At 45.7% G+C, this 249475-nt stretch overlaps 5 protein-coding genes and 1 non-coding gene across 13 annotated transcripts; 4 read left to right on the top strand and 2 right to left on the bottom strand.

Moving 5' to 3' along the window:
- The first annotated feature begins 10614 nt into the window (after nt 1-10614).
- GOT2 (glutamic-oxaloacetic transaminase 2) lies at nt 10615-28239 on the top strand. Its single transcript, XM_055000317.1, has 10 exons — nt 10615-10747; nt 14194-14350; nt 15985-16113; nt 17059-17118; nt 17253-17414; nt 19050-19154; nt 20988-21138; nt 22856-23021; nt 24616-24766; nt 25430-28239. The coding sequence occupies exons 1-10, from the start codon at nt 10683-10685 to the stop codon at nt 25550-25552; spliced, it is 1269 nt and encodes a 422-aa protein (XP_054856292.1). The 5' UTR covers nt 10615-10682; the 3' UTR covers nt 25553-28239.
- Nucleotides 28240-29995: 1756 nt separating this feature from the next.
- Nucleotides 29996-43854, top strand: SLC38A7 (solute carrier family 38 member 7). The gene is made up of 11 exons (XM_055000498.1): nt 29996-30049; nt 32120-32549; nt 34753-34951; nt 36188-36332; nt 37834-37932; nt 38546-38603; nt 39373-39487; nt 39724-39871; nt 40042-40241; nt 41740-41794; nt 42491-43854. Exons 2-11 carry the CDS (start codon nt 32289-32291, stop codon nt 42591-42593), a joined length of 1383 nt encoding a protein of 460 aa, XP_054856473.1. The 5' UTR covers nt 29996-30049; nt 32120-32288; the 3' UTR covers nt 42594-43854.
- Nucleotides 43855-48444: 4590 nt separating this feature from the next.
- On the top strand, nt 48445-156318 carry CNOT1 (CCR4-NOT transcription complex subunit 1). Of its 6 annotated transcripts, none has more exons than XM_055000185.1 (49): nt 48445-48505; nt 58592-58862; nt 80371-80478; nt 87394-87492; nt 89888-89956; nt 90671-90725; nt 91602-91805; nt 95016-95184; nt 95491-95617; nt 97492-97602; nt 98799-98969; nt 99366-99493; nt 100446-100686; nt 102120-102239; nt 103826-103948; nt 104349-104500; nt 105544-105694; nt 107287-107488; nt 108425-108568; nt 111318-111442; nt 112660-112946; nt 114983-115061; nt 117224-117454; nt 118687-118827; nt 119167-119346; nt 121102-121218; nt 121406-121516; nt 122359-122436; nt 123326-123503; nt 123985-124115; nt 124258-124554; nt 132510-132650; nt 132736-132840; nt 135102-135221; nt 136356-136547; nt 136956-137098; nt 137665-137773; nt 137870-138039; nt 139685-139937; nt 145751-145999; nt 147269-147432; nt 148308-148425; nt 149086-149187; nt 150752-150925; nt 151656-151805; nt 153309-153489; nt 154321-154453; nt 155019-155153; nt 155270-156318. In XM_055000185.1, exons 2-49 carry the CDS (start codon nt 58761-58763, stop codon nt 155346-155348), a joined length of 7149 nt encoding a protein of 2382 aa, XP_054856160.1. In that variant the 5' UTR covers nt 48445-48505; nt 58592-58760; the 3' UTR covers nt 155349-156318. The 6 variants fall into 6 exon arrangements, with proteins under 6 accessions (XP_054856160.1, XP_054856163.1, XP_054856161.1 ...); XM_055000188.1 differs by having other exon boundaries at nt 48472-48581; nt 108425-108553; nt 139685-139916; XM_055000186.1 differs by having other exon boundaries at nt 48472-48581; nt 108425-108553.
- LOC129344355 (small nucleolar RNA SNORA50) lies at nt 106571-106706 on the top strand. The gene has a single exon (XR_008598384.1). It is a non-coding gene; the product is annotated as a small nucleolar RNA SNORA50 (small nucleolar RNA).
- A 1651-nt stretch (nt 156319-157969) lies between the features above and the next one.
- Nucleotides 157970-172749, bottom strand: SETD6 (SET domain containing 6, protein lysine methyltransferase). The gene is made up of 8 exons (XM_055000756.1): nt 172595-172749; nt 167769-167913; nt 167255-167396; nt 166228-166422; nt 164587-164710; nt 162448-162628; nt 161855-161997; nt 157970-159761 (listed from the first exon to the last, which is right to left on the bottom strand). The coding sequence occupies exons 1-8, from the start codon at nt 172694-172696 to the stop codon at nt 159450-159452; spliced, it is 1344 nt and encodes a 447-aa protein (XP_054856731.1). The 5' UTR covers nt 172697-172749; the 3' UTR covers nt 157970-159449.
- Nucleotides 172750-177230: 4481 nt separating this feature from the next.
- Nucleotides 177231-230318, bottom strand: NDRG4 (NDRG family member 4). 3 transcript variants are annotated; one of them, XM_055000381.1, is made up of 16 exons: nt 230229-230312; nt 225810-225854; nt 210278-210383; nt 205490-205610; nt 204823-204885; nt 204184-204244; nt 195263-195349; nt 192683-192739; nt 191965-192068; nt 190031-190087; nt 189633-189684; nt 187884-187931; nt 186538-186573; nt 185821-185872; nt 182196-182234; nt 177231-178021 (listed from the first exon to the last, which is right to left on the bottom strand). In XM_055000381.1, the coding sequence occupies exons 1-16, from the start codon at nt 230295-230297 to the stop codon at nt 177867-177869; spliced, it is 1152 nt and encodes a 383-aa protein (XP_054856356.1). In that variant the 5' UTR covers nt 230298-230312; the 3' UTR covers nt 177231-177866. The 3 variants fall into 3 exon arrangements, with proteins under 3 accessions (XP_054856356.1, XP_054856355.1, XP_054856357.1); XM_055000380.1 differs by lacking the exon at nt 182196-182234 and having other exon boundaries at nt 230229-230318; XM_055000382.1 differs by lacking the exons at nt 182196-182234; nt 210278-210383; nt 225810-225854; nt 230229-230312 and having other exon boundaries at nt 205490-205611.
- Between the last annotated feature and the right edge of the window lie 19157 nt (nt 230319-249475).

Here is a 249475-nt window from a genome sequence, read left to right as displayed (position 1 = left end):
TCCTTAAGCTGTCCGTCAGGGGCGCCGCTCGGGAGGCAAAGTGGGGGATGAACCGCCCATAATACCCCAGCAGTCCTAGGAATCTCCGAACCTGCTTCTTGGTCTTGGGCTGTGGGGCGTCGGCTATTGAGGCCACCTTGTCCGGTGGTGGCCTGACTTGTCCTCCCCCGACCACGAAGCCCAGGTATTGGAGTTCCTGGAACCCCAGGTGGCTCTTTTTTGGGTTCGCCCTTAGCCCAGCTCGTTGGAGGGCCCTTAAGACGGCTTCCAGGTGTTGGAGGTGGGTGGGCCAGTCGGGGCTGAAGATAATAGTATCATCAATGTACGCCATGGCGTACGCCCGGCACTCTCCCAGCACCTGGTCCACCAGCCGCTGAAAGGTGGCCGCCGCCCCATGCAGGCCAAACGGCATCTTCTTGAATTGGAAGAGGCCTTGGGGGGTGGCAAAGGCCGTCTTCTCCCGGTCCTCCGGCCGTACGGGCACCTGCCAGTAGCCCTTTGTTAAGTCCAGGGCCGACAGGTAGCGGGCGGACCCCAGGTGGTCCACCAGCACGTCTGCTCGGGGCATGGGGTAGGCGTCGAACTGGGCCACCTTATTCAGTTCGCGATAGTCAATGCAAAACCGAGTGGTCCCATCTGGCTTGGGCACCAGGACTATCGGGCTCCTCCAGGCACTCCGTGAGGGTTCGATTACACCCAGCCGGAGCATCTCATTTGTCTCCTTCTCCACTGCCTCCCACCGCTTCCTGGGGATGGGGCGCCAGGTAGCCCGGGCTGTCTGCCCCGGGCTGGTTGGGATGGCATGTTGAATCAGGCTGGTGCTGCCTGGCCTGCGGGAGAAGACCCCGGGAACCCGTGCGCAGAGGTCTCGTAGCTGGGCCCGTTGAGCTGGATCAAGCTGGGGGTCCACCTTGGGCGCCTCAAACTCCGGGGCTTCAGAGGTCCACGGCAGCTCACTGTCAGGAAGCTCCAATGGGTCCTCAGCCATGCCACACGCCTCTTCGGGGCGCTCGTGCCACTGCTTCAGGAGGTTCACATGCAGGGTCTTCCGCCGACGTCGGCCGACCCCGCACTGGACTTCATAGGTAGTGGGGCCCAGCACCCTTCGAATCGGGTAGGGACCCCTCCAAGCGTCCCCTCCCTCTCTGGGAAATACCGAGTGGTGCACCAGGACCTTCTCTCCAGCCTGGAAAGTCCTCATCCGTGCACCCCGGTCGTAGGCGGCTTTCTGCTTTGCCTGGGTGCGAGTCAGTCTGCGGTTCGCCTCGGCTTGGGACTGTTGCACCCGATCACGGAGCTGGCTCACGTACTCCTGTGGGGTGGGCGCAGGGTTGCTGGCCTGGGGCCCCCAGCGTTCTGTCAGCCGGGAGAGCATCCCTCGTGGCTTGCGCCCATATAGCAGCTCGAATGGGCTGAAGCCAGTGGAGGCCTGCGGGGTCTCCCTGAGGGCGAACATGAGCGGGTCGATGTACAGGTCCCACTGGTGAGGCTTGTCCCGTGTCATCTTCTTCAGGGCCTCCTTGACAGTCTGGTTCAGCCGCTCTGCCAAACCATCTGTTTGAGGGTGGTAAGCCGAGGTGAACACCTGCCGGATCCCCAAATTCCGGCAGAGTTGGCGCATGGCTGTGGCACGGAACGGGCCCCCTCGATCCGTCAGGATTTCATCTGGCAGCCCCACCATCGCGAAAAACTTGGACAGGGCCCGGACCACCCCCGGGGTCTGCATGGTTTTCAGCGGGATGACCTCAGGGAACCGCGTGGCATAGTCCACAATCACCAGGGCAAAGCGATGGCCCCGGGGTGTGCGTGGCAGCGGTCCAATGAAGTCCATCGCGATCCGTTGGAAGGGTGTCTCCATGACGGGTAGCGGGGAGAGGGGGGCCTTCGGTGGGCGGCGGGCTGCGACCCGCTGGCAGGTGGGACACGAGCGGCAGTGGGCCTTCACATCCGCATTCACGGAGGGCCAGAAGAACTGTTCAAGGATCTTCTTCAGGGTCTTGTGGTGCCCCAGATGCCCGGCCCACGCATGCTCATGGGCCGTGCGGAGGACTTCGGCCCGGTAGGCCGCCGGCACCAACAGCTGGCGGACCTCCCCCTGGCCACTTGGGGCACGAGCTAGGCGAACCCAAACCCCTCCTTGCTTCTCGATGCGAGGGAGCCGCTGGGACCTCCGTTCATCCCGCACCTGCTCCTCCTCACGAGCGGCTGTCTCTCGCAAGCGCTGCAAGGACTCATCTGCCCCTTGGGCATCGCGGAATGGGCGGTCTGCCGGGGGTCCCGCTGGGTCTTCAACCTGTGGTTCTGCCCCTGGTCTGACAGAGGGACCCTCGCCCGGGTCGTTGGCCTCCTCCACTTGCAGAGCGGTGGCAACTTGAGGGCCTGCCAATTCCCCTGCCGCCTCCAGCAGCAGCACGGCATTCCTGGGGGTGTCTCTTCCCAATTTCTCCGTTGCCTGCTTGAGGAGCCTGAAGAACCCTGGGGCGTCTCTTCCCAGCAGCACTGGCACGGGCAGGTGGGCTACCCGGGCAACTTCCATTTGGTGGCAGACCCCTAGGTACTCTATTGTGATTAGGGCCGTAGGATACGGCTGGGTGCGGCCCATCACGTCCGTCACCGGGATCCAGCGGTGCACTGGGGTGGCAGCTGGGAGAAGCTGGGGTTGAATTGCTGAGACTGCACTCCCGGAGTCCAATAGGGCTTGTAGGATCAGCCGGCCTATCCTCACGGTGGCGCATAGACTCTGCACCTGCTTGCCAGGCGGTGGGTTATTTTCCCAAACGAAGGCGCAAACCCTTGGCAAGGCCTCTGTGAGCGCACCGGCTTGCATCCGCGGCTCTGCTGTCAGTGTTAGTTCCGCTGGAGCAGCTGGGTAGGCTGCCTCCAGCCTTCCCCACATCCTATCCTGACGTTCCTCCAGCCACAGTCCGAGCTCCGCTGGGGTGGCGGCCTTGGGAGGCCGCCCCTTGACTGGCGCCTGCGTCGGAACGTCTTTCCCCGTACGGGCCACCAACTTGTCAGGGCTTGCCGCAGCTGCCGCTGGGCGTGGCACTGGGCGGTCTGCTCCTGACGTCACAGGGGGGCCAGGGACTCTGCAGGACCCTGCTCTGTGGAAGGAGGGGCGGTATACCTCACCCAGACTCCCTCTCAGTCCACTCGCTGGCCTGCTCAACCTGGCCTGCTTACCCTCTGTGTCCTCCATCTCCTCCTTCCAGAACTCTCCTCCAAGCCTCCACCCTTGCATCCTACTGCTCTCACTCCACATCATCACTCCTCACTCACACCCACCACCACAGAGCTCTTCCCAGCCACCCTTTATAGGGTTTCCTTTCTCCACCCCGCCCTCCTTCCAGGCTTGTTCCCTCTCCTGACTGGGTCCAGCTGTGCATTCCTCCAGGTGTTTCCCTCCGACCACTAATCCCTCCTGGGCCCTTTTGCCATGCTGGCAGGGTGGGGTTGAGTGTGAGCCATCCCCAGCTGAGGGCTCCTTGGCCTTGCTCACGAGGAGCTGCCCCAGCCAGCCCTTGTGCTATTGAGCTTGCCTGGCCTTGCTCACGAGGAGCTGCCCCAGCCAGCCTCTGAGCTACTGAGCTTGCCTGGCCCTGCTCACGAGGAGCTGCCCCAGCCAGCCCTTGTGCTATTGAGCTTGCCTGGCCTTGCTCACGAGGAGCTGCCCCAGCCAGCCTCTGTGCTATTGGGCTTGCCTGGCCCTGCTCACGAGGAGCTGCCTTAGCCAGCTTCTGCGCTGCCTGCTCAGCAATGCTGGGCGGGGTTACCCATCTCCTCCCCCAGAATGCCTGTGGCAGCCCCCCCTGGAGAGGCTTGGCTTCTAGCAACTCCTGAGCCAGGCTGCTGTCTTCTAGCCATGGTGTGGCTCTGGGCTGCAGCGGCGGCGTCCTCTCCCTGCCAGGTAAGGGCTCTGCTTGGGTTGCTGCTGCTGGACCCACCTTCTCCCTGCTGTGTCCCTTTCCCTCCGGCCTGCTTAGCCCCCTCTCTTCCCCCTGGAGGGTGGGGCTGGCTGGTTTCTCCTTGCCCCCTCCACCCCTCTGAGGTACTGGCCTTTTGCCCCTTCCCCATGGAGTAGGTAGGTTCTGGCCCTGGTTGCCGGCTTGGGGGGTGGAGTTGCTGCCACCCTTTTGTCCCCTGCTGTTCCCTCTTGTCAAGTCTGGGGGCTGGGGCTCAGACCCCGGACAGATCCTACCAGGTAGTTCTAGTTCTTTAATGTTAACAATAATAATAAAATTTGTTATATATACCACCCTTCAGGACAATATAACGCCCATTCAGAGCAGTTTACAAAGTGTGTTATTATTATCCCCACAACAATCATCCTGTGAGGTGGGTGGGGCTGAGAGAGCTCTGAGAGAGCTGTGACTAACCCAAGGTCACCCTAGCTGGCTTCAAGCAGAGGAGTGGGGAATCAAACCAGATTAGAGTCCTGCCGCTCTTAACCACTTGTTTAATGTATCATTCTTAGAATTGCTTATGCTCTGTTTCAACATTTTCCCAATTCTGTATTAATTTCTGCTGGTTTTAAATCCTGGCAAATTTGCATGTATAGGCCTTATTACATTGTTTATTGAAATGTCCTTGAAACTGACTGTACTAATTCACACTGTGTAATCCACCCTGAGTCTCAGTAAGAAAGGCAGTCTATAAACAAATAAATAAACAAACAAAGAATTAGAAACTGCTCCTTTTCCATTGCAAGACACCCACCTGTAAGTGGTGGTGGAGGAGAAGGAGCTTCATGAGGAGGGCGGAATAGAAATTCAAAGTAAATAAAAATAAAATAAATTAATTTAAAAAATCTTTCCCCGATCAGTCTGTTTTCTTCTGAGAATCCCTTCCACCAAGATTGTAGTTTGCAGTGGAAAGGATGGGAGGTTCAGGGCTGGCAAGGGAAGGATTGGGTACCACTTTTTTCTTCTTTGCTTTGTATGAGTGTTTGGCAAGGCAGAACGAGGTAAAGTGCCATCAGCCACTTGCTCTGTGGGCAATCTGCTCAGCAGCTGTCCTTCAGTACAAAGATGTCCTATTAGTTCTCTCATTTTAGTTGTCCTTTCGTGCGCTTTGTTCCAGCTCCAAAATATCCCTGACCAGAACTGTGAATATTCCAAATAGGGCTGTGCGCTTGACGTATATTAGAGCATTACGATGTTTTCTATTTTTGTTTTCAATCATCTTCATATCAATTAATTCATTTTTTCCCACCGCCGCAATTATTTCTAACAGATGACGCTTTCTCTGCTCCCTTCCTTGTTGTCTATGGGGAAATTGGTTGAGCGTACTCCAGTTCAGCCTGCTGACTGTCAAGAGCACAAGAGGAGCTGTAGCAGCATCTGGTGGCCTGACAGACTGAAATGCCAGCCAGCCACTACACGTGCTCCAGAGAGCTCCCAAGCCTGCAGCACAGAAAGGACACTACGGATATTTATGTCCCGCTAGAACTGTAAGGAATGACAGGCATCGCACTGAACAACATGAAGTAACAAGTCACTTAAACATACCAGTAGAAGAAATCTCGTAATGCGTAATTAAAACAGGGTGCTTGGAACTGACTGGATAAAACAACAGCACTGTGTTGTCAACAAGGTATAGTTTTGTACAGCCATAACCATCACGGGGCAGAAGGGGCCACAGGCCACACATCCTGATCTTAAGAGAATTGGATCTATGCCCATAAAAACAAACAAGTACACGGGCTGTGATCCTGGTGACACTGTCTTATTTCAGCAAGTTTTGAACTTAGCTAATGGTCAAGGTAGATAACTACAGAAAGCAGAAGCAGGAGTGCTGTACTGTAAGGACATGGTTCAAAGCAGGGCTTTTTTCAGCAGGAACGCGGTGGAACAGAGGTCCGGCACCTCTTGAAAATGGTCACATGGCCGGTGGCCCCGCCCCCTGATCTCCAGACAGAGGGGAGTTTAGGTTGCCCTCCGTGCGGAGGGCAATCTAAACTCCCCTCTGTCTGGAGATCAGGGGGCAGGGCCACTGGCCATGTGACCATTTTCACCAAGGGCAATTTAAACTTTTAAAAACTCCCCCCATGTTCCAGCTGACCCAAAATGACATCATTGTGCGGTCCTGAGTTCCATCATTGAGTTCTACCACCTCTTTTCCCAGAAAAAAGCCCTGGTTCAGAGATGCATTGGTAAAGGGATAAGGAGGACTATAGACTGCACTACTGTATACTGTGTATTGCTGTAAATTCTTACGCAACCATTTAATGAGCCTAGTGGAAAAGATCACAAATACTTGGCATTCTTACCAATCTGTATTTTGGGCAAAGAGTTATGTTTACACACCTTTTGCATTCATGTTTTAAAGCCACATTTTAATGCCAGTAGACACTGGCAGCAGCTGTTCCTCTTCCTCCTGGCTGACCTTGCCCGTTTCCACCTTCCCAAGGTGGGGATTGGGCCCAGGGGAGGGTTCAAACAAGGAAGCAGCAGCAGTCAGAATGAGCAGAAAAACCACACACACACCAGCCCTCTTCCTCTAGGCCTAATTGTCATCCCAGGACGGTAGCGGGTGCAGTTCCTCACTGATACGGAGACTGCCTTTTGGACAATATGAAGGTTCCACTTCTCACAGCTGTTAAATATGATCCTTTCAAAAATGAGAAGCGGGTTGAGATGTAGACCAGGACCAGAAAACAAAAAGATTATATTGTTCTCTTCTGTCTCAGAACCCCCAATATGTTAACCAAAGATATATAAGCAACCACTAGCTAGCTTTTAGAAGGAAACCGATGGTTTCAATCATTTAAAAATAGATATATGCAGACATATAGTTGAGGAAGTAAAGCGAAAACTAGGTCTCTCTGTGGTTAAGCTAGAAGAGGTGTATGTGTGTGCTAATGTGTGACATGTATGGTAAAAGACAAATATGAGTAAGGGGTTTCGCAATCAGAGGAGTGGGAGATGTAAACTAAGGCGGAGTTTTAGGCGAAAACCGGAAAGGTGTAACTCCCAAGTACCTCAGCCTATGGGGAAAGGGAGAGGGAAACTGCGGACGGGGATAGGATGCTTAGAATCTGTCAATTATTAGTAGTGATTTGAAGTCTATAAAAATGTGTGTTCAGGAAGCCTCTGGGTTCCTTCTAGGCACCCACGGGCCCGTGTACTTTAATAAAGCAGCAGCTTGTACCGCTCGAAGTCTCGGTCTCTCTTCTTGTGGTTTGAAGCAGGAAGGCATTGGCTGTCTGGCCCAGCCGCCTTCGGGCGACAGAGAAAATATAGCGGCAATGGCAAAGCAAACATGAGAGGGAGGTACGGGGGTGGGGGAGGACTGCAGGAAGACTTGGGAAAATAAAAGTGTTTGTTTGTTAGGAAACTACAGTAACAAATAAAGTGTGGTATAGTGTTTAGAAGATTGGACTAGGATCTGGGAGACCCCAGATTCAAATCCCTCACTCTGCCATGGAAGGTTGCTGGGTGACATTTGGGACATCACACGCTCCCAGCCTAACCTTCCTCACAGGGCTGTTGTGATGATAAAATGAAGGAGACTGCTTTGGGTTCCCATTGGGGAAAAGGCAAGTTATAAATTCTGTTAATAAATAAGAATAAACAATACAAATGAAGTAAATAATTCTTTTCCTGAGCGCATGCACCACTGACACTTTATCTCTCTCCATCCCTGCTAGGCATTCATTTCCTTGCAACAGCAGGCAGGCAGGCAGGCAATCTAGAGAAATTCACAAGCTGATACAGAAGACCATGTGGGCCACCCCAAGCTCCTTGGAGTCAGGATGAAAGAGAGATCTGAGATGTGACAGACAGACAACGCCGGCTGAGAATCTTCCTCCTCAGTCCTGCACAACAATCTGCGTTACAGAACCAGACTGAAGGTTCCCTATCATTCCCATTTTATAGATCGGTATAGGCTGAGAGAGACTGACAACATGCTACCACACAAGCTGAGGCTGGAGGCAAAAGACCAAAGATTTGAAAAAGCTTCGTGTGGAGTAATACTGGGGAGGATTCAGATGTCATTCATATTTTTAAAAGAATCTTTGTTTATCCCAATGGGTCAAACAGCCTTTTCAGATCAGGAAAATTACACTGAGGGGATTACTCTCCCTACCCTCCACATGCAAATAGATACCCACAGAGTTTGTTTTTAAAATAAAAATGGATGGATCTCCAATCAACGATGAGTCACTCTCTTGGCCTAACCTGTATCATCAGGTCATTGAGTGGATAAAATGGAGGAGGAGAGAGCCAGGTATAGTGCCCTGAGCCTCTTGGAAGAACGAAGGGATAAAAATGTATTAACTAATTCCAAAGGTGTAGCCGTGTTAGTCTGCAGTAGCAGTGGCACCTTACAGACCAGGGGTAGGAAACTCCTGGCACGCATGTTGAACAGTGGCATGCTTGACCACTGTCCTTGGCTTGATTTCCTAAGCAATGCCTCAGGAGCGTGGCTTGTCCCAAGTGTGTTGGACCACCTCCCTTTCTCATTCTATTTGTAGATTCTTGGCATCTCCAGGAGTAGACATTGTGATGTTTTTGTGCATTGAGACCAAAAAGCTCGTTTACCCTTCCTGCTAACAAATTTATTCCAGCGCAAGTTTTCATGAGTCAGAGCTTGCTTCCTTTGATGTAGTAGTTGAACTAGAAACTGGGAGACCCAGGTTTGAATCCCCGCTCTGACACAGAAGCTTGGTGGGCAATCTTGGGTGTTAGTCTCTCTCTCAGCCTAGTCTTCCCAACAGGGTTGTTGTGAGGATAAAAACAGGAGGGTAGAATGATGTTGTAAGTTGCTTTATGTACCCAGAGGGGAGAAAAGTGAGGTATAAATAAATAAATAGATCTGAGGTATAAATAAATAGATGTACGCTTCAATGCATCTGATGAAGAGAGCTCCGACTCATGAAGTCTCATACAGGAATAAGTGTTGTTTGTCCTTAAGATGCCACTGAACTCCTGTTTTGTTTTGCTGTGACAGACTAACAGGACTTCCCCTCTAGAATTATGTTAAGTACATGCGCTAGTCTTTTGTAGCAAAAATAATACAGAAGTCCAGCAGCACCTTGGCTAACAATATTCTCACCTCTATATTCTCACTACAATAATCTGGTATCTGAAGAAGTGAGCTGTGTGACTCATAAAAGCTCCTACCCTACCACAAATGTTGTTAGTCTTATAGGTGCTACTGGACTCTTGCTTTTTTCTACTGTTACAGACAGAGTAACATGGCTATCCATCTTGAATATTCTTGCCTGTGAGGAAATGAGCTCTGATTGAGGCACGCTTATGCTGGAATGGATTCTGTCAGTCTTTTGAGATATTTGCAGTGGGGTGGCTATGTTAGTGTATTGTAGCAAAACAAAAGTCCAGTGGCACCTGAAAGTCTAACATTTATTCCAGTGTGAGGTTTTGCGAGTCAGAGGTCACTTCCTCAGATACAACAGAAAGAAAAACCATTTGCCTTGTTACCCAGAAAATTACATTTGGGGAGAGGGAAAGAGGGAAAAGCAAAGCCTGCTATCATAAATCAAATGAGATTCTTTGTCTCCTGGAATTTGAGGAGCCTTCCTCAGGGCTCCAGAAGAATAATGAATATATGTGTGTGTATTATGTGCTGTCAAGCCGCCTCCGACCTACGGCGACCCTATGAATGAGAGACTTCCCAAACAACCTATCATTAACAGATCTGCTCAGATCCTGCAAACTGGAGGACCTGGCTTCTTTTATTGAGCCAAGCCATCTCGTTTTCCTCTTTTCCTACTGCCTTCTACTTTTCCTAGCATAATTTATCACCTTTTCCAGTGAGTCTTGTCTTCTCATGATGTGACCAAAGTATGATAGCCTCAGTTTTGTCATTTTAGCTTCCAAGAACTCCGTCTTGATTTGACCTAGTAGCCTCTTATTTGTCTTTTTGGGCGTCCATGGTATCCGCAAAACTCTCCTCCACATTTCCAATGAATCCATTTTCTTCCTGTCAGCTTTCTTCAGGGTCCAACGAGTCTCTATTGCGAATGAGCCTGCCATTTAGTTTCAAATTCCAGGTCCTCCAGCGCTAGTGTCGGCCATATTGCTAACCTCTGGCGCGGTTCATTGCATTTCTTGTACTTGAGGTCACCTTGTACCTGGCGTTGTCCTTCCATTTGGCACTCTTAGAGCCAAGCTACAAGTGACACCTGACACAGGTTGGACACTTGTCAGCTTCCCTCAAGTTTTGATGGGAAATGTAGGCGTCCTGGTCTTGCAGCTGTAATGGAGAGCCAAGCTGTAAAACTAGGAAGCCTACATTTCCCATCAAAACTTGAGGGAAGCTGACAAGTGTCCAACCTGTGTAAGGCGTCACCTGTAGCTTGGCTGTTAGAATTACTATAATGTGCACATTCCACATCCTCCACTCTAGGATCCCATTTCCCGCCTCTTTCTCTACTTTGTAACCCATCTGGAGCCTCCCTGAGAAAGGCGGCCTAAGAAGAAGAGGAATAAATCCAAACACGCCCGACCCCCTCGCGCCTCCCGCGATCTTCCTGCGGGTCTTTCGGTGGCCGCCAAGCCTGAGCCCCGCCACAGCGCCGCCTCTTCTTGCGACGGGTCCGTCAGGCCGGGCGATGGAGCTGTGGCGCTTCCGTCCCGCCCGACGCCGCCGAGCCCCGCCTCTTCCCCGGCCCGGGCTCAGAGGCGAGGCGAGGCGAAGGCAGGCAGCGGTCGCAAGCCATGGCGCTCCTCCACTCCAGCCGTCTCGGGCCGCCGTGCCTGGCGGCTCTCTCAGCCCGGGCCAGGTAAGGGCCGCGCCTCACGCCTTTGGCCTCAGAGGCGCGTCGCCGAAGCGTCCTCGGGGGGCGGGGAGCGCGTGTTGGGCCCCCGAGGAGAGTTATGTTGGGCCGTCTGTGGCGGGGAAAAGGGGTGCTTCGTTGTGTGTGAATGGCTACACGTGTCTATTGAGGAAATGTATCGTACTCTGGGGCCTCAGGCTTGAGAAAAGCGAGGGGTCAAACGAAACGGAACCCGCTTCTGAAACGGATTTTTTCCTTTTTTTTTTCTTTTGTCCCTCGGCAGAGCCCGTAACTCAGGTTACAACTCTGGGCCGGCTTGCCTCTCTGAGGTTGGCGGGGCAAGGGTAGGGTTGCGGTCGGAGAGCGTTTCGGCGATTGGCTGCCTTGCGGGCGGGACCTCGGAGCGTTGTCGGATTGGTTCGGCGATCGCCGTCTCGGCGAGGGATTGGCTGCTGTCAGTGGGCGCTAGCGTGCCCTTGGAGGGGGTTTAGAGGGCGGCTGGGCCGGGCGTAGCGGGGCCTTCCTTCGTGCCCAAAGGGCTGCAGAGACTGGCGCTCTGTAGCCACAGTTCCGGTTCCCGGTCGTAGAGCTCCTCCCAGTCCACGCGGGTCGGCAGAGCGGTGGGGGAAGCCTGAGCGCTGCGGCCGTCACTGCCGGGGGGGTTTCTCCTTGTTTAACCTCCCCTTCCGACTGTCAGGCCTCCCTGGACACTTGAATGAACGCCGAAGATGGATGATCTGTTCCTTTCTATGGGAAAGACTTTCTCCTCTCTCCAAATATGAGTCACTGCTCTGGGCATGCAGCACTCTGCCTCCTTGGAGGGGCTAGCTCTCACCTGGGTTGCTGGATTACCACCTGCCGCAGGGGATTAAGAATAAGCCACCAAGGGGGCAGGGGTAGAGAAGCGTATTCTGCAGCAGTGATCCTCCACTTCTTCACCCTCACAAGGGCCTTTCTTTGTTTCGGTGGCACAACTGTGTGATTCAGACACAGACAAAAGGAACCAGAGGCAGTGGTTTAAATAATAGTGCCCTTTGCGTAGAAAAGGAGAAAAGCAGCTAGCCAAGGCTGACCCTTTTCTGGTGGAGCTTGTATGTCTTTAAAAGCAACACTTCCAAAGCATGAGATGCAATTACAGGGATCCCCCCCCACTGCATTTGTACCTCCTAGGATTTAAAAGATAGAGGGTCCTAATGCCTTCTTGTTACTATAAATAAAAAAGAAACCAAATTAGACAGGTTTGTGTGTGTGTGTGTATTTTGATCAGAAGGCTTCTATGCAGTTTAGATGCAAATACCAACTGCAGCTGGTGAAAAGACTCCACAGCACACACCCTTTTATGGGTTCTTCTCCTTGCCTAAAGTCATGCTGGTGGCTTTTCCCCCTGAAAAAAAACAGCCCCACCGCTTGCTGCTCCTAACAGGCAGGCCCCCTGGATTTGAGTAAGGCTACTTTTCTTATGATCTGATTGTTCTGCAGCAGACCTCAATTGATTTGTGATGGAAGTGGCAGAAATGCAAAGGGATCCGAGGTTGCCGGTGTACTTGCTAGTAATGCAGACAAGCTGTTGATTGACAAAGAACCTCCCCACAAAAGTTGCTGGTAAAATGGCACTCACAAAGAGAGGTTTGCATAATAAAATATCTCTTAACAACTGCTGACTGCAGGTCACCCTTGAAGGCCAAGGGCATTTTTCAGTACACTAGGTGCCTGGTTGAACATGAAGCCTTGCAGAAAGAGAAAGCTGCCCAGCGGGTTGGGCTTTTCTTTCTTTGAGGTTCAGAATTTGGTGATCAAGACTAATGACATCAAATCAGTATGTGAAGTTCAGCCCGCCCCCCTTGTCCAAAGCTGCTCTTGCCTGTCCCCTCCCTTTCTCCTTTCCCTTGCTTGTGAAGTTACTCTTTGGATTGCCTCCTCATTCAGCTCCTTAAGTCTAGCCTGTTGACCCTCCTTCCTGCCAACAGCAGCTAGTTTCACCGCAGGCCCTGAACATTCATACTCTAAAACAACCTTTGCTACCCTCACAGGAGTTGCACTGCAGCAGGAGGATTGCTCGTGAATGGGTTGAGAGATTGTAGCATATATATTTTTGCATATATATGTTGTTAATTCCTAATAAAGCACTTGGCAGGGCGCCTGGTCTTTTCCAGGCTTAGAGGGACGGTGGGAGTGGTCTGGCCTGACTGGGGAGGCTGGTACTTTGGGACGTGGCAGTAACATGAAGGGCTTGGCTTATGCCCCTTTTCTGAAGTGCCTCCATGACATTCCAGTAGCCACTGGGGCTTGTGGCGATAGTGGGGCACTTGTGTGTCAAAGGCAGCCACTCTGTTATATCCACTGCATGGGAGTAGGCGCAGGCTGCTAAACGGAGGATCTTTCCTGACCTTTGGAGTTCACAGTGCAGAACAGGATGATCCATTACTTTGGATGTCCTGACAAGTGAAGCTTTAATGAAACTGAGTTCTTATTTCATTGCCAAGTCAAAGTAACTCTGCCGGCAAGCTGACTTTTGCAGGGGGGAGGCGACTGATTCGGACCACCTGATTTTTCTGCCTCCACAATCGCTGGCTGTGTTCTGAAACGTACAGCTATTTATAAGAGGCTTGGATTTCATGATGGCAAATTGGATAAGCCTTGTACAAATGCGGGACTGTTGGGGCAGCCAGGGGGAGGGCTGGCTTGCTTCCACTTCCTCAGAGCAGTGGCTCGTGACCGCTAGCTGGCGGGGGGGGGGGGGCATGTCCCTGAGCTAGTAGATGCACTTTAGGGAGGTTAGGTTCTCCTCCTGGGTTAGGTTCTCCTGATAAGCTCTGTCAATGCAAAACTCACACTCTGATGGACGCCACCTTGGAAGTGATCTGCATGCAGAGAGTGTGGACACCCCCCCCCCCCAAAATATGAATCCCATGCAGAACTAGGCCCATCCGCCGGAACAGCCTCTTTAACTGAGTGCTGTAATGGGGTGGGGATCTTGTTTCAAGGAGCTTGGATCAGTAGACCCGAGTTTCCTCTTCCCCATTTAATCTTTGTGAAGTAGGTTAGGCTGAGAGAGAACCATTCTCCAAATCCACTGATAAAATATGGCGAGCGAGAGTTTGAACATGGCTTAGTCCAGCACTGAGCTCTGTGACAGAGGGGTCCAGCTCCAGATGAATTGGACTTGAGGTTTGCAGATTGTGGAAACACCCGGTTTAATAAGACAAGAATGCTTCTGCTTGAACTGTATTAAAATTATTTTTTACTTCTGTGGGCTGAGAGGGGTAAATCAGAGTGCCTGTATGAAGCAGTCAGAGGTTTTTGGCTCTAGGGATTGTAGCGCTCATAGAGGTCTGTTCCAAAAGGACTGATCTCCAGGTTGACGGGCTTGGAGGTGTTGTACCATGTGGCTCAGCTGCAGGTGAAGGCTTCAAATTGTACGTGCTGACCAATCTTTTGTGTTCCTGTTGCAGCTCCTGGTGGGCTCATGTGGAAATGGGACCTCCCGATCCCATTCTGGGGGTGACGGAAGCCTTCAAGCGGGACACCAACAGTAAGAAGATGAACCTGGGAGTCGGTGCATACCGAGATGACAACGGGAAGCCGTATGTCTTGAACTGTGTCCGAAAAGTAAGCAAAAGGCACCTGCTGCCAGTTTAGGGTTGGGCTTGGCACATCTGGGCTCAGTTCCTAGCAGAACTGATTTAAGCCATTGACTATCTCAGACTCTGTTCCGACATATAATAACTGCTATACTGCCAGTGTGGTGTAGTGGTTAAGAGCGGCAGGACTCTAATCTGGAGAACTGGGTTTGATTCCCCACTCCTCTGCTTGAAGCCAGCTGGGTGACCTTGGGTCAGTGACAACTTCTCGGAGCTCTCTCAGCCCCACCTACCTCACAGGGTGATTGTTGTGGGGATAATAACACACTTTGTAAACCGCTCTGAGTGAGTGTTAAATTGTCCTGCTCTTCTAGACAGGATAGTTCCCCACTCAGAGCGGTGAACAAAGTCAGTGTATTATCTCCACAATACAGCTGGGGGAGCTGGGGCTGAGAGGAGTGGCTTACCCAAGGCCACCTGCCAACCTCATGGTAGTCGTGGGATTCGAACCAGCAGAGTGCTGATTTGCAACCCAGCCACATAACCACTATGCTACAAATCGGAAGTGGTCTTTCTTGTAGGTGATCTGGTGATGCGCGAACAGTAGAGAGCCCATAGGCCATCTGGTCCATTGCATGCCGCATCAAAAGTACCCTGTGCTTTTAACATGGGGAAAGGGATCTCGGCACTGGAGAGCTAGCAGCTATTCCATAATGGATGCAACAACCTTTTCACTCTTAACTTCTAGGTCTCTGAACTTGGTGCACTTATCTGTGCTTGGGAAGAAAGTGTGTGATTGGGTGGCACTGGTCTGTGCTCCTGCCACAGCCTGATTTCAACCTTTAGACTGCCTTATATGGTCATAGCTGTAAATCCATTGCATCTGCTCAGAAGAGGGTTGCTGTGGGCTTTCCAACACTAAAGAGTAGACAATACAGACTTGGATAGACCAATGGTCTGATTCAGTATAAGGCGGCTTCATTTGTGTGGGCTGCAGTGCATAGATTGGGGGGTGGAAGCATTGGCAGGCAATAAATAATTAAGTGCTACACTGGGTGGTTGTAACTCAGATGGAAAAAGCCATTCACCCACTGCTCTGATTGTAGGATGGAAGAATGAATGGGAGGGTCTAGTCTGAACTGCTAGGACTTTCTGCATGGAGATCCAGGCTAGACTGGCAATTTGCACCAATTTCCCCCTTTGTACAGCCCCCCCCCCGGGGGTATCATTTCTTAGGATCCCTGTTTCCCCAGGAGCAGTTTATGTTTGGAAATCAGTGGCATGGGAGAGGCAGAAAAATTCTGTTCTGCTGATGGGAAATTTAGTTTGACTCAGAACACAAGCAGGCTGCTCTCTGGAATAGATTACAGCTCTTTTGGGAAGCCCAGGATCTTGGCTGATGAGCAAGAGATTGGCTAAGGAAAGCTGGGGAGTGCTTCTGTGCTAGACCTTGAGCAGATGTTGCTTCAGCTACCAGTGCTGTGCTCTTGAATAGTCTGCAGATCCTTCATCTGCTGCAAAGCCCACAATTAACCCTGCAGGCTTCTCTTTTTCCGTCCATCCAAATCTTAATCAAAGTAAATTCAGTGAGCAGGAGTTGCTCTTCCTGTTAGTGCACTGAGGAAGCAAAGGGATAATCAAGATGTGTGGTTTTTAATCTAGGCAGAGGCTCAACTAGCTGCAAAGAAGCTGGACAAGGAATACTTGCCCATTGCAGGGCTGGCGGAGTTCAACAAGGCATCGGCTGAGCTGGCCTTGGGAGACACGAATGAGGTTATTCAAAGTGGCCGGGTAAGGAGCAGACCTCAAGACTGCAAAGCAAAATAATTCTGGTTTTGAGCAACAATTCCTACATCTTCAGGGGAACTCTTCAACATTAACTCATATGCTGTGGAACCTCTCTCCACTTGCAGGAAAGTTGGGGGGATGTTACAGAGTGGTGCAGCCGGCTTGCGCAGATCATGGACCAGCCTGTGCTAAAAGAAATGGTCTCTTAGAGTGTCCTTAGAACTGCCTGTTATGTCTGGATTCTTGGAATTGGTATTAACCTTTAAGGCCATATGCATAATTCTGAGCACTTTTGCTGCAGAAAATGGCCCACCAGGGAGGGGGGGGGGTCCATAGCAGATGATTTGCTGAGCCGCTGAAATGATGCCACTTCCTGGTAATCCCAGGTCTTAACTAATACTGACATTAATGTTCTTCTCGTGGATGAGTCTTGGCACCTCTGCAGTCATACAGCAGCTTGCTTTCAGCTTTGGTTGATGGCCAGATGGGATTATTTAGTCTATTTTTTGCCTTGAGCTTTGTAAACTACTTTAGGAGCTAACGTGGCTGAAATGTAAAACTTGGTGTAGTCTACAGTTTGAATATGTAAACGTGAATAGCTGAGAGAGGAGGTGGGGGGGTATTGTTTGATCGCTTTTCCGGCTGCATTTCTCCCCCTGCATTTTGAGTGGTTTTGACTGCTCACCCAGTGTATTCCTTCTCTCTCTTTTTCCTCAGAAGGAACCTTTTTTAAAAAAGATAGCAAATTAGAATCTATTCCTACTCTGTATTATATCTGATTGCTCAGAGGCATAGTTCATTGGACACACCATATTGAACACTGCCCCCCCCGCCCCCCATTCCATCTTGACACTGAATGAAGATAAAGTGACTGCATAACTGATTGTGCTAGTGGAATGTTTATCTGTTTGGCCGTACCACATACTTGGGTTTTTTTTGCCTTTTCAGTATGTCACCGTGCAGTCCATTTCTGGAACAGGATCTTTAAGAGTTGGTGCCAACTTTTTGGTAAGTGCTAAGTTAAGACTGTCTTTATAAAAAGAAACGGGACCCTCTGGGCACAGGGTTTGCATACAATGAGTCCTGCAAATCTGCTGTGGATTTGAGCCGCTCAAATAGGCCTTCTTGTCTTCTCGGAACAGCAACGATTCTTCAAATACAGCCGTGATGTCTACCTCCCTAAGCCGTCCTGGGGCAATCACACCCCCATTTTCAGGGATGCTGGGCTGCAGCTCCAGAGCTACCGGTACTATGATCCCAAGACTTGTGGTTTTGACTTCTCGGGAGCCTTGGAGGACATTTCTGTAAGTCGATGGGAGATTGCATTGTTGGTCTCTAAAATTGTGGGCTGCATGCAAAGTTGATTTTTTTTTTTGGTGGAAGTTGTCTACAAAAAGAGGCACAGACAGGATATGGGGAAGAGAGTCTTGGTTCAGTCCGGCATGCCTTCAAATGAACAAACAAAAATGGATGATAGAACATCTTAGCAGATGGTTTAGAAACATTTAATCTAGGGGTCCCCAACCTTTGGAATTTTGAGAGGGGTTGGTGATCCCCACCCCAAAATGGTTTCCACAGAAGGTGGAGCCAAATCCAGTACCTCCCACCTTGCTTTGCAAAAGAATTACAGAAGGGGAATAGATGTGAAAGAAAGTGAGAAGCAGGGAAGGAGAAGGAAGGGGAAAAGAAAGGAAGGAAAACCCGAGATGGGAGGAGAAGGAGAACTAAAACCCGAATGGGGAATGGAATTATGCACTGGCTAAAGAAAAACTCTGTGATTCCTCCTGATCCTCCAGTGGGTGTGACTGCTATCGCAGCTACGGAAACCCTTTCCTTTGAATGAGGGCAGCCGGTAACCAGCCCTGCCTTATAATGGCCCCACCCACTTTCTGCTCACCAGGCACCGAGGAACATATTGGCAGAAACCCTAATCTAAAGTTAGAAAAGCAATGGCCATAGCAAAAATAAGAGGGTGGGGTTTTTTTGGTGACTTGAAAACCTGCACATATATTTAAAAATTCTCCCCACCACCACTGCCTATCTAACAGCACAGGGTAGCTTATAATAAAGCCAGGTTTCCACAGCAAGCTGTTAAATAATTTTGGTTTCATCAGCAATTAACGGATAAACTCCCTGGAAAAATATATTAATGATATTTAAATCTTCAACAATATGTGCTCTCCAAGAAGACCCTCCTAAAGGTTGAGAAGGAGGATGCTTTTCTCATTGTTTCTGGAATCTGAAAAGGGGCAGGGGAAAAATTTCTCAAATACAGAACACATTTGGATGATCAGCTTACAGTGAAAGTGGTGCTAAGAGGAATAGTTGAGTCCAGTGGGACTTGGGCATAGATCTTGTATAAGGAGAGAGTGTTCTTCAGGTACACAGGTCATAGGCTGTGAAGGCAAGATCCAGCACCTTGATCTGGACCCAGCCCCGGCACCAGGGTTTCTGGCGCCAGAGGCCAGTCTCGTGTGCGCGCACAGCGCGTGCATTGTGCCCTGGACTGCGTGATGATGTCATCACGTGATGACGTCATCACGCAGTGCCACCGGTGGGTGGCTGGGGCGGCGCAAGGAGGCCGCCCGCACACCGCACGCCGACCTAGCTGCCTGTTGTCCCTGGCCCGTGGCTGCTGCGCTCTCCTAGCAGCGGCGCAGGACTGGCTGGCGGTGGTGCGGGGCTGGCCAGTGGCAGCGCGGGACACGCGCCTCCGCCCTCCGGCACCCCCTCCGGCGCCCCCTCCGGCCCCGCAGCCCCCGCTTCACCACCTCAACAGTGGCGCCGGCCCTGTCTGGACCTGGAATTCATCCGGAAGCCAAATGCAGCTGCTTCCCATAGTGGCTGATCTTGGTCAACAAGCGGGCTTTCACGTTTTGTTTCAAATGATTCTTGGCATCTTTACAGCTAACCAGAACCCCTTTCTGTCTGTCTTCCAGAAAATTCCGGAGCAAAGTGTCATTCTCTTCCATGCTTGCGCTCACAACCCGACCGGTGTGGATCCTCGACAAGAGCAATGGAAGGAGCTGGCAGCAGTCGTGAAAGTAAGGCCCAAAGACCATCTTGCTGACGGGGTTCTATATGTGCAATCTTGTTTTTGCGGGGCACGTTTGAGCAGGGCTGCCTCGACAAAAATTTCTAAATGTGCTTGTCCTTCGATGTTCTGTTACTACCATTGACATCTTTCTTTTGCTATTGGAATTGTAAGGAATTGAAATACCACTATAATATTGGGATATTGCAAGTGAAAATATGCAACGAAACATTGCATAGGGTCCCATAACCTTCTGTACATTTCAACTGAGTTCAGCGAACTTGAGAATGCCTAGGAATTGTTACAGTTGCTCGCTTCTCAAATCTCTGTTGTTGGTCAGCAGTTCTAAAGGGACCCTTCCACATAAGACTACTAGGGTTTGGTGGGGGGGGGGTTGGAGGAGGAAGTAATAAACTTCCTCATCACCTCCAACAGCAGTACAGGATTGGTTGGGAGAAACTTCTACATGGAGATCCAGAGGAGTTAGCCGTGTTAGTCTGTAGCCTGATGATGCCTCTGACGAAGAGAGCTGTGGTTCTCGAAAGCTTATACTGCAATAAAGTTGGTTAGTCTTAAAGGTGCCACTGGACTCTTTACTATGGTATACTGAAGAGCGATTGCTTCTGAAAACAGTTCCTTCCTTTTTGAGTTGGGTCCTCAGCATGTGTCTTCCCTGGTGCTCCTTTTGGAGAGAACAAACTGTGTGAAAGTCCTGGTTGAGGACATGAGCTGAGGGTCTGGGATGAAGAGTGGCTGCTGGAAGCTCCAGCCTTCCGCTTAGGATGCTTCTCCAGAGGGCTGATTTTGAAGGAGGGCATGAGGGAAAGAACCCCCAGAATTATCTCCGTACCATCCCCAACAGCAGCCCTCAAGGGGAAACTGGCCTTTGAAAATGTTTTAGCTTCTGAAGGTGGGTCCTTTGCCAAACTTACCATCTTTGACTTAGCAGTTTTAATTGGACTCTTTCTCCATAGGGCAGCAAAGGTCTAGATTGGCTAGGGAGCCTCCTGGCCCCAATGCAGCCTTCAGCAATACTCCTAGAGTGCTGTTGAGGGGTGGTGCAGTTTGCCTTTCCTCCTTGTTACCAGGTAGGCTAGAAGCTTGCTGCTCGCTTCCCGACTGGCAGAGGGCTGTGGATGCACTGCGCTCAACCTATCTGGGTGTTTGCATTTTCCTTTTCCTTCTGGCAGCTGTATTCATCTTTTGCTGCATACCTTGGGGTGTCTCTTGCATGTCTCATTGCTCTGTTCTCACTGTCCATAACATGCAGTGTGGTCAGGTGCTGCTGTTATAAGGCAGTGATGCTAATTTTACTCATGTGACATGTGGCAATAAAGAGGAGGCCAGCTTTAGATGTCTTTAGGAGGCTGCAAGTAGCCAGGTTTATGCACCATAAGGCTATGCACCTCAGATGGATGTCTTGCATCTTTTGATGAGAGCTTGTGTGGCATATGCTCAGGTGCAATTCCACTGCCACTTGAGTCTTGCTGTCATTATACAACAAGAAATTGCACCCAAAGATATGCAAAAATGCAGATGTCTTAGCACATGAGTGATACTTGGTAGCAGGCACAGTAGGCTATACGTTTGTTTGTTGTATGTATTTAGATATTTACACCTTGCTTTTCTTCCTAACGGGGACCTAAATCAGCTTGTATTATTATTCTCCCCTCCTGTTTGTTACCCTCACAACAGCCCTGCGAAGTAGGTAATGCTGAGAGAGACTGATTTGCCCCAGGTCAACAAGCTTCCATGGCAGAGAGGAGATTTGAAACTTGGTCTCCTTGTCTGACAATAATCCTCTTAGAGGATTCTGAGGTCCTGCTGTTTTGCTCTCTTCCAGAAAAGGAACCTCTTTGCCTTTTTTGACATGGCATACCAAGGCTTTGCCAGTGGGGACATAAACAGAGACTCCTGGGCTGTCCGTCACTTCATCGAACAAGGCATTAACGTTGTGTTGTCCCAGTCATATGCAAAGAACATGGGGCTGTACGGTAAGTTCAGAAGAGCTGCTTCGCTTCCTGGGGGATAGTGCATGATAGGTACAAGAAAAAGTCTTGCCTAGATCATCTGAAACCACAATCCTGTTTACACCTCAGAGGTGCTTCCAGGTGGGGAATGAAAGAATGGTGGCCAGATGGATTCTCGTGCAGCTAATGAAGGAGCAAGCCATACCTTGCTATGATTGGCCTTAGAGCTCTTTACACATATGCTATAATTGGCTTGCTACAGGTCTCCAGTTTGCTTAGTCACCTGGAAATGCCACAGGCTGGCCAAAGCCTCTCCTCCATCACCTTATGATTCCTTGGGAGCTGGAGCATGCGAGCATCTGCTCCCCCTCCCCCTTTTCGTTGAACTGATTCTGAGCTGCTTTCGGCCCTCCTTGCCCTTTGGAAGGAGCACGCTCAGTTCTCCCCAGACCGTGTTGCAGGAGAGGGTTTTTGTGAATTAACCAAAAGTCATTTGGGGAGTCCCTGGCCACTAGGCAGAGACCCTCGCTTCATCTGTGGGTGCCCTGGTTCTACTTCTGTGAGTGGCCTGGGTGGTAGTTACTTCCCTATGGGGAATCACAGGGGAGGGAAATTTTTTTCCTTGAGGTGCCCTCTTGCTCTTTCCCTGAATGGAAGCAGGGTATTTCATGCTCTTCCTTTCTCTTTGTTCCTCCCAGCTGCACCTCTTAAAGCTGTAATCCAATGCATGCCTACTTGGGAGTAAGCCCCACTGACTCTAGCAAGACTTGCTGCTAAGCACACGGGCCTGTGGTGTACTCATCCCAACTGTGCCTCGTTGCCCAAAGCAAGTCTGTCTCCTTTGCTGGATATGGGGCATCCTGTAACTTCTTCTGTGTCCAGATAGCCTTGTGCCTTGGGGAGATGGGGGGCATCACACAGAGTCAGGAGGTCGACTGCTTTGTACAGTCTGTGTATTTTGTGTGTGCATGCATGCAGGGGAGGCATTGGTGTGGACACTGAAGGGAGGGATGCCTGTGGGATGGGCCATTTTGCAAACTTCATACCTTTCTGGCACAAGTTGTCTCTCCTCATGTGCTGCACATGGTTCTTTGATATTATAGGCATTGGCCAGTAGATGCTCAAAAACCAGCCATATGCAGAACTGTGGAATCAGCCTATGCCCTTCTGGGAGGAGGAAAGGGGTTTTCTCAGGTGGAGCTTGAAAAAACCCACATACACTGAGAAATGAAGAAAATTGTCAGTTTTCTAGGCATGTCATAACAGGTCCCTCACATCTTTAAATTTTGCATTACAAGATGTACATGCCAGTTGTATCTGTCCTCAGACTTACTAGTCCTGCTTCAGGAAGTTTTAAAAAATGCAGCACACGGTCTTCTGTTTACTTATAAAAACAAAATCAAACTAGTTTTTGGAAAGGAGGGTTGGGGGGGGGGGAAGGTGCTTTGATGATGTCATGGTCGCTGGACGATGTGTGCCATGCACTGCTGCTTTCTCCATTCAAAATGCACCACTCCAGAAAGCTGCAGAACCAATTTTTCTAGAACTCAGGAGAGAGAAATGCACATTTGTTTCAAGACTATTCCCGCTGCTCTTCAAATGTTATTTTTTTTCTTCACTTCAACACTGTCCCTACTTAGTGACGATGTGTCCAGTTATACCAAGAGGCTCTGTAGTCTCGCCTCTCAATGCGCACTCCTGCTCTTGCTTACAACCTGCTTTCTTGACCCCTGGCTTCCAGGGGAACGTGTGGGTGCCTTCACTGTGGTTTGCAAGGACGCCGAGGAGGCCAAGAGAGTGGAGTCCCAACTGAAGATTCTGATCCGCCCCATGTACTCCAACCCTCCCCTAAACGGGGCTCGCATCGCCTCTGCTATTCTCACCAGCCCTGACTTGCGAAAGGAATGGTAAGGCCTCCCTTCATCTTCCTGAAGTTCTGCCTGCATGCTGTTAGAGCTGAGATCCTTGGTGGGTTTCAAAGGTAGCAGACTGGAGAGCTGGAGCAGGGAGGCAGAGAAGCAGCCTAAAAACTAGTCAAAAAGCGGAAGCCAGTTCCAAGTGAGCCGTGCCTGTCTGGCCTCGTTATTGCATGATGTCAAAGCCACCCTGGGGATCAGCAGCGTTGCAGCTTCCCCCTGCTCTGCAGTTGGCGACTTCTCTTCCTGCCCGCTTTTCTCTGTGGTCAGGAGGGCCTGGAATTCTTTAGAAGCCAATGGATGCAGTGGTGAAACCACATTCCACCGTTTGTTGGAAGTTTGGTAATGCCGTGCAGTTAATGAGCTTTGTAGGTAGCAACTTCCGTTTATGTTAGACACTTCTCACGTTCAGTTTGGTATTGGAGGCAAGTAAATATTTAGGTATCCATAGCCTGCTTTTCTCCTTACAGAGAACCCAAAGCAGGTTACAGCATCACTCTCTCCTCTGAGCAGGGCCTTCGGGGGTGGGGCCCACCCTAAGAATGGGCAAGATCAATCACTGCCTGTCTATGTGCCTTTTCTGTTGTGGCCTCCACCCTACAGAACGGCCTGCCTGAGGAGACCAGGAAGGCTCCCACGCTTCTTTCATTCTGCAAAAAAAAAAGAGAACTGTTCAGAATGGCATTTTAATAAAGAAAATAGTGCTACATTACAGCAGAACAGTTCAGGTAGGTGCTTTTTTTTTAAAACAAAGAATGAGACTGTGGACTTAGACCACTGCATATAATATGGGCTAACTGCGGTACATGTTATCTTGTTTCCACCAGATTGTAAGGTAACATCATTATCTGTATTAACGTATCTAAGAGCCAAAACACACGAGAAGAAACACCTAGGTTCAGCACGTGTTCTCTTACCTCAAGGTTTGCCGGGATCTGTAGGCGTCCTGGAAGCTTAGCATTTACAGAGCAGCAGGAAGGGAAATACAGGCGCCTGAATTTCCCTTCCCCTTCCTGCTGCTCTGTAAATGCTAAACTTGTTCTCTTACCTCAAGGTTTGTTGGGAACTGTAGGTGTCTTGGCAGCTTAAAGTTTAGCATTTACAGAGCAGCAGGAAGGGGAAGGGAAATTCAGGCGCCTGTATTTCCCTTCCTGCTGCTCTGTAAATGCTAAACTTTAAGCTTCCAGGACGCCTACAGATCCCGGCAAACCTTGAGGTAAGAGAACACGTGCTGAACCTAGGTATTTCTTCTCGTGTGTTTTGGCTCTAATACTTTTTGCTTCGTTTCAAATTTCTGTAATCATAGTCTGATCATGTCGCTTATTAGATGTCGCATTTTATTGGTTGCATTGATTTACACTATGTCATCGGTCCTGAATCTCGGTGAGAAAGGCAGACTGTAAAGCAAGTCAATAAATAGCAGTGCCGTCCTAAGCAAAGCTGCCCCCTCCTAATCCCCAGTGGGGTCTATCTGAGGTATGCCCACTGGGGAGGCTGCCTAGATGTTCCTTTCCTCTTTGGCTGAACCTCTGGCATTTCTCTCTCTCCCTCTACCTGACTTGGCATGTCTGCTTCTGTGGAACAGGCTGGCAGAAGTGAAGGGGATGGCTGACCGGATCATTGGCATGCGCACTCAGCTGGTGGCAAATCTGAAGAAGGAGGGATCCTCTCATAACTGGCAGCACATCACTGATCAGATTGGCATGTTCTGCTTCACAGGCCTGAAACCTGAGCAGGTAAGTGACGTGTGGCAAAATGGAGGTCAGAAGAAGGTATCCCTCGACTCGCGCACCATGCGCACTTGTCCCGAAGGGGTTTTAATGTTTTGTGACTGTTACCACAGGCCAATTAAACTTTAAGCGAATCCTTGCCACTCCTGATTAGACTTGATTTTTAAGCTTGACCTAATAGGATACCAAAAGTCAATAAATCTGCATCAGTCCCCCTGTATTGGGAAGCTTTATCCTGTATACTTGGAGGTACATAGTATAGTGGGTAAAGTGTCAGGCTAGGATCTGGGAGATCCAAGTTTGAATCCCCACTCTGCCATTAAAACTTCCTCTCTCTGTCTGTGTGTTCAGAGTCCTTCCCCTTCCTACCATTAACCTGACTCAGGAAACGTGGCCGGACTTGGATTAGTAGAGTAGCTGAACTTCTTAATCATAAGTAATGGCTTTTAGCTATAGAAGGGCAGCAGGAAAGTATGACTGTACTGCTGTTTAGTGGGCCACAGCCCCGTGGCACCAGACTTGGCTGCTGTCATTTGAGGCTTTCGTTCCACTCTGGGAGGGGGTGACCCCACTGCACATTGCCCCTTTAGGGTCATGCCCTGTGTGCCAAAGCTAGCCTGAGAAAGCAGCTTGATTCAGAATGGTCCCAAACCTTGGTTTGCTTTTCAGGTGGAGCGGCTAACCAAGGAGTTCTCCATCTACATGACCAAGGATGGACGCATCTCCGTTGCAGGCGTGACATCCGGCAATGTTGCTTACCTGGCTCACGCCATCCACCAAGTCTCCAAGTAAACCAGGAGTCGAGTCAGATCGGATGGCCTTCCCTTCCACCTTCTTTGGACACTTGGACTTCAGAGAATGGGGGAGGGAGAGACACAGGATGGCTTTGCTCCCATGGCACTTAAAACATCACTGAATGTATTTCTGTAGAGGTCCTTTTTTCTCTCCCTTCCCCCCAGTGTTGCTTGGCTCTGGGCAGAGAGCTGTCAGTGTGTTCTTCTCCTCCCAAAGATCCCACCTGTATGTTAACCAAAAATGGATACTTCTGGCTTTTAGAAGTTATAGGGGAACCAGTGCAAACACATCTGGCTCCAGTAACTTGTTACAGAACATGGTAGAGGGTGGCTACTTCCACTTAAGTTGCATTCTGATCTCTCTTTTCATGAGCTTTTCTTATTCCATGGATTGGAATTTGAGAACTCTCCTCAAAGAGCAGAACACTACAGAGGTTTGTGCTTCACACGAGCTTTTTCTCCTGGGCATTTTGGAGGGCCTTCTGATTCCCCTTCTTTCAAGGCAGACAAGGACATTGAGTCTTCCCAGTGGCCACTGCAGGGCGTGAGATCTGAGTGTCCCAGCTGTGATCTATTTTTTATGGCATTTATAAATCAACCTGCTATCAAGTGAACTGCAGATCCCTTGCAGTGTTCCTCTGCAGATGTGTACTGCAAACCTCCTGGAACAATGGATTCCTCTTGGCTCTTTGTAAGAGGTTTGCATGGACCGTTTATAATGTTGAAACGAAACCAGGATTTTCTCTTAGTACCAGAGGGAGGCAGATGCATTTCTGGGTAATGACAATGAACGGGCTGTGGGCTTGTCCCCTTCTGCTCAGCAAAGTTTGAAGCCTTCCCCCAGCAGAAGAACGATGCCCATGGGAAGAAAGCTTCTTAGGTTAGAGTGAGGCTTCCACCTTGGCTGAATAGAGTGGTAGGACAGAAGCCAAGAATTCCTGTATCATCTCTTTGGCCTGAGTCTGTAGGGGGGAACCGCAAGTTACATTTGCTTTAATCTGTTTTGGGAAGCCTTGTGGAATCCTTACTCAGCCGGAGGAGAGACTAGGGCTTCTCGATAAAATTATTTCAGAGAGCCGCCTCAAGCTTGCTGCTTCCAGTTTCTGCCTGTCTCCCACCTGGTGGCATAGAGACCTTGCAAGAAGTGTGATCGTTTTTGCAGCCTCCAGGCCTGAGTATTGCACAGGAGAAGTCCCCAGAGCTAAAGCATGGGGACTCGCCCCCCCCCCCCCCGGGGCATCTTCCATTTAGGTTTTGTGTTGCAGAAGGCTGGTCTGGGAGTTCGGTCTCCTCTTTGAGCTTGGCAAGACACTTTCTCGGAGGGAGGGAGCCCTCTTTCCTGTGTGGGTTTCCTTGCCATTTGTATGGTGTACAGCTCCTTTTAAAACAATGCCATGTCATGAGGGGCGGCGGGAGGAGTTCACATTGGTATCTCCCCCAACTGTGGCTGCTGTCACTTCAGTCCGGAGGGGAAGCAAAAGGCGAAGTTCTCACAGTCTCGTTTCCCAAATAAGCCCACAGCAATAATTCCTAAACTTTGAAAGCGCCGTTTTAGCAGAGCTGCTGTCACTTGCTCCTGTGAGCTTAGTGTAACTCGGATGCACCACCTACACGTGTCGTTTTTAAGGTCATCTACAGCAAATGGGGCAAGAACTGAGAAATGATGCCATGCTGCAGATGTGTATGTCCTCTATTCAGTGTCATCACCCATCTTTGGCTGGTGAGGGCAAGGAATTACATACCTGTGTGTTTGGAGCAGAATGTGGGAAACAGCCCTCTTTCTAGATCAGTTAAATTTCTACTTCTTTCCAGTTATGTTAAGTGTACAAAGAGGAAGTCAGTTCAGTTTCTGCAAATTCAATCCCTCTTTCATTTTCTGACCAATCCTATAATAACAGTTTTACTAGATACCCGCCAGCCCTCTTTGCTTTCCATTGCAGATCTGCCCTTGCATCAACAGAGCTGATCCTATGTCACTTTTGCTTGGATCAATTTGATTTCTCCTCCCTACCCAGCTTCCTAGTCCTCTTCTGGCCCCCAAACCTTGTGGCTCCATCTGTGTTGACTGCGTGCCAAAGTGTACATCTCACAGCCCAAATGCAAAGAGAGCATCTTGTCTCTGCTTCTGCTGGCTAGAGCAAGGTGTATGCTCTCAGCTGGAATGGGAACATCTCTTCAAGAAGGCTTTCTTGGGACAGTCAAGGGAGTTAGGCCATTTCTCCCCCCCACCCCCACCCCCTTTCATTGGCCGGCCTGCCTGCAAGAGGCTGTAATGAGGCATTTCTCGCAGGTCAAGTCACTTCTTCGGATAGCTGCAGCTTTTGCTTTTTTCCCCTTGAGGGCAGTAGCAGGGCTTTCCTCTGGAGAGCTGAAACTGTGCTGTCAGAAGGCCCTTTCTCAGGAGAGGGAGAAGAGGACTGTGTGCCCATTGTGGAGGCAGCCAGCGTGTTCTTCTCAACATGCTTTGGCAGGAGAACTGCCAAGCTTTCCCGATCCTTTGTGTTGCTGCTTTTCCCAGAGGTGTTCAGGGATAGTGGCCATTTCTGTGCTGTGGTTCTAGGCTGCTTTTTAGTTGTCTGATTGTTTGCCTTATTTCTTTCTGGAAGAACCGTCTGCCGTTCAGTATAAATCATGTAGGCCTTCATGCAGCCTGCTTGTTTCAAAAATAAACTGCTGTCCATCTGAGTACTCTTGATTTGAAGGTGCCTTTTTGTTATGGTTGCTAGCACTAAGTAAATAGAGAGCTTGCTTAGCCCTAGTACCTTACAATATCATGGAACAGAGGGAGGCCTTTTGGTTGGGGTGGCACATTAAATTGAAATCCTTCGTATTTTGACATTTAGCTGTGTTTACAATGCAGGGAGGTAGGAAAAGCTGACCTGCAGAAGGGAAGCTAAGAATAAAGCAGGGCTGTGTTGGCAAAATAAGACGAAAATCCAGCAGCACCTTAAAGCCAACAACAGTTATTTCAGCATGAGCTCGTGTGAGTTGCAGCTGCCTTCCCTTAGCTAACCAAGCCACTACGCCTAGTTTTGCTGTCTCTGAGACCAATGCTTAGAGTGGTTGCAGCTTTAATCGGAATCTTCCCCATGGCTGGATGGCTGACCTTAATTTGAAAGAATAAAATCTCGCACAAACAGTGTGAATCCTGATGGTTGTTGTGGGTTTTCCGGGCTGTATTGCCGTGGTCTTGGCATTGTAGTTCCTGACTACAATTACAATAAGGTGCACCAATCCATATGCAAAAGAACCTCCTCAGGATACAGTGAAGCCTCCCGCCATTAGCATTCCACACCCTGGGAAACTCTTACAGGATGACTCAGCTCAACATCACCCCTCCTGAGTAGATACAAATGACCTGCCAACACCTTTTCCACACTGTGACACTGAGAGATCTCTGTCTTTTGGTGCTACACCTCTGAAGATGCCAGCCACAGCTGCTGGCGAAACGTCAGGAACTACAATGCCAAGACCACGGCAATACAGCCCGGAAAACCCACAACAACCATCGTTCTCCAGCCGTGAAAGCCTTCAACAATACACAGTGTGAATCCTGTTTGTGCTCCTAACAGGAATTGAATTGCAGATGTCAACCTCTGTCCACATGCTGACTGGGTTTTAAAACTTGACTACCAGCAGGTAGATCAAGATGGGTAGCTGTGTTTGTCTGTAGCAGTAGAAAAGAGCAAGAATCCAGTAGCACCTATAAGCTTAACAAGATTTGTGGTAGGGTATGAGCTTTTGTGAGTCACAAGTTGTGTGACTCAAGAAAGCTCATACCCTACCTCAAATTTTGTTGGTCTTATAGGTGCAATTGAAGTCTTGCTCTTTTCTAGTACTACTAGCAGAGGACATCCTGGGGTAATGACCACAACAGGCTCGGCTGGGTTGGGATCATGGGAGACTCGCCTCCCCCCTCCTCAAAACTGGTCCTAAAGAAGGCAGGATGAAGCAGGCTGCGACGAGGAGACGGGAAGGGGTGGGACTTGAGGAAGGACCACTCCCTGCTTTCCTCCCTCCCTGAGGCGGCGAAGAGTAGCGTTTGGACCTGCCCCATCCTCGCCCTAGGCCAGGGTCCGCGATTCCCCAGTCTCTCCGGCTCCGGTGCCGATATGGTTGCCAGCTCCCAAGTTGGGAAATTCCTGGAGATCGGGGGGGGGGGGGGCTGGAGAAAGTGGGATTTGGGGAGGGAAAGGACCTTGGCATGGCTTAATTCCATAGAGTCCACCCCCCAAAGTAGCCATTTGCTCCAGGTGAAATCTCTGTGGGCTGGGGACCAGTTGTAATTCCGGGAGATCTCCAGCCATTGCCTGGAGTGCCGAAGGCGGGCGCGCACCGCGCTTCTGCATGCCACTCTCACCCCTAGGCTCCATGAACTACATTTCCCGGCGTGCTGTGCGGCGTGCCCTGAGATCACGTGTCCTCAGTCAGCTGAGCAGCTGCGGGAGCCGGTGCGGAGGTCGGTAAGCGGCGGCTCCTCGCGCTTTCCTTTGAGGTTTGTGGCACAGACGGGCGCCCCGCCCTGCGCGCAGAAAGCGAGCTCTCTTGCGCGGGCTAGTTTTCTGCTTGCAGAACCTGTTATAACCTTCTCGTCTCGGTCCAGTGTCGGCGGGATGGGGAGGGATATGGTCGAGCTGAAATGTTGTATGACTGAGGATGATTTTTTTCCTCCCGAAATGTGCTATAAAATTTTATTCAATTTTTTTTTATTCCTTGGGCAAGCGATTGATGGTTGGTGATGAAGATAATACTCGGGGAGGGGCGTGGATCTAAGCCAGTTTGGGATTGCTCGCACTCTGTCTGTCTGTTTGTTGTAAAGCCTGTTCTTAGAAATCATAGGATGAGCTGGGGGCCCAAGTAGAAGCAAAAAGAGGAGGCAATTTGGGACCCCCCAGTCTCCCCCTCCCAAGCTTCTCAGAGGCTCCATCCAGACTGACCCCCATTCATTATGACTGGCTCCGATTGCTCTCATGTTTGAAGTGTTTCTGATCCATCTAGTGTTAAAGAATTCCCCCCCCCTACAGATCCCTATTTTTCTGCCCTTCTGAGAATCCCACGAGTGGGCAAAGCCTTGCCTGTGGGTGGCTCTGTTGTGCAGTTTGGCCAGCTGTGCAGGGGCCAGCCTGGCTTTACTATGAAAGGTAGCAACTGGGAGAGAGCAGCAGCTTTTATCCATGGAGAATTTTTTTCCAGCCACTCCTCAAGTGTCTCTGAGCTTCGCCCTAGTGAGCCAAACAGCTTTTTTGCTGAGTCAAGCAGGAAATTGCTGTGCGATGCATCTGGCTGATCTGGCAACTGAGTAACAAGGGTGGCAGTGATTTCGGTGTCTTCCTCTTTGAGGATTCATCTTTGCTGAGCTTCAGGGTGAACTGACCCTGAAACTTGTTGGCAAAGTCTCCAGTGGTCGCAGCCCTGGAGAGATACAGGTAGTGAGGATCAGTTGGCATCTTGCAGATGCTGGAGGGGGGCACTTGGCTGCGATAATAAGGACAGGGAGGTTAAAAGGCTTTTAAAAACAAAGTTAAAGCAATTCAGTAAGCCTCCTCATGATCCCTCCCTTGACTAGTGGAAAATGGATTGTACAGAACAAGCCCTTGATGGCTTCTTAAAATTCTTCTGGAAACTTGGTGGCAGGGTTGGCCAACTGCCCCTTCTTTTTGCTCACCGGCGATTCATGCAGCACAGCTGATCCATACCAACTCTTGCTTTTAAAAGGCAACGTTCAGCCAGCCTCTGCATCAAGAGTTGCCAGCCTCTTTTGAGCCTGGGAATTCTGACGCGGGGTGGTGGGTGCAGCCACAAAATGCCTGCCGCAGGAGATGGAGCCAACCACAAAATGGCAGGACGTGAGGTCACGCAGAGCCAATAATTAACTAATCAACGTTTCAGGCAGAAGCACTGCTTAACAAGATGCCTTTTAAAATGGACTTACTGTTTAAAAATGTTTTCTGGCATCTGCACAGCTTCAGTCATGCAGTGAAGATTCTGGTGCTGTGGTGGCAGCTGCTGCTGAGGCAACTTTTAAAAAATCTGCACAGCCCTGCTGAGCATAAGCCCTGCCTGGCCTCTCCAGCCTTGTGAAAACACTTGGGGGGCAGAAAGGTGTCAGTGGGTGCCATAGTAGGAGCTGGGGGGCCCTGCTCTGAGTCATCATGTTGCCAGAAACACCCCTTGATGTGGCCCGCACTGTCCTCCCGCACCTGTTACCTCTGCATTGGGCAGCGTCTCACGTGGCACAGCTGGTGATAAGCCTGTGTGAAAAGGTATTCGATAACCACATGCTGGGGTAAATCAAGCAGGAGATATTTTGGAAACAGATCGATCTTGAATTGTTTGGGTCTGGAAACTGGCAGCTGATGATACTTTGCTATCCTCCTGGGTAGACCTGGATCAGCCTTTTACTTATGCTAAGGCGCCATCCTAAGCTCTGTGACTTCAGAGGGCTTAGAAGGGTGCAACATTGTTAACATAGGCAAACGTTTAATCATTGTTGCCTGGCGGGGTCGAAAAATGGCTTCCCTTTCCATATGCTCAGTGCTAACTTCCTGCCTTTGGGTTCTTTTAGGAGCTGCCCTATAAACCCCCAAACCTGGTGGGCAGCCTCATCTGCGCCCGGCATGTCTGCCCTGGATCTTGTGTTCTCCTATCCTTCAAGATAATGCTTTGGGTTTCTCCGGGCAGCCAAGTTGGATCAGGTTTGGTTTGGGAGTGAGCATTGCCTTCCCGGGGAGGCCATGGCTAAGAGCAACGTGGGGATCAACAGTGAATATGGCGACTGGTCCTGGAGTGGGGACGCTGGCGAGCGGGCCAGGCTGCTGCAGAGCCCCTGCGTGGAGATGGGAGCCCGGAGCACCGAGGAACGTGGGCCTGCAGCCACCTCGACCCTTGGCGCGATCTTCATTGTGGTGAACGCTGCCCTTGGGGCTGGGCTCCTCAACTTCCCAGCAGCCTTCAGCATGGCAGGCGGCGTGGCAGCTGGCATTGTTGTGCAGATGGTGAGAGCAGAGAGGTGGTTTTGTGTCAAGATAAGAGGGGTGATGGGCAGGGTGAGACAGGAGGTGAAGAGCCAAGCAGGCAACCTTTGGAGGACAGGCGGGGGATAAAGGTGGGAGAGAATGGGTTCACTGCCCTGCCCCCACCTGTCCCCAACTTCACATCCTCGTACAACAACGGCTCTCCCAATGTATAAATCGAGTATGACGAAGGGGGGAAAAAAACCCATGGGAGAAAAATACACTTTACACTGTGTAGATAGTTTCCAACGTTTAAAGTGCTGAGGTGCTAATTTACAAAAAACTCTATCACAATTCATATAACAGTATTACAATACAATAGAATGCAAATAGAAATGTCACAGTCAGCACCCTCCTCCCCACGTTATACAGACATTCGATAAACATGCAGAGGAGGTTGCTCTGGGAAAATAAATATATATATAATATATCGGAAAGTCTCCACGCTGTGGAACTTCTGGATTGTCATCTTTCCACCGGTCCAGCTATGTAACAAAAGGAGAGAATTATTATTTGAAAAGAGGCTTTCAGATATATTCAGGGATTTTTTTCTGGGAAAAGAGGTGGTGGAACTCAGTCGGTTGCCCTTGGAGAAAATGGTCACATGGCTGGTGGCCATTTTCAAGAGGTTCTGGAACTCTGTTCCACTGTGTTCCCCCTGAAAAAAAGCCCTGGATATATTATATATATTTATTTTCCCGGAGCTACCTCCTCTGCATGTTTATCGAACGTCTGTATGACGTGGGGAAGAGAGTGCTGAATGTGACATTTCTATTTGCATTATATTGTATTGGAATACTGTTATACGAATTGTGATCAGAGTTTTTTGTAAATTAGCGCTTGAGCACTTTAAATGTTGGAAATTATCTGCACAGTGTAAAGTGTATTTTTCTCCCGTGGGGCTTTTCCCCCCTTCATCACACCCAACTTCACATCAGCAGTGATGATGATCTTCTTGATCTCTTGCATGTGGGAAAAGCTCTTGTGTAGTTCCAAACACATGTCCCTAATGGAAGCAGATAAATTGTGTGTTAAAACACATGTCTGCAGCTGTGAAATGCTCAGAAACCCACAGCCGTGGAGATGGGGGAAGGCACACGCCAAGAAAGCTTGCTGCACAAACCCAACACTTCCATACTGGCCTGTTTTGGTTCCAGGTGAAAAAACTGGATTTTGCTGTTCTTTGTTAGGGGCTAAAGGGGAACTGGAGAAAGAAAAAGTTATAGCTTTGGGGAGGGCGACAGCAGTGGTGTTAGAGCAGGGAAGCGAACTGCACCCTGGAATCATGGGGGAAATTCCGAAGTCCCATCCCTTGACTTAACTCAGACACATCCCTGTTAGATGAAATTTCCTGCATGTTGTTGATTGTGAGGGCTGGAGGCTTGGGGTGGGATCTTTCTCCTGGGCAGACAGTTTGAATTCATGACTTTTAAGGAGAAGTATTTCATGCTGTGCGCTGCAGCCCAAACCATGTGGGTTCCCAGACCTCCGTCAAACAGTTCAGTGGGCTGAATGTTCTCTCTGTGTGTTTTTTAAAAAAGTTATTGGGATAAATGTATACAAATTATATATCCATAATTGTGCATAAATAGTGCTTCCATGAACCAGATTTATTATTTAAATCATTATTTTTAAAATGGAAAGACATGGGGAGCAGACTGGTTGATTAAGAGCATCCATTTGGGTGGTGTTTATCTTTGGAGAGGTTTATAATAGAATAGAGAGTATTGTGATCCAACATCTATGGATATGAATTATGAACTGGGAACATCCCCTCCCTCTCCCTGGCTTCAGCTGTGCAGCCGTTGACTGTGCAGCCATGTAGATGGCCTTAGGGAAATGACTCTGAGTTCCCCCACTGTAATATGTGGACCTTTGGTTTGACCCAGCGAGGCTGGTTTTGTGTCTTTATTGGAAACACGGTGGGAATGTTGCCGAACATTCCTTGTGATTATGAAGGCTCAAAGGGGAATTTGAGGGCCCTAAATTCCATACTGTGGGGTCTGGGTCTCCCTTGTTATGAGGCCACGCCGTGGCTTCTCTTGCTGCCCATCCTTGATCTGTCTGCCTGTGTCTGCAGCTGGAGTTTTGTGGGGCTGGAGGGTGGCAACTGCATCTTTGTTTCTGGGGGTCCCGGAAGCCCCGTCATTTATGTGGAAGGTGCCGCTCTGCTTCTTCCCTGTAGTGTATGCTGTTCTTCATCATCGGAGGCCTGGTAATCCTGGCCTACTGCTCCCAGGCCAGCAACGAGTCCACATACCAGGAAGTGGTGTGGGCCGTGTGCGGGAAGGTCACGGGGATCCTGTGCGAGGTGGCCATTGCCGTCTACACGTTCGGCACCTGCATTGCCTTCTTAATCATCATTGGGGATCAGCAGGACAAGAGTGAGTGCTGCTTATGGGGAGTGTCCGGGGAGCGGGGGAGGTCTGCTGGATGATGGCTTTTGGGGAGCTGGTGGGTGCAAAACCCTTCTGGCTTCCTGCTTCATTAAAGCTGCGCAGTTACCACAGGAGCTAGAATTTCAGTACTTGCACCACTCTCTGGCTCACAAAGGGATGGTGGTGGCAGCTTCATGCTTGGATGGCACCAAGGGGCTGGCACATGCTCAGGCACTGCATTCTCATTTGGAACCCACATCCAGCTTCAGTTCCCTGCTCTGCTGTGGAAGCTTGCTGGGTGACCTTGGGCCAGTCACACGTACTCGGCCTAACCTACCTCGCATGGTGGTTGTGGGGATAAAATGGAGGAGAGGAGAATGGTGAAAACCACCTTGGGTTCCCCTTAGGGAGAACGGTGGGATATAAATAAAGTAAATAAATAAATACCGGACTCAAGATTTTATTTACTTCAATGTTTATTTATTTAAATATTTTTACCCTACCTTTCCTCTTGGCTTAAGGGGGATTACACTAAGAATTAAAACAAAATAATATATGGGGATGATTTGAGCACTTTCTTCTGATTCTTTGCTGCTGAATTGGAATTCATATGTAAATTTGACTCAGTCAGGCTGGGACTGAATAGAGACTATGAATGGTTATCTCATTATCAGAAGTAACTGACTTCCTTAACAGAAGCAAACTGATTTCCATATCAGAAGCTACTGTTTGCATCTACTCCCCCCTCCCCTCTCCACCTATATATCTGACCAGTTTCTTCTTGCCCTCCATGCATCTGACGAAGAGAACTGTGATTCTCGAAAGCTTATGCTACAATAAAGTTGGTTAGTCTTAAAGGTGCTACTGGACTCTTTTTGATTTTGCTACTACAGACTAACACGGCTAACTCCTCTGCATCTATATCCAGAGATCTTGTTTCTCTGGACACAGAGTTTATGTATTATCATTTCTTTATGTAATGTATTGTCCACTTTTCTCACTGATGACATAGAGTGGGATTAGCACCGTCAAGGATATTTCAATAAACAATGCCATAGGATAAGTAAATGCAAGTTTACAAAGACACAACGTTAGCAAGAATCCAATACGGAGTTGAATAAAGAGCGCTTTCCCTGCCTTCAGCTGTGTGCTGCTTTGAGCTCTTGATGCTCGACTCCCTTGGCTAGTAAGAAGATTCCCCTGGTAAGGTTGAGTGACATATCTCCTTGTCTCTTTGGCTAGTCATTGCTGCATTGTTGACGGAACCCATGGGAGCAGAGAGCAGCCACTGGTACACTGACCGCAAGTTCACCATCAGCATCACAGCCTGTCTGCTCATCCTTCCCCTTTCAGTTCCTAAGGAGATTGGATTCCAGAAATACGCCAGGTACCTTCTGGAGGAGGTGGGGAAAGGCTGGGCAGACTTTGGGACTGGCTCTTGAGTGGGGCTTGTTTGGTGGTCTGCCAGTCTTCACGGCATGGAGCGTGCCGGCCACCCTGGTCTGTCCTGATGAGACAAGGCAGGCCCCGTTGCTGGGTGTGTCTCCGGCTTGGGGAGGGCCCTGTTAAACTACACCTGTCCCTGAATAATGACGTGGGTACTGAATCCTTTGTAGCCAGGTGGCTCTTGGATTTCCTTTGAAGAGTAGAAAAGAGCAAGAGTCCAGTAGCACCTGTAATACTGACAACATTTGTGGTAGGGTATGAGCTTTTGTGAGCCACAGCTCACGTCTTCAGATACAGAGGTATATGAAGAAGTGAGCTGTGGCTCACAAAAGCTCATACCCTACCACAAATTTTTAGTCTTATTGGTGCTACTGGACTTTTGCTCTTTTCTACTGCTGCAGACAGACTATAACACGGTTACCTGTCTTGATCTGTTCCCCTGAATTTAAGCTACTGGCTGGGAACAGCTGGAACGAACATTTAAGAGATGGTCAGCAGTTGCAGGCCTTGGTGCAAGTAATTTCGGTGACACAAATCTCTCTGCATTGCAAGCATCAGTCCCGTGAGCTTGCATGAAGGAGAGTGGGTGACGGGTGCAGGACTGGCCTTCCAGAAGCACAGGAATTCCTGGGTTGCTGCGGGTAGCTGGGCAATGAGCCTTGAACAGTCCAGAGCCACGGAAAGGGGTGGTGCTGCTGTATATGACAGAGACAGCCCCACTCCTGATCTCTGCATGAATCTCTGCTGTCTGTGTATGTAGATGAGATCTGTATTCTGAAGCAATGGCACTCACTTGGTGGTCCACCAAGAGCCATGGTTGCAATTCCCATCAACCAAAAGGGCCGCCTTTGCTCCCATCCCTGGCATGAGGCCTGCAGCTAAGGGAGGCTCACCTTACCCATTTCTCTGGTGGCTGTTTCAAGGTCAACTGCCAACCCTAGGGCCCACTTGGCAAGGGCCTTGCCCACTTTCATGAAATGTGGCAGATGCTACATTGGGGAACAGAGCTCTGGTAGCATGTCAGAGAGCTACATGTGGCTCCTGAGTATCACTGATCTAAAGCATCACCTTTCACAAGGCCAAAAGAAAAACTGGGCTGTGTGTGTGTGTGTGTGGGTGTGGGTGTGTGGGTGCGGGTGTGTGGGTTGTGTTTATGTGTACTGTGTATCCATGAGATCTCTTGGCAGAATCTCTCTAGTTGCATTAGCTAAGAGCACAATATAAGGGTGGAAAAGCTGACCCTTGTCAGGGTGCTAGGGCCTCAGTGAATGAATGTGAGACAACTTTGCCCAGGACAGGCCTTAACACCATGGTGTCCGTGTGATAGTAACTGCTGCACTCCCGTTATACCCAGAGATGATGCTAATGTTCTGGTCAGAGTACCCCTGGAAAGAGGTGGTAGCACAGTGCTGTAACTTTCCCCCAACTTCCCTTGCCTCCAGCTGCTTGAGCGTGGTCGGGACCTGGTATGTCACTGCAGTGATTGTCGTCAAATACATCTGGCCTGATCGGGAGGTCGTCCCAGGAGAAATCCCAACCAGGTAAAAGTGGAGTGGAGGTAACGCTTCTTTAAATAGAATAAAGGAGATGCTTGGGGGACAAATCTTGAGATTTTACAATCTAGTTTTTTTCGTACACAGAGGCAAAGCGGGCATCTTGGTTTTTACTGAAGTGCCCAGACAGGAGAGTCTTCAATTTAGAAGTAAACTGGAGTTGGAGAAAGCTTCTAGTTCTCCAGTGGCCACCAGCCACCAGTGGAGCCTTTCCTGTGTCCCAGCATAATCTTACTGCATGCGACCCTTCCCTTTGCAGTCCTCTTTCCCTGTTCAGTGGGGGATTGCCTGCAGCCACTAATCCGTCAGGTCACCTTCTGGAAGTCAAGGGGGAAGTTCCCGTTATTCAGGAGCTGCCTAGAAAGGTCACAGAGGCCAGAATGAGTGAAAAACATCAATTTAGGAATTATTTATGTAGGAAACTGTATGTTTACTTAATCCACATAAAAACGAGCACATGCATTTTAATGTAGATAAAGAGGCTCTCCTGCACCGACTTTGCATTAAACCGGATCTGGATAATCCAGAATCTGAGAATTTCTGGTCATCAATCAGTACAGATGTTGGCTGAGAGAGATGCTTTGTGTTTTCCTCTTCACAGCCCCGCCTCCTGGATGTCTGTGTTCAACGCTATGCCCACCATTTGCTTTGGCTTCCAGGTAATGCTTGTCAGAGGGCCGTGGAGGGGGGGGGAGCCCTCTTCTGGCTGTCTTTGTCTCTCTTTGTATGAGGCCCCAGTTAACTGATCTCATGGTTTAACTTTTATTTGTTGACTTGATTTACAACCCTGCCAATTTCCCCAGTGGGAATTTAAAGTACATCATTGTCCTTCATCCGTTTTATCTTCACAACAACCCAGAGGGCTGTGAGTGTGTGATGGGCCCAAGGTAGCTCAGCGAGTGAGATTCAAACCTGGGTCTTCTCGATTGTAGTCCAACACCCCTCCCTGCTCCATCGCAATGGCTCTCTTTTGTTGTCACTGCCTTGTTTTATGCAGATGAAGTAGGAAAAGGCATTTTGTCTTCGAAATAACAAGGTTGGCTCATTAACAGCCCTCTGAACTCTGTTGGACAGAGTCAGCCGATGACAGGTCGATCCCTTCCGAAGTGGGGAGGACAATCCCCTTGCGGACATCAGCCTTGACCGAGCAGCATCGCTTCCCTTTCCTGGAATGAGGGTTGCAATTATCCCTCAGCTGAGCTAAAGTAAATCTTACAGTCCAGAATGAATTATAAAATAATGGTGAGGGACTCGCTGAGTTGCTGTTTGGATTCTGGCCAGAGTGCCAAACCTTTGCAAATATAAAGCCGGATGGCAGCTGGCACGAAAGGGGGCTTTTGTTTGTCTGATAAATTCTGCATAACCTGAAGGCCTGCATGCTCCTTCGTCTTGCCTCATTTGTTCGTCATCTGTATTTGTCCCTGGCAGTGCCATGTCAGCAGTGTGCCCGTCTTCAACAGCATGAAACAGCCAGAATTGAAGCCCTGGGGAGCTGTAGTGACGGCCGCCATGATCATTGCCCTCGTTGTCTACACAGGCACAGGTAGGGGATCAGACCCTGCCAGGTGCAGTTCCGGTAGCTGTTTCCTATGACTTGGGCCTGGAAAGGAGAATGAGACCTGGGAGGTGCCTTAGGCATCTCAGTCCTAGCAGAGAACCCAGGCACTTGTTCCTATTTTTTTTCAACCACACAGTTTGAGGAGAGAGGTTGATTGCTGGGCTCTTGGTCTTTCCCCCTGTGTCATGGTGGATCTTTTATGTTCTCTCATTTTCTGCCAGGAGTCTGTGGTTTCCTCACCTTTGGTTCTGGCGTGGAACAGGATGTGCTCCTGTCCTATCCCTCCAATGACATCCCAGTTGCCCTGGCGCGAGCCTTCATCATTGTGTGTGTTCTGACATCCTACCCTATTCTGCACTTCTGCGGCAGGTGAGCACCTTGGGGGAGACGGCAGAAGCTGCCTGGTGGAATAATTCTCCTCCACAGCTGCGCCCTCCTTGCACGTGCCAGGCTCCTAGACAGATCCTGCCTTGGATGTATGCCCAGGGTGTGATGGAAAGAAGCCCTGATGATGCCTTTTGTTTTTACTTCTTGGCCAGGGCTGTCCTGGAAGGTCTTTGGCTGCGCTACAAGGGGGAGACTGTGGAAGAAGATGTGGTGCGGGAAAGACGCCGCCGCTTACTCCAAACAGTTAGCTGGTTTCTTCTCACTCTCCTCCTCGCCTTGTTCATTCCTGATATCGGCAGAGTCATCTCTCTCATTGGGGGACTGGCTGCCTGCTTCATCTTTGTCTTCCCAGGTAGGGGGCTTCCCTGTGGCCCACAAGAAGGGTTACATGTGTGGCATTCCCCCATTTGGAGGTGGGGAGAGAAGGAGTGCCTCTCAAGGGATAGTAGCCCTATTCACAACTTACAGAGAATGCATGTTTAATCCATGTACAGTGTACACTTGATTGCTCTTTATATGTGTGTTGAGTAGCTTTCATGTTACAGTCCATGCATGTCTAGTTGACACAAACCCCACACTTATCCAGGTACTAGTCCTTAAGTTTTATTTGTAAGGTGAATGTGTGTTGGCTGTTCCTTACAAGGGGGTCCTCGTCCTCCTCTGTAAGAATGAATGCCGGTCAGGCCCAGAAGACTGCTGTGTGGCGCTTTCTGCTGCCCAGTGTATTCTGTGCAAGGAATTTGGGGGCAAAATGTTGCTCTTCAGATTCTAGGTTTGTCTCGACCTGATGGTTGCAGAAAGAAATCAGAGGACATCTGCTGAGACTTCTGGGGGTTGGCTGCCTCTTCCTTGACATGACTCTTAGCTCCTCAGTGTCTGGGGCATCACTGACTTCCTTCCTTTTCTGGGCAAAATGTTCAGAAAGAAGGTGAACCACTGTGGACTGTCACTTGGAATCTGCAAGAAGGGCCACTGGATGCTTGATGTGATCTAAACCATAGCGGGAGGAAATCTCAATTATAATACATGCTCAGCCATGGAACCTAGAATGGTGGTGGCTCCTTCCTTGAAAGATTTCTCAAGAAATGATTAAGTTAGCATATGACATGGAAGTATTATTATTATTAATGTCATATATAGACCACCTTTCTCATTGAGACTCGAGGCAGATTACACAGTGTGAGATTAGTACAGTCCATATCAAGGTCGTTTCCATGAACAATGCCATAGGGTAAATCAATACAAGTTTACGAAGACATAGCATTAGCAGGAATCCAATACAGAGTTGAAGAAATGCTGAAACAGAGCAAAAGCAATTCTATAACTGACATTAGACAACATGAAGCACAGGTAGCTCATAGGAGCATGTATTTGAAACAACAGATAAGGCAACATAGTGGTCAAGTCTGTGGTCCCCAACTCATTAGCAAAGCATCTGAGAGCCCGCCCCCCCGTACAATACTTTTTGAATAATTCAGTTTTGCATCGTTTGCGGAAAGCTAGAAGAGTGGGGTCAGAGAGCTAGGTTCAAATCTCTCTTTGTGAAAAGCAACATGTTGCAAGTAAAATAAGGTAATATTTTTGTTTTCTGTCTGTCTCTCTCACCCCCCCTCCCATTGTGACATTATTTCCCTTGCTTTAGTGAGAGAAATTGGCAGTATTCTTGGGAGTGGGTTCACCCAACAGACTTCCCCACAGCTGTCTGTGTAGTAGGGCCCATGTCAGAAAACAGCTCTACACACCCCAGTGTGAATGGAATATTCAAAATCTCTGAACGTGAGCAGGCCTAGTTGGCCCAAAGATCTCTTAAGGCCCCCTTCCTAAGGGCTCCATGTTTTGTTCCTTGCCAGGGCTCTGCCTTATCCACACCAAGCTCTCTGAAATTCAAGAAGCCAGACCAGCGAGGTAAGACCCTTGGATATTACTAGAAGGGAATGGGGATGATTTACAAGACACCCTAAGCGACTCCGGTTTGGAAATATGTCAGTATCTGTGTGATGTAGACTGTGATTCTTTGACAAAGATCTTTATTGAAACAGGAGAAAATAGATCTAGACAACCCATAGGAACAAGTACATTATCACAGCCTCTCCAGTTTGGAGCAAAATGACCAACTAATGCATTCTTCATACACTGTGGAACTACCACTAGAATAAGGACTAATGTGCATGGACTTTAAAAGCTCTTTATGATGAATGTTTGAGCACCTTAAAAGTGAGGTTGTGCAATGTAAGTGGAACAGAGCAATATACTATTTATTAACTGCGAATATCAATTGTGAAACGTTATAGGAGCACTTGCACTTTATTGGATTATTTGCAGTCTGTTTCAAGAAGCAACCTAATCTTGTTTTTGTATATGCCACTTTATTATGAATCATTAGCACAAGCCACTTTAAGGTGGTTGTTCCTGGTTGTTATGTAAGCTGCATATTGTTTGTCTACACAGAAACTTGTTCAGACTGACTTTTGATAACTTACGAGTAAACTGTTGAGACTGTATGACTCTCCTTTGATGACTCTTGAGTATACACTTATAACTGAGTTTGTTTCTTGTGGATAATAAGATATCGCGTGTTGTTTGTTTGGTTTTTTCCCACAGCTGGTGGGCCTTGGTCAGCTATGGAATTTTCATGGTTACTCTTGGAGCATTTATCTTTGGACAAACTACAGCCCATGCTGTCTTTGTGGATCTCACAAAGTGACCTCTTCGACGGTACCATCAGAAGATGTATCTGCTCCCTGAATGAATCTTAAGAAAATAATTGGGATCTCTGAGATTTCAATGAAGGAGGATTTTTCCTTCCACTTCTCGTCCTGAAATGGAACAGGGCTGGTGTAAGATTTTACACTTTTGATTTCATGGCTGATTTAGTTGTTTTTCTACGAACTTGCCCAGGTCTATTCACTAAACTTTTTAAGGATCTCTTCCTTTTAAAGAACTCTTTTGTTTTGCCTTACCTTACACATACTTGTGTAAGAGAATCCAAGATGGTCACTACACAACCGCTCGACTGTATTTATTCAGCCAACAGGCTCATATTTTGTAGCATTACCAAGGCTGTTACAAAGCTTGTGTATTTGATTGTGAAATTATTACGGAGGGGACAATGAATTTTATCATGTAAAGAGAACTGGCAACTGTGCACTGTAGCTTATTTGCTGGAAGGAGTAAGTCAGTCGGGATGGGGGAGGGGAGGGGAGAAAGGTTAGTAATCTTGTTAAAATGTTAAGCTTTCTTTTACCTTCTGTATATGAAAAAGAAGGTTCTTGAAAAGAGTCCTTGGAAGATAAAAGGGAAATCTGAATTTATTTAAGGGCATTTCTTTGGACTAGGATTGATACAGCTACGTTTCTTCTTTACTATGATTGGCTTTCTTCCCAGTCACTCTTGAGGTGTGCAAAATCCAGGTCATCTGGGGGTTTCAGAAGGCAATCAACAGGTTTGCCCAGGGAAGTGAAACGAAATGGGCCTTTTTATTGTGCAAGTCAGCTTTTGTGGATTTTTTGTGTGGCGGTGGGGTGAGGATTGGGAAAAACACTACTGCAGGCTCAGAGGATGGTGGCTGTGGTGGTGCTGTATCCCAAGCTATGCCTGTTAATCAGCTCTGCTAATCTTTGAAGTCTCTCTCCTTTACTGGACTGGTTCTTTCTGCTGTATTTCAGTTCCATTGTAACCCGGTTGCTCATGGGCATATTTCTAAACCGAGATTATTTGAGCCAGCTGCTTTTAACTAGGACGAAATTCCAGTTACTTTTCAGAGCTGATGAGCCATTCTTGACTAAAGTCCAGGCTGGTTCCAGGACTCCCACGTCTACGTGTCCACACAGTCTGTTTGGTAGGACATACAGGAAATGTTGCTGCTGTCTAGCTGAGGTGCTCTCAATATTTCAAATTTTTAATTTTAACGATTCAGGTGTGGGTTTTTTTTTGCTTGTTCAAAAGAAGTGAGCTGTTTTAGAGGGACAAGGTCACAATGAAAATAATTAAAAAACAATTTTTGGATGGCTGTGGTTCAGTGTTTGTTGAAAATGGCATTGTTTCCTACTAGAGGTCGCTGTGTCTCCACGCAGTTTCAGCAGCTGTATTCTCCTGCAAAAGGGGGATGCAGCCCCTAAGTGAACGTGGTTGAGATCCCCCCCCTGGCTGTTTGTCCTGCCTTGTGCTCAGATTCCCTTCCACTGTTAGCTTCTCTCTGCTCCTGTCCCACCGTCAGCCAGGGTTTGGAGGAAAGGGGAGAGCAGTGCTGCAGTGGGGATGGAATCTTAACAGTTCAAAGACGTGGGGGCGGGGGGGGGGAGCACACTGGCTGACTTCAGAAACAGCTGGTACCAGCAGGAATGCTGGGAGGACAGCACCGTGACATGGCATTTAGCAGCTCCAGCCCTGATGATGCACACCCTCACAGAAACTCATATAATGAGGACAGGTGAGGTGCCCTTTACAACTCCTCCAGATTTTCAACTACAGTGAAACAGGGATGGGTGGAACTTATCCTATACCATTCTGGTACAGGCTCTTCCTGCTCCTTGTCACAAACGATGCAGTGCTGGAGCATAGGGAAGACATGTACCTGTTATGCTGGCAATCAGCAGATGTGCAATGGTGCATGCTAGCTGCCCTTTCCCACTGGCAGGAAGCCTTGCTTCTGGGGCACTCCTTCCAGGGCCATCTCCACTGCAGTGCCCAGAAAGATAAGTGCTGGGGTTTTGTTCAGGTGATACAGTGTGGTGTGCATTGGGTTGGGATTCTTGATTGTAGTGCTGCTGGGCTTTAGCTGCAGTAACCTAAAGTCTGGAAATGGAAGTTGGATATTAACCACAGGAGGCGCAGAGTCTGCCCCACAGGTCCTAGAAGTGGAAAACAGAAGGGTAAGGCAAGGGATTGGGATGTGGGCACAATCTAATGGGGGTACCATTTTGCTTTCTTCCAGGTGCTGGCTAAGGTCCTAGGTGCACTTTGCCAGATGAGTACACCTGCCTGTCTCTTATCCTTATCCTTGCTCTGTTCAGAGTAATTTGTTGCTGATGAGAAAGGTCTGGGTGACAAATGCCAGTAAGCCACCACTACCTACCAAGCTGCCCATCACAAGGTCATCCCTAAGCCTCATCCAGGTTTTGCATGACTGAATGCTGATGTTCCTAGGGGAAACGATTTTCTGCTGAGCTGGATCCAGACGTGATGAAAGTGCTGTACTTTGGATCTCCAAAGCCAGCCCAGGAACAAAAGTCTTCCAATGCTCTCAAAATGATTGTGGGTCCAAAGGGGAAATTGAGGGGAAGTGTCAACTACACATCTTCTGAAGCCAAAACAATAAATAGTCATGAGGTACTTCAAAGACTGTGAAATTTAAAGGAAACCAGAGTTTACTTCATCAGATGTATACAAGGATACAAACAGAATGGAGGAATAAGAATGATTTATTTTATATACCACCTCTCCACCATATTTAGTGGTTACAACATACATATAAAAACACTATTAAAATAGTATAAATACAAACACTAAAATTAGTAATACAATAATAAAATAGGAATACAAATATTAAAAACTAATAATATAGTAGAATATGATCAATAAAACCATACATCTAAAAGAAAAGCACCATCACTAAATCCCACTCATACCCATTGTCTATAATAAATCATACAAAGTCAAGCCAATAACAGTATCTCAATCAGCCTCCAAATGTAAAGGGTAGAAATCTCCTCTTAATCCATTCCAAAGGGAGGAAGCCAAAACTGTAAAAGCTCTCCTTTGGTCAAGGAGAGTCAATAACCCTGGGGCCAGGAACCACTAACAGGCCCTGAGCTGCACACTGTAGGGCATAGGAGGGGTTATATTGGGCTAGGTGGTCCCAGACTGACCATTAAGGGCCTTAAAGGTTAAAACCAACATCTTGAATTTGATTCAGAAGCCAATTGGAAACCAGTACAGTTGCTTCAAAATCAAAGAAATATGCGCTCATCGTGGTATGCCGGTCAACAGTGTGGCTGCTGCATTCTGTATCAATTGAAGGCTCTGAAGCGCCTTCCAGAGTAGCCCTACGTAGCGTGAGTAATCTACACAAGAGGTGACTGTAGCATGAATCACTGTGGCAAGGTCAGACCGAGACAAACAGAAGGATAATTGGCGGGCTTTGTGGAGATGGTACGATGCTGCTCTTGCTACCATGGATGCTAGCTTGTCCACGGATAGTGTGGAATCCAGCTATACTCCCAAACTCCGGACAGAGTCCATTGCTGTAGGTAGGACTTTAGTGGCATACTTTCTTTACAATTCAGTAGTTTTGCTTTCAGTTTTTTTTCCAAATTGATCCTTGTAATGATTTGGGGCCTATGTTGCCTCTTCCTGCTTCAGTCATCACAAGCTTTCACTATGACTGATGTATGGAGAATTTATTAGAGATTTCCATTCTGGCCTCAGTTCAATTATTTGTCTCCACATAGGCTGCAGATCACATTGTCATACAATGCATACATATACAAGCTCAGATGAAGTTTAAATGTTTCCTCTCCAAAGGTACCAACATCTGATTTGCCATTATGGAGACAAAAAAATTATATAAGCTACTTTGTGTCCCCATTAGAGAGAGAGGCGAGGTTATAAATGAAATAAATACAAGTTTTCTGATTGCCCACAGATAACACTAAAAAATGAAGAAAAAAATCTGTATTAATCATTAGTCTTTAAGCTGAGTATGCTGATACATATTGTGACCTGGATAGTCTAAGTGAGCCTGACTTTGTGAAATCTCAGAAGCTAAGCAGGGTCGGCCTTGGTTAGTAATTGGATGGGAGAACTGCAGCAAAGACCAGGGTTGCAGAGGCAGGCAATGGCAAACCACCTCTCGTAGTCTCTTGTCATGAAATTCCCACTAGGGGTCACCGTAAGTCTGCTATGACTTGAAGGCACTCTCCACCACCATGCTGTACTCTTGAAAAATTATACTTTTATACTTTAAAAATTATACACTGAGCCTACTGATGTGAGGAAGGCGGAATATAAATTGAATTAAATAAATAATGAACAGTTCTTAAGCCTATTACCCACATCGACCCTGTTTGGTGCTCAATCCAAAAGTAGTTCATTTTTCTAAGGCTGCAATCATATTCATAAATACATATTTGTTAGTAAAGCACAATGAAATAGGGAGTCTCGGCCCATGATAGGCTTAGCATAAAGTCCCAGTTTCACACACTGGCATTTACAATTCAATATATGGAGTGGACAATACTAGATTATAAAGACAACGATCTAACTGTATAAGATAAACTTCATATTTCAGACAGGGGCCTTAGCTGCCGTTGTTAAAGGGGGGGGGCTGAGAAAACCCCTGGAAAAACTGCAACCAAGTGGAATAAAATCGCTTTAAGGCAGTTTCTTAAGAATTATTTCCAAATAAATGTCATGATGATGAACTGCAAATGCCAAACAGAGAAAAAAACATTTTCCAGCACCCAGCACCACACTTTTCGGTGCCTTTCCATCAGAAGTCTGTAAAATTTCCCTCACAAAGGCGCCTTCCTTTCTGCCCATCCTGAATTTTACCCACCATCGGGTCCTCCAGCTTTGAGGGGGCTGATGACTGGGAGATATCGCTGCCAACCTCCCGGTGGGGCCTAAATTTTCTTAGGAATTACAACCGATCTCCAGAAAGACCAGTTCGCCAGAACGAAACGGCTGCTTCAGAGGGGACTCAATGGCTGAGGTCCCTCTCCAAACCTCGCCTTACCCAATCCCCGTCCCAAATCTCCCGGAATTTCCCAACCCGGAGTTGGCAACATCCCTGCGAGTGTAACCAGGGCCATTACATTCTGCTCGGTCATCCGGCCGCGTCGCCTCTTCCTCTCTCGCTTCCTATTCAAGCGGCCTACCGACGTCGGCAAGGGCCGCCCCAAGCCACCGGCTCCGCCTCAGCAGAAGGCCAAGCGCGAGCGCTCACTGAGCGGCCTACCTCCGCCTCGTTTACCTCAGCTCTCAAAACCGGAAGTGAACGTGCCCACTCTGCGCAAGCGCCTCAATGACGTTTACGTTCTTTGAGGCGTGAGTCATACTACTTAGTAGATGGGTATCTCTCTTCTCTTCCCCCCGCCTTATCATGGTACGACCCAACTGGCACCGCCCTGCCTGAGTCTTCCTGTACGACATTAGACGGCCACAACCGCGCACTGCTGCCATTGGTTCCCTTTGACACGCCCGTTTCGGGAGCTGTGTCGTTCTCATTGGCCAAAGACGTAGCTCGAGGAGGACCATTAGCCAATCACCGTCTGCCGATACCTCGGCAACTCCGAAAAGACATCCTCCTCCCTTCCAGCGACGGGTTGGTCAAACCCGGCCCCGCGAACGCAGCCGCAAAGGCAGCCTGGCTGGCGCGAGGAAAAGGGCGGAGAGGAGGCGGAGCTGAAGAAGGAAGTGGGTTCGAGCGCGAGTCGGGGCCGGCGTCTGATTGGCCAGTTCTTTCACTGGCGCAGGCAGGGCCCTTGAGCGAGGGCCCCGCCAGCGGGCTCCTCCCCTTTCGCCTTGCGTGCGCCGCGGGGGTAGACGGGAAGAGAAAGGCCGCGACGTGAGCGCGCGACCCTTGGCCGCCATTTTGTTTTGGAACCAACCGAGGAGGTAACTAGAGAAGCACGAGAGGTTCCGGAAGGCGCCCGAGTCGGACCGAGACCCCCTCGCCCCTGGCCCGCCTGAGGTGAGGAGCGGCGGAGACCGGACGCTTCGCTCCGGGCGGGTGCTCGAGAGGCAGGACGGAGGCGGCGGCTTCCCTCCCTCTTCCTCCTTCCAGGGCTTGTTTCTCTGCCGCGCTGAGGCCAGCGAGCCTGGCGTGTGCGCTCCTGCCCCGGCATGTCTTGGCCGCGTCCCTCCGCCTCGGCCGGCCAGCCCCTCCGTTTCCTGGCGGCGGGCGGGGCGATCGTGGCCTACGAGGGGCTTTCCGCGGACCAACCAGCCCGATCCGCGCGAATTCCTAGAGCGAGCGCGGGCTGGCCGAGCAACGCCTTCGCCCGTGGCCAGGAGAGCCGCGTCGGGGGCGGCCGATCCCTCCCGCCTCGAGTCGTTGAGAGTCGCTCTGGTGCCTCTGCGGTGAAGGGTGGCTCCCTGGCGCCGAGAGGTTTCCGTTGTGTAAATCGACTCTCGTGTACGTGGGTGTTGTGGGAGCGAAGCCCTTTACCAGCTGCGAGGATCGCTGCCTAAATTCAGGCTCGAGCGCACCTCTTACCACGGTCCATGATCTCTCGAGCGCTTTTGTGTGAATGGACTCTGGAAGAGAGTTGCCTGTTTAGTGAAGAATCAGCCTCATAGCATATGATCTCCAAGATTTTATGCTATAAAGTATCTTCCCCATCTCTTGGAGCATGTGCCCTGTTTAACAGGGAACTGTGAATCAGGAAGTCTTGGGTTCAGATTTCACGAAGGGGCCTTAAGCAACTCGCAATTCCTTATTCTTCCCGTCTACAGATCAGTGTTACAGTATTTATGATTTTGTGATTTGTGGGGGGGAGGAGATAGGAGGGACAGAATTGCTCACAGCATTGTGAAAGTAGACTCTTATATTCATATTCATGTTATGGTATTGTAAATGCTGTTTTACTTTTGCAGTGAAATCCTAAGAAGAGTTATTCCAGGCTAAGCCCATTGGGCTTTGATCAGTCAATGGGCTTAGACTGGAGTAACTCTGTTTAGGATTTCACTGTTCGTTCCTTAGCAGTAGAAAAGAGCAAGAGTCCAGGAGCAGGGTAGGGGATGAGCTTTCGTGAGCCACAGCTCACTTCTACAGATCCCTTTAGTTCCTTAGTGGTTCTTGACAATGAACAAGGTTCTTCCTCTGCTACAGCAAATTTAGCTGGATTTGACTTCTCCCCCCATTCCATCTGGATCTCATCAACATAGAAAATCACTTATGCAGAATTTCCTTTGCCAGTGTGTGGTTGCCCTTTCAACCAGTTTGGAAAAGTTGTTCAGAACTCTTCAGTTGGACTGTGATTACATTATGAATAATTTGATATCTTATGAAAAGGTGTTATCTTATGTTTCTTGGATTATAGACTATAAACAGATAGCACTTTTCTAGTCTTTATTCTTTGAGGGGTAGCCAACTACTTGCTTTCTTTCTTCTATTATGTAAACTCAGTTATTCTTAGTCTTTGCAGTTTGTCTCTTTATTGGTTCGTAAGAAGACATGCAGTCCGATCGCACCTGCTAAGCATTCTGTAGTGAGGGACTTTGCCAAAAGTTATCTGAAGATCCAAGTGTACTGTCCACTTGATCACTCATACATACTTGTTGGATAGACTCAGATAATAACAACAACGACATTCGATTTATATACCACCCTTCAGGACAACTTAATGCCCACTCAGAGTGGTTTACAAAGTATGTCATTATTATCCCCACAACAAAACACCCTGTGAGGTGGGTGAGGCTGAGAGAGCTCCAGAGAGCTGTGACTAGCCCAAGGTCACCCAGCTGGCTTCAAGTGGAGAGTGGGGAATCAAACCCGGCTCTCCAGATTAGAGTCCAGTGCTCTTAACCACTACACCAAACTTTTAAAGATACCTTTTAAAGTTGGGAGTTGTGCTGTTTTTTCCCTCAGTTAAGATTGTTCTTGTATTGGGAAGTGCAGTCAAGTCGCAGGTGACTTATGGCTACCTAATAAAAAGCAAAAAGTTAGTTACTTTCTAATCTTCTGATAAGGAGGTGGATTATAGCAGTATAGTAATATTTTACTTTTGCATTCATTGTTTTTCAGATTAGTTCAGAATCTCCCATATCTGTCTCAAATAAGTATAGAACTCAGTCACAGTTGTGATTTTTTCGTCTGATTGTAGACAGGAATTGACCTTTGCTGTTAACTTTTGATACTGTTTCTGTACTTCATCTTGTTAGCGTGTGAGCGGGCAAACATAATAAGAGGGGATATAGTAGAGGCTAATTTAAATACAATCCTAGATGAATTTTTCAGCCACTTTTGTATTGGCTGCTCTTGTCTTGTGTTAAAAAAGAAAAAAATCACCTAGCTGACCGCTTGAGAGAGTATATTCCTTGTTCCTGTCCCCTGGCACTTCTTGGAATTCGTCCATTTTAGATTGCTTTTACTTTCATGTTTATTGGGTTAAGTTTGTTTAGATGTGTTTTAAAGGAACGGTTATTTGACATTTTAAAAAATCTTAAATAAACTACTAAAGTTTCATCTTGAAGATAAGCAAGCAAAAATTTTGCGCGGACATGATGACCAGTGGCTAATGTTATAGCCCTGGCATTCAATTGGCTGGCCCTGGATAATAAAAGGGTGTAAAAAGTTAATGTAATTAGTGACATTCTAGCTTATCACCTTATTGCATGTCCCATAAGCATTGTTTAAAAAGATCCTGTTGAAATTGTGCTGACTACAATATGGGTGGACTTTGACTGCTGTTTTGGAAATCCTCGTTCATGATACATGCATTTACATATACAAGATGTGTGTGTGTGTGTGTATACAGTGACAAAATCAGGTACATGAGGTGGCTGCTTTGTTTGCTGGCCTCCTGTGTGGCATAAAAGCTGTACTTAAAGCAACCTGTGGCCAGGATTGTCTCTAAACTTGCAATTGTTAACATCAGATAAACATGGATAGACTTCCCTGTAACATCATGCATCTGCTTAAAAATGTGGATGGGTAGAAAGGAGCAACCAGCACAGACCTTCTAACACAGCGAAGGTACTAAGAATGCATGTGCCTGTGAGCCAAGGGGCTCCGTACCTCAGTGTTCCACTGACCCATGTGTGGTCTTGTGCTGATCATATTGGTTAGCTTGGTCATGAGCAGTATGGAGGGGAACATTTTACTTCTATGAATGCCACTTTCCTCCAGAAATTCTAAATGTAATTGCCATATAAGTAATGGCTGTCTTTATAAAGAAATGTTGGCTAGTAAATATTGCTTTGACCTCCAAGTGTGGATATCTAATGTCTGCAGAAAATCAATTTGATCTCAGCATGGTACAGATGAATTCTAGAGATCATCTGTTAGAAGTCAAGTGTTTAAAAGGCAATTTGCAAGCCTTTCATAAGTCAGCCCTTTCCATTATGAATTTGCAGAAAAGTAACTTGGAAGATACTGTTCCAATTTGTAATTACAAACTGATGAGTAGAATTGTAAGAACTCAGGGTGAAATGAGTGCTGATCTCCCTTGTAAACAGGAAGCAGTTTGTTTGAAATTCTTGCTTCAGCTTTGGGATCTAGATTCTTTCCTACCTGCTGTTAACAGATTCCAACCCCAGTATTAACTATTCCTGAAGAGGAGAATGCCATAAAGAAGGCTTTAAAAATCACCTTTAATTGTAGGGTGGTTTAGCATGCTACGTGTGATTTAATTAGTGTAATATTTTAAATGGGACTCTACTAATGAAACTGTAATTAAAATCTTCTGCTCAGTCTACAGGTAATACACAATGTTGGGCTAGGCTTACTATAGGATAAGCAGCTGGCAGCTGTGGCCAGAAGCTGCTGCCTTTCCTGGACAGAAAAGATCTGGCCACTGTGATGCATGCCCTGAGTGCATCTAGATTAGATTGCTGCAGTGTACTCTACATGGCACTGTCCTTCCAAAATGTTCAGAAACTTCAGTTGGTGCCGAGAGATTCACCCAAGATGTTGACTGGAGTGGGTCATAAAGACTATATCACTCCAGTCTTGGCCCATCTACCCTGGCTCTCAGTTTGTTTTCAGGCACAGTTCAAGGTGTTGGTGCTGACCTTCAAAGCTGATATTGTCTGGGAGCAATATAAATGAAGGGCCACCTACTCCCTTATGTCTACTATCTTTGGATGCCCTGTTTTTTTTGGGGGGGGCATCTTCTGAGCCTAGACAGGTGACAGCTGAAGAAAGAGCCTTCCTGGCTGTGGCACCAAAACCCTCTGTCTCCCCAGGGAGATATGTCTGGCCCCTTATGTTGCTATCTGTGCCAGTGGCTGAAGATTTTTGCTTTGTTTGGCATTCCTGCCTTCCTACTCAATGTTTTCATTGTTGTTTTTATGTTTTGTATATATTTTAGCCCTGGGTTTAATTGTGTTAAGGATGTTTCTAAGATGATTTGATTATGTATGTTTTAGTTTGTTAGCTGCCTTCATGGTTCTTATGAGGGCAGAAATGCGGGCTATAAATTTGGTTAAATAATTGTATAGATTCTGATTAAAACCAACTTTTGTTCAGGTTAGACTGTGCTAAGCATATTTGTTAGAATACTCCAGTATGTTTGCAGGCTCTTCATGGTAGTGTTCTAATTCTAATGCTTGTTTTCTGAGGATTTGGCAAGATGTAATTGGCACCTTCTCTTCAGAATGTAGGACAAGCTAGTTCTGATGATCTCTTGTTCAAATGTAAAATTGTATAAATTTGCAAATAATTTCATGCACCTTGTTTGTATTGGAAGAAGCAAATGGTTTTGGCTAAGGATTTGATTGTAGTTTATGTAGAAGGCAACTTTTGCCCTGCTCTGCGTTTAGCCCTGATGCATTTTAGGATGTCTGAGCTTGTAAAGCTTAGATTGGTTCTATACCAATTTGACTGCTCTGGCTTCTCCAGCGGATTTTGAATTGTAGTTTGAGGGTATTGCGAATTCTGTTAATGTCTGATGGCTTGGGTGTAGATGTGGCAAGCGTAATTGCTGCATAGTTTGAATGCTGTTAGTCCTACTTCGATATGTCCAGATATTTCAGATATGTTGTGGCCAGAGTGCAGGCTAATATGATGGTGGTTGTGCGCTTGTGGGCAGCAAAGGCAAGCCTTTGAAAATCGTGCAGCAGAATGCCTGCTTCTGAGCAAGCCACTGTGACCAGTCTGAGCATGAACAAGGAATGAGCGCTGCTATTTCCTTAAGTGAACAGTCATGTACTGATCTCCATGCCTGCTTGTAGTGTTAAAGCCGTCCTATTTTCAGTCTTAATAAAAATGTACTATGGATCGTGGAGAACCTAGTATCTTTGCACTTTTGTATAGCTGCTAGTGGCTGAAGTCAGATCATAACATCAGCTTGTTCTAGAGTTATAGATGTAGCTATACACCAAGCTGTTGTAGCAAGCCGCAGGTTCAGATGTTAATTATTACTTTTTCAGCCGGTTGATTAGTAGGCTCATACAGGAAGTATGCGGATTAGATCATCATCCACTGGTTATGGCATGCATTGTATTGTTGAGACATAATATGGTTGCATGTCCCGAAAGGATAGGGTACTCCAGTTCATGGTGGCTTGTCACTTACATGCTGCTGGTAAATATGTACGCAGGGTTTTTTTTCAGGGAAAAGAAGTGGTGGAACTCAGTGGGTTGCCCTCAGAGAAAATGGTCACATGGCTGGTGGCCCTGCCCCCTGATCTCCAGACAGAGGGGAGTTTAGATTGACCTCCGCGCCACTCAGCAGTGTGGAGGTCAATCTAAACTCCCCTCTGTCTGGAGATCAGGGGGCGGGGCCACCAGCCATGTGACCATTTTCAAGAGGTTCTGGAACTCCGTTCCCCCGCGTTCCCCCTGAAAAAAAGCCCTTCGTACATGTAACTTTATTGCTGCTGTGACATCGGATTTGAAATGGTTTGCATTTTCCAGGTGGGAAGTGATGCCGCCAGCCACCCAGCGTTTACATAAGAATTTGCTCCATGTGTTAATGGTATCCTAACATTAGCTCTTACCAGCAAATTTGAAAATATGTCTAATAATTTTGGCGTAAGGGGAAGATGATAGTGTGCAGCTGATCTGGAAATGAATCAACACCAAGGCAGATTGGTTGGTCCAAACAGAAGAATGTTGACAGTCTTCAAACTTCTGTTTTGGTTCCTTAAACATGCATGAATTGGTGTGTCATGGTCAGTATTGTCTACTCCAGGGCTTGACAAATCCTAGGTCACCACGGCATCTAGAAATTGCATTCTGAAGCTTAATATTTTCAGTGATTATTTTATTGTAGCACTGCTTGGCAATCTTCAGAAGTACAAAGCATATATTTATCATTTCACATCAGAATGTTTTGTTGTATGACAGAAGTGCATGTACTTGTTGTTGCTGTCATTGCTTCTTTATATGCTAACTACACCATTCTGTAGTGGTGGGTGAATTCATTTCTTAGCCCCTTGCTTTCTGTACTGGCTCCAGTGTTCAATTAAATGTAGCTTTTTAAGACAATAATGAAATTATGAGACATAAGATTAGAGTTAGAGGTTAGCTTTTTATAACAGTGATGATAACCGGGGTTACCCGTATATTTATTTTTATACTTTATTAAAAGTTTAAATAAAATCACAAGAAATGGAAAATTATTGTTGTTGTTACTGTTATTATTTATTGGATTTGTAATCCAATGCATATAAAAACAATACTATAGATTGTATTGCAACAATTAAAATTTATAACATTATATAGAATATATAACAGACAATATTAAAACGGATAGCAGCAACAACATAATTGTAGTTCCACATTAGATTGTGAGTTGGCAGTGGTTAGAAAATATGGTCATGAAAATACAAAGACCCGAAGGCTGGAAAATGAGTCTGGCTCCAATAGCCAAATTTATTTTATTAAATCTATATTCCGCTCTCCCCGCATGTAGGCTCAGAGCAGATCACAGCACGTAATATATACAATAAAACATGGTAGCAAATTAAAATTTCAGTCAGTACAATCTATTTAAGGTAGTCGCACCCATATTGCACATCCATCAGACATTAAAACAAGTCGTGGGGCAGGGCAGCCAGTTACCAGATGAAAGTCTGGGTGGACAACACCTCCCCCTCGTGGCAGGAGGCCAGTTTGGTGGCCCATCCACCTCAGCTACCATATGCCTGATGGAACATCTCTGTCTTGCAGGCTTGGCGGAAAGATAATAAATCCGACAGGGCCCGGGTTTCCACAGACAGACAGTTCCACCAGGTTGGTGCCAGGGCCGAAAAAGTCCTGGCCCTGGTTGAGGCAAAGTGAACCTCCCTAGGGCCAGTGACCACCAGTAGATGTTTGTCTGCTGGACGGAGCAGCCTCCAGGGAACCTGGCTTACTCTGATGGGCAGTGGCTCTGATGGGTATTGGGTACAGACCTTTTACATCACCTGCTAGGTGACAGAGCCAACTGAAGATTTCAGGGATTGAACTTGTGACCTATGTGCAAAGAGTATGCTCTACCACTGAGCCATGGTGCTTCCTTCCAGGGCAGAAAGATGCTGCATTGTATAGGCTTAAATAAAACTGCCTTACAGCTCAGTCAGAACATAGATCCATGCAGCTCAGTATTGTATTCTGTTTCTAACTGCTAGGGCCTCATCAGAGTTTTTGACAGAGAAAAATCTTCCCTCACATCTGCTACCTGAATGGTCGATTGGTGTTTATCTAGGCAATTTAAATTTTAAAATCCCATTATTCTTTAGATGCTTCCTAAATAAATATGTATTGTAATTGGTAATAATTATAGATGTCCAGAAAAGGTGTAATAGATCTCAGATCAGTGAAGGCCTTCATTGATTTGAAATCTATTATACCTGACCTCCAGTCTTCCAGAACAGGTTGTCCAAACATTTTAACTTTTGTGTCGACTTCACGTTCCACTCTTCTGACATTTATTTCTAGCTGCCTTTTCCTTATCCAGATACATTCTATCCTACACAATCTTTGTTCATTTTTCTGGAGAGAGAGACAAGAGATTGACTTTGTGTACACAAATTTGCAGAGGGACAACATAGGGGGTAGAAGTCTGTTACTTGTTTCTCACCTCTATTATTTACATTTTCAGTTAAAACATGTTATCTCTGGATACACAAACCTACAGTTTGAGAACTGCAAAACTAAGCATCTCTGATGGCATATTCTAAACTGAACTTGAAGTTCCATTGGGTAGATAGAAAGATTAACCTAAGTACCCTATAAAAAGGCCTTGGGAACCCCATAATATTAGATCCCTAATCACAAACTGTTGGAACTCATATGATCTCATAGTACAGAATTAGAAATTGTAGTCCCTGTTCTATGACGAGGCACCTTTGAGCTGTAATGTGTCTTGATTAAAAGTATCTTTTAGAGAGGTTTTTTCTCAAAATATCAAAAAATCCAATTTAAATTAAAATGATTTTTATTTTTAAACATTGGTCGTAAGAAACTGAATACAATAGATGCAAACTTAGAAGGTACACACTAAGTTGCTTTAATATTATGTGATACTTATGGCCGTTTTAGAAAATGGAATGTACTGCTTTGCTTATTTTTATTTAACAGTGCTTATAACCTTATAGCCTGCAGCCATGGTGCACTTTTGCAGGTATTTTCTACCCAGAACCTGCATCGAAAGGGGCTGCTGCTTTCAAGTGTTCCTTTTTCGTTCTTCTTCTCATTCTCCTTTGTCATATAACTGCCCCGTTGCTTTCCCCCCCTCTTTCCCATACGTAAATAATCTCAACCAGATACAAGGGATAGCAGTACTAAGTGAGCAGGTTGGTGTTCTACATGAGATGAGATGTGAATGTCCACCTCCTTTGTATTTGTGTACTGAGCCTGTTGCAGAGGTCAGGTACTTCCTAGGCATAAAATGGGATTAATGGTGTCCCAAATGAGCCAATGGATTGTTCTTTATGCCCTGGCCCCCAGTATCGTGGCATAATGTAAGTGCATGAGGTATTGTGCTGCATGCTGACTACTAGAATGGGTTTCCACACAGTTTACAAAGAACAGCAGTGATTCATACCTTCATTAAGAACATTATAAATTTAGTTTAAGTGATATTTATATTAAATTTAGATTTCATTTTAAACTAGATTATGTCTAAAGTGGAACTTCGGGGTTTTCTGCATGGTTTTTTTTTTCTTGTTGGTTCTGGCCCCATATTGCTTCGATTTATCCCTCGATTTCTGCACTCCCTCCCCTTTAGTTTTCACTTCAGGTTACCTCCCCTTTCCCTGGTTCTTTTGAGACCACTTTTGCCCTTATCTTTTCCTGGAAGCTGTTTTTGAGTACGTTTTCCTCATATGTAATGTTTCTTTCAGTTCTTTTTTTGTCCTTCCTATTCCCGTCCACTTCCAACCCACTTTTTGATAATTGGATGTCATCATCAAACCACTCCTTCCTTACCTTCTTTCCCCCCTCCTGGTTTTGTTTTCTTTCTTTAAAAAATCTTCATTTTCATCGTGTTATATTGACCTACCATTGTAACAATACATGTAGCAGATTCTCTGAATTCCTAGCTTACATTTTTAAAAAGTAGACCTCTAGCCCATTCCATTGCGGTGATATCTTTTTTTCCTTATATCTTTGGGATAGAGACTTTTTTAATGAAAGCTGGGAATTTAGAGAATCTGGCACATATATTGTTACAACAGTAGGTTGGCATAACTCTATGAAAATGATGATTTTAAAAAATTGCAAAAGCCTTGGGGGTCCCAAGAGAAGGGGGGCACTTCTGCTGCTCAGGGCTCCATCCAAACAGAAGTTGTTTTGCCCTGCTAGTGTCAGCCCAGGCAAGGCTCTCTAGTTTGGACAGAGGACTTAGGTATGGGTGGCTGACCCATACCTCTTTTTTGGGTTTCCTCATGTGAAGACTTGCCCATGTGTTCAGCCCTTATCAATATAACGTTATAAACATACATTAACCGTCTCCCTTTTTGTAGAGTTCAGAATGTCAGTTGCCCACACGGAATCTTGTCTGTGAACAACATATAAAAATGTAATGTGAAACTGTGTTGTGTTATCTTGCAGGTGCCATGTTTCAGAACAGAGTGAGAATACTGGGAAAGAAGAGCTGAAGACATAGCATAAATTGAGACATAAGCTAACTGGAAAAAATTAACCTGTCTCTGAGGTGACTAAAGGGGAATAATGGTGATTTTGCGCCGGGCTCGGCCGCCTGCTTCCGCCCCAACCAGCAATGAATCTTGACTCGCTCTCGCTGGCCTTGTCTCAAATCAGCTACCTGGTGGACAATTTAACCAAGAAAAACTACCGAGCCAGCCAGCAGGAAATACAGCATGTAAGTAGAGTATGCAACAGTGGAAGGGGGATCCACCGCTCATTTTATATCAGTTGTGTTTTTGTTCTTACCTGTTTAGCTTGGTCTCATTTATTTATTTATTATATTTTTAATCCGCTCTCCCCACAAGCGGGCTCAGGGCGAGGTACAACATTGATTAAATTACAACATTAAAAACAATAAACACAGCATAAAAACAGCAATCAATAAAACCATTCCAAGATGGGCAGTCCTGCACTCCTGCCCGTCAGCATACAAAAAGGGGAGGTAGTAGTGGACAGATAGATTACTGTACCCCTTTTCAGGGCAGCCGGCAGTGGACCCTGCATAACCCCTCATAGAGGGAGACCGGTGGAAGGCTCAGCACTAAAATTAGCCTCCACCATATGCCTGGCAGAACATCTCTGTCTTACAGGCCCGCCTAAATGATACAAGATCCTGGCGGGCCCAAGTGTCCTCATACAGCAAGTTCCACCAGGTTGGGGCCAGGACTGAAAAGGCCCTGGTAGAGGCCAGCCAAGCCTCCCTAGGGCTAGGGACCACCAGTAGATGTTTTCTGGTTGAATGAAGCACTCTAGAATTACAATTTTAAATCTTGCTGTAATGTGGGAGTTAATGGTTTTTGTCAAGTTAATTTATTCTGTAAGGCAGCTTCTTGTCTAATCTGCCTCATAGTATTGTCTTCCTGATGAATGTGTTAAAAGAGTTCAGACTTGTGCGCTTCTAGATTATCATTGACTTGTCAGAAGATTGCCGGCTTTGGTTGAAAGGCATGGAATTCTGCAGCCTTGCTGAAACTAATCAGATCTGGGTCTGGCATGTCCCTTTGTGGGGGACCCCATCAACATCCTTGAATTCCATGATGGAACTATGTAATAAAATCAGTAATTTGGGCTGAGTAGCATTGTACTTCTGCTCTTGTTTCCATGTATATCAGGAGCCTGATTATTCAAGAACATTTAATAAGGGGAACTTGATAAGTCTGAGTCTTCTATGAAGAGTTTGGTTTTGTGTATTTTATATAGCTACAAAAGCAATTTATGTACAAGTTCTGTCTCTTGCCTTTCCACTTAAAAAATTTAAGACAGTTAACAGTAAACTTCAATTATAGCACCTCATTAAAAACAAAGTTACAACATTTTTAGCCCCAGTGTCCAGTCAGTAAGAGTAACCACCATATGCAGAAGGATAGCGGTGTGCGTGCGTCAGAATCCAACCTCAAACGAGTGCTTGAGTAAATAGAGAAGCAAGTAAATGCAGCTGCAAAAAAGGCCTTTTCCCAGCTTAGACGTGCCTGGAAGATGGGCCCCTTGATAGCTGTTCTGGCCACTTGGATTCATGCCACAGTAACATAAAGACTAGACTCCTATAATGCACTCTACATAGGTCTCCCCCCTCAAGGTCAAACCGGAGGCTCCAGCCCATGCAAGGCACCGCAGCTCGTTTACTTTCAGGAGCTAGATAGAGAATGCATAGCACTCCAATTCTGCAGTCATTCCATTGGCTACCCTCAGTTTCCAGGCTCAATTCAAGGACATGGCTATTACAGTCAAAGCCCTTCATGGCCTAGGCCCCTCATATCTGTGCAACTGCCTCTCTCCCTATGTTCTGCCAAAGTAGCTTCTCATCTGCAGATACTACCCTGCAGTTGAGCTAAATTAACAACTGCCTGTACACATACTTTCTCCATTGTAGACCTCACCTTGTGGAATGGCCTGCCTGAGGAGGTCAGGAAAGCTCACACTTCTCTGGCTTTCTGCAAACTATGCAAGATTGAATTATTCAGAGGGGCTTTCTTTTCAGATTATAGGGCTGTGTCCTAAGTAATAGCTCAGAGAGGTACCATGGTAAGGGACAGGGATTGTAGACCAGGCTGTTGGGTTCTGTCTGCTGATGTAGATACATTCCTAGTGGGTAGTTGGACATTACTAAAGATGTCATGTTAATTACTTATGCTTTTAATTCATAATTCCATCTAAGTGTTTGGCTTTATGCTAGTTTTTTTCAAAATTGCAGCTAACATACCCTATTGTATCTGTTTTCATTAAATGTCCTAACTGTTGATCATATTGTATTGTTGCTCTGTAAATGTCTTAGCTATTGATTATATTGTATTTGATTGCAGTATGTAATCTGCCTTGAGTCTCAGTGAGAAAAGCGGCCTATACATAAATAATAATAAAAATATTGAAACCTACAAACAGTCTTCAAAGGCGCCACTAAGTAGAGCATGGTACAGTAATCTAACCTGGTCGTGGTCAGAGCTTGGATAATTATAGACAGATCTTACTTACCCCAGAGAAGCCACTACTGGCACAGTAGCCATTATTGGGGCATGGGCAGTCTGTACCACAGAGATGATCCGTGCCTCTCTGTCTTTATGCATGGATCTAAAAGTGCCCCCAAGGTGCCAGCTTGCTCTGTTAGTTCACAAGGCCTGGTATTGTCAACCAACAGCCCCCTCAGTCTTGGGTGAATTAAGCTTCAGTTTTTACTCTATTTTTACTTCATTTATACCCTTCCTTTCTCCCCATTGGGGACTCTAGTGGCTTACATTGTTCTCTTCTCTTCTGTTTTTTATCCTCACAACAACCCTTTAAGGTAAATTAAGCTGTGAATTGTGTGACTGGGACAAGGTCACACAGCAAGCTTCAATGGCACAGTGGAAGTACAAATCTTGGTCTCCGAGATTCTAGTCTGATGCTGTAACTACTACAGAACCCTGGCTGTGTACAGTGTCCTCTTGCATTCCAAACCATTTTCAGGCACCCATTCAGAACATCCACTGTCCTACCTAATACAACTTACAAAACAGAAGTGGAGTTGGATATTAGTTGGGTTTTGATAACAGCTCACTCCAAATCGCCAGATGAGTTCTTGGAACAGTAAGCTAACCTTTGGAGTACAGTTTCTGCCCAGTGTGGCTAAAATTTGGAAGCAGTACCAAAAAATCAGGAGTTTGCATTTAATATCTCTCTCGGAAGTCTCAGATATGTGAAGCTCTATGTGGAACGGCTAACATGGTGCACTCAAGTGCAAATCTATTCTCGGGGAGTGGGTAGCAATTGACCAAAGCAAAATGAAATTAGTGCCATATGCTGGAGCTTACCACTGCAGTACCCCATTTGACAGTGGTCATACTGTGAAGCTGTTTTGGATAGCTGTGTACTGTGCTTCCCTACTTGTGGCAGTTCAGAAGCTTCATTACTCATCAGTTGTCAGGTGCTTTTTCAAATACATTCCTGGATTATCTTAGAAGTGCTTATGGAAGACCCTCAAGTGATTATTCTTCTTAGGCATGAGTTGGACTACAGGAAGGGGTCACAGGACCTGGACATAGTACTGGCAGAGAATCTATTCTATGTCTTACGTCTAGTCTGTGTCTAGTGTTATGACTAGCGCAAGGTTTAAAGCTTGATTTTCTTGTAGCAGATACAAACACAAAATGATGTTCAGACTGTAATAAAAAGAAGCTTATCGCAATTGTATTTGAGAACTGTGTTCATTGTATATTGAACTTTGTTTTAAAAAGCTTATGTTTGATCACCAAGCAGCGGTATAGAAAACTAGTCAAAATTAGAGTGGTATAATGATGATGTCAGTGTTGAAAAAAATAAAATATCAGTGTTCTTAAATGGAGTAATCTCAGCATATTAATTGACTCATAAAATTCATAATTTTCGTTGCTATTGTGTCTCATGTCATGAAATCTCTCCCAAAACTACAAATAACTTCTGCAAATCTGCCTTGCTAATGAAGATTGAGTGGGTGGTTACTGCCTCGTACTTCAATGCAGGGTTGATTTGATTTTAAATCATAGTTTAAGTATCAAAGAAAAAGCTGATCATTAATTACATCAAAAATTTCTATTCATTGTTTAGGTGTGCCATAAATAAAAATGGGTACTAAATTGCTGCATAATCTTAAAATACACTTAATTAAAGTGGAAACAGCCTCATAGGATAGAATTAAAGCATTTAAGTTAATATTCTTACTGCTTCAGAAAATGATATGCTTTTATTTGTTTTGGGGTAATTTAATACTCATGCACTGTAATTAGGGTAGCCCTGGCTAGCCTGATCTTGTCAGTTTGGAACTAAGCCGGGTCACCCCTGGTTAGTACTTGGGTGGAAAACTACTAAGGAAGTCCAGTGTGTCTGCACAGAGGCAGGCAGTGGTAAACCACCACTGACCATCTCTTGCTTGAAAATCCTACAGGGTCCCCACCATAAGTTGGCAGTGACTTGATAGCGTTAGAAAAAATACTCAGGCACTGTCAAGAATCAACAGCATGAAAGATTTGTAGACATATACTTGTTAGAATCCACACCAGAAGATGTTTCTAGTGTTCCTCTTACTTCAGTTCTGCCCCCTTTTCTTTATCATATACTTTCATTTATTTGGATATTTATACTTCACTTTTCTCCCTGAAGGTGCTTACAGCATTGTTCTCCTGCCACTTTATCTTCACAACAACAGCCTGTAAGGTAGGTTAGGCTGAGCAAGAGTGACTGTCCCAGGGTCACCAAGCAAACTTCCATAGTGGAGTTTTGATTTGAACCTAGACCTTCCAGGTTCTAGCGTGGTAGTCTGACTACTATACCATGAAGATAGGTTCAGGTGGGTAGCCGTGTTGGCCTGCTGTAGAATAGCAAAATTCAAGTTCAGTAGCATCTTACTGACCAGCCAGATTTTCAGGGTATGAACTTTTGAGAGTCAAAGCTCCCTTTGTTAGATACCTGACAAAGCCATCTTTGTCCAGTACTTGATGAAGGGAACTTTGGCTCTTGAAAGCTTATATGCTGAAAAGCTGGTTGGTCTTTTAAGGTGATACTGGACTTGAATCTTGCTTTTCTACTACAGCATGCTCCATCTTCCCCTGCCTCACCTGCAGAATGTCAACATGAAGTGAGAGTTGCATGGCTGATGCTGTTTGATTATACCTGTTGACGGCACTTTCTAGTCTGATGGCACACATTATTGGGAGATAAGTGGAAATTAGTCCTGGGTTCCTAAATGTATCATGTATTGCTTTCCCCAGTGGAGCGGAGATCAAGTACAACCAATTGTTGTGGTTTTCACATTAGTGTATAATCCCAGAACTCTCCTGAGGTTGGTTGGGTTTTCTGGACAGCACCAATAGAGGACAGTGTGCTTGATTATGAAGTACCTAAAACAACCTAATCAGTTTGTCGAAGGTGCTCATTAAAATGCTACATCTCAGTCGTGGTGGCCAGCCAGCCTCAGGCTGCCTTGGTTTTCCCAGCACTGCTGGCAGCTGAGCTTCATGTTCTAGTCCAGGACACCTTGATTTGTCTGCCACAGGAGGCACTTCTGGATAGAGCCCAACTGTGCTCCCCAGAGTCATTGCCAGAATGACGATCATCTGTCAGGGACAACAGGTATGAGCCAGTATGAACTGTTTGTTCTTTCCAGAGCTGGGCTGGAATCCTTGCACACTGTGTCCCGGGATAGGGGTTATTTGGTTCAAGCACCTTATTGGCTATTTGTTTGACTCCACCCTTCCTCATTGCGATTGGTCACTGTTCCTTTAGCCTCTGTATGTATTTGCCCTTCTTGTTTGTTTCGTGTAATAAAGCATTTACTACATATAGCTCAAACTCCACAAGCTGTTTTCAACTTGCCTATTTTTAGTTTGCATCCTGATTCTGCAGGCCTTTTGCTGGGTCTTGCTTATATTATTCTTGCTGCTGTTTTTCTGCCCACACTTGTTCAGTCTCCTTTGGAAACTGAATTCAGCTTGCCATTCCTAAATCACAAAAGCCCTGGTGTAGCTCGCTGCTATTTTGCCTGTTGACTCCACTTTCCAGTCTGATGGCACACACTGTTGGGAGATAGTGGAAAATGCTATCAGGCTGGTGTTTCCCAGTCTGAACTCGGAACTGTCTACATTTCTGTTTATTTGGTACTTTAGTCCCACCCTTCCTTCGAAGAGCTCACAGCAGTATGAATCATTCTGCCCTCCTCCATTTTATTCTTGGATCAGCTCTGTGCGATAGGAGAGCGTGACTGGCCCAAAGTTGACCAGCAAGTTTCATGGTAGAGTAGGGATTTGAACCTGGTGTCCTGGGTCCTAGTCCAGCATCATAACCACTATACTATATTAGCTATCACTGGTTAATATGTGGCTAGGATCAAGATGTGTTGGTTCAGGCCTGCAGTGAACTTCATGCTGTAGACTCCAACCTGATGCCTGCCCTCACTACCTTCTCTCAACATCTGGTGTCTTCCTTGGTGCCCCCACAGCCCATGTACTTTCCTCACTGGGAGAGCATTGGGGATGATATTGGAAGAGCATTGGGGATGATATGAAGCTGGCTTGAGTTACATTATTGAGCTTGGTCACTGAGGATCTTGTGCAGAAAGGGTGCTTGTTGCCAGGATAAAGCATTCCACAACATGGTAAAGGCTGGTGTTGAATATCTGAACGAAGAAATAACAGTGCTTACAGTGGGCTAACTGCTGTTTGGTTTGGCTAAAAGAATCCAGTGGATCTTACTTAAAGATCTCAGAACAAATTCTTTTTTTTTTAAAATAATTTTTATTGGATGAGGCAATATACAATAATTGATCAATACATTAAACTTATCCAAATTAACCCTTCTACATAGATATATACCCCACCCCCTCCCATCCCCCTTTTCTTTTTTGACTTCCAACAGCACTCGAACCCCCCGTTTATTTATAGCTATTATTATTACACTATATTGCTATCATTTTTACCATGGTAAAGATCTTAATATGTTTTTCTTTCGTTAAAGTCTTTTTATATAAAATTTAAAATCCCTCCAAAGACCACAATTGTCCTTTTACATCACATTTCTTTTCCAAATATTTCTTCCAATCCTCCAAAAAAGTTTCTGGATCTTGCTCATTCAAATTTCTAGTTATTTTATCCATTTCGGCCATGTACAACAGCTTCCTTGTCCATTCTTCAACATGCTTTAGGCTGATCTTGCACTGGGCAGGGGGTTGGACTAGATGGTCTGTATGGCCCCTTCCAACTCTATGATTCTAAAAATAAAAAAAAATCGGTATTTCTTCTTTTTTCCAATATCGAGCATATAGAATTCTTGCTGCTACTAACATATAATATAAAAATGTCTTATCCTTTTTATTATCCTCCTCTAAGTGTGAAGATAATAATAACATTTCAGGATTTTTAGCAACATTATATTGTAATATCAAAGACATTTCAGCACATATTTTAGACCAGAAGTCTCTAGCTTTTTGGCAAGTCCACCACATATGAAACAAAGAACCTTCATGCTCCTTACATTTCCAACATTTGTTTGATAACTGTTAGCTATGGGTAGTTTTTTCGGTGTTGAATACCATCTATACAACATTTTATATCCATTCTCTTTAATACTAATACAAGTTGATATTTTTAGGGTATTTTTCCATAATTGTTCCCATGCTTCCATGGTTATTTCTTTATTACAATTTATAGCCCACTTTACCATTTGAACCTTTACTGTTTCATCTTCTGTAAACCACTTCAATAACGACTTACACGTTTTAGATACTGCTTTATTATTATCTCCCAATAATAACTCTTCCAAGTCTGAATTTTTAATTCTAAAGCCTATCTTCCTTTTATCTGAGTCGAATAAGTCTTTAATTTGCCTGTATTGTAACCAGCCATATTTGAATGGCAAATCCTCATTTCATCTAAGCTTCAACTCATCCTTTTCTAGTGTTGTTAATTCTTTGAGGGTAAGCCATTCCTTTCCCTGGTATTCCAAATTTGGGTTGATTACTTCAGCTGGTATAATCCAAAGTGGTTTCTTTTCTTTTACGAGTTTCTTGTATTTAAGCCAAGTTAGCAATAAATTTCTTCTTAGGTAGTGGTGCTAAAACATTGCATCCATTTTATATTTTTCATACCACATATATGCATGCCATCCAAATAATTTATTATATCCTTCCAACGTTAATAACTTATGATAGGTCAAGGAAACCCATTCTTTTATCCACACCAAACATATCGCTTCGTGATAAAGTCTTAGGTCAGGTAACTAAGTTCCTCCTCTTTCCTTTGCATCACATAAGACTTTCATTTTTACTCTTGGCTTCTTCTCTGCCCGAACAAACTCAGATATTTTCCTCTGCCATTTTTCAAACTGTTTTTTATCTTTCACAATTGGTATTGTTTGCATTAAAAACATCATTCTGGGCAATACATTCATTTTAATTGTAGCAATACGACCTAACCACGACAGATTTAGTTTATTCCATTTTATCATATCTCTTTCAATTTAAGTCCAGAGCTTTTCATAATTATTCTTAAATAAATCTATATTCTTAGCAGTGAGCTCTATCCCCAAATATTTGATTTTGTGTACCACTTCGCAGTTTGTTAATTCACTTAATTCTTGCTGCTGCTTCTTGGTCATATTTTTTGTTATTATTTTTGACTTCTTTTTGTTTATATAAACAAATCTCCAAACTCTTTTATTTTATCCAACAATCTTGGCAGGGTTTGTACAGGATCTTCCACTATAAACATCATATCTGCAAAAGCTCTCAATTTGTAGGAAGATCCTTTTATTTTTATTCCTTTTATACTGTCATCTTCTCTAATCCTTCTCAATAATACCTCTAAGACCATCACAAACAAAAGGGGCGATAGTGGACATCCTTGTCTGATTCCTTTCCTTATTTCGAAGTTTTCTGTCAGGTCATCATTAACACTAATTGTTGCTCTTTGTAGTTTATAAATTGTTTTCACAGCTTCTATAAATTCATTTCCTAAATCCATCTTTTCCATAGTTACAAACATAAAATTCCAGTTCAAATTGTCAAAGGCCTTCTCTGCATCCGCAAAGAAAAGGCCAACTTCCTTGTCTGGGCGTTTGTCATAATATTCAATGGCATTTATCACGATTCTCAGATTGTCTTTTAATTGTCTATTTGGTAGGAATCCAGCCTGATCTTCTTCTATGAACTCCATTAGCCATATTAGAAGAAGAAGATCTCAGAACAAATTCTTGATCATGTTTGGATGCTTTTAGGATCTTAGGAGACTGGCTTGAAGACTTTGTTTGGACAGCTGTCATTTGTATGTTGACTTTTAATCAAAGTGGCATATTTTTCAACAACTAGGCATGCCCAAACTGAACTATATTAGCTGCCCTGCAACTGTCAGGTGCACAACAGAGAGAAATTACAAAATGAAGAAACTGCTTTGGATTTCACAGCTAGTTGTCTAAAACTGAAAGTTGAGAATCCCCCTTTTCAGCATTGATCCCTTTGTATACTCCTGCCATAGGACTGAGTCAAGAAGAAAACTTCACAAAGTACCTGGAATTGTTTGTCTAGCTAATTCCATGTGTTTGGCCTTTATCCTTTTACATGGCATGTACAGCCTGCTGATGAGTTCTGGAGAACTCAAGATGTAGTCCATTGTTTTGTGACCTTTTGGTTGATCTTTGTAAAAGGTAATGCATGTCTTTTGTGTTTAGCCTTGATTGTGTCAACTATGCATGGTGGGCTGTGGTGAATTGAGTATTGTCAAACAAGCACACAGGAACAATTCGACCTCTTAGTTAAAGAGAGGACTGTGGAGTGGTCCAAGGCAGTTACAGAACCAATACATAAGAACAAACTGTTATTGTTCTTCAGAAAGAAATCTCTTCCAGAGTAGAAAGACCATGTCACAATGATGAAGGGTTGTTGTTTTATTGTCTAGTTATACATACATTGCCAGGTTCCAAGATGGAAGTCTCTTTTTCTAGACATGAGAATTGTCCATGGCTCCCCATCATTATCCAAGGTCAATGAAATGAAATCTGGCAAGAGGGCATAACTACTTGAGCTCTAGTATTACCTACAGGTGCAACCTGCAGTGGATGGGATGGCACTCTGTTAAGATACTTCCAGTGGGGATTTCTTGAACGTTGTACATCATTTAAGGACTGCTACTGTGTGGCTTGCAATACCTGGGACAGTTAGGTAGGGTGTATAGTATGGATAGCCCATGTCACAGTCTGAAAGCATTAAGTGCAAAAGAAAGAAAGTTTGAAGTGGAGAATTTCCCCTTCATGGATGCCAAGTTACTGTCACTGCTGCTGCTTGTCCACAAACTAAGCAGTTCCATTTGCTGATGGAATTTATTGCTCAATTACAAAGGCAAAGAGTACCGAAAGAATACTTGAGTGCCAAGTACTAAGTTCACCTGGGGAGGAGGACAAAAGCCACACTGAGAAATGCTGGCATCAGGAGGCTGATATATGCAGGATTGCCACTTTCTGGAAAGTCAGGGAAATGGAAATTGGTCAGGGAAAGTCTGGGAAATTGGTCTGAAGGCAAGGAAAGTCAGGGAAACTGTGATTAAAAGAGATTCAAGCAGTGGATTTTTGACCTGCTGCTGCAAGAGCATGATCTGTTCTTGTGGCAACTGGAATAGAGAAGTAGCCGAGGAATACAAGTACAGCTTAATGATGCCCTTTCCCAGCTCCCCCTTTTTCTCAGCTCCACCCCCAGCAACCAGCCTAATGTGTTTGTTGAGCTCTGTCCCTGCCTGATTTCCAAGGTCTGCCTGTAGCATTTGCAAAGCAAGGCGAGTTTAAACGTTTAGCAATATACAAACTTTAAACATCTAACTCTTTTCATCCGTACCTGCTAGTACTGCATTTAACTTACATCTAAAGAGAAACATGTTTTGGGGTCATGCTTGTGTATGGAATGGATGTTTTGTCTCCTGCTAAACCCAGCACAGAGTTGCAAATGAGTTTTGCCGCTGTTGGATTTCACAGACAACTAGCACTTTCTACTCTGCACCATGCAAGATAAATTGTGCAAATGTGATCTCTTGTTCCTGCTGGAGTTCACAGAGTACCAGCTCCCTCGCCCTCTTTCCTGACTTCTCCCACGCGTAAAGGTTGCAAATGAGGGTCGTCTGCTTCTCTAGACTGCAGAAACTTGACCTCCTTTCTTGCTGCTGATCTGCTCATTACTCAGCTTTGGAAAGTTCCTACTTGCCAGAAACAAATCTGCTAACATCTTGGTGTCAGGCAGGGGGTTCTGTGTATGGCTGTATCTGAAACCACATTTTGAAGATGGCTTCTAAGAGGACAGTTTTTAATATGCAGTGGCTGGATTTCAAACTTCATCCTGACTTCGTTCCATGGCTATCACCATTTGCTGGAGACAAATGCAAAGGTTATTGTAAAGTGTGCTACAGAAGCTTTGAACTAAGTAATATGGGAATTAGAGCTGTGGAGTCTCATGTACAAGGACCATTACATCAGAAGAACCTGAAAATTAAATCAAGTCAACAGTCCATCGCAATATGTTTAGGTTCAAAGCCAAGTACAAGTTCAGATAGTAAAACCAGAGAGGGTGAAGAGACAGCCCCTGCGAAAACTGGAAAACATGATCAGAGTGATGAAAATGGCAAAGAATTAACCCACTACACAAACTAGTATGGCTGCCTATATAATCAAGGACTGTGTCAGGACAGCAGAGTGCCTGTGGGCTTTGCAACTGGTGATGAAGAAGATGTCATTTAACTCTTGTAACAATATCAGTGAGTTATTCAAGCGAATGTTCTCAGATAGCCAGATAGCTCATCAGTTTCATCTTGGAAAAACAAAAGCAATGTATGTTGTTGCTTTTGGCTTGGCACCATGTTTCTCAGATCTTTTACTGAAACAGCTGAAACAATGCCAAATGTTTTGATGAAGCTTTGAATAAGGAGGTTCAAAAGGGACAGATGGATTTAGTGGTTCATTTTTGGGATGATTACTGTCATAAAGTTTCCACACGGTATCTAACCAGTGTTTTTCTTCAAACTGCTACTGCTGAAAACCTTCAGAAGTTTCAAGAAGGCATGTCTTCTTTATCAGTTGCAATATTATCACAAGTATCTATGGATGGGCCAAATGTAAATCACCTTTTTCTGAGAAAACTAAAAGACGAAATTAAAACCAACCTTGACTGTAAAGAAGAAAGAAAATAATTAATTGACTTTGGAACTTGTAGCCTTCATGTTGTACAGGAGTCTTTTAAAACAGGATTGCAAGCAGTGAAATGGGACCTGAATTCAGTCTTACACAACATGTATTATCTGTTCAAAGATTCCCCAGCTAGGAGGGCATCATACACTACTATGACTGGAAGCACAGTATTTCTCCCTCTGAGGCGGAGGACATCTTGGGTGTTTCCCACCATCCAATCGGGGAGGCAGGAAGTTAAACTTTCTTCCTCTTCCTTTGGTGTGTGGGACCACCCTCTCTCCTCAGTTCTTTTCCTGCCTCAGGGGAGAGCAGTGCTCTTTAGGATAGCTTAGCTAACCTGTTCAATCTGTTCTTTTCTGTGCGTTTTCTTCACAGTGTCTTTTTGTCTGTAACCTCTTCTGTCTACCCTCTCCTGTGTTATTTCTCTCTCTTGTCCTTGTCTGTTTAAATAAAAAAAAAAAAGAGTGAGAGAGAAAGAGAGGGAAAGGCTTCTTCGGGAGCCCGAAGAAGAATGGAGGAACAAGCTCGGGAGTCATCCGACTCAGAAGACTCCTTCCTCGAAAGGGCTGAGGGCTGTTCCCCGGAGGCCGTCCTTCCGACGGCGGGAATATGCCCGGCCGGGTCCGACTCGCCTCAGAGGCTTGTTCGGCCCCCCGGCAGAAGAGTGCCTGAGGAGAAACAGCCCGCCAAAAAACGGCCCCGTCTGTCGCAGACGGTGCCAGAAGCAGCTGCACGACAACACCAAGACGCAGGAGCGAGCGCAGCTGCTAGGAGCCCTGTTTCGGCGGGAAGAGCCGCAGCGGCTGCTTTCCCGCCAAACCGCACCACCGCGGTTGCCAACCTCCCGACTGGAGAGACGCGGCCTTCTTCATCGTTCCAGATGCAGGGCTCCGATTCTGGCACTCTGGAGGGACATGTAAGTGATTCTCCTCCTAATCTTCCCCCGGATTTTCTGGCAGCAATCAGATGGTCCCTAAGGAAAGAGCTCTGGTCCATCTGCCAAACCGGGACCCCGGGGCCCTCCCCTGCCATTCCAGCCGCAGTCCCAGGCACCTCTCAGGGACCGGTTGATCGACCCACAGCCTGGCCAACCAAGGCGGCCAAAAAGCTGCAGGGTAAAACACCTAGATGGGCTGAGGGGGATTCCTCCATAGACGAGGACTCTGAGGAGGGGGATTTTCTCTCAGAGGAGGAACAGGAGCTAGACTCCACATCCTCCGATCAGTCTATTAGGCTGTTCCAAATGGAGGATTACAGCTATTTACTGTCCAAAACTCTATCAGCACTGGACCTGAACGAGTCTGAGAAACGGGAGGAGGAGGACACTGCCCCACGGGGGGCCAAGTCAAGACCAAAGGGGAACAAGGAATTTTTTCCTAGGGCTGACAACAACCCCAGGGTATTCCCTTTTCCCGATTTCTTTGAAAGGCAGCTTAAGGCAGAATGGTCACTACCAGCAGCCACCAAGCAGGTCCCCAATATCATGAAAAAGCTGTATGCCTTGCCTAATTTTGCTGATGAGCTCTTGCAGGTACCGGTTATAGATGCACCAGTGGCAGCACTCCAGTCTCAAGGTCTCCTCTCTGAGGATGGACAAGGCATGATTAAAGACGGTCTCGACAAAAAAGGTGAGGCAATTCTTAAGCGTGCGCACGAAGCCATGGCTACATCCATAAAGGCCTCTGCTATAGCCTCTGTGGTCTCTCGGGCGGCCGTAGTATGGACCAGAAGGTTGATCCAGTTACTACCTCAAAACAACAGTAGACTGCTGGAAGGAGCCAACAGAATACTTAAGGCCTGCACATTTATGGCGGATGCTACGTTGGATTCCCTATCTATGACCTCCAGGGCATTGGCGTCTTCTTCAGCCATACGACGCATGTTATGGCTCCGGGTTTGGCAAGCTGACCTCCAAGCCAAACTGATCCTGATGTCCTACCCTTTCCAGGGCGGCAAGCTCTTCGGGGATCAACTAGAAAAAATCCTGGTTGAAACTAAGGACAAAAAGAAGGCGCTGCCAAAATCCCTCAAAAGACCAGAGAGAAGGTCCTTCGGGTATCAATCCTTTAGATCTCATCACACATTGCCGAGAAGCCGACAAGATCCAAAGCGCAACTGGACGCTTCCCCGATCACAACCTCGCAGGGGTTCTTTTCACCCAAAATTCAACAAACAACAACACCGTGGTGGCAGGCAGGACTCCGAGGACAAAGGGCAGAGGCCCTGACTCGCAAGACGCTCCGGTGGGGGGACGGCTGCTCAGGTTCCAGCAAACCTGGGTAGAGTCCAAGGCGGATGCCTGGGCATTAGAGATTGTCTCCAAAGGTTATGCAATAGAATTTTCTACCTTTCCTCCAGAGCGATTCCTCACCTCACCACTCAAGAAAGATCCTCACAAGAGGAGCATCACAATTCAGGCCATGCAACATCTGCTACAGATAGGAGCCGTCGAGCCTGTCCCCGAAGAGGAAAAGGGGCAAGGAGTCTACTCAATCTTCTTCACGGTTCCCAAAAGAAACGGCGACTGGAGGTCCATTCTGGATCTCAAGTACGTGAACAAGTTCATCAAGTTGAGGAGATTCCGCATGGAAACTCTTCGGTCCATTGCGGAAGCACTTCAACAAGACGAATTTCTAACATCAATAGACCTGACGGAGGCTTACCTTCACGTACCGATTGCCCCAGCCCATCGGAGATTCTTAAGATTCTGTATACGGGACACTCACCTGCAGTTCAGGGCGATGCCCTTTGGGCTGGCAACGGCCCCCAGGGTATTTACCAAGCTGTTGGTAACACCTATAGTCTGGCTCCGGGAGAGGGGCTACCAGCTGCATCCGTACTTGGACGACATTCTGATAAGATCTCCCTCTCGAGAAGCCTCCGTCAGGGACACAACGTTCACCATTCAGGTTCTGGAGAGGCACGGCTTCCTAATCAACAGGACCAAATGCTCTCTTCAGCCGTCACAACGACTGGAGCACCTGGGACTTATACTCGACACCAAGGAGGGCTCCCTGTTCCTCCCGAAGGAGAAGCGGACAAAACTCATCCGTTTAGCTTCAGATGTAATCAGGCAACCATCATCATCGCTCACGGACCTATCCAAATTAATGGGGCTACTGGTAGCCCATTCAGAAGCCATCTACTGGGGCCGGTATCATCTCCGGCCTCTGCAATCAGCACTTCGACCTTTTCAGTTACAAATAGCTCACAAATCCACCCTCAAAATACAGCTCCCTCTGCCAGTCAGGGAGAGCATGCGATGGTGGACCATAGAGAACAACCTACGCCAGGGCAAGAGTTTTCTATCCCCCCGACTTGTCCAGATCTTCACGGACGCGAGTCTGCTAGGTTGGGGAGCGACGCTGGAGGGACAGCCAGCGCAGGGGGAATGGTCCGACGCGGAACGGAAACTCCCAATCAACGTATTGGAGATGAGGGCGATCCTTCTAGCCTTGAAGCACTTCAGAGACCGGATAGACCACAGCCATGTCCTGATACGAACGGACAATATTTCTGCGAAGGCGTATATCAACAAACAAGGAGGAACCAAGTCCTCACGCCTACAACGAGAAGCCAACAAGATCATCGGCTGGGCAGAACTCAACCTACAATCACTCCAGGCAGAGCACATCAGGGGAATCCTCAACGTCCAGGCAGACTGGCTGAGCCGAGAAGCTCTTCATCCAGGGGAATGGGCCCTGAAGAGAGAGGTCTTTCTTCTGGTATCAGAACACTTCGGCCAACCGAAGGTGGATCTGTTCGCCTCCCATCAGAACAACCAATTACCGAGGTTCCTGTCCCGGTACTATCATCCTCGAGCAGAGGGGACGGACGCACTCCACTCTCAGTGGCCAACGGGTCTCCTGTACGCCTTTCCACCGCTACCAATGATTCCGAAGGTCCTGAGAAAGTTGAGGGAGCAGCGAGCGACAATAATATTGATCGCACCATGGTGGCCAAGAAGGCCATGGTTTGCCACTCTACATCGTATGTCCATAGCACCTCCCCTCAAACTCCCAATTCATCCAGACTTGCTCCAGCAGGGACCCATTTGGCACCCCAAACCGGCGTGGTGGTCTCTGACCGGCTGGAAATTGAGCGGAGACACTTCCTGCTAGCAGGCTACCCTGCAGAAATAATAACTACTCTAATGGCATCCAGAAAGAGTTCTACGATTAGAATTTATAACTCGACATGGAAAGCCTTCACTCGCTGGTGTCGGCGTAAGAAATTGGACCCTACCCAGCCTTCCAAAACTACTGTGTTGGGTTTTCTACAGGAAGGGCTGGATAGAGGACTACGTCCTGCTACATTGAAGAAACAGGTCGCTGCCATAGGTACAGTACTACCGGCGCTAGACGGGATCCCGCTGGCTTCACATCCGCACGTTCAAAGGTTTCTTAGAGGGGCTACTCTGCTGAACCCGCCAACAGTGCATAGGTTCCCGACTTGGCGCCTGAACGTGGTGTTGTCCGCTCTCATGAGACCTCCGTTTGAGCCCATTAGAGACATTACGTTGCGATGGCTGAAGCTGAAGACCATCTTCCTCGTGGCCATTACTTCGGCGCGCCGTATCTCAGAAATGGGCGCCTTATCAATCCGACCGGAACTGTGTATTTTTCATAAGGACAAGGTGGTCCTACGGACGATCCTGCCTTCGTACCCAAGGCATACTCGAGATTCCATAGATCCCAGGAGATTAATCTTCCATCCTTCTGTCCGAATCCCACACATTCGAAGGAGAGGGAATGGCATAACCTTGATGTGAGACGGGCCCTCAAGGCGTACATAATCAGGACTGAGTCGCTACGTCAATCCGACTCTCTTTTTGTTAACATCTCGCATCCTAAGATGGGCCACCGCATGTCGTCTGCCGCTATTGCCTACAGTATAAAGTCATGCATTCAGGAGGCGTATAAAGCCATGAAGATAGAAGTGCCGTCGGGGATTACGGCACATTCGGCAAGAAGCGCAGCTACTAACGCAGCTCTAAGAAAAAATGCTTCATTAGAGGACATATGCAAGGCCGCGACGTGGTCTTCGTCTTCTACCTTTATCAAGCACTACCACCTGCACACGTATGCTTCGGCTGATGCAGCCTTCGGACGTAGAGTACTTCAACACGTAGTAGAGGACGAAGGATCCATCCCACCCAGGACATAGGGAACTGCTTTGGGAGCACCCAAGATGTCCTCCGCCTCAGAGGGAGAACGGCCCCTTGGATACTCACCGAGAAGGGTCCTTCTCCTCTGAGGAAAGGAGGACATCTTGCCCTCCCAGGATCCTCGCAAGTTCTGTGTCAGTACAGTGTGTTGTACTCTATATGTTTTTTCTACAGTTCAGTTGTGTTTACACTGTTGTGTTCTTCTGGTTCGACTAGTTGTCGACTGTTTGTGGTTGTTAGTTGATGTGTTCTTCTGCTGACTGTGTTTTCCTCTCCACCTTGAGAGAGACAGTTTTTTATTCCGACAGTTTAGGAATAGAGTGAGGGAATACTGCTGAGGGGAATCACCCGAACTGAGGAGAGAGGGTGGTCCCACACACCAAAGGAAGAGGAAGAAAGTTTAACTTCCTGCCTCCCCGATTGGATGGTGGGAAACACCCAAGATGTCCTCCTTTCCTCAGAGGAGAAGGACCCTTCTCGGTGAGTATCCAAGGGGCCGTTCCCCTGAAGTTTTGCTCCAGTAGGTGGTTGGAGAATGTTAAGTGCCTTGATAGAGCTATATGCTGTTTTTGACAACATCAAGAAGTATGTGGAAGAAGCAAAACTCCCCCCACAGTAAACCGGAATTTGTATAAAAGCTGCAATGCAAGATCCACTCATGAAGTGCAAAATGGCTTTCTTGAAAACGATTTCTGGAGATTGTGAGCCATTTCTGTAAAGGTTTCAAAACCAAAAACCATTGGCACCTTTTTTGTATGAAGAACTTTGTAAGCTAATAAGCTAATGAGTCGTTGCATAAAATCGGAAACGCTGCAAAACGTGTCTTCTGGTTCCCAGTTGTTAACAATTGACATGAAATTGTCTGAGAACTTGCTTGACAGAAGCAAGGTTGACATTGGCTTTGCAGCAAGGAAGCTGTTGAAAGAAACTAAACTGAGTGAACGTCAAGTGGCCAAGTTTTGCCTAGGGTGTCGAAACATGGTAGTAGCTTTTGTTGAAAAGTTGATTGAGAGAAGTCCTTTGAAGTTCAAGATAGTGCGTGGCCTATCAGCATTAGATCCTACTATCATTTTATACAAGCCAAATCTTGGAGTCACCAGAATAGGGGCTGTTCTTGAAGCTCTACATGCAGCAAATGAGATCAATGACACAGTAGCGGAAAAATCAAAGCAACAATACAGTACTTTAATCACAGCTGCCCGCAAAGAGTTCAAGGCTCAGTTTCAAGCATATGTTGCAAAACAAAATGATGAAGTTGGACTCGTATTTTGATGTCCAACAGAAATTTCTCAGACCTGTGGACTGTTGTCAAAATGTGCCTTATCCCGTCTCATGGTAATGCTTCTGTTGAAAGTGGATTTTCAGTTAATAAGTCAATGTTAATTGAGAACTTGCAGGAAGAAACTGTTGTCTGTCCACGTCAGGTTTACGATGCTGTTTTAAACTGTGGAGGACTTGAATCTGTTGTAGTTGATGGGAATCTGTTGTAGTCAGCCAGGCATGCCCCTGCACGCCACACAGAGCACTTGGAGGCTAAACACCATAAGCAACAAGAAGAAATTCAGAAGAAAAGAAGAAACTTGAGGGACAAATTAAACATCTTGAAAATGCTAAAAAAAGACTGAGAGAGGAAGCCAAAATGGAAGAGGAAACAATTGATGAGAAACTAAAAGAGTTACAAAATAAAAAGAGAAAACTGTAGAAGTGATAGTTTTATATCTTAAATCTTCATTCTTTAAAAACAGATTACTTGTATTCTAATTTCTAACTTGATTATTACTGCAATTTCAAAACTATAAATTTCGTAATGTGGCTTCAGAGAAACCATTTTAGATAGAACGTTTATATAATTTTTAGTGAACCTTTAAAACAATAACCAAAGTGTTGTGTCATTTGTTAGCATTCAGAGTTTACTTGAAGTTTGTATCTTCGTGTAATTTTTGGTGCAATTGCAAAACAGATGTTGCTGCAGTTAATGTTGAAAGAAGCTGATATTAAATCTCTTACTTTGACAAATATTTCTGCAGTTGAGAGTTGTGTAGTTGTAGAGTGGAACATTTCATTAAGCCTTGCATTAATGCAACACGACCTATTCATTTTTTAACTTGTGGTTATATTTGAATGTTGGTCAGGGAAAGTCAGGGAAATGAAAAATAAAATTTTAGTGGCAACCCTGTATATGTCTGATGTGATCTATGTGATGTTGTACACAGTAGGTACCAAGAAATCATGGTCAGGCCAGCAAACTCCTATTAACACATTCCATGAATACTGTGGGTATTCTTTGGAGTGGACACACTTCACAGCACATGACTCTAACCACTTGGGATTCCAGCACTGGGAAGCCATTGCCCATGTTTTATGTAGTCACTCTATGTAATATAACTATTACTTGCTGGGAAAAGTGATAAAAATAACTTTGCCCAGCAAAAATCTCACACACGCGCATACACGCACAAAAGTCTCAATACTTTAAAAAATGCTATGGTACTGTTTGCAAGGTTTCTAGTATTTGCAGAGTGGATTGTTTCAAGAAAATTACCATTCTTGGAGACATTCCACCAGCCCAAGTGACTGAAACAACACGGAATGCACGTGGTCTACCAGGGAGGCCATGGATGGGTGGGAGGAACGTCATTACCAGTCCTGCAGGCCACAGTTGAAGACAGCATTTGGTTTCAGTGGCAGCCAGAGACGACTCTTGGCCAAGATTAGAAAAAGTGTTATGAACTGCGGCTCTGTATCTGCGGGCAGCATAGAGAGGCTTAAGCAAAACTGGCAAAGCCAGTCTCCATTGTACTGCTTTTAGCCATTGTGAAGGAAATCGTTTCCAGGAATAAATTGGCTTTGTCAGTAGCAGCATTGCATACTTCAAAATGTTAACATATGCCACGAACAGAATCTTCAGTTAATGCTTTGCTAAAATAGGCACATCATAATAGATGATCATTTTATACACACAACCAAAAAGTTCTCACATTTATTGTGGGGGCGGGGTAAGGATTTTAGTTACTGTAAGGTCAGTAATGAATATAAGATCCTTTTTTTAAAAAGGCGACAGTCTCTTGCTTACACTGCACAAATTGGTTGGAAATCCAACTGCTCTAACTGTGTGTGTGTGATTTTTGTCGCTGCCTTGCTTTCCCTTCCCTTTTATCACTGCCTTGCTTTCCCTTCTGCTTTTTCAAGCTGGTGTGAACCCCACAAATGATATAGCTGCTGTGCCCTAACAATGGGATGCTACCAGATGCCTCACTGGTGTCAAGCACCCTTGGCTGCCTTTGGACTGGATTCTCCCTGTGTGCTGCTATTTACAGGTCCTTGTTGTACAGTCAACTTGTCTTATTCATGCTGTATTTTAAAATCTGTTCTTCATATGCACATGGTATTGGATTGAAAGTAGGATCATAGTAATAGCTTCAACTGAGAAACGCTTAACAGGGGACATGGTGGTCTAATTAAATTTTGAGTTGTGTGAGTGTGTACACGTGCTTCATTCTAAATCAGGCAGGCGTTGACAATTGGAGTTTGCAGGAACATGTCTGAATATGACACACTTGAGAAAGTGATTGATTTTGAGCTTTCTAGGAAATCTGAAGATGGCAGAACAATCGTTGCTTCAAACTCTTGTATTTTTAATGAGTAGAAAACTTAATACAAATAGGCAACACATTGAGTGGATCCCAGTGATTTATGCTAACAGAAGGTACTAACAGAACAGAATTCTCTGCCCCCCCCTCACTATTGCAACCCACTAATTTCCCCATAATGCTGATCCTGGGGGGCGGGGGCAGATCAGAGCTTTTCTGCAGGAGGAGGGAGGTAGGCAAAATTCACCCTCCTTCCCATAGTAGAAATTATTTAGATCTGACCCTGTGGCTTGAAAAAGTGCAAAACCTGTGTCTTGACATTATGCAGCAGAAAGGATTCACGATAAAATGAGTCGCTTGATTGGCAGGTGGGCCAGAATTTCTGCCTTGCACTGAAACATACTAGCATCTTGTTAACAGAAGTTTCTGAGCCTGCCTGATTATTTCATCAAAAGTGAAAGCCAAGTGGACTTGCTGTCTAGGGTTTTGTAAACAGCTTTAGAGCCACTTCAGTTGCAGGGGCCCTTACTATTGGATGTGGAGGTGCTCTTGAAGTGTGGATGCGTGGATAACTTCCTGGTTAGTAGGGCAGACCAACTGGTGAGTCTCGGCAAAGTACCTTAGTTGGTCCCCCAAAAGTAGGTAGTTTGGAAATCAGTGTTTTTTCTTCCTCCTCAACTGTATTAATGCATAGAATTCCTTCAGTTGCAAATGTTCTGGTGTTTCACTATATTTATGTTAGCTTTTCTCCTCCCTCTCTTCCACAGATTGTGAATCGGCACGGCCCTGAGGCAGACAGGCATTTACTACGCTGTCTATTCTCGCACGTGGATTTCAGTGGCGATGGTAAAAGCAGCGGCAAAGATTTCCATCAGGTAAATTCTGTGCCTGAAGAATTACTGACTGTTCTATTGCTTCTGTTTTTCTTCTAGCAATGTGATGTCCAAGTGTCCTCAAGATGCAAAACAGTGCATTTCCAGATACCAGCTACAGGTTTTGTATGGCATTAGGACTGAGTTTAAAAAACAAGGGAGACAGTTTAATCATGATTTCTAATCTGGAGGACATGTCAGGTGCCATGGCTGAGATTTTTAAACTCTCAAAGAGTGTGACACATTCTCAGTGTGTACTTTGAATTATGGGTGCTTACAGGCCATAAAATCCAGGCAATTGATTGGTGTTGTGTGTGTGATATAGAAATAGTGATGTTGGGGCTTAATGTATTATATACAGGAAACTAAAGACTTAAATTGATGTGTATAAATATTAGAATATGGTGTGGTTGCCTCCAGCAGGAACTCTTAGTTTAAAAATACTACAAAATATTGTTTAAAGCAAGCAGCACTGTGAACAAATCAGCAGAACTCAATAGGACTTAACGATTGAGCAGATGATTTAGCACAGTGTTCTGTCCAACTAGATATGTTAGCAGGAGGTGTTCTCACACCTGAAAGGAGGTTGGTGTGTTCCTCTTTCATGCACATGAAGCAGAGTACACCAAAGACCAATTTATGTGTTTCTACCGAAAGCAGTGAACTTTGCAAGTTGTAGAAATGAGCTGTTGGCTGTCTTAAGAAATTGGAGGCTCTGTAGCCCACAAAGATTCGTGAAGTAGCTGCCTTATACTGTATCAGACCATTGGCCCAGCAAGGTCAGTCTTGTCTACTCTGACCTGCATCCGTTCTTCAGGGTCTCAGGCAGAGGTCTTTCGCCTCATCTACCACCTGATCCTTTTAGCTGGAGATGCCGGGGATTGAATGTGGGACCTTTCGCATGCCAAGCAGATGCTCTGCCTCTGAACCCCAGCCTCTTGCCGTTGTTTTGAATGTGGTTGCCTCCTGATGTCAGTGGGAGATACAGGACTTTTTCATGAAATGTCTTGCGTACTCTCTTCATGACTGGGACACCATGAGCAGTTTACAAAAGAGGTTAGAGTTTTTCTGTACATTGAGAATTTTATTTTTGTCTTATCCATTCAGGATGGAAGGCTTGAACAGCATCCGATTATTTCTTTTGAATGACATTGTGGGTAGCTGTTTTACAGCATGCAACTGCTTTTTCACCGGCATGTTGCTCTGCTGCCCTGGCTCTTTGGCCAGCATCACTGAGGGGTTTATGCATTCATGGCAAGCCTTTGGTGCTAAACAGCTAATCATCTTTGAGTTACTAATTTCACAAAATGTGATGAGACTAATGCCTTGAAAATTTGCTTATAGAGTAGCTCTGAAAATTAGTAGTATCTTTACAGCATCATTTTCCTCATGGTTTGATGACCAGTATGTTGCAGTTGTCTTCATACTTGGAGAACGAGCGTGCTGTTTCTGGAGCACCTGTTTCAAAAGACCTGTGGAGTTCTCTTTTATACTCTGTATGGGATCATCATCAAGCTTGGTTTTGTCATGTTTGGTTATCTGTAGTACAGCTGCTGTCTTCTGGTTGTTTTATTTAAGTGCCCTATGTGCCCCCCGGACCCCCCCTCCCCACACAGCTAATACTTTATAGGAAGTTAGACAAGGTTAGGCCCATCAAACCCATGGAAAGTTAGGCTTTTTTATTTATTTATTTGTTTGTTTGTTACATTTTTGGCCCTCCCTCCCCACAAGCAGTCTCAGGGCAAGATACAACATTGATTAAAATACAACATAAAAACAGTAGTCACAGCATAAAAACAGCAATCAATAAAACCATTCCAAGGCGGGGCAGTCTTGCACTCCTGCCCATCAGCATACAAAAAGGGGAGGTGGTAATGGACAGATAGATTACTGTACCCCTTTTTGGGGCAGCCAGCAGTGGACCCTCCATAACCCCTCATAGAGGGAGACCGGTGGAAGGCTCGGCACTGATGGACTAAAATTAGCCTCCACCATATGCCTCGCAGAACATCTCTGTCTTACAGGCCCGCCTAAATGATACAAGATCCTGGCGGGCCCAAGTGTTCTCATACAGAAAGTTCCACCAGGTTTGGGCCAGGACTGAAAAGGCCTTGGCCCTAGTAGAGGCCAGCAGAGCCTCCCTAGGGCCAGGGATCACCGGTAGATGTTTTCCGATTGAACGAAGCACTCTCTAGGCACATACGGGGAGAGATGGTCCCTTAGGTATGCCAGTCCCAGTCCGGTTAGGGCTTTATAGGTCAGAACCAACACCTTGGACTGGATCTGGAATTCTATTGAGAGCCAGTGAAGCTGTTGCAAGATAGGCGTAATGTGTGTCCTACACGAAACTCCAGTTAGCACACTCGCAGCAGCATTCTGGACCTGTTGAAGTCTCTGGATCAAGCCCAAGGGCAGCCCTGTGTAGAGCGAGTTACAGTAGTCCAACCTGGAGGTCACTGTTGCGTGGATCACTGTCATTAGGTCCTGGGCCGAGAGGTAGGGCACCAGTTGCCAGGCCTGCCGAAGGTGGAAAAAGGCCGCCCGAGCCACAGCCACGATCTAGCCCTCCATAGACAAGGAGGAGTCCAGAATCACGCCCAAACTCCAAACCAATGGTATGGGCACAAGTGGTGCCCCCCACAGGTTGGGAGAAGGATCCCTGCCTCCAACAGCCCACGGCCCAAGTACAGGATCTCCATCTTCACGGGATTCAACTTCAGCCTGCTCTGTTCTACCCACCCAGACACGGCCTTCAGAGCCCTCAACAGGGTGTCAAGGGCAGAGTCAGGTCTGCCGCCTATCAACAGATACAACTGGGTGTCATCTGCATTTTGATGACAACCCAATCCGAAACTCGGCACCAACTGGGCAAGGGGGCGCATATAAAGATTGAACAACGGGAGAGAGTATCCCCTATGGGATGCCACACTCCAAAGGATGGTGTGCGGACAGTCTCTCCCCCAGTGCCACCCTCTGTCCCCGACCATGGAGGAAAGAGAAGCCACTGCAAGGCCGTCCCACGAATCCCCACATTGGCGAGGTGGTGGGCCAGCAACTCATGGTCGACCATGTCGAACACTGCTGAAAGATCTGACAAGATCCAGGTGCCTACGGAGATCGTCCGTGAGGGCGACCAACACTGTCTCCGTCCCATGACCCGAATGGAACCTGGAGTTCCACCAGCCACAGGATCCTGTCCACCTCCTCCCGGGAGACCAGGCCGAAGTGATCCAAAAATGGGCTGGAAGATGGCCAAGGAGCCTCCAGTCCCCTTACTGTATCAATCGTGGCCAGCAGTTTGCGACAGAGGGACGAGATTTTATCTGCAAAAAAGCTCCCCAAAACCTCACCGCTAATAGCTGAATTTCCAATTTGATGGTCTCCCAAGGACCGAACTACCTCAAGGAACTAGTTGTATTCTTGAACAAATCTGATCTAGAAACAAGGGGCCAGTATGTAAAAGTTTTGACAAGTAAGGAATTTCAGTTACATCAGAGTATGTGGCTAAGAAAACATCCTTTTGTAGGATTCAATAAATGAGGCAGCTGCAGAAGATACTTTTATGTGGAGTGGTAGAGAGCACACTCAGGTCATAGCTAACTTATGGCAACCCCCGGTGGGGTTTTCCTGGCAAGAGACTAACAGAGGTGGTTTGCCATTGCCTGCCTCTGTCAGTTGCCTGGTCTTCATTGGAGGTCTCCCATCCAATTACTAACCGAGGCCGACCCTGTTTAGCTTCTGACATCTAATGAGATCAGATTCACCTGGGCTATTCAGATCAGGGTACTTTTATGTTGGTATCCTAGAGCAGGCTACTTGTACACAGTTGCTTTAAATATTTGGATGCAGAAATGGAAGCTATAGGTCTACATGAGCAAACCTGGAAGATGGTGCTGATGTGAAATGAACTGGTTGTAAAAAGAAAGGAAAAAAGGGTGAATCGTCTGGTATCTCAGCTCTTGTATAGGACACAAATTACATTTAGCAATAAAAAAACCAGTTGAAAATATAAAATACTTATTGGGAGCAGACAGGAGTTTGAGGGAACTGCACAAACTACAGTCGAATCAAAGCTGACAGAGCTGAGCACATTTCTGCATCATTGGAAACAAAATCAAGAAATTTCAATATTTGTATCTACTTAAGCGGGTTGCAAGTAAAGTCAGTGTACCAGAAACCTTAGAGGAAAAACTGGGGAATTGTTTTGTGCTTGGAAAGAATTTCTGGAGAGCATGGTGCAGACACACACTGCAAAAGGAGTGAGGGAATAACTGAAATTATTCTGACCAATGATCATGCATCTGACGAAGAGAACTTGATTCTCGAAAGCTTATGCTACAATAAAATTGGTTAGTCTTAAAGGTGCTACTGGACTCTTTTTTATTTTGCTACTACAGACTAACACGGCTAACTCCTCTGGATCTATGAAATTATTCTGTTTTATCTGAACCATCAATTTCTTGATTAACTGCTTTGGAATTTTATAAAAAAGTTTTTCCCCCAGAGGGGAAATTTGATGTCAGAATGAATGCCACATTCCTCGTGTTTTGCAGTCAATACAAGATTTGAGGCTCTTGCTAGGTCTGCAGGGGTGAGAAACTAAGAGAGAGATATATATGAGAAAATTCCGTTATCCACAAATCTGCACGTTTTTGAACCTGGAACCTGAAAGGATAAATTTTGGACAGTTTCTGTAAAATAACTACGTTGGTGCTGCTTTTTGATGCATTTTCCTGACCCACGAGAGAAGAGCTCGAGACCTTTCAGGGGCATATTGTTGAAGACCTACAGATATGCAGATCCCTGTCGTACATTTTTTGCTGTCAATTTAAAGTTTTAGACGGGCAGAATGGTGGAGAAACATTGAGTCTGCCTGTAAAGGCTTTAGCAAATCAGGAATGATTCCCCTTTCTGAGTAAGTTGTCTTGCCTGTTAAATATTCTGTGAGAATGGATTAAATGTTTTAAATAAATCTAGCAGTGTAAAACTCAAAACCGTAGTGGGGTCCATTTGATAATGCTTTCTCTGAATCAGTGGCCTACAACCTGTGACTTGTGAGCACCTGGGCAGCAGCTGTCTTGGATGGCAGGTGCAGGGCTGATGGATGGGTAGATGCTTGGTGGGGTCCCATCTGCCGCTATAGAGGCGAGTCTCAGTGTGCACCCAGCCCCTAGTGATGGGCTGTTATGCCACAAGAGTGTGTACCACCTTGCAGCGTCAGCAGGGTGAACCCACCCAGGGGCACCAAAGCGGTTATCAAGTGGCATATTTTAATGAGAGATCTTCAAGTGATGCAGAAGAGGCCTTCTCCCTGACTGCAGTGTTATATTTGACAAGCATATTATGGGAGGTCAGGCGGCATATGTAACAAGCTTACTAGTACCTATGGTTAGAAGAGTGAATAACGCAGCTGTTGTGACTCTGTATGCATATCAACTTCACCTTACATGTGACATTTTAATCATGTCTGCAGCTTGACCAGAGATAGATTGCAACTGCTATTCCCAACCACACCCTTCATCCTTCAGCTGTGTTCCTATAACTGATAAGAATGCTTCATCCTTGCATGCTTCATCTTGCTGACTTCCGTGGCATGGCTATTCAGTCACATACACATCTTAAGCATGAATGATACAGAACATGTGTTGCTATTATCAATATTTTAAGATGTTTAGAAAGAAAAGATTTTGAAAAATATTTCACAGTAGAAAATGTTGGTGTCTTACGGTATTTAAAAGCAGACAGCAGTTACTAAGGCAGCTTTATCTTATTTATCTCCCCCACCCTTCCTAGGCCCCCATCAAGGTACTTCTGGATTTTCCAGTGCCCAGTCATTAAAAATGCAAACTGTTAATGTACTACTGATCCCGAGCACGGCCACTTTGAGACATCTCTCCTGTGTTCTGTAGATCAAGGGTCATGAGTAAAGGGAAGGGAGGAATCATGGAAAGTCCTACACACCTGTCTCCTGTGACTTTTAAAAACTGCTACACAAGCCCTACTGTCATGTGAATCTGGTACCTGGAAATGCATGTACTTCAGGCTCTCCTTGGAGGCTTAGACATTCATACAAGAAAAACATTTTTAAGCAGCTCGTGGAAATCCTGCATATACAAAACAGCCAACGAACCTGCAACATCATGCTTCCAAAAACTGATTTTAATAGTAAGAGAATACCTGCGGAAACTGGCTTAAGGGCTGGAGGCTTGTAAGTCACTTTAGAGGGAATTTCAATAAGATGAGCCACCTTGTAGATGGCCTCTGTCTTCATTGTTCTTGTTCTTTTTCCACAAACAAGGGAACAACAAGCTTGGCCTCCTCTGAAGGTAAGAGCTTGGCGGTGTGGGGGGCGCTAAATACAATGCAGGTTGGTTTAACCCACTTGGAGGACAAATGCTATATGATGGAGATGAATTGCCTTGTATATGGACAGACATTCTTCATGCAAGTGAATGACTTGTAGCAACTATTAATGTTTTCTACACTAGCAAGGGAGAAAATCTTGTTTCTCAATTGTGTTTCTTCAAAAGTCTTATGTGCTAGAGCTGCATGTTCTTGTGCTGTATATTAACATTTAAGTAGCTGAGAAATGGAGTCTTGCTCTTCTGCAACACTACCATCTGTGGTTTGCTTTGCTTCCAGTATACTGTTTGAATACTGTAACCATAGCAGTGTTTGTTCTGGGCATGTCCAGCATTGACTACAACTTGTGTGACCAGTTCATCTTGCTACAAGGCCAGCCAGACATGTTTGGTCAGTATTCCAGTCTCTAGTATGGCGGGAAAGTATTTGCAGGTGTGCAAACAGATTGGACGTACTCTGATGGGCCTAGCTTTCGTGTTTCTTGCAGAAATGCATTGAAGGAAGTGTTTTTATAATTATCCTCACAGCAGCTGGCTTTTTTCTTTTTCTTCTCAGACTCAATTTCTGATCCAGGAGTGTGCGTCACTGATTACGAAGCCAAACTTTATTTCGACGCTGTCCTATGCTATTGAAAACCCTTTGCACTATCAGAAGGTTTGTATGTACTTAAGTGCATGAAAGAAAAGTCCTGAAATGTGACAGGAGCTGCATTGAGCTAACTGGCAAAAATGTAAGGGGATTTACATTAAGTGTTGGGAATATGAGAACCGTGGCCGGATATGAAAAGAGTACATCTAACAGACTTTTGGAGGTTACTGCATTTCATAGGTATTTCTTGTATTCCATTTGTAGCCTGTCTCGCTACAAAAGGTCAGAGTTAAGTGACTACATTAAAACATAAAACCAACAAGTTCCAGCAGAATACATCTAGATCCTTAAATTTGACCACCGTATCCCTGGCCGTGCGGTGTTCCGTTGTTCAGGGGTATCCACAGAGAGCTTGCCTCTGCACTCCTGTGCAGTCTCAACTTGGTACATGGATTGTAAATTTACAGGACTTGCCTTCTAATCTCAGTGATGGCTGTATAGGAGGGTTTCTTGCAAGTGGGTCTGTGGCTTTATAGGCCATTCATAGGTTAGGCCCACTTTGACTTGTGCCTTGAGGGCTTTTGAAAATTGAGTATCGATGGTTCAGTACTTGGGTGTAACAAACATCTGATGAATCAGGAAGTAGTTCACTATTCATTACCCGCTGAAAAGTAGCCTGCCTCCTCCTCCCGGTTTCTAGTTCAGTAATGTCAAGTTCAGTCAGGTACTTCATGCCAGCTCCCAACCATGAGAATGTAGTGGGGGAACAGTGAGACTTTAGGATCTTACTTGAGTGGAATGGAGGTGTAACGGAATGCTTACCCGCATCTCATTAAGGCTTCCAGCTGTCCAGATTAAAGATTTTATCTTATATTCTGAGCAGCAACTTGAAAACAGAGTTTGCTCCTTTAAAGAAACTGTTTGTCAGTACAAAGGGGTTCTTTTTGCAGTACTCTCCCTACCAAGACGCAGAGACTTCTGTTAAGAGTTTAATGATTTATTTTAGTCTTTTTAATAAAGCAAGATATCAAAATATGAATGCTTATTAAGATAAAACCTACAAAGAAGGAACAGGCAAAGGCAACAAGAATTAAGTTTTAACATTTCTCAATTAAGTCTAAGTTTAAATCAGTCATATTTACTATGAAATGCTTTGAAGTTCCCATAACGCACATTACAAAAGTTATTTTCTCACATAGATCTTCATGAGATTTCTTTTAGCCAAAACCCTTCTATCTGGGTTAGCACTTTTATATGTTATCTTATGCAGAAATCTGAGATCCTTTTCATGTGATAGCATAGATAAACTGTGATTGGTTTGATATTTTATTAATTACTCATATTTTCAATCATTTGATATTTCACCTAGCCAAAAAGTGACACTATGTCCAGCTGCGAGATAAGAGATATAAATCAGTAAAGATGACAGGAAAAGTTAAGTGAGCAGATCATCATTGGTCCAGTTTACAATTAGAGAACATTTATCTGATACTGTCCACTACTTTAATTGGCTGTCGAAGATGAAAGAGCACCTGTGTACTGATACAACATGCTAGAAAGAACTATAGTAAAGCTAATACAGAGTTCACTAGAATACATGTGTATCACTAAGTGTAATGTGCTCTAATCCGTATTTCTGTGACAGAGGGATAAAGCTGCCTTGCAGCTGGGTGTTGATGTCAGTAGGCTGCATGCTGGAGACTGAGCAGCCTCATAATGCAAGTTGAAGAGGCTTCCCTTTTTTTGATGCCTGGGCAGCATCAGTGGCAGTTTGGCCGGGGAATTTGTGCTGCCAAGTGGTTGGTATACCAACGGCCACCCAAGTTCAAGAGCGGCAGAGTAAAAGTATTATGGATCCGGTTTCTCGGCCCATCCTGGCCTTACTCTGCATTGCATGTGTCCGGAACTGTGCTCTGTATCTTCTGTAAAGCTGATTTTTACTGAACGTGCCCTCTCACAACTTCTGCCTTCTCCTTTCAATCCTGAACTGCTGCTGTACTGAGGTGCCAGCTGGGCTAGACCCATTGCAGACCCTTCAGCCAGGTCAGTGGGTCATCCAGCTAAAGCTTGTGAATGGCAGACACTTGCTTGACCACAACAGCAGAAGCAGCTGAGCACTTGAATTCCTAAACGGGAGCTAAGGCGCAAGGATATGGGAGAGCCATGTCAGGCTCAATGCGCTAGTCAGGATGGTCCTCCTATATCTTTCTGTTGTAATTCCAAAAACAGAGACCTTGTATGTCGCCTTGGGAAAATGCTTGTAATTTAGGAACAGGTTTTTGTTAAAAGATGGGGATGTCCTGCTGATGAGATGTAGACTCTTGTTTTGATTGTTCCGTAGGGATAGTCTGCTGCAGAGCCACTTGCTTTCCGGGATAGTCTGTTTTCTTGTTATGCAATGCACTGTGCTAGAATTGTGAATCTCACCAGCTCATGCGTCGCCTTCTTTCTCCCTTTTCAGAGTCTTAAGCCATCACCTCATCTGTTCACTCAGCTGAGCAAAGTTATCAAATTAAGCAAGGTTCAAGAGGTGGGTTAACGAGTTCCTTTTCAACATGTTAAATACCTGTATAGGGACTGGCATCTTGGCAGCCCTGTGGGTGGAATCTGATCCAGCAGTGCTGCTGACAGTATTCTCGCCAGTTGAACTAAGGTGTGGTGTCTGTGGGCTTGAATTCCTCTTGGTTTTCACCCCTGCTTCCGTCCTAACTTTTAACACATTGCTAGCCTGTCTGGGTGTGAACCTGGGTAGAGAGTCGCACTCTTACTGATTACTTCTGATTGGCATCTGTGCTGTGGTCATCATCACCCTCTACGCCTTCGATGTTTTCCCCATGGTCAGCTTGGGGCAATTCAGATTCCATTCTGCATCTTCCCATCTCCAGAGCGCCACATGAGAAAAGGAGGCATGAGATGCAGAATTGAACTTTCCCTGATGTGGTTAGCCAATCAAACAGCACCCAAGGAAAGGAAAGGCAGGCGGGGGAAGCAGTACAGGATCAATGGCGGCTTGACAGCGGCGTTTTTGAAAAAAGCACTGTATGTGCGGAGGGGAAAAGTCAGAAAAGCCCTGTTTTAGTTGCTGCTTAATACTGGAGTAGGACTGGGGAGGGTGACTAGGTGTTGTCCCCACAGGTGTCGAGTGCAGGACCTCACCTCTGGCTAATCTGCCTGCTAGCTGCTGACCTCTGTGTTATGGATCTACAACTATGCTGCTAATTATTTTTTTTTTTAATTTGCATAGGTTATTTTTGGTCTTGCTTTGCTGAACTCTTTCAACCCAGATCTACGAGGTTTTGGTAAGAGAAACTTTGATAGTTCTGTGGATGCGTGTATCAGAGTCATAGTAGTGTTTAGTAGCTGGAAGCCGGCGCCTGTGTTGTTGCTTAAACAGGAAGCAGAATTAGAAGGGGGAAGAATAAATCCCCGAGCCTGAGAAACTTGCCCTAGTCTCAGTGATCCAGACAGTGACCACATGCTGTCGTCCTGTTCCAGATCTTAACAGCCAGCTGGGGTGCATAGCTTTCTCCAGCTGAAGCTCTGGAATCAGTTAGAAACCAGGAAATAGGGGTCTCCCACTGTTAGCATTTTGGCTAGCATGTTCTCTTCCCTTGTTTTCAACTGAGCAGCGGAGGCCTTTAATCCAGAATCTTTCTTTTCCCTTTAAATGAAGGCACTGCTGGCAAACATATTTGGTTCAAAGAATTATTCCCTTATATTGAATTTCCTGGACCCACCTGTGTACACCAGGTTGAAAGCAATAACTTGGTACAAGAAGTTAATTGTGTTTAGCACAAAGTTAGGGAGGGCTAGTGTAGTAGGATCAGAGTGAATGTGCAAACAGGATTCAAGTTAGGGCAGAGCAAGCAACAGAAGCAGTTTCTAGGCACATTAGAGGAGCTCCAGGTTAGACTGTTGGCAGCCTCTTCCGGCTTCTTTCTGGAGGGGTTGGTTGGAGATTGGAGTTAAGCGGGGTAGTTCAAGTGCTCTCACATCAGCTTGTATCTGAAGGCTGCAGAGTGTCTCTTTGACGGGCTGTTCCTGATGTGTAACTGTTGAGGCTGTGCCAGGCTGCTCAAATGCTGCTCAGAGCTGTAGGCATGTGCTGTGTATTTTTGTATATTTTTTTAAAAAACCATTCAATTAACTGTGGCTTTCCTTTTTTTAAAAAAAAGCTGCTCAGTTTATTAAACAGAAGCTTCCAGATCTTCTACGTTCGTACATTGACGCAGACGTTGGTGGAAATCAAGAAGGTGGCTTCCAAGACATTGCAATAGAGATCTTGCACCTCCTCCTTTCCCATCTTCTTTTTGGGCAGAAGGGAGCCTTTGGGGTTGGACAAGAACAGATTGACGCTTTTCTCAAAACCTTACGTAGAGGTAAGTAGTATATTTGCTACGTTCTTTTAAAGCCCAGTGTCAAGATGTTGGAATTTTTGCATGAGTAAACTTACTGACGAGAATCTGGAAGGTCAAAAATGCAGTGTTGTGGCTCTGTTCAGGAAATGGCCTGTTTCTGAAATGTATGTGGTTGTATGTCTTCACTGGAGTTAATACAAAAGAGCCCGTTCTTTAGATAAATGCTTTAATCCGGCAATGTACAGGTGGAAGCATAAACGGACTTAATGCAATTCCACTTGCATGAGATCTTATACAAAACCTAGTGCTTTCCTCTTTACATATTACAGTGCCCAGTAATTGGCTGCACAAGGTGTGGCACAAACAGAAACACAAGTGGAGATACAACAAGTTTCACCTAGCACAAGTGGCAACCGTGGTCTGCTTCCACTTGCACAAGAGCTCTAGCGCAAGTGGAAATCTTGTGTTGGATCGAACCCCATTGTATACAGTCTTTGGCAGTACAAAAGCTCAGCCTTCTAAAACCGGCGTATAAATTGTAAAGTAGCTGGAATCTATGGTAATAATATTTCCCATGGATCCTTACATCTAGAACATCGTTGAAACAGTTTGGAGGGTGTACTGGAGAATTCCCCATTTTGAGACCAAGCTACAGTGTCTAGTTAAGTTTTCAGGAAAGGAGCCGGTACTCTGCAGGATCTGGGCCTCTTGGTGGATGTGCAGATGATGGTGGTGGCTAGGAGTGCCTGTCACCAGCTTTGCCTTTTCTGAGCAGAAAAGATCTGCCGCATGTAGTGCATGCCCTAGATTGTTGCAATGCACTCTGTCTGGGGCTGCCCTTGAAGAGTGTTTGGATGCTACAGTTGGTACAAAATGCTGCAGCTAGAATATTGCTGGGACTATTATCACTCCTGCCCTGTTCTGCTTACACTGGCCCCTCGATTTGCTTCCAGGCCCAATTCAAAATGCTGGTGCTGACCTTGAAATCCCTCAGTGGGGCATTACTTATGCCAGTTCCGAAGGTCAGGAGTCTGGGTTGATCCTAGATGCCTCCCCGAAAATGGAGGTTCAGGTCACAGCGGTTGCCAGGTCCTCCTTTTTTCACCTTCGACGGACCAGGCAGCTTGCCTTACCTTTCGACCCGCAATTTAACTACAGTGATCCAGGCAATGGTCACCTCTAGGCTGGATTACTGTAACGTGCTCTACAGAGTCCTCTAGGTCTGATCTGGAGATTGCAGCTGGTTCAAAATGCAGCGGCGCGTGTTATCACTGGAGTGTAAGTGGCACACACATAACACTAGTATTGCGCCAGCTGCATTGGCTGCCAGTGGAGTACTGAATCAGATTGAAGGTTTTGGTATTAACGATCAGGAGATAAAGAACTATTGGTGGTCCCTGGCCCCAGGGAGGCCCGACTGATCTTGACCAGAGACAGGGCTTTCTTGGTCCTGGCTCCAACCTGGTGGAACTCTCTAGTGAGACCAGGGCCCAGCAGGATTTACTATTCTTCCGCCGGGCCTGTAAGACAGAGGTGTTCCGCCAGGCTTATTGCTGAGGCTAGGCTAGGCCTCCACTGGCCTGGATAGAGGAGGAGAAGGGAAGACCGGATCCCTCCCTATTAGAGCCGTCCACCATCCAGTTCTAAAGTAGCAGATTGACTCCCTCCCAGTTAGCTGATTGCTGCTATATATCTTAACTACATACTGTATTTTTGTGCTGTTCGTTGATTTAACTGTTTTTAAGGTATAAATTATTATAAATGTTTTTATTTGATGCAATCCGCCCTGGGCCTGCTTGTGTGGGGAGGGGGGAATAAAAATCGAAAATAAATAAATAACAACATTCAATTTATATACCGCCCTTCAGGATGACTTAACACCCACTCAGAGCGGTTTACAAAGAATGTCTTTATTATTCCCACAACAACAAACACCCTGTGAGGTGGGTGGGGCTGAGAGAGCTCTGACAAAGCTGTGACTGACCCAAGGTCACCCAGCTGGCTTCCAGCGGAGGAGTGGGGAATCAAACCCGGCTCTCCAGATTAGAGTCCCACGCTTTTAACCACTACACCAAACTGGCTCTCAACACCAAACTGGCTCACCAAAACAAATAAGTAAAATAAACAGCTTGAGGCCAGCATATTTTAAAGACAGCCTGCTCCCACGTGACCTTACCCTGCCACTGTAGTCATCTCCAGAGGCCCTGCTTGGGATGCCCCTGCCATTTGAGGCTGGATGGGTGGCAACCCATGAAAGAGCACAGAACTGTGCGATTCTCTCCCCAGGGCAATTTGTCTGTTCCCCTCAGACATTGTCTTTACAGAGGATGGAGACTTTTCTGTTTTGGCATTCCCTCGCTCTTCCTGTTTTTGTGTTGATTGGTTTTATTTGTATTTTAAAGCTTATTTTAATGTGTTTGTTCACAGCTTTGAGGGTCCTAAGTTGGATGGGAAGTTGGCATTAAAAATGTGTGTTATGGGGTTGAAGAGTGGAATTTACAGTGCCTGCATTGAGCAGGTTGGACTGGGAAACAGTGACACATTGCAGAACATGGACACTGTTATGAATATTGATGGTGAAACACAGGGCTGCTCACCTTGTGCGTTTAGTTTTGAACTTATGCCTAGCCCCCTCCAGCAGTTTCGTTGTGCTTGTGAGTGGATAAGCTGTTAATGCGTTGTTCTGGAGACTGACCTGTCTCTTGAGCGACTGTCCTGTTGGCATGTGGCTGTATTTGGCACCAGGATTAAATTCCAGAATTAATGAGGGATGGGAGGAATTTGAAAGAGAGAATCTTGTCTAGCAAGCAAAGAGAGTTGACCTGCTAGCCTGTCACTTCAGGATAACCATCTAAAACATTTGCTTTGTTGAGTAACCTCTGCATAAAACACTGCAGAGTAATTGCTGGGAAAGGTTATTTAAAATGAGTTGAAACCTGTTTCATAAAGATGTCTTAACAACCAGCACTCTCAGGGGAGCATAATGCCTACTGAGCCAAAAGCTTAGATGTAAAATAAGCCACTTCCCATAGGATTTCCCCCTTTTAGGGCAAAGTTTTTAACTTCCATATTTCTGAATCTTCTTATCAGTAAATACAAGCGCTTTCCGTCTAGTCATGAGTATAATAAAGCATGATTGCAGGTGATGTAAAGTATGCATGGCGGTGGTGGGGTTCTGTGTTTCCTGTGTATTTGATTACTGCGGAATACTAATGTGGTTTTCGCTGTTAGATTTTCCCCAGGAACGTTGCCCTGTGGTGCTTGCACCACTCCTCTACCCTGAAAAACGGGACATTCTAATGGACAGGATCCTGCCTGATTCTGGAGGGATTGCAAAAACAATGATGGAGAGTTCGCTGGCAGACTTCATGCAGGAAGTTGGCTATGGTTTTTGCACAAGGTATGTTGCTAAAGCGCCAGAGGGTTTTGTTCCTTGAACAAACTTGTGGTGTTGTTGGGGGGGAGGATATGTTGAAGGGCAGGGCTTTCGGGAGTTTCATGGCAGCATCTTCCAATCCGAACCACCTGTGAAGTTCAAAAACATATTGGTCATGTAATTTTCATGCGAAACAGCGTGGCTTGACAGTGCTGCTGAGTGCAAAGCCTCTCATGAGAAGTGCTGGAGGATACGTGTATCGGTAATGTTACCTAAAAGTGGTCCATGTTGTGTGGAGCAGTTGCACACCAGTGTCCCTTGTGTTTTCAGTGTGGAAGAATGTCGCAACATCATCACTCAGTTCGGTGTTGGGGAGGTCACAGCTGCCCAGGTGGCCAGGGTTTTGGGAATGATGGCTCGAACGCACTCGGGATTGGCAGACGGTATTCCATTACAGGTGAGTGGCCTAAATGGTCAGTGGTGCTGGGTGACGTAACTGGAAATCTAGCCAAGCGCAGCTTTTCGAGCGGCAAGCAGAACTCAGAGTTTTAGCTCTGCTTACTTAGTTGCCGTGACTCACACAAAAATCAGTACCTCAAATGTTGGCCACAGTGGGGGCCAGTTTGTCCACAGCAGTTAGTGGGTAACTGTTAAGTGATCTGTGAGGCGCCCATTCAGACTCTGTGGCACTGGATGCTAACATGCCAAACTTAAAAGCTGCTGTGTTAAGATGGCAGCACTTGGAGCAAGGAGTTGCCAGTGATCTCTGGGGATGTGTCCTGCTGGGCTGTCTACTGCCGCACAGGTGACTACTAAGATATGCCAGTCATATGCAGCCAGATGTGGACGAGGGGTTTCCTGGGAAGATTTCCTAAGAAACAGGGTAGGGATATGGTGGGGAGGGGACCGTAGGTCCGTGGCAGGTCATGTGCTTGCCTGCGGATGTTCATTCTACTTAAAAGGGATCTTAGCAGGGCTGGTGAGGAACTCTCATTAAAAATTTTGATGTACCAAGCAACTTCTAGACTTGACTATAAATGAATTAAAGAAATAAATAGGCAGTTTGGGAGTGGTTAATTGAAGGACTGCCTCCACCCCACGAAACGGCTGGTGAGGTAAGAATCTCTTCTGGTGCCTTGCTCTGTACACCATTAAGAGAGGCAAGGTCAGTTTGCATATGGAGCATTTTTGGTTGCTGCCCACAGCTTTGGGGATTTTTTTACCCTGGGAAGATTGGCACAGCCCTCACTTCCGGCCTTCTAGAAGCTGTTGAAATGTGTTGAATTCCAGAAAGTCTTTGATTTTATCCCTAGACGACGCTTTAAAAAAATGTGCTGCTATGCTGTAACTTTGAGTATGTTTTTAAGGTTTTATTATTTTGATGGCAGGATTTGACTCCAGTAGCATCTTGAAGACTAACAAGATTTTCAGGGTATAAGCTAAGAAAGGAGCTTTGACTCTCAAAATCTTATACCCTGAAAATTATGTTGTCTTTTAAGGTGCCACTGAGCTCAACACAGTTACCTACCTGAAACTATTATTTTGATGATAGTTACGTTGGGATTCAGGTTGCAGTCCTGTGGTTAGGCTGCTCGTCTGTGAACTTGCCTGACCCACTTCTGTATGATTGCTTTGTTCTTTCTTGTATTGGGGCTGTTGCTCAGTTCGTTTTATTGTTTGGTTTTGTGGATTGACATTTATTTATTAACAAAAAGTTTACCTTGTCTTTCTGCCTTCACTGGGCCACCCAGGCAGCTAACACATTTAAAATATACAAATTAAAATACCATCTCAAACACCATTAAAACCAACATATAAATGTATTTTTAAAACAATATTTCAAATACAAATAAATACAAAAGGCAAACAACAGTTAAAATATTGATGAGAGAGGATGGATTGCTGAGGGAATGCCAAGCGACTTGGGTTAACAAAAAGGCAGAACCAAAATATTCTCTTATTTTGGTTTGTTTGCATTTTCTCACTATTATTATTTATGTGCAAAAATACGAAGGTCACAATAAAGCGTAGTTTTTAAACTATGGTTTGATAAGACATATGTAGACGTAGCTGGCAATCCGTGTTCAGTATCTAGTTGCATTTACAGTACATCTTCATTGTTTCCCTCTATTCACAGACTCTAGGACTGCCCAACAGTGAGCTGTGGGCTGTAGCTTAAGAGCTGCACATCATCTGCACTAATAAACTTAGGAGCAAAATGTAAACTCTTCCAGTTGAATCTGTTTTCTGATTTCCTTTTGTCATTTTGTGCCTGATCTGAAGTTGATGGAGCCGTACTCTGAACTTGTGCCCACATGTTTTAATTTGCAGTCCATCTCTGCTCCTGGCAGTGGAATTTGGAGTGATGGAAGAGATAAAAATGATGGAACGCAAACGCATACATGGAATGTAGAGGTTCTGATTGACGTGCTTAAGGAACTGGTAAGTTGATTTTAATGTGACCCTTCTGAAAAAACCGTCAGAAGCCAAGGGCTGCTTCATGACTAGGTGTGTGCGTGTGTGCACACAGGAGTACCTCTGGAGGGGGTGAGATCATGCCAAGAAGTGTAGGTGCGGGGACCAGCTGGCAGAGTGTCCTTCCTGGCCTGCAGCACGCACCAGGAGAGCTTGTATCCGAAGCTGGTGAGCCTCCTGGCTGGCTCAGCAGTGCTTCCGCAGGAGTAGATGCCCTCTTGCAGCCTTCTTTTGAGCATGTGCACTGCTGGAACAAGGTGTGCATGTCCTGTGCCTTGGTCCAGAAAAGTTGCTGCATAGATGGCCCACTTCCTCCCTCCTGCCTCACTTCCCTTCATTCTCCCTCCCCTCTTGGGAGAAATCCAGGAAGATTTGGGAAGCAGCCAGTCAGTCGGCTGAATTAAACCTGGATTAAACCTGGCTGAATTAAACCAAATTGACCGGTTTTAATCCGTCTGTCTTGATCTGGTTCTCTGGATCTGATCTAGGATTCTCTAATATAACCTGTAAGGGGTGGGGGAGCAGAGCCAGAAAGCCTCTGGGGGAAATGTAGCGTAGCTGCTGCTGGTTCTTAAGCTATGGATTTCATCCTTTCAGTTCTTGCAATGTGCAGCATAGCCAGGAAAAAACCCGGATTGCACACCCCTATTCATAACGGGTGTATTTTCTGCAGGGATGTTATTTCTATTATTGCTGTCCCCCCCATCCTTTCATCAAACTCAAGATGGCAAGCATGATTGCCCCCCCCCCCCTTGCTGTTTTAGCCTCTCAATCCTGTGGGGTTGTTTAGGTTGCAAGATAATAACTTGCCTGAGGTCGCTTCATGAACTTTGTTGAATGTCATGGCAGAGGGGTGTTTGAATCTAGTTCACTTGTATAGTAAAGGTAAAAGCATGCCAACTGCCACTCCGTACTCTGGCACAAATTATTTTAGAACTAGAAAGCAAGAAAGCCATCTTAAATAGCTTGGTTGCCCATACCATTCTGCACGAGTGGAGAATGTGGAGGCGGCTCCTCCGGCTTCCAGAAAACAGAACAATACACATTTGTTTGAGCCCCCTCCCCCTTTCATTGAAAAGAAACCCTCCATCTTGAATGTGTCGATTCTTGGAGAAACCACTAGGAATGCATCAGATCAGCATTATCTGTTTTAATCTTTGCAGAACCCAAGTTTGAACTTCAAGGAAGTAACCTATGAATTAGATCACCCCGGATTTCAAGTTCGCGATAGTAAAGGCTTGCAGATTGTTGTGTATGGTGTACAGAGAGGGCTAGGACTTGAAGTCTTTCCAGTTGACCTCATCTACAGACCTTGGAAACATGCGGAAGGCCAGGTAAACATGCAGCATGGATACGTGCAGGTTTTGTCTTGGTGTCTTAAAATAATGAACTAATGCTTGATTAATTTATTAGTCTTTCAGTCTCTGGGGAAATGTAGTGTAGTTGATGTTGATTCTTAAGCAGCGGATTTCATCTTTTCAGTTCTTGCGACATGCAGGCTTTTTAAAAAGATCCTTTGTACACTGCCGCTGTCTACGAATGCAAGCTGAAAAGTATGGGCTAGCCCTGTTGAACTTTTCATAGCCAAAGTAAATCTAAAAGCTTTTAAGAAAATATCTGAAGTGGGGCAACTAATCCAATAACAGTGGGAAAGAGGCAATGCTTGGTTTGGGTGAAGACCATGAAAAAGACTTTGAAATGACGTTTCCAATGATTTCATTCTGTTTCAGCTCTCATTCATCCAGCATTCCCTCATTAACCCAGAGATCTTCTGTTTTGCTGACTTCCCCTGTCATACCGTTGCCACAGATATCTTGAAAGCACCGCCTGAGGATGACAATCGAGAAATTGCCACATGGTAATCAGCATATTTTTTCATACTTGGGAGCAAAAACTGTCAGACTTCAGAATGTTGCAAAAAAGCAAAGTATTCCCCCGAGTGGTGCTTGCTTCGTTTTTCAAGCAGCCTTTATTAAAAAGCTCTTGAGTCACTAATGCTTCTCACATGCAAGAAATGTGTATGAGGGGCATGAATGGCTTGTTAATTCACCAGAGGGAGCTTCTTTGGAAATGGACATATTTGCAAGTTCATCCATGGTCACCTAAGGAGAGCATCTCTCATGTGTAGTAGGGACAAGCAGCCCTGGTGGTTCTTTGATGCTTTTTCTGAATTTTGGTGGGGTGATTTGTGGATGCCTTTGCTGCTTAGGCAAGCACAGGGATTCATCTTTGCCTCAATTCCACCCCCACAGTAGTTTTCCCTGTAAGAATTTCCAAAACAATTTTCACGCATCTGAAGAAGTGAACTCTGACTCACAAAAGTTTGTGTTGAAGTAAATATTAGTCTCTAAGGTGCCACTGAAGTTCTGTTGGATTAGATGGCTTTTTTGTCCCTTCCAACTCCACTCTTGTGATTATCTAAATATTCATCTTACTTCAAGTTGGTTGGTGCATATTCCTCAATTGTATTTATTTCAAGCATAATTCAATAGGTTTTTGAGTAATTATAATTACGTGAATTATAATTACCATTGAATTGTTTTTTACTTCTGATGGTGGGCACATACACATAGGTTAGAGTAGTGTGGGTGGGAGTGGCTCCCATGGCCCTTTGGCCACTCTTCTGATTCCCAGCCCGTTCCCTGGCCAGGCTTCTTAACATTTTAAAGGAAAACATGCTTGCATGTATATATTTGGAAGGCACACATGTCATGTGTCATTTGATCACTGTCTTAGCCAGTTCTAGTGCAGGCATCAGACGGAGGTTCTGTTAGCCAGCCAACTTTCTTGGGCTTTTTCCTTTTTGCTAGGAAGAGCCTGGACTTGATAGAGTCATTGTTGCGGTTGGCAGAGGTGGGCCAGTATGAACAGGTCAAGCAGCTCTTCAGCTTCCCCATCAAGCACTGTCCGGACATGTTGGTATTGGCCTTGCTGCAGATCAACACTTCCTGGCATACTTTGCGGCATGAACTAATCTCTACACTTATGCCCATTTTCCTTGGCAACCATCCCAACTCTGCCATCATCTTGCATTATGCATGGCATGGGCAGGTAAGTGTATTTATACACAAGATCTTTCTTTGACAGAGGCACCCTTCACCCTTCTTTGTGGTGTCTTCTTTGTCTCTGCATTGTCCTTTGGAAGAAGGGAAGGCTACAAATGTAATTAATGTTAATACTTCCTCATGAGGCATTCTTGGAGGGGGGCGGTGTCTTAAGGCCATTGATACACCATCAGTAGTATTTGACCTCTGTGAAGGGTTGTGAAAGGCTGACTAAAGCTTTGAAGTTCACCGGTGAAGCCCAGCTGTGTTGTTCATCTGACCCAGGAACCAGGAAGGCAATCTGGTGTCAGTGCCTGGGATCTGCCATGAATTAATTGGGCCAAACAGTCTGAGACGGAGACTGGCAATTACTTTATCTCCCTGCTGTGTTTCCCTGACGTGGCAGCTGCATTCACATCCTACTTCCCTTGTGCCACAACAGGAGAAATTACATGCCTTCACTGTTCCTGTATCGGATGAAAAACAGCTGGGCTTCATTGGTGTGTGTGCTGTTGTGCTTCCTGGTTACGGAAATTGCAGCACTGTACCACTTGTGATACGTTCACTACTTGGTTTAGGAAAGAACTGCTGCTAACCCCAGAGAATGAGTAAATTACATGCTTTGTTGGGCAAACCTGAAAGGGGAGTGAAATAATTCTCCTTTTAAAGAGGAATGTATAAATTGTTTCTAAATTACGGATTGGAATCAGTATTGTGGTAGACCTCAACTTCCATGTCATCCATATGTCAAAAGATAATCTCTGAGATTCAGTTTGTAGAGAAGAAATCGCTCTCTTCAGATCGAATCTGGGGCATGTTCTTTTGACGTGTGTCTGACATGGGCAGTAAGAATGAGTGGCATAGTTTATTGGTACCGTTATATATTTGTGGTCCTCCGTAAGTACCCTGCCAAGGAATCTTGGTTCAGAGAAATGAAATCATTGCCATCATGCTAAGCTCTTGTGGGGTGGGGCAGGCTAAGTGCTCTTTGGCCACATCACTGGCTGGGGTCTGAAGAAGCATGTCTGTCCCCTTGCGGTCCTCATAGTAGCGATTGGAAGGGCAGAAAGATAAGAGAAGCCACTGCTTCAACATAGAGCAAAGGACTGGGCCAAGCTGGCTTCTTGGGAAAGGGCGCTAGAACACAGGGGCAGTTTAAAAAATAGAGTTGGGGGCGAAGAGGCTAAAACCCTTTTTCACTTCTACCCTTCAAATGAAAGTTGATCTTTCATTACAATTGAGCCTGCCACCATAATAAGAGAGAGCACCAAGGGAGCTGCCCTATGCCTTCCCAGACGTTCTTCCAAGAATTAGGTAACGTGCGTGTGTTATGTGTTGTTAAGTCGCCTCTGCTCTATGGCAACCTTATGAATGAAAGATCTCCAAAACATCTTATCCTGGGTAACTTAGATAATCAAATTCCAATGATGATTCCTTTAGGGTCAGTCTCCTTCAATTCGCCAACTCATCATGCATGCAATGGCAGAATGGTACATGAGAGGGGAGCAGTATGACCAGGCCAAATTATCACGTATCCTAGATGTGGCACAAGACTTGAAGGTGAGTCTGATTTTTCTTTTTTATTAATGGCATTGGTGCGTTGACTCTAGTGGTAGCATTGGTGCAGTGTGCTAGTATTCCTGTTTTGTCTGGGTGGGAGAGATGAGGAAAGGGAGGTAGTACAAGGAACAGTTAAAGAGACCGTTTGTCTCGTGTCCCACTTTTACTGGAGCTTTTGTTGCCCAACACATTTTAAACAATATGCAGTCATCAACTGCATGTTTATGTTTACAAAACAACTGAATTGTTTTTGGACCCCTAGATAATTGGATTTTGACTTCTGGAATTTTACTGCACTGGAGTGGCTTCATAGATTCCAAAAAGTTCCAAAGTATCACCATGTTGCTTCCATTTTTAATGATAAGGAACTCAGGGATATTGCAACTTGATAACTACTAGACACTTTACTACACCAGCCTTCAGATTAAAACTTAAAATAACCAGTTTCGCTATTAGTGGAAGGAGCACAATTTGAGCCCTACCATCTCTTGCTTGTTGAAAGTGAGTTACATGTTGCTAAATGGTACAACAGAATGTTGGACAAGAGTGAATATATTCCCAAGCTCTGTGGCTGTGTGACCCCTTTCACGATCCCTTGCAAGCTTTACTGAAATGTGGGCAGAGGTGCAAAATAGCGCTTGTACACAGTGCCTTGCTGCATAGTATCTGTCACATTTATGGTACAAGTATCTCTCTGAGATTTCATGGGCAAGAAGAGTTTGGGATTCCAGTGGTGGCTTCCGTAGCTAATAGAAGCTTGCGGTTCCTGGACAACCAAGGAGGAGGATAGGTTGGTTGCCATCTGGGGTGGACAGTTTTCTAACTGTATTTCTGTATGAAGGAGGTGTGGGCAAGGTGTGTGGACAAGGTTAATTCAGCAGCAGTGTTCATTGGAATAGATGTGGACTGTAATTGACAGGTTTTTGGCCCAGAGTGGTAGGCAGGAATGGGAGGAATGGCACATGTTGCTAATTGTCTTCTGTCTTCTTCTTTTTATATATATATAGAAATTTTATTTAAAAAGAAAAGACATAGCAATAGAAAGTGCATAAAAATGTTGAAAAGCACTACATTTAAAATTAGATTAAGCAAATAGAAAGAAACAATCAGAATATATAACAATAAAACTTGATTGTGTAATAGCTCTCCTTCCCTCTCCTTGGTTACTTTATACATGCATACTTTAATACCAGCTATTTTAGGTAATCATTTCCCTGAGTAGTTAATTTAGCCATTGATGCATACCTATCCACTCTGACACATCAGGGCACATACCTGCTTTCACTGCATATAGCACTCTTGCTGCTGTCACCATGTAATGAAAAAGGTCCCCCTGTTCTTTTCTGATCTTCTGTCTTCTTGATCTGTGGTCTTGCCTCTCTTCCCTCTCTCGTCTTAGTCAATGTGTAGATTGGAGGGAACAGTCCACGTGCATTCTCAGTGTCTTTGCTTCTGACTTTGTGCTCAGAGTATGACAATGTTAAGAACTGGCCAGTTCAGATGAGCGTGGTGATGAAGGTTGGGGGGTGCTAAGCAGACTTGGCCTTGATACTTTGACTAGCAGTTTTCTAACTCTCTTTCTTCAGGCGTTGTCAATGCTGCTAAATGGTACTCCATTTGCCTTTGTTATTGACCTTGCTGCACTTGCCTCTCGACGGGAATACCTCAAACTAGACAAATGGCTCACAGATAAAATTCGGGAGCATGGGGTAAAACAGGATTTTCTTAATTATTCCCCCCCCCTTTTTTTTGTTCGTTTGTGGTGGTAAAAGTTGTCCCGAAGTTCCTTAAGTTTCAGCATGCACTTATGGGTGTAAACATTTGAATTAATACGTAATCAGGGCTTTCTGGGCTGGAACCAACTGGTTTTTCTGTTGGTGAAAATGGAAGGAGTATGATGACACTGTGAACCACCCAAAATTGCTGTGCTGGGAATCATGGGACCTACAAAAGACAGTGTAGTACAAGAGTTGTAGTAGGGAAGGGAATTGGGTGAGGTTGAGTGAAATAGCTGGCTGGATCCAACCCATTATCTTTTTAATCTTGTTAATACACTTAAAATATTGGTAGGTGTGCAGCCAACTGATACTTGAATTCTTATTCCTTTAGGAACCCTTCATCCAAGCCTGTATGACTTTCTTAAAAAGAAGATGCCCTTCTATCTTGGGTGGCCTTGCTCCAGAGAAAGACCAGCCCAAAAGCGCTCAGCTTCCTCCAGAGACCTTGGCAACTATGCTGGCTTGCTTGCAAGCTTGTGCAGGGTAAGCACATCATCATTTTAATGGCAATGGTTAAGAAGGTAAAGTGTGAGCCAGGAGCTTGACAGTTCAGATTTTAAAACCGGTGGTCTTGGAATATTGTAGTTAGACTGGTGGCAGCCTCTCCTAGAGTTCCTAGAAGAGAGGAGCCTTTCACAGCATGTGCTGTTGACTAGAGATTAAACCTGCAACTCTTTGTGTTGCAGAGTGTGTGTTCTGCAACTGAGCCACAGCTCTGATGAGCCACAATGTGCATTAGGCAGGACTTGAACCTGGCTTTGCAAGGTTGGTAAACTCAAACAGCGCCATTGGTGCAGCTGGTAAAAAGCATTAAGTTGTTGTGCAGGAATAGCTGATGACTGAATTGATTTTGGTTGCTAGGCAGAGTTTCACACCTGGGAAGGTGTGGAAGTCACTAGATTGGTGCTTGAGGAAATCCTTATATATTTGCACACAACATTTCGGCAAGCGTTTAGGCTGAACTTTGTTTTAATAGGTTTTAACCATTTACCTACTGTGCACAAAGTGGCTTCCTAAACAATGTCGCACACAATAAAACAAAGCAGTAAAAATAACAAAATGTAGCAGTAAACATAGCCCTACAAATGCATAACAGAGGGTTGGAAACGGGCTAAATTGGCAATCCCTGCCAGTCCCCCACCCCTTCCTGCTGTAGATTCCCTTTGTGTGGATCCTCAGGTTGCCTTATTCCCAGGAGCGGTATTTTGTGGCACTCCGTGGGCTGCAGTGGGAGTTGGAGAGGCAGGAAAGTTCCATTCCACTGATGGAAAATTTAGCTTGGATCCAACCCTGAAATTTTCACGACCAGTAAACAACAAATGATCACCCGTAGGAAAAAACACAAAACACCCTGAATATTCGCGTTGGGGTTGAGTGCTGAGCCGAGAGGGTGGGCAGTTCCTCTCCTGGTCAAGTCAGGAAATTGGCCCTGCTCTCCAGCCAGGAGGTGGTGTTCCTTGGATGTAAAGGCTAATGAAGAATGCTTATGTGCCCTAAGTAAACATGTCTTCTTTTTCCTCCCTTAGAAGTGTCTCACAAGAGCTGTCGGAAACTATTCTCACAATGGTGGCCAACTGCAGCAATGTCATGAACAAAGCTCGGCAGCCACCACCGGGAGTCATGCCCAAAGGACGCCCACCCAGTGCCAGCAGTCTGGATGCCATCTCTCCTGTACAGGTAGGCTGAAAGTAGAGAATGGCAGCATAGCAATGGGAGGGGCGGCTTCCATCTCTGCAGCCCAAGTTCTTGCATACAGAATCAAAATAGAAAAGGCATGAAATAGTAAGTTTTTCCTGTTTGGATAAATACAATGTTTCCTTCTTTCTCGGATTTTGACTAGAGACTAGTAATGAGTGTACACAAAACAGTAAAGTAGTCTCAGCTGTCTTGGAGCTGAAGTTTAGGTGGTCAGGAATAGTAAAATCAAATTAGTTCAAAGCATACTAAACAGATATTTATTTTATTTATGTCATTTATAGTCTGCCTTTCTCACTGAGACTTAAGGTGGATTTTATAGTGTGAAATTAGTGCAGTCAATATCAAGGACATTTTCGTAAACAGTGCCATAGAGTAAATAAACACAAGTTGACAAAGGTGTAGCATTAGCAAGAATCCAATACAGAGTTGAAGAAATGCTGCAACAGAGCATAAGCAATTCTAAGGCTGACATTAGACAACATGAAGCACAGGTAGCTCATAGGAGTACATATTTAAAAACAACTGATAATACATAAGGCAAGTGTGGTCAAGTGTGTGGTTCTTAACTCATTAGCAAAGCATCTAAGTCCCCCTCCCTACAATACAAAAGCCTTTTTGAATAATTCAGTTTTTATTGTTTGCGGAAAGCTAGGAGAGTGGGGGCTCTTCTGATCTCCTCAGGCAGTCTGTTGCACAGGATAGGGGCTACCACAGAGAAAGCCCATGTACGGGCTGCTGTTGATTTCGCCCATGTGCAGGGTGGCACCTGCAGGAGACCCTGTTCAGATGAGCGAAGTTGCCATGGAGGAACATAGGGAGGGAGATTTCTTTACATATGCAAATTATTTGAGGCTTAAGCACTGCCTTTGAACCTGATGTGTCTTGTTTGTAGCTTCTTGGGCCAAGCAGCAGTGGTAGAGCATAAGGACTTGTTATAACTGGGGCACTTCAGCTCTCAACTGAATTGCTCTTTTAAGAACAAGGTACATTTCAGTTACTCCCTGCCACTCACTACCCCTTCCTCTTCTGGGGAGATGTGCTTTAGCGAATATATTCAGATTAGGATTTTGACTTTTTTAATACCTTCTTTCTGAAGATTTGTTAGCCTTGTTCTACCAGCTACAGATTAAGCAGTATCTCAACAGTGGAAGCATAATGAGGTTGAGAATAACTACAGTGGTAGCTGGTACCAGTAGCAAAGCCCTCTTCAGGATGGATTATTGAGGTTTTTTTTCTGCTGTCAAGAATGTGGCCAAGCGAATGTATCGTTGGGAGTATGTTGCAGACTTCTAAACAGATGTAGAATTAAGCAGTTGCATAGTATACTGACCAAATCAGCCCTGTGCAGTACAAATTTTGAGATGTCATTTTGTTTACTTTTGAAAGGAATACAAAAATAGGTTGCCTTATGTACAGCATGATGGTGGAGAATACTGGGAATCTAGGGGTTGGATGTGTATTTCTGATACGCAAACCATTAGATCTTGTGGGACTGAGCTGAATGAAGTTGTCAACCATTCAGTAGTTTTGGAAAATGTTATGGCTCTTCTCAACATTAATTTTGTTCTTAGATCGACCCGCTTGCTGGAATGGCATCTCTCAATTTAGGTGGTTCAGCGGCTCCGCATACCCAGAGTATGCCTGGTTTTCCACCAAACCTGGGTTCAGCCTTTAGTACTCCTCAGTCACCAGCAAAAGCATTTCCTCCACTTTCTACGCAAAACCAGAACACACCGTTCAGTGGGATTGGTGGCCTCTCATCACAGCTTCCAGGTACTGTTGTATGAAGGGACTGGTGCTCATGAAAGGAACACTGCTGATCGTTCTTTAATTTTCTCCAGGGAAGTAGCAGTGTTCTTGCCATTATATCCTTTGTCATTGGGTTAACGCTTAACTTTTATGCAAGTTACTAAATACTGTTTGGAATGTTAAATCAAAATGTTAAATTGCTGTATCTTAATCAGCCTTCCATCCTTCCGAGGTCGGTAAAATGAGTTCCCAGTCTCCTGGGGGTAAAGTGTAGATGGCTGGGGAAGGCAATGGCAAACCACCCCGTAAAAAGTCTGCCAAGAAAAAGTCGTGGTGCGACGTCCCCCCATGGGTCAGTAATGACTCGGTGCTTGCACAGGGGACGACCTTCACCTTTTTAACACTTAAGAATCTGGCCTCCTCCATGTGGATCACAAAAGCAGCAAAACCAAACCACCTACAGGAAAGTAAGGGAATCTGCATACTCTGGAGACTTCCCGTGTCTGCAGAAAAGTATGACTGGTATGACTTGGGGGGGGGGGGGGGGCTGCAACAAAAGATGACCACTCGGTATGCCCCAGGAGTATGGCATGTTAAGAGCAGCCGAGTCAGGTCCAGTGAAGGCAATAAAGCAGAGGAAATCCGCCTGCTCAAAGCTGGAGAGGTTGGATCGGATGTCCATGTTGTTCCTTTCTCCTGCAGTTACTTATAGCCCCCCCCCTCCTCACTTGTATTATATAAAATGAACCTTCAGTCTTGTACAACGACTGCCCTGCAATTTGGCTTCTGACACCTAGTGCCGAGGTGGCCAGGGGGGTTGAGCCAGTCTCCCCCATAAATGGCCAGTCGGTGTCTATGTAGCACATTGTTCCATTTACCCTTGTTCCTTTGTGGGGACAAGCAAGTTAATGGCTGCACCTGCGGCTACACAAATGACAGTTATTTTGTATTTTTCCTCAGTCGGTGGTCTTACAACAAGCAGTCTCAGTATAGGAACTGGGGCCCTCAGCCTCCCTGCAGTGAATAATGACCCATTTGTGCCAAGGAAACTGAGCACATCAGGATTGAACCCGCCTACATTCCAGCAGAGTAAGATGAAACCTTGTAAGTGGTAGTGTTGTCTGATTGTGAAGTGTGACTGTGGTGGTGTGTAGCAAATATGGGCATCCCCCCCCTCCAAGAGTGATGGCAGCAGCTTCAGCCTGTGCAGTGTCCGCTTTTTAAGCCCCCCCCCCCCCATTTATCCCATTTTTCCTTTTGGGAGTGGAGAGTGGCCTAGATGGGGCTTCTGGGCATCCCACCCGGGGCTAACTAGAAGGCAACTGTCTAGCCTTAACCAGCCAGGGTTAGAAGCACATCCAGCACAGTAGCTGGGACTAATCCTAAATTATTCAGCTCCAAAAGCAGCCCACCGAATCGAGTGGCTTGTCAGTCTGCATGAGGAATTCCTTTCATAGCAATACTGTGCAGACTTTATGACAACAGTCTTCACAATCAGTTCAGTACAACCACTAGCGAAAAAGCCCGTTAGGTTGATGATTGGCAAGTACCCATCCTCTTCCTGTTCTGCTTGTATTCCTACTGCTGCTGTGCAAGAGAAGAGGAATTTTGCCGGGTCCTATAGGCCTGCCCTCTCTTCACCCTGTGATAACAGCTTCAGATATTGCAGTGTGGCAAGTGGTGGTTGTAGGAAGGATGTTGCATCCTCTGTTCTGCAGTCTTCCCTGAATATTAGGAAGAGAGAGAACCACACCTCTCCCTCTTTTTCTTGAACATACTCTAGTGTTCTGCAGGCTTGTACAGAACTGAATATCTGTTTCCTTTCTTTTTGAATGGAATGGGCATTTGCTATATATTTGTATTCAGAAAACAGTTTGATTTATGTTACCAGGCTGAGAAATCTTTGATAAAGATGGAACTCGTAGTACCTTAAAACTAGAATAGTGGAGTTTGAATTTTGAGAGGGGCTGTGGCTCAGTGGTAGAGCATCTGTTTGGCATGCAGAAGGTCTCTGGTTCAATCTCTGGTGTCTCCAGTTAAAAAGATCAAGCAGTAGATGACGTGAAAGACCACTGCTTGAGACCCTGGAGAACCAGTGCCGGTCTGGATAGACAATATTGACTTTGGACCAGAGGTCTGATACAGCATAAGGCAGCTGCATGTGTGTTCATGTATGACATTTTCTCAACAGTTTTTTCAAAGAGATTATTTTTCACTCTTCCAAAGTATCAGTAATCTGATTTAGCTACAGTGGTTGGGAGCAACTGTGGCTCAGAGGCAGAGCATCTGTTTTGCATGCCAAAGGTCCCAGGTTTCCAGTTAAAAGGGTCAGGTAGCAGGTGATGTGAAAGGCCCTGGAGAGCTGCTGCCAATCTGAGTAGACCATGCTGCCCTTAATGAACCAGAGGTCTGATTCAGTATAAGGAAGCATTATCTTTTCCATGTAGAACAGGTTAATATTTCCAAAACTGACACTAAAATCTTAAACTAGACTGTAAGATGCCAGTATTAAGCTCTACAGTAGGATAGAAGTTGATTTGTGTCTGTTAAAATTGCTGTTGACATAGAACATATTAGAGTGCACATGACAACTTTTACTGAAATCTTGACAGCAGTCACGAGGCTGACTGCTTTTGTTCTTCTTGCCATGATTTTTCAGCAATAGAATTTTGTAGCTAATGAGTGTGCCGAGCTCTCTTGGGTGAAGAAGAGAGAGCAAGATAGTGATGCAGCCAGGAGTCTCCACCCTTTTTAAGCCTTGGGGATACCTTTGGAATTGTGACCAAGGGTGGGGGGCACTCATCTCACAGGAGGCGGAGCCAATGACAGAATGGCTGCTGGAGAAGGCAGAGCCACACACGCAGAGGAAGGAAGCCCAGGTGCAGGGGAGAAGAGGGGCTGTTGAAAAAAATACTCTAGGAAGAGGAGTAAGGGAAAACAAAACCAATGGTGTGGGGGCAGCTGTGGGTGAAACATTGTTTTATTCTGTAAAGCTGATCAGATCTCCAGTGACCAATCAGAAGCCCACATGACTCCAGCCAGTTTCTAAAAACACTTGGTGGGCACCAAGGAAGTTGATGGTGGGCACAGTGGCTCCTGCAGGCACCACACTGGGGACTCCTACCTTAAATAGTAATCTCTCAAGTACTACCTCTGGACACGATTGCCCAAGAGGGTTCCCGATGATGCATTTTGTGGCAAGGGGTGGGAACCATAGGTGAGAAAACAGGCAACTGAGGTACAAGGATAGTGGTGCTCAGCAAAGGGCTTACGAGGACCATCATGTGTGGAATACTAGATGTGTGGCATGAGGAGGTGGGCAAGTGTGACCGATGAGCCATAAACTTAGCATACCAAGGCCTTATCACTGTGGTGCTTTCCAGTAGGAGGGGTTGGGCAACTAGTGTTCTCTATTTGCAAGGCTGCTCAAAGACATTTTCCAATCTAAGAAAAGGTGATTTCTTAGCTCATTTTAGCTCTGCTAATTGCAATTTAAAGCTTGAGCATACAGAATGATCGATCAGTAAACCTGTGGTGGATTCTGATCTCATTCTTGTAATAATGTGGTATGGAAGCGTGTTTGCATGTTTGTGTTCAGCATGCTATGTGCACACGTGCTGTATTCAGCCAACTGGGCTGGGCTAGGGAATAAAGGTACTCCCATTTTACGGACCGCGTGACTTGCTCTTCTGCCTTGCACAGTTGCTGTCAGTACAGTTGCTGTACAGGTTGCATCTTCTCAGTCACTCAAACCAACGTAACTGGTTCCCTTGAGATTGAATCTATAGTTGTGTAATAAGCATGGTTTTCCAAGATTGCATGGATTTATTTGTGTCCCCTTTCCCCCCAACAGCTGACTTATCTCAGGTATGGCCAGAGGCAAATCAGCACTTTAGCAAAGAGATTGATGACGAAGCCAACAGTTATTTTCAGCGAATTTATAATCACCCTCCGCATCCAACTATGTCTGTAGATGAGGTGAGCTTCAGAGAGCCCATGTGTCACCCTTGCACATGTGCTTTGTCTCTCCCCTTGCTCTTTTCTCTGATCAGCATTCTTTTCAGACTTGTGCAAAGTTTGGGACAACATGTGCTTGCAACATTGCTTTTTGTTTGGGTGCAGTTGAAGGGAAATTTAAAGTTCCAAAATGTATGCCCATATTGTTGCAGGCAACTAATGTGCAAGTGAAAATTGGATGTTTTGAATTGTCCAGTGGAAAGGTAACTACTGTATTCCAAAAGGCCATCCCAAGCACATTTCACACAGTTTTTGTAATTTAGTATTAGATGTCAAGGCATTAAGGGGTATATTAACTAAAACAGCATTGGTATCTTTTTAAAATAAGAATAATACCATAACATTTGATTTATATAAAAAATCTGTATTGCACAGAAAGCTATAGGGAAAAGGTCCACTTACTTTTACCATGCAGCCCGTTTGGGGCTTTCTAAGAGTTTTCTAAAATAACATGCTGTTTAGCAAAGGAGTACATTTACTAAGCTTTAAATAGCAGGGAAGGTTTGGTAATGCACAATAAATTGTACCAAATCACCATCCATTTTTCAGATGTGATTTTCACTCATGTATGCATTGTTAGGAAATATTATTTTAATGTTTTGCACTTCCAAAATAGTCTGACAATTCTTGTGATATAAACACATCTATCTAGTGTCCACTATTACATGAATCCTGCTTATACTCACAGCAATATTTTTGCTCTTCCATGAACGCCCAAGGTCCAAGACATTTTTATTGTGACTTCATACATTTAATATTTTTAATATTTGATTAGATTTACTAAATTTTTTGAAAAGAATGACTCCAGATTTTTTTCTCCTAGCAAATAATGGACCTGGCTTTCCCAGTGAACATAGTTTCAGGTGGGTAGCCATGTTGGGCTGCAGTAGAAGAGCAAGATTTGAGTCCAATAGCATCTTAAAAACTAGTAAGACTTCCAGGGTATAAATTTTCAGGAGTGAAAGCTCCCTCCATCAGAGATGTATATTTGTATCTGAAGAAGGGAGCTTTGACTCTCGAAAGCTTATACCCTAGAAATCCTGTTGGTAATTAAGATGCTACTGGAATCAAGTCTTGCTGTTTCCGGTGAACATGGCACTGTGCAAGTGTTTTAAATTCCTTTTGTGGAAGGGTTGAGTGAAAAAGAGTCTCTTCATAACATTCTGATTTCTTTGCAGGTGTTAGAAATGCTGCAGAGGTTTAAAGACTCCAACATTAAACGGGAACGTGAAGTATTTAACTGTATGCTGAGGAACTTGTTTGAGGAGTATCGCTTTTTCCCCCAGTACCCAGATAAAGAACTACACATAACAGCCTGCCTGTTTGGTGGGATAATAGAGAAAGGACTGGTTACATATATGGCACTGGGCCTGGCCTTGCGCTATGTTCTTGAAGCCTTACGAAAGCCTTTTGCATCCAAAATGTACTATTTTGGTATTGCTGCACTAGATAGATTTAAAAATAGGTGAGTGCCTTTTTATAATATTTCCAGAAAAATGTGTGTGTAGGGGGGATCTCTTTAAGTATGTGCCTTCATCAGCAGTATGTAGCTTCGCAATGCAGAGTTATTGATACATTTCTGATCTTGAGCATATCCCGTAACAGAGGCATATGTTAAATAGAAACTTGAGTTAAAGGGAATGCAGATTTTAGTATAACTACTTGCGTGCGTGTGTAATGCGGTGTCAAGTTGCTTCCGGTTTTTGGCGACCCTATGAATGAATGCCCTCCAGGATGTCCTACCTTTGATAGCCTAGCTTAGGTCTTGCAGACTGAAGGCTGTGGCTTCCTTTATTGGGCCAATCCACCTCATCGTGGGTGGTCTTCTTTTCCTACTGCCTTCGACTTTTCCTAACAGTATTGTCTTTTCCAGTGAGTCTTGTGTTCTCATGATGTGGCCAAAGTATGGTTGTCTTGGTTTACTCATTTGAGTATCTAGGAAGACTTCAGGCTTGATTTGATCTAGAACCCATTTATTTGTCTGTTTGGACATCCATGGTATCCACAAAGCTCTCCTCCGGCACCACCATTTCAAATGAATCACTTTTATTCCTGTCAGCTTTATTCGTTGTCCAATTTTCATATCCATACACAGTAATAGGGAATACCATAGTGTGGATTATCTTGATCTTGCTTCCCAGTGACACATTCTTATTCTTAAGGTCTTTTGTAGCTCCTCCGTGGCTGCCTTTCCAAGTCTAAATCTCCTTTGGATTTCTTAGTGGCTTGAACTGACTTGAAGTCTCAAGTGTTGCTCCTTAAATGGGGAAGATCCACATTACTAAATATAAGGTTTCTCTGTCATGTCCTTTCTGTAGAGTTACAGAAAATAGACACAACCTATCTACGAGTTAGTCTTTTCTGTCTCATTCATATCAGTGGAAGGAGCCTCTCTCCCAATGAAATCAATAGGACTTAAGGCACTTAATTTTGGCTGGCTTGCTCCTGATGTTTTTGGGACACACAAGTTACTTCTCCCAGGCACACTACAGTGTATAAATCTTAAACTTACTTCCATTTTACAAGACTTCCTAGACCCCTTGAAACTAGTAGGCTAAGCTTACCTGGTGCCACCATGGCATAGTTCTGTTACATACTTTTCTGTCCGACCAACCAGCCTGATTCCCTGTGTCCCTCTTCCCGAAAGCCTTTTAGGCCCTGTCTATTCCCCTTTCATGTCCCTATAGTCTTTTCCCCGCTGCTTTTTATCCTGGCGCCACTTCTCTCAAGGCTTCTGTTCCTTTGTGCCATCCTTACACTTCCTGTGACTCTCTAGGATCTGATTCCTTCCAGCAGCTGTAGGCAGCCAGGGCATTATTTCCTTCTCTCTTACAACTATGGGGCTGGGCTGGGAACAGCATAAACATGGGGCACAATGTTTATTCAGGTCACATTGATGCATTGTGTGGGTTCAAAATTTTCTGAACCTGCTAAACATTTTAAATGAAGGATGAGATTCTCAGAATTCTAACCTGTATTCTGGTCATTGGGACAAAATTGAGCTCGGCTTGATATTTGTGTATTACACAAATTTTCTCTCTTCTGTTGCACTCTTCCGTTTTCGCCTTTGGAGTTCGGTCCACATTCTGCAGGGATGAGACTATTCAAAATGGTTTCTGTAGCTTTATGACAGTCTAGCTGTGCTTGCCTCTGCTTTCCAATACAAGTTTGTGGCACTAAACCTCAGTGAGCTTGGTGCTTCCCATGAGGACTGGGCTATTTTTTTTTAAATGGATCATATGCTACGCAGGTAGAAATGTGCTGCTTGTAGCAGAAGTCTGTGTGTGGTGTGTATGTGTAAGTCCAATTGTGCAGCTTCTGTTTCAGTATTACTTCCATGCGGGGCTTCCGTTACAGCCTCAAGGGCTGTAATTTCATCATTATTACTACAGAGGAAGCTCCAAACCCATTAAGCGTTATAGATAAACTAGTATTTTGTTGTGGTGGTCTTGATGAGGATATTTTTTTTCTTTAACTAATGGATAGTTTTGCTGTTGACAGATTGAAGGACTATCCCCAGTATTGTCAGCACTTGGCTTCTATTAGTCACTTTATACAGTTCCCTCATCACCTGCAGGAGGTGAGTGTTTAAAAAGTAAAGAGTTTAAAAAGTGGAAAGTGAACCAAAAAGGGGTGGAGATGTGGCATGGGGGAGGGAGGAAAACGGCATTTTTAGCCATGCGTGTCTGTTCCAAGTACCTCAGCTTCTCATCTCTGCCCACTCAGTAAAGAATCTTGTCAAATTTCTGTGTGAACAGCCGATGCTACAGGACTTTCTGTTGCCCCCTTCTCCATAAATCTCCTTTTACAGAGAACCTGTAGCCCTTTGCCACTGGAAGAATATATTTGGCTGTTTCTCTTATACTTGCAACACAGCTTTGTTTTTTAAATGGGCTTGCATGTGAATGAGCTTTCCTGGGTGAAGCAGGCTGCCAGCCCAGTCCTATCGAAAGCAATCAGACAAGGGATAGTGGAATTGGGATCCAGAAGATCTGGTGCAAATGCTGTCGTCCCAACACTAAAAGCAATGTTGACTTTATGGTCTATGCATCGAGTGACTTTCCATTCAGTGGGGATTTATGTATATCTATGTAATACTTGAATGTTTACATGTCATCAACCGTCTTATTAGTTACAATTCAGAGAAGAGCAAGAGTCCAGTAGCATCTATAAGACTAACAAAATTTATGGTAGGGTATGAGCTTTCGTGAGTCACAGCTCACTTCTTCAGATGCAGCTGGAATGACCTACAACCAGTGTTGGATTGATGACCTACAACCCATGCTGGATTGTGACACTTCACTCACACAGGCACTGGGGGGGGGGGCAACCTTTTCTTGCTTACAGAAAGCTTGCTAACCTAAAACAACTAGCCCACAATGATAAACAATTTAACAGTAACATGTTAAACACTCTGGTACTAAGGCCTGCAACAAATTGAGATGCGACTTTGCTCTCATATAGATCCCAGCAGCACCATCAGTGGATCCAACAACATCAGCCTTACCATCTCAGGTTCATACCCCTGCTCCTCCTCTAATATGTTTTATGCCATCATGTGTCAGCAGTGCCCTTCCACGCTCTACATTGGACAAACTGGCCAGTCCCTTCGACAAAGAATTAATGGACATAAATCTGACATCAGAAACCATAACGTTCAAAAACCAGTGGGGGAACATTTTAACCTTCCAAGACATTTAGTTGCTTACCTAAAAGTAGCAAGTTATCCTGCAGAGGAATGTCAAAGGGAGATTAGAAAGAGAGGCTGCTGAATTGCAACTGATAACGAAGCTGAAGACAATGAATCTACCCGGATTGAATTGAGACTTGGGCTTCCTGTCTCATTACCAATGCTGATTTCTCCACATCCATTAACTCTCTGCATACCCCACCCTATCCAATCATGCCTGCTATTGTCATTCACTGGCTGTTGTCAATTGGCATCTTAAATCAGTCTACTGTCCAAGATATAAGGACAGATGAACTCACATTCTAGCTGTATCTGAAGAAGTGAGCTGTGACTCACGAAAGCTCATACCCTACCACAAATTTTGTTAGTCTTATAGGTACTACCGGACTCTTTACTACTTTGCAACTACAGATTAACATGGTTAACTCCTCTGCTTCTGCTGCTACAGGCAGACTAACATGGGCACCCATTTTGGTCTAATTCAGAGAAGACAGTGCCTTGGTTGTACTTTTCTGATTCAACACTCAATCCATCACCGATGAGAAATAGACTTTTTTTTTTTAGTGGTTGCAGAAACTTTACTGTCCTTATCCAAAATTCTGTTCATGACTTGGTAATAGTTTTTGTTCTTTATCTGGACTGTAGTTTTTATGACTTTTTACTCTCATTGAAGTCTTCTTGGACTTTGCAATTGCAAGCCACGAGTTTCCTCTCAATCTTGTAGCCTCTTGTATTCCCACCGTGTGGAAAATTCTGGGCGTAGGAATGGGAAAGTAAAGACTTAGAGCACGGGCCTCCAAACCCTGCTTGCTAATATTTGATCTGGACAGCATCACCAAGTTCTGTTTAGCACAAGAGGACGGCAGCTTCTCTTTAGTCTGTATTGAACCTTTTTATTTGTATGTGCTGGGCAACTGGAGCATTCTAGAGTTTTATTGATGGTTGCTTGAATGTTTGTGAGGTAATTGTAGTATTGTGAAAGCAGTCGATTTGTTAACATTCCTGTGTATGCATGTGAGTTTTAAGAGCATTATACTTCTTGTCTGTCTTAGTATATTGAATATGGACAGCAATCAAGAGACCCTCCTGTGAAGATGCAGGGCTCAATCACCACCCCTGGAAGTATTGCACTTGCCCAAGCTCAGGCCCAGGCTCAGGCCCCAGCAAAAACGCCTCTTGCTGGTCAAGTAAGCACTATAGTAACCACCTCCACCACAACAACTACTGTGGCAAAGACCACGATCACTCCCGTGGGCCGAGTCAGCTTCAAGAAGGATGTGCCGGTGAGTACTTAGCCTGTGTACTGCAGGGAAGAGAGTATGATGGATGTGTTTGAATGAGCTTAGAAGTGTATGCCAAAGGCACAGTCATAAAAACAAACGCCTGTTAATATTTGCACGCGGCTCAGGACAAGCGCATTTTTTTCTTTTGCTGCTTATAATCACCCATGTCACTTTAGCCACACCTAAAAGGCACTTGCTTTGATCTTCAAGACTCCCATAGTAGAGTATTGGATTATAAGTGCAAATAAAGCTTTTCCAGAAAGATTTTCCCCCGTAGCAAATATAAATACATATACTAAGTAGAGGTGGGCACAATCCGAGAAAAAAATGAACTGTGCGGTTCGTGGTTTGTCCCCTTGCACAAACCATGAACTTTCACGAACTTGCCCCAATTCGGGAGCCGGTTCGTGGGGTTTAAATACCCCTTTCCGTGCTGCTGCATGGAAACTTACAATGGCACTACAATTTCATAAACTTACAGTGGCACTGTGATTACATGCAAATGTGTTTGCATTTCCAATTTGGAAATCCTGAATCAAAGCTTCCCGAAGCGATTCGAGTTTCTTCAGAAAGCTTCGGGGCCCACTTACCTCACCAAGTTCCTTCCTACCACCCCGCCACGTTCTGCCTCACTTATCTGGGCGTTTCCACTGGCCGCTGCGGTGGTGGCTGTGGCCTTCTCTGCTGCCCAGCTGGCTGCCAAGGCAGCTGCGGAGGCAGCAGCGCACAAGCGGAGGTGGCAGCTCTGGACCTTTCCGCCTCCGAGCTGGCCACTGCAGCAGCAGAGGTGGCGACAGCACACCCTCCTGCTGCCCAGCTGGTCATCCTGACTCCCAGCTGCCTCCCAGCCTAGTAAGTGGGGTAGAGGGCGGGGGGTGATGGGGCTCGGGGTGGGGGTAGGGGGTGGGGGCACTTGGGCAAAGCTTCCCCCCTCTCTTCAGTATGCTTCAAATCTTTATGGAACATACTGAAGTGATTTAAATACCCAAATCCGAAGCAGCTTGCCGCTTCAGGTTTTGGGTAATTCTGGAACATTTTCCCGCTTTGGGTAAACCTGAAGTGGGAAACCCAAATTTTGGGGGGGTGCACACCCCTAGTTTGCATAACTCTAGTCTTCCTGCAGTAATTTAGTGACTTGCTTCATACTTCAGGGCATCATGTGCGTTGATTATGGTATATGATAACTCAATGTTCATTGGCACCCTCTTTAAATCTTTCTTACTGTTTTTCAGCCATCGATTAATACAACCAACATTGATACCTTGCTAGTGGCCACAGATCAGACAGAGAGAATTGTTGAACCCCCTGAAAACGTTCAGGAAAAGATTGCCTTTATCTTCAACAACCTGTCTCAATCAAATATGACTCAGAAGGCAAGTAGCACACAAGTAGTTCTGTCCTGGTTTTTCTTTCCTTGTGGAGAGGCTGATGGAACTGTGGGACCAAGTGAATGGCATGCCTGTGGAGGGTGCAGCTGACTTGTGTGTCTCCTGCCTACTCGTGCATGGAGTTTATTTATGCAAAATACTCCTGTAATTAAGTCAAATTAAGAAAATCATGCAGGTCTCATGCTGTAGCGCTTGAAAGTCTCCGTCACAGTATACCATATTGCTATACAGCCGTGTGGGTCTGTGTGCCTGTCCCAGTCCATCACAGAAAAGCCTCATCCTTCATTGAACAATTTTCTCCTTAACATATGTTTCTGGAGGCAGGTTGAGGAGCTGAAGGAAACCGTGAAAGAAGAGTTCATGCCTTGGGTTTCACAGTATCTCGTGATGAAGAGAGTTAGTATTGAGCCGAACTTCCACAGCCTCTACTCAAATTTCCTCGACACGCTTAAGAATCCAGAATTCAACAAAATGGTTCTTAGTGAAACCTACAGAAATATCAAGGTAGGTACTGCCCTGTTGATCTCTTTCCCCATCTCCTACCTTTCAAGAAGAGGCGGAACTTAACAGGTAGATGCTTTGACACAAGAGGATGTTGGTATTAACCCTTGCTTATTGGGGTTCCATTGCAGTCTCACTGCTTCAGTTCACCTCATTGTCCATTTTTTGCTTGCTGTTACTGGTTTCTCAGTATCCTGATAAATTTTAGAATAGGCTACTATTTATAGTCAAATTTCAATTGTGATATAAGCCCTGGATGTGTCCCAGAATGCTAATGCAGATAGCTTTGGCAGAGCTAGGGGTTTTGTCTCATTTTGTCAGACCAACAAGAAACCTGAGATAGAGGCGCTGAAATACAGGTGAAAGAAAGATAGTATTAAACAGGCAGCTCTAATAAGCTTGAAAAACACTGAGAATGCAGAGCATAAAGGGAAGTAATTTGTAGCTGGAAAATATTTTTCCCAGTGTGAGACTCCTTTGTAGAACATAGGGGGTGCATCCTCAGGCACCAGTGTGTAGCGTTCTGTGGATGCTACCACACAACAGCCTCTAGAGGTAAATAGGCAAAAACTGCGTTTGAAAGAAATCTGGAATGCAGATTTGTTTGTTGATTATCTCAACAGCTAAATGAATGATAAATTAAGATACAGTAGCCATTAGATGTGGACCTACTGCATTAATTGCAGTTTCACTATAGTAATAGATTTCACTATAGTTATTTCACTATAGTAAATAAACCATGACATAGCAATTGTACTCAGCTGTAGGGTGTGCACCCAAAAAAGATTTGGGTTTCCCGCTTCAGTTTTACCCGAAGTGAGAAAACAATCTGGAATAACCCGAATCCGCTTCAGTATTTGGGTATTCAAAACGCTTCGGCATGCTCTGTAAAGATTGAGAGCATACCAAAGATCAAAGCACTTTGAAAGTACTGCTTTCAAAGGTTCCTGCTGCCTTCTTTCACCCAACGGGAGAGGGGTGAAAAAGGCAGCAGGAAAACCTACCAAGGGGATGAAAGCAGCACTTTTCTTGCCGTGCAAACAGCAAGAAAAGCTCTGCTTGGAGCTTCCCTCACCGCCTTCATCAATGCTGGAGCCGATTTGGGAATGCCGAATCTACCCATATCGTAAACCCACAGCACACACCCCTACTCAGCCGTCCTTCAGGGGCCTAAAATATTTAGATCTTGAGTTAAATTCTGCTTTAGAAGCAATTATTGCCATGGCTAATATGTCTGAGTTGGAAGTATTCAATTACTGAAAGTGAAACATCACCATTATTCAGTTGAAAATCTCCGTCAGGAAGCTCCAGCATGAAATTACTCAATTAGAATTTATCTGTAAATTGGATTGTGTTCTTTTAGGTCTTAATTGAGACCAAACATCTCTCACTTTCTGCTACTGTTAATCGAGTTTAACAAGATTAAGAAGGGGAGTGCTTATCTGAATTTATCCTGTATATATTTGAGCTTTGCATAGAAATGTCATATTTGCAGAATCCCTTGCATTTTATGGCCTTTTGCCCTTATTCTGCATTTGTTCTCTATATGATTTTTATATATATTTTATATATATCTGCCCCCTAAGTGCCTGTACATCTACTGAAGTGGTATGCAGGTCACAAAAGCAATACATCTCTTTGTGTTCAGGGTGCTGCAAAACTCCTTGTTTGAGTTGGAGCACTAACAGAAGATGTTCAGTGGGGCTTCCCATCAACTTAAATTTCATGTGCCTTTGTCTCTCCCAAAAAATCCTTTAGGTACTGCTCACATCTGATAAAGCTGCTGCCAACTTCTCTGACCGTTCTCTGCTGAAGAACCTGGGTCACTGGTTGGGGATGATCACACTGGCGAAGAACAAGCCCATCTTGCACACGGTAAGGCAGAGCGGGTTGTGAGCTCCTACTGTGAACCTCGTCACTTCAGTGCATCATTGTGCGCTCACTTTCCCGGCTGCATCAACATCAGCAACCTGTTGGAGGGAAAACAGTCATTGCAGAGTGCTTTTCTCTCCCCTCTGTTGCTTTGCATTACCAGGTCTGATTTGCACTGCTTTGATTTTAGGACTTGGACGTGAAATCCTTGCTGTTGGAGGCTTACGTTAAGGGCCAGCAGGAGCTGCTGTATGTCGTGCCATTTGTTGCCAAAGTCTTGGAATCGAGCGTAAGAAGCGTGGTAAGTCTGATCTCCAGTTTTCTGTCAGAGGCAAGGAGCGTAGTCAGAAGCAAGGAGTTTCATAGTTCTTTGACGTCTGCTTTGGCTCTGCCTCTTCTGCGTAAGCTGAAACAATGGGGAAATGCCATCATCTTAAACCTAATGAAGGAAAGATCCATAGATCTGTTAAAAGGGAAAGGAAGCAAGGGAATAGCATGTAGCACATTTAAGTTGGTCATTTGTAGTTTTGACCTATAAATAGGAGCAGAGGGTGTCACTTTTCAGTACAGAGTGTGAAGAAAAATATTCTTTGAAAACTTGGCCACTGCTGTAATAGTTGAGGGAAACTTGCCACGTTTCATTTTTGTGCCTGTTACTTTCCTGCAGGCCGTAAGTCATGGCCCATGCCTTGCACAGAGCTGAGATGCCTCCAACAAAAAAACCACAGCTAGAGATGGAAATCTTGATTGGCACGATGGCATTTGGTGAAACCAAACAAAAGCTATTGGGCCAGGGCTCTGTGCCCAAGAGCCTGCTGTCAGTCCCATGTGGCACCCATGGAAATGGTTTGGGCAAGGGACGTTGCTGCTCCTTGACCTTTGTGTTGGGCAGGGAAGGGGACCCTGAGATGGGTCGAGTTGGTGGAGGAGCAACCAGATACATCATTGCACAGAACTCCTCTAGTGATACTTGCATCTCATGGTTCTCCATCAGTGGTGGATTACTTCCCCTACAAGTCCTGGCTTAAAGGATACAGGCTGGCTTTTCCGTAGGTGTGTTTGAAAGACTCCTCATGTGTCTGGGTAAGCTGTTGAAGGTCCTTTGCTGGTTTTGTTCATTTTGCCATCTCATTTCCTTTGTAGGTTTTCAGGCCTCCCAATCCTTGGACAATGGCGATCATGAATGTACTCGCAGAGTTGCATCAGGAACACGATTTAAAAGTAAAATATTCTGAACTTCTTCCTTCCCCTCATTGTCATTTTTTTCCAGAGGGAAATAATTGGCAAAAAATATTGGCAAAAATCTGACATGACATCGTACAATGCCTGTAATCAATTCAAGGAGACTGCAACTTGGCTTTGTTTAGAATAGATACATTGTTAAGTTTGTTTTTTTATGAGCTTTTGAATTGAGGATTTCCAACCATGCTGACCCCGCAAGCATTTTTGAAGTGTTGTGAAATGGCTGTTTTGGTGGGGCAGGGCTGTGAGCGCATTTGATTTGCTAGTCAGACAGCTTGTCGGAAGCCACCCAAAATACTCTGTTCAAGACTCAAGAAATCAAGGAGGTGATTGGAAACATATTATTGTTGGCATGCCCAAGTGCTGCTGTTCTAAATTAGGCTGCTGTTTCAGTTCAGAATATTTAGCTTAAAAGCACATAGCCCTTCAGTGTATGTCTTTAATTTTGAAGCAGCAGGCAAATGTGGTAGTGAATCTTTGTGGTCACTGTCATCTGACATGACTACCTTATTATTTATTTTATTTTTTAATTTATTTTTATTTTATCGTATTTGTATTCTGCCCTCCCCGCAAGCAGGCTCAGGGTGGATAACAGCATTAAAAACATTTAAAACATTCCATATAAAACATTTAAAAGCATCATACAAAAATATAAAAAATAGCAGCACTCTTTTTCCTGATGGCAGCAATACAGTTGATAACAAATAATGCAACAGTACAATTGAACATAGCAGCAGCTTCAGAGCAGTGGTGGTCAGCTCTCATAGGGAGGGGGGTAGATGTTGTATCCTCCAGCCAGCGGAGGCCCAGCCTCAGCCAGAAGCCTGAAATGATGACTTAAACCCTGAAATGATTCATTATTACACAGCTGAACTTGAAGTTTGAGATCGAAGTGCTCTGCAAGAACCTTGCTCTTGACATCAATGAGCTGAAACCTGGGAACCTCTTGAAGGACAAGGATCGGCTGAAGAACCTGGACGAACAGCTGTCTGCTCCAAAGAAGGATGTGAAACAGCCGGAAGAGTTGCCGCCCATCACGACCACCAGTAAGTGTCAAGCTGTAACCCTTTCCCAGGCTGCAGCAGTTGCGTTGCCCACCCTTCCCAGTATGGTTTGATGACGTAGTTGGTTAATTTTGTACATTGGATACTCCCTTCCTCAGCACTAAAGTCCCTGCTCTTTCCTAGCGGTGTATTTAACAATAGTGAATTTCACCTTCATACAGTTGGCTTTCTTTGCCAGTGTTGATGCCCTGGAGCAGGTGGCTGGTTCTTCCCCTGTTAATATTCCACTCCTTAGATGGGTGTGGCTCTGCTGAGGCTCGCCCTGGAAATGGGCAAATAGCGCCTGAGTAACTGTCAGTTACGTTGTAAAGTTGAGCAAATGCCGTGTCATTGCTTGTGCCAAAATGGTTGGTCCAAGCATCTAAAGCCACCTGTCTCCCATAAGGCTTATTTTGAGGGTCTGAGTTTGTGTTAGGGAAGACGTGCTGCAAACCTTCCTTCTGTTTCTGCTTTACGTTCTCAGCTGCTTCCACAACACCAGCTACCAGCACCACGTGCACCGCTACCGTTCCTCCCCAGCCCCAGTACAGTTACCACGATATCAACGTTTACTCCCTGGGAGGGCTGGCTCCACATATTACTCTTAACCCAACTGTAAGTATTGAACTTTGTTTGATTTGAAAAGACTTCCAAGCTTTGGGTTAGGAGGGATTTGTTTGCAGGACAGTTACGTACATGCCAGAAACATTCGTGCTTGTGGTGGAGAGTCACATTGGTGGTTGTTGTTTTGTTCTAGATTCCCTTGTTTCAAGCACACCCACAGTTAAAGCAGTGTGTGCGCCAGGCCATCGAGCGTGCGGTCCAAGAACTTGTGCATCCGGTGGTGGATCGGTCCATTAAAATAGCCATGACCACATGCGAGCAGATAGTGAGGAAAGATTTTGCGCTGGACTCTGAAGAGTCACGCATGCGTGTAGCAGCACATCACATGATGCGGAATTTGACTGCTGGCATGGCTATGATTACCTGCCGGGAGCCGTTGCTGATGAGCATAGCTACCAACCTGAAGAACAGCTTTGCTACGGCACTGAGGGTATGTTTACAGCTCATGAAAGGACTTTATTTTAAGCAATATTAGCTAAAACCACAGTTCATAAAATTGCGTTCACTGACATTTAGTTCTTCCCACTCTGCTCTTTAGCCATAATATTTATAAAAATGTTCAAAAACTAGGAACAAAATCCAGAAGCTAAGTTGTGTTAATCTAGGGGTCCCCAACCTTCTTTGAACCTGGGGGCACCTTTGAAGTCTTGAGAACAGGTAATGGCTCTTACAATAAAATGGCTGCTGCGTGGAACAAAATGGCCACCACAGGGGCTGTGTCCCGTCTCAATGCTGCAAGGTTCGACAGAATGCTCGGAGGGGGTTTCAGCCCAAGCCCCTCTCCATGGCATTGGAGCAACTCTTTCTGAATGGGTGATCCCTGCAGGCTCAGTTGTAATGCCTCCCAGTCCTTTCTGAAGCACCTCCTGTTTCAATGAAGTGGAAGAAAGACAGGATGTGCTGTTTGTTTTGATGAGGAGATGCACCAAGATATGTCAGCGGGTCCCATGGAGTCCCTGGGCATCAGCCCCACCCGCCTCACAGGGTGTTTTGTTGTGGGGATAATACTGGCATACTTTGTAAACCGCTCTGAGTGGGTGTTGTCCTGAAGGGCGGTATATAAACCGAATGTTGTTGTTGTTATCGGGGATCATTGTGTTAGTCTGTTGTAGTCAAAACAACTCCTTAAAGATATATAAGCTCATGCCAGAAGGTGCTGCAGCTGGCCTCTCTTCCTCCCCATCTGTGTTCCTTCACTGCAGCAGATTGCTCCTGCCTGCCTTTATTTCACAATCAAAGGACTGGCTCCCTTCCTCTTCTAGGATGCAAGGTAGTAAGACCCAGAGAGCAGTCCCGAGACCCAGCTTTTGAGTGGTGCTTCCTATGAACTGAGGCACAAACTGCAGTAAGGTTTCCTTCCCTGCTGAAACTGCTGTTCCCGCTAGTTTTTTTTTTTTTTTTTGAAAAATTTTTTATTGGGTTAGAACATTTTTATTTTTACATTACAGTCAATTTTCCCCTAATTTTCGTTTCTAACCCCCTCCCTTCCCCCCCCCTTTTGTTGACTTCCAACAGCTTTCCAACCCTCTGTCCCTTTTCCCTTACTTCTATTAAATTCCTCTGTCTAAAACAGATATACATTCTCCATTATATTAAGCAGTACATCTTTAACTCCTTTACTTATTATACACCCAAACTATACGTCTTTAGATAAACAATTTATCCCATTTTCCAGTTTTGAATATTTCTATATAAACCTATATATCATAAACCATAAAAATTTCCCACATTTAAATCAAACAATTTGATTTGTTCTCTATATATTACTCATTTCAACTTTTTATGGTAATTCTATATAACTCCTCGCATAATCAATCAATTTAACTCTTCTGTACATTCAGTTTGGTGCATATAAATCTTATCAAAGAAAGAAAATATTGTTATTTACTCAATCCTCATGTTTAAACCTTATCATTAATTATTCTCTGTCAATGTTCTATCAGTTAACCTATACATATCTATATATATCTCAATCAGTTAATCTAACTGCTTATAAATTCACATTTCTCTTCCTCCCCCGGTAAAGTCACCCCTCTCTTTTATACTTTTATTATACTTCAGTAGTTCTCAAACTGCCACAGTTTTCCTCCCACCTCCCATTTCTTCTCCAGATATTGTTTCAGCTTCTCCCAGTCTGTGTTAAACTGCCCTGAGTCCAGATCTCTCAGTTTTCTTGTCATCTTGTCCATTTCAGCCATATACAGCAATTTGTAGATCCAATCTTCAATAGTTGGCACTTCTTGTACTTTCCATTTCTGCGCATACAAAAGTCTAGCTGCTGCAGTCATATAAAAAATCAACGTCCTATGATGGGCTGGAATTCCCTCCATTCCCAAGTTTAGCAGCAGGAGTTCTGGGTTCTTATTTATTTGAAACTGTAAAATTTCACTCATTTCTCTTATTATTTCCCCCCAGAACTGCCTAGCTACCTCACACGACCACCACATATGATAGAGGGAGCCCTCATGATTCTTACATTTCCAGCATTTATTAGAAGTATTCAAGTTCCCTAGCGCAATCTTCTTTGGTGTCATGTACCAACGATAGATCATTTTGAAAATGTTCTCTTTAATATTAATGCATGTCGTTGTCTTCATTGTAGTTTTCCACAAGTATTCCCATGCCTCCATTGTTATTTCTTTATTGAAATTTATAGCCCATTTCACCATCTGTGTTTTAACTATCTCATCCTCAGTATACCATTTCAACAGTACTTGGTATACCTTGGATATTCTTTTCTTGTCTTCTTTAAGAAGGGTCTGCTCTAGTTCCGAGTTCTCTGTTCGTATGCCCCCTTTTGCAACGTCCGAGTTGTATAAGTCTCTAATCTGTCTATACTGGAACCAATCATAGTTAGGTGATAGTTCCTCTTGCGTCTTTATTCTAAGTTTAGATACTTCAATCTTAGTTATTTCTTTGTACGTTAAACATTGTTGTTCATTATCCACAGCTCTCGGATCTATCACCTCATATGGAACCACCCACAAGGGGGTTCCTTCTTGTAGGTAAGTTCTGTACTTCTTCCAGATTGTATATAGACTTCTCCTTACAAAATGATGCAGGAACATCGAGTTGACCTTTACTTTGTCATGCCATAGGTATGCGTGCCATCCAAAAATTTTTTTATATCCCTCTAGGGCTAATAGTTTCTTATTCTTTAATGTCATCCACTCTTTTAGCCAAACTAGGCAGATTGCATCATGGTAAAGTCTCAGATTGGGCAGTTGCATTCCGCCTCTCTCCTTTGCATCTTGTAGAACTTTTACTTTCACTCGAGGCTTCTTGCCTGCCCAAACAAAATCTGATATTTTCCTCTGCCATTTTTCAAATTGTTTAGAGTCTCTGATGATTGGTATTGTCTGTAACAAAAACATTACTCTTGGTAACACATTCATCTTAACTGCTGCAATCCTGCCCAACCATGACAAATTCAGTCTATTCCATTTGATCAAGTCTCTCTCTATCTGAGTCCATAATTTTTCATAATTATTCTTGAACAAATCTATATTTTTTGCAGTCAGCTCAACTCCCAAATATTTCACCTTACTAGTTACTTCACAGTCCGTTGTTTCCATTAACAATTGTTGTTTCTGCTTAGTCATGTTTTTACATAGTATCTTTGACTTCTTTTTATTAATGAAGAAACCTGCCAAGTCACCAAACTCCTTAATCTTATCTATCACTTTTGGCATGTTCTCCAATGGATCTTCTACAATTAACATTATGTCATCTGCAAATGCTCTAACCTTGTATGAATAGTCCTTTATTTTTATTCCTCGTATTTCCTCGTCTTGTCGTATTTGTATCATCAGAATCTCCAATACTAATATGAACAACAATGGAGATAACGGGCAACCTTGTCTTGTTCCTTTACTAATCGTCAATTTCTTGGTCAGTTCATCATTCACTACAATTGCTGCAGTCTGGTCCCTATATATTTCTTTAATTGCTCTGATGAATCTTTCTCCCAATTGTAGCTTTTCCATAGTGGCAAACAAAAAATCCCAGTTTAAATTGTCAAACGCTTTTTCAGCGTCTACAAAGAAGAAACCAACCTCTTTATCGCAACGCTTGTCATAGTATTCAATAGCATTGATCACTGTCCTTAAATTGTCTCTTATTTGTCTGTCCGGCAAAAAACCTGCTTGTTCTTCCTCTATAACTTCCGAGAGCCACCCCTTCAATCTCTCCGCCAATATCTTTGCAAAAATTTTATAATCATTGTTAAGTAATGATATAGGCCTGTAATTTTTCACGCTAGTCAGATCTTGGCCCTCTTTTGGGATCAATGATATATTCGCTTCGCTCCAAGTGTCTGGAATTCTTTGATCCCTAAAAACTCCGTTCATCACCTCTTTTAGGAATGGTGCCAGTTCGTTGGCCATTGTCTTATAAAATTTAGCCGTAAGTCCATCTGGCCCTGGCGCCTTTCCTAGATTTGCGGATTGTATTGCCATACTTATTTCCTCGTCAGTTACTTCACTGTTCAACTTATTTCTCCAAGCTTCCGAGATCTCTGGAAGTTTGGTTTTCTCCAAATATGATGCTATTGATTCTTTGTTTACTTCTTTTTTATTATACAGCTTAGCGTAAAATTTATAAAAGGCTCTGCTAATGGTAGTCTGCTCCAAATACGTTTTGTTTTCTTCACAAATTTTATTTATTATTTTCTTTTCCCTTTTCTTCTTTAATTGCCATGCCAAATATTTCCCAGGTTTATTAGCACCCTCAAAAGCTTTTTGATTCAGTCTTTTAAGGTTCCACTCCAATTCTTTATTACTCATTGCTGTTAACTGTTCTTGAAGAATTTTGATTTCCTGATGTATTTTCTTTTTCCCTGGCCTCTTTTTTAACTGTACTTCTTTGGCCTTTATTTTCTCCTCAATCTCTTGTCTTTTCTCCTCTTTCTTTTTCCTTGCTCTACCATTTAAGTCCATTAGTATGCCCCTTACAACCGCCTTATACGCGTCCCAAACTTTACTGGTTGGTACTTCTTTATTCACGTTGTATTGTATAAAAAACTTAGTCTCTCTTCTCAATGTTTCCATATTCTCACTTTCCTGTAACAAGTCCTCATTTATTCTCCAGGCTTTCCTTTTTCTCCTTTTTCCAAATTTCCACATAATTGGGTTGTGATCTGAGCCTACCATCGGCATTATTTCTACCTCCTTAGTCCATAACGCTAAGTCCTTTGAGGCCCAGATCATATCAATTCTTGATAATGTAAGATGCCTTGCAGAATAAAAAGTAAACTGTCTGGTTTTAGGATATTCTCTCCTCCATACGTCTTCGAGAGTCTCTTGTTGAATCAACTCAAAAAAAAGCTTTGGCAATAGTCCTCTTTTCTTTTGTGCTTTTGTAGTCTTTTTGTCTAGTTCCAAATCTGTCACTCCATTGAAATCTCCAGCAAGAATTATCTGGTCATATACAAGATCGTCTAAGTGCTTCCTTAAGTCCTCGAAGAAGCTTTCCTTTGCACCGTTAGGTGCATAAAGTCCGACTACCAACACTCTCTTTAAGTTCCAATTACATTCCACTGCTACAAATCTAGCTTCCACATCTCTCATAACAAATTTTGGCTGCAGCTCCTCTTTTATATACAACACCACTCCTCTTTTTTTCTTGTTGGAAGCCGCTACAAATTCTTTGCCCAATTTTCCAGATTTTAAATATTTTACATCCTGTTTTCTAATATGGGTCTCCTGCAAACAAACAATATCACATTTTTGTTTTAGTAGCCAATGAAAAATATTTTTTCTCTTATTCGGTGAGTTTAGTCCATTTACATTCCAAGATAATACTTTACACTCCATATTCATGGTTTTGTTGGTAAGTCTTTTTCATTGTCCTTAATAAATCTCTCCATCTCCCGCTCAGATCTGATACGCTTTTTTGCCCCTCCAAACTCAAAGGACACTCCTTCCGGTAACTCCCATCTGTACCTAATGTTCATGTCCTTCAAAGTCTGAATTAACACTCTATATTTTTTCCTGTCCAGTAACACTGATCTGGGCAATTCCTTCATTATGATAATCGTCTTGCCATCAATCTCCAATGGATCTTGAAATTGTTTTGTCACAATCCTCTCTTTCATATTTCTAGTTGTAAACTGCACGATCACATCCCTTGGTAGTTTCCTCTGGGTTGCAATTCTCGAGTTCACACGATACGCCACATCTAGGATAGCCACAATTTCCTCCTCCTCCTTCCCCAGGTATTCAGCCAACACCTCAGTCATCTGTTCTTGCGCTGACTTCCCTTCAACTTCTGGCAGACCACGAAAACGAAGCTGCTTCTCCATGTGTTTAGTTTCTGCAACTGACATCCTCCCCTTTACCAATTTCATCTCTGTTTGTTGCGTTTCTATTAAATTCTCCATCGCGTCTTCTACTGTTTTGACTCTCTGTTTCGTTCCTTGTAATTCACTGCTAATCGTTTCCACGCCTTTTTTCACTTCTGACAGCTCCGACTTTACTGTCTGTGTAACTTCTTTGACCTCTTTAATAAGCTCCAATTTCGTGTCCTTAAGTTCTTTCATCATGTCTATAAGTTTTTTGTCCAAATTTTCTATTGCCGATTGCCACTCTTTTTTCGACATCGTGGGGCTTGCTTTAGCTCGCTCCCACGAATCTGCTCTCTTCCTCAGCTCCGTGGCGTATAATTAAACGTTTTCCTTTTTTTCAAATGTCCCAATCTTTGCCAAAATTAATTTTTTATATCCAAAATGTCGGACGTCTTTTCTCTATGGTTTCTCTATGTTATTATAATCCAAGATGGCCTACTTCCTCTTCCGCTGAAGCCACGACCCTTCCACTTTCAAAAATGGCGATTCCCCACTTCCTGTCCCTTGGCAAGGGCCGCTTCCCTCCAGCCACTCTATTGTTGTTACGCACTTCCTGTCTCCCGTCTTCCCACAGCAGGTCTCGCGATGGTGTCTTTTTCCCACAGCTCCAAAACCACAGGTATTCAAAACAATAGTCCGATTTTTGTAATAACTTCTTTAAACTTAGTCTCTTTTAAAATACAACTCCTGCCGAGTCTTCACCTCCTTTTCACTAGTCTGTTGCAGTTTAAAAATCTACTTTCTTTCCTCTCTGTTTTTGTCAATCTGTCCCGTTTCAAGAGATAGCGATCTTTACCTTCTCTTCAACTTTCTCGGGTTGTAATCGCTGTTTCGATCTTAAATTCTCCTCTCGACTTCCCTCCCCGATCGAAGCTTGGGTATGTAGGTCTTATGCCAGCCGAATTGGCCCCAAAATTGCCGCAGAGATTATAGCCGACCCGTCGCAAGGTGGGACCTCAAGGATCGGGGGGGAGACTCCTTGTGTAGAGCCCCCCCTCGTCCGAGATCTAGCTCACCCTAGGGTCTTGAGCGTTCTTTGCCTGCTCCCCGCCTGAGAGCAGTCGGCCGCGGGTTATTTTCACCCCTCCGGCCGGTTAAAACGGCAATCCGGTCAGCTCCGCAAATGGAGCTGCGTTAGACCTCCATGAATCCCAAACCGGAAGTCCTGTTCCCGCTAGTTTTATTAGCATACTTGTACAGGAGTTGGAGTGCCAAATAGCATCCCAACCAGCTTTGGCAGCACCATGTCCCTCCTCCTCCATTTTTTCCTTTTTCTGAAGATTACCCCTTCTGTCTGTGAATCTCTTGGAGTGCAGCATAAAACAAGGAACCTGGAGAGCTCCTCAACTGAAGAGAGGCGAGCTAGTCTGCAAAGTTTCCAAAGCAACCTGTGAACATTTCTTACTTCTCAGAAGCGTTCTTAGAAGGTGGCAAACTCTCAGGCCCCGGGGTTAATTCCTGAGGATACGTTTTGCCAAAATGCAGGGTTAAATTGCTGGGACCTGAAAATGTTCTCAACTTTCTAGGAGTTCTTCAAAAAAGTACTTGGTAGGTACAGTTGGGAAACTGCCAGGGAGGCAGAGATAATGCTGAGTACTTAATCCTGATAGTTTCTTTACTGGCGTACTTCATTCAGTGGCCTCTTTTGCTCCCGCCTGTGTTACTTCAGAGCTGCCGATTATTCCTACCTGCTTTCACCTCGCAGTCAAAGGATTACCCCCTTCATGTAGTGTTGATTGATTCAATACGAGCATCTCCTTAACAGGCATTATGAAGGTGATGTCAGACTAAGATGCGAGAGACCCAGGTTTGAATCCCAGCTCTACTGTTGAAGCGCACAGCTGTTGAGCGTGTGGCTTGGGCCAGCTACACGCTCAGCTGAAACTACCACACAGGGTTGTTGTGAGGCAAAAACGCATGAGAGGAGAATTATGTACGCTGCTGTTGAGGAGAAAGGCAGGGTATAAATAGAGTAAATAAACAGATTAAACGCGACAGAGCAGAACCGTAGCCTTTCTTTCTCGTCTTGCCTTTTGTGCCAGGCTGCTTCACCACAGCAGAGGGAGATGATGGAGCAGGCTGCTGCCCAGCTGGCTCAGGACAACTGTGAGCTGGCATGCTGCTTCATTCAGAAGATGGCTGTTGAGAAGGCAGGCCCCGAAATGGACAAGCGGCTGGCCACTGTAAGTGTGGGGCACGTTGGACTCACAGCCTAAAGGCTTGACTGTACCTGCTTAAATCAAATTAACCTTTCAATTTTCTGGGCAGGAATTTGAGCTTAGAAAGCATGCCAGACAAGAGGGCCGTAGGTACTGTGATCCTGTAGTGCTGACCTACCAGGCTGAGCGGATGCCGGAACAGATCAGATTAAAGGTAAGTGGTTTAGAGGACTGCGGATGGCGACATCTGTTGTCAGAATCAGGTCCCAGTATCTGCTCTAGGACTCAGGCTTGAGGAGTCTTCTGCTCATGGGACTTAATGGCCCAAACTGTGCTGCTCGTTGTTTCTCAAGTAAAGGAACTCAGTGCTTTGGGGATCCCTTTTACATTGAAAGGAGGCACTTACTATAGCACTTTCCAATTTTCAGTTGTTTTGAATTGGTTGTGGAGCAGCTTTCGAGTTGTGTGCGCCGCTTGTGCCGTCTGCTGCTGCAGTTACTACAGTGGCCGGCATAGCTTGATGCTCCCCACCCCCCTCCCCCGGGAGTTGAGTACTTAGCCATTCATTGAGTGGGCATGCAGTATTGAAGCCACTTTTCAGTGTTTTCTTCTTCCATATATGGAGGAAAAGGTTTGCTTTTCTTGCTCCTTGGCTGCCAAAAAAAAAAATGCAAGTCTTGTGGTATCACCTCCAAGTCAGCAGTCTGCAACCTCCAAAAACACTGTTTAAATAAAAGGCAGGTGCTGTTTAGAGGGCAATTGAGGCAAAATTAAGCTCTCGAGGTTGAGGATAGAATTAATAGAAAGTACTTAGAATGGCTTAGAGGAACAACCCCTCATACAGAGATGGCTCCTGCCACTAGTGGTGTGCGAGGGGCTGTGATTCAGTAGCAGAACTTGTGCTTGCCATGCAGAAGGCCCCGTGTTCAATCCCCAGCACCTCATTAAAAGGATCAGGCAGTCGGTGATGTGCAAGGACTGCCAGAGATCCCACACAGCCGTTTTCAGTCAAGGTAGTAGACAATACTGACCTTGATGGACCAGTAGTCTAAGGTGTCCTCATGCCCTCTGAAGCATCCTTGTCACATTTATAGCCCTTATTGACCTTATTGTGGTAGCAGCCCTTGGTGCTTTCCTTTCAGAGTGGAGCTGTGAGTGGGAGAGAACAGACTTACTTTCTTTTGTAAATCTTTATATACTGGCATGATAAACAAAGCAGGATCAACCCTCCCATGGAAGGGACAAGGGATAAGACATGCTGTCAGGTGTATCTCTTGAAATGGATCTTTCCATGGGGGTTGGTGCTCTTTTCTTTGAAGATTGCAAACCACTTCTCTGCCTATTACACTTTCAGTGCAATCCTAAGCAGAGTTACTCCAGTCTAAGCACATTGAAATCCAGGGGCTCGAACTGGAGTAACTTTGCTTAGGATTGCACTATTTGTGTTCTGGGTAGGAGTTGAGGGTGACAATGTGACCATATCACAATGTGGACATTTAATCAAGCTGATAAAAAACAGATATTTGTAACGGTGATTTGCAAAACCCTTTTTTTTTAAAAAAAAAGTACAATAGCTAAGAGCTGGCCCAGTGGCTGCATATGGACAGCTAAATCTATGCAGTAGGGCCAGCACAGGTGCAGCATTTTGCAGACCAAAATAGCACATGGTGAAGATCACAGTCAGTAGGAGGAGAAGGCTGTGCAGAACAGAAGAATGGGGTTGGAAGGGATGCAAGCTGAAAGTGGCAGCAGAGTGAGGGATGGGAGGAGTTAGAGGTGGCCAGGGATATCATCCAAACATGAAGGAGCAAATTGAAATGGAAAGGAATACCTGCTGGGCAGTGCCACGGAAAGGGACATTCTAACCCCCAAATCAGCTGTCTGGCAGGGAGTTCCCTGCCGAAGCCGGTGGGATTTAAACTACCCCCCCCCCCCGCCGCCGCTTATTTCTCCTGATGGGAGGGGGAGGAGGGAACCCCCTTCTTCCTCTCTCATCAAGTGAAATAAGCAGCTGGATGAGGAAGTTTGTTGGTGTGCTCCAAATCTTTAAGGAACACAATGAAGCGGCTTAAATAAGCGATTCCCGAAGCAGCTTGCCGCTTCGGAAATCTCTTATTTACGAATTTTTTCCCCCAAAGTGGGAAACCCCAATTTTTTTTTTGCTACACAGTTGAGAAGTTATCAGTAAGATTGCTGTGTGACTAATATGATTGTTGCCTGTATACATTTTAGTTGGTGCCAATAAAGAACCGTGCGTAGTAGTGTTTTGGGCATTAATTGGGTAATCTCTTCTTAAGCCTCTTCTGAAGCAAGAGTAACTTTTCTTGATGTATCCTCCTCGTCTGATGAGATCAATTAATTTTTTTTGTGAACTTCAAATATACTGCCTGAATGTCCCCTGCTTAAACCTGCCTGTAGATGGTGTGCTGAAATCTGGTTAAACATGGCTTTTACCACTTTATTTCACTGTTATAGGTTGGTGGTGTAGACCCAAAGCAGCTCGCTGTTTATGAGGAATTTGCACGCAACGTCCCTGGTTTCTTACCAACTAATGACTTAACTCAGCCCACAGGAATCCTGGCTCAGCCTATGAAGGTAGAAACCCAGTTGAAATTGTTAAAACCATTTTGAAGGTTCAAGGTTACGTGGGTAGTGGAATGTTAATGTGAATTAAGCTTCCCAAGAACGATGTGCTAGTCATTGGAAACGTTTCTGAAGTTCTTCAAAGCAGTGTGGATTAGTGGCATCATTCTTCATAAGGCATCATACATTCTACCAAAAGAAATCTGAATTATGATTAACATCATATATTGCTTATCTATGACTGTATATCTAGTAGACTGTATATCTGTTAGACAATAGGCAAGCCCGGGTGGGTAAAAGAGAGCCAATTTGGTGTAGTGGTTAAGAGCATGGGACTCTAATCTGGAGAACCAGATTTGATTCCCCACTCCTCCAGTTGAAGCCAGCTGGGTGACCTTGGGTCAGTCAGAGCTCTCTCAGCCCCACCCACCTCTCAGGGCGTTTTGTTGTGAGGATAATGATAACATACTTTGTAAACCGCTCTGAGTGGGTGTTAAGTCATCCTGAAGGGCGGTATATAAATCGAATGTTGTTGTTGTTATTATTATTAGAAATGGATTTAAAACATTTAAAATGCCTTCTACGTTCCCCTAAAAATACAATATTCAGTATTTCTAAAATAGCTAAGATATTCAGTTAAATATTTAAGGCACTTTGAGCATACCTTATGAGGTTATATAAAAGCTTTGTTTGGTTTTGAATCAATATGGTGTTTATGATTATAACAACTCGTTAGTGTGCAAATGTTTAGGAGGTATCTAAATAATACTTGCAAAGGTTTGATTTCAATTGGTGGGTCACAATACCATCCTAAGAAGCATGACACCCTTCTAAACTCATTGACACTTAATTGGACTTAAAATGGTGCAACTATGTTTAGGACTGCCCTGTTACTTTGGCCTGGAGGGGAGTTTAAATCAGTCCACCCCTGGGACAATAAAATCTGCTGCTGTGTTGCTGACCCCTTAATTGCTCTTTTAACCATGTGGCAGGCATATTTAATTTAAAATGTTCTTAAATATTCTGATGCTAATGCTGAAGCTGTAGCAGAAAGAGAAATTTGGGATTGTGATGAACCTGCAGGATTCTCATTAATCTGTGCAGCAACTAAGCTAGGCAATATTCTTGTGTTTTTTTCTAAATCAGCAAGCCTGGGCAACTGATGACGTAGCACAGATCTATGACAAATGCATGACAGAACTGGAACAGCACCTGCAGTCCGTTCCTCACACCCTGCCCATGAATCCTCAAACCCAAGCTTTACGAAGCCTCTTGGAAGCCGTTGTCGTGGCTCGCAATTCTCGTGATGCTATTGCAGCTCTTGGACTGCTCCAGAAGGTTTGTGTATGAACTATTCTGTCTGTTCCCTGTCCTCAGTTGCAATAGACATTCTGTGCTCAGTTACTTTGTAAAAGCAGTAGGTCTCATGGTAATGCCCTGGATTGCACCTGTGATCTTAAGTACAGATTATTTGGGAGAGGGAAGAGAAGAGACTATTTGGGGGAGAGAACAGGTAATGCATGAAAGGCAGCCGGCTTTCAAACAGAAGCAAAGGCCGGTCCAAAATGCTGTTTTTCTTTCCATGTATGAAGATTGCTATTGTAGTTTCTAGTTTGTGGGGAGAAGCTGGTACATCCCTGAGTTAAGAATGTGCTATAGTTGTCTGGTCAAGTGACGTTCTCCTGTCTAGTGAGAGGATTCAAACCATTTTTATTAGGATATGCCTGTGCACTGTCCCTTCTGTAGGCTGTTGAGGGCCTGCTGGATGCCACCAGTGGTGCGGATTCCGATCTTCTCCTCCGCTATCGGGAGTGTCACTTGCTCGTTTTGAAAGCCCTGCAGGACGGCCGTGCTTATGGCTCTCCGTGGTGTAATAAGCAGATCACAAGGTCAGTGTTGACGAGCTAGGAGAGAAATAAGGCTTTGAACTCCACAGAAGGTTAACTGAAGATGCTTTGATTGGGATGAGCATATCAAACAATGTATGCAGAGGGCAATATTACGCTCATAAAAATCCAGCACCTTAACCGCACTGAGATGCAGTGTCAATATGTTGAGAACTGGGCCGGGGGGAGGACAGATCCTTGTGTCCACAGATCGTTGGGAGCAACCCCTTGCCTTATTAAAAGTACTCCACTCATTTTATAAATATTTCATAGGTGCTTTTAGGTGTTCTCCCAGAATGTCTTAATTTTTTCCTGAAATATTTTTTTAAAAACATCCTTCAAGAAAGAGTTTTTCTTTTAACGTTCCAGGCGTTCATATCTCCGCCTGTATTCCACTTCTTGCCCTTCTATGCTCTTGATTCAGCATGAAGTATGCAGTAGTAGTTCAATACCGTTCTCGCTATGTGAATGTTTGCAGAAGTAATCAGTGCCCCAAATCTGTATATGCTGTGAATATTGAGATGGAGAGGAAGGCCAGTTTAATATGAGAAAACGACTGATTTTTCCAGGTGCCTGATTGAATGTCGAGATGAATATAAATACAATGTAGAAGCAGTAGAGCTGCTGATACGTAACCACCTAGTTAGCATGCAGCAGTACGATCTTCACTTGGCTCAGGTGAGATGCCAGCACTGACTTTTCATCAAGTTTGCCTGAAGGCTGTGGGGGTGGAAGCAGTTCATCCATCTTGTATTTTTCTTTTCTTTCGGGCAGTCGATGGAGAATGGCTTGAACTACATGGCTGTGGCATTTGCAATGCAGTTGGTGAAAATCCTCTTGGTGGATGAGAGAAGTGTAGCTCACATAACGGAGGCTGATCTGTTCCACACCATTGAAACTCTGATGAGGATTAACGCCCACTCCCGAGGGAACGCACCAGAAGGGTAATTTGAAATCCTGTCCAGTGCTGCTCCTGCCTTGCCGATTGTGTTAAGCGTTCTCTCTAAAATCGTGCAGAGGATCTTTTGTTCCTGTACTGTACTGAGCTGTGGAATTGAATATGCATCATAGCTTCATCCCACCTGGTTTTGAGTTCTATTTCAGAAGTCTGTAAAATGCATTGTTGCCTTCATGCCAGACTGTTCTTTGCCTCTGGGGTAGTCCAGACATGACCCTTTTTATTAGGTCGGGCTTTTCTTGCCCATTCAGGCCTTGTTGATCCTGCCTTCCTGACACTGTACCCCTTTAGGTTGCAGCTCTGAATGCTGTTCTGTATCAAAATTCCTTGTACATAGGGGATGACTGCATGAGGGAAAAGTTAAAGTAGTTCTTCACGTGCTAGTTCTCAGTGTTAAAGCTGTCTGGAGTTGAAGTGCAGAAGCCTCCCTGTTCTATGAGGGTGGGGACGATGCTGGTGATGAGAAAATGGAAGAAAAAAGCAAGCTTGGAGGACATAGAATGGGGTGGTGATGGAAGCAGGCACCCCTAAATTTGAATCAAAAGATACTTGTGTTAGGAAACCTGCAAGCCAGCCAAGATTTCATGATACAGCAGCGTTACTCAGAAGTCTTGAATTCCGGTCCCCTTCTAAGCTTCCTATTGGAAACCTCACTTGATACCCTCCCCCACACACTCCAGCTATCTCAGAGGGGTGCTGTATTCAAATGTGGTGAATAGATGTTGAGCCAGACACTTGGTCTGTTTGGTTCATGCCAAACAGCTGCAAATACCCATAGAACTGATTTGCATCAGGTTTACCCAAAGCTGCATATGTGCAAAGGCACTGCCAATTCAAACTGACTGGCAACCATTAGCTCCATTAGCTGACTGGCAACCATTAGCTCCACTAAGGATAGGGTAGGATAGGGTAGGATTTTATCGAAACACACAAATGTATATGATTTGTGAGGGATTGAATTGTCTATTTAAACAATTGCCTGCTTAGCAGAGCACTTAACACAGCAAAGATTGGGGGATAGCAGAACTCACTTGGGCTATGCAAGAATGCACATGCGCATAAAGCCAATTGTGCTGTACCGCATGGTTAATAAGGAATACAGTGAAACAACCTGCCAGTCACTGATGAGCCATCAAACCAGTCGTCAAAAAGCCAGGACTCTGTTTGCAACCTGCAAACAGGATGTAAACCAAACCAGTGGATGTTTGAGCTTCCCTGCTGGAGGTGAGCATGGAGGTAGTGCTGCACTCCTGAATCTGTGTGTAAAAACGCAAAGAGACATTAAAAAGTCTCGTGTGAGTGCTGCATCCTCTCCCATTCTCTTGATTGCTGATGGGGCCCTTTGCTGCTAAATGGAGCAGCTGTGGGAGTGGATAGTTTTTGGACTTGGATGGGGGAAGCCTTGTTTAAAGTCCCTGCTCAGCCACTAAACTCACCAGCTGCTCTTGGGCAAACAACTAATTCTTACCTATCGGGGTGTTAAGAGAGTAAAAGTGGGCGATCCCCTCGTGTGTCGCTCTGCGGAGGAAAGGCAGGATACAAACTGGGAAAAAACATTTATTGTTTGCTTGATCCCATTTCCCTATCCATGCCATCAACAACTAAGCTCCTGCGTACTGCGTCTCTTCTAGGTTGCCACAGCTGATGGAAGTGGTGCGCTCCAACTATGAAGCCATGATTGACCGTGCTCACGGAGGACCAAACTTTATGATGCATTCTGGAATCTCTCAAGCCTCCGAGTATGACGATCCCCCTGGCCTGAGGGAAAAGGCAGAATATCTGCTGAGGGAATGGGTCAACCTCTACCACTCTGCTGCCGCTGGTCGTGACAGTACCAAAGCATTCTCGGCGTTTGTTGGACAGGTAGAGCTTTTGGAAAGAAAGGTGCTTTTTATTCGACATTAGGGCGTAATGCCCTTTGAATCAAGTATGGTGTTGTGTAGCTGCAAGTCCCCCCAAACTTTCCCATTGACAGCCCTGTTATACCTTTGCTGAAGCACATACCTAGTAGATGTGGGATACCATTTTTCTGTTGTGTGTGACATTTACTTGAATAATTGGGCAGGGGTGGGTGGGGCACTATTGAACCAATCTCTGCTGATGTGCTGAGGCCATGTAATGTTCTTCCCTGCTCGCAAGAGCTGCTCGTGGAAAGAGACTTTTGTGTGGCTTTTGTAGTATTTAAAGGGTCTTTGCAATCCCCTGTTAATAAGATTCCAGTTCACTTTCTCTCACTAGCAGACGAGTCCTATTCCTTTTAAATCTGATCTTTCACATGGACTCAAATAATCTCCTCCTTTAGCTCATTAGCCAGTAATCACAGATAACCTGCATAGTCTCATTCTTGTTTGGTGGTTGTGCACAACATGATGTCATTAAGGTAAATATTCCAAGTTGGCTTTTAAAGTGGGCTGGAATCACAGGCATATGCCCCTCCTTTGGGAAGGAGCTGGAGTGAAAGTGGGAAGTTTATCGCCACACGGCAGGCTTGAAATAGAAGGGCTAAGCTCTTTAGTTCTGTGTAGGGGTTTTGGGGCATCCTATAGACTGAGTTTGTTCATCTCTAGTATGCAGAGTCAAAGGCATCAGGGGGAGAAGCTCCTGCCCTTCTAGCTGCTGGTGCCTCCGCTTATCACAGCAGCCTAAATTTTATGAAACAGACAAGAAGTAGCAGCCAAAGGTTAAATTCTCTGAAAGAAGGAAAGCTCTCCTTATCCTATGGACATGAATAAACGGACACCTGGTCTCTTTGGATGCTGCTCCCCCATGGAGCTGAACAGTACAGCTATCTTGGGGTGGGGGATGCAAACCCAGCTTGGCCACTGCAGTGGATGCACACCTTGGGATAGAAAAAACTGGCTTGATAGGTCTCTAGCACAAGGGTGTCACGTCTCCCATCACAGAACTACCGCCTTTCCCAAAATTACAAGGGATTGCAGCCTAAAAGGTTCTAAGGCAAGGACTTTGTATGGGCTCCTTTTTGTGCTCTCTGCAGTTTTCTGCTAAAGCCATGGCCTCTAGAAACATCTGGCTCAGGAACTGGCAGGTAGACCCTAGGCCAAGAATCTGCCTTGCCTGTCTCTCGTCCACCGGTTCCAAGCTCTTTAGAGAACTTGCACCATCAAAAGGTCCTGCTTTCCCTAAATAAAAGTTATATAGGCAAGTAATCTTGGCCCTTCCATTCCTCCAAACCTCCAAAACTGACAAAGTTTTTTGCTTATGCTTACATCCAGTCAGATCATGGGTCTGTGGCCACAAATTCCCACCAGGCCATTCTAGAAATTACTTCACCCCTAAATAGCTCATGGGCACAACCTGACTCTCCTCTCAGCTGAAACATGAAGATTTGCAGTGGTAGCTGGAGCAAGGCCTCATGTCTATCCCCTCTCAGAGAATCAGCTTACATTCTGATAACCACTGGTCCAGCTGGGCCCAGGGAGCTTGGTCCCAATCTGAATCAAAGTTGGAACATCCATCTGACTAGAGCTTCGAGCAATGTGTCTATCCTTCTCAGGCCAGATGAAGAACACAGACATGCTCAACAACATACCTGCACAGACTGACATTGCTAATGAGGCATGAGGCCAGAGGATCTCTCACAGGGAAGCTGCAAGGAACCTGATACGGGCAAAGAGGCGAGACGCGCAATCTCTCCTAAATACCCTTCCTTACTTAATAGAATATGTTCAGTCCTTTACTTAGGAAACTTGGGGCCGTGAAGTACTTAGGACTTGAAACAGAAGTGAAAGAAACTTGGTCTGAGTCCAGTTAGGTAGACCCTAGAGTTCACTTTTGAGCTTAGTCTCTGGTAGTGATTGAAAAAAGAAAATGGAAGCTGTTGTAGTTATGGCAAAGAGAATCTGTGTAAAGCTGTCCAGAAGAACTGAGGAAAGTGGTACAGGATCTGCTTTGTATTAGCCTGCCTGGGTGACAACACAGAACCTGTTACAATTGCTTGCATCTGCTCTAATCTGCTCTAAGCAGGTGAAGAAAAGAGGCATACAACCTGAATTCTCCATTCTTTCCTTTTATGCATCTGAGAGGCCAGGGGGTGGTGACCAGTTGTGTCCAAGAGGTGTTGGTTGTGACTGCTTTGAAGGAAGGTGCTGTTGGACCTCTTCCAAAGAAGTCCTCCTTGGACCAAAATGATGGTTCCTGCAATCAACCAATAGCAAATCTACCCTCTTGGGGCAACATGCAGAATTGGATGGAGGAATTCAACTCCAGATACATCTTGAGGATGCTGAGGATCTAGATCCAGCAGCTAATTCAAAGTTGGCAGAAATTGCTTTTGTTGCTCTGGCTGACAGTTTTCCTTGAGAAATGGGATTTAGAGTATGGCCGTGTGGATTCTTCTGGGCCTCTGGGCAGCCTTTTATACCATTAAATACCACTTTCTACTGGCTGCCTAGGTTGCAAGCTGAAGGCACGTTTTTTTCTTCTTGAGTAGTTCCAGAAAATATTCTGTAGGGGAGGATCTTGTTTGCTCTGCTCCCTGGCATTTATGTTATAGGGTACAACAGGGCTCCCCATTTTTGTCCATTATGCTATTTAACATTCGACATGAAGCGATTGGGAGAAGTTGTGTGGAGACCCAGAGTGAAGTGCGACTGACATTCTGGTGACGTTGAGGTCTCTTCCTCCCTTTTATCTGACCGACATACTGTAGCGCCCGTGATAGACTAGCGGAGAGCTAATAAATGGAAACATACTCTAGCTGAGTGGTTCACCCTGCAAAGAAGAGGGCATTGAATTGGGTCTGGGTGGGTTTTAAGGATCAGATCGTTACCCAGGATTTGCTCATCTGAATTTCCTTAGTGGGGGAACAAAAACCTACTGTCACCCACTTTGTCTCTTAGAAACATAGAACCGGAAGGGACTCTGAGGGTCATCTAGTCCCTGTACAATGCAAGAAATTCACAGCAACCCCCCTACTCCTAGTTTTGAACTGCGAAGAGTTACGGATCAGGACCTCCAAAGCACTCTTGAAATACGGAGCAAGTTCATATAGAAGGAGACAACTCTTCAGATGCCCTGGTCTTAACCCACTCTCCTCCCATATGAAGCTGCCCCGTTCATCTAAGTGTACTTGGGACACATTCAGAGATTTACTTAAATGGCGATCAGGCATATCACCTTGTCTGTGGCCCTGTCCCGTTTATGGAATACTTCCTGTATGTCATACGGCACTGAGCTTTGTAATTTATGTGCTGGGGAAGACCACGCTGTTCTCCCCTACATTTGGGGGAGGGTTTGTTTTCCTGCTTTTATGGGGCTGCTCTGTTTTATCCAGGGTTGGGGCACAAGCAGCTTCACGGAAGAGCTCATGAGGAACTTCGTTAATTGTACTGTAGCGTGGCGTTGCTGAGTTCCTGAGTTGGCCGAGTGACTTTCTGTTCCCCTGGCCCTGTGTCTCAGTAGTGTACCACTAGCCATTGTTAGGTTTCACGGCCAGGCAAGTAAGGAGGGGTTCATTTGGCTCTGAGCAGCGTGGTGCAGAAGTGGAGGGGAGTCCCTTTTTTTGCCTCTCCCTTCCTGTATTGTACGGGAGACAGAGTGGGATATATTGGGGTTGCTGGCCATGTGCTTCACAGCATCCGTTCCCCAACTCTAATTTCATCCTGCATCGGGCACAAGTTGTTCAGAAGTTCTGTTCCTTTGCAACTGAGTATGTACACAGCTATTTAAGATCAAAATAAATGCTTTTGTTACAGTTCTGTTTAACCTCATCAGTTTTTCTTTAACTTTGAAGTGGTCAAGACCTCATAAAGGAGGAAGGATATATTAGGATTCAAGGAATGCCCCACCCCCTCCATATAGTTGGGATTTCCTTTGAGTATTCAGAAATTCCAACCTGGTGTGTAGTAGCACTGCTTTATTACCCTACTGATAGGCACAGGGTCACCAGGTTGGCCATTAGGAGTAAGGGTTTTTTTTATTAATGTGATACTGTGTTATTTTACTTGGTTTAAGACTAACTGGAGGTTTTTTAACCAGAAAAATTGGATATAAATATGTCAACATAAAAAACTGTGTAAAAATACCTATGGCACTAATGAGATCTGTACATCATGTATATGGAACAGAGGGCGATGGGTCTGTCAAGCTTCCTTTCAGCAGGTGCTAAGAAACCTTTTGTTTATACACAAAGAGAATAAAAATTCTTGGTGGAGACATGCAGAAATTTTGTGGTGCTTCGCTGAACCCTCAGTGGATTTGCAGCATACGAACAGAAGCATGGAGGCTGCTCTAGGCTGTTTGCATGAAGTGACTCTATGCTTCTAATGACTTTTTGTTCCATCCTTGAAAACTGGCAGAAGTGCTGGATGCTGTGGCATTTCAAACAGGCTCCATGTTTCTGTTTGCATTTGAATCAAGCAAGTCCCAGCTTCCTCTACTGTGTTGAAATTTGTATTAAAGCTGTACATTGCTGCAGACTGTATATTAAAGCAGGTTTTGACAGATTTCCTTTACCTCTAAAAACCTGCTCAGAAATTTCAGAGACAGGCTTATATTTCAGCCTTCAGGGATACGTATGACATATTTTCAAACTATTGCAACCACAAAAAATACTAGGTCCCACAGTGAAATTCCTAGATGCCAGGGTGAACTGATGCCTGGGATTTGTCAATTCCTGTATGAAAATAGAATATCCTAACCATGCTGAGCAATTTCTGATATTTTTAGCACTGTCATTGGAACACCAGCATCAATCAATGCAAATATTCAGACAGGCTGTGTTGTTGCTTTTCACTAAAGAGATGACAATGGAAACTGTTGATCTTAAATGCGGAATGGCTCTGACTATTTTGTATGTTAAAGTTTGCAGGCAGAAAAAAAACCCTCCGAATTTAATGCACAAGAATTAATGGCTTAAGTCCCTCCTTTCTTTTGAGAATTTGGGGTAAAATGGTACTCGTAAAAGCTCTTCTGTTCTGCTTTAGAAAACAAAATTATGCTTGACTTTATGCTGTCCCTATGGCTAAGAGAAGGCTGATGACCTGACCTTTTTCTTAGAAGTCTTCTAATGAGCGTGTCTGTGTATGCCTTGGCCATTAGAGGGGGAGAATCTGGAATACGACGTGCAGCATGTTGTGAAGATTGTATCAAAATGCTGTACTGCATGTGAGCAGTAGATCAGGTTGCCAGGAAAGTAACTTACAGTCACTGTATGTTACACTTCAAGAGAAAACGCAACCTATTTGGCAAGAAGGCTTCTCATTACTGATGCAAGAATTCCCTTGTGCAGCACAGAGCTAAAGTTTGATGGGGGGGTGGGAATTCTTGTGTTGCAGGTGTAACAGAGGGGCAATTTGCGCAGTGCTGCTGTGAAGTGAAAGCTGCTTCCTCATAGTCTGACCCCATGCAGCGTGCAGCACCGCAGACGTGACTGAACCAGAGACTTGGCGGGTGACATGATTGCTTCTGTGCTGGCACTGTCACCTTTCCACACAGCTCCTATATTCAGATATTATCAGTGTGACGTGAAGCCTAGCTAGGGCAAAGGTCTTCCATGCCACAAGGATAAGTGTAGGACGTGGCCCCAGGAAGCATCACCCCCCCCCATCCCTCTGCAGAACTAAGGTGTTCAGATTCGTGCCGCTGATTTTCTAGCCTATGTATGTGGAATATTGTTAGCTTCTTTTGGACCAGAGACAAATCCTGCAGGTCTGAGTCTGTTCTTGTCCCCATAACAGATGCATCAACAAGGAATCCTGAAGACCGACGACTTGATCACACGATTCTTTCGCCTTTGCACAGAGATGTGTGTGGAGATCAGCTACCGTGCTCAGGCAGAGCAGCAGCACAACCCTGCTGCAAACCCCACCATGATCCGTGCCAAGTGCTACCACAATCTGGATGCCTTTGTGCGCCTTATTGCGCTGCTGGTGAAGCACTCTGGGGAGGCTGCCAACACCGTCACCAAGATCAACTTGCTCAACAAGGTCAGTAGAGGCCCTTTTATACGGTAATTGTTTGCTTTCTTGCGTTTGGTGGATCAGGAGCGGGTGCTGCACTTCAGAGCAGGCCTTGAGCTTCATGAGGAAGGATCTACTTCCACACGAGCCCCTGCAGGAAACATTTCGGGGTCAGTGTTATGGGAATTTTCTCTTTGCTTTCACCCCTTGCTTTTTTCCAGGAACCCCACTCCCCTATTTTTTCAAATCAGAAACTGAAAAAAGAGAGCGAGATCATAGGGTTGGAAGGGATCTCTTGGGTCATCTAGTCCAACCCCCTGCACAATGCAGGACATCCACAAATACCTCCTCCCCCCCCCCACTCCATGCCCAGAAATGGCAAAGCACTGTCAGGATCCCTAGCCAGACTGGCCTGGGAAAAATTGCATCCTGACCCCAAGGTGGCAATCGGCATTATCCTGGGCATGTAAGGAGGAGCCACGAGAACCGAGCACTGATGTAACCCTTCCTGCCCTCCCTCTCATGATCTGCCCAGGTTCACAGAATCCGCATTGATGCCAGACGGCCATCTAGCCTCTGCTTAAAAACCTCCAAAGGAGGAGAGCCCACCACCTCCCGAGGAAGCCTGTTCCACTGAGGGACAACTCTGAGATCTATATATCTATCACCGGAATTTTAAATCTATATTTATATATAAAAATCTGCCACATAATTCCTATGTAGTTTGAAAACATATAGGAGTGTATTTTGGAGGCTGTGTTTATTGTTTAAAGTAATTAACTTTATGATGATACACTAATGAAGACATCAGTGTTACGAAGTTCAAATCAATATCTAAATATGCTTAATCCTGCTTTGTAACTGTATGAGACTGTTCCTGTCTAAATAAAACACTTCATTTTGTTCACTACAAAATTCACTGTGTTTTGTTTTCCACTTCAGTATTTTTTAATTTTAGATGGCAAAAACTAAGACACGTGACCTGATGAAACAGGCTGCAGCAGTTTGCAGTTTCCTGCCTCTCTGACACCTGGGTTTTGTGGAAAACGGCTGCATTTGTATCTTAAATTATTTAAATATGCCAAACAGTACAATTTCGAGTGCTAAATGATGCATTTAAGTGGACTCAAATATAACACGCTTCGTTTTGATTTTTTTAAATGGAAAACATTTCATATATTTAAACTTTTCCTGAAATTTCAATGACCCTCCCCCCCTTTAATAATTTCCAGGAGTTTTGCATCTTTGTTCATACCCAGCTGTATCAATGAAACTTTGATTTGTTCCTCTCTGTAGGTTCTTGGGATAGTGGTGGGAGTCCTGTTGCAAGATCATGATGTTCGCCAAAGTGAATTTCAGCAGCTCCCTTACCACCGTATTTTCATCATGTTGCTGTTGGAATTAAATGCTCCTGAACATGTCCTGGAAACAATAAATTTTCAGACTCTCACAGCATTCTGGTAGGTCATGTTGAACTTCTGTTGACTCTCCTCTTAAACTAGGTTTTATTTTATTCTGCATGATCTGAAATATGTCGCCATATTAAAAGAACCAGCCTCTGTTGTGAGAATAATGTGATTAGCTAAACTAATGGGATATGTGGAGTTCTTTCCTTAAGGCATTTGAGAGCCAGGCTTCAGGAGGAAGTGCCAGATCTCTCTCAGGTGTCTGAAGGGCAGTTTTTACTTTGGTAAAGCACTCTATAGGATATCTTGTTCTACCTGGATGGGGAATTTACATGGCTGGTAAAGGCCTCCTCTTGTAAGAACTCATTGAAGATCGTTTCCGTTGGGTGGCCCTGTTGGTCTGCAGCAGAAGAGCGGGATTCCAATCTAGTCGTACTTTAAAGACCAGCACGGCTTCCAGGCCCCGTCCCCAGAGCATGAGCGCCTCTGCCCAAGCCGCCTCCATTCTCTGCTGCTTGCCTTTTCACACTTTTGTGGGTGACAGCGCCACCAAGAAACTTGCTTTAAATCTCAGATTTTTTAAATTGTAAGAACACCTTTGGATGTAACATACCTCGTCACTGTACCTAGTAGTAAAATGGCTGGTCCGTGTGCCAGTCACAGAAGTAGCAAACCCAGGTATTTACAACAGAGTAGGTCAGACGACTCCCCAAGTATGTTGAGAAATAGAAGTTTGTAAATTAACTTTAAAAAAACAGACTTAACTTAAAAAATAACTGGCATGACTCTGGTGAGGTAGGAGCATAGAATTTTGAAAGTAACTGTGAGCATGATGGACAATGCAACCTAATATACAGTAATATACATTCTCCCCTAATGTTATACAAACCCTGACATAAAACTTACGTGATCTGCTGTTTTTCTTTCAGTAACACGTTTCACATCCTGAGACCTACGAAAGCTCCAGGTTTTGTTTATGCTTGGTTAGAATTGATCTCCCACCGGATATTTATTGCAAGAATGCTGGCACATACACCACAGCAGAAGGTGTGGCTGCAGTTTATCTTCTGTAATTTACGAAGCTTCCGCAGGGAATAAGGATGCATCTTGGTTTTCAGGTTTTGTTTAACTAGAATGACTTTATGCCGTTTACATTTTTGGGGGATGTCTGCTGTTGATGTTCAGTGTTCGTTTTCCCATATATTCACAATGGAAACTGCAGACGGTTTAGTTTGGAAACCGCAGACGGTTTAGTTCAGTAGATTGCCCTAGAAATGTGACTGAACTGTGAAGCCTTCATAGATTTTCAGCTGAATCTTGAAAGCTGTATAGGGCTAAAAATGGTTCATTGATTATGTGAAGGATAATAGTCTTTAGCAAAGGTGTGCCTTGTACTTTGGCAATCGTTTCAGGGTTAATCCAGTGAAGCTGGCTCGTTTGTCCGTTTCTCCAAAACCCAGAATGTGCTAGAGAGGGTTCAGCCCATAAGGCACCCCTTATACAAAGCCAGCAGGTACTCTGTGGATTGCATTTGCCAGAGAGCTTCTAGTTAAATTTAAGAGATGAAATTTGGGGGGTGATCTACCTTACTACTGGAATATAATTCAAATACTTACTTCCACTACACTGGTGATAGATGGGAACTAGGCCAGCTATTATAACAATGCTAGCAGAGATCTTGTAACTTTTTTTGTGATTTCTTTGTAGGGCTGGCCAATGTATGCTCAACTGCTGATCGACCTATTTAAATACTTGGCTCCTTTCCTGAGAAATGTGGAGCTTGCCAAACCTATGCAAATTCTCTACAAGGTAAATTTATGGTGTCAGACAAAAATAATTTTCTAGAAGAACAGTTTGGAGGTAGGGCGGGTAGAGAAGAGCAGAACTGAGTTGAAGTTCCAGCTAATTTTTCTGCCGAAACAGGCACAAAGGTTAAGGTTAATGGTTCTGTTCTTTTGACTTTTTGCTTTTAAAGTTTGCTGTAATGTTTGCTTTCCCCCCCTGGATCATTGTATACTGCACTCCTCTTTAACTCTTTCAAGTTCAGCCCTAAATCCTTTTATCTGGAATTTACTTTGACCAAGATCATCAAGTCATTCCACATAATACCTGTAGGATTGTATGCTAATTACAAACAACTTTAACAAATGAGTTAACTACAAATAAAATTGAGTTCAATTTAATGCTTACATGGGGGAGGGGGAACATGCTAAAACAGAGTCCTGGTAGATGAGAAAAAGCTGATGTGCTGGAAAGAATTGGCTTGCTGGTTTTAGATGGAGCCAAGATTGTCCCGGCAGGCAGCATTGAAAACCAGCTCTGCTTTTGGAAGTGTAGGCTGGCATTGCTGCTAGAAGTGTCTTTGTCCATATGCATCTCGTTCACAAATTGTCTTGGCTTATCTTGCCTAATCCGTGCGTCTGTAACTTCCAGGCTGGATTTCCGGCAGTGTGCTCTACACAAGAATGCCTTGAAGACAACTTCAGAGCTTCATTTAGTACAAAGCACAGTTTATTGGTTAATGTGCATATTTATTTATTATTTTATTAGATTAGATTAGATTTTTAGTCCGCTGTCCCCACTGAGCGGGCTCAGGGCGGAGCACAACATTTTAATTTACATAAAAACAAATAAAAGCAGATAAAACACAATAAAATTTAAAACAAGTACAATAAAAACTTCTCAGATGGCGATGGAAGAGTTACTTCATTTCAGACATGGCCCATATATCCATATCTATAGATACATATAGGGTGGTGGACAGATCTTTTCAAGTCAAGTATGGCCGATGGGGGCCCAGCCTAGCCTCCGCCATATGCCTAGCGGAACATCTCTGTCTTACAGGCCCGGCGGAAGGATAATAAATTCTGCCGGGCCCTGGAGAGTTCTACCAGGTCGGCGCCAGGACCAAAAAGGCCATGTGCACGTTAAGCCAGTTCTAAAACAATCAGGCAAGCTTCTCTCTATCTGATAACCCCATCCCATGGAGATAATCGTACTGGGTTCTCTTACAGGGCTGTTGTAAGTTTTCCTGTGATGATTCATGTTCAATATGTTGAACTTAAAATGCTATTCAAATGTTAATTATGTGGAATAACTTCCCTAAGCATTCTCGTACGTTCTCGGTTCCTCTTATAAGAACTCTGTTAGTATGTAGGCATTATCTCCCACCCAAGGGGCTCAGAGAGTAAAAAACTCTTTCCATGGACTGAGTTGAGATTCAGCTGCAGAGTTTTATGTTCTTCTACATCAGCTGTATACAATAAATAATTATGGGCTAGGAGGGGAAAGGGCTATGTTGCATGCTGTTTTGTATAGGTGAAGGAAGGGGAAACAGAGAGGTTAATCCTATTCCTCTTTTTTCAAAAAATAGGGCACCTTGCGTGTGTTGCTGGTCCTATTACATGATTTCCCAGAATTTCTCTGTGACTACCACTACGGGTTCTGTGATGTGATTCCTCCGAACTGCATCCAGCTAAGGAATCTGATCTTGAGTGCCTTCCCACGCAATATGAGGCTTCCAGATCCCTTCACTCCTAACCTTAAGGTAACACACAGCTTGGTACAAATCAGAGTGGCGAGGTTTTGCCACATGTCCTTGCAGCTAACCGTCTTTCGGAATGGTGGGGAGACCCGCTCCAAAGAATGTACCTGTACTGGTGTACCTGCTAGGAATTCTAAAGTTTGGATAACTGGAAGTTGCAAGGTCCTCTTAAAATGACAGTTGGCGGGAGCGGCTCCTCCTCCTGACCTCTTTTGCCTGAGCCAAGTCGTTGTCTTAACTCCCAGAGGAAAGCTCAGGTTGTTTGTCCTGCTGGGCTGCCTCGGTTCACAGTTGTTGTGAAATCCTTCTTCCAGATGTGTCCTCTTTGAAGACCGCTGTTGCTTGGTAGCCAGAGGGGTGTCGGGTTCTGGCGACCAGCTGTTCATTGCAAGCTGCTGAAGGTTCTGCAGGAGTGCTGGCAGGACACATGCGGTCCCAGGGAGAGCGTGTCATGCAGCTGCTGTGCATGTGCTTCATGTGACAGTGAGCTTCCATTGCTGATGAAGCTGAACTGCTGGGGGAGAGCTCCTTCCACGGGCTGTGTGAGGCATTGAAAGCCTACTTAGCTGAATGCAGCTGCAGCTTCCGGAGCAGAAGAGGGTCCCCTCCCCCTTTTTTGAATATTATCAAATGATGGACAGCAGTATAGATCATAATCGTGCAAACAAGTTATTTGTAGTCTCCTCCCTATCGCTTGATTTCCTATCATAAAAGATGTGTTGTGTTTTGAAAGGTGGACATGTTGAGTGAAATCAACATTGCTCCTCGGATCCTCACCAACTTCACGGGTGTGATGCCGCCTCAGTTCAAGAAGGATTTGGATTCCTATCTCAAGACGCGCTCTCCCGTCACGTTCTTGTCTGACCTGCGCAGCAATCTACAGGTGAGATGGCTCTGCGAAGACACGATTGGAGGGAGGAGGGCATTGTGATGCATCCCGTGCCTGCTGTATCATTTGCACGGAAGTGGAGAACTCTCCCGTCTGCACCTCACTGCAGGACCTGCCCCACCTCAGTCCACTAACAGGACTGTTTCTAGTGTGACTTGGCCCAAAAGCATCCTATGAAAGCATTGGGCTTTATCCATGGGAACCAGACCTTCACCTGTTGTAAAGCTGAATGTGCCCCATCTTATTAATGAAGTAAGCCCCCCCCTCCCCCAAGACAAAGTACAGTATACAGAGAATTCTGGGATGGACCTGCCTGCTGATAAAAGTGGAATTGTGCCGCAAGCTTTGACTTCACGTCCTCGGTTAGCAAGCAGAAGAGTAGGCATGAAAGGGATTCCAAACACAGCGGCCACAATCCTGGGCAGGGGCAGTGCCCTGCTAGAACCTGCTGGAGAATCCTGCTGCCATGAGAAACCTCTAGCTGGGCAAATGCATCCGTTCTGTAAGGCCTCACCCAAAAATGGAAGGGAGGCTCAGCGGGCTGGAATCCTCAAGTGCAGAGGAAGGCTGCATCAGGGAGAACTCGGCTAAAGGCTGTGCACTCAGTTTACCCATCTACCGGCGGCAGGACTTGGGTCACTTGAGAGTCCCCTTGCAGGACACAAGCGAACGGAGTCTGCTGAAGTCCCGCGGTCCGAAGGAATCGTGCCCATCCAACGTGTGCCTGTCCTTAGATGAGGAGGGTTTGTCCAGAAGTTAGGCAGTATAATCTCTTGGCTCCTGCAGATGGTGGCATTTGCCTTCTCAAGAAGTGTCAAATTACCATTTTTGTCCCCAGCCACAGAGGAAGATTGTTCAGCAGTCACAGTAGAGAGTGATGGCCACTCTTTTACTGAGAGGTGCAATTTCTTTGTAACGCCTCTGGGCGCAAGTGAGGGGCTGAATGGGACAGCATTGTGTTGACAGCAAAAATGAACAGGCCAAGGGCCTTTTCCCCATTACTGCGGGGGGAGCTCTGAATGAGCCCAGTTAGCTGGGAGGCAGCTCTGTAATCCTGATGAGACCAGTATGTGCCAGTTCTCAAAACAATCCCTTGCCCTGGCTAGGAATGCAGGGGTAAGGGGACAGAGCAGGGCAAAACTGTGAATTCATGGGCTTCCCCCTAGACTAAAAGGCTCTGGGGCAACAAGAAGAATCCTGCTGCCTGGTATGCATTAAAGCCCCCAAAGGGGAACTGCTATCCGGAGGAGTAAGCCCCTTCCTCCTTGTTCTCCTGCTTGCTGATTGAGAACATGCATTTTTCATGAGTAGTGTGTATGTTGGGATGAATCGAACTGACTGCGTCAGTAAAATGTGGTGGCAGGATGGCATTGAGAAGGCCTGTCTTGTAACAACAGCTAAAGACATGCAAGGCCTTCTGCAAACTCCACAGCACATGGGAATCCTTTTGAGCTCTGAGCTCAGACAATTTCACCTCCTTTGCATTTGCTCCTCTAGGTGTCGAATGAACCTGGCAATCGTTACAATATCCAGTTAATAAATGCCCTGGTGCTGTATGTAGGTACCCAGGCTATTGCACACATTCACAATAAAGGCAGCACTCCTTCCATGAGCACCATCACCCACTCGGCTCATATGGACATCTTCCAGAATCTGGCTGTAGACCTGGACACGGAAGGTAAAAATGGAAACTGATTGGCCTCCAAACAAGAGGCTGGATCTCTGTGTGTGGGCATAAAAGGCCTTCATCTTTCAGTTATGGTCCTCAAAACGGCATCAGAAGATGCCAGTCCAATAGCTTTTCATGACATTTTCTTCTGCTAGACTCTCCATTTGCCTTTCACCCAACCAGCTGGATCTCCCAGTGTCTGTCTGCTTTGCAGAAGTTTCATCTTACGTAGCCTATTGAGTCTGTCCACCTTTTTTCTTCCTGTCCTTAAAGACCTCCATCTTCCAGGCTCACTCCTGTCCCATGTTGCTTCCTTATCTCTTTTCCCCAGTTCTATGCAACCCTGTGCTTTAGCTGTATTGGAAACCTCTTGTGGGGTGAGAGGCGAAATATAAATATACTAGATAAAAGTTAAATACATTTATTATTATGGGATTTAGGGACTGGCAAGTAATTTCAGGCATTGGTATCCTGTTTTATACCATATGCATAATTTTCCAACATGTTAAAGTTCAGTAAAAATCCAGTACCTGAGATTTCACTGAGGTTGGTCCTACCAGTCCTCTGAGCAAAGTTTGAATCAACATGTTTCGACAGTTATATCAAGCAATTAACTACTTCCAAGACAAAAAGTGGGGAAAAAATAATGATTCACCCAACTGACTCATCTAGAGAGTAAACAGTCTGCTGCTGCTTCTCTTTTGTTAAATAGAGTCAAGTAGAGGTGGAAGTAGGATTAGTTGTATTGGCCTTGTCAACTTTTGGGTCTGAATGCTGTACTTAGCTGGTGGTCAAAATAATCTAACTAGTTTTTTGTTCTACTAAACTACTTTGTTCCAGGTCGGTACCTCTTCTTAAACGCAATTGCCAATCAGTTACGGTACCCAAACAGTCACACGCACTATTTCAGCTGTACCATGCTTTACTTATTTGCGGAAGCCAACACTGAAGCTATTCAAGAACAGATCACCAGGTAAAAGGAGAGTTGAGGAGCTTGTATTTCTCGACCTGCTTCTTGTTTGGGCTGAGTTCTCTAAGACAGCAGCCAAGGTGGTAAGCCCGTTTCTGGGCTGTACGGTTTCCATTTAAGACCATAGGTCCCTTCGATTTAAGATCCTGACCCCTACCCATCTCTGCACACAGAAACTGTAGAGGGAAGGCTAGACTTCCTAGAACTCTTCTCTTTGATACGTAGCTTCATACATGCAGAGATTTGGAGGAGCATTCAGGCTCATGAACCCTCCCTTGCAAACTGAAATGATAGCCCAGAAATATGGTATATGATAGTCAACAAGGGCCAAAGTCAAGTTCTGAATAGGGTTTTGTCTTGGGCTTCCATGGAATGTGCAAGAGCAAGAAGGAAGTTTTATTTTTTTCAGCAGCATTGTTCATGGAAGCCTTTCTCCTACACGAATGCTGCCCTTCACTTTGTTTGGGGGTGGGTGGGTTCCAGAAGCAGGTCCTACTAGATTGTGCCTTTGGACTCCCCTTAAGCCATTTCCCATACTTCCTCTCTTTCTTTCTCTTTGTGTTTTTAGAGTTCTCTTAGAACGGCTGATTGTAAATAGGCCTCACCCATGGGGCCTGCTAATTACCTTTATTGAGCTGATTAAAAACCCGGCCTTTAAATTCTGGAACCATGAGTTTGTTCATTGTGCTCCAGAAATTGAAAAGTGAGTAATCGAAACCATTTTTTTTCCCCAGCGTATGCGGGGCGGGGATGGGCTCAGCTTGTTGTTTCGAGGGGAGGACGAGTTGTCTTGAAATGAAGTCTCTGTCCTTGCCGTAGGCTGTTCCAGTCCGTGGCGCAGTGTTGCATGGGACAGAAACAGGCACAGCAAGTGATGGAAGGAACTGGTGCTAGTTAGAGGAAGAGGACGCTGAGTCAGAAGAAGGCCACCCTGGAGCTCTCCATCCCACCAAGCTGGCAGAAGAGAAGGACGCGTGTGGGTCTTCCCAGAGCTTGGAGGCCGCGCCCCCCTCCCCCTCCATGTTGGGCTTACATCACAGATCTGTGCGTGAGAAGTCCCCTCCTGTGGGGGCATGTTCCAGAGTTTAAAACAAGTTTTTGACTTTTGGCCAAAATACAGAATATGCTGTGAATATAATTTCGAACTATTGTAAATACACAGAACAGAAATATTTGTCTGGACTTTGGGTTTGTGCAAGTTTTGTTTCAAAAGAGGCACCACCCCTCGTGCCTGGCCAGCTTTTAAGGAAGTGGCGGCTGTTGATGCCAAGCTTTTCTCGGGGGCAGATCCGCTTGTCCCGACGTTTCCAGATTCCCAAAGAACACGGAAGTCAGTTTAAATATTATGTAATTTATTTTTTCCTGTGGATGGGGGAACCTATAAATCACAAAATTGTAAAAGGGAAAAAAGTGGATGTGTTGGCGCACAGAATTCTATGGAATATGGGGGGGAGAGGTCAGGGTCCCGTGGGGTACTCGCCCTGTGCCACATGCTGTGACAGCAAGAAGCATGGAAGTTGGAGGACTCCTTTCAGCTGGCAAAGATACACCTCAGGCCCTTGGTGAGAGGGCTGTTATTTTAGCAGGAGAACCAGATAAGGCCTGTAGATTTTCTTGACACTTGTAAATTTTGGGATAGGGAGGGTATGAGAATCTATTAACTACTCTCCTTTGGCCACAAAGTTTGAGTTTGTAAAAAGAACAAAAAGGACCAATACAGCCCATTTTGTAAGGATTTTGAATGTTTTGTAAATGTATTGGTCCATGTGTTGTATTTTGTAGCCTTTCTAGTTCTCTTGGGCTTTAGTTCTCCCACTTCTTGTATGTATGCATACTGTAGTTAAACATTAAAGTCATGACCTGCAGCATGTGGCCTTGTTCAGGTGCTGTTTAAAGAGTCCTTCCCGCTGATCAGGAAGATCCAGACTTTTGTTGCCTGGGGTGAATCTGGGTCTGTTGCTAGACCACCACAGTGCAGTAGACAAAAATCAGGTATTGCTTAACATTGAAGTAGGACTGAAATCTCGTGATGAGAAAACAGACGTGCCAGTAAAAAAACCAAGGAAGTCACCCAGTTCTCTGCAAGAAAAACCAATCTTGAATGGCCTTTGCAGCAGAACTGGGCTTGATCTCTCCTCAGCGGCTTGTGTTCTGAGCTCAGGAGAATAGCCCCAACAGTATATTTAAAGCAAGGAGGCCCTTCAGCTGCGGAAGACAGAAGCCATATCCTGGGCCAAATAGGATAGCTGGTCTTCTGGCTACCAATCCAGAAGGGGAGAGAAGATATTGTGCCAAACAGGCTCACTAGCAGGGTGGCTTGATCTGCGCTTGTCTTGCAATACTAGCTAGTTAAGTAGGATTCCTAATATTTTCAAATGCTTGCTTCAAAACTCATTTGTCCGTTGGCTGGTGCAAACTCAGAAGTGTCTATAAATTCCAACCTTCACTCTTGACAGATTAGTGAACTCAATCCATGAGAAATGCAATCACATCCAAAACAAGATGAATTCAATTTTTAATGCCCCCCCCCCGATCACCTTAATCTCATCTGCATTAAATTTCAGTTTATTGATCCTCATACAGCCTTCTATGGATAATGAAGATCTAGTACAGCCTTCACCCATATAATCAGAATATCCACAACCTCACTTGACCCTGACTGAAAAACCTCATTGGTTCTGGGTCCAATTTAAGGTAATGCCTTTAACCTTTAAAGCCCTACATATTCTGGGACCAACCTATGCAAGAATTTGCCTCTCTCATGAAGACTGCGGCGCCATTCCCTTCTTCACACCTATTTCTCAGCCCATCTGGTCAGCCACCATTTGGACTAGGTCCTTTTTCAGGGGTAGGGGCAGCCCTGCCCCTTTGAGGAAGCGAGGAAGGCCCTGTACACTCAACTGAGTCTGTAAACACTATAATGGCCATGTTATTTGGAAAGGCTTTGGCAGGAAGTTAAGATTTTTTTGGTGTATTTGTGGGGCATTTTTGTTGTAATGGTCTGATTTTTAATAGGCTGGATCCAACTTGGTTTTTTGCTGGTGAGAAAGGGGAGCACGACTATGCTGGTTATCATGGGAGCTGCATGGACAAACGTGCGGTGGTAGGGGGCTGTACTAAGAAGGGGGGAACTGGATGAGACAGAGGGGAAAGGCTACTTGGATCCAACTCAGTATCTTTTTTTCCAGTGGTCTGGCTTGTAAACTGCTTAGAACCTTTGCAGATAGTAAGAAGGCAGGGTAGAGATGTTTTAGGTAAGATACGATTTTTTTTTTTTTACCACCAGCTGCTCAAGCAGGGAATATGAGCAGCTGGCCTATAGCAGTTTAATTCGCTGGTTAAAAGAGGATGTTTTCAAGAGGACAGCAGGGCCTTTACCCTCTGTCCTCAAAATATTTTCCGCTCTCCAACCCAAAGCACTGGAACTGCAAGACCCAAGATCTCAAAAGTGAAGAGGCACGGCAGGCTGCGCTTCTGCAAGCGGTTTGTTCCTATTGGCCGGATGCAGCGGTGTCCCTTCCCTTCCCGCTTCTACAATGTTAGGATTCAAAAAGGAAAAATGCTTCTGTTTTTCTTATGTGCTTTCCCTTATGTATGATATTTTCTCCTTTTCTGCTCGGAGCCTTTACTGTTCCAGAGAGGAAACCAGCTCCTTTAGCGAGAGGCCATTTTCTACATCCTTGGGTCCCAAGGAATGGAGGGGGTTTTTGTGTGTGTGCACTGTTTGTACCTTGAAAAGGAGGTTCAGAAGGGCAGACACAATCCACTCTGCCAAACTTTCCATAGTGACTACAGCATCTAGTCTAGGGTTTGTTTTTTTGTTAAAAATGCACACACTTCCCAATGAGTACACATGTATAAACGTGCAGTCATCGCCATAATTTATTTGCTGTAGCCCTTCCATAAGTACATGCAGCGGCACTTCCACTAACTACAGTCCCAAGGAGAGAATCCCACTGCTTTGTTGTTTGCCTAGTTCACGAGAAGTATCAGCCGTCACAGAAAAGGGGAAGACTGGGTTTGCTCACTAGAGAGAAGGGACCCAGTTGCCAAATGACTCAAGCAAACACAGGCCTGTTGTGAAGGGCTGGCAACAGCCAAAGAGGGAAGGAGCCAGGCATGCAGTCTTAGTAAAGAGGCTCCTTTTAAATAGATCCATGTCTCGAAATGCCACAGGAGTTGGACAGAAAAAGTTTAAATGAGCTGGAAATGGATTCAGTAGAGCAATCACAATAGCATTGCATAGAAATTACCCAGTACTGCTCTGCAAGGTTCCACTATACCTTTCCTGTGCAGGTGTTATCCCATTCCCTACAAAACAGAACTAATCTTTGCTAGCATCTCTTATTAGAAGGAGAGACAAGCGGGCAACATGTAATAGTCCTGCCTTTGTAGGGAAATGGACAGTCTGCAAATCGTGGTAGAGGGGTCCGCCCTATAAGCAGCAGGTAAGAAAGAATGAGCGAATAACTTCCAGGCCTCTTTGATGAAGAGCTACGTGCCTCGCTGCTTACATAAAAGTACTGGCAGTACATTGTAGAGAGCAAAAGAGCGTTTTGCTCTGCTCTCTTCCCCTGCGATCTTGACTTCCTCCAGTGCAGGCATGTTTCCTTCTGTCAACTTTTACAGCAAAGACACATTCTACACAATCATGGACAAGTTATTAATCCTAATTCCATGCTGGGCTTTATTGAGCATTCCTGGGCTAAAATCTTACAACACCTCTAAAAAGGAGAACCAGACGCGTGGGTCTGCCTGAGCTTCCTCGCCAGACAGGAACTCAGAACTCGACGTCCACCTGTCCTGCACCCCAGCAGTGTCCTCCAACGTCAAGGTACACGAGAAAGGTGCAGTGCCCTGCTCCTTCCTGCAAGGTCTCACTTAGGATGTCATGAGCACACACGTGCCCCCGGAGCCCAGAAGCGAGGCCTGCCGGTGCTTCCAGGCAGTATCCTTCACCTAAGGAGGGGAGGCTGGATGCCCGTGCGCCTCCAGCTAGCTAGCTTACGAGCTCCAGCAGCTGGTGCAAAATTTTCTTCTGGCCATAGCGCACTTGCAGCGCAAACCATTCCCGGCAGTTCAGTTTGGAAAAGGCCTGTGGGTCACTGAGCAGTCCTTCCTCTGCCTTCAAGTCAGAGCTGTATGCCTGCAGCGTTAATTGTGTGGCATCTAATAACAATTTCTTCCAGGATGACTTGAGTGTTGGTATCATGCTCAGCGCCACGTCAGTGTTGCCAGTCTCGCCCATTCCGTCTACCCAGCCTTCTTGCTCTTTGAACTCCTTGAATTCCTCTGCAGACATACCCAACACCTAAAGGCAGAGAAAGCTGGAATCACTTACGGACCTTCAGTGACAACGCAGGCTCGGTGCTGCATCTCTGCCACTGAAAGTAATACTTCCGGTAGCTGATCGAGTGGGCTGTGTGACTCATGGGAAATGATGCTATCATACCATGTTTCAGTCTCCAAGGCAGGGTTGGAGGATAGCTGATGGCACAACCTTGCCAGTGCTAAGCGCCTTTGTGCATCTTGCCGAGGGAGAGAAGCCTGTGGGACACCCATGGCCAGCCCAACCATCTTCTACAGCCTAGGATGCTGGGTTTCAAGAGGCACCAAATTTTCATTCACCTGAAAGGTGGGGGGGGGGATTTTTTGTCGGAATCCCTCTTGGAAGGAATAAAGGGCACTAGCAAGCTGGACAACACGGCTGTTGGGTGCCATTTTCAACAATGTCTGCAACAAAGCTGGTGCTTAGTGTAATAGAAAGAGTACCTCACGATCACTTCTGAAGGTTTGTTGCTTACCAATAGCAAGGCTAAATAATGGATGAAGGCTGCCATATGGATTAAAAGGGGTTAAGCCTCCCTGGACTGCCTTCTATCAAAGGACATCTGTTCCCAGTGCAGCCACCCTGGTTAGCTGGCTGAAGAAAACCCGGTAAGTAGGAGCAAAGGGTTCAATCCTATCCTTCATCCAAGGAGCTCCAAGTGGTATATACGGTTCTCCCTTCCTCATTTCATCCTTACAATAGCCCTGTAGATTACACTGACTGACGCACTTGCCATTCCTGTTCCAGCAGGTCTACTGCTGTCCCCATCAGATTCTCCCGAATCACCAGGACTGATGCAACCCCTTGGGCATGGAGCAGGGGTCACGGGGGCAGTTGGGGAGGGTAGTTGTGTTCCTGCATTGTACAGGGGGTTGGACTAGATGACCCTAGAGATCCCTTCCAACCCTATGATTCTATTTTATGATTCTAGATGGTTTAGATGTGATAGGGCACATGGATTCCTTGTGGAGACATTAGGAAGAAGACAGACAGGTTTATTCTACCTTTAGGAACTGCCCATTAGAGGTGGTGATACGGTGGCCCTTTCAACCTCAGAGAGCTCGTATCCCACCTAGAATGAGCGCACGGTCAGAGCAGCTGTAGCGCCTCTAGAGCCCTCTCCACCAACGCTCCGCTGGTAGGCCTGTGCCAGGCTGCCACTTGGGCAGCAGATTCCACTTCGATTAGAAATTTATGAATAAAATTTTGCTTCAGAGGAAGTTTCCTTTGGGCAGAAAGTTTTGCAATGAATTACATAACCAGAGTGATACAGTCCAAACCGATTTAATCCCGCCCCGCCCCCCTCCTGGGTGTTGCCCTCCTCCCAGGTAAGAATGGGACTGGGGCTAATGTCTCTACTCCAAAACTCAAGACGATCTGGCTTCTAGCCTCATTAATACCTAGAGATGACCCCTCTTTTTCCCCAGACCCCTCATATTTTTCTTAAAGATCAAGAGCCTCATTAGTCTGCCTGTAGCAGCAGAAAAGAGCAAGAGTCCAGTAGCACCTGTAAGACAAATTCTGTTAAGTCTTACAGGTCTGTCCTACTGGACTCTTGCTCATTTCTCTTAAAGATAGTTTTTTTATAGTTGTCATGCTTGTGTTTCAGTCGGGATAAATTTCCACACCGGGAAGGGGGAGACCGCCTGAAGAAGTCTGAAGCCTGTGAGTCTTGCCTCCACTGGGGGATGGAGAGCCAGCATGGGGTAGTAATTAGACTGTTGGACTAGGATCTGGGAGGTCCCCACTCGGCCATGGAAGCTTACTGGGTAACCTTGGGCCAGTCACACAGTCTCAGCCTACCTCACAGGGTTGTTGTAAGGATAAAATGGAGGAGAATTATATAAGCCACCTTGGGTTCCCATCGGGGGAGGGGTATAAATGAAGTGAATAAATCTTGGCTGCCCTATTCCACCCAAGCAAAAAAGAGCCCAACAGCCAGCACAATGCTCCATTCCTCTGACAATTAAACTCTGTCTGCAGAACAGACAAGCAGCAGCGAGCAAGAGCATAGAATGCCGCCCTTCTGGCTGAGGACTCTGCCGCCAAACAAGGCAATCTACCAGAGCACTCACCTTCAATGCCACAGTCAACTCCTCTCCAGTAAAGACCTTTTCCCAGCCAATCACAAAGGCTCCTTCCTCGCCCACCATCTCCATCTGACAAAGAAGATCCCATTGCTGCAAAACCAGCTGCTGCTCTGCATCTGTTTTCGTAGCTGGGTGGAGAAAACAGAAGCAAAAAATAAATGGTGCCGTTCAAACATGCTGGGATGGGACCCAGCGACATTATTGCACCTCTTATCCCTGCGATGAAAACGGATATTCTCCCAGTGCAAGTATCAATGGCATGTGATGTGAAATGATATTGAGGGGCCAACCTTTACTAAGGGGACCGTGAACACACACACACACACACAAGCTTATGTGGCTTAGAAGAGTGCCAGGCTCTGCTGCTTAAGCATCAAAGCAAAGTCATCTCACAGGTCTGCCCATTTCTGATGGGTGTGGCGGGCAGCTCCGGGGCACAGAGCGGCAGCACAAACCGTACTCTAATGGTCTGCATCCACTGACAGAAATAGAGCTAGAGACGTGGATCTGCTTCCAAAAATCCTCCTCTCAGGCGGCCAGTGCCAAATAATGGGTCTTCTGATCCGTCAGTCGCTTGCCTTGCAGAGCAGCTTTGCACAGGGTCGACATCTGGATATCGGCAGCATCGTTCCTGTTGCTGGGATAGGGTTCAGCAAAACCATACATGTGGAGGAGCTGCCAGTTGGCCATCTGTCCGTAAGTGTTGAAGACCTCTTGGCCTTTGCAGATGGGCTGAAGCGCCACCATTTTCAAGCACTCCTGCAAAGAGAACAATGCAGAAGTCACTCAGCTGCCCCCACTCGGCAAGAGGGAGCAACCCAGTTGCAACCTGCTCCCATGGGCAGTAAGTCTTGGCAGGCCCCTTGTTGCAAACTGGGAGCCTTTGAAAGCAGCACAAGAAAAACTTCTCACTCCCCAGTTAGAGGGAAAGTTCCTCAGCCATTTAGTGGAATTAAGAATATGCTTATTGCTGAAAGCTGGCCAGCCACCCAAGAACTAGTTTTTTAAAAATTAAATCATCCTACAGAATTGGCTAGGAGTGGGTTTCTGAGACTCAGAGGGTTGCAGGTGATTACAGTATTGAGCTATGTGGGCCCATGGTTTTGACTCCCATGTAAGATGCCGCTCAGTCTTAAGGTGGAGCACTGTTTATAGGGGGGGCGGGGAGGACAGAACACACTCTGGGCACCTGAGCCCAGCATTGGCTCTCAGCCAGATGGCTCTTAGGCAGCTTTCTGCAGCCCCCCCCCCGCCCCCCCGGGCCAGCAGACCTTGGGTTGCAGGCCCCAATCTGGTCTGCAGTTCATGCTTAAAAGGAGTAAGTTGCAGGTGTTCTGAGAACTCATGGTCTTGACTTTATAAAAGGCAAGGTTCTGTGTGCAGAACAGCCAGAGGAATAGCAGTCTGCTCTGTTCTTTCCTCTCCCATTGCTGTTACCCGAGAGGAGGCAGCAACGGTGGTCCAAACTGCAAGGGACACATCTACCGTGTGACTGTTACAGGGACTTGCAGAAGGACACCAGCTGCCAATTCCTGATGGGAACTCACTTCAGAAGCACTGCAGGCCTGAATGAGGATCAGGTCTGTGGTGTGGGTGGGCGGGGGGGCTCCTGCCTCCTCTACCCCACCCCATCCTCCTGACTCAAAACAGCCTGGAGAGGCAAATTACGCCTCGGGGATGTTTTGGATTGGGGGAATGGTGTGGGGGAGAATGCCTCGTCCCTCCACACTGCGGTCCCAGTCTGAACTGGGCCCCTACGTCACTTCTGACTTGAGACATGGAGCTCACACAACTGGTGCCCTTCTCCAAGTCCCCACGGCATTCATGCACAAGTACAGACGAATCATTCCAAGAACCAGCCTGCAGCAACCCCCAAAGGAGGCTTCCAGCCTGCCGAAGGGCAGCACACAGGAGGAAGAGGATCAGCGAGAGACCAGGCAAGAGGCAACTCGAACTCAGGCACACACACACACTGGTGCCTCTGATGGGGAAATCTCCACGCACTCTCTGACTTCTCACTGCACAGGGAGATCTGAAAAGCTAGTGAAGGCGGGAACAGGCATAACAGAACCCGGCGGGATTCAAGCACTGAATGCTCTGCTCACGGAAAGGGGATTTATTTTAAAGCACTCTGCGTTTCAACTCATACCCCTCTTTCAGCCTATAATTTCACACAGAATCAAGACACCGAAGCACTGATCTTAAAAGAAATAGGGGTTTATGGATTACAGCACAAGCCCGTATCACCTCTCCACAGGCACATATGTGCAAAGACCAGTCAGATCAGAGAATGTTATATACTCTCAATGCTGTTTGTTTATAGGATAATTGCTCATTGTTTACAGAAGAAAAGATCAAAGGTTAAGATCTGTCAGAATGATGCAGAGTGATGCATTTTCCAGAAAACGTGACGTCTGACAAGCCTGAGTGACGAAGTATACAAACATTTGAGACGCTGCAGCCATACGTCTGATACTCTTTGGGGGAAAGAATGCATTCCAGGTTGAAGTCAAACAAGAAAAATGCTTGTGCTTTGCTCAGTGGCCCTCCTCACCTACCAGAGATCTGTCTGAGAAGCAGAATATCTCAGAGGAAGGAATCTGACACTACAGCAGGGCCCGTCTTACGTGTCTACATGTTTTGTGTGCTGTCAGCTTTGAATGTACGCTCAGAACAAAGTTTTATGAAACGGGGCCTAAAAATTCTTGAACACTCACCGGGGAATATTCCAAGTTGGCATTGTGGTTGGCCACATGATTCAAAAGGTCTGCCATGGGCACCATCACTGGAGGACTGGGCTCCTCCTCATCCTCCTCTTCCTCCTCCAAAGGCTCCTGGAAACTAGTTGGAGAACAAAATGAGCCAATGCCAAAGCAAAGCACTGTGCAGAGCAGCAAAACCAGGCAGGTGGCAGCATGCAGGAAAGAGCTGCCTGCGGCTCCAGGGCCTCCACGTCCGAGAATTGCAAAATACAGGAACCAACACCAGCCGAGAGCTGCATGGAAACTCAGGGACTCCAAGCTTTGACTTTTGAAAAAGAATGAGTGATGACGTGCCAAGGTTCACAAGGAAATGGGTGGGCAACAACCTGAAATCTCATCTTCCAGGATTCTCCCATTCTTCAGAGGCTTCAGCAGCCTATTTCCCCCCCTCTCCTTTAACTGATTTTCAGCTATCAACATTCTGTCCATCCTGAGCATAATCCGTCCTGATCAGGCCAATACTGGCTGTCCTCATATCCTACCCTGCCTGCAGGTGGCCTAGCTATTGGCACAAACTATCCAATTTACTATTAGATACGGTAGTTTTAAAATGGACACCCCACTTCTCAAGCAAAGGTTCCCAAAGCTTCCACAGAAAATCTACATATAGAACAATGCAACAGCAATCACAATTGCCCAATCTCCCAAGAAGCCACGGTCAGTCTGTGCGAACAACAATTTTACTCAACAAGTGATTAAAATGTGGAATTCGCTGCCAGAGGATGTAGTGATGGCCACAGAAATAGACGGCTTTAAGAAGAGATTAGACAGATTCTTGGACGAAAGGTCTATCCGTCACCACTAGCCATGGTGAGTAAAGGACACCTCCACATTCAGACACAAGAAATCTCTCAATACCAGTGCCAAGAGGAAGTATCAGAGGAAGGCCTCGGTCTCCAGCTCTGTTGTTGGCCCTCCACAGCAACTGGTTGGCCGCTGTGTGAGACAGAATGCTGGACTAGATGGACTGCAAGTCTGATCCAGCAGGGGTCTTATTACGTTCTAGACACAGCACTGGAGTAGGACACCTTCACCATCTCTGCTTCTAGCTCATCTTTGAATTTAACTGCGTAACTTAAAATTCTTCTGCCTAACCCCACTTAATTTACATGTTCTGTTCTAAGGAAACTCCCTTGAAGATTTTTTTAGCTATCTAGGCCAGAGAACTAGATGGGGGAAGGAAGAACAGCACGTCAGCAGTGACAATTCTCCTTTTACATTTATTCTCCTACCCAAGCCCCTCAAGGACAGGGATCCTTCGCCACTCACTCTCTGTACATTCTCAACTCCTTGGGGCAGGGTAGGCTATGCTGAAATTGCAAAACAGCCCTCCCATATTCCAGATGCTGGACTTTCTCACAGCCCCCCTCCGCCCATCCTGTGTCAAGAAGGGGGAAGACTGTTATGGCAGAGAGAATGCTGACACCCCTCAGCTACCTCTGCCTCCCTAAGCCTGCCTATCCACTTTGAGGACCGTCTAGTAAAGAAGTGGGATATAAACTTTAAAAGTATATGAAAGCCAGTCTAGAGAAGGAAGAAAGTTTCTGGCATCGCTTCAGTCCTCCACAGACCATCTGCCGTGGCCCTCCTACTCACCTGTAGGCCATGACAAATGCCACCAGCTTCTTGTACAGTTCCATTGTGTGCACCTTGGGGTTAAAGACTTCTGGGTGGGCCTTCAGGAAGGGCAGAATAATAGAGGAATACTCCGTCTGGATATTGGCTATGTCTTTGTCCACAGCTTCCGCAACCCCTGTGCCCTGCAGAAGCCTCCGCCGCTCTTCCTCATTCCTGTAGAAAATAGCAAACAGCAAGTGCAGTTTTCCTTTCTGAATAAAGAGCCAGCACTTTCATTAATGTGATGGTTTTTGTGTAGCACTGAGCATAAAGATGCTTACTCTCCCAACTGCCCTCTCAGCGTCCCCTCGAGCCAACCTGGTTTTTCCAGTCCCAGGGAGCAGAGGGTCTGGCTACTGTGCGCACCCTCTCCACAAGTACAATTCCTCACCATATTCTTCTTCTCCCAGCACCCAACTCCTGTTACTTTTCCTTGTAAAAAGAAGCCAGCTTAACTTTCAATTCTCGCGTGACATCTCCCTAGATATTACATCTAAAAGTATTTCTTCTACTACACGCTAGAAGAATGTGCACAAAATGTGAAGTGCTGACACATATCCACACAAGAATAAGATAGTTAAAAAGGAGTAAGAAACATGTTTGCCTCTCAGAATTAAGTAACACTGCGATGGACGCCAACTTCTCCTATCAGAATTCCACAGGTATTTTTCTGACAAAAGAAACAGGGAAAACAGAAAGGTATGAAGAGTGCAGGCATAAAGTGGGACATGGAGATATGCTCAGCACAGGAACTCCCAACCATGTCCACCCAACACCACCCTTTTCTGTGTTTCTGCCATGTTATAAAACGCAGCTCACAGGTTTTCAAGCAATGCTACACAGCCATTAGGTCTAGACGTGTCTTTTCTTGGAGATGCTGCCTTCTGCCTGGACATACGTTGCCTGCTTGTGCAGCAAACCTGCAATGTGCAGATCACAGTCTTCATTCTTCCCCACTCAGAGATGGACACTGATAGAACAGAACCACTGCAGAATACCCTCTTACCAGAACATGGGATGATCCAGGCCACTGAAGTCAGGCCACAGGGAAAAGTAAGGCCCCCAGTGAGAGTTATTGGTTGTGGATTCATGGAGAAGAGAGATCAAGAGGGGAACCCAGCCAGACTGACTTTTCAAGGAGGCTTGTTCTGTTGGAGGCAGAGAAGAGAGAGCAAAGGAATGCCAGACGCGTTTTCTTCTTCAAGAATGACAAAGTGGCCAGTAACCAACAGCTGTATCCTGAGATTAGCTGAGGAAATGCATCTTCTTGAACCTTGTTCTGGTAGCAAAATTGGGGGCATGTAAGCTTTTCAGGGAGTTGGGGAACTCACAGGGCCCTCCACTAGTTTGTAAGCACTGAAGTGCATACAAGGGGACCAGCAGCTGCTCTGTGAGCAGAAAGGACAGTCTCAAACATGAGGATGCACAACTGCCCCAGATTTTAAGCCCAGGTTCCCTCACCAACTGAACCAACCCTACACTTGCCCAGCTTCAGGTTCCCTGTGCCATGTTTCTGCTACCTTTCTCCAGGAGGGATGATAGAGAGCTTGTGTGTTGTGAAAGGAGTGCAGTTCTTGGGATGGTAAAGAGGACTTCTCCAGCCTGAAGGTCCTCTCTGGCTATCAGGCCATAATCAGCTACTGTGCCTTCTCTGCTCACACAGACCTGCAACAGAAGCAAAAGTCACTCACATGGTGAAGAATCACTAGCTCTGGATTCCCAGGATCCTATTTTAACTGTACCCTGTTAAAGTACAGGTGTCTTGACAGCATCATTTAACAGGCTAACCATACACAAGCCGAAAAGAGTCCAGTAGCACCTTTAAGACAAACCAACTTTGCTGTAGCATAAGCTTTCAAGAATCACAGTTCTCTTTGTCAGATGCATCATACACAAGCCAAAAAGCTAAAGAGTGGAACAGGTATAAACTTATGGATGACTTTATCCATCCACTGTCTCAATATTAATCTCACTAATTTCCTTTACTTGTAACTATAATAACAAATACAACCACCTTCTGGGCAAAATATGACTTAATAAGTTTTCCTGTTGTTTCAGGTAGGTAGCCGTGTTGGTCTGCTGTGGAATAGCAAGATTTGAGTCCAGTGGCACCTGAGAGACCAACAAGAAGATTTCCCTTCTGAAGAAGGGAGCTTTGACTCGCAAAAATTGTATAACCTGAAAATCTTGTTGGTGTCCAAGGTGCCACTGGACTCAAATCCTGCTGTTCTTGATGCATTGTGTGTGTGTGCAGAAGTTGGACCAAGCAGCTGTGGAAAAGCCAAGAATTAAATATTTTAAAATAAAGCCACTCAACTGTTCTAATATTTTTCAACTATGACCGCACATAAACTTAGAAGCGTGAGAATGTTGTCAGAGAAGCACACTATCAGTTTTTTTAGAAATTTAGGGATCAAAAGGTTTACTATTAAACAAAATGGGACAGGGTTGTGAAACCCCTCCTGGAAACACCCACCCTGCAACTTGGTTGCAAATATCCCCCTTTTAAACAAGGTGTTCAGATGAGTGGCAGCGACTGAGGCTTTCTTAGATAAAAATGGATTATCTGGATGCATCATCTGGTTATGGCTTCAGGCACCATTCTGGTTACACGGATGGGCATCCTTCAGTCACAGACAGACAGGAGTAGCGCAATCCTGTTATGTGATTTATGTCCTCACGTGTCAGCAATGCCCTTCTACCCTCTACTTTGGACAAACTGGCCAATTCCTTCAACAAAGAATTAATGGACATAAGTCTGACATCAGGAACCAAAACATTCAAAACCCAGTGGGTGAACATTTTAACCTTCCATTGCTGACCTAAAAGTAGCAGTTCAGTTGCTGACCATTCAGTTGCTGACGTAAAGTAGCAGTTATCCTGCAGAGAAATTTCAAAGGGAGATTAGACTGCTGAATTGCAACTGATAAGGAAGCTCAAGACAATGCAGCCACCTAGATTGAATGAGACAGGAAGACCTGGGCTCCCTGTCTCATTACCAATGCTGATTTCTTCACACCCACTATCCTTTTGCATACCCCACCCTATCCAATCACGCCTGCTATTGTCATTCACCAACTATTGTCATTAGGCATCTGAAATCACTTCACTCTCCAAGATATAAGGACAAATGGACTCACATTCTAGCAGTATCTGCAGAAATGAGCTGTGACTCACAAAAGCTCATACCTACCATAAATTTTGTTAATCTTACAGGTGCTACTGCACTTTTCCACAATCTTGTTAGTATTCCTGGACCTGAGTGGCTTGTAATACCTTTGGTCACAGTGACCATTCCACTAAGCAAAGTTTGACACCTTCTTCCATGGAAAAGTAGGACATCACCCAGTAGCATTCTGGAACAGCTGGCTTAGATGGAGACTGAAATAGCACCACGCTTCTCTGTTCCTGTCTGGAAGATGGGCACCAGAAGGTGATGCTGGGAGGCAACTGCTCTGCTCTGTGGCATTTGTAGGTGAAGGTGAAGGTAGTCCCCTGTGCAAGCCCTGAGTTATTACTGACCCACGGGGGGACGTTGCATCATGACGTTTTCTTGGCAGACTTTTTACGGGGCATTTGTGGCATTTGTATAAGGTTGTAATTACTGAAAGAGGCCATCTGAGGATCTCGAGTAAGGTATCCCCCCGTGTGCAGATGACACCCAGTTCAAGTTCTCTTTTTCAACAGATTCAAGTGAGGCAGCGGATGATATAAACAACTGCCTGGAGGTGGTAACAGGTTGGATGGGGGCCAGTAAACTGAAGCTCAATCCAGATATGATTCAGGTGATTTTAGGAACAAGGATGGAGAAGTCAGGTTTGTACAGTTCCTAAATCAGTCCATCCTGCTGATACTCTCCTGGCCTAGCCATTCCCTTGTTGAGTCAGGCACAATAATGGCAAAGGAGAGCTGTATAGCACGAGTGTCAGGCTAGTAAACAGGACAACTGGGTTTGAATTCCCAGTTTGCCCTGGAAGCTCGCTGGATGACCCTGGACCCACTACAGTAACCTACCTCACAAGGTTGTTGTGAGGATCAAGTGGAGGCAGGGGAAATGATGTGACAAGCCAGTTTGGGTCTCAATAAAGGAGAAAAGTAGGATAAAAAGAATAAATAAAAATAATAAGCAGGAAGCATGACTACAATATGGTCTGGTGGCCTTGTGATGGATAGCAGCACTGCAGGGCTCACATTTTTTTTCTAAGTTCTTCTCCATTAACAATTCTTTATCATTTATACCCACCTTTCTCATCCAGACTCAGAGTCTCTCTACGTGAGACTTTTTAAATGAAGACGCTCAAGTGTAAGGAGACGCCATGTTAGCCAGGAAACGAAGTTTAAAAAGACAGAGCCACCTCTCTACAGGAGGGTAGTTTAAAAGGACAGAGCTGGCAGAGATCGCTCCTCAGAGGGTTTGCTCATTTCATCTCGCCTCCCCAAAGGAGGCTTCCCAGCTATCACTGCATCTCCCTACACTTGAGCGTCCTCATGTAAGAGGTCTGTGTAGAGAGGCTCTCAGGATGGATTACGTGCCGTAAGTGGGAAACGCAAGCAGCATGGGAAGGGCTAGTTGCTTTCTCCGTGGTGGGCTATTTTGTTTTATTTTATTTATTTATTTCAAATTTCTATTCTGCCCTCCTCGCGAGCAGGCTCAGGGGAGATAACGACATATTAAAATGCAAAATACAATAAAAACAACGTATTAAAATACAATAAAAATCCATACACATTTAAAACAGGATGGTGGACAGCCTTCACCGGGAGGGTTAAGATTTTATACACCCCCTTTTTTTTGTTTTTACTTTTGTTCTGTTTTTACTTTTTTCTAAAGTGAGCTTTTTTATCTGCAGTCTGTTTACATTTATTTGTTGAGTACATTTCTATCCCACCTTCCTCCAAAGACTTCAGTGCATTGCCCTCCGCTCTTCCATTTCACTCTCACAACCACCGTGTAAAGCAGGCAAAGCTGACAGCACAGGACAGGCCAAAGATCACTCAGTAAGGTTCTTAGTTCTCTCTCTCTCCATTTTACCTGCACTACAGCAAAATTCACTGATCTCCCTGCACTCTCACAACAACCCTGTGAGGCAGGCGAGATTGCAACACACAACAGGCCAAAGATCATCCAGTAAGGTTCTTGGTTCTCCTCCATTTTACCTGCACAACAGCCCTGCGAAGTAGGCGAGGCTGAGAATGACTACCTGAAAGTCACTCAGCAAGATTCATGGATCTCCCCGCACTCTCACAACCACCCTATGAGGTAGATCAAGATGGGTAGCCATGTTAGTCTGTAGCAGCAGAAAAGAGCAAGAGCCCAGTAGCACCTATAAAACTAACAAAATTTGTGGTAGGGGATGAGCTTTCGTGAGCCACAGCTCACTTCTTCTCCTCTCAGGCAGGCGAAGCTGAGTGAGGATTTGAACTGGTCTCCCCAGTCCTCAACCTGCCAAAGCATCACTTTTTTATATTAAAGACTTTATTTAAAGAGAAAAGATATAACAATAGAAAGTGCACAGAAACTTATACAAGCACTACATTTGAATCTAAGCTAATAGAAAGATGTATTCAAAATATGTAACAGCACAACTAAATTATATAATAGTTCTCATCCCCTCAATCAATCATTTCTCCTGTGATTTATCTTTGTAACTTCATTACCTTAATTTATCTGAGTTTTAACCTAAGTAATCAGAGAAATCTTTCCATTTTTTCCAGAATCCCACTATTGGTCTATTGTGCACATAGGAAGTTAGTTTAGCCATTGATGCCTATTCGTACATCTTGTCTATCCACTCTGGCATTTCAGGGCACAAATCTGTTTTCCCTTTCACTGCATATAGTACTCCTGCAGCGTCACTTGAAGGCCTAAATAGTAAAAGTCCAGTAGCACCTTTAAGACTAACCAACTTGAGGCATAAGCTTTCGAGAGCCACAGCTCTCTTCCTCAGATGCAACTTTACTGACGATGCATCTGAGGAAGAGAGCTGTGGTTCTCGAAAGCTTATGCCTCAATAAAGTTGATTAGTTTTAAAGGAGCTACTGGACTTTTTACTATTTTGCAACTACAGACCAACACGGCTAACTCCTCTGGATCTATGACTTGAAGGCCTGGACGGGCCCAACCGTTTCGCCCCGTCTGGGGAGCTAGGAAACGGGGAAGCTCGAAGCCGTCCCCGCAGGGCTCCCTCCCTCGCTCCCGAAGGCCGCGGCCCGGGGCAGCAGGGGCTGTTTCCCGCCTCCCTCAGGCGCGGCTCCCCCGCTTCAGAAGCCGGCCGGCTGCAGCAAGCGAGCGCGGCGCGTCCGGGCGGCCCCTCAGGAGGCTGAGGCGAAAGGCCGCGCGGCCTACCTTGGGGCTCAGCGCCAGGCCGACGCGCTCGCACCACTCGAGGAAGGCGGACAGGGCGTCGGGGCCGGGGGCCGGGCAGGCCCGCTTGGCCGCGCTCGCCATGCCGGGGCCCCTTCGCTCACTTCCCCGCCCGCCCCCGAGCCGGAGTTACGGGCTGGAGGTGCGCATGCGCACCCCGGCGGGGCGCTTCCCACATCTCGTGGCCGCGCATTCCGCAGACTCCTGAGGCGCCCCAAACCTGAGGCAGCGAGGCAAGTCCGGCCGTTTCTTCTCTTCCTTCGCTTGCCAACTCCAGCCTAGGAAATTCCTGGAGAAATTCTTGGGGCGGTGCCTGTAGGGAGGGAGGAGTCTGTCCTGTGAAGAGGCCTTCTCTGGTTTATTGATTGTGTATATGGTGAAGGAACAGGCTACTCCTTCCCCGATCTTCTGGGCAGGGAGTAAGGGTCGGTGTGGGTGTGGGTTGGAGGGAGGTATTTGAGAATTTCCCGCATTTTGCAGGAGGTTGGACTAGATGACCCTAAAGACCCCTGCCAACTCTGTGATTTTATGATCCGTGTGATTTAGTTTGGTCCTGTTGGGTAGAACTCGTTTTCCAGTTTTTACTTGTTAATTGTTTTTATTTTATTTCTGTCATTTATAGTTTGCCTTTCTGAGACTCAAGACAGATTACACAGTGTGAGAATATTTCCATAAATAATGCCATAGCTACAAGTTTACAAAGACATAGCATTAGCAAGAATCCAATACAACATAGTGGTGAGGTCTATCCTTCGTCATTAGCGAAGCATCTGAGATCCCCTCCCTACAATACAGACTTTCTGAGTAAAAAAGCCTTTTTGAATAACTTGGTTTTGCATTGTTTGTGAAAAGCCAGGAGAGTGGGGGCTCTCCTGACCACCTCAGGCAGGCCATTGGAGTCATCTCCTTGCAAATAAACGGCTATTTTGAGCGAGCTTGTCTCTGCTGAATGGTTCAGAGGCCTGCCTGAATGAGTCCTCTCCAACCTGGGAACCTGCTGCAAAAGGGGGACACTGCAATCTTCTCTAGGGGAACTGGTTTGTGTGGGCCTGGAGACCAGCTGGAATAGTGAGAAAACTCCAGCCCCCATCTGGAGGTTGGTAGCCAACAGTCTGGAACGGAGTGCTCTGGTGGGCTCAGCCAGTCCGTGAACAGCCCAGGCAGCAAAAAGGACCCCAAAGAAGCTCAGACAGGAAAAGCAATAAAGGGGAAAGGGCACAACCCAGCAATCTTTGGAATCCCACAGCAGTCTTTGTCAGACTGGATTTTCAATTAAAAAGCTAGACAAGGAGGGCAAAAGGTGTCCAGGTATTCCATGCGTGCAGGTACATCTTTGAGTGCCATCTATCCCGCACCCAGCAAAGCTCTCGCTGTTTATTATCCCGCTTTTTAAAAAAGACCTTCTTCTGCTTTGCAATAATATGGAAACCCACGGCTCATAGTAAGAAACAATTGGTAAGTCTGGAAAGTGCCACAAAACTATACATCATTCTGGCTGCAGCAGACTAGGACAGTCAGCAACCCCTCTGGAATTGTGCATCTCAGCAATATCTCGTTCATGACTGTGTAAAATAAGCTGCAGTATCCACTCCAGAGAAGATCTGCTTTTTCTTAACATCTTTATTAGTTTTAACACAGTAATCCTTTCCACATCAATAGGGTTTGTTTTGGGAGGGTTTTGCGCCTTGTACATTTTGTAATTTGTAGATATTATGGTATCATTGCAGCTAGGGAGCATAACAATCATCATGCGCAAAACCATTACATTTCACCTCACAGAGAAAAAAAAATCCATTGAATTCCACCGTAACCAGAAAATTGTAAAAAATAAACAAAAACCAATGACCCTCCCCTAAAACAGTAATAGCTAGATCAAGTGTAAAACTGCACACCAGTTGCCAAATGCTACAATAAAAGGAAAAAAGACCAAGATAAATGTTATATATAGATATTTATATATCTCATCTGAAAGAACACACCAAGAAAAAAATAGCAGCAATATCTACAGTAAAAAGGAGTTCTAACAGCGTTCAAACATTCATATTTAAAGTTTAGAGGAGCACACAAAATGACAGCATCTGGGATTAGAAGATAACCACACAAGAGTGCCTAATCTGGTAATGGTATTATCAAGACATTTCAATGTGCATGATCTGTGTGTTTATGTGTACATGTGCACCTCTATGGGCCCACTGGCAGCAGCCGAACAGGTAGGCAATCTGATTAGCCTAACAGACATCATCAGCAGTTTAACACTGCAGTTTTCCTTCCTACTGTGAGATCCCAACTTCCTACAAGCTTTTGGCATGAGGAAACCCTGTTGGCTGTATCAGAAAGACAACTGTTGGGGCTTACGTTAAAAAAAGGACAAGGGTCTGCCACAGCCATTTAGGATGCACCAGACGACATTAAATATATTGATTTGGTGCCTTTGGGAGGCTGATGCACAAAAACAGCACACCGAAAGCCTGGAATGGCACTGAAAAAGTCCTATGAAGCCCTTTCTTACTTTGTGTAAACAAAAGATGCAGCCACAGTCACACGGCATCTCGGGGGGGGGGACTGTTTCTTCTAATAAATGTGCATGGCTCATTTTTGTAAGGAATGAAGAAAGAAAATGGGCAATTTTTTTGCTAACTTTTCTCAGGAAAGGGCTTTGGGTTTGCACTGCAAAAGTTTTCATTTGTGCATGGTTTGCAAGAACCAAGTTCTGTACCCCAGGGGTCTTTGGGAACTAGGTCACTGGGAGAAATGTCTAGACACTGTTGCTGTTGGGGCTGGAAGGGGCCTACCTGGAAACCACCTGGGAGGGATTCTGCATCTAGGCCACTCAGTCTATTGTATCCTTCTCAAAGATGCCTGCACCAAGGTGGGCTCAACATTTTTCCAGAGTCACACAGGACAAGGTGGCAAGCAATGTTTGCAGCACTAAAGCCGAAGGAATTGCTGTCAGTAACCAAGTCCACTTTTGTTACTGGGTGACCCTAGTAGCCACTATTTATAGAATGGTAAAGTTAAATGGTATTAACACTTGTAAATGTGTTGGCGCCAGTAGTTATTTCAGATACATAAATCTGGAGTGAACTGATGATTCTTTGCAGGAATGTGCAGATTTCCTAAGCAGCAGGCACAAAATACAGGATAGTCAATCACTGCCAGATGTTGAAAACAGCATAATGCCATGTACAGTTGACATCAGTGGGGCAGTGACTTTAGAAGTGAGGATCCCACATCACACAGGCAGGCAGGCAACTTCCTATGAAGCCTGTTTGATTTAAAAGTGCCAGACAACGAAGAAAACACATTCATGTATATCCCTACGGGAAACCTCTTTCTGCTTAAGAGTTACCTCCTGTGGCCAATGTCACCAAAATGAGTTGGATTGCAACCATAACATAAATGTCCATTAATGCAGTTCCTTTTTTAAAGACGATAGTGCAGTGAATGTAAACTAAAGCTAGAAATTAACAGCAGAGAGGATGCTTGAACACCACTTTATATTGTGGGTGAGGACTCGGAGTCTGTCTGAGGTTCCATCGGAGCACTACAGAAAGTAAGGAATTAAGGAGTTTATGGCAATTGATTTGGGGTGGAATTTGGGCCCAGCCTGTATAGCCAGGCTTCTTGGGCCTAAGGGAACACAGTAGGGACTTCTTATCAGTGAGGCTGCAAGACTGCAGTTTTCCCCAGAATTTAGGAATTGTCTGTGTGTACATTTTCTGAAAATTCCAAGATCTGGTTTTGCCTATCCTTAGGACAAAGAGGCCCTTAAAACCTACAATATCTGAAAAGGAGACCACAGATCCTCTCTCAATCAGAATGGGTAAGACAAAAAACTCTCATGCCAGGACTGGGGCTTTTCAGTGGGCTACTGATTTTCAACATATAGAAGTCGACTGGCAGCTTTGCAGCTGCTTTAGGAATGGGAGCTGCCCCTCCCCAGTCAAGGCAAGTATTTTCCCACTCAACAAGCAAGAAACGTGAGGCTGCCAAGATCAGATTCCTGCACAGGAAGTGCTGGGGCATGAAATCCAGAGGTTCTACTGCAGATGGATTACCTGATCTGAAACTGGGAACCATGCCCCTTCTACTACGGGTTCACTGAAGGGGGGTGTTTTCTTGGCCTAATCTTTAAGGGTGGGGGGAGAATAGCATCCCAGCCCCATAGGGCTGGCTGCCAATTAAAATGCTCTCAAAATGGAAAATGGAAGCAGTCATGCTTGCTAAGACTGAAGGGAGCCCATCTCCCACAGACTCGTGAAACTCTGCAGCCCACCCACCCCAAGACAGGACAAGAAGCTCCCCAGCTGTGACTGCAACTTCCAAACATGGCCTGATGATCCCTTCCTGTCCAGCTGGGGAATCTGGTTGCTTGGGTGGGTGTCCTGCAGGTCTCAAAACTGCAACTCAAAGGAGTCATCGACTGCTTCCCGCTTCAGAGAGGATTGTCATGCAGAAGATGAGAAAAAGATGGCAGGAGCTGATTTCAGAAGACCCTTCTAGAAAGCTTTGCAGAGCAGCTCCATGGAAATGTTTGGTGTGGCCCCTGTGTAAGGGGGAGGGGAAGGGGGGGCAGGTGTTACTCCCTAGCAAAGCACTGTTCTCCTAGGCCTTTTTGACAAAACACACAGGCACCATGTTATCTGTCAGTGCTATAAAACACCAGCCCTAGACTGCCCAAAACATGACTGCCGAGAAATTTTGGCCCAAAGCCTGCACTCCAAGATCAGGGCTGGAGTTATGGGGGGAGGAGTACCAACCAGGTTGCAATTTTCTTTCTTCAGGGTACATTTAAAACTCACCAAGGATGACAAGAGACACAATCAGCAATGTCCCTTTTTACCCCCAGGCCAAATGGCGCTCTGTGAGGGCTGGGAGGTGCACTCCAGTTTGCCAGCCATATCCACCACCACCACCCGGCCCTTGCTGCTTGCCTAGCCTCAGTGTGTACAGAGGAAAAGTCCCGCCTCCTTCATCTCCATGAGGAAAGGAACTGGTAGTGACTCGGACAGGGCAAGGGAACGTGGTTACTTCAACTTGGACCTAAAAGTGAAGGTAGCTGGTGTGTGTGTCTCGCTCTGCTGCTGCTTCCCACTCTCCCCACCTCCCACTCTGAATCCCGTTAAAGTGAAAGGAAAAGCAAGACAGCAAAGAAAATCAAAGCCACAGAAGCTGCAGAGAATGGAGCTGGCTGGAGGCGACTCGATGTGCAGATGCTCGAGGGCTCCCCTGAAGAAGAGGCCGCTGGAGACACTCAGCACGACACCTCCATGGTGTGGTTGATCTGCCCCATGGCCTCGCTGCTTTCGGAATGAGTGCAAGCCCGGGGGCGGCTACCGTCTACCGAGCTGGCACTGGTCAGGGAAGCTGTGCGGGAACGGGCCAGGCGTGTCATACTTGCAGAGGGCACTGGAGAGAGAGGCAGAAAGAGCATCACCCGCTGCCACAGGAAGGAAAGGTGCATGAAAGGAGGGAGAAGCGAGCACCACAAAGACAGGCAAGCTACACATGGGGAGGAAGCATGACCCGCCCCCTGGCGTAAGAATCCAGCCTCCAAGCACACAAGCGTCTGGTATGCTCCCTGGCTTGAGACAAAGCACTACCGGCTGAGAATGGAGGGGGTGTGGGAACAAAGAGTCCGTGCTACCCCCATGCCTCTGAAGGGGAGCATCCTCAAGCTTAATGAAAAGGGGCCTTCAGCCACTGTAAATGGTAATTGTGCCGCAATTCAACAGGCAGAGGAGTGGCCCAACTTTCAACCAGCTGTCAACAAACTCCAAGAGCTCCCACAGTGCGAAAAAGGCAAATCGCTGAGCATAGAAGGATGTCTGTAGGTGACCATGGAGCCGTGAAAGGGAAGGAGCTGGCTCTGGAGATGAGGCTAAGTTGTGGCTCGTCTCAAGGCAGAGAGACGGGAGACCAGCTCTTTTCTCCCCGCCCCCCCCCAATCAACACCACACAGGAGGCCAAAGAAATTGTTGGGCTTCTGCTAGCCCAGGTTCACGGAAAGGGGGCTCCGTCTCCTGCTACCCTCCAGGTTTTTCTTTCCTTCCCTGTGACATGTTGGATTTTTCAGATGGGCACAGACCTACAACACTGTGCCTGTTGGAGAATATTTTCCTACCCCCTTGGAGGCTAGGAATTTGGGTCACTTTAGTCATTTGAGCTATTCAACTCTTCCTCCTCCCCAAGCGTCTCCCATGCAGTCTCTCATTTAAATACCCTTGGGCTCTTTATGGCAAAATAATGACTGTAATTGCAAAGTAGGGGCCTGGAATGTTTCTGAACATACATCCAGTGGTTTTAAAAATGAGGGTCCTTTTAAGACTCTCGGGGTGAGGAAAGACTCAGATATTCTGGGGGAGGCTTTCTTGCAGCAGGCAATGTGGATGTATGGTGCTAGATAAGGAGAGGAGAGGTCTACAACATTATGCACAACATTATGCACAGCAAAATTATGCATGGCAATTAGGAAGAGAAACTTTCTCTAAGAGTCCCAAACTTGATGTCATCTTAATTGGCAGCTGATTCAAGATAGACAAAAAGGAATACTTCGCACCAGAGAACTCATTGCCACATGATCTGGTGATAGTTACTGGCTTAGATGGATTTTGAAGTTGACTGGACAAATGTATGGAGAATAGCTCCATTGCTGATTATTAGCCACAATGGCCAAATGGGTCCTCTCGCTTCAGAGGCACAAGGCGTCATTGTCAGGTGCTGGGGAGCAATTGGCAGGGAAGGGCTGTTGTTTGCAGGCCTCTGCTTGAGAGCTTCCTTGTGACAACTGGCTGGACACTGTGAGAAATGGGATGCAGGACCAGGCACACCCACACTGGCCTCTCATGTTCTTGTGACGTGGCTCCCAATAGCACAGTGAGCACGTTGACCTTGAAGTACCTCTGAGAACGTGGAATCTCTGCCACCTTGCAACAGTTACCATGACAACGGGGAGCAGGGGAAATGGTCATGTTCCCCCAGCTGATCCTCTGCCCCCTGCTCTCCCTCTGAGCTTAGCCCCTAGACAGCCCATGAAGGGTTGGTTCTTGACTCAGGTCCTTCACCACTGTGACCAAGAAAGCAGAGAACAATGGCGGATGTATGGCAGAAGTGTCCACGCCCAGCCTTCCGCTTGAGTCCATTCCTACCCCTTAACTTTGGAAAAAGACGGGAAGGTGAGAACCTTGTGGAAGATTGGGAAAAATTCCTAAGGTTTGTAACACTGAGGTCATGGTAGTCCGGCCCTAGAGGGAGGAACTGTTGGAAGGAAGGAGAAAGGAGATCTGATTTAGGTCGTATCTCAGGGAGATGTCCTAGTTGGGAGAACTACCAGGGCAGGTGTGGCATCCCCTCCTTGATGGTTTCCAAGAAAGGCTGAGCTCTTGGTGTGGACAGATGGTCAGGCAGTACGGCCCGCCTGCACCACCCTCATGGGTTTCGCAAGGCCTCTGTTAATGACTTGCATGTGAATGCATGCATCATCTGCTCAGGGGAGTCATATGAAAAGGGTCACCAGCACCTCCAGGAGGAAGTAAGGGCAGGGTGAGAGGGTGCCAAGATCTGCCCTGGTTAGCAGGCCGGTACTGATGCCCCCACTCAGGTACCATCACAGTGGCAGTCCACAGGAGTTGCCACACCCACAAGAACTCAAGAAAGCAGTGGTGGGGGTGGGGTGAAGAGACTGACAGGAGGAAAAGTGGAGCAGGTGTGGAGGAAGGTAAGCAAGAGAGCAGAGGGGAGGCAGAGAAGGGAAAGGAACCCCAACCGAATGGAACTGGACTTGGGAACCCAAGCCCAGGAAACCCACTGAGATTACACCTCCAACGGGGACCAGGAGTCAGCGGTGGGCAAAAAAGCCCACATCTGACTGGAACAGACTCGTGAGACGCAAAGGCAGGTGAAGGTGTTCGACACCCAACGGGCTTCTGCCTGGAACAACAAGGTTCCAAAGCCCCCTCCAGGTAGATAGTGGGCAACCCTTCCACTAGGAAGTCTGGCCTCTAGTGACGCCTCTTTCACACATGCAGGTTTTCACTGGGTGCTGCAGGATGTGCGCTGAAACCCCTGCAGGACTTCGTAGTTCTGCCAAGCACGCCTCTCCCCCCACATAAGGGCACAGGGCGCACTGATGTCTCTCTGTCAGCTGGCCTTTCTACCTCGAGTGCCGTTTTAGCTCACTGGACCTGGCTCTTGAGAGCTCCTTGGGGATGTCTGGGGCAAAGGAGGGACTGGGGTGCTTGGACTCCTGCCCTTGGGGCTGGGGCAGGCGAGACCTCCTTCCCTGCTCTTCATCAGCCACATAACGTGGTTTGATGGACAACACACACGTTTCCTCAATGAGACTAACAGCAGCTCCCTTGAGCCGTTTCAGGTTGGGAAAACGGCAAATTGGTATGGCGGGGAACGCTTAAGCTTCCTTTCCTCGTGCACATGGCCCTGATCCAAATCAAGAGCTCATGTGCCTGGGAGGCACAGAACTCCCAGGCTTGACCCAGAAACTGTTGACCTGGCCTGGAGAGATCCCGGGGGAAAGAAAGAAAAAACCTCTCCCTGTATCCCCACCCTCAGGAATGAGAGTCTCTGGCACTCACTCCCCACGGAGGTTCACTGGGCATGCCCCCTCTCGAGCTTCAGCTGAAAATATTTCTTTTTCTCAGGCTAATCTCTTGTTTGGTCCTATTTGTAAGTATGCTGTTTCAAATTAGGTTTTTATTGCTGTTTTCCTTAATCTGCTGTTTACTGTTTATTGGCTTATTGTGTTCTCATGTTGTTCTTGATTTTTACCAGGGCTTTTTTTCTGGGGAAAGAGGTGGCGGAACTCAGTGGGTTGCCCTTGGAGAAAATGGTCACATGGCTGGTGGCCCCGCCCCCTGATCTCCAGACAGAGGGGAGTTTAGATGGCCCTCCGTGCCATGGAGGGCAATCCAAACTCCCCTCTGTCTGGAGGTCAGGGGGCGGGGCCACCAGCCATGTGACCATTTTCGAGAGGTTCCGGAACTCCGTTCCCCCGCGGTCCCCCTGAAAAAAAGCCCTGATTTTTACAATGTTTAAATATTATTTTAGGATTACACTGCAAGCTGCCTTGAGAGGGTTTTTTCCCACGCTAAACTGAAGCGCTTGAATAAATGTTTCTAAAAGACACAGGTGCAATTTCAGAAGTGACACGTGCAGGAAAGTTACCCAGCTAGATATAAGGCACATTTTTCTGAGAAGAGGCATGCGCTGTCAAAGGGGAGCCCCGGGCTATTGCAGTGCTGCAGAGGACTCAGCTGAGTGCAGCCTGAGAACCGTAGGCCAGGCCTTCAGGAGCACTGCAAGGACTCCTGATATACCTCTTGGACTGGCCCTACCCACAGGCTTGCATTTGCATCCACAGCTCCTGAGGGATATGAAAGGAGCCCATGAGAGCACAGGCCCATCTCTGCAATCAGATTTAACCGGCAGGACCAGCTGTGAAAGCTGCAGGAGAGCACACATTCTGCACAGCACCAATGCACATGGGATGGAGGCAGAGTCAGGGCACATGCACATATCAGCATGGAGAAAAGCAGGTGTGGTGCGGTCGAGGAGTGGGGGGGGGTACCTGATCCTCCACTCAGCCTTCGGTCCTTCAGGTATGCAACTAAGAAAGAGACGGGGGGAGTGAATAGGAGGTGAAAGGCAGGGACAGAATTTGGGTGGATGTATGAGGCTTCTTTGGAAAGAAAACATAGTCAAGGATTCACACACACACACACGCACGCGAACAAAATCAGATACAGACCAGAAAAGGGCAAGACAGTCAACAACCAAAAAGAGAGAGACAGACAGAAAGAAGGCAAGAAGAATTTTGCATACACTTGCACATACCCACGTGTATACACTTTTCTTAACCAAGTGACAAACATTGTGCTAGGCCCAAAGGCACCTCTGCTCTCCCATTCTGGGAAGTCACTGATGTTTAGCAAACCCTGTGGCTCAGAGTCTAACTGCTTGATTTGCTCTTCCCAGCTCTATCCCTGAAGTCACCCTGGGTCCTTTTAAGCAGGTGTGTGCTGGGAGGGGCAGTTCATACCAGGCCTGTAGCTGACAGGAAGAGTGGGCTCCCTATGCTACTTCATCAGCCTGTAACTGCCCTAGGGAGCCCTTATGTGCCCCACTGCAGGAATGTGTGTGTATAGATGACCTATATGCAAGTTTCCACAATGGGACAAACAGGGGCTCCCTGGGACCATTTCAGGTCTGGAAAACGGTGTTCATGGAGGAGGGGTACGTTTCCTCTCCACACGTGCCATGGCCCCAATCCAAATCAGCCCACATGTGCCTGAGAACCTAAGTTTCAACCAGGGAATCCCAGAACACAAGGCTGAGGGATGCCCCGGGGAACCATGTAGTAAGACTAGAGAAGGGCACGAAACGAACCACAGAACAAAATTCCGTACGGAATGGCTGGTTCGTTTGCACCGAAACACGTTCCATGGGAATGCAAGTTTACAGAACAAACGAATTTTTCCAGCCTTTCTGTGGCTGGGTTCGGCGTTTCACAGACCCCGCGCCAGTTTCAGCCAATCTGCTGAACCCAGCACAGGGTCTGTGAAACTGACAGCCCCTGTGCAGGAGAAAGGGGATGTCAGTTTCACAGACACTGCACTAGGTTCAGCTGATGGGCTGGCAGGGGGCCTGTGAAACTGACAGCTTCTTTCTCCTGCTGCCCCAGTTGTCAGTTTGTCAGTTTCACAGGCCCCGCGCTGGAACGTCTGTGACACGGACAGCCCAAGCAGCAGGAGAAATGAGCTGTCAGTTTCACAGACCCCATGCTGGAACTGGCACAGGGTCTGTGAAACGGACAGCCCATTTCTCCTGCTGCCCGGGCTGTCTGTTTCACAGACTCCATTGTGGGTCTGGCAGCAGGAGAAAGAAGCTGTTATTTCACAGACCCTGTGCCAGTTCCAGTGCGGGGTCTGTGAAATGACAGCCTCTTTTCCTGCTGCCCGGGCTGTCAGTTTTACAAACCCCACACTGGAACCGGCACAAGGTCTGAGACACTGACAGCCCAGGCAGCAGGAAAAGAGGCTGTTAGTTTGACAGATCCCGCGCTGGGTTCAGCTCATCAGCTGAAACCGGTGTGGGGTCTGTGAAACTGATAGCCCTGTTTTCCTGCTGCCCAGGCAGCAGAAGAAAGGGGCTGTGTGTTTCAAACGCCCCGCACCGGCTTCAGCAGCTGGTGCAGGGCGGTCGAAATGTCACGGAACAATGAACCACGAACTGAGAAAAGGTCAGTAGTTCATGGTTCGAGGTTCCGTGGAATGCTACAAACCACGAATCACATGGTTTGGGTTTTTTTTGTTCTGTGCCCATCTCTAAGAAAGACCACTTGAAGGTCAGCAGTTTCATTGCAGCATAAGTTTTAAGACACAGCTTATTCCTCAATCTGTTAGCCTTTAAGGTCCCAGGAGATATGAAAACTTCAGAGAACTTGACAGAAATCCATGCCTGACCAGGCAGCCACTGGACTGCCCTGGGCCTGCTCTTCCTCCTGATCTTCAATTCCCTGTCTATAAAACTGAAACAGGAGAAACCTGCCGGAGAGCTATTGCAGGGACAAATGAATTCAGCATCAAAGGAAACGTGAAAACAAACCACCCCAAAGGAACACTGCTAAGGACGGCTGCTTTGCATGTTACTTCACCAGAGTACAGGAAAAACACCGTCATGAATATGAATGTGGGAATGGTCAGCGGGTGTTGTGGAAGGCCAAGACTTGCCCCCGCGTCCCCAGTGTGGGGGCAATTTCCATGTGTTCTCTCCAACGTGGCCAACAACAATATAGTCTTTGCAGTAGGCCAGAACTCACAAGGGTTGAGATCCAGGAAAGATGAGAAGTAACTAAGCTGTAGCATCCCCAGCAAGCCAAGGCTGTGGAGACAGTTTTGCTCTAGCTGGTTCAACCTGAGTATTTTCATTCATTTTACTCTGCAAAGCACAGGTACCTGTTCCTAAACCATTGATACTAAAGGCTGGAGCTGAACAGAAGTAATCTCCTTGCCAAGTCCTCAATATACACACCAAACAGTACAATCCTATGTACAATTACACCCTTCTATCTTCATTAATTTAATGGGTGCAGAAGGGTGTAACTCTCCTTAGGATTGCACTGAAAATACCTTAATATAGTCCCCTAGGCTGAGAAGCCCCAATCAGCGACGATGGTGCTGATCACCAACGGAGGGGCAGCAGATGCCAGACTCCTCCTCCTCCTCCCCCGGGGTCTGGTGCAACCAGGGACCAGGGCTGTAGGCATGCAATCATGGCTCCTGGGTGGAGCTTTGGAGTTCAGGGAAGCAAGGAACTAGCCTCTGTGAGACCACACTGAGCTAGGGATACATGCACTGAGGACTAGTTCTGCACATGTACGGCCCTAGTTGGTTCACAGTTGCAGCCCATACAATATTGACTGTTCCAGTCTGACTTTTATTAGAAATTTGATTTTGTGACATCTTTATGCTTTAGATGACTTCAGTACTAGAAACCAGGCCCATAGAGTTTGCTCCCTTCTCTACATGGGACTGGTATAGCCAAAATCTAGCCCAGCATACCTTGACTACTTGATGGTCTCGAAATACCGACAAGCCTTTATGCTGGCTCGTCTTAATTCAATCCCAACAGCAGAACTATATGGCCGTTTTGGAAGGACCCCATTAGCTGATACTTTGCAGTTGCGACACAGGGAGCCTTGACACCTTGCTCCATGGTCTGTTGGATTGTCCAAAATTCCATAGGTATAGGACTATGTTTGTCTGTAAAGGATCCGGTCTGTGTCCCAGCCCACCATAAGCTACAGATTCTTTTGGCTGGAAGCGATCATAATATTACTTTGGCAGTGGCCAAATTCTTTTCCTATGTAATCAAATCTAATAGGTAGCCAGATCTGGACAACTCGTGGTGTTCCAGCCATGTTGGTTTTATCCATCGTTGTTGTTATCATTATTTGCTGTTAAAATTATAATTTTTTTTCTGTTCTTCTACATTGTTGAGGGTCAAGACTGCAGTCACAAGTGCAGCGAATAAAAAGGAAAGTTGTAGTCCACAGACACGCACACACACACACCTGCACATGGAAGCACATACAGGCATAATGAACATCTCTCATAACTTCCCAATTAATCACACACACCTGCCAAAACTCCATCTCCTGCCCTGCCGATGCCTAAAACGAAACAAATACTTACTGTAGCCCATCCCTTGCAGAAAGTACTTGAAAGCTTCAGTCAGTTTTCCAGGCTGTTCGAGAAAGCAGAAGGGTGAGGAAAGAGGTGAAGACTGAGAGACAAACCCCCAGAACCGAGTCTGCAGGAGTATTTGAATGCAATTTTCAGGTCACTTTCTCGGGAGCCAGTCTCACTAAGTTAACACAGGACTGACTTCCACACAGATCTGCTTCGGATTGCTCCCCTACCTTGCCATGCCTAAATATGAAAGGTTTAGAATCCGAAATTTCAAGTTTAAGACATTTTAAATTTGAGTCTGCAGTCTGTGGATACTTCAGCTCTACAGATTCCCCATTAAAGCATAAAAGGAGCTGTTTATTTTCATAGCACGAACAGGGGAAAATCCTATTATAAGACTTTCAATGGCTTGTAGCCCAAGGCACATTTATTTACTGCCTGGCTCAAGACTTCCCTTTCAGCTGTCACCCTCATAATGTCTGAAACACTTTCCACAAATGTTGGATAAAATCAGTTTCAACAAGCATGACAGAGATGGAAATATGAATTTCCTTCCAACAAATAATTACAACACAACTGGGCCATGAAAAGAAAGCAGCTCCACAAGTTCTTTTTTCTGCATAGGAAAAAGAGCTGGTAGCTTTCACTTGACATAAACATATGGAACAGGAATCTTTTTGAAAGAGTCACTCCAAAGGTAAAGAAGCAGTGAAAACTCACCTGTGTGACCTGGGGGAGACCACCAGAATCAGCCATCTGAAAGGAGAACAAAGTTTGGATCAGAGAAGTCTCCCCTCCCCCTGTCCCCAGGGGTCTTCTGTAGGGAGCGTCTTCATCCAATGCCCTTAGAAGTCACAGTTAGTTAGAGCCCTGAACTACCATTGGCCTTAGCACCTGACATGGCGACCTCTCCAAACAGGAGAGATTCAAAATGGCTGCCCTCTCATTGTCAGCACTTTGTGAGACATTTTTCTGTTAAAAATGCAAGATGCTGGCAACCAGCACTTCTCTCAACCCCAAGCAAGAGAAATCCTGATGTACACCTCGGCAGCTGTAACATGGCCTGTGTATTAGAACCTAGATCATGTCCAACTGCTATAAAATAAGAATGAAATAGTAACCTGTGGGGGGGGGGGTTACTTCCACCTCTGAGCCCAGATAGGGAGTAAATGGCCAGAGAGAAGCTCTTTCAGGAACAAAAGAACAAAATGTCCTCCTCCTACCTACCAATGCTCCTCCAACACATACCACTGTGAGCCAAACTACAAGAGATGCCAGACATGTGTTCTTCACATGTCAGGTCCCACAAGGTCCCCTGGGTAGTGTAGTCTTACAAAGAACAGCTGCTTGATGTGATTCTCCACTGGGGCAAGAGCGGTGGGAGGGTCTCTCTCTCTCTCTCTTTCAAAAAGCTTCAGCTCAGGTTTTCCTCTGGGAGTTTGGAGGCAGGGGTGTAATAGGAGGCAGGAAATCCAGGGCGGCTTTTTGCAAGAGAGAGAGAATCCCTCCCATCTCTCTCCCCCGGCCAAGAATCGCATTGAGCTGTTGTTCTTTGTAAGACTACACTACCCAGGGAACCTTGCAGGAACACACACCCAGCCCAGGCATCTCATGTAGTTTCCCTCTTTGACTTCAACTCTTGACGGCTTGTGAGGCTTTCTGAAAGTGCCACCAGCTCTTCCCTCCCCTCAAACGGAGCCCTTAAGAAAGCATAGGGCAGGCCTATCTGCTGCTTGTGAAGGGCTAGAAAGTCCTCCTGCTACTATCTGTGGTCACATTTATTTGGCATCAGTATAAAATTTGAGTCAGAACAGAAGACAGATATGGATGTGTATGGGGGAGAAAGGAGTCAGTGGAGAGGTGAGGCTCAAGAAAGGCTTGGCGAAACAGGAGAACTGCCCTGAAGAGGAAAAGGGCGAAGACTGCTGGGGTCAGACTCTGTCTCAGAGAAGGGACCCTGGGAGAAAGTCAGTGAGCATGTGCGAGACAAGAGGATGAGACAGGAAGAAGGGCAGTTCCCTCTAAAAGGCGGCAATGAGGAAATGAATGCCTCTCATCTGCCTTACCTTCAGGAAAGTGGTACTGGTTGGATCCAGCTTGGAGTTACACTCGACCTAAAAACAGCAAACGTAACATTTCAAAAAACCAACATCAAGCCCAGGAACAGGGGCTCAAATGTCCGCTGTGCCTCAGCCATCACCCCCCATGCTCCATGACGCAGAGGACCCTCAGCTCTGAGGAAGTGGTTGAGAAATGGGCTGGTATTCAACCTTGACAGCAAGTTCTACCCTAGGCAAAAATAAAGGAAATGTTCAAAGGTTTTTAAATGTCTCTAGCCCTTAGGAGTGCGCAATCAAAAATGTGTGTGCACGCATGATAGGTGCAACAAGGGTGGATGATGCAAATGACAGTGGAGTAAAGCCTCCTTGCTCAAATCACAACCAGCTGAAAAGGAAAACAAGAGACAACTTGGATCTTCCCAAACAGCAGCCATTTTGAGACCACAGCTGGGTGAGGAACAGGACACTCAAAATGGTTTCCGTATCCTGGCAATCCCGAGGAAACCATCAGAATGCCGCCACTGGGGAAATCCAAAGTGTTCTGATAGCTGTTGTGGGTTTTCCGGGCTGTATTGCCGTGGTCTTGGCATTGTAGTTCCTGACGTTTCGCCAGCAGCTGTGGCTGGCATCTTCAGAGGTGTAGCAGCAAAAGACAGAGATCTCTCAGTGTCACAGTGTGGAAAAGATGTAGGTCATTTGTATCTACTCAGGAGGGGTGGGGTTGAGCTGAGTCATCCTGTAAGAGTTTCCCAGGGTGTGGAATGCTCATGGTGGGAGGCTTCACTGTATCCTGAGGAGGTTCTTTTGCATATGGATTGGTGCTTGATGTGCTAATCTTCTCTGCAGGGCTATTGTTGGGTATAGAGTGTTTTGTTAGCCTGGTGTTTTTCAGAACTGGAAACCATGCTCTGTTCATTCTTAAGGTTTCTTCTTTTCTGTTGAACTCCTGGAAACTCGGCTCAACCCCACCCCTCCTGAGTAGATACAAATGACCTGCCAACATCTTTTCCACACTGTGACACTGAGAGATCTCTGTCTTTTGGTGCTACACCTCTGAAGATGCCAGCCACAGCTGCTGGCGAAATGTCAGGAACTACAATGCCAAGACCACGGCAATACAGCCCGGAAAACCCACAACAACCATCGTTCTCCGGCCGTGAAAGCCTTCGACAATACATGTTCTGATAGCCTCCACAATCAATCCACTATCTCACACACACAACCCCTTTTTTACTTCTGCAAAGGTAACGTAATTTGGGAGAAGCCTGGTCAGTCTATAGATGAATGCGAAGCGTTTCCTTAGCTTTCCTTTAAGCATCCTTCTTTCCCTCCCCATTCCATACACTGAATCTATTCCACAACTGGTGATGCCTTCCTCCATTGCAAGGCGCCTTCCCCTGATGCAAGAGGTTGCAAGGGGAAGGTGCTGGGTGGCTGAGATCGACAACCCTCTTTGCAGAGCGGATCCTTGAGCCCCGACCCATCAATCTAAGCAAAGCAGATGACTTTGTCAGAGAGGCAAGGCAAATTTGCAGCTGACCCTCCATGAGGCCTGGGCGAGCCGTAAATAGTTGGGCTTGCTTCATCTTGCTTCCCTTGGGTGGTATCCTTTGACCTCTGCCTGGCCCTAAGTGTTGCAACCCACCCTAAGCCTCTGCCAAGGGAGCAGGCTTAGGCGGGTCTAAATCAGTGACTTGCCCTGAGGTGCAAGCGTGCACCTGGTGAGTGGCTTTGGTCTCCCCCCCCCTTACTCACCACGCCATCTTCAGCCGGGGCATTGTCTCCCACCACCAGCATCACAGGGCAGCTGCAAACCCCAAGGGGAGAAATTATTTACTTACTTGCTTATTTCATTCATACACTTCCCTTCTCCCCATTGGGGACTCTAGTGGCTTACATCATTCTCCTCTCTGGCATTTTATCCTCACAACAACCCTGTGAGCTAAGTTAGGCTAAGAGTGTGGGAATGGCCCAAGGTCACCCAGCAAGCTTCCATGGCAGAGTGGGGATTCGAACCTGGGTCTCAGACCCTAGTCCAACACTCTAATTAGTACATCACGGTGGCTCTGGCTCTCAAAACACAATTAACAGGGAGCGGCTCTCTGCTGGTTCTTTCCCCATCCCATCCGATCAGGAGCAACCCCGTTACCTACCGGAGTGTTTTGGCATTTGGGACACTCCCAGGTCGATTAATGTCCAGGTCTCTGCGGCTGAGGAAAAGGAGAACCATGAGTGGATCACTGAAGTGACTGTGTGCAAGCCTCTCTCGGGTGGGCCCTGCCCCTTCACCACACCTTGTGCAGAACAGCACACTCTGTGGCTTCTGGAGATATATACATGGCCAGCTGTTTCTCCTTGGGGTCCGTAGTTCCCAAAGTAAAGACAACCACAGGAACATCCCCTAGAAGAAACTCCGGCTTTGACTGAGAAAACAGGATACATGTATTTGCTACACTCGTGGAACAACTGACTGCAATTCCTCCCTCAATACCTACTTAAGGAACACAATTGTGGACTCTGAGCTTAGGGAGAAGCTTTAACAACACTGAGATCATAAAGAATGATTGACGTCGATTATAAATAGGTACCACATAGATAGAGATGCCACATAGATTACGATTTCAGCGGAAGAACTATCAGAAAGAGGTGAGATTTTGTACCCTTGGGCAAATATGGACTTTCAAAACATTTCAAATATTTGATTCTTTTAAATCACTTATATTCAGTTACATTTAAGGAATGTTAAAAGATCTTATTTTTCTTGCATGCACAATTTCATTAGTAATAGGATTATATTTAAGATGAATTTATTTTTTAGATCTTGCCTGGATTAAAAAAATTCGAGTTTATCTCAATAAAGATTAAAACTCTAAGAAATTTCTGAATGCAATTGGTGGGAAGGACTTAAGCTTCGAACCCACTTAATAATATTTTGGATCGAAATATAAATTCCCCAGCATGGAGTCTTATCTGTCCAAACCCTTTCTGGAGTTCTTTGAAACCACCTGATTTACAAGTAATTCTTGCGAGCTGAGTGGTTTGAAACTCTAAAAAGGTGCATTCATTAATTCATTACAGATTCAACTGCCTGGTTCCTTGTTAATCCCTTCTCACACTCACAACCACATCTACGCTCACACTCACTCATACAACTGGCTTGCACAACAGGCTGGGGAAGGACAAGTGGCAGAAGACCTGGCAAAAAGAAGTATCCCAGGTTCACCGCACGAGACCTGTCGGTCAGGAGAATCATATGGGTTAGAACTCGGCAGTTGGGAACATTGGCCTCTGCCACAGAGCCAGCACTATCATCCTCAGCCTACCCCAGAAATACTATTTCCAAAGGTCTTCCCCCCAGAAAGCCTGCAGCAGAAATGGGGAATTTTTCTAATTCTGTTAGCCGACTGGCTGGCCCTCTGAGCAAATGTTCTCTGTAACCTGAATTTAATAAACTTAAATATATTTTACCTGCCTGTGTTGAGAGTGGCTTGCTGCATGCATGCACACCCTCAGAGAGGACCCAGAAGCTGGAAAGCCTCAAACAAACAAGGCCAGAGCCCTTGAGATGCTCCTAGGGGGTCTTGAAGTGGCTGAGGTTCAGCACCCAAGGAATAGGGGTCTCTGGGTCTCTACACCACCTCTCTGAGATCCTGGTCATCTTGCCTTGCCTATTCAAGCCCTTTATATATACATCAAAAGCACATTATTCATGACTGTGCAGAAAGCCTGGGACCTGGCAAGAGAATATCTGGGCTGGGCTGATGCTGCAGTTTGTCTCCCCCTGCCCCCACCATCTGCAGCCCTCCAAACCTGCTGTTTTGAGCCACACTTAATCCTGTCGAGCAGCTAGCAGCCTCAGAACAGCAGTTCAGTTGACAAAGGGAGCCATTGCAGGAAAGGAAAGAGAGGAACCCTAGAAATGCTGAAGGAATGGTGTGGGTGTCTACACCCTACCCTTTCTTTCTGCAATAGGCATCACACAGACCAGATGCACCAAAAATGAGCTTGCCGCCAGCACGTGGCTCTTTAATATAAGAGAGGGGGAGAGAGACATTGGGCATTGCAGTATACCGCTGCAGTTGCATACCTGTTGTACATGTTCCAGAAGAGCTGCAGGTTACATTGGTTCACCATGCTCCCGATCTGCTGCCGATAGCTTTGCACCAGCTCCGTGTTACTCACTAGCTCCTCCTGTGGGAAGCAGTCAGAACTCAGTTAAGAACAGAATCTAAAGCATCTGCGGTGGAATCTTTAGCAGGGGTGGAGTGGGGGGGTGGGGTGGGGGTGGGGTCCAGCAAAATATCTCTGGGGTGTCCAGTGAGGGATCTATTCATTTGCAGACATTCTGGGGATGGCAAATCCTGTGCTTTTCTGGGTTGGCGAAAGCTATCTGGCTGTCTGCCTGTTAAACCAGAGTTTAGGATCCTGCATTCTCAGATCGAAACAACCCCCCAATTTGTTAAAGCACAAAAACTTAGGTTGCAAGACTTCCTAAGCTAGGAAGTTTTCAATTACATCTCTGTGCACAAGGGAGAAGAGGAAAGGAAAGAACGCGAGAGGCAAAGGGGTAACTATGCTTTGTGTTGCCACAAACACACTCCAAGGTGTTGGTGACATCTGAATACAGCTCCAATTCAATGCAGAGAAATGGTTTTACAACTTCATACCTTGTGCTTTGACAAACACAAAAGTATGGAGGATCGTGGAGATGCGAGAAATAATTCATATTATACAGGACAATCCGCTGGGGCTGTAAAACCACCTGCAGCTGAGGTCCAGTGTCCCAACCCTCTACTGTTCCTTACCTGGCTGAACAGGTGAGACAGCACAGAGTCAGGTAAAGTGCTGGTCAGGCCAGAGATCTGTGAATTGAAAAGAGCAAAAAAAAATAAAGAACTGCTATATTCAATCAGAGGAACAATCTTGTTCTAGACAAATCTCCTGGAAACTCTGTGACACTGAAATCAGCAGGCTTAAGAGTTCCAGCCCCGAAGTCTTTCATCTTTCTATTTCTAACAATCTTTCTATTTCTAACAGTTGTCATCTGGAAGTTTTTTGGAAACTTACAACAGTGACAGCCATTCTGCATGATTTGTCTTTAGCGTTTGAAACTCAGAGGTACATTGCCCCTGCACATGGAGGTTCAGTTTAGGTAACATACTCAACAGCTGTCAGTAGAGACCGCTCCTCCATGAAACTTTAAGCCTTTTCAAAGCAAGCTAACCTAGTGTTCATCACCACGTCTTGTGGCTGTTCAGAGCTGTTACAGCCTAAAGGTGTGAACTGCGGCTCAGGAAGGCCCAGGTTCAAATCTCCCTTTAGCCATGAATTTGCTGGTAGAGGGAGCTTTGGAGAGCCACAAATCCCTCGGCTTCGTTCTCCCATGTGCAAAATGCTGGTCTGACAAAGACTAAACCTTGATTTAAACAAGATTCCAGCAAGGCAGAAGAATTTACCTGTGAAATGAGGCACCTCTCCAGCTTCCTTTTAAAACTGTGCTGGAGCGCCAGCATTACAGGTTATCTTTAACATGACAAAGAATATCAGCAGGAGGCCTGTTTTAAGGAAGACGTTGGGCTAGTGTGTCCTCACAACGATAAGTTCTTTCCTCCTGCCACTGTCACACTTAAATCTAGTATGTGAAGTGGCTCTGAAAACTAGAAAAGAGCAACTCAAGGGCTGTCTTAAAATTAGAGCATCCCAGGGCACCGGAATCAGTAGGTGTTATGAGCGTGGGCCTAGTGGCTCTGGGGAAGCCTGCACTAAAGTGACTGCAGGGCCTACATTTCCTCTGGCCCCTGTGACTGAGTAAGAGGGGATTCTGAGGGAAGATTCTACCAACAGGAAAGTAGGGAGAGAAAGGATAAAAGGCCTCACCACAGTGAGAGGGGTTCACTCCTAGGGAGCAGAGCTGAGGTGAGGCTGCTGCAGATGGAGGGATCCCTCATCCAGAATGGGTGAGAGAGTTGGAAGCCAGGAGACAGTTAAGAACAGTCTAGTAGTTAGATGTGTTAGGGTGTGTTAGTTTGCTTATTCACCAACCTTTACTATTCTCTTTATTTTACAAAGTTTTGAACACCAGTTATTAATAAACCTTTTAAATAAAGTTCTTTATTATTCTGCCTGGGTTCTCACGCCTCATTCGGTCACACGTAACATAAAACCTACTGGGAAAGAGTAAACAAAAGGGGTCGGTTGGGTGCTCTGGGCCCTTCCGAGGAAACCTGTGCCAGAGTGGTGGCAGCCTACAGACAGCTTCCCTGGGACCCAGCCTGTTGTGACAGTAGGTCAGCTATTGATTCCAGCACCCTGGGAGTCTCTAATTTTAATACAGCCCTTGAGTCGCTGACCCCAGGCCACCAAATCCTGTAAGGAATCTTCTTACTACCAACCCACCCAAGCAATTACCTTGTTCACTTCTTCTGCCTACCTGAAAGCTAAACTACTCAAGACGCCAGACACGTGGCGGTTTCACGCAAGTTTACCTGGGAAGTGTAGTTAGGCCAGCAGCGGCAGCAGGGCCAGGAGGACAAGAGGGAAAGAGTCAGCAAAGAGCGCCTTCTGCCACTGCTAGCCGCCTGTCAGCTGCTGTTGTAGCTCTGACATGCCCTCCCCCTGCCCCCGACCTCCCGGAGGAAAATCCGAGCAGAGCTGATCCACTCAGGTTTTCCTCCAGGAGCTCAGGGGCGGGGGCAGGTCAAAGCAGCAGGGCCAGAAGGACAGAAGCAAAAGGGTCAGCAAGGGGAGCCTGAAGCTGGTCGGCGACTCCCACTGCTGCCACCACAACTGCTACTTGAGCATCCCTTCTGATAGAGAGGGGAAGGAGTCTCCAACCACAGTTGCCAGATAAACTTGCATGAACCCGCCACATGTTGGGCGTCTCGCGCAGTTTAGCTCTGAGATGACTAGTCTACATGCCCAACCCACAACATGCCCTCAGTTGTTGCTTGCAGAGAATGCAAAGACTGCTCAATAAAGGACATAGCTGCTCCCACCACCAGTTTCTGCTTCAAACAGCATTGGGGTGGGGCCATGGCTCAGTGACAAGAGCATCTGCTTGGCACGTTCAAGGTTCAATCCCTGGCATCTCTAATGAAAAAGACCAGGCAGGAGGTGAAAGGGCCACAGCCAGACTAGGCAAGACTTGCCCTGGCAGAAGGCACCTTCACTACCAAAGAGCCAAAAATAGGAGAGAGGTCATGGCTCAGTGGCGGGGCATCTGTTTTGCATGAGGAAGGTCCCAGGTTCATCCCCGGCATCTCCCGTCGAAGGAAGAAGTAATCGGCAGCCAAGCCCTTGTCCTCTCCCTGAGCTGTTTGGCACTGATATGCCCCCCCATCCTCACAAAACAGCCATGGCGTCAAGGGAGGAAGGGGCCCTCTCACCTTAGTGGCTGCCCAGTCAATCCAGCCTTTGCCATTTGGGTCGACGTTGATCAAAACAAGGCCTTCCACCAGATCGGGGAAGATCAGCTGCAGCAAGACAGACCAGAGACTCTGAGAAACCATCAGATATCATCAAAGCATGCATCAAGATGACAAATGCTTGCAGGGAGGGTCACTGACTGAGTGACCTACACAACAGCAAGAACACAGCCTACGTCTTGAGAGCCTTCAAGTGCTGCCCCCTCTAAGGCTTGCAAAGGCATTACAAGATACTCTAAAGGTACAGGCTCCTACTGCTGTTCTCAGTTCTTATTTTTTGCTTAAGCTATCATTAATGGCCTCAGTTATGAGCAACAGTGAATGGAGGGTCATTTACTCATTCATTCATGCCTGGAGGACAGTCAGGCTTTGCAAAACTTGGTTGCTATGGATATCCTTCTGTCACAGCTATGACCTATGCAGGTCTTTGATCAGCAACTAAAGTAGTTTAGATCCAGAGGAGTTAGCCGTGTTAGTCTGTAGTAGCAAAATCAAAAAGAGTCCAGTAGCACCTTTAAGACTAACCAACTTTATTGTAGCATAAGCTTTAGAGAATCACAGTTTTCTTCGTCAGATGCATGGAGGGCAAGAAGAAACTGGTCAGAAACTGGTCAACAGAAACCTTTCAAAAACAAAATCCAACAGGAAGCTGCTGAATTGGAATTCATATGTAAATCTGACTCAGTCAGGCTGGGATTGAATAGAGATTATGAATGGTTATCTCATTATCAGAAGTAAATGACTTCCTTAACAGAAGCAAACTGATCTCCGTATCAGAAGCTACTGTTTGCATCTACTCCTCCATCCCCTCTCCACCTATATATCTGACCAGTTTCTTCTTGCCCTCCATGCATCTGATGAAGAGAACTGTGATTCTTGAAAGCTTATGCTACAATAAAGTTGGTTAGTCTTAAAGGTGCTACTGGACTCTTTTTGATAAAGTAGTTTATGATGTCTGGAGTATTTTAATGTAAGTTTTAAATGCATTTTTAAAGTTGTTTATTAACTTATTGTATTTTATTGATGTGAGCCACCCTGAGCCCATTGGTGGGGAGGGCGGGTTATAAGTCAAATAAAATAAATAAATAATAAATAAATATGGCTTTTTCTGGGGAATGTAGTGTCCTTGCTTCACTATGAGATCTAGCCACTTTCCTAGTGTCCAGAGTTTTGAAATGCTGAAAATTGTATTTGAGACTGGAAAAATACTGACTTCCGGTTTGGGATTCATGGAGGTCTAACGCAGCTCCATTTGTGGAGCTGACCGGATTGCCGTTTTAACCGGCCGGAGGGGTGAAAATAACCCGCGGCCGACTGCTCTCAGGCGGGGAGCAGGCAAAGAACGCTCAAGACCCTAGGGTGAGTTAGATCTCGGACGAGGGGGGGCTCTACACAAGGAGTCTCCCCCCCGATCCTTGAGGTCCCACCTTGCGACGGGTCGGCTATAATCTCTGCGGCAATTTTGGGGCCAATTCGGCTGGCATAAGACCTACATACCCAAGCTTCGATCGGGGAGGGAAGTCGAGAGGAGAATTTAAGATCGAAACAGCGATTACAACCCGAGAAAGCTGGAGAGAAGGTAAAGATCGCTATCTCTTGAAACGGGACAGATTGACAAAAACAGAGAGGAAAGAAAGTAGACTTTTAAACTGCAACAGACTAGCGAAAAGGAGGTGAAGACTCGGCAGGAGTTGTATTTTAAAAGAGACTAAGTTTAAAGAAGTTATTACAAAAATCGGACTATTGTTTTGAATACCTGTGGTTTTGGAGCTGTGGGAAAAAGACACCATCGCGAGACCTGCTGTGGGAAGACGGGAGACAGGAAGTGCGTAACAACAATAGAGTGGCTGGAGGGAAGCGGCCCTTGCCAAGGGACAGGAAGTGGGGAATCGCCATTTTTGAAAGTGGAAGGGTCGTGGCTTCAGCGGAAGAGGAAGTAGGCCATCTTGGATTATAATAACATAGAGAAACCATAGAGAAAAGACGCCCGACATTTTGGATATAAAAAATTAATTTTGGCAAAGATTGGGACATTTAAAAAAAAAGGAAAACGTTTAATTATACGCCACGGAGCTGAGGAAGAGAGCAGATTCGTGGGAGCGAGCTAAAGCAAGCCCCACGATGTCGAAAAAAGAGTGGCAATCGGCAATAGAAAACTTGGACAAAAAACTTATAGACATGATGAAAGAACTTAAGGACACGAAATTGGAGCTTATTAAAGAGGTCAAGGAAGTTACACAGACAGTAAAGTCGGAGCTGTCAGAAGTGAAAAAAGGTGTGGAAACGATTAGCAGTGAATTACAAGGAACGCAGCAGAGAGTTAAAACAGTAGAAGACGCGATGGAGAATTTAATAGACACGCAACAAACAGAGATGAGGCTGGTGAAGGGGAGGATGTCAGTTGCAGAAACTAAACACATGGAGAAGCAGCTTCGTTTTCGCGGTCTGCCAGAAGTGGAAGGGAAGTCAGCGCAAGAACAGATGACTGAGGTGTTGGCTGATTACCTGGGGAAGGAGGAGGAGGAAATTGTGGCTATCCTAGATGTGGCGTATCGTGTGAACTCGAGAATTGCAACCCAGAGGAAACTACCAAGGGATGTGATTGTGCAGTTTACAACTAGAAATATGAAAGAGAGGATTGTGACCAAACAATTTCAAGATCCATTGGAGATTGATGGCAAGACGATTATTATAATGAAGGAACTGCCCAGATCAGTGTTATTGGACAGGAAAAAATATAGAGTGCTAATTCAGACTTTGAAGGACATGAATATCAGATACAGATGGGAGTTACCGGAAGGAGTGTCCTTTGAGTTTGGAGGGGCAAAAAAACGCATCAGATCTGAGCGGGAGATGGAGAGATTTATCAAGGACAATGAAAAAGACTTACCAACAAAACCATGAATATGGAGTGTAAAGTATTATCTTGGAATGTAAATGGACTAAACTCACCGAATAAGAGAAAAAATATTTTTCATTGGCTACTAAAACAAAAATGTGATATTGTTTGTTTGCAGGAGACCCACATTAGAAAACAGGATGTAAAATATTTAAAATCTGGAAAATTGGGCAAAGAATTTGTAGCGGCTTCCAACAAGAAAAAAAGAGGAGTGGTGTTGTATATAAAAGAGGAGCTGCAGCCAAAATTTGTTATGAGAGATGTGGAAGCTAGATTTGTAGCAGTGGAATGTAATTGGAACTTAAAGAGAGTGTTGGTAGTCGGACTTTATGCACCTAACGGTGCAAAGGAAAGCTTCTTTGAGGACTTAAGGAAGCACCTAGACGATCTTGTATATGACCAGATAATTCTTGCTGGAGATTTCAATGGAGTGACAGATTTGGAATTAGACAAAAAGACTACAAAAGCACAAAAGAAAAGAGGACTATTGCCAAAGCTTTTTTTTGAGTTGATTCAACAAGAGACTCTCGAAGACGTATGGAGGAGAGAATATCCTAAAACCAAACAGTTTACTTTTTATTCTGCAAGGCATCTTACATTATCAAGAATTGATATGATCTGGGCCTCAAAGGACTTAGCGCTATGGACTAAGGAGGTAGAAATAATGCCGATGGTAGGCTCAGATCACAACCCAACTATGTGGAAATTTGGAAAAAGGAGAAAAAGGAAAGCCTGGAGAATAAATGAGGACCTGTTACAGGAAAGTGAGAATATGGAAACACTGAGAAGAGAGACTAAGTTTTTTATACAATACAACGTGAATAAAGAAGTACCAACCAGTAAAGTTTGGGACGCGTACAAGGCGGTTGTAAGGGGCATACTAATGGACTTAAATGGTAGAGCAAGGAAAAAGAAAGAGGAGAAAAGACAAGAGATTGAGGAGAAAATAAAGGCCAAAGAAGTACAGTTAAAAAAGAGACCAGGGAAAAAGAAAATACATCAGGAAATCAAAATTCTTCAAGAACAGTTAACAGCAATGAGTAACAAAGAATTGGAGTGGAACCTTAAAAGACTGAATCAAAAAGCTTTTGAGGGTGCTAATAAACCTGGGAAATATTTGGCATGGCAATTAAAGAAGAAAAGGGAAAAGAAAATAATAAATAAAATTTGTGAAGAAAACAAAACGTATTTGGAGCAGACTACCATTAGCAGAGCCTTTTATAAATTTTACGCTAAGCTGTATAATAAAAAAGAAGTAAACAAAGAATCAATAGCATCATATTTGGAGAAAACCAAACTTCCAGAGATCTCGGAAGCTTGGAGAAATAAGCTGAACAGTGAAGTAACTGATGAGGAAATAAATATGGCAATACAATCCGCAAATCTAGGAAAGGCGCCAGGGCCAGATGGACTTACGGCTAAATTTTATAAGACAATGGCCAATGAACTGGCACCATTCCTAAAAGAGGTGATGAACGGAGTTTTTAGGGATCAAAGAATTCCAGACACTTGGAGCGAAGCGAATATATCATTGATCCCAAAAGAAGGCCAAGATCTGACTAGCGTGAAAAATTATAGGCCTATATCACTACTCAATAATGACTATAAAATTTTTGCGAAGATATTGGCGGAGAGATTGAAGGGGTGGCTCTCGGAAGTCATAGAGGAGGAACAAGCAGGCTTTTTGCCAGACAGACAAATAAGAGACAACTTAAGGACAGTGATCAATGCTATTGAATACTACGACAAGCGTTGTGACAAAGAGGTTGGTTTCTTCTTTGTAGACGCTGAAAAAGCGTTTGACAATTTAAACTGGGACTTTATGTTTGCCACTATGGAAAAGCTACAACTGGGAGAAAGATTCGTCAGAGCAATCAAGGAAATCTATAGAGACCAGACTGCAGCAATTGTAGTGAATGATGAATTGACCAAAAAATTGACGATTAGTAAAGGAACAAGACAAGGTTGCCCGTTATCTCCATTGTTGTTCATTTTAGTATTGGAGATTCTGATGATACAAATTCGACAAGATGAGGAAATACGAGGAATAAAAATAAAGGACAAATAAAGGACTATTCATATAAGGTCAGAGCATTTGCAGACGACATAATGTTAATTGTAGAAGACCCACTGGAGAACATGCCAAAAGTGATAGACAAGATCAAGGAGTTTGGAGATTTGGCAGGTTTCTTCATTAACAAAAAGAAGTCAAAGATATTATGCAAAAACATGACTAAGCAGAAACAACAATTGTTAATGGAAACAACGGATTGTGAAGTAACTAGCAAGGTGAAATACTTGGGAGTTGAGCTGACTGCAAAAAATATAGATTTGTTCAAGAATAATTATGAAAAATTATGGACTCAGATAGAGAGAGACTTGATCAAATGGAATAGATTGAACCTGTCATGGTTGGGCAGGATTGCAGCAGTTAAGATGAATGTGTTACCAAGAGTAATGTTTTTGTTACAGACAATACCAATCATCAGAGACTCTAAACAATTTGAAAAATGGCAGAGGAAAATATCAGATTTTGTTTGGGCAGGCAAGAAGCCTCGAGTGAAAGTAAAAGTTTTACAAGATGCAAAGGAGAGAGGCGGAATGCAACTGCCCAATCTGAGACTTTACCATGATGCAATCTGCCTAGTTTGGCTAAAAGAGTGGATGACATTAAAGAATAAGAAACTATTAGCCCTAGAGGGATATAAAAAATTTTTTGGATGGCACGCATACCTATGGCATGACAAAGTAAAGGTCAACTCGATGTTCCTGCATCATTTTGTAAGGAGAAGTCTATTTACAATCTGGAAGAAGTATAGAACTTACCTACAAGAAGGAACCCCCTTGTGGGTGGTTCCATATGAGGTGATAGATCCGAGAGCTGTGGATAATGAACAACAATGTTTAACGTACAAAGAAATAACTAAGATTGAAGTATCTAAACTTAGAATAAAGACGCAAGAGGAACTATCACCTAACTATGATTGGTTTCAGTATAGACAGATTAGAGATTTATACAACTCAGACTTTGCAAAAGGGGGCATACGAACAGAGAACTCGGAACTAGAGCAGACCCTTCTTAAAGAAGACAAGAAAAGAATATCCAAGGTATACCAAGTATTGCTGAAATGGTATACTGAGGATGAGATAGTTAAAACACAGATGGTGAAATGGGCTATAAATTTCAATAAAGAAATAACAATGGAGGCATGGGAATACTTGTGGAAAACTACAATGAAGACAACGACATGTATCAATATTAAAGAGAACATTTTCAAAATGATCTATCGTTGGTACATGACACCAAAGAAGATTGCGCTAGGGAATTTGAATACTTCTAATAAATGCTGGAAATGTAAGAAATATGAGGGCTCCCTCTATCATATGTGGTGGTCGTGTGAGGTAGCTAGGCAGTTCTGGGGGGAAATAATAAGAGAAATGAGTGAAATTTTACAGTTTCAAATAAATAAGAACCCAGAACTCCTGCTGCTAAACTTGGGAATGGAGGGAATTCCAGCCCATCATAGGACGTTGATTTTTTATATGACTGCAGCAGCTAGACTTTTGTATGCGCAGAAATGGAAAGTACAAGAAGTACCAACTATTGAAGATTGGATCTACAAATTGCTGTATATGGCTGAAATGGACAAGATGACAAGAAAACTGAGAGATCTGGACTCAGGGCAGTTCAACACAGACTGGGAGAAGCTGAAACAATACCTGGAGAAGAAATGGGAGGTGGGAGGAAAACTGTGGCAGTTTGAGAACTACTGAAATATAATAAAAGTATAAAAGAGAGGGGTGACTTTACCGGGGGAGGAAGAGAAATGTGAATTTATAAGCAGTTAGATTAATTGATTGAGATATATATAGATATGTATAGGTCAACTGATAGAGAATAATTAATGATAAGGTTTAAACATGAGGATTGACTAACTAACAATATTTTCTTTCTTTGACAAGATTTATATGCACCAAACTGAATGTATAGAAGAGTTAAATTGATTGAGTATCTGAGTTATATAGAATTACCATAAAAAGTTGAAATGAGTAATATATAGAGATTAAATCAAATTGTTTGATTTAAATGTGGGAAATTTTTATGGTTTATATATTTTTATAGGTTTATATAGAATTATTCAAAACTGGAAAATGGGATAAATTGTTTATCTAAAGACGTATAGTTTGGGTGTATAATAATTAAAGGAGTTAATGATGCACTGCTTAATATAATGGAGAATGTATATCTGTTTTAGACAGAGGAATTTAATAGAAGTAAGGGAAAAGGGACAGAGGGTGGGAAAGCTGTTGGAAGTCAACAAAAGGGGGGGAAAGGGAGGGGGTTAGAAACGAAAAATTAGGGGAAAATTGATTGTAATGTAAAAATAAAAATGTTCTAACCCAATAAAAAATTTTTCAAAAAAAAAAAAAGAGACTGGAAAAATACTTTGGAACTTTCTTTTCTAAGGGTACACAATCACAATCATCCAACACCACGTACCATCCCTTAATACCGAATCCTGCTGGTAAATGAGGATGGTGAAAGGAGGTGCGATGTTTTCTTTAAACTTCCTCATTCAAGGCACACTCAGAGGTGGAAAAACTTCTGTTATCTGCAACTGTGGCTGATTCCGCACACGTTTGATAATGCACTTTCAATGCACTTTATCAATTGTTTGAGGTGGATTTTTTGTTCCGCACACACAAAAATCCATTCCAAATGATCTATAAAGAGGATTGGAAGTGCATTATCCAACGTGTGCAGAATCAGCCAATGAGTACATATTCTAGATGGGGTTTGGACTGGATTGATTAATAATGGTATCAGGATGTGATCCTTTATATGTGCTATAAATGTATGAAGATATCTGAAGGTCAAACAGACGCAATGATGATCAGTTTGTAAATGGCATACCCAGCTATGATTTGGATTCAGGACTTGCAGGAACGAAAGAGAGGATTTAATCCTTCAATCCCTGCTTGGTTTTGCTTACTGAAACCTGGCTCCCTGCACCATTAAGAGGAGGACAAAGATGTGTCCACCTATCTTTCTCCCATTAAAGTATGATGCACACAGGCCCTGTTTCAATTAGCAGAAGTGAGCAGGTCTTAAAGAGTTAATTCTCTTCTTCCCTTCCTCTCTGGCTATGATCCACATTGCAGCTGTGTATATACACCATTTAGCTTTTACAAACTGATCTCTGTCATGTCTGTTTAGGAAAAATTAGAAAGGTGAATAGGCAGAAGCGGGCAGAGTTAAAAGAACAGCCTGAATTCCGCCTCCCAGATCTGTCTACCCAGATGGTGATCAGTTCCCAATCTATTCCACTATACGGACTGTACAGATGGTAAGCAATAGCTGTGGATTAACTGATGCAGAAACAGTGATGGAGATTTTGTAAGCATGCCTTTAGAATGGCAAGCCTGTGCACATCTACGGTGATGGTGGAAAGCGCTGTCAAGTCATAGCTGACTGATGAGTTTTTCACAGCAAGAGGTGGTTTGCCATTGCCTGCCTTTGTTAACAACCCTAGTCTTCCTTGGAGGTCTCCTATCCAATTATTATCCAAGGCCAACCCTACTTAGCTTCTAAGATCTGACAACATCAGGCTTGCCTGTCACACACATCTATATATTTCCAAGTAAAAGCATAGGTTTGGGCTCTAGATGCCAGAGAACACTGTGGTGGACAGCTATTGATCTTTCTAAGGTTCTTCCCATCAGGCCTCAATCCAAGCCCTCTTATTTATTATATCCCACTTTTCTCCCCAATGGGCATTCAAAGTGGCTTACAACATTCTCCTCTTCTCAATTTATCCTCACACAACTACACTGCAAGCTAAGTTAGGATGGGGCCTCACCTAGCAAGCATCCATGGCAGAGCAGGGATTAAAATCTGACTCTCCTAGATCTGAGTCAGGCAGTCTAACCACCACCCCACTGACTCCCACCACCTCATTTCTCACAGTCGGAGGTCACTTACGGCAAATTTCGCAAGGACGTAGGCACCAGCTCCCACTCCAATTCCAATCACATACTTGAATCTACAAAAAAGAAAATCCATCATCTGAAGCTGCTCCCTGGTCTTTTTCCTGCTGCAACCTTCAGTTTTCACTCAATCAGTTTAGGGTCTAACCTGAGTTTGTCGCTCAATGTTTGCAGAATTCATGTTGGCCCATGTGCCAAAGATGAGGCACTAGGATGCTTGGGGCAGTTCTGCCACTCCTAGAATAATACTCTCGTACCAATGCTATCCAGGCTTCCTACTTGACAATGGCATCAACAAATACCTGTTGAACTGGGTTGTAGCATGAAACCCAGCTAACTTATGCTTACGTGCTTCAAACTAAGGACTACACCTGAATGGAGGCCTTATTAGGCCAGCCTTCAGCACTCTGTAGAGCTAATGCCATTTTTGGAAACAGTTTCAGGTGGGCAGCCATGTTGGTCTGCAGTAAAAGAGCAAGATCTGAGTCCACCGTAAAGACCAACAAGATTTCCAGCTTCTGAGAGCCAAAGCTCCCTTCATCAGACCTGCACCCTTGCTTGTGATGTTTTTTATCTGCTGCTCCCTTGAAAAGTGATGCTCTGTCTTGTCACAACAAGGAACAGCAAAACTCACCCAAAATGCTGGACCACACTAGGCAGCATGGCAGCTAGTTGGTCCATGGAAGGATACTGGTACCTGTGAAGACAGAATAAGAAAAAAGATGAGGCTGTGTCCTGACGGAGGGCCTGGGATGCCCAAGAGGGACCAGGGGGGTCTGGAAGTTGCTTGGCACAAACAGGAGCCAGCAGCTGTCTGAGAAACCCTAATCTCCCCCTTTGGACAAGCACATCCTCTGTCCCCGGAGTGCTGCCCTTTGACTTGAGGAAGTGCTCGTTCCTTCTTTCCTCCTATTGATGGCTATGTGGCTGCTCCAGTCTTACTGGCAGCACTAAACCATCTAACTTTCTTATGCCTTAGCTAGTCTTGTAGACATTCACTTTTACCCTGATTTGGGGTCCAATTCACACAGCCAACGTGGTTAACAGCAGGGTTGTGGAAAACTCCTCTTCCCAAGGGAAGCTACTATATGGTGAAAGCTTAGGGACCTTTGAAGCCCAAGCCCCAGAGGTGCGGCCAGTTGAGATGGAACAGAAACCCACTAAGGGATTGCAGGAAGCAGAAAAATCAGGGGGCACCGTGAAGAAGGGAGGGGCTGAAAATGGGCTGCCAAGCAGCTCCTCCCACGCACATCCGCTCTCTTGAGGGAGAAGGAGTTGGGTCTCTACCTAGAGATACCTACCCCTGCGGAAACTGTGACGCTCCTACTTGTTGCCCAGGAGCATCCACATGGCACACAACGAAGTGCTTCGTGATCTCCTGCATATCCTCAAAGTTGAAAAAAGTGTTGAAGCAAAGCTTGTCTGAAAGAGATCAGAGTAGGGGAAGAGAGCAGAGAGGAGAGTAAAAGGCCAAAGGGACACAGAACAAAAACTGCTCTCTGCAGTGCAATCTGAGCTACTCCCACAGGCAGTCTGCTGGAAGAAATGGTGAGGAAGGAAGCCCCTTTTGCAGGCCATTCCCAAATACATCGGATACCGGAGTTAGTGCTTCAGCGACTAGAGTCCTGGTTAATTAAATAGCTCCTGGGGCTCAGCAATAGAGAACCTGGTTTGTATACAGAAAGCCCCCAGGTTCAACATCCTGCATACTCAGCTGAAAGGAACAGGTAGGAAGTGTCATGAGCTCTGAAGTATTTTATCTTTATAAATAGCAAATTGATAGGGTCTTGACCCAGCAGTCCCTCGGAATCAGACATGTTGTTGTTGTTTTTGCCAGCATATCATTTGAACCATTCTGGGGTGTCTTTTTGGTAGTTACCACTTCCTGTGCCTGACCACCTAACCAGTCCAGATCCATAGTAAGCCTGGATAAACCTGAAGACACAATCTGCCATGGTTCAAGCTTGAGCTTTCTCAGTGGCTCCTCCGTGCCTCCAAACAGCCCCTGGAAGAGGGCAGGGGAACTCCTAGCCTCTTGGCTTTCCATCAAGGCTGCAAAACACAGCTGTACTGGAGAGCTTTTGGGGCAGCCTCGGGAAAGGGCAACACACCCGCTGGTTGGAACATAAGTTGTTTTTAGTTTGGTTTTTAATATGTTGCCTTAATGTTTCTTTTATCCTATTGTTTTATGCTATTTTTACCTTGCTGTTAGGGTGAGAGAGAGAATGACCATCCCAGGGCAAACCAGTGATCTTCGCAGCAGTGGTGGATTTGAACCTGGGTCTCCCAGAACCTAGTCTGATCACTCCTCCACACTGGCTCCGTGGGCTGCCTCCTGCAAAGCTCCCCAGCCCAGCTGGCTCGGGCCTGCAGGGAATCAGCCTTTGTTCCCCATCCTGTGCTCTGTCGCTGCCTTTTCTAGCCCCCACCCATCTCTCTGGCAGCCTGGAAGCGGCTTTTCCTTCCTCCTTTCTGCAGAACTCCAAGGTGACTTTCCTGGAAGCAGCAGCAGCTTCCTGAGGCTCACATGACAGGGGTCTCACGGCCTACTCGCTGCAGCAGCCGCTGCCTCCTCTGGAATTAGCCAATCAGGCTGTTGCAACACCTACACATGCATAGCCGGAGGCATCCATCATGTCTGTGTGTGTGTGTGTGTAGGGGGGGGGGGGGAATCACTAACCTACCTGAGGTGGTTCCATTTAAGAGATGAGAAAGGACTGGAAAACTGCACTACTCTGCCTCTTTCGTGAAGTCCCCCAGCATCTCTGCTGCTCTCCAGAGCCTGTAGTAGCACCTCTTAATGCAAGCAGAGAACTGTGAAGACCTCAGGGGGGAAGAGCAGGTCAAAGAGTGCACATCCTCTCACTCCAGGACTCCACAGCATTTAAAGGAGAGGAACAATACGCATTCCAGTCTGCCTGCAAACTGCAGACTAAGTTCAAAGATTCTCTGTCTATCTGAAGAATTGAGCTCATGAAAACTCATGAAAACTCTTACTGAAATACATGTAGTTAGTCTTCAAGGTGCCAGTGGACTTTTTTTTTTAAGGACCCGTTTTCCTTTGAACTGCTAATAGCAAACCAATAGAAGTCACCATTAAGCATTAAAACAGCAGTCGCCAGCAGAATCCAGAATGGGTACCAGAATAAATCCTCAAAACAAAATAAAATCTTACAGCAATTGCTGGGCAGACAGGGGTAGTTTGCACTAGTCCTTCAAAAGAGGGAAGAAGTCAAGCATACATTCCAGGGGGGTCAAGTCCAAAATCTTGGGGCCGCTGCTGAGAAGGCTCCCTTCTGTGCACTTGCCTCCAACCTCTGATGGTAGTGAGACACACAAGCAGGTACTCTCTAGCTGACCCCAGGGCTAGTGTTATTCATTTTATTTATATTCATTTGTAGCCCGTCTTTCCCACTGGGACACAAAGCGGGTTATAATTATGATAGAACTATTCAGATAATCAGAAAGCTCACTACGAAATATAACATTTGAACAATGATGACACGTAAACATTAACAGCAAAGAATGTTATTATCACAAAACTATTCAGTCAATACGCAAGTGGATGACAAAAAATGAAAATATTTGAGTCTACCAACAAAGATTCCTAGTAAACCAACATAATGTAGTGGGGCCGAGATTGAAGGACTGGAAGGAAAAACACATCGTCCCTAAGAGGGGTCATCTCCTGAGCTGATCCATTACACCAAAGCTCACAGCTCTACTCCTCTACAAGAAAGCCCTCCTGAACAACTCTATCTTGCAGAACAGAGAAGTGGTGGGGGGGAGACTCACTGGTGCCCTCAGACAGGCCGTTCCAGAAGTTATAAACTGTTTGGGGGCTTTAAAAGTTAATTCTAGTGCTTGGAATTTGCCCAGAGAAACTAGAAGCCAGCTTAGATAGATAGGAAGTCGGTCTGTCTGTCTCGCTGCTCATATTGCCTTGAGCAGAAATTAAAATGGGAAGAACCTTATTTAATGTAATTTCTCTGGTGTTTAATTATTGCTCTTATACATTTTGCCACAGAAAGAGTAACGGAATCATTTCCATCTGGTAATAATCATGCCACCTGCATCACTGGATATTTTGTTATTGTTACAATAATTCACAACTGGATTTTCCTGTGTGAACAAGACAACACAGGAGGGTAATTATTGCTATAATGCAATATCCAGCATTGTCTGGCTGCTAAGCAAAGTGACCCCCTTCTAAGCCCACTGATGTCAATGGAAGAGAATGCTGTAATTGCTTAGGACTGCACAGAGTTAGATGGTTAGCAATGGTTTGTGGGACACAGAACCTCTGGAACATGGAGAGGGTGGGACACAATGCAATTACTTTTAAAGAAATCCTTTACACAACTCCAACACATACCTGTAAGGTTCTACTAAGTAGATCTCAATGACTTCACTGCATGAGTCCAGAACTGCAGGAGTTAAAGCTTTATTGATAATCTACTAGTTCAGCAATCCATTACAGGTTAATTGCCAGGAATGAAGTTCTGTGCCAAGCTCCAAAACTATATTGAATTCTAAGTACAGCCAAGTTCCCACCCCCCTTAACTAAGTACTGCCAGGTTCCCACTTCCCATCCCCCAATAGCTACGGTGTATATGTAAGCAAAAGCAAAGCAACTAAGGATGAGAGCAAAGAGGATGTTTTAGAAAGTTCAGAAGTTCCAAGGTTGTGTGTCCATGACAACAGTTATTCTTCTTAGGAGACAAGCAGATAAGCTCAGGAGGGACCCCCGCCTCTGTACGCTTTCTCAGGACAGAGACAGGGGCTGTCTCTAACATAAGAGCACAATGTCCATTGGAGTCCAGTCCTTGGCCCAGGCTCTTACCAAGCAGGTCAGGGGGTTGGTTGTCAAGCCCCCGAAGTATGGCAGGGGACACCAAGACCCTGACAATACCATTGACACTTGTGGCAAATACTCTTGCCAGATACCATGGCAACTAACCAGGGAGGTGGTAACCTTTATCATGTAGTGACTCATGTTCCACAAAGACCAAAGACGGATTCTTCATCCCATGCTCTGGACACCTAAGAATACGAGCCACGTTTTCCAGTGCAATCCTAAACCGAGTCAATGGGCTTAGACTGGACTGGAGTAACTCTGCTTAGGACTGCACTGCTTGAGTTCTGAAGAATTTTGTACAATGGGGAAACCTCTTTTCTTATATTCATAATAGACCAATCCAAGAATTTCAGAAAAAACTGAAAGGTTTTTTTTATTATGTAGCTGTAAACTAAGGAAAACTATGAATAATTATTAGACTGTTAAGTAAAAAAGTTAAATTGGTAATCTAAAATGCTGAGCATAATAAGGGTGAATATAATGTTGAATATAAAGTATTTTAAGTAAATATGGAGATGGAAAGGAGAAATAATATGTAGTTTAAGTATTCTGATATAGATTATTTTTGTTTCTTTATGCATGGTTTATTGTTTACTATTTATTCTTCTTTTTAAAATAAAATATATATAAAAAAGAAACCTCTTCTGGTGTGTGTGTGTGTGTCTGTGTGTGTGTGTCTCTGTGTGTGTGTGTCTGTGTGTGTGTGTCTGTCTGTCAAAAGTGCCGTTAAGTTGCAGTCAACGTATGGCGACCCCCTACTGGGGTTTTCAAGGCAAGAACCCAACAGAGTCTCTGCCACAGCTTGCCTCTGAATAGGGACTCTGGTCTTCCTGGGCGGCGGGGGGGGGTCGTCTCCCATCCAAGCACTAATCAGCGCCAACCCTGCTTAGCCACCGAGATCTGATAGGATTAGACTAGCCTGGGCCATCCAGATGAGGAAAAATCTTTTTATTAGACCAGTGAATAGTTCCAATTTGCCCATTCTACGTCGCCACCATTTGGTCTCTCAAATGGGCCCACTCCATGCCTCAAAAGAGCTCGTGCTGCCTGCACAGCTTCCTGCCCTCATTTGGCCACTGCAGTGGGCAGTTCCATAGGCACATAAGCATCAGTAGCCTTCCACTGGCCTGGCTGTCAGACAGAGCACAGGTGGTGCCAACAGAAAACATCCCCTTAGGCCAGTGGTAAGCAAGCACCCGCCTCCCAGACTAGAATCACACAATACACTCACGGTTGAGTCCCACATCATGGTAAGTTAGGAGAGCCGGGCGATTCCCCTTTGGAGAGCCCCGAATGACCACATGCAGCAGCCCGTAAGGGGTCTCGATATCGTGCTCCTGGAAGAGAGACAAATGAAATGCAAAGCTGTGAGTTTGGCCGCAAAAGCTTCATTTATTTCTTTTACAAGATAGATCAAGACGGGTAGCCACGTTAGTCTGTCTGTAGCAGTATGTCTGTAGCAGTAGGAAAGAGAAAGAGTCCAGTAGCACCTATAAAACTAACAACATTTGGGGTAGAGGATGAGCTTTCTTGAGTCACAGCTCACTTCTTCAGAATCCAGAAGTATCTGAAGAAGCGAGCTGTGACTCACAAAAGCTTATCCCCTATCACAAATTTTGTTAGTTTTATAGGTGCTACTGGACTCTTGCTCTTTATTTATTTTAATTCATTTATATCCTGCCTTTCTCTCCAATGGAGGACCCAAAGTGGTTTACAACATTCTCCTCTTCTCCATGAAAGTTTCCCACCCACCCCCACACACACCTCTGACCCAAAGTCATTCAGGACCTTGGACAACGCCCTTTCTCCCAGTCCGTTTCTTTTTGGCAAAATGAGTAACATCCGTCTGCCTCACAGGGTGGTTGTGAGAGAAGAAGACACAGGAAATGCTGTAAAACACCCTCCTCTTTACAAGGCAAAACAAAGTAATGCAAAATATACAAGTGGTCACATTTAAGTGTAAGAGATATTCAAATAACAATGAACTAGGATAATCAATTCAGACTGCGTTTCTTTTGTATTTTTATATTTAATGGAACCAGAACACACATACAGACACACACCGGTACATTGCTAATATTTTTCCACTCTCCTGAGAACAGCATCTAATTTTTGGGAATGCCTATCCTTTTGGGGGGGAGGGGGTTGCCTGCAGGTGCCCATCTGATTACCAACACATACATGCTTAGAGAAACAGCAGAGCAGCAAGGAGAGGTGACTGGAGAGGATCCATCCAGGGCTCTGTCTTGTTCTCCACAACAATCTTTGGCTTGCATCTTCTGTCCTCAGCACTCTTGGGTCTGCTGGCCTTGACACCAAGGAAGGCATGACTTTGCCCTCCTTCTGTCACATGACTATGACATATGACTCCTGCCCCATGTCTGCCGCTCAGTGGGTCTCAGGTCTGGAAAGGATGAAAGCTGCTACCTTTACAGTAAACTGCCTCTTGTAGCCACAACTAGCCAGACTCACCCAGACCTTCAGGTCAAAATGTGCAACTTCAAGCCCGACTGCATCCCTCAACCTGAATCATTTTGGAAGCAAGGCTTCCGATACAGAATTTGGGGGATAAGTGATCTGGCAAATAGCAACTATGAGGGAGAGGTCCACATAAACCTCTTCTGCCTAGCATAAGTTCAGACTCCCTTTCTTGGACCTTCAAGGGGGGGGGGCACAGAATTCATGTTCTGAATGCAGGACATCTCCACTTAACCCCCCCCCCCAGTCTCCCTTTCCCCCTGTCCATTGCTGATGGTCAGGGAGCTAATGGGCTGACTCAACAGAAAACAGTTTTGCATGTTCTGTTTGCAAAGTAGAATTGGTGTTGCCCAATTATTGGCTGAGTGGTAAAGCCATCTGCAGAACAACAACAAAAAATAAAGAAATAAAAATGGACGGTTAAATATCAGTCACTACCTACCTGTCTATGGTGCTTTTCACACATATAGCTATGTCATTCACCAAGAATCCTACCATTTCTTTTTGCCTCCCACAAAAAGGAAGAATAAACAGCCCCCAGGGTTCAAATGAGATGCTGTCACAGACCAGTGCAGCAGACACAATTATTGCCCATCCAATGGCATACAGCAGAGAAACAGTCTGCGTACAACATGGGAATAAGCCCAGAGAAGAGGAGGGGAGAAGAACTACACGGACTAAACAGATTTCTACCAGCCGGGCCCAAAACCCAGGCAGGTGAAGCAGTTTCCTCTTGGAAGCGTTGCCAAGTACCTTCTTTCGGACATCAGAGGAACAGCCTCCATGCTCCTTCAAAACTGCTAATGGAGACCTGCATCACCCCTCCATACAAAAATACAGCATGATAAAACTACCCTGGGACAGAAGGCTGTTCCGAAGGCAGAGGAGGTAAAGTGTCTTTGGTATCAATTCACCTGCCTTTTGCAACACTCTTCCCTCCACCCTCACCTGCCAAAGACAGCAATGGCACGGATAAGTCCTGCATGCTCATCACCCTCAAGGCCTGCTCTGTAAAGAGAGCACCCATCCACCCCCACCTGCCCCAACCTTGGCCTTGAATCTGGGGAGAGGCATGATGTAGCACCCATCACATTTCCAAGAGGCGGATTTGGAGTGTGAAACACACACACATACCCATAGGAAGGAGCAGCAGCAATGTGGACATAGCTAAGGGCAGGCTTTGCCCAAGGTCAAACAGCTGCGCGGGAGCAGAGCAAAGCTCAGGAGCAAGCCAGCCAGCCCTGGCAACAGTCATGCACACACACTCAGCTTAGCGGTATTCCTCCTGCAAGCTGAAAGCAAAGCTGTCTGTCAGTGCCTGCGTTTCAGGCACACGCTTAGCACAGACAGAATAGACAGCCTTCTCTGCAGCTGTGAGAATCCCTGTCATCTCCTTTGCAATCCGGGCTGGCTGAGCAGCTTTGGATTCCCGTTGCTGCAGAAAGCAAGGGCCCCAGCAGTAGGACTGGGAAAGCAGCTGCAAATGTGTCCTGTACGCAAGGCTGTCCACCCAGAGCAGAGGGCACGTACAGGCTCCCCCTGGGATGCCAAACAGGCACATGTCCTTGACATGGCAGAGAGGAATCCCCTGCAAATGCAGAAGCAAGGCCGGGAGCTCCTCAGACATGCAGCAATTTCCACTCCTGAGCTCACTGCAGAAGCCAGACTCCTAGCTTCTGCTGCCAACGCAGAACAAAATTGCTGCTGCTTCCTTCCAGTGGCTGTGCCTCTAGAGGAATGAAGGCGGACATGTTTCCCCCATCTCCCCCTCTACCCTTGCCGGCCCTTCCTCCAAATCCAGAATTTACTGGGAAAGACATACAGTGGTGGCTTGTCCAAGTCAAGCACAGCACCAGAGCCTTTGAAGGCTAGGGCATAGCCCTGAAAAACGTGCAAAGGAATCACTGAGAATCTTGGAGCATGTGCAGAGTGCCTCTGGTGCACCACCACTGAATGACTCCAGCTGCTTCCCACCTCTCTCAGCTGCTAGAGGCAAGAGCAGGGCTCCCAGGCTGGCAGGGGCACAGGCGACAGAAATGAGACATTGGACTCGCATGCCCCTTTCCTCCCGCCATTTCTTTCATGCCTGCCCTCACCCTACCCAGAGCCTGGGGCAATCTTCGTGACTTCCCTTGAGAACAGATGCCCAAGGGCAATGAAAGCAGAGGCATCCATTCCTCAGACACTAAGACAGCGAAAAGGATCCCTTTGCATCTGTGTGCCGGCTTGCCACAGGCCCATCCCAACAAGCAACGGTACCTGCCAGCCTCCTGTACCTACCCCGTCCCAGGACTCGGGCATTTTGGGATGCCTCTCTGTCCCCAAGCAGGTTCCTCCTGGCAGAAACAGCAGCAGCAGCAGCAGCTTTTTCCTGGAGCTGGACTGGGAGGTGCACAGCTCTGCAATGGGCTGGCTTTTCTCCGCTGGCCTTTATAAAGGAGCCCAGCCCCTGGCTTAACCCCTCCCTCGCCACTGCCTCCCCACTTCCAGGAAAGGAAGGAGGCCAGCAGCGGTAGGCTGCAGGGGGATTAGTCATGATTCCACAGGCTTTACGGCAGAACAGAAAATCAAAAAGGAACCCACTCAGTCTCCATTTTTATTCTCGTGCCAGGTAGAAAGAGGAAACACGCTAGTGCCCAATCGTGCACACATCAACAAAAACACAATGATTCCTTCAAATCACTATTCAGCTAAGTGGGGCATCCCCCTTCCAGCAGAAAGGGGAGGAAGGCAAAGAGCACAGGAGCATTGGCAAGACATGCTGCTGAGCACTCATCCTCTCCCTTCTCCACAGTCTTCTCCACAAAAGAGGGGGACCCTAAAAACACGCATTCCAGGGGGGGGGGTCTGAGATTTGCCATTATGAGGACTGGGGCCTATCTCCCTCAGCTCCAAGTTGCTGATGAGGGGGCCTCTTTAGTCACCATTCTGTAAGGCGCGAGTCCCAGAGGCAACCTTGGATACACACTGGACATACACAGAGCCAATGGGGTACAGTGGTTAGTTTGGGTCTAGGACAGCAGCTGGCAGCCTTCAGCACATGAGCCAACAGTGGCATCCAATCATTTTGCTTGGCACCCAGGGCCAGATCTGCATCCTAACAACTGAGGCACTGGCAGCACAGCTGGGGCTGGTGGGCACAAAGGAGGGCCACTGGCACAGCTTCTGCCCATTGCTGTTTCCCTAACCCTTCACAGCTCCCAGCTGAGTCCAAAGTTAATCCCAGAGATCTTGGTAGAGCCGCTGGAGGCTTAGCTTGCTTCAGATGTACCTGGCTGAGCACAATCCACATCTCTCTTCTACCATTCTGCTGGCTGCCATACCAACATCTGCAGAGGTAGAGACTGTTTCTTTTAGCATTTGGACCCCCACTCAAAAAAGAATTGCCTGCCCTTGGATTAGGACCTTGGAGACCCAGACTCAACTACCCGCTCTGCCTTGAAACTCACTCGCTGACCTTGGGGTCAAATCACTGTAGCTCTCCGGGATTGGCCCTTGGCATTAATCACTCTCTCCACCTACCTTCCCACATGGGCAATGAGGTGACTAAGATATGCTGTCCTGAACTCCTTGGAGGAAAGGCGGTGTATGTTCTTTAAAATAATAATAAACAGTGTACTTTGGGGAGATACTCAGGGTTTGTCAAAACTACTGAACGCAAATGAAGCTGCCTTATACTCAGTCAGACTCTTGGTCCATCAAGGTCAGTTTTGTCTTCTCAGACGAGCAGCGTCTCAGCCAGAAAAGGGTCTTTCACGTCACCTACTGTCTTGGCCTTCTCTTAAACTGGAGATTATAGGGATTGAACCCAAAACCTTCTATCAGATTCAGTTCGCCTCACTTTTGCAACCGTCATAAGAGCTTCTTTGCTTTTGTTCTACAGTATTTTATGTGGTGCAAACGCAATGAGAAGCAGGAGCTTTTGTGAGGAAGTGCCAGTGCAAGCAAATGGAAAACAGCGGGAAAACCAAAGGTTTGTCTCTGACAAGAGAGACTGAAATGGGGACGTTTACGGTGAGGCAGAAAGCTAGCTGGAAGCAGGCGGTGGACACGTTTGTGTGACAGGGCGGGAGCGAGACAGACAATAGTGACAGGAGGCAGGGAAAGAGAGGGAAATAATCCAGGTCATGTGAAAACTGTGGACGGGTTATTTCACAAACCCTTTTCAGGCCCAAGAGATCATGGCACCCTATCTGTCACTTCATTAGCTACCCTGCTGAAGTCATCCCTGCTAAGGTGTGGTGCGCTTACACCAGAGGTATTCAGCCTGGAGTTTGTTGGTATAGGGCAGTGATCCCCAACATGGTGCCCGCAGGTATGATCCTGCCTGCCCATGACTCTCCAGGTGGCCACTGCTTCTTTGACACAGCAAATAGCCAGCCCTAGTTTTCTTCCACCTCACTGTGGCAGGAGATGCTTCAGAAGAAGCCAGGAAGCATCATCAAGGCAGCCATTTTGTAACTGCCCCCCATTGCCACCATTTTGTAGTGTTGCCCACTTCCTCTTTGCAAAATTCCAAGACTGTTCAGAGTCAAGCCAACCGGGGACTCCAGGTAAAGACGGTAATGCATGCATCAGTCCATCGCCTTAATATCACTCTCCATTTCCTTCCTTAGAACAAATCCATTTACATTCTTCTGCTTCAGCATTATGTCTCCATTCAGAAGAGATTACAGCACCTCGTTTAACTTTCAAACCACTTAGACTGAACAACAGCCACGTTCTTCAGGCAACTGGGTAAGTTTCAGGGCTGAGAAGGGGTCCAAACATAGGCGTTGCCCATCCAAAAGCAACACTGCACCAAAGGGCAGGCCAATGTCAGGTGAGCTCGAGAGCTCTTTTGGCGGTTAGGAAGAAAGCCAAGTGACCTCCTCAAGATCATAAGGAATTGGCTGGATCAGCCCCCACCCGCGTAACTGCAGAGCATCACTGGGCCTTGTTGAGTTGCCTGAGCGCTGGCTGCCAACTAACTGGCAATAAGATGCTTCTCTTGCATTTTAAAATTGGCCTCGGACACCCAGCCTTTTGGCAGCATGCTCCCCAATCCCCTTGCCTAATGGGTGACTATGAAAAAAGGCCCAGCAAATAGCAGGGAGGAAGAGAAAGGAAATGGACCAGAAGAGAGAGCCAAAAGAAGAAGGAAAAGCAGGAGAGAGAGGAAGACTGATACACAGAGAAATGAGGGACATCTCAGAAAACAAGCTGAAAAGAGGTGAAGGGAGAAGAGGAAAATGCAGCAGAAGAGCTCATGGAACTCCGCTGATTGGGAGGCGGGAGGGAAAACTGTATCTATCTGGGGGGTTTGTTTGTTTGTTTAGGTAGGGTGAATAGGCGTAGGGGAGAAAGCTGATGTTTAGGTGATAAATAAGCATCCTGGTAAAAGCCAGAAGCACCAAATTTACCTCAGGAGTTTCTAAGAGCCAGGGACTGGGAGGCAAAAAGAGAAACCTACATCTCTGAGGGAGCTTGTGTTTTGGTAATCAGGTAAATTTCCTAACCTGAGGTAAACTTTCTGAGGAAAGTAAGCAAGAATCTCACCCTCAGAGTTTATTTACTCTAAGTGGGCCCAGTTACAAAGTATTCAACCAAGACCTTCTCCTGCTGTTGCCTTCTAGCACTGGGGTTCAGAGGCTGACTGCCTCGGAACATAGAAGGTCTCTTTAGCCATTCTGGCTAATAACCGTTGGTGGATTTATTTGTGAACCCATCTAATCCCATAACGACCATCATTATATCCATTGTCAGTGAAGCCTAAAATATACAGTACAATCAGGACTTTTTTTCTGGGAAAAGAGGTGGTGGGTTGCCCTTGGAGAAAATGGTCACATGGCTGGTGGCCCCGCCCCCTGATCTCCAGACAGAGGGGAGTTGAGATTGTCCTCCGCGCCACTGGAGCAGTGTGGAGGGCAACCTCAACTCCCCTCTGTCTGGAGATCAGGGGGTGGGGCCACCAGTCATGTGACCATTTTCAAGAGGTTCCAGAACTCCGTTCCACCGCACTCCTGCTGAAAAAAAACCCTGAGTACAATCCTAAGCAGAGATACACCTTTCTAAGTCAACTGAAGTCAGCCTGCTTAGAGGGATGTAACTTTGCTGATCATGGCACTGTTAATTACTCGTTGAGTGAACAAATAATCCAGGACTAGTACATCTTTCACAGTTCAATTACAGAGTGAAGTAGTACTCTAGATACTTTCAGTATTTACGTTAGTGATTATACTGGAGAAGACTTAAATTTTCTCACTATCAATTTTAACTGATAGACAGTAAATCATTAAATAGCCTATTGATAAGGCAAGCCACAAACTGTACCAGCAAAATTGAAGCTTCCATTCTGAAAAGATAGATATAAACAATTTTTTCTTTCATTGTGCTAAGTGCTCCCCAGTCCCTTATGGGGTAAGAAATCCAGGGCATTTATTTACTTCATTTATACACCACCTTTCTCCACAATGGAGATCCAAAGCAGCTTACCTCATTCTCCTCTCCTTCATTTTGTCCTCACAACCACCCTGTGAGGTAGGTTAGGCTGAGAGTATATGATTGGCTCAAGGTCACCCAACAACAACAACAACATTCGATTTATACACAGCCCTTCAGGACAACTTAACGCTCACTCAGAGCAGTTTACAAAGTGTGTTATTACTATCCTCTGTGAGGTGGGTGGGGCTAAGAGAGCTCTGAGAGGGCTGTGACTCACCCAAGATCACCCAGCTGGCTTCAAGCGGAGGAGTGGGGAATCAAACCCTGCCACTCTTAACCACTACACCAAACTGTTGAACCATTAAAATAAAACCCAAATCACACTAAAAACATCAAAAATAAATTAATAATATCAGGAGAATAAAAAATTAGCATTGAGGAGAGAAAATTCTACAAAAACAGCAAAGATGATTGAAAATTAGAAAACCAGCAGTTCGAATAAAACACGTGCAGACGCGCACACATACACGAGAAGGGATAAAAGTTAAGGGCAGCGTTACAATAAAACCAGGGAGAGAGGGGTCAACATTCCCTAGACTACATTCAAACAGAGAAAGGGGGAGCCTAAATACTTGGGCAAATTAGCAGCGGGGAGAGCATTCTACACCTAGGGCCTAAGAGCTGGGAAGGCCCTGATCCCAATAAGTGAAAACTGAACAGGACTTCCAAAAATCATCTTCATTGACAGGAAGGTACGTACAAGAGCATGCAATCTTTCAGGTATCCTGGGCTTTTATAAAGGCAATATTCAGCATTTTAAATTTAAATCAAGCTGATTTGTTGCCATCAATTGTTGATGCTTTATGTAATGCCCCAAACACTACAGCTGTACAACATCCAATTATGCCAAGCTGTCCTCTAAAGGCATCTTCTTGACAGAATCCAGAGCCTGAATTCGACACAAATTTCTCTATCACAATTAAAAATGGATTTTTATCTTAGACATAATCCACAGATACTGCTGCCTTTTTTGAAACAGAATTCAACAGCTATAAAGCTTGTTACATTTTATTTGGCCACAGGCTAGTAAAATCTCGGCCACGCCCAACATGATATTGAAAGTGGCATTATTATTACATTTTAATCCTGCCTTTCCTCCAAGAAGTCTATAATAGCAATCAAAATTTACTTCTCCTCTTTTAAAACAACCACCTTACAATGTAGGTTAGGCTGAAAAAGAACAACAGGCCCAAAGTCTCCCAATGAGCTTCCAAGTCAAATGAGGATTTGAACCCAGGACTCTTAACAACTACACTAAATGGGTTGTTTTATTTTATTTATTTTTAAAACATTTCTATGCCACCTTTTGGCCCAACTTGGGGTCCTCAAGTTGGCAAGTATTAAAATATGAGTGAACAGAAAACAAAAGGGCACCACTGGGTACAGCCCACCTACTATTCAAAAGGAACAAACCACCTGAGGGTAAAAAGGGAAATTACCCCCAAATTACTATCCAATCAATAAGACTTTTATATAAAGTGCAAGTGTGCTCAAAATGCTCAGTTCATCTGCTTCGGTAAACAACATAGAGGCAGTTCTAATATCCTCTGGATAATGCAATCCTCAATCCATAAGGGGTTATCAATAATTATATCTCAATAAATTGCATACCATAAATAACACTCAATAAATATCATTCATGTTCATTATAACATTCAAGTATGTAATGGAACAGTCTGCTCCTCCCCTAACATCTATGTGATTTAGTTTGGTCCTATTGGATGAAGCTCGTTTTCAGTTTCCAGTTTTGTATGTTAGCTGAAGTTGTTAGTTGTTGGGGCTGTTTCCTTGCAAATAAACAGCTGTTGTTTTGATCCATCTTGTCTCTGCTGAATGGACCTGAGAACGGGTGCCTGAGTGAGTACTCTAACCTAGGAACCCACAGCCGAAGGGAACATTACACAAACTACTTAAAACAATTAAACACACACTCAAACAGAGAGGAGGGCTAATAAGAGGTAGAGAGGGAATGCCTAACAAAACAAAAAAGTTTTCACCCGCTGGCAAAAGACAACAATAGAGGGAGACAAATTGTTCCAAAGTTACGACATCATGGCTAAGAAGGCCCTTTCTTGGGTTGCCCTCCATTTAGCCTCAGATGGTGGGGGCACCCAAAGCAGGCCTCCAAAGATGACCAGAGTAGACAAATATGGGGAAAGGCGGTCCTTAAACTATGCTGGCTTCAAGCTACATTGAGCTTTAAAGGTCAATACCAGCACCTTGGTTCTCACACATGACATGTCTGATCTTAATTCTACTAGTAAAAGACATTAGTGTTAGATTCCTTACACTGCAAATGAGACCAAGAAGCTTGTACTTCCTCAAAAATAGAATTCTTAACTAGAATTCTTTACTAAGGCCAATACCAACAGTAATATATGATGAAAGAATGATACGGTCTGAAAGTGATGGGAGGTTTATTAGACCCCCATGGCAATTAATTGCAGAAGGACTACCCATGGCTTCAGATTGTCAGAACTGTGACTTCTGAAGCGCAGGTTTAATTAATACCGTCACTTTCCTGCAAGAAGCCAGTGCTCTGACAATTAAATCTCAAGAATCCCATGGATCTATCTGTTTCTGGCCTTGAAACCAAGTTGTGTATTTTATGGCAGGACAGCAGCCATGCAAGAAGCTAAAGCTCCTGGTAGAGGCCTGCAGATGCAGAAGTAATTCCGGGTGGGGGAAAAGCAATGACATCTTTGTAGACTTTGCTCTGCGTCCTGAAAAAGCCCCTCTGTCCATGGTGCTGAAATAGGAACAGCCGCTTGACAACAGCACGCCTTGTTCATTATCCCGGGCTTCTTGGAGGAAACAGTGGGGTAAAACTGAAAGATTCAATAATACTGCTTCCAATGGGCCTGTAATTTGCAGAGCGGCTGAAACTACACAAGCCCGTCACTAAACAAAACACGGCATACCTTATTGCTGTCAAACTCCGTTCTAACAAAAGCCTGTTAACAACTAACACTGCATTACCTCTGAGTTTGGAAAAAAAATTGTAAATTCAGTTCAAACCAGTGCTGAGAATTACAAATGGGACTTGGGCCCATTTAATAGTCTATGCAGAATCAATCCACTGCCTGTGCCCCTGGACAGGCTGACAGGCATTTGCACCTGCTTTCTGAATCATGTTATATTCTGTCTTGATTTCAGTTTTCTGTAATCCTAGTCCGATTACATTACTTATTAGATGTCTCATCATATTGATTGCATCGAATTACACTGTGTAATTTGCCTTGAGTCACAATAAGAAAGGTGGCCTATAAATAACAAAGATATAAATATGGTACACACTTGCAAATGTTTGTGCTGTGTTCACAATTTAAGGTATTTACGTAAATCACCTTATGTGTACAATGAAAACCATAATATGAAGTCAATTCTGAGACTCAACCAGGAAACCAGAAAGGTGACAGAATAATATTTCTAGTAGCTTTGCCATTCCCATGACTATTAAAACCCAAATAAGGGGTCGGTTTCATTTTCGCGGCCATGTCGGACGCTCTTCTTGGCAGGTCCAGGAAGAAGCGGCCGAGCCGCCTGGCCGGGCGGCTGATCTGCAAAGGTTAGCCCCCAGACTCTCAGGCAGGGAGTCTGAGTCCGGGGCGCGGCGGGAAGAGCCCTCTGACAGATCGAGGCAGGGGGTAAATTGCCCGTAAGTCCCTATGGAGGCCGGCAGACGAGCGCGGCACCCAGTGTGCTGCTGGGCCATGGAAAACGGCAAGGAACAGGATTAGGCGAAAGCCTGCAGGTAAGCGAATCCCTTCTGTTACTACAAGCGATGTGAGGAGTGGCGGGGTCTGAAGGCTAGAAGACTCGGATTTTTCCCCCCTCGTAGAGGCTCGGAAGACTGGCGGTTCCCCCCCCCCCTAAAATGGCAGCGAAAAAGCAGAGCCCTGCTCTTGGCAAGTCAGTTACGGCGGCCTTGCAGAGGGGCGAGACGCTTGAGGAACTGGTTAAAAGAGCGGTTATGGAAGCCATAAAACCCTTTGTTGACAAGCTGAATGAAACAGATCAAAGGGTGGGCTTAATTGAAAGCGATGTGAAAGCCATTAAAGAAGCAGCGGGGGGGGGCAGAGAAGTCTGCCCGGGAAAGTGCGTCACTTATGAGAGCAACGAACAGGGAGCTGAAGCTGGTGGAAAACCAGCTGATCAGACTGCAAGTGGAGCGAACACAGACCATTTTGCGTCTCCAGAACGTTAAAGAGGAGGAAAACGAGGATTTGTGGGATCTCGCCTCGGAACTTTTAGCGACACCCGCGAGGGCAACTAAAGAAGAAGTGAAAAGCGCCATTTTGGGAGTCCGTCGGGCATCTTCAAAATATGCACTGAAGCGGCAGCTGCCTCGTGAGATTGTTATTGAGTTTTCATCTAGGAGGGTCCGGGACAGTATCCTATATAATTCTTACAATGTGGAGTTGGACTTTCTGGGAAATAAAGTCAAGATATTGAAGGACGTTCCATTCTTAGTTCAGAAGAGAAGATTTAAGTACAAGAAGTTGGCAGCTCTTTTGAGGGAATGTGACATAAAGTACAAATGGCTACTCCCGGAAGGAATCGGGTTTAGTTATAAAGATCAAGCTTACAAGATTAATTCGGAAGATCAGCTAAGGGATTTTGTGGAAAAAAATCCAGAATTTGGACCAGATACCAAGCAAAAAGAAGAAGATCCGAAGCCTGAAGGGAGGGGGGAGGCAACGAGCGCTGCGGCGGTAGCTGCTCAGAGAGAATTGCGTCCGAGGCCCAGGGGAGGGAAAAAGATTTAACTTGAACTGTACTTTGTAATTTGTATGATCAACCACTCCTCCACTACTTTATTAAGCTATTTTCTTATTATGGTAGTATGAAGGGAAAGCATTGAAGTGTAGCATTTAGTGTTTGTAGGCTACCTTCCCTTTTTTCCCACCCCCCCTTCCCCTTCTCTTTTTTCTCCCTTCTTTTCCTTCCCTTGTGCTATTGTAGTCTTTTGTAGTTACTGTTATTGTAGTTTTGTATGTTAGATATTGAAAAATAAAAAACTTAAAAAAAAATCCCAAATAAGTTACACAAAGAAGTCTAAATCATGCCTAATGCCACACATTATGGATTCTAGTCTTGCTCTGCCCAGAAGATTAACATGTTTTACTAGAGAAGATGTACAGTCTTGCATGTGAGGAGAACAGGGCTATGCAAGACATAAGCAGGCTGAGTCTTTGGGTATTGTTAGACGGAATCAGCCATCTGTAAACCCTTGATCAAGAGTTACATTTTGTTACGGGCTGCTTGAAGGGGATAGGAAGGGTTTAAGGGTTAGGGAGATGATTAGGCACCTCTCACAGCCTTCTTGAAGGAAGTGCGTATCGCGTTTTCCCTCATGTTATCCTTGTGGAACAGAAGTTGCCCACATGGGTAATGCAAGAAAAGCCAAAGATTGTGTGTTGTTCTTAGGTTCCTGCAAGGCAAGGCCAGCGGGCCTCAGACAAAAGTCTAACCCTAACCCCATCCCCAGAGATCAGTCACTATTTTTCACTTTACAAGAGCAAGCAAAGAAGTAGTATCAGTCCCATTTAAAATGTATTTTATTTAAAACATTTGCACTCTTCCGTCTCAACCCTGGTTGGCTTTCACGGGAAGCTTTGTTCCTCTCTGGCATCCAAACTGGAGCGCTTTTGGGGGAAAGAGCATCCATACAACATTGTGTTCCAACCATCCTTTGCCCAACTTTAGCATTCTCCTTCCCCAAACCTGTTTTCTAAAACCTTCCTGGGAAGAGCGTAGGCGCCTTATTGTGCCATCTGGACAGGAAGTTGTGCAACATTCAGCCCCATTTTCCTTCCATTAGCCCTTTGCAACTGCCCTTTTCCTCATTATGTCACTGGAGGGCTTTTTAAAGAATTTTTAAAAACTTGGTCATCGCAATAACATTATAATTTTTAAAATTATAAAATTATAAAATTTTAAAAGCCTTCAAGTGGTGCAACAGGGGAAAAATGGTGGCTGACTCAGGAAAGTGTACAGGAAATCCCAGTGTGGAAGCACCAGTGCCCTGAGAAATCCTTCTGCTTAGCTCTGGCCATGAGAACAAGATGGAGAATCCACGACGGGTGGGAGAATTCCCCAAAGGGCCGTGCCCCTAATCCTCTAAGTTCTCTGTCTTTTCAGACAGGCGTTCTGACATTCTGTATAATGGATTGCTTTCCCGTTTAAAAATAGTAAAGAGTCCAGTTGCACCTTTAAGACTAACCAACTTTATTGTAGCATAAGTTTTCAAGAACCACAGCTCTCTTCATCAGATGCAACTTTATTGTAGCATAAGCTTTCGAGAGCCACAGCTCTCTTCGTCAGATGCAACTTTATTGAGGCATAAGCTTTCAAGAACCACAGCTCTCTTCGTCAGATGCAACTTTATTGTAGCATAAGCTTTCAATGACCACAGCTCTCTTTGTCAGATGCATCGATTCATCTGACAAAGAGAGCTGTGGTTCTCGAAAGCTTATGCTACAATAAAGTTGGTTAGTCTTAAAGGTGCGACTGGACTCTTTACTATTTTCAAACTACAGTCTAACTCTTCTGGATCCTTCCCATTTAAAGAACAGCTTGATTACTTGAGCTTGCTCTCATTTTGTGCCTGAGATAGAAAAAAGGGAAGCATTCCCTGAGGCTATTCAGAGCTTTAAAACAAGGAGCCTGCCGTTGTGGAGAACAATTTATTCTATCACTGGGCAGGGGGGCAATCTGCCTCCCCCAGACCTATTCAGATGGACCTGATGTTGAGAGAGGAGGTGGTACTTCCTCAAGAGAGGGCTCCACCAACCTATGGGGATGGAGCTTCTGAGGAAAGGATGAGTGCCTGGATACGCCTAATGGGTGTGCATATGTGCATCCTCAGGTCTCAGCTAGTTAAAATGAAAGAAATCTCCCAGACATCCACACCACCTGGCAGCCTGCCTACAAACTGCTGCCCATCTCTCGTGGCACGGTCCCACTGACACCCAACAACCCCCGATGAGGCTGAGCTGGCCCCTCCTCCACAGCACTACAGCCTCTCAGGGCATGGAGTCCAGCAATGTCTGCTGAGTCCATGAACTGGTGTTTGGCAGGAGGCCACTGGCACATGTATTTGTGGGCCTCCTGCAGCCTTTGGGCGGCAAGACGTACACCTCTGCAAAAGGGGACAGAAACCAAGAGACCAGCTAAGAGGTTCCTTGTGTGGCTTGTACAGGGCGGCCCCCCTCCAAAATGCCTGAACGAGATCTCTGGCAGACTCAAGTGCAGAAGCCAGAAATAGCACCACCTGCAGATGAGCAGTGGGTGCTCCGAATGCTCAGCATGAGATGCTACACCCCTGCTATGGTTGCCAGAGTAAAAATAAAAGGAGGCTGCTGCTTCTTTTAAAGACTTCTCCTCTAAATGTCACCAACATCCTTCAAGTCAAGTCAAGTTCGCCTTTATTGGCATATAAACATCCTTCACTGAATATCATATATGGACTTCTGAACCTGCAATTCCCCAACCACAACAGTCCCTGCCAAGTGGTGTAGTGGTGGTGTGTAGTGGTTAGAGTACTGGACTAAGATCTTGGAGACCCAGCTTTGATTCCTAGCTCTGCAGAAGCTTGTACGGTGACCGTCAGCCAGTCACACGCTCTCAGCCTAACCTACCTCACAGGGTTGTTGTGAGGATAAAATGCAGGAGAAGGATGTAAGTGGCTTTGGGTCCCCACTGCGGAGAAGAAGGGGGGATATATAAAGTGCATAAATACAGAATACATAAAATCTATGTGAGAGCGCCTGGGGCACAAACGCCAAGAGACGACCTACCTTCCAGTCCGTGTCCACTGCAGACAGGAAAGTATCTGAATTCTCCTGGAGGAAAATAAAACAACATTAAAGAAAATGATTAGTTCCCAAGCAGGCCCTAATACCCCTCCTAACCCTGCTCTATGATCATGTCTATCATTTTTTCTATTTACGAAACTATCATTTTTGAAGGGATTTTTATCCCATGCTTTCTCCAAAGAGCTCGAGATGGTACAGAAGCCTCCTTTTTTGCCCTAACAACAAGCCTGTGAGGTACGTCAGGCTAGCAGATACTGGGATGGATTCAGACGAGGGGAGGTATCACTTTCATCCATTTCCCCTATCCTGCTGCCGACCCTCAATTTGCCCCTCATTTCTTTCCTGAGGGTCCTCTGTCTCCCCAGAGCAGCATTTCTGGGAAATCGCTGGCCTGCAGCAAGGGGGGAGGGTCCGTTTTGTTCTGCCAACAGGAAAATTTCATCTGGATCCAGGCCAATGTCTGTCCAGGGTCACCCTATGTCCTTTGTAAAAAGGTCTGAATTTGTAATTCTGTAAGACCCTTTTTAAACATCACAATGTACAGTGGCTGAGGCTCTTTAACCCTTTCCCTCTGAGGAAAAACAGCAGCCCCAGCTGTTTTTAGCCCAGGAAGGGAAAACAGAGAGGTAATCATAAGTTTTCTCCAGCAAGTGAAAATGCCTCCCATTCCTCATGGATCTAGAAGAGTTAGCTGTGTTAGTTTGTAGTTGCAAAATATTAAAGAGTCCAGTAGCGCCTTTAAGCTTTCGAGAACCACAGCTCTGACGAAGAGGGCTGTGGTTCTCGAAAGCTTCTGCTACAATAAAGTTAGTTAGTCTTAAAGGAGCTACTGGACTCTTTAATATTTCCCATTCCTTATCAATCTTTTGTTTTTAACTGCAAGCCCAATGGTTGTGTTTTAGACAGGAGAAACAAAATAAAGGCATGGTTCTAACCTAAGCCCCACAAATAGGTGGGGGAAGAGAAAGAAACCATCAATGAATTGTTGTTAAGACTTTTTTTCCTTTGCAGAGTACCAAGCAAACCCAGACTCACCAAAGACCAAAATTTTTCTCAGCTTCTACATGAATGGCCATGCTTGTTCAAAAAATAATCTGAAAGACCGACCACTAGCCACTCATTACACAATCTTGAAGGCTGCAGTCCTACATAGCTTTCATATGTTCCATGGGAGTTCTCTCTGAATAAAGACGGAAAGAGATCAACTCTTATTTTCTCTTAGCTTTGTGCATTAGAGTCATGTTTTCTGATTGTCACCCCAATGGTATAAATCCCACTGAGCCTGGATTTATATATGTACGTGTGCGCTGTCAAATCACAAACGACTTATGACAACCCCAAAAACGGGCTTTCAAGGCAAGTGAGGAGCAGGGGTGGTTTGCCAGTGCCTTCCTCTGCAGTTTTCCTCAGTAGTCTCCCATTCAACGACTAGATTTATATACTTGCTAATAAAAGTGTCGATACTAATAGCTAATATGGAAGTGAGTCTTTTCGTACCTAATTCAGAAGGGGTCAAATGATACATATAGGATAAGGGATAAAACAGCCAACATCCTTCACTGAGTATCATATATGGACCTCTGAGCCTGCATTTCCCCAATTACAACTGTCCTTGCCATGTTTACAACTATACTACAAATTTACAACCACACTATATAATTCAAGCAGACTGTGAGGAGTTCTCTGCTAATTAGACAAGAGTCAAATGAGCTTCAATGCAGATGAAAAGTAAAGTGATATATGTTGCAGGGGAAAGACCTAATGTTACATATGCCTGATCGGGTATCAATCAGCAGTGACTAACCAGAAAAGAGATTTTGGGAAAATGTCAGATTCTATTCTAGAGATTACTAAGCAAGAGATTTACAACAAAGCAGGCTTTATTGCAAATGCTCTTGCGGCATGGCTGCATTTGAAAAACTGATAAACTGTGTACAGTTCTGGCTGCCCGTATTCAAAGAGAGATTGTAGAACTGGAAAAGATGCTGAAAGAGGCAACCCAAATGATCAAGGGACTGCAACGCCTTTGCCATGAAAAAGGCTAGAGAAACTGAGGCTTTTGAGGTTTATAAAATTATGTGTGGTCTGCATAGCATGGATAGAGATATTTTTTTCTCTCTTTATCCCAAAATAATAGAGCTTCCTTTAGTACAGCAAGATTCCAGTAGCACCTTAAAGACTAACAAAATTTTCCAGGGAATCTTTTGAGAGTCAAGCCCTTTTATCAATACTAGTAGAAATGGGAGATTCCTGAGGCTTTATATCCAGTCAGAAGGTGGGAGGGGTGTTGCAAAGAAGGGGGTCAGGATATAAAAGTACAAGGCAAAATGCAATCAGCTTGATTAGAGCAGGAGAGGAAATGCAGTTCTGGGGTCATTCAGTGAAAACGGACGGGCAGTAGATTCCGGACAGACAAAAGGCAGCATCACTTCACGAAACATATAGTAAACTTGTGGAACTCACGACCATGTGATGTGATGATGGCCACTAGCTCTGATGGTTTTAAAGGGGGACCGGGAAAATTCATGGCAGTTCGCCATGATGGATGAACGGAACTTCCATGTTCAGAGGCAGTAGACCTTAGATAGCCAGTTGCCAGGGAAAAGCTTTGGTCTCTGTGCCTCCCACCTGAGACCTTCCAGGGCATCTACCTGGCCACTGTGGGAAAGGAGATATTCTGCTATACAGATGGCTGATTTATCTTACTTTTTCCCTGATGTACAAATCTGTATTTTTAAAATAAAGAATTTGCAACATTTGATTAACCAAAGGTGAAAGTGAGACAAAAGAAGGTGCATACCCAATGAGAAATGATGGCTCTCTGAAGTCTGTTTTATTTGGAGGAGGGGGACAAAATCTGTCTCTACCCTTTAGCCCCTAAACAACATGAACCTCCGAGGGGATGGAAGAGGATGAAGGGCGGCTCTTCCCCGTGGCCACACGATGTCTCACTTGATGTTCTTTCTTCTTGAACAAACAGCAGCGCACAGCTGGCCAACTTAAACCAGTTTCTTGTTCTAGTTTCTAACATTCTGGCTATTTGCTCTTCAAACTCCTTCTTTGCGTGCATTATTGTTCACTTGGGCAGGGGGCAGTGATTGGTTTCTTAGTTGGGAAAGATGTCCACTTGGACACCCTCTTGTATTTCCCACCCACCTTGAATCTGCCACCTTGATCCCTTTGTAATGTGTGACATATATTTTATCTGGCCCTCCATTACAGGGATTTAAAAGAACATCCACATTTGAGAGAAGGGATATGACTAACCTAACTGAAACCGTCTTCCCCCTTTTAACTAGTCCTACCTCTTTCACACACTCTTTTTTTTCAAGAGATGTTTCATTTTGAAATTAAATGCAATTGCATTGAACTTTCTGGAAATTTTGTCTCTTGCATATTTCCTGAATTTGAACACGGTTCCAAATTTTTATTTACACCTGCTTTCCCCCCCCCAGCAGGAACTCAAAGCAGCTTACACCAATCTCTTCTCTTTTTTATCCTCATAACAATCCTTCAATTTAAGTAAGACTGAGTGTGTGTGACTGGCCCAAGGTCACCCAATGAGTTTCTGTGGCAGTGTAGGGATTCGAACTTGGGCCTTCATGATGCTAGTCTGACACACTAACCACTACACCACAGTAGTCTCAAAGGGATCTGACAAGCGTTTGCTTTCAAATGATTCTGGACAGAGCCTAGGGTTGCTTCTCCCCCTCAGCCCCAAATGCTTCTCAGGTGCCAGGTTTACAATCCAGTTTGCAGTCACATTGTCATGTCTGTACCCCATCCATGCCATTATTCCCAGCTGAGCTGTCACTAAGAACAATTGTTAATGCTGTACCTTGATGTCACATTGCCAATGTCATAACTGCTTCGCTTTCACAGGCCTAATGAAGCTGCAGGTGCCTTATCTCATTCCTTTGAAGCTCCCAGGGCTTCTGGCCGTGTAACCATTCATTCTCATGACTTACTCTGTTTCAACTTTTGTACTTTCCTAGTGTCTAGACTTGATATGTAAACTATGCGAGGAGCTCCCAGGGCAATCTCGCGCCAAAAGTTATGTTTACAGTTGGGAGCGGGGGAAGTGTAATTGTGCTCTATAATAGAATGATTTTCACACGTCTTGAGTATTCTTGCCAAATTGCTTGTTTGCTAGCTTTTCTTCTGAGCAATCCCATGGACATATCTGTGGATTTGACATGATTCCTGAATAAAGCCTTTCAACCAAGACCATGGATTTCTTGCTGTGAGGGTGCAGGGGTTTATCTGCCACAGCCTGTCAACCATAGCCTGACACACATCTTTGACCATGCTGCTCAATGCACATCTTTTCCAAAGAGGAAAAGGGACCACATTCCTGGACCCGAGGATTTGGATCCTCCACAAAAAGTGAAAAGGACTCACCATCTCAGCATCCTGCCCCCGAAGCAGCGGCTTCTCTTCCGTGAATCGTAGCTCATGCAGGCCAGCCATGGTCACTTCCTGAAGAAGAAGTCCTGCACCAAAAAGGGAACCAGGGACACATGTCAGCACAGCTCTGCGGCAGGCGAGTGCTCTATGCAGGGACAAACAAGGTGCCCTTAGGAGATGCTAAGACTGTGTGCACCCAGGAGGTATCAAGAGTTATTTATTTATTTAAAGAACGGATATGCCACCTCTACAAGGACTTGCCGGAGGCGGCTTACAAAGTGCCACACAATGAAATATATATATATAAAGACAAGTATCCTGACTGATCAATGCCCAGCCCAAACCCCTGGACCTAGAAACGTGAAATTTGGGCAAGACGTTCCTTTTGCGATGCAGGGGCTCACTAAGAAGGGATTTTAAGAAATTTGCCCCCTAATGGGGTAAAAGGGGTAAAATGTGTTTCCCCATAGGGATACAGATCCCTGTGTGGCTGGCAGGGTCCTCCTCTACCCTCTCGCCAACTGCCACTCTTCCCTGAGGTCATTTGCATATGCGGCCTTGATTGGTCATCGTCCCAACATTCTTAACTCTATGCAGGACACATGCAGAACCTCAGGACACATTCAATGACTCCCAGTCATTGAAAGTGCCTTGAGGTAAAAATACGCCTCCCCTCTAGGGTTGCCAATCTCCCTGTGGGGCCTGGCTTTCCTGTGCGGCTGGCAGGCTGATGGGTCAACTGTGGAACTGTGGGTTCTGAGGTAAAAATCAGGTCAAGGAAACTGGAGACAGCTGAAGAAAGGCAGTACAAGACTCCTGAAAAGGGATTTTATATGAAAGTCAGTATGGCAACTGATTTCTTAAATGTTCATGGGGAGATGGTGCACGACCTTTCTAGGGGCCATTTCAATGCGACCCTCTCACATGAACCTGTCGAAGTGCCTACCACACCACCCCTCCCCTCCACATCTGGGGCGGAGTGCGGAACTTCCCCAGCCACCCACCGCGCCCGACTGGGAGTGCGGGCAGCCTCTGTGTGCAGTCCCAGCCACCCACCAGTCAATGGGGCCAGCTTGCTGCATGATAACATCATCATGCAGTTGATGTCATCACGCAGTTCGGGGAGGGAGGTGCGCACACTATGTGCGCGTGCACTTAGGGGCAGCCGCGGGCAACAAAAACCCTGGCGCCGCCCCTGCTTAGCAACTGAGAGGGAAACCACCCACAAGGTGTACAAAGAGGTCCTTAAGGGGGAAAAAGCTGTATGCATTTTTCACTTTATTTATTGCACTACAATCTTTTCCTTTTAAAATCTCTTCAATAAACGTTACATTTCAAAATTCACTCCATCAGTTTTCAGCCTCAACACGCTTCGCTTTTTTCAAACACCTTTGTGAAGCTCGGGTACTATGCTACTATACTAAAAAACCAACTCAACCCCCCCAATCAAAAAATGTTACATACACTTAAATATTATAACTGGATTTAAAATAGTTAAATACTGTAGCGAAGCACGGGCATCAAGCTAGTATATATATAAAGACAAGTGTCCTGACTGACTCATCAACACCCACCCCAAACCCCTGGACCTAGAAACATTAAATTTGGGGAGAACATTCCTTTCATAATGTAAACACCCACTAAGAAGGGATTTTAAGACATTCGCCCCCTAAGGGGGCAAAATGTGTTTGCTCAAAGGGATACAGCTTCCCTGTGTGGCTGGCAGGCTGCTGCCTGCTTGCTCCCCCGCCCACTGCCAGCTTGGCCACTCTTCCCTGATTGGGCCAGGCTTTCAAGGTTATTTGCATATGTGGTCTGATTAGGGCTCGCAACATTCCACACCTCATTTCCCCCACCCCCAGGTCATTTGTGTATGCGGCCTGATTGGTCCTTACATCCCCACATTCTAAGCAGTATGCAGTTGCTACTGGGAGTCACTGAATGTGTAAAATACACCTCCTAGTCTTCCCCAAAAAGTTCACTAGGGTTGCCAACGCCCCCCCCAAACACAAACCAAAAATATTGTTACGTACCCATAAGTATTATAACTGGATTTAAAGTAGTTAAAGACTGCAGCAAAGCAGAGGTAACAAGCTAGTCATAAATAATTAAATTATTAAAAACACAGTCATTAAAAACCCACTCAAAATATTAACAATGCCCTCCCACGAATATCTACTCAGAATCCTACACCATTGGGCTTACTCCAAGGACAATGTTCTTAGGGTTGTATGGTTCCCTGCCTAAAATGTACCTCCTATAATAGTCCTCAGGCTAGAAGCTAACTATGAAGACAAATTTAAAAGTTCAAAACACCACAGAATGGCTTGGGTGTAAAGGAAATGTTTTGACCTAGTGCCTAAGGGAGACTAGGGTATGCATCAGTTGAGGCTCACGAGGAAGAGCATACCACAGGTGAGGTGCCACCTCTGAAAAAGCCCTGTCCTTTGCCACCATCTGCCACACCTCTGACAGCGGGTTTACAGAGAGGAGAGCTTGAGAGGCAGATCAAAAACTGGCAGGTGAGACAGTATGGGAGGAGGTGGTCCTTCGAGGATCCTGGACCCAAGCCATTTATGGCCTTAAAGGGAAGAACTATCACTCTGAACTGTGCCTAGAAATACACAGGCATCCAGTGCAGATCTTTCAGCAAAGGGCACTCATTTTTAAAAGCATGAATGACACCTGGCATTCTACGTCGATCACTTCAGAAAGAATCCAAGTGCATTGCCCAAACAGAGGAGGCAAGCGAGCAGTCCAGACAAACCTGGGAAGAAACCTGCAGTCTTAGAACAGGATCGTGACCAGGCAGAAACTAAGTGAGGAGTCTATTTACATGTAGTTTTCAAAGGCTGCCTGGGGCTGCGGTTCACACGAAGTGAAGAAACATGTTTCCTAAGACGGGGCTGCCCCTCATGTGTTTCCTCCCCGTCACCCCAAGCACAGCCTCACCTCTCCGTGCTCAGGACTGAGAGTATTATGTCCGGACTCCCTTAAGCAGTAGCAAGGCACACTGTAAAATGAATCTTCGCAAGACTGTATACATCAACAGTAAGTATCCTTACCCAAATGGCTAGCCCAAATGTGTAACACGTGCTTCTCTGCCAACAGGCACAACCGGGAGACACAGATGCCCACCATGGCCCCGCCCGACAATGACTTCCTTGCCAGCAACAATTATCGTTTCGCTCTTAGCGGCTTTAGCAAGGGCAAATGTATTAAGCCTTTCCATCTGGATATAGTTACACAAGCATACTTTATTCCCAGACAGCCATGTTATTCAGTTTGCAGAGCTGCCTCTCTTTTTTCTTTAGGATGTGGGAGAGCCAAGTTCGAATCCCCATTCGGACATGGAAGCTTCTGGGTGACCTTGGGCCAGTCACACACTCTCAACCTAACCTACCTCACAGGGTTGCTGTGAGGATAAAATAGAGGAGAGAATGATGTTGTAAGCTTCTTTGGGTCCTCATTGGGGAGAAAAATGGGGTATAAATATCTAAATACACACATTTACACACAGGCCGTATACATGCACAAAAGCCCTTGGCTGAAACGACGGTTGTTTGCTTCTTCAGAACTAGAATCCCCAAACATCAAAAACAAGATGCTTGGGTTAATGACTCTAGCCTACCCTCCTCCCAGACATGCTACCTTTTTCAGGCAGGGAATTAAAAATATATAAGACCATTTAATTTTGTGGGCCCTGGAAGAGCCGAGGCACCTTTCCGTCTGCTGTTTTTAGGCTGCCCATGGAGGAGACATCAACACTTGGTTATCAAACAGAAACTGAAACCAACTGAGATGGAGGAGGACAACATTGTTCAGACTGGAACAACTTCATCATGAGCCACAGTTCAGCCCGACCCTTGCTACTCCTCGGAGACTCCAGAAGAGCCTTCAAAAGGATCTCCCCACCATGCACAAGTGGGGGTGTCATTCGCACAGGCCATTCTAACGAGAAGCACCTTCTTGTCCCGGGGCTGAGCTAATCTCAAAAACGATCACCACTAAGTGCATCAGGGAGAAAGGATGCCAGTTTATTTAGGAATCCCAGAGGCCTTCCACTCTGCATTCTGTGGCTCTCCCAGGAGATCTTGAAGGTGTCTCTGCTAATGAAGGACAACGGGTAACATACTGTCTCTGCCATCTAAGCCAAATGCAAAAAGTGCCAGCCAGAGAAAGACAGTCACATGACCTAGCCTGCCATCTGGATGTATTTTTGCCACAGCGGCTATGAGAAGACTAGGGGAAAACAGCTTCTCCTTTAAATGGGTTTCAAATTCCAGGCAGAAAGAAAGGAGCCTCTCATACCTCTCTGCAGTTGGACTGGGAAGAAATCCAACTGCCTTAGAATGAAGGAGAAGGTCTTGCCCAAGAAGGCAGCATCCCACAGGATTTCCCGCACTGCGATCGGAAGAGACCATCAGCCTCAAGGCTTCTGTTTTTTTGAAAAATAGCTAGGAGAACAGGAAACACTCCATACAACCCCTCCACCACACCCTCCACCAGCTGCCTTCAAGCTCCTCTACCCAAAACACAGGAGGATTCATCAGGTGCCTTCACAAAATACTAAAGCCCATTCTGGCGGCCTTTGGCAGAAGCCACACCATCAGCCCCCGAGACAATGTTGGCACCTCCAGGGCATCACCCTGCCAAGCAACCACCATCCACAGGAGCAGGTCTGAGCGCAGGGACTGTCTACTGCAAGGTCACACAGTGAGGCACACCGGCTGATGACAGAGGTCTTGCTCTCAAGAGCAGCAGCATGTGGCAGAGATTCCCGGCAGCCAGCTACTTCACTATTCCCCAAAGTGCTGCATCTCTCTCTCTCTCTCTCTCTGGGGGCCCTGAGGCAACCCTGGTGCTGCACAAAGGGGAAACAAAATTAATCAAGCCATCAGTTTTACTGCACTGGAAAGCCTCAGCCAAGTAAGAATGGGCTCCTTACATATCCAGGAGAGAGACCAAGAATTTTTCCTGACCAGCAGACTGCAGGCTGAAATACAAAGCCATGCAAATTGGCCTCCCATTAGGAACTGACAGTTTTACCAGCTGTCACTCATAACCTACAAAAAGCATTGGATTCAGTGGTTATGTATGCAGAAATTCATCTGGGTCTCCAGTTTCAGCAGGCCAAGAACCCCAACTTTCCTATTTTCAAAAAACAGGTTTCTAGCCCTCTAGGGCTTCAACCTATCAGCTTTCTGACAGGAAGAAAATTGATTCATTTGAAATGTGGTGGTGGAGGAGAATTTTGCGGATACCACGGACAGCCAAAAAGACAAATAAGTGGGTTCTAGATCAAATCAAGCCTGAATTCTCCCCAGAAGCTAAAAGGACGAAACTGAGGCTACTTTGGTCACATCATGAGAAGACAAGATTCTCTGGAAAAGTCAGTAATGCTAGGAAAAGCGGAAGGCAGTAGGAAAAGAGGAAGACCTAAAACGAGCTGGCTTGACTCAATAAAAGAAGCAGTGCCCTCCAGTTTACAGCATCTGAGAAAGTCTGCTAATGACAGGACATTTTGGAAGTCTCTCATTCATAGGATCGCCATAGGTTAGAGGCGGCTTGACAGCACATAACACACACATAGAGCTTCAACATATCTTTGTTATTTCAAAGGCCAAGCAGGACAGCAGGGAGGGATTTTTAGTTGTCAAAACCCTATAAAGCCCCTCCCATGACTAGTAAAGAAGGGCTGGTATAAGAACTCAAGATCAACTATTCAAAATCAAAGGTTACGGTCTTCTCCAAAGCCAAGAAAATTACCCCCTCAGTCTACAGAACTGAGGATGTTCAATTACAAGTCTCTAAATTCCCATACCTGGGAGTGATCTTTGATTCCCACCTTAACTTTTAAATTTGTAACAAATAAAATTAAAATTTCAGTATCAGCGACTGAACGCTTCTTTTTTTCCAAGGGAAGCATATATATCCCTGGAGGTCTGCATGTGTTTAATATGAAAATCATTCCACAACTCCTTTATGGAATTTTAGTATGGATTCTCCAGGTACATGAAAACTTAGATTTTTCACTTTGTCATTTTCTGCAATGCATCAGAGGAACCCCAAAATGTATAGCTGGGATAGCTTTAAGATTAGAACTAGAACAGGACTCTATTGAAACCAAAGCATGGCTGCATGTGTTCAAACATAGGCTAAAGGTCTTCTCCACAAAGCGTTCAGTCGCTGATACTGAAATTTTAATTTTATTTGTTACAAATTTAAAAGTTAAGGTGGGAATCAAAGATCACTCCCAGGTATGGGAATTTAGAGACTTGTAATTGAACATCCTCAGTTCTGTAGACTGAGGGGGTAATTTAGCTCTATGAGCTAAATCAAGATCAATACTATTCCTGTTGGATGCAAGAAATAGACAAGAAATTATTCAGACTTGGTTTAGTAAAGGTATAAGACTACCCAACTCCCTGGATGTGAAGGATTCAGGCCTGTCTTGAAATGTCTTTGCAGCTCTGGTGCATGGGCTTAAACTACAGGGCTTGTGGGTAGAACCCTGGGAAACCAACAAAGAAAAGTGCCAAAACAGGTATCCTAAAATACAGGGTACCTCTGAGTCCTGGGACATCTCAAGGCATTCTGGGATACTTCTCAGAAGTCATATGATACAGCTGTTTGGGACACCAAGATGTCTCACCCTTGTCTTCACCAAACCCAATTCACACCTGATGCCCAGCAAGCGGGCCTATGGGTGCCTCAGTTTGGTGGGGGGAGGGCTGACTTCCCCAGCTCAACCCGAAGGACCTCTAGGCCACAGTTCAGAGACCCATACAGCTACTGCTGGGCTGTGGCATCACCATAAAAACAAGCCTGAATGTCCCTTAAAGAAAATGTCAGTAATTCAGCAAGCAGGCTGATGGAGAAATTTCAGAGTGCTGACATTTACTAATTATCATTTTCATGTTTACACACCCTGTGCTCAACAAGGATAATGAGAGGAGAAAGGAGGTCAGGTCCTTGCACAGAAGAGTGAAAAATTTTGACAGTGGAAAAAGAGACGGATGATAGAGGGACACACCTCCATAAGATAGTTTTGGGTGAGTAGCCGTGTTGGTCTATAAACGAAGAATAAGATCCAGACCCAATAGCACCTTAAAGATTAACTAGATTTCCAAGGTGTGAGCTTCCTTTGTCGGATACGAGGAATGGAAAAAGGAAGATGTCTTTATAATTCAGAAAGAGGGTAGGAGGTTATTGTCAATTAGAGTCTCAGGAAGTACATGTAGTAATTAGCTTGATATAGCAGGGGTGCAAAGTGCAGAAAATTAGCATCTGTAACGCTATCTTGCATTGCAGTGTTAAGGTTGTAGATCCAGAGATTCCCAACCTTTGTTAAGGTTGGGAACAGAACAAAAGGTTTAAAGCAAGACCTTGACAGAAAAAGTGGGATTGGGCAGAATGTGCAAAAACCTTCCTGGTGGAGCATGGAAGCTACAGGGAAAGATGGAAAAAGTTAATTCCAAGGAGGTGGCTGAGGCTGGAAGAGCAAAAATCACAGAGAAGGCAGTGTCAGAGTATAAGGGCAGAGGAGAACGCAGATGGATTTTGTGCTGGGTGGGAGAAGACCAGGCAGGGAATGGGGACAGCAAGAGGGAAATGTCCCAGCACTCAGATACAGACTGGTAGCCCTAAGAAAATTAGTGCCCCAACCCAACTGCAGATCTGCTCATGAGTAAGTACTCTGGCCCCCCTAAATAGCCTACCTAAATTGATTTGTTGAGATGAATTGACTTGTTAGTAGCACATCTATAATTACTTTAGAGAAACCATAATGCATGCAAGAAAATTTCTGGAAATGACAAACATTTATTACGACAAGGGTGAAACATTATTCTTCACCAACAGCACTCGGTCGTTCATGAGATGAACCTGGAAATATCTGAAAGGACTGAGCTACGTAAATATACTGGACAATCACAATCTCAGACCATCCTTCAGTCAATGTCATTCTTTCCTGGTAAATGATAAATGTAAGGATGAATTGTCCTCTGTTTCTGAAGGGCTTCCTTTTACCTTTGTGGTAAGTGTCAAAACGTATTAGATTCCCGCTCATCTCCAAATACCGGTAGATGTGCACATCCTTCTTCAGCTTCCTATTCCCATGTCCCAGTAGAAACCTGCTAAATGCTCTTAGAAAAGGCTCTGTCCACTTTCTCTTTCTGTTTACCTCCCAAATTCCTCCACGGCCCAACTCAAAACCTCCTCTTCTGCAAAGAACCATGTCCCTTGGTTCTTTGTCCCACAGGACACATTTTCTTGGGGAGCCAGGCCAACCTGCCATTTATGAGATTTGTCAGGGTTACCAATTTTAGTTTGCAACCAGCCTCTTTTGACTTTGCAAGGAGAAGCTGCACCTACCAACATTCTCTCCTCCGCAATTCAAAACAGAGGATCCTGTACTGTACAGACTCTTGGCCTCCACCACTTGTTGGGAAGTCTATCGATATTTTAAGTTTTCTGTCAAGTGGCAATGTTGCCATAGTCCCCTGTCTAATGTTAAACAAGGATTGAACAGCAGGATATTTTTAAAGCAACACTCAGCATTTGGGGGTGCTAAGCTGTTGAAGCTGTGGATGCCAAAAACCTGGGAGAAGCAAGGGAAGAATGTAAGCAGATGCAAAAACCCTCTAGGGTACAGGCTGTGAATGCAAAGCAATCATCATAATAAATGGAAGAGCTGAGCAGACCAACACAAAATATAACCCTAGGTAAAGAAGAGCCTACTGAACAAGCATAAGGGCAGAGAGTCCATTTATCACAATCTGCATGCTTTCTGCCTGCATAATGCACACCACCACACCCAGAGATCTACATTCAAAGTGCACACAGTCCTACGAGTTTGTCTTTCCTTCCATCTAATTGTGACCCAGAGCCCACCAAATGGAAGCATACGCCAACTAAAACATGCATTCTTGCAGACAGCATCAAAGGCCAGAGCATATGCCTTGCATACAAAAGTCTCCCAGTTCACTTCCTGATACCTCCAGTCAAAGGATCTCTGTTATCAAGGCAAAGACTCCTGATGGAGAGCGTCTTCCAGTCAAAGTAGACTGCGACTGGGCTAGAGAGACCTCCTAGGAACACAGCTTCCTTTGCATACAGACGTCAGACATCAGTGCTTTAGAACACACATGCAAAATCATCTATAAATGGAGGCTATCTGAATGGTCATCAGCACATCTGACTGGGAGTTACAGAGAAGAACCGGCTAGAGAGTATGGTCCAGTGGTTAGAGTGTCAGACTAGGATCTGGGAGAGGCAGTTTCAAAACCCCACTCTGCCATGGAAATTCACTGGGGAGAGTCACGCACTCTCAGCCTAACCTACCTCATAGGTTTGTTGTGAGGATAAAATGGGGGAGAATGATGTAAGTCACTTTGGGTCGCCACTGGAGAGAAAGGTGGGGTATAAATGAAGTAAATAAAATTCAGCCTGTTCAGTGAACCTGATCTTGTCAAACCTCAGAAGCTAAGTAGGGTCGGCCTTGGTTAGTAATTGGATGGGAGACCTCTAACAGAGACCAGGGTTGCAGAGGCAGGCAATGGCAAACCACCTCTGTTAGTCTCTTGCCATGAAAACCCCACTCGGGGTTGGAATAAGTCAGCTATGACTTGAGGGCTCTCTCCACCACCACCATGTACATATTGCCCCACCATGAAGGCACCTTTGAATTCTCTGTGATGCTTTCCTGAACAGTCCATGAGCTTCAGTCCCAAAGCCTAGACTACCATCTGGCCACCTCTTTTATACTGTGGGCAACTGACCACACAGCAAGCAGCCCAGGAGAGGCTAAATCTGGGGGTGAAGGGTTAGCCCATCTAGGTTCCTCCAGCTATGCACTGAGCACTGCTTTCCTGCATAACAGGATTTACTGAGTAAACCTTCTGTCTTTCATACATCTCTGTGAAGCCGATGCCTGTCCATCAGAGTTTGCATTTAACTGGTTCAGACACTTTTTTTCTTCCCTGTGAGTGCTCTGGAAGAAACTTCATGAAGACAGAGTATGCCACAAGAAAACAAGAGTAGTCCCTATGGAAGAACAAAGCTGCCTTTTGCGTCACCTGCCACCTGATCCTTTTAACTGGGGATTGAACCTAGGACCTTCTACATGCAAAGCAGAGGCTCTGCCACTGAGCTACAGCCCCACTACACTGCAATCTGCCCAAGTAGATGGTGATGACTTCACCATGCTAAGAGGCCAAGCCTATCACTTCCTGGAAGTGCCCCCTCTTCCTTATAACCAAGGAGAGAGATGTTAATGTCGCAATGCCAGACATGTTGTAAAGGTTAGAATCTCCTGCACTGGGCAGGGGGTTGGACTAGAAAGTCTGTATGGCCCCTTCCAACTCTGATTGTGAATAATAAAACCCAAAATCTGATTTTTCAGGCTATCAAATTGAGATTTTGCAAAGTCATAAACGTTGTCAAGAACACAGGTGACTAGCTGCAGGGCAAGAGTAAAAAAAAACCCCTGTTAATTGTGGCCTCTAAAAGTGCAGCCCTATGCAGATAGTTTCAGACGGGTAGCTGCACTGGCCTCCAGTAGAACAGCAGGATTTGGGTCTAGTGGCTCACAGACAACCACACCTCCTTATATCTGAGGAAGGGGGCTTGAGTTCTCAAAAGCTCACACCCTGAAAATCTTTTTGTCTCTAAATTGCCACTGGACTCGCATCCTGCCATCCAATGCAAAGTTATTCCAATCCAAGCCCACTGATTTCAGTGAACTTTAACAGGAGTAACTTCATAGGATTGTACTGTAATTACACTGCATCACAAATTAACATCCTTTTCTCTGGCCTCCTGCCTTGTACTTCCAAAAAAAAAGAAAAGAAAAGAAAGAGCTGTCATTCTGGAAATGGCGCATCTATCCTCTGACCCTTCCACTGAACTTGGAGAAATATGACGTGAAGATAACGGTGTCTTAGGCCAGGCGTTCCATTTCCCCAAACAAGCTATTCAGGCAAAACTATCAGCTCAGTCTATTCTTCTGTCTCATTGTCTGTCAAGCATTTAGGTGTCCTCACTGTGTGGGCTGCAGAGGATGCGTCAGCAGGGGAATAAAGGTCCCCAGTATCTCCTTTGCAAGACAGACTGCCAGTTGGAAAGCAAGGGCTCCTGACAGAGTCCCATATTTGGCTACAGTAGCAGTTTCCTCCTGCCGCCTCGAAACTAGCTACAGAATCTGAAACTGATCTCGCAAGGAACCGTCTCCCTTGGCGAGCACAACACTATGCCCCTGCAGGTGATCTTGGAGCCCCAGGGAGCCTCTCCTTCCAAATCTTCCCCCCATCCCTGCCCAGCACCGCCAGCAGTGACCGTTGTGAGGGTCTTGGAAAGGAGGCTGTTTTCGTTCTCCGCAGAGATACCAAAGCGAGGGGGGAAATGTACAGTGCAACAGTCTTGGTTACTTGGCAGTCTCGCCCCTTATAACCGCCACACAGAAACGCCAAGAAAGTGTGTGCAGGTGCGCGCAGAACCTCTCCCCCCCCCCTCTCACAATCTCACCAGCTGGGGAAGCTGAGCAGGGCCACCGAGGCGGCCAGGGCGGCTCTGCAGAGGCAGGCAATGGCGAGCCCCCCCCCCCCCCGCCCCGGAAACCCCTCGAGGGCTGGCCAGGCTGCGCCCCGTGGGCTGCCCTTTAGACACGCGCGCACCGGGAGCCGCAGGGCCCCTCCGGCAAGGCCGCCAGAGCCAACCCCGGGCCCGCCTGGCTCGCGCTCCCTCCCCCTCGGCCTCCCCGCCCCGGCCCAGCCAAGGCAGCCCAGCGGGAGGGCTCCATCCGAGCCACGGCGCCCTCCGCGGCGCCTGTTCAAGCCCGAGGCCCCCGCGGGCGCCCGGCGCTCGGCTTCGGCGGCGCAGCCCAGTCACCGCCGGGCGCCAGCCACGCCACAGCCCAGAGAAAAGAAGTGCGTGGCGCGGCGCGGCGCTTGTGCGCCCCACGCCTCTGGGGCCATTTCCGGGCCGGGAGGGGGAGCGAGACGGCGGAGGGGGCCGCTCTGGGGAAGCCCCCCGATCCCCCCGCGACCCCCGGCGCGGTGAACCCGCCCGGGTCCGGGCCGCGTCCCGGCTGGAGACGTCGCGGGGCCCCGTTGGGCGCTCCCCGCCGCGCGCGCGAGGGCCGGGCCCGGCCCGTTACCTGTCAGCAGCTCGATCTTATGCCGCCACACCTTCATGGCGCTCGGGGCTGCCAGCAGCGCGGCAGTGAAGCGAGAGGCGCGCTGGCGGCGGAGCTGCCTCTCCACTGCGGCTGGGGAGGCGGGCGGGCGGGCATGGCTCCAGCCCAGCGGAGGGCGGAGAGGGAGGCGGCTGACAAATGCGAGCCAGGCGCTCCACAAGCCCGCCCGTTGGCCTGGCAACACCGCCGGGCTGGGGCTGGGGCTGGGCTGGGGACGAGCCAAGGCAAGGTCGGCCGGGCCCGACGCGCCCGAGAGGGCGAGGGCGAGAGGAGCGGCGCCGACCCCGCGCCCCCCCCCCAGGCCCCGCCGCCGCCGCCGAGGGGAGCCGCTCACCGCCTGGCCGCGCCGAGGAAGGGCCCGCGAGGCTCCGGGGCTGCGAGGCGCCGCCTGGGCCGGGCTGCGGGTGCCTGGGTGCCTGCCTGCCTGCCGCGCTGCCGCCCTCTGCGTCTCCTCGCCCGCCGCCCGGGTCGCGCTTGGCGCCGCGCGCCGGCAGGCAGGGAGCGAGGGCGCGCGGCTGGGCTGGGTCCAGCTCGCCCCGCCGCGTCGTCGGGCCGGCAGCCGCCCGGCTTAAATGGGGAGGCGGCGCTGCGTCAGGCGGCGGGAGGGCGCGCCGGAGCCGAGGGGGCCCTGCCGGACCGCACGTGGCCACCCCGCTCCCCGGGGGCAGGTGGAAGACGCCGGGGAATGCGGGCGGAGAAGTCCCCGGGGAAGGGGCAGGGCAGGCGGCTCCGGCCGAGCGCGGCTCTGCGGGCCGGACGAGGCCTCCGTGCAGTGCAATCCTAAACAAAGTTACTCCGGACTAAGCCCTTTCAGATCAATGGGCTTATGACCGGAGTAACTCTGCTTCGGATTGCACTGTTGGCGGAAAGGCCTCCGTTTGCGCAGCCCGCGGTGTGCTAGAGCTTCGCCCTACAGGGAAAGGGCCGCTCTTGGGAGGGTCTGCGGGGCCTCCCTGGCAGAGCCCAGGCTGGCGCGTCGCTCTCCTGAGGAGGGAGGCTGCCCTTGCTGGGTCCCATTGTTCAAAAGCTTGTAAACCGCCCCGCGGGGCTGCTAAGGACTCGGCCAGGATCAGAGATGCATCCGGGCCTTTTCCTAGCAAGCAATGAGGTCCCATGACACCCGGTGAATGTGAGGATCACGGGCAATGTCTTTGCCGTTCCGGGTAGCTGCAGTTCCATGGAAAGGGTTGCCCCCTTCTCACACTCTGGACTGTGTTGCATGTTGGTCACACTATATGAGTACACAAAGCTTCCTTACTCTGAATCAGAAGCCAGTCTGGTTAACTCTGATGGACAGCAAGTAGGGGCCAGGGATTGAACCTGAGATTTTCTGCGTGCAAAGCAAACGCTCCGCAGCCCACCCTCAACCACTCCCTGGTTTAAACGAAGTCTTCAGTCTCTCCTTCCCAACCAAGATCTTTTGGTGTTCTCTATTTCCTACAAAGGTTCCTGCTAGGAAATACATCTCCCAAGGACATTTGGTTATTCAGTGGTTTACAAGATCCTTCCATATAACTCGGGACAGAACAAGATTAAACTAAGTTTATACACTAAAGACCAGCTCTCTTAAAACAAATGATTTTGATACTAGAAGCCACTAAGCCAAGATGGGAGAGCCGGAGGGCTTATTATTAGAGAGGTGCACAGGTTTGGGGGACGTTTCAGAACAATAGGAATAGTGGATTAGAAAGTTTCAGTGGGGCAGAGTTATCCTGGGATACACATTCCATAGAAAGGCCTGGATTTGTGTGTGTGTGCATGTGCATGCACGCATGCTCTGTATATCAAAGAGGGCATGGAGTCGAATGAACTAGGAAAATGAAGAGAAATAAACTCCACAGAACAACTACAGATCCAAGTATGAGGCCTGAAAAGTAATTTACAGTGTAATCATAAACCAAGTCGCAGCCTTCTAAACCCATTAAATCAAAGGGCTTAGGTGTTTAACTTTGCCTACAACTGTACAGATAGTATCCTAGTACTCCAGGTTCTCTGGAGAGGCACAATTTACATGTGCTAAAATAAACAGGTAAACTCAAACCGAAGAGTGATCTTGATGGAAAAAGAAATCAGAGGCAGTCAAAAAAAAGAAAACATTGTGATTATGGGTGTTTTTGGCTACCCACACATTAAATAAGTAAAATATGTTTAGGTTGTGATAAAGATACATAATTTTTGCTGCCAAAAATGATGGTCTTGGAACAGTTGGTCATGAAACTGAATAGAGAGGCAACCCTGGTGAAAGATGCATTGTTGAACAGACTGGGAACACTGACAAAGCGCTATTCAATTTGGCATAGATGTAAATGGAAAGTTGCATTTTTATCCCCCAAGAGAAACCTCAAAAATGAGTCAATAAATGAAAAGGAGGTTAAAAGGGAAAGTAAAGAGGGCCAGATCTCATCAGGAGGCTTAGAACCATAACTGAAGCTCAGAATGTATACCACATATGGTTTTTATTGATTTACTTTTTCATTGTATTTATAGACTGTTTTTCAGAGCTAGAACATGTTCATTGGGAGGGGGAGTAGGGGAATTGTGAAAAAATTAAGTCTAGAGAATTAGATTTTTTTACTATTGAAAGATATTACTGGACAGAAACATGCCACAGTTTAGGATATGGCAGGATATTGAAATATAATTAAACAGCAGAGAAGGATATATAAATAAGCTTAAATTCTGAATCAATCCACTTGCTCAAAAAAGTTTTATTATTTATCATCCTTATTGCAAAAAATTAATCACAAGTTATATCACATAAATATGCAAAGTCTGTAAAAAGAAGATACAACTTCTGGCCACACAATGTAAATACAGTAAAAACTACAGATAGATCTTGGTGACACTAGTAAAAATTACTAAGCATTGTTACGATACAAACCTTTCACAACAAAGGTTTAACTACAAACAGCGAAAACTGTATGGTGTTGCTTACAATATTTTTAAATTGTATATATAAGACTTACTTAGGCTTTGCTTTTGGTTGAAAATGTTTAAATCAGAGTATAGCAAAACGGAGCCAATTTTCCTGGCACCTCGAGGTATAGGCAGAGTTTTCCATTCTTTTTAAGTATGATGAAATTTTATCTACTACCATAATATCACATACTCTGTTGTACCAAGCTTGAATACATTGAATCTTTTTTCTTCAATTTTTGTGCTATTTGCATTTTAGCAGCAATTAATAGCAGATTTGTAAGCTCTTTCTGAACTGAAGATATTCGTCCGTCTTCAATATACCCAAGTAGTATAATTCTAGCATATAAGGGAATGGCGTGCCTGCTAAAAGCAGTTTGTAATAGAAATGTAGGTTTGAATGGTTATTTTTTTTCATAATAGTTTCTTTTAAAAGAAGCTGGTTAAGCATTTCTTGTTAACCTCCCACACTGCTTGCCAACATACCAGGGAATTGTGTAGAAAGTGCTATGTCGCTAAACTGAGAGAGTTTACAGTTTAAGTAAAGCAAACGCTGCACAGTCAGAGTTTAAAGGAAAGCTCTGAGTGGCGACACCAGAAAAGGCGGCAAGTTAAGTGGCGGAGTGTCGGGCTCAGCGAAAGACTCTGCCTGGATCCACTGCGCAGGCAAACAGGGCAGGAGCAGGGAGCATATGGAGCAGCTGGTCCATTTTGCTGCAAAGGATGGAAATAATAAACTAGGGTGGTGTTAAAAGTTGGACTGGGTTTTTCACATCATGGGTTTTACTTCCCAATCTCTCATTTCTGGGGGTGCAGTTGTACTCTGTGCACCCCTGTTATTTACAACCATGCAGGCCTCTCCCTTTGCCAGAAATGCTTAGGCCTTGACAAGTGTTTTTTTTCCTGCAAAAAACATGCCGTGCTGCTGAACTGTGGCCACTGACCTTTCCTCCCCTCCCCCAAATTGCATTGGAGTGCCACTTACTTTTGAAAATTGACCAGCAATTCAACTGTTCTCTGCATGAAACTCCCTAAAGATGTATCTGACCTCAGGAAATTGTCCATGATCTCAGCTGTGGTTTGCCTTCCCTGGATAAAGAAACATTTCAGGAGTGAGAGTCGGAGATATGAGAACTATTAAAGGGCTGCCTAACTTGGCGCCAGAGCCAAGGGCAGCACCTTCTCATTGTGCCCTCCAGCAAATGAATAGAGCACAGAAGGTAAAGCAGCTCTCCGGCTGAGTCATCAGCACAGAGCTGATTGAAGGGGGAGGAGGCCTCCTGGGCAGAGAGAGTTCTGGTTTAGAGCACATTGACCTGAGCCATTGCTGCTCAGGGAATGAGGAGCCAACACCCAGAGAGAACCTAACAGAACTGGAAGAAGCTAAAACAAGGCATTCCAGGCTGAAACAGACCTTTGAGAAGGCGCGAGGGGCTTGGTCTCAGCAAGTTTCTTGACCAGGTGAACCCAGTGCTGGCAGCAGCACTAACCTGAGTCACCACAGGCACCTGCCTATCGCACAGTTATTGAGGAAGGATTGCACAGATAAGAGAATCATTCAAGATCCATGAACCAAGCCCCCTTTCAGTGCTAATGGATGGCTCTGCCTTTTGGCCCCTGTTCTCCCAAACCAGGCACTGCTCATGCAAACTGAAACTTCCACAACCTCTTGAGCATGGAAGCTGGAGGCTGTCCAGGTCACAACAGATGCTAGATTTGGCTCCGCTCTCTGGGGATCTGTCCAAGGTTCTGAAGTGATAGCTTTGCTTGCTGGCACATGCTTAAGCAAGCTCTTGGCCACTGTTGTCTTGGGTGACTCACAGATCTGTGTTCTTGTGGGTGGAATCAGGCAGTCATGCTTGCAAGACCTCCTCAGATGGGCCCCTCTGGGGCACTGTGGAGCAAGCAGGCCATGTCTAGCTTAACTTCTCAACACCTGTTCCTGACGCCCCTCCTGCCAGCCATAGGACTTGTTCTCTTGCTGTAGTCCAGCCAAACAGCTCATGGAGACAGAAACAGAACCACCCTGTATGGAGCACACAATATTTTCCTTTATGCTTCCAGCTCATGGCCAATAGCTCCCCCCCCCAAAATAGCACACACAACCACAAGTTGGGCAGGGTCCTATGCACCAACCTGAGAATCAAAGGCAGCCTATGTGGGTTTGGCCACCTGACTGAAACCATCACTGTAAGGTCCCCATGGCTACCCACTAGGCAGCAAATAGTTCCAAGTACCAAGCTTTAGTACTAGCTGACCTACTGTCCTTTCTCTGCCCCTCACCTGGCTCATCAGCAAGGTTTCCAGGAAACCTAACAGGCTCGGTCTCACTTGTATGAATTCTCTCAGCACATCAGCTAATATGGTGTGCATTCCCCTTCCCCCAGCCAGTTGGTGGCCATACCCCATCTCCCCATCTAAGCTGGCCTTGATGCCTGTATGTATTTCTCCCAAACTCTATGCCCCTCTCTCTTAATCATGTGCCCTTGGCTTTAATAACAACAACATTCAATTTATATACCACCCTTAAGGACAATTTAACACCCTCTCAAAGTGGTTTACAATCATCTTTTCCTTTCTCCACAACAATCACCCTGTGAGGTGGGTGGTGCTAAGAGAGCGCCGAGAAGCTGTGACTGACTCATGGCCACCCAGCTGGCTTCAAGTGGAGGAGTGGGGAATCAAACCTGGTTTCTTCAGATTAGAGTCCTGCAGCTCTAACCACGACACCAAACTGGCTCTCAGCAAGTACTTGCAACTGTAATTAACCGGTAGAGTCTATTACTGTTGCAGGACAGAGGGATTCCAGATACATGGTGTGAGGAGCATTGCATAAGAAAAGTGCTTCCTTTCCTACTCAGGATTAGACAGAATTGGCAACAGAACAACTATGCTTCGCAAAGAATACACGTCTTAATTTTTTTTCTTGCCTTATTTATACCCTGCCTTTCTCCCAAAGATTCTTACATTGTTTGCCTGTTTTATCCCACAACGGCCTTGTAAGGTAGGTTAGGGCTGAGAGCATGTGACAAGCTCAAGGTCACCCAGAGAGCTTCTGTGGCAGAGTGGAGATTCATCCTTGGGTCTCCCAGATCTTTGACACTGCCACACTGGCTCTCACACCACTCTGACTCTCTCAATTCCCTTTGGAGGAAATGGTCTTAATTGAATAATCCATACTTATGAAGAAATCTTGTGAGATTCTTAATAGGGTTAAATGTCATCTACTTTCCCCCAAGATTTACAGAGGTTATCAGGTTCATAGGGACAAAAGGCATTTGCCGAAATCACTCTGTCCAAATTTAATCTGCAATCTGGGCATTCCAGCACCTAATCTGGTGTGATGGTTTTTCTAATAAAGGCTGCCCAATTGGTTCATGCTGACTCACCTGGCTACTTTCAACCTACTTCTGGGTGATTTTTCTTAAGACACCACCTGGATCTTATTGCAGCAAGACAAAAAAAAATCACTGGAAAGAAAATCGCTGGCAACTGACTCCCCAGCATAGAAAACGCCCATACAGCCCTTTGCTAGGCATCACATCCAATTAAGCCTGGAATGAATTTATACTGGGACAACGATGACAAAGCTGAAGTCTCAAGCAAATCCTCCTCCTCTGGATCTGCTTGCAAAAAGTGCTGACTTGATATGAATTTCATAATCTGAATTGTTTTCATCATAAGCAGTTTATGAATACTGTTGAACTTTGTGGTTTAAAAAAAGATGCAAAGACAAACTTGAATTTACCAAGTCATGGTACTCAACATTATTGCTACCCAAAGACTGAATTTCAAAGGCAGCAACTTTGATGAAGTTATGGTAGATCGTCAGTGTTTGCAGAGAGATTGCCATAGAAGCCGTACTTTGAATTAAACAAAGGAAAGGCAGAATAAAATTGAATAAAATAAAATTTTCCTAAACTATTGCTGAAAGTCCATTTTGTACAAAATTCCATTTCTGCTCCAATCCATTCCTTGGGTCTGGCGAACCCTCTCATCTTCCTCTAGTGTGGCTTTCCTCTTTGAGCATTAACTCTACTAAGAAGTGTGTGTGTGTGTGTACACACGTGGGCATGTTTGTGCACGCTTTTCTCCAAAAAAAGACTCAAAGCAGCCCACAAGAAATACA

The sequence above is a fragment of the Eublepharis macularius genome, chromosome 16, assembly GCF_028583425.1.
Source record: "Eublepharis macularius isolate TG4126 chromosome 16, MPM_Emac_v1.0, whole genome shotgun sequence".
NCBI classification, from domain to species: Eukaryota; Metazoa; Chordata; class Lepidosauria; order Squamata; family Eublepharidae; genus Eublepharis; species Eublepharis macularius.
This window is presented reverse-complemented; position numbering and strand designations above follow the sequence as displayed.

Excerpts from the sequence above, each read along its gene's own strand:
- GOT2 (XM_055000317.1), top strand. The coding sequence starts at position 10,683 with ATGGCGCTCCTCCACTCCAGCCGTCTCGGGCCGCCGTGCCTGGCGGCT. Across the intron at positions 16,114-17,058 it reads AGGTTATTCAAAGTGGCCGG|TATGTCACCGTGCAGTCCAT; the intron begins GTAAGGAGCAGA and ends TTGCCTTTTCAG. Across the intron at positions 17,119-17,252 it reads GAGTTGGTGCCAACTTTTTG|CAACGATTCTTCAAATACAG; the intron begins GTAAGTGCTAAG and ends TTCTCGGAACAG.
- CNOT1 (XM_055000185.1), top strand. The coding sequence starts at position 58,761 with ATGAATCTTGACTCGCTCTCGCTGGCCTTGTCTCAAATCAGCTACCTG. Across the intron at positions 112,947-114,982 it reads CTAGATAGATTTAAAAATAG|ATTGAAGGACTATCCCCAGT; the intron begins GTGAGTGCCTTT and ends TGCTGTTGACAG. Across the intron at positions 122,437-123,325 it reads ATCAGGAACACGATTTAAAA|CTGAACTTGAAGTTTGAGAT; the intron begins GTAAAATATTCT and ends ATTATTACACAG.
- SETD6 (XM_055000756.1), bottom strand. The coding sequence starts at position 172,696 with ATGGCGAGCGCGGCCAAGCGGGCCTGCCCGGCCCCCGGCCCCGACGCC. Across the intron at positions 167,914-172,594 it reads GCCTGGCGCTGAGCCCCAAG|GTCTGTGTGAGCAGAGAAGG; the intron begins GTAGGCCGCGCG and ends CTTCTGTTGCAG. Across the intron at positions 164,711-166,227 it reads GCATTTGTCATGGCCTACAG|TTTCCAGGAGCCTTTGGAGG; the intron begins GTGAGTAGGAGG and ends TTCTCCAACTAG.
- NDRG4 (XM_055000381.1), bottom strand. The coding sequence starts at position 230,297 with ATGGCTGGCCTGCATGAGCTACGATTCACGGAAGAGAAGCCGCTGCTT. Across the intron at positions 204,245-204,822 it reads AGTGTGGTCCAGCATTTTGG|ATTCAAGTATGTGATTGGAA; the intron begins GTGAGTTTTGCT and ends TCTTTTTTGTAG. Across the intron at positions 185,873-186,537 it reads GTCTCCCCCAGGTCACACAG|CCTGGAAAACTGACTGAAGC; the intron begins GTGAGTTTTCAC and ends TTTCTCGAACAG.
- SLC38A7 (XM_055000498.1), top strand. The coding sequence starts at position 32,289 with ATGGCTAAGAGCAACGTGGGGATCAACAGTGAATATGGCGACTGGTCC. Across the intron at positions 34,952-36,187 it reads TGGGGATCAGCAGGACAAGA|TCATTGCTGCATTGTTGACG; the intron begins GTGAGTGCTGCT and ends CTCTTTGGCTAG. Across the intron at positions 38,604-39,372 it reads CCATTTGCTTTGGCTTCCAG|TGCCATGTCAGCAGTGTGCC; the intron begins GTAATGCTTGTC and ends TGTCCCTGGCAG.